At 39.4% G+C, this 288,358-nt stretch overlaps 1 protein-coding gene and 1 long non-coding RNA gene across 11 annotated transcripts; one reads left to right on the forward strand and one right to left on the reverse strand.

The window, feature by feature from the left end:
• The first annotated feature begins 65,946 nt into the window (after positions 1-65,946).
• LOC114266073 (protein DETOXIFICATION 46, chloroplastic) lies at positions 65,947-194,833 on the forward strand. Of its 5 annotated transcripts, none has more exons than XM_028206975.2 (14): positions 65,947-66,539; positions 66,643-66,737; positions 71,672-71,780; positions 71,903-71,958; positions 72,709-72,764; positions 73,311-73,449; positions 73,586-73,723; positions 73,800-73,868; positions 73,977-74,087; positions 74,240-74,368; positions 74,766-74,843; positions 75,307-75,378; positions 75,744-75,806; positions 75,938-76,372. In XM_028206975.2, the coding sequence occupies exons 1-14, from the start codon at positions 66,086-66,088 to the stop codon at positions 76,037-76,039; spliced, it is 1,671 nt and encodes a 556-aa protein (XP_028062776.2). In that variant the 5' UTR covers positions 65,947-66,085; the 3' UTR covers positions 76,040-76,372. The 5 variants fall into 5 exon arrangements, 3 of the variants coding, with proteins under 3 accessions (XP_028062776.2, XP_082776610.1, XP_082776611.1); XR_003630535.2 differs by having other exon boundaries at positions 65,949-66,539; positions 74,218-74,368; XM_082920484.1 differs by lacking the exon at positions 75,938-76,372 and adding an exon at positions 194,754-194,833 and having other exon boundaries at positions 65,949-66,539; positions 75,744-75,858.
• On the reverse strand, positions 168,248-208,158 carry LOC114262394 (uncharacterized). 6 transcript variants are annotated; one of them, XR_014364372.1, is made up of 8 exons: positions 207,991-208,158; positions 207,192-207,229; positions 190,108-190,212; positions 185,719-185,787; positions 185,500-185,610; positions 184,780-184,878; positions 168,730-168,801; positions 168,248-168,372 (listed from the first exon to the last, which is right to left on the reverse strand). It is a non-coding gene; the product is annotated as an uncharacterized LOC114262394 (long non-coding RNA). The 6 variants fall into 6 exon arrangements; XR_014364375.1 differs by having other exon boundaries at positions 190,108-190,225; XR_014364373.1 differs by lacking the exon at positions 185,719-185,787.
• Between the last annotated feature and the right edge of the window lie 80,200 nt (positions 208,159-288,358).

Here is a 288,358-nt window from a genome sequence, read left to right on the forward strand (position 1 = left end):
TCTTAAGGTTGGTCAAAAATGGGGTGTCTACAGTTGCCCCTCTTTGACAGAACTCGGAAGTCACAAGTGACGGGAGTGAATGTCAAAGCCCAGAGACGACCCATTTTTGACAAGGCCGAAGACTTAGACAAACATACAAGGTAAACAAAGATGTGCCCGCAGGCAGGGGGCAAAAATGCAAATGATATGCAAGAAGATTTTGAAGATTGGACTTATACGCTACGCGAAGCCGGTTTTGAAAATTGGACTTATACGCTACGCGAAGCCGGTTTGAAGATTGGACTTATACGCTACGCGAAGCCGGTTTGAAAGTTGGACTTATACGCTACGCGAAGCCGGTTTGAAGATTGGACTTATACGCTACGCGAAGCCGGTTTGAAAGTTGGACTTATACGCTACGCGAAGCCGATTGAAGAGTGGACTTATACGCTACGCGAAGCCAATTTGAAGAATAGACTTATACGCTACGCGAAGCCAGATTGAAGAGTGGACTTATACGCTACGCGAAGCCAAGTTGAAGAGTGGACTTATACGCTACGCGAAGCCAGGTTGAAGAGTGGACTTATACGCTACCCGAAGCCAGGTTGAAGAGTGGACTTATATGCTACGCGAAGCCAAGTTGAAGAGTGGACTTATACGCTACGCGAAGCCAGGTTGAAGAGTGGACTTATACGCTACGCGAAGCCAGGTTGAAGAGTGGACTTATACGCTACGCGAAGCCAGGTTGAAGAGTGGACTTATACGCTACGCGAAGCCAGGTTGAAGAGTGGACTTATACGCTACGCGAAGCCAAGTTGAAGAGTGGACTTATACGCTACGCGAAGCCAGGTTGAAGAGTGGACTTATACGCTACGCGAAGCCAGGTTGAAGAGTGGACTTATACGCTACGCGAAGCCAAGTTGAAGAGTGGACTTATACGCTACGCGAAGCCAAGTTGAAGAGTGGACTTATACGCTACGCGAAGCCAAGTTGAAGAGTGGACTTATACGCTACGCGAAGCCAGGTTGAAGAGTGGACTTATACGCTACGCGAAGCCAGGTTGAAGAGTGGACTTATACGCTACGCGAAGCCATGTTGAAGAGTGGACTTATACGCTACGCGAAGCCAAGTTGAAGAGTGGACTTATACGCTACGCGAAGCCAAGTTGAAGAGTGGACTTATACGCTACGCGAAGCCAAGTTGAAGAGTGGACTTATACGCTACGCGAAGCCAAATTGAAGAGTGGACTTATACGCTACGCGAAGCCAGATTGAAGAGTGGACTTATACGCTACGCGAAGCCAAGTTGAAGAGTGGACTTATACGCTACGCGAAGCCAAGTTGAAGAGTGGACTTATACGCTACGCGAAGCCAAATTGAAGAGTGGACTTATACGCTACGCGAAGCCAAATTGAAGAGTGGACTTATACGCTACGCGAAGCCAAATTGAAGAGTGGACTTATACGCTACGCGAAGCCAAATTGAAGAGTGGACTTATACGCTACGCGAAGCCAAATTGAAGAGTGGACTTATACGCTACGCGAAGCCAAATTGAAGAGTGGACTTATACGCTACGCGAAGCCAAGTTGAAGAGTGGACTTATACGCTACGCGAAGCCAAATTGAAGAGTGGACTTATACGCTACGCGAAGCCAAATTGAAGAGTGGACTTATACGCTACGCGAAGCCAAATTGAAGAGTGGACTTATACGCTACGCGAAGCCAAATTGAACTCATGATTATGCAAAGAGAGCTGTAATGAAGCAATTATGCGAAATAAATGCAACATTTTAAGCGAATGCTAGGCAAGCAAGTAAACTCGAGCCAAACTACACCTCGTGCAGAAAGGATGTAAGAAAATTATGGAATTCTCACTGCGAATACAGTGTGCATGTGTGATAGATACACAGAGCGAACATGTGATTGATACACAAAAAGGTGAGCACAAAGTGTGATAGATGCACTAAGTGAACAAAGTATGATTGATATACTAAATGAATGAAGTGTGATTGATACACTAAATAAATGATCTTAAAACGGAACTTCTTTGAATGAACCGTACATACAATATTGTGCATGAAATGAGAAAGAAACTTGATAGGTACAATGCATTACAATGCATGATGCTTAAGGAAAGCAATAAATGGACAAAACAGCACTTTAGAAAGCACCTCATGAGGTGAGTGGCGGTGAACCGCTCTGCTCCGATGGGGATCTTCCCCTGTGCTCTTCGAACACTTACCTTCATCTCACAGTACAAAGACTCTGAAATACTGACAAGGGTTCTTCACGTAGAACACTTTGGATGTTGCCTTTCTTCCTGATCATATTCACAACTTTCCCTATTCTCCAACGGGGTGACAGACTAGGTTGGTTCAGTATCTAGAATTGAGGTGCATACATGCTATCTCAACCTATGGGGCTTCCATATAGATTTCAAGCCGAGGACACGCCTCTGGGTATTTAAACCAGACTTTAGTCTCGGAAATCCCGAACCTTTACGTTCTAGGCATCAGCCATTCGAACTCTAGTTTCCACCGTCGTAGTTGGTCTCCTAGGAACTCATTGCGAACACAGCCAAGATGCCTCTGGCAGGGAATGGTAGTCAGGGAGAGCACTTGATCGCCATTCTGGCTTGAAGCAGACTTGATCTTGAGCTTGAGGTAGAGGTACACTCGTGCTTCGAAGCATTGGCAAAACCTGAAGAGGTACACACGGAATGTAGTCTCGGAACTTACTGAAGTTGAAACAAACTCAGATGCTCGACATTTCCTCTTTTGCTTTTGCTTTTGCTTTGTAGTCTGGAACCCATATAGCTTCAAATAGGTCCTAGTTCTACTGTTCTCGCATGACCTGGGTTGAACCCTGCGGTTTTATGAAAGAACGAATCTTGTTTTGCACAGATGTGGAGAACGGCACGGCACTCGGAGCGCAAAACGATTTTATTTTTGAATTGGTAAATGAGCTTTTGACCAGGTATCGAGCCTACGACTGAACACAGCAAAACGACTCAACAAGGAAATAAAAGGCACACAACCTAGACACATCGAGTAACACTCGAAACGACTCAAAAACAAGAATCGAGACACAAAACAAAAGACACGACACACAGACGTACACCGGGAGCCTGTTTCACCGGGTAGTGTTCCCCACCCTTTCTCATTTGTGGTTCTCTCATCACTCGGCCCTCAAGCTCTGTTTTTCTGAAAAAGCCCTCTTCTCACTTTTTCTCTCATCGCACATCTCTCTATTCTTCAATCTCTCGTTTTTCATCCCTCCCCTGGGTGGTTGATGGATGAACAGGAAGTTGCGGGCTCACGCCCAACATAATCAGCTCGCGGCTATTTCCTTCGGTGACATCTGTCGATGCGCCGGATGAGGGAATGGAGCATCTTGATCCATTCCAATTCGTGCTTCGCACTCGGCTTGATACCTTGCTGCTTGGAGGATGAGAGGGCTTTCAACCCTTTGTTGTTAACTTCAGTTGTGCCCCCTTTTTTTTTTTGGCGGGTAGAGTGGCCTTTCTGGCAAGTATGTTGGCAATGGGGAAAAGACAGGAAGCCTGACTCAACTGTGCCCGTAGTTCATCATTTTGACCATTTTTTAGTTTTAGTTTTCTCCTAAAAAAAATTGACCAAAATGAGAGTTAGATTAACATGCTTGTTCAATTTTCTGATTTAAAATCATGCAAGTTAGGCTATAAGCACTGAAAATTTTCCTCTTTTGGGTCCAAGAAATGGTCCAATTTTGAAAATGGAATACTTTTCGAGAAGATTAGTCAACCTCAGTAAAAAAATTCTCAAAAACTATTTCGCAAACGGCCACTGCTGAACGAGCACGGAACCTACTCTTGAGATGCACAACCTTGGATCCATAGCAATGAAAAATTGCCCCTTGTCTGAAGGACACTGCATGGCAACGGAAAGTTGCCCCTTGTTTGAAATGACACTGCGGCGTTTTGAATGGCAACGGAAAGTTGCCCCTTGTTTGAACGGCGCCACGGCGCATTGAATGGCAACGAGAAGCTGCCTCTTGTCTGAATGGCACCACAGCGCATTGAATGGCAACGAAAAGTTGCCCCTTGTCTGAATGGCCCCGCAGCACATTGTAGTCAGTCCTCAGAGTGACGAACACAACCAAATTCTCGGATACAGAGAAAGCGAAGATGATCAAAACCATTACATGGACGCAGTCGAATTTGAAGTGTTTTACGGCTGGACTTCAGAATGAAGTTGCCTACGTATCCCATAGATGGGAATCAAGCCTTACGTAGTTCGGGGTTAAGGTACACTCGGGTATTAACCTCTCCTTTTTATGCTCTAACTTTTGCCAAGGCGCCTGTTGCAGGTTTTCGACCTTGCGAGCTTCGTTTTTCTTTTCTTTTCGATTCTTTTCATTTCTTTTCTTTTGATTTTCTTTTTTTGTTATTTTCTTTGCATTTTTCTTCACTTTTCTTTCTTTTTTTGTTTTCTTTTTTTGTTTTACATTTTTTGCTTCTTTTCTTCTTTTTTGTATTTTTCTCTTGCTCTAACTTTTGCCTGGGTCGCCCTTCCGGGTTTTCGGCCCAGCGAGCCTCTCAAAGGGTAAAAGTGTAACAAGTCCATGCCAAATGGTTTTAGGATCTCGAAGCCATCCGTATCCAAGAGAGTGGCTGCTGTATTGATTTGCAGAAGGATCCATCTTCGGCTCTTCAAGCACATCGGACATTTTCACTCCTAGTTCGAGGGGTGTTTCTGTTCTAGCTTCGCAAGCTTCTTCTGATGAGGTCTGATCTTCCTTATCTAACTTTGGTGCCTCTTGTTCGAAGGCTGTTTCAAATCCGGCCACACAGGCCTCACATCGTAGTTGACTGTCGAACCTTCTGAATTCAAGTTCAAGGTTTGGAAGCGGAGGGGTTGAGTCTCGAGGCTGAGAGCGATCCTAAGCTGCACAATCTCAAGAGCGATTCCACACAGGTCTTCGCAGGACCGTTCAAAACATTTTTTTTTGAAAGTTTTTTAAGGAAGCGACAAATCGCTCGCGCTGAAAATAGTGTGAAACCAGTCTGGATCAAGCCAGGGTCCTTCTCAGTACTCACGCTAACAAGCATGATTTCATTCATTAAGGGCTTAGCACGCCTCTCTTTCTCTCAAATGATCAAAGTTTTGCAAATCCCGAGGAATTCCTTCCTCTTCGTTTTCACCGCAGTGTTCAGAAAAAGTTTTGAAAAACTTAGGTCGATACAATGATTTTGGGGTGCAGAAGAGTAGGCGAAAAGTACTGCCATTTCATTCAAACTTTCTGGTACAATTGGCGCATGGCCGAGACAACCACAAGAGTGTGAAAATCACTGCTGTTTTATTCAAATCTGTTGGCACAACTGGCTCCCCGGCAGAAACAGACTCAAAAGAAAACAAAAGGACAAACACAAAACAAAATAGTGATATCCGAAGTAACACCCCCGGAATCACCCGACTCTAACAAAACAGGACTGACTCGATACAACAAGACAGACACTTAATCAAAAAGACCGACTCAAAACAAAGAGACAGACTCAAAACAAAACAACAAGACTGACCCAATACCTAAGTCAGAATGTACAAAAACTGGTATTTGCAAATTGCTCAGAACAGTGCATGCCATTCCCACACCTGGAGTTAACTGGGTGCCGCCTGCAGGTGGTTCAACCTCTGATCAGATCACATTATCCCCCCACAAATTCACTGATCAAGTGCCGATAGACTTTGCTAAGCTCGGCGGGAGGATGACCCCATTGTCAAATAGATCCTGTACTTCATGGCGAAGACGGAAGCAGTCGTCGGTAGTATGGCCAGTTTGTTGATGGTACGCGCAGTATTGGGTAGTATCATGTGTAGCCGGAAGAGGGTTCGGGAGAGGCTGAGGCTCAAGGGGTTTGAGATGGCCTTGTCCAACAAGGATTTGGAGAGCTTTGGACAAAGGCATATAGAGGGCATGGAAGACCCTCCGACCTCGGGGTTGGTACTTCTGGGTTTGTGGATTTTTGCTGGACGCACCAAGAAAGGGATTCGCAGGTGCTGGCCTGGTTTGCCGATCTCTTTCGAGTGGAGGATTAGAGATAACAGGACCGTCTCTAGTATGATAGCCCTTCCCCCGATGCTCCTTCTGATTCGGACTGCCTCCAACCTGAGTAGCGAAAGTGTCATCCACAGCTTTTGCAACAACTGCGAGGACTTGCTCTTTGTTCAGCCCCTCGGTTTTCAAAGCCTCAACAGCCAATAGAAGATGTTCATTGGGATCCATGTCCACCCCTATCTTGTTCCTCCCACTCACCTCCATTCTGCCAAGGGATTGGCTTTCCTCAAATGCAGCCCGTCCCAACATCGGGGAGTCTCTTGACATGAAGTTCCCGGTATGTGGTGTGGTCGATGATGGAGCCAATATCCCGGAGGCCAGATCTATCACAGTTTTTTGAAGATCTTTTATCATTCCCATCAACTCAGAAGTAGTGGGTTCTCGGGTTTGAGATGATTGGGGTTCAGGTGCACCCATCATGCATAAGTCCATACTTTCTGGAATAAACACCTCAGGTTTGGGTAGATGGGCCAGGGTGATGTATATGCTGGGGTCATAGGTGGATGGCAGTATATGGATGAGATTGAGGTAGGCAGGAGATGTTTGGTCATTGGGGTCTGAAGGTGGATACGAAACAGATGCCTCAGATGGGCGTCGCGTTTCAGCACTGGTCTTATTCTGCATTGCAGTTCCCTGATTTAACGCTGCTATCATGGCCACAAATTCTTCCGAACCCTGTGCCATCACGGGTCTGCTGATGATGTGACTGGTGACTGTCGGATCAGATGAACAAATGAACCCTATCTGGCCCTCCTTTGCCTTACCTCAGTGAAGGAACACTGATTTGCCTTTGAACTGAATTTCCGACCTGACAAAGTCTATCAACACGGATCCAATGTACCCGGGGGATATCGGAGCCTTCTGAAGCTATAGTTCCAGGATTACCCTAGCAAAAGAGAAAACGTGCAGCATCCCAGCCTGATTTCACCTGAACAGATATGAACATAGTTGAATGAGTGTGCTCTCTACTGAATTCTGCCCAAAATTCTGCCGGTGAATCGATACCCTCAGGCAAAACTGATTCCCAGATACTGATTGATGCCCGCAGGCCTGATGCCCAAACTCATACACTGATACATGCATTCTTGTAGAGACGCACTCTAAAGCACATAACAGATAAGTGAGAGCCAAAACACCCCTATGTTGGGGTAGGGTTTCCCTGTCCTATTTTGTCAGGAGCTAGGGTTTCACTATGCACGCAGCGGTTTCAAACAACCTATAAACGGGCAAGCAACCTGTCCTAATTTGGAATAGTCACTATGGATCCGAATATGCACTAGGTCGAATGGTCAAAGAGGGTGCCCCGGTAAAACCGGGGTTTGTGTTCCCATACTGGCAGAGCCCACAACCGGTCAGCCTTATGGTCATGCCTTGACAAGACAAGCCTCCGGCAAACCGTTCAGGAATAGCAGATGGCAAACACGGTGTCCTAGGCGCACCAATGCAAATGCAATGCAAAGAAACAAACAAGTGTAGTAAAAAAAAAACAGATATCATGAGTTCGAGTCAAGTTCTCTAAATCCCCAGCGGAGTCGCCAGAAACTGTAACAAGCCCGCGGGGGACCTCGCTACAGCTCGGACTCGACTTTTGTAGTCACGGTTCTAAATCTGAACCAAAGAGTCCAAATCCGGCAAATCGTTCTGAGAAAACTGATTTTTGAAAGAAGTGCCAAACATGGACTGCTTTGCCAGATACAGAGTCGCCACCTAAATATTTTATTTTGGGAAATTTAGGAAACCCTGACTCGGTGCCAAAAGGCCACGTATCCGTCATCACCAAAGTTGCCTCGGCTCGGGAACTTGGGTACGATTGGGGAAGGTCACTTCGTGAGCACCCCCGCTCGCCCGGTCATAGACCGGCCTCTACTAACCATGATATCAATTTTTGAAAACATTGTGAGTTCTTATTCCGGTTTATTAGCCTAGGTTACTATGTGATGCGCACAGCATACAAGTATAGACTGGATCGCTTGAATTGGAACAAAACATTTTGTGTTTTTGAAAGAGGTTTTTGCTACCCACAGGTAGGCTTGAAACATTTGATGATTTACTCCAATTCAGATAACCCAACCTTCACCCACAGGCATTCAAGCAGTTATATCATATAAGCACATAGCCTCATGGTAAGCATGCTATTCATGGCAAAACTCACACGTATGCAAGGATGCTAAAGCATAAAAACTTACCGGGTACTCCAAGCCAAAACAAAAGCTGTATTAGAAATCATGCATGATCCTAAGTATACATAAATGCCTAATGCAACACATGCAAAATGCGACTATAGCAGGCTCGGCTATTCTAAGATGGTATATGAAATGTTACAACTATCATGTATTCAACTTGGAATTGAAAGTACGATGCAGTTAGTATGATGCGCCGAGCCCGGTGCATGCAATACAGATGAATGATGCAAACATGCTGTCATACTGTATGCTAATTTAAACATGCCCTAATCTAACCATCAAAAGCAGATAAATAAAAGGGAGAAAGACGTGGGGTTGGAAGACATACAACACACTCACGCACACTTATTACAACATTGCCCTCGCGCAGAGGGTCCGAATAAATATACAGTCCAAATATTACAGTCCCGAATAAAGAATATTACAGTCCAAAATATTACAAAATCCTAATTAATTAATGAATTAACTAAGAAAACAAGTAAAACTGGCGTGCAAGCCAGGGACTGCCTTGCTTCTAGTGGATGATGCATGTCCGGATTATCTTGCGCGGAAATCCACCGGAATGCCCCAATTAGCCTCTGTTTACACCTGTTGTTCTTGAAAAGCGTGCCAAGTCCCGGAAAGTTGCTGATTCCTGATTTTGCTTTAACAGAGAGCAGGAAAGGGGCATAGCAATGTATTTGCACAGATATATGCACGTCTCGATCCTCGTACCACCAATCACGCGTACCGAGGCATGATGGCAGAGGAGTCGAAATGCACAACTCAATATAGGATGAATGCACATGAAACTACAGCTAAGACCTAACTCCATCATGGATAATCCGGAGTGTCGGCGACTGGGGAATTGAGACACATTCCGTCACTCGGAGTACGAAATGTACCTCGTTTCCCGTGCCCGGGCTAACTCTTATTCCGGACACGATGCAATATGCATGATATGCATGAAATGCAACTAAGATACAATCCTAACATACTCAATGCTATGAAAATGAGATGCCTCGAAATGCGTGCACACGGGCACGCAGACCGAGAAAATGCACGAATGCAATGAAAATGATATGCCTCGAAGTACGTGCACACGGGCACGCAAACTGAGAAAATGATATGTCTCGAAATGCGTGCACACGGGCACGCAAACCGAGAAAATGATATGTCTCGAAATGCGTGCACGCGGGCACGTAAACCGAGAAAATGCACGAATGCAATGAAAATGATGTGTCTCGAAATGCGTGCACGCGGGCACGCAAACCGAGGCGATGATATGTGTCTCGAAATACGTGCACGCGGGCACGCAAACTGAGGCGATGATATGTGTCTCGAAATGCGTGCACGCGGGCACGCAAACCGAGGCGATGATATGTGAAAATGACAAATGGACTTATACCAACATAAGTGAGCCTCAGCCGCACTCACATAAGATGCCGATGGCAGAAAATGAAGTGCCTCGAAATGCGTGCACACTGGCACGCAAACCGAGACGATGCTAAAACGATGCGAATGACATGAAAACATGATATGGACTTATACTAACATGAGTGAGCCTCAGCCGCACTCACATAAGATGCCGATGACAGAAAATGAAGTGCCTCGAAATGCGTGCACACTGGCACGCAAACCGAGGCAATGCATACGCAATGCAAATGACATGGAAAATGAAGTATGGACTTATACTAACATGAGAGAGCCTCAGCCGCACTCACAGAAGATGCCGATGGCAGAAAATGAAGTGCCTCGAAATGCGTGCACACTGGCACGCAAACCGAGGCAATGCATACGCAATGCAAATGACATGGAAAATGAAGTATGGACTTATACTAACATGAGAGAGCCTCAGCCACACTCACATAAGATGCCGATGGCAGAAAATGAAGTGCCTCGAAATGCGTGCACACTGGCACGCAAACCGAGGCGATGCTAAAATGTGATGAAATATGGCAAAAATGATATGCAAGCATACTAATGGAATTTCAGCACTAAAATATGGGGGAAAATAGTCCCGAAATGAAGCGAAATGACATGAAATGCAAGGAAATGTCCCGAAATGCAACATTAGGCACCCGAAATGGCCTATAGCTATGCCAAACATGCACAATATGGACATGCAATGAAAAGACAGAAGCTAGAAAGTCCTGAAATATGCACTTTTACAGTTATAAATATGGCCAAACAGCAAGTATAGGTAGGGGAAAAATAGCATGCAAGGATAGGGGCCAAAAGAGGGGTAATGAAGCAAGTGGTATAAGAAAAACTCCAACTGAAAAATTTCCTTCTACAACACTGAAGATGGACCAAAAATATGAACATTTACAGTATATGGAAGACCTCAAATCAGTATACAAATATGCCAAAAATGTGATGCAAGACAAGGCTCAAAAGGTGCTATAACATGAAGTATATAAAATAATCACCAAACAGAAAAAAAGTGTGAATGAAACATGAAGTATAGGCCAAAATAAGACCACTTTCAGTTCGGACCAAGGTCCAAAAACAGAAGCAAAAAGGGTTTCCAATTTATGCAAAAATGGGGCCAAATAAGGGGTATAACTACAAGTGACACATGGAGACACCAAACAATGTTGAGCCCTTCTCCAATGTTGAAGAGGGGCTCAAAATAAGCCTTATATCAGTTTATAACATGCTCAAAAACAGATTGCTCATGGGCCAAAAATAGCATGCAAAATCATGACATACAAGATGATCAATGAAGCAAGTATATTATGGAGGGCTCAAACAGGGTTGAGCCCTTAATGAGAAGTGAAGATGAGCTCAAAATATGGCCCTTTTCAGTTAGGGCCGGAGCTTGAAACCAAAAAGAAGTGGGGTTTAGAAATAGATCAAGAAAAAGGGTCAAAAGGGTAAAAGTGTTACTTACCCTTGAAGATTCAAACTTTTGTTGCTTTTTGGATGGATTTGCAGCTTCTTTAGCCTTCAAGAATCCTTCCTTGTTGCTGGAAACGAGATGGTGGTGGTAGAGCTTGGTGGTGTAGAAGGAATGATGATTAGGGAGTTAGGTTTTTTTGAAGAGTTGAGAAGGAAGAAGATGGAGTTGGCTATGGAAGCTTGAAGAGTAAATTTTCTAACCCCTCTAATGCATGTTGGCAGCTGGTTATATGGACAAAAAGAGGGTGTAAAGGTGGGGCAAAAAGGAGGTAAGCTTTCCCTCACAAAATATCCCCCGGATTGGGATATTTTCTGGGGGAAAGGGCTGCACAGCTGTAAAGTACCAATCATGAGGAAGATGGCCGGCCCTTTACTTTTTCTGCAGGTGGCCGGCCAGCCACCCCCCTAGCCGGCCAGCTAGGGGTCAAAAGGGTCAAGTACAATTAGTGGCCGGCCACCACATATTGGTGGCCTCCCAGGTCTCCTCTTCACAACCCCGTGGTTCGAATTTGGAAATTCTAAAACAGGAGAGAGAACAAGCCAATTTTAGGAGGGGTTCAAAAGGGTCAAAAGGAATTAATGGCCGGCCATATGATATTAGGATCCTCCCAAGTGTGTACATCACAAATATGTGGTTCAAAGTTCAAGAAAAAGGGTCCAAGGGGTTCAACATTAGCCCGGAAGAAAGGGGTCAAAAGGGTCAGGTGACCTTAATGGCCGGCCACCAACTTTTAGTGGCCTCTCAAGTGTGTAGATCACAGATATGTGGTTGAAAGTTGGCAACACTAGCTCCAAGGTATTCAACATTAGCCCGGAAGTGCGAAAAACGGGCGCCGAGAGGCTCCGGAAGAGAGATAACTGGCTGCTGCAACAATTGCTAGCCTCCCACCCTTCAGTGACCTTCCCAATGATAAAACAGAGGTACCTGCCAAAAATGAACGAAAACCGTTGCAAAACGAGAGCTCGGGGACCAAAACACGCAGTTCGGGGTCCCAAAAATAGGCTGTTAAGCACCGAAAATGGCGTTCGGCCACGAAATGGGTTTCTCAGACCCCAGTGTCCCTCAAAAGGGATGAAATAAGATGTATGCTAAAAATCAGAGCAATAGGAGATGGTTAAGCGGTCCCGAACCGAGGCGCACAGCCTGACGGCTCCGAAAACCGGGAACCGGACTCCGAAATGGGTAAAATGGCCTACGGCCACCAAATGTAGCCTACGGACATTGAGAGATGGTCTACGGGACCTTTCCCTCCCCTCAGGAAAAGAAACAGAGAAAACCGAGTCTGGTTTGCAAACCGAGACAAGGCACAGAAGAGGGTTCGGAAGTCCGGAGGCAGGGCTCCCGGCCGCAACTCTGAAACTTCTGAACGAGCACATTATGAAATATCACCAAGTGCTCAACTGGTGACGTCTGAGTCTTAAGGTTGGTCAAAAATGGGGTGTCTACAAATACCCTTTGTTTATGTATGCTCGCACACTTCTTTCTTGCCCCTAGTTGCGGCGAGCCAGCATTAGGTTGACCGAAGTGGCCTAATGTTTGAAAGAGGGCAAGAGCTACATTAGTTTGCCACTGGCTGGGACCCTGATGGGTTTGGACACTTTTCATCGGTAAGAGACCACTTGGTTCATGGGAAGCCCACTGCTTCTTCAAGTATTGTTTCCCACACTTTCTTATTTATGATTCTCACGTCACTTGGCATTCACACCCTATTGGCTCCTAAAGCCCTTTTCTTTACTTTTTCTCTCCACGCATATCTCTCTATTCTTTAATCTCTCTTATTTTTCATCCATTCCCAAGTGTGGCTGAAAATAGTGGACCCTTGCCCCGAGTGTTCAGCCCGAGCTTACTTCTTTCACCAAAGGCTGGTGGAATTTCCCTCAGAGGAATGGTGGTGCAACTAGATGTGAAGCAGATCTACAGCTGACATAGCTTGCCGTTGCTTTTGGCTTAATTTGACTGAGATGAGCTATAGCATGTCCCGACAACCGGATATACAGTTGATTGGCCTTACGCACTGCATGTTCTATTTCCCTTTCCATTTCACATACCATTTTGGACATGATCAGAACCGTCTAGAGGAGGGAGCAGAATACCCAGCTCCACGCTTCACACTTGCCTTGGTACCTCGTTGCTTGGAGGACGAGAGAGATTCTGGCCCCTGCGGTTAGCTTTAGTTACGCCCTTTCTGGCGAGTGTTTGGCTTAGCTCGAGGATGAAGCACAGGTTGGGCCAACTTTGGCTGTAGAGACTTTTGCAAGCATGAGCAGAGGACACATGACCACCTGACTTATCTATGCCCCTAGTCTATTGCTTTGATTTTTCTTTTCAGTTTTATGATATAAAAGCAACTTTGATTTAAATCGGAGAGTTGGCGAATGTACTTATGTTAAAATCAATGAAATTAAGTTTGCGAGCACTAAAAATTTTCCTTCTAGTCCCAAAATGGTTTAAGTTATAAAAGGTAAAATTTTGAGAAAAATCAACTTTTATTAAAACTTTTCAAAACAATTTTCAAAAATGGTCACCACTTGACACACACGGAATCATCCTTAAGATGCATAGCCCCGAATCAACAAATCACAACTGTCCATTACTGCATTCACCATCACTGCTCTGTATTATAATCGGCCTTTCTGCCAAAATGAAAATCACATAATCAAACTAACAGATAATGGAGAAAGATGGCCCGATCAAATAAACGAATAGAAAAGTTGAGTTGGAGATGGTTCTGGCCGAACTTCAGGATGAAGTAGCCTACGTATCCCAAAGATGGGAATTAGATCTTACGTAGTTCAGTTCAGGTTTACTCAAGTATTAACTCTCTCATTTTGCGCTCTAACTTTTTCCAAAGTCGTCTTTCCAGGTTTTCGACCTCGTGAGCTTAGCTTTCTTTATTTCTAATTTTTCATGCTCTAACTTTTGCCTAGGTCGCCCTTTTGGGTTTTCGGCCTAGCGAGCCTCTTAGAGGTAGTATTTCTTCAACTTGTCCATATTGATCGACTGTGAGAACTCCAAGCCATCTAAGTCTATGAGGATAATCACCCCTCCCTACCAGATAGATTTGATGATGTAAGGGGCAGTCCAATTAGGTCAGAACTTGCCCCTAGGGTTATGGATGGGAGCTCGATTGTTTTTCAGCATTATATCTCATTCCTTGAGATTTATGGACTCGACTTTCTTGTTAAAAGACCTAGTAAGTATGCGCTGGTAGCCCTGGATGTGATACAATGCCCTCAACCTTCTCTCATCAAACAATATCAATTCTTCGAACCTACTCTGCTACTAATCTGCCTCTGCTATCTGACACTCGGCTATAATTCACAACGACGGTACTTCAATCTCAATCGGCAGAACAACTTCCATCCCACGACGGTACTCTAGAGAATAAAGGGTTGTCCCTATAGATGTCCAAATTAACGCTCTGTAGCCCCAAAAAGCAAACGGTAGTTTATCCGGCCAATCCTTGCAGGTCTTCACCATCTTTCGTAGGATGTTCTTCACATTCTTGTTAGTGGTCTCAACAGATCTGTTGGTCTGTGGTCTATATGTTGATGACTTGTGAAAAGCCACATTGTATTTCTCGAGCAGATCCACCACCTCCTTCTTGAAGTGTAAGCCGTTATCTGATATGATCTCGTTTGGAACCCTATATCTGCAGATGATGTTGTTTCTAATAAACTTGGCCGCATGCGATGCTTTCAACACAGCATAAGACTGAGCTTCCACCCACTTTGTAAAATAGTCAATCACCACTAAGATGAATTCATGTCCATTTGATCTCTTTAGCAAGACTGCACCAATAATGTTGATTCCCCAGCTTGAGAAAGGCTATGGCAAAGTCATGTTGTAAAGCTTTGACGGTGGAATATTCATGCGATTGGCATAAATTTGACATTTGTGGCATCGTCGTACAAAACCAATACAATCCTCCTCTATACTTGACCAATTACAGCCTTGTCTGAGGATCTTCTGGGCTAGCATCACACCATTCATATGTGCTCCACACTTCCCTCTGTGGATGGCCTCCATGAGATCTTCGATTCCTCTGCTTCAACACACAGCTTATGCATTCCCAGATGGCCTCTTTTGTACAGCTTACCTCCGCAGATGATGAATAAGATAGCCAGACGCTGTATTTCCCGTTTATCTTTAGCATTGGTCTCTAGTGGATACGTATCCTTTTCCAGAAAGTTCCAAATGTCGTAATACTAGGGTTTTTGTCTTGAACCTCATTTATCGCAGCAATGGTCTCATAAGCAAGTGTATATTTCTGTTTGATGATGATCAGATACATCTTGACCCCAAGCGGGATGTCTACCATAGAAGATAGAGTTGCCAACAGATTAGCGAACCGATTATTCTCTCTTAGCAAATGTGTGAACGTCAGTTTTTCAAACCTTGGAATCAAAATATCTGGAATCTGATAATAAACCTTAATTTTCTCCTCTTTGACTTTCCAGTCTCCGTTAGCTTGAGAAACAACCAATTTTGAGTCTCTGATGACATCCAACCTTATTGCCCCTCGTTCTAGGACAACTTCCAAACCAAAAATACACGCCTAATATTCTGCTTCATTGTTAGACACTTTGAACTGAAGTTTGAAAACTAAGGGTATATGGGAATCATCAGGTGCTATCAGCAACACACCTATCCCATAACCATACTGATTGGACGCCCCGTCAAAGTATATTGTCCATGTTTCCTCTTCTACCTACAGAATGTCTTCATTTGGGAATAAATACTCCATTGCCTCATCTTCTTCCACTGGGTGGTTGGCCAGGAATTCCATTACGGCTCTCCCTTTAATTGATTTATGCGTGACATACTTGAGATCAAATTCAGAAAGGAGAAGTAACCAACGAGCTAGCCTACCTGTAAGCGTCGGTTTCTCAAACAGATATTTGATGGGATCTAATCTCGAAACCAGGATTACAGAGTGAGCTAACAAGTAGTGCCTCAACTTCCTGGTAGCCTATACCAAGGCCAAGCAAGCTTTCTTGAGGGTAGTGTAAGGGGTCTCATAGTCCAGCATTTTCTTGCTCAAATAATAGATGGCCTTCTCCACCTTATCTTCAGATTCTTGAGCTGACATGCACCCCATGGTTGAATCTATTACCAACAAATACAAAATCAAAGGCTTCCTCAGCTCTGGTGGTGACAACACAGGCAGATTCTAGAGGTACTTGACCTGCTCGAAGGCAAACTGACATCGATTGTCCCATTAGAACTTCTTCCCTTTTTTCAAGAGACCAAACAATGTTCACAAGTCAAGGTTAATCTTAAGATAAACCATCTTATGAATTGCACTTTATCCAGAAAGCCGCGCATCTCATTTTCAGTCCTTGGTGGTAGCATTTCTAAGATGGCCTTAATTTTGGAAGGATCTACTTCAATTCCCCTTTGTGTGATCAGAAATTCGAGCATTTTCCCTGCCGTCACGCCAAAGGTGCATTTCTATGGGTATAACCTCAATCTGTATTCCCTGATCTGTTGAAAGAACTTTTCCAATGCGGTATAATGACCCTCTCGCTCTTTGGACTTGACAATCATATCGTCCACATACACCTCAACCTCTTTGTGGATCATGTCGTGCAGAATGGTGGTTGCAGCCCTCAAATATGTAGCTCCAGCATTTTTCATCCCAAGTGGCATGACTCGATAATAGTAAGTACCCTACGGCATGGTGAATGCGGCCTTTTCTCTATCCTCTGGTGCCATCAGAATTTGATTATACCCAGAGAACCCATCCATGAATAATAGCAATGCATGACCTGCGGTGAAGTCTACCAACTCATCAATGTGCGGTAATGGAAAGTCGTCCTTTGGACTAGTTTTGTTCAGATCTCGAAAGTCGACACAAACCCAAATTCTGCTGTCTTTCTTCGGAAGTGGAACAATATTAGCTAACTAGGTCAGATATTCAGATACTAACAAGAATCTTGCATCAATTTGCTTGGTGACCTCTTTCTTGATTTTCAGTGCCCAATCTGGATAAATTCCGTGCAGTTTCTGTTTGACTGGTCAGGCCTCAGGGTCAAGAGGGATCTGGTGTTATACAATCTCAAGGTCAATTCCAGGTATGTCTTAGTAGGACCATGTGAAAATATCTTTGAAATATTTTAATAAAGCGATTAAACACTCACGTTCCTCCGAAGACAACGTGGACCTGATCTAGATTAAGCGTCGAACCTTCTCAGTACCCACAATAATGGCAATGATTTCATCAATACAGGACTTAGAACACCTCTTCTCCTCTCGATTAATCAAGTTTTTCAAAGCTGGAGGAATTTCTTTCTCTTCGTTTTCATTGAAATTCTAAAAATTTTGGTCAATGTAATAAATCAGTGGCATAGAGAAGTACACAGAATCTACAGTGTTCCCATTCATAAGTTTCGGCTCTTCGATTACAACAGACTTAAAAGAGAAAGAAAAAGAGAACCTCAACGAGACCTTGGCATCCAAGTTACCACCCCTGGGAATGCCAGACACAGACTTTCCAGACTGACTTGAATCTGATTCCCACTCCACAGACTCAGTGGAATCAGATTCAGGCTTATCATCCGATTCAAAACTGGAAATAAAGCCTTTCTCCAGCTACCAAGTAAGACATGGCGCCCTCGATGCATCAAGAATACTACTGGTGTGATCCACACCTAGTTCTTCTCTAATTATAGAGACAGTAATGTTATCTCCCAAGTTCTCTGTGTCAGTCGCAGGATCTGTCAAAAGATCAGCCAGTGTTTCCCTACATCAACCTCACTGTCACGACCCAAACCCGCCCCTATAGGCTTAGCGTCGTAACCGGCCAGTAATCTGTGATTATCGAAGGCCTGTTTAACAATAATGACAATAATACAATATAAAAGGGCTGGCAGAAGCTAATTAATAATAATCTACACGTCCAATGAGCTGTGGAGACCTGAATGGAAAAAGAACTTTCATGCACATAGCCATATTCACAACCATTTATAACAAAAATGCAAATACAAGATAGGAACATAATCCCATCACGAAAACTGTACAATCAAAAGGCTTGGACATTCTTTACACTTAGCCAAAGGGTGGATAGTATCACCCAAAAAGCCTTGACTCGTGTAGGTTCGGAACCTCGATATGAGGCACAATGGCTGGCTTGACAAAACATGAGCTTGGGTTGGCGCCTTTAGCTTTGGTCCGGTGCTTGGCCACCTACATACATATAATATACTGTGAGCTATAGCCCAGTGAATAACAAATGTGTAAAGTGTTTAAGAATGACGCCCTTCAATTTTTGAAACAATCGATTAGCATTAAAACATTTTCAATCAATATCATTCGTCAAGCTATCATTCGATTTTATCAATTCAATCAAGCGACAATTATATAAGTCATACGTGGTACATCCGATAGCAACGATACACTTGGTCTTAAAAGACCAAACAATCAGTTGATGGCCATCATAAAATAGCAATAGTTCCCAGATTTGGAACTGACAGAGATCTCTGTAACAATAACGATATCAATAACAATAACAATCACAATAAGTTATGGATGCCACGAATACAATTCAAATAGGATCATCATTCAATCGATAAAAAGTATCATTTCAGAAAGCAATATGATTTATCGATTTGAAAATAAATACAATTGAACATATCTTTACAACATTATTACTCACAGTGGGCTCCTCGACACACGAACGATAAGGCACTAAGCTATGGCGTCCGACCTAACAAACAAATTCATGCACAACAGTTCAATTACATCAATGTCGGTTTCAATACTTCAATTCCTATTCGCTTCGTTGTTATACAGTCAATTCTTATCCATTATTCACTCATTCAGTTCTAAATTCATTCATGCATTCTAATGCACACATAAGATGTAAATGATTATGAAAACATTTAAAAACTATGCAAACGGAGGTCCAATAAAGGAAAAAGTGAAGCAAAGGACAAAACTGGAACTACCATGTTGGTTGCACGTGCAGTTGCCTTGGCCGCTCGTGCGGTGGCTTGGCCGCACCTGCGGTGGATTTGGCCGCACGAGCGGCGGAAAACAGGTTGCACCCTTGGGCCAATGAAGCTGGGCCCCTCGTGCGGGGGCCCAGTCCACTCAAGCGGTCTTGGCTGAATGGTGCTCGAAAATCTGCTCTGCTGGGCAGTGCAGAACCTTACAATTTCAAGTTTGTTTTCATGCCATAAGCTCTTAAAACCCAACTTAATACTTTTAAAAGAAACATATTTGATTCAAAACACAATTCATGATTTCAATTCACAACTCAAACTCATGTATAGATTTTAATTCTTAATCTTTAATACAAAATTGTTTACTACATAAATTGAGTTCTAAATTGTGAATGCAACAACATAAACCATGCAAATTGGGTCCCAATCTTTAAGTTTTCATTGAGTTTGCCTCCTACACATCCTAACCTCATGCAAGGAACTAAATGAATGAAGAAAGTTTTGGTGAAATCGTGACATGCATATTGAAATTAGGACCAACTTCCTCCATTCTTCTCTATCTTGGCTTGCATGTATTAAGGTCTCTAATTCCTTGTAAATCCTCCTCAATTACACTTGTATTTTAGAAGATGATAAGTAAAAGAGCTTTAGCTTCAAGAAATTGGAAAGAAAAGCTTACCTATTGTTGATAATTGAAGAAAATTCAGTAAGTTCACAACTTCCTCTTAGTTGTTCCTTCATTCCTCTCTTCTTGCTAAGTCCTATACTTGGAGCACTTTCACTCCCTCTCTCTCTACGTGTATATAGCTGAGTTACCAAGGCCCACTACACCTCTTCTCATAACTTATTTCATGTAATCACTTTGGTGAGTAGGAATAAAAACATTAGGTTTAATTTAATTAAAGTAGACCAATAAATTAAGTACATCACCTAAGGCTAAGAAATTAATTAAAAATCAATTTGACATTAATTAAATTAATCTCACCATCTTATGATCTTAGTTGCACCAAATTGAATTATTCTAAGATGGATTAGGCTCTAATTTCCTATCTTATTATTTAATTCTAACTCGTCAAAATTGGCGAATCAGACATGTTTAATTTATTCCTTTACGTATCTGTTCACAATAACACTACAATATCAATCAAAGCAAATATATCTCATATGGCACATAATTCACATAACACATAATCACACAATTAACAATAAGCTGATAATTAACTTAATTAATCGCTTAATTAAGGAGGTTGGTGTCACATCCTCTCCCCCTTAGGACGTTTGGTCCTCCAAACTCAATTACCTTCCTCCGGAAAGAATATAGGGTAAAGTGGAAAAAGGTCCGGATATCTTCTTTGCATGTCATCTTCCCTCTCCCAAGTCGCATAAATACCGCCATGATTTTGCCAGTCCACTTTCACCAATGGAATTTCTTTATTCCTCAATTTCTTGATTCACCGGTTTACAATCTAAATGGGCCTTTCTTTGTAAGTGTAGTCATCGCTCAATATAACATGGGTAGGCTCAATAACATGGAAAGGATCCTGAAGATAGTCCCGCAACATCGAGACATGAAAGACATTATGCATATGTTCCATTTCAGGAGGGAGTGCTACTTGATATGCCACTGGATTAATCTTTTCAATAATTTCATACGGCCCAACATACCTTGGTGCCAACTTGCCCTTGGTTCCAAAGCGAGTCTGCTCTTTCATTGGTGTCACTTTAATAAAAACATGATCGCCTACTTCATATTCCCTGTCTCACTTTCGGACATCCGCGTAGCTTTTCTGTCGGCTTTGTGCGGTTTTCAATCTTTGTTGGATTAATTTCACATTTTCCGTCATTTCATGCACAATTTTAAGCCCAAGTAAAGGTCCATCTCCAACTTTTGCCCAACAAATAGGAGATCAACATTTTCTGCCATACAAAGCCTCGAAAGGCGCCATGCCAATGCTCAAATGGAAGCTATTGTTGTAGGCAAATTTAGCTAAAGGTAAGTGACTTTCCCAATTCCCTTGGAAATCAAGTACACACATACGCAACAAGTCCTCCATAGATTGGATTGTTCTTTCTAATTGGCCATCTGTCTGAGGATGGTATGCACTACTTAATCTCAATTCGGTACCCAGTGCCATTTGCAGACTTTGCCAAAATCTTGATGTGAACTTCGAGTCCCTATCAGAGACAATAGACACAAGCACTCTATGCAATCTAACAATCTCATTAATATAAATTGTAGCCAACTTATCTGCATTATAAATCATTTTGACAGGTAAGAAATGAACAGACTTAGTCAATCGATCAACAATAACCCAAATTAAATCCATACCTCTATTGGAGCAAGGCAATCCAACAATGAAATCCATAGTGATATGCTCCCATTTCCACACTGGTATTGGCAAAGGTTGAAGTAAACCCACGGGTCGTTGATGTTTGGCTTTGACTTGTTGGCAATATAGGCATTTTGACACAAACTCCGCAATTTCCTTCTTCATTCCCGACTACCAGAAATTAAGCTTCAAATCTTGGTACATTTTTGTATTCCTCAGATGGATAGAAAGTTTTGAACTGTGGGCTTTTTTGCAAAACTCGCTTTTTCAATTCAGGATCATTTGGTACACATAACTTTCCTTGAAATTTCAACCCATCATTTTCAAATCTAAAATCTGGCCTCGGTTTGGATTCTCGTTCATCAATAATCTTTTTCAAAAATTCATCTTGTTGTTGTTTCTCTTTAATTTCCTCAATAAGTGCCAGTTGAGCAGAAATGACAGCTAATGTTCCACGTTGTTCTCACAAAACAATTTCAACCTCAAATTTCTGAAGGTCATGTAGTAATTCTCTTTGCCCAGTAAGTAAGCAAGCCAAATTCCCAATTGATTTCTGACTAAGCGCATCAGCAACGGTGTTAGCTTTCCCCGAATGGTACAAAATTTGCAAGTCATAATCTTTTATCAATTCTAACCATCTCCGTTGTCTCATGTTTAACTCTTTCTGTGTAAAGAAATATTTCAAACTCTTGTGATCTGTGTACACTTCACATGTTGCCCCATACAAGTAGTGGCGCCAAATTTTCAATGCAAATACTACGGCGGCAAGTTCCAAATCATGAGTCGGATAGTTTTTTTCATGTGACCTTAGTTGTCGGGAAGCATATGCGATGACTTTACCATTTTGCATCAATACACACCCCAAACCCTTATAAGAAGCATCACTAAAAATGGTAAATCAATCCGTACTTGAGGGTAAGGTGAGAATCGGTTCAGTCACAAGTGGGGTCTTCAATTCTTGAAAGGCTGTTTCTCTCTGGTCGGTCCAGTCAAACAGTACCCCTTTTTATGTTAATTGAGTTAAAGGTAAAGAAATTTTGGAGAAATCTTTCACAAATCTTCTGTAGTACCCGGCTAAACCCAAGAAACTCTGAACTTCAGTAACATTAGTCGGTCTAGGCCAATTCACCACTGCTTCAATCTTCTGTGGATCAACTGAAATGCCATCTTTACTAATCACATGTCCCAAAAACATAACACTATCAAGCCAAAATTCACATTTTGGTAGTTTTGCATATAATTTTTGTTCTCTCAAGGTTTGCAGTGCAATTCTCAAATGATGTTCATGTTCCTCCTTACTCTTGGAGTAAATCAAGATATCATGTATAAAAATGACCACAAATTCATCGAGGAATGGTTTGAAAATTCTGTTCATAAGATCCATAAATGCAGCGGGCACATTAGTAACTCCGAAAGGCATAACTAGAAATTCATAATGTCCGTACCCTGTTTGGAAAGCAGTCTTTTCAATGTCTTTAGCTTTGACTTTCAATTGGTGGTATCCGATCTAAGGTCAATTTTGGAAAAGACTTGAGCACCTTGCAGTTGGTCAAATAAATCATCAATGCAAGGCAATGGGTACTTGTTTTTCACTGTCACCTTGTTCAGTTCACGGTGGTCAATACAAAGCCTTAATGAACCATCATTCTTTTTCACAAATAAAACTGGGGCACCCTACGGTGATGTACTAGGCTTGATAAACTTTTTGTCCAACAACTCCTGCAACTGGACTTTCAACTCTTTCAATTCAGTAGGTGCCATTCTGTACGGAGCCTTGGAAATTGGCTGTGTACCCGGTAACACCTCAATAGTGAACTCGATCTCCTTATCAAACAGATCCCCTGGCAAATCATCTGGAAAAACATATGGGAATTCTCTGACTATTGAAATACTATCCACCTTAGCTTTCGTACCCTTATACCCATTTTTAATCAATTTAAATGCTTTCATAGATGAAATCAAGTATGGGGGAGGTACAACACCAACTCCATTAAATATAAATTCAGGCAATCCAGGTGGACGAAAAATAACTTGCTTTGTTACACAATCAATGGAGGCATGCTATTTTGTTAACCAATTCATCCCTAAAATTACATCAAAATGATCAAGATTCAGAGGTAACAAATCAACATATAAAAGCACATCCCCAATAACAATCTCACATGCAGGATACATATAAGCACAAGTCATGGATCCCCCAGCAAGTGATGAAACAGCTAATAAATAGTTCATGGGTTCCAGTGGTCTATTTAATTTTCATGAAAAAGCATATGAGACAAATGAGTGTGTAGACCCTGAATCAATCAGGATATAGGCATTTTGAGCACAAATTGAAAGTATACCTGACACAACTGTCTCAGTATTCTGCACATCTCCTGGTACAAGTGCAAACACTCGGCCTTGCCTCAAAGGTTCTTTCCTGGTAGCTTTGGAATTGGGTTTTGGTGTAACAGTTGATGCTGCAGCACTTGCTACGGGTTTACTAAAATTCTGAGAAGCGAGAGGATAGTCTTTAACTATGTGGCCCACCTTGCCACATTTGTAACATGCCCCGAAGATTCTATAACAAACCCTTTTGTGTCTTTTGTCGCATGCTGAACAAGGCGGTATAGAGTTGTTGCCTTAGCTAGAACTACTTGTTACCTTTGTGTTTTGCTTTTTATTCAATGAACTGTTTTGGCCCTTTTTGAAGTTAAAACTTTGCCTCTTACCCCGCCATTCAGTCGCCGGTATTTTAGCTTGTTTCAACGCTGTAGTATTTGTCTCAGCCATGATAGCTCGGTCAAGAACATCCACATACTTGATTAATTTGAGAATGTTGATCCGGTCAAGTATTTCTACATTCAGTCCACCTTCAAATTTTCTGGCCTTTTTATAGTCCGTATCCACCATATGTGGTGGGCATAATGCGCAAGCTCAGTAAATTTTGCTTCATATTTGGCCACAGACATAGTACTTGCTTTAATTCCCCAAACTTGGATACTTTGCCGTCACGGACACATTGAGGAAAGTATTTATCTTAGAATGCTTCCTTGAACTGAGCCCAAATCATTGCATTATTATCTTCACGCACAAGCATCCACCATCGTCTTGCCTCTTCTTGCAAGGTAAAGGTAGCCGGTAACACTTTTTGTGCCTCGGAACATGGGAACACTTCAAATAATTTTTCAATTTCGAGGTCCATGCCTCAGCTTTTAGTGGTTCCAATCCTCTCTAAAATGTTGGCGGCTTCAATTTATTAAACTTTTGAGTCAAAGCAATCATATCATCATTGGCATTTGGTTCTAGCTACACTGGTTATGGAGGAGGAGGTAAGGGCTGTTGGTTTTGTTGTTGTCTTAAAGCCTCGGTCAACAATTCAACCATTCTTTCCAGCCTTGCAATTCTTATTTTGGATGATTCAGGTTCATCCGTATTCCTTGCATTCTTCATTTCACTATAGAGAACATGGTAATAATAAACATAGGAAAGATGGTTTCATATTCATATATGTTTATCCATATGCATATATCACACCCACACACACTTATGTATGCGCATGAAATGCCCTATTACTTTTCTAGGACACCCTATAGCTCATTTGGACGCGTGTATGCGGTATAACTCGTGCTCTAATACCACTTTGTCATGACCCAAACTTGTCTCTATAGGCTTAGCATCGTAATCGGCCAGTAATCCGTGATTACCGACGGTCTGTTTAACAATAATGACAATAATACAATATAAAGGGGTTGGCAGAAGCCAATCAATAATAATCTATATTATCCAATGAGCTGTGGAGACCTGAATGGAAAAAGAACTTTCATGCACATAGCCATATTCACAACCATTTATAAAAAAATGCAAATACAAGATAGGGATATAATCACATCACGAAAACTGTACAATCAAAAGGCTTAGAGATTCTTTACACTTAGCAAAAGGGTGGATAGTATCACCCAAAAATCCTTGACTCGTGCAGGTTCGTAACCTCGATATGAGGCACAATGACTGGCTTGACAAAACATGAGCTTAGGTTGGCGCCTTTAGCTTTGGTCCGGTGCTTGGCCACCTACATACATATAATATATTGTGAGCTATAGCCTAGTGAATAACAAATGTGCAAAGTGTTTAAGAATGATGCCCTTCAATTTTTGAAACAATCGATTAGCATTAAAACATTTTCAATCAATATCATTCGTCAAGCTATCATTCGATTTTATCAATTCAATCAAGCAACAATTATATAAGTCATATGTGGTACATCCGAAAACAACAAAACACTTGGTCTTAAAAGACTGAACAATCAATCGATGGCCATCATACAATAGCAATAGTTCCCAAATTTGGAACTGACAGAGATCTCTATAACAATAACGATATCAATAACAATAACAATCACAATACGCTATGGATGCCACGAATATAATTGAAAATAGGATCATCATTCAATCGATAAAAAGTATCATTTCAGAAAGCAATATGATTTATCGATCTAAAAATAAATATGATTGAACATATCTTTACAACATTGTTACTCATAGTGGGCTCCTCGACACACGAACAACAAGGCACTAAGCTATGGCATCCGGCCTAACAAACAAATTCAAGCACAACAGTTCAATTACATCAACGCCGATTTCAACACTTCAATTCCTATTCGCTTCATTGTTATACAGTCAATTCTTATCCATTACTCACTCATTCAGTTCTAACTTCTTTCATGCATTCTAATGCACACATAAGATGTAAATGATTATGAAAACATTTAAAAACTATGCAAACAGAGGCCCAGAAAAGGAAAAGTGAAGCAAAGGACAAAACTGGAACTACCATGTTGGCCGCACGAGCGGTGGATTTGGCCACACGAGTAGTAGAAAACAGTGTGCACCCTTGGGCCAATAAAGCTGCGCTGCTCGTGCGGGGGCCCAATCCGCTCGAGTGGTCTGGGCTGAATAGTGCTCGAAAATCTGTTCTGTTGGACAGTGCAGAACCTTACAATTTTAAGTTTGTTTTCATGCTGTAAGCTTTTAAAACCCAACTTAATACTTTTAAAAGAAACATATTTGATTCAAAACACAATTCATGATTTCAATTCACAACTCAAACCCATGTAAAGATTTTAATTCTTTATCTTTAATACAAAATTGTTTACTACATAAATTGAGTTCTAAATTGTGAATGCAACAACATAAACCATGCAAATTGGGTCCCAATCTTTAAGTTTTCATTGAGATTGCCTCCTACACATCCTAACCTCATGCAAGGAACTAAATGAATGAAGAAAGTTTTGGTGAAATCATGACATGCTTGTTGAAATTAGTACCAACTTCCCTCTATTCTTCTCTATCTTGGCTTGCATGTATTAAGGTCTCTAATTCCTTGTAAATCCTCCTCAATTACATTTGTACTTTAGAAAATGATAAGTAAACGAGCTTTAGCTTCAAGAAATTGGAAAGAAAAGCTTACCTATTGTTGATAATTGAAGAAAATTCAGTCAAGTTCACAACTTCCTCTTAGTTCCTCCTTCATTCCTCTCTTCTTGCTAAGTCCTATACTTGGAGCACTTCCTCTCTCTCTACGTGTATATAGCTGAGTTACCAAGGCCCACTGCACCTCTGCTCATAACTTACTTCATGTAATCACTTTGGCGAGTAGGAATAAAAACATTAGGTTTAATTTAATTAAATTAGACTAATAAATTAAGTGCATCACCTAAGGCTGAGAAATTAATTAAAAATCAATTTGACATTAATTAAATTAATCTCACCATCTTATGATCTCAGTTGCACCAAATTGAATTATTCCAAGATGAATTAGGTTCTAATTTCCTATCTTATTATTTAATTCTAACTCGTCAAAATTAGCGAATCAAATAGGTTTAATTTATTCCTTTACGTATCTGTTCACAATAACACTACAATACCAATCAATGCAAATATATCTCATATGGCACATAATTCACATAACACATAATCACACAATTAACAATAAGCTGATAATTAACTTAATTAATCGCTTAATTAAGGAGGTGGTTGTCACACTCACTATTGTCCAAATCATCTTCTTTGGTCCGGCTAGCATTGATGCTTGGTTCAGCCATTTCTTCATCATTGTTTTGCAGCTGATAGTCAAAGAAGATCTCAAATCCGAGGATGCACTTTTTCAAGGAATTTACCCAAGGCTCAGGAAAAGGAAAAAAAAGGGAAATCCTCTTCCTCTTTTAGAAAACGGCCATTCAATGTCCCCCGAATTGGCCTATGGACGAACTCATAGTGCTTCCCAGCTCTCTTGGCCTTGGCTCTGCCCCTCATTTCTTCTCCTTTCCTTATCCAGTCCTATTTGTTGGGCACGTAGCCCAACCCAAAGGCATACGAGTTGTGTCACTTCTGCTAGTGCTATAGCACCTTTCCGCCTGCTCATTTCGAGCCCCTTTCCTAGAATATGCCATAGCTTGTTCATAAAGTAGATGGACTAGGCATTGACATACATGCCTTCTTCCATGGCTAGGATTGTCTGCACTACCTGGGCTTTCACTAAAGTGAATCCCGAGAGGAACACATCCTCATTGCCATGATTGATCTCTAGCACTGGTGTAGTCACCTCTGGCGGTGGACGTATGGATGAGTTCCCAAAAACAGTTGCTACTCCTCTCTCATGAGTATACTTCAGCATTTGATGGAGGGTGGAGGACACAGCCTTCACGTGATGTAACCAAGGCCTCCCTAACAACAGGTTAAAGGTAGCCAACACACCCAGTACATGGAACTCGATCTCTTGCTCAGATGGGCCCACCTGGACTCGTACTTTTACTATATCCATGACCTCTTTGCTTGTGTTATCATATGCCCATATCACCTGGGTCGTGGGAACGAAGTCCACCGGTTTGAGGCCAATCGTGTAGACAGTACGAGAAGAACAGACATTAATGGCAGAACCAGTATCTACCAACACTACTGGCACCCATTTCTCTCTGCACTCCACGGATCTGTATAATGGCTTATTGTGAGCTGACCCTTTCGGCGGTAGCTCTTTGTCAGAGAAAGTGAGCATTGGCTTGGCACCACTTGGAAAGACCAAGCCCACAAGTTGCTCGGGCGTAGTATCAATGGACAATTTAGTCTTGTCCATTGTCGACAATACGGCCTGTCGGTGCACCCATGAAGCCATGAGGAGTCCCCAAATACAGATATCAGCTTGAATTTTCTTAAGCTACTTTAGAACTAGCTCCTCTTCCAACTGCTTCTCCTTTTCTTTCTTAACTTCCATGTCCTTTCCTGATGGCTCTGCTTGATCCAGGTGTGGAGGCTTAAAATACCATCCACTTCGAGTGAGATGAGCTATCTCCTCAGAATACCATGTATCATTTGGGATGCAGTCTCCCCAATCCTCGTTAGCATGGGTTAGATGCAGATCACTATCATTCTACCACTTGTCATCTGCTGCCAACAAATAGTTGTCTGGCTCTACTTGAATCATCTTTATAGTACAAGTGTTCCCCTCAGGGCAACATGCTGTTGAGATTTTTTAGTTGTTTTCAACTCTTTCTCTTTCAAACTGTCTCGGTGCAGCTTTCTGTTCAATATCTGTAGTCTTCACAACACCCACTTCTTGGGTTGGTTTTCTCACACATATACCCTCTAGTTGTTTTCCCTTCTTATTAGTCTTCCTGGCTACCATAGTTATGTCAACTTGCTACCTCGCTGGTTTAACCCTGATTGCTTTTTTCTTGTCCGACTCATCACTTAGCCACCCAACATTATCAGTTGACCTGTTTAGATTGAACCACCCAATCTGCACATCGCCTTAGTCTTGTTCATCGAAGAACTACAGATTGTCCAGATTTTCTTATAGGTCCGCCAAATCGTCAAACCCCTGGTTCGAGCCATCCTCCATAACCACATTAATGTCCGCCGAGGTTGGTAGCATTACCTCAAGTTTGAGTTGAGTGGTATAAACAATGTAATGGTTTGAGTTGTACTCTCTTTTCGAGGAGTCTCCGGGACACTCTGGCAACAGACCCATACCTCCCCCCTAAGGTTAAAACCTCTTCCACTGGAGGCGTTGTCACCACTGATCTGTGATACTCAGGTTATAGATTAGATGTGTCCATTACGTACAAGTCTGTGCCCTCTAGACTGAACAACATCAATTTTGGTACATGGGAGGGGGTAATATAGACGCTGGGGTCATAGGAGGTGGACAGTGTATGGAAAAGTGAAGATTTCGAGGTGGGGGAACTTAGTTATGGACAGGGAGTAGGTTGGTGGTTACATTTGGTTTCTGGGATGAAGCGATGACCTTGTTATCAATGAGATCTTGAATCCCATGACACAAGCGGAATCATCGGTCGGTTTCATGACTGTGCTGTTGGTGGAATGCATAGTATTTTGTAGGGTCGTGCTTGGGCGGAAAAGGGTCAGGAAGTGGACGAGGTTCTAAGGGCTTTAGGTGCCCTTTCTTGATCAACACCTGTATAGCTTTGGATAGGGTCATGTATAGTGGGTGGAAAATTCTACTCGGAGGTTAGGTAGGGTTGGATGGTGTTTGTGGTCCCATGTTGGCGAAGGGGTCGGCAGTTTTAGTTGTGGTGACAACACTTACTTCGGATGGCCTCGCAATTGTGCTACCGCTGGTAGCATTGGAACTACAAAACATGGCCTTTTAGCCAGCTCCTTATCATCAGTAATAATCCCCTATTTCATGGCATCCTCAATTTGTACCCCCATTTCATAAAGTTCTTTGAAGGTAAATAGGGAGAGAATAATCATTTTCTACAGCAGCTTGCCATGCAGGTTCCAGACAACTATTATGATCTAGTCTTTCTCTGAAGGTCGAGTGGTTATCATGGATGCTTTGTCTTTCATCTCGTCACAAACTCAGAGAAACCTTCCTTTGGTTCTTGATGCATCGCCTCAAAATCATGAGTTGTGACCTCGATTTGCGTATTGTAAGAGTATTGAGCAATGAAGGACTCAGCTAATTCCTTCCAGTTCTACTTTGTAGAATCTTCTAACTTGGTGTACCACCGTTATACTCGACATGGTACGACCAATGAGAGATAATTTTTGCAGTCTAGTCAAACCCATCGGTCGCAAGATATCTAAAAACAACTGTAAGTGAACCATCGGGTCCCTAGAACCGTCAAAGTGGTCAATGTGCGGCATCTGAAACCACTCCGATAAGGTAACCGTAGATTCGGTGTACCCATCCTCTATGTCAGGAATAGAGTTAACCCCTTGCACATTTTTAAACAACTTCTCCAGTTTATTGATTTTGAATGCAGTCGGGTCAACCTCAAATTCAAATGGTGCCTTTGTCTGATAGACCGGGGCTCTGGAAGCTTATGCTAGGACGGGTCCTGTTTGGATTGGGAAAATCGAAACATCCTCAATTTGTGGATCTTGAGTAGTGGCAGTGGCATGGGGCATAAGGATAGCCGCGGTGGGTACATGTGATGTAGAGGTTGCAGCTGGTGGCAGTTGTTGTTGCTGTAATCTGGTTATGACCTCAGCCTGACGAGCTGCATCATGCTGTAGTGTCTCAACTGCTTGTTGCAGATGAAGTATTAATTCCTCCATATTTGCCAAGGAATACTGTGCCATTGGAATAGGTGCCTGTTCTTGAGCTGGATTGGAAGTAGATGACTGTTCTTGAATCGAACTAAATACAGGTGAGCTGAGAGGTGATTGTTGTAAGAACTGGACTGGTGAATTTTGTCTGATCCCCCTTCGTCTTGCAATTGATGACAGTGAGGCAAACACAGGCTATCCCCAAACAAGATCTCCAACCTTGCAAAGTCTTCCAATGTGGGTCTAGAGTACTTGGGGGATATCATAACCTTCTGAAACTATGGTTTTAAACTACCTAGAAAAAAAAAATAAAGAAAGAGAACGGTAATCAGAAACTGTACAGCACCTCATCTAAGATGTTATCAACACAGACATGATCAAAACTGTAGGACTGTACTCTACACTGAATTCTGCTCCCAAAATAGATACCAACTCTACCACTGATATGAATGTTCTTGTACAGTTTCACTATAAAGCACATACCAGTTAAAAGAGAACCAAAACACCCTTATGAAGGGGTAGGGTTACCCTGTCCGAGTTTTGTCATGAAATAGGATTCACTACTTCAATCAAGCGGTTTCACAAAAATCCTTCACATAGGTGAGCATCCTGTCCTAGTTTGGAACAGTCACTATGGCTTTACTACATACAACTAGGCTGATTGGTCAAAAGGGTACCTCAGCAAGATTACATAATATGCCTCTCACACCTAACACCAAGAAGTGAAATGAGGATCAAGCGATACAGCAGTAGTCCAGATCTGAGGGTTGTGTTTCTAACATGACAGAGCCCATGACCGGTTAGCCTTCTGGCAAGCTTTTTAGGCAAGCCTCTGGCAAATCGTCCAGGAATAATAGATAGAAAACATAGTGACTTAGAGTACCAATGCAAATGTAATGCAAAGAACATATATATATAGATAAAATTTCATATCATGAAGTTCAAGTCAAGTTCTCTAAATCCCCAGTAGAGTCACCAGAAACTGTAGCTTGCTTTTTATGCTCCTTTCGAATACGATAGCACTACAGTTTAAACTCCCGTGGTTCTGAATCTAATTTCACAAGTGCAATGTGAAATAGATAAACACAAATGAGTCCAGATCCGACAAATCTTTTGGAAAATCGATTTTGAATCAAAATGCCAAAAATGGATTGCTTTGCCAGATTTCAGAGTCGCCACCTAAATATTTTGAAAAAATTTAGAAAACTTGAGACTCGTGCTAAAGGCCACTTATCCGTCATCACCAAAGTGTCTCAGCTCGGGAACTTAGGTATGAGAGGGGAAGGTCATGAATTGAGCACTCCACTCACCCGATCAAAGTTCAGCCTCAACTAATCATGATGTGATTTTTATTTATATTATATGCTATTGTTCTGATTATTAGGCTATCTTTACTATGTAACGTACACAAGTATAGACTAATTTGCAAAAGTTGGAACGCTTTGATTTCATGTTTGTTTTGAAAGGTGTTTGAATATGTACCACTTGAAAATGTGATCTCATATGTACATTTATCAAATCATCCCAATTTAAGTAATTAGTCTTCATCTATTGACATTCAAATAGGTATAACAACTAAGTACTTAGCCTCACGGTAATCATGCTTGACATCGCAACAATCGCACTCATGCAATATGCTAAAGCAATAAATGATCACCTAGTACTCAACTAAGGCAAGCCAAAAGAAAAAAAAATAATTAGAAAAAATGCATGATCCTAACAATGCAAATGACTAATGCAACATATGTAAAAATGCAACTAATAGGTTTGGTTTATTTAACATGGCATATGAATCAATTTGATGGCATGCGGTAACGCGCGTATTCAACGAAGTAATAAATGCCAATGTTATTAGAATGATAAACCGAACCCTATGCATGCAAGACAAATAGATGCAAATCATGGTAATGCTAGGGAAAATATGATGCTCTACGGTATCCATCGTAAGCAAGTAAATAAAGGGAGAAAGAAATGGGGATTGGAAGACATACACAATATTACAAGTATGCCCTCCTACAAGAGGATCTGAATAAATGTTCTAATACTAATTATTACAACACCAGAATCAACTAGCTATCCTAACTAATCACTTAAGTACAACACAAAAATTAACTAGATATGCTAACTAATTACTTAATCACAACACAAAAATTAACTAGCTATTCTTACTAATTAATACAAATTAAAATTAAACTAACTAATTAGTTACAATACGAAATTAATTAACTAAGTAATTAATTATTACAAGTCCACTACTTTAGGTACAACATACTACTATAACTGTAATTTTGACGGGCCCTGAGAAGTAAGGAACGGCTCATGCATGAATGCAAATTTCCACCCAAAAATTCCTCTGTTCAGCTGCCAAAATGGTTCTGTTTTGCAGTCAGAAAATTGAACTATTTTTACCGCAGTCTTTGTTCTATTCTACCATCAAAATGGCATTGTTGGCCTGAAATGAGGTGGCCCGCCAGCCAGTAAGAGTGGTTGGCTGTACAGAGAGGTGGCCAGTAGGCTACTAGTTTTGGGTTCTCCCCTGCTGCAACAGAAAAGAAACAAAGCACAAACATAGTATTTTTAGGGAATGTTTGTCCACCTTGCCTCTCCTTATCATCGAACAGATCAAATGAGGAGTAGGCTTGATTCGCAAACCATTAATCGACGCAAACTCATTGCGTGATGCTTTATGAATCAATGGACAAAATCTCAATAAATGATAATGAAAGACCCACAAACCTCCTCCCTATCATGGAATTGATCAAGGGAAGTGGTAAATTTTGAATCTTGAGCCATTATCGTCACTAAAGACTATGAAACGGTTCAAGACTCAATGGGTTCAACTAACGTCTGATTGAACCCCAAACTTGATTTTATTATCTTATTCCATTTTAACCCAATTTTATTGCCTCTTTTACTTACCTTTCCATTCTTTAGTCATTTTAGTCCAAAAATGAGAATTATGTCCACTAATGGAGGGAAGTGTCAAACACGAAGTTTTTTTTAGGCATGAGAGAGATGCCATGCCTAGGTAATGAAGCTCCAAAGAGATTACACCATTAAGCATGGAAGGGTCTCTTTCCCAAGCTTAAACAACACTTGGTTGAAACAACTCTCAAACATATAAAAAGCCAAGAAAGCAGGGAGAGTGCAGAGATGATTATGTATGAACATAAGTATGAAAAGCATGAAATAGATGCTATCAACTCAAATAGGTTGGTGGTTAAAGCCTAAACCACCAAACCTATGAGGACCACTACACTACAAGCCTACTATACAAACCATAAACCAAATGAACAACCTAAAACAGTCCTAAAATAGCTAAAAACAGTGCTGAAATTCTCATGGAAAGGCTTGAAAAAGTTAGCTACAATAATAAGGAAATGAAACTAGTAAACAAAGATAGTAAACAAGTATAAAGAGGGGTGGCTAACCCCTCTATTTTCGGGACCTCAAAACAACATTTTCAGCCTCTGAAAACCTCTGAAAATCGGTGGTAAAAAGTTGAGAACAAGATCGGAAACACAACGGCAAAAGCTTGGGAAATAAGGTTCAAAGAAGGGTGATTAACTCCTTTACCTTTAATAGCCTTAAGACACAAGTTTTAGCTCATAAAAATAGTTGAAAAATAGTCCAAAAATAGCAAGTAATGATATGGAAAAAGTAGTGTAAAGAAGGCTAGAAGTTATACCTCTTGAAGAGAAGTAGCACTTTGAGTTTCAAACTAACAAATTCCCACCCTCAAGTGATGAAATTCAAGCTTAATAACCTCAACAAATAACCCTAAAAATTTGGTTTAGGGAGTCTAGGTAAGGTGTATGTAGGTTGCAAGATAAAGAGAGAAATATTTTTCAAGAATTTTTCTTCACAAAATTTTTCTAACCTCATTTCAAGAGAGGTGGTCAAGTATTTATAGAAAAACATGTTATTATCTCGGAAATATCTATATAGAGACAACTGGTGCAATGCATGCACCTATGGGGACAGCTAGCACAATTGGCAGCAAAATATCTCTACTTCCATAACTACTGAACGGCCGGCCGACCACTAATTTTTGGCCAGCCGGTCACTAGTTGACCTGCAAGCCTCTGAGTGGTCAGGCTTGGAAAAATACTATTTGGGTCCAAATGTGGTGTAAGATTTTAGGCTTCTGAGACTCCAAACTAAGGCTTTCTGCTGAGTGTAGATGTCCCCGAACGCCCCGGGAGGATGAATCCCGTTCTGTTCATTTGGGCCCACTACAGTTCGGACTCTCAAATTGTCACGGTTCTAAATCTGAACCAAAGAGTCCAAATCCGGCAAATCGTTTTGAGAAAACAGATTTTTAGAAAGAAGTGCCAAACATGGACTGCTTTGCCAGATATAGAGTCGCCACCTAAATATTTTTTATGGGGGAATTTAGGAAACCCTGACTTGTTTGCCTAAGGCCACGTGTCTGTCATCACCAAAGTTGCCTCGGCTCGAGAACTTGGGTACGATTGGGGAAGGTCAGCTATGAGCACCCCCGCTCGCCCGATCCGAAGATCGGCCTATACTAACCATGATATCTTATTTTGAAAACATTATGCGTTCTTATTCCGGTTATTAGCCTAGATTTACTATGTGATGCGCACAGCAAAACAAGTATAGACTAGATCGCCTAATTTGGAACAAAGCATTGCATATCCGTTTGTTTGGAAAATGGTTTGAAGTTTGCTACTCGCAAGTAGGCTAAAATACAGATTTCAATGGATTGTCCCAATTCAATCAATCCAACCTTCACCCACAGGCATTCAGGCAGGTATATCACGTAAGCACATAGCCTCATGGTAAGCATGCTATTATGTTAACATTCACACACATGCGAGATGCTAAAGCATAAATGCTCACCTAGTACTCCGAGCCAAAATAGAAACTAGTTAGTAATCATATGCATGATCGTAGTTCATGTTAAGATGCCTAATGCAACACATGCAAGATGCAACTACAATAGGCTCGGCTATTCTAAGATGACATATGATGATGCTACAACTAACACGTATTCAACTTAGAATTGAAATATAATGCAGTTAGTATGATGCGCCGAGCCCTGTGCATGCAAGACAAATGTATGGATGCACGCATGCATATCATAAGGTATGCTAATTTAAATATGACCTAATACTAACTATCAAAGTAGGTAAGTAAAAGGGAGAAAGAAGTGGGGGTTGGAAGACATGCACACACACACCCACACTTATTACAAATTCGCCCTCGCTCGGAGGGACCAAAAGAATAATACAAACCAAATAAGTAATTAACTACTCTAGCTAATTAAATATTACAAACCCTTAATTAATTAAACAAATTAACTAAGCTACTAAAGCAGTAAAACAGCCTCGGGAAGAGGGATGAATGTATGCTCGGATTGGCTTCGCTCGGAAATCCATTGCCATGACACATGTTGCCTCTGTTTTCACTGTTTGGCACCTCTGAAGACTACACAAGTCCCAAGGTATGCTCTCTGCACACTGTGGAGTGCCACCGGACAAGGTAAATGATCACCGGCTAAGGGGATGTGGTCATCGGCCACTGGTGTGACTCTCGGCCAGCAATACATGGTCGGTCGGCACTGTATGTAGTCGACCGGCCAATTCTTCCTGCAGAACCTGTTTTGACAGTAGCAGAGGGCAAAACAAGGCATGGCAATGCATTTCAAGCAAATGTATGCACCAACACACCCCTTATCATGTTTATGACTCAAAGGGGTATGGTACTCGATTCTCGGACCACCAATCGCGCATTTCAATGCGTGATGGCCCAAGAAACCAAGTTGTTCATTTTAATGTCAAATATAATGCACACAAACACACAATGAACTCAACCTCTATCATACTCAATTCAAGAGGCAAAGCATGCATGCCAATGTAATGCAACCTAGGCATGTGAGCTAAGTGTGTAACATGATCATGCAAACAACAAAACCATGTGCAATAGGCACATGAACTAAACAAGTAAGCATGCAAGGCATATAACATCAATGTTAATGACACACATGCAACAACATGAAAGGCATAACACATGTAAATATGCAAAGCGACTTAACACAAGAAGCATGCCAAATGCAATGACACTTAAACATGCAACATGTTAATAGGCTAAGTACCTAAAAATACAAACATGTACAGCATGCAACAACATACCAAAGGGATGGTCTTAAACTAATTTGGACAGCCCTCTACTAGGTCCAAAACAGTGGCCAATATGCTCAAGAATGGAAGCCAGAACACATACAAATAGGCATGCATGCAAGGTCCAACACTTAGGCACATAGAGACAACTTTTAAGCACACTTAAAAGAGGAACAACATGGGCATATGGCATGCAATGTAAGCTCTGAAAATCATGTTAATGATGGTGCCAAAACAAGCAAACAAGACAAGCATAGCATACAACAAATGATCTAAAGCCTAAGGCTCACCAAAGAAGCATTGAACTACACTTAGTGCAACCACACATGGCATGAATTAAGTGACTGAAAACAGAGATGTGACGTACTAAAATAAGCCTCAAAACCCACCTAAATGGCATCTAAATGGCTTAAGTATGGAAGCATGCACAAGGGCCCAAACAAGGAGCATAAGACAATAACCTTTTAACACATTAAAGGGATATCAAATGCAAGCATATAGGCATGCCACAAGGACTGAAATAACATGACAAGTGGTTCCAAACCACTGAAATGATGCAAGGATGGCATGCTAGAGGGGTCAATGCTCAAGGCATACAAGAGAGTTTGCATGGTAGCCATACAAAGCAAAGCGTGGATGACTCAAATGACCAAAAACAATCCCTTAGCATACTAAAACAAGCATAAAAGCTTCACAAAGTTAGGCCAAAACACATGAGCATGGTAGTCTAAATGCTAGGCACATGTTAAGGCAAGTCATGGCATTACAAGACATGTATACAAGCTAAGCATGGTGTGTTTAAACCAAGTAAAAACAGAGGTAATATATGGCAAAATACTACCAAATAACACTTAAGACATGGCCAACATGCACTTAGAAATGATGCTCACACATAGGCTATAATGGCCATTATTGAAGACAACAAGGAGAGGGGATGGCCCTCTCCTTCTTAGGACTTCAAGGTACCATCCTCACCACTGAAATCCCTCAAGATTTCAGTGGTGAGGAGGCCCAAACAAAGTGGTCCCGGAGCTCACCAAAAACACACAAAAATGGGGCCAAACAAGGCCTAAGAGGGGGTAAACAACCTCAAACACAAAAGTGACCTTAATGAAGTAACTTAAACACAAAAAAACAGAACTTTTTATGTTATACACAAAGCTCAAATCAGCAAGAAAGATAGGCTAAAAGTGTGTGCAAAAACGGGGAATAAAGAGAGAAAAGGAGTTACCTTTGTAGCCCAAAGGGGACAACAGCCTCTTGGTCCAAAAAAACAGTCCCTTAGCCTCTGAAAATGGCCTCCAAGCTCCTTAGGTTGATGATGGAGGTGTTGTGCTAGGAGGTGTAGTTCAAATGGCCAAGAACTAGACCCTTTTGCACCTTCTAACCCACACAAATGTAAAGAGAGAGGGAGATATAGAGAGAGAGTGATATATATATGATATATATAAGATTTTCTAACCCTTGAAATGGAAGGAGAGGCCCTCTATTTGTAGAGCAAGGCAAAAGGCCTAAGCTTCTTGGAGAAGCTAAGGCAAAAAGGTCAAAGGGGGCAAGGGAAGCTAAGTCAAAAGGTGCAAGCTTCTCTTGGAAGCTTAGAAGGGTTCAAGCTTATTGGAGAAGCTAAAACAAAGGTTCAAGCTTCTTGGAGAAGTTAGACAAGGGTTCAAGCTTCTTGTAGAAGCTAGAGGAAAAGGTGCAAAAGGTGCAAGCTTCTCTTGGAAGCTTAGAAGGGTTCAAGCTTCATGGAGAAGCTAGAACAAAGGTTCAAAAGGTTCAAGCTTTCCCAAGAAGCTAAAACCAAGGGTTCAAAAGGTTCAAGCTTCCTCAAGAAGCTAAAACCAAGGGTTCAAAAGGTTCAAGCTTCCTCAAGAAGCTAAAGCCAAGGGTTCAAAAGGTTCAAACCCCCTCAAGAAAAGGTCTTGGCCAGAAAAAGTGGCCGATTGACCAAAATCAGTGGCCGGCCGACCAAACCCAATGTCGACCGACCATTAATAGTGCCGACCGGCCATCACCAATGGCCGGTGGCAAGGAAACAAGGCCGGTGGCCTCAAGCCATGGCCGGTGAGGTGTGGGGATGGCCTACAAGCTATTTCCCACCCTCAGAAGCAAAACAACAAGTGTTTGATGCAAAACCAAATACAAAACAAACAAGTCGAGAGGTCTTGAGGTAAGGCGCGTAGCCGAAACCTCCGAGAACTCAAGACGAACACAAACAAGGGTAATCATCTAGTGTTCAAACGATGACGTCCAAGTCTTAAGGACGGTCAAAAATGGGGTGTCTACACTGAGGAAATCGAGCGTTTGCACAACGTATAAATTCATTATCGGGTGATCAATCGAAGGTGCCTAAGTCTTAAGGGCAATAAAAAATGGAGTGTCTACACATGCTCTTATCTTCAAATACATAACCATAAGCATGGATACTTGACCAATTAACAAAATCAAAGCTCAAAACTTCTTGAATTCACCATGCAGGACTTAATTAACTTCAAACTCTTTCTCAAAGCTTTAAAAACATGCCATTGAGTTCCAAAATGACATAATTCATGGATGCATGTATGATATGATCCTCAATTCAAGAATAAACAACATAACCCATGCTTAAAATGATGAAACTAACCAAAATTATGCATGCATGTATGAATTAACACAAAATTCTTCATTCTTAGCTCATTTCTTGTATTTTAGTTCATTATCTTCTTGATTACACATATGAATGACTTCAATTTTACAAATTAAGGCTCAAACTCTTACCTAAGGTCTTCGATGATACAAATTCTAGTAATATATTAAGCCTCTCTTTCAAACACTTCAACCTCCAAGCCAAATTCTTCAAGAATCAAGTCTTTCTCTCTTTAAATTGCTCTCCCTCTCACTATAGAATGAAATTTTAGAATTTTATAAAGAAGATGAGCTCAAACTGTTTAAGTCTATGACTTAATACACACACACACACACACACATACACACACACACATATATATATATATATATATAAGTTGATTAGCTTAGAGTCTAATTAAGGCTTAAGTCCACTAATTAAGTTTAAGTGAATTTAAGTAAAACTTAATAATTCTTAACTGAATCAAATTTTAATCAAACTTCCAAATAGGCTCTAAAAATTATGGCATTCATAATAAACTAGCCAATTTTGGTTTCTGACGCCATTAAGACCTTTAATTTTCAGATTATAACAGAAATCATAACAGATATTCCTACGATCAACATATATGAAGTCAAAGACCACATTAATCATATAATTAACATTGAAATTCACACCTAGCACATAAGCACATGCACAATTAAAGGATTAAAAGCATAATACATGACGGGGTTGTCACAGTCTTCCCCCCTTTAAGAAGTTTGGTACTCCAAACTATTGTTACCTTGCGTCGAAAATAACTCGGGATACTTATGCTTCATATATCTTCTTTCTCCCAAGTTGCTTTCGTACTGTAATGTTCCTTCCATTCTATCTTAACCATAGAAATTGCTTTAGTTCTCAACTGTTTCACTTGTCGGTCAGTGATTTGGATCGATTTTTCTTCATACTCCATATTCTCTTTGAGAGTTGTTCGGTGATAGTCAATAACATGGAACAAATCCCGAAGATAGCCCCTCAACATTGATATGTGAAACACATTATGTATTTGTTCCATCCGTGGCAGTAGAGCAATTTAGTAGGCGACTGGACCAAGCCTTTCCAAAATCTGAAATGATCCAATGTATTGGGGTGACAACTTGCCTTTCTTGCCAAACCTCAACTGACCTTTCATCGGAATCACACGAATGAACACATGATCACCAACCTCATACTCGAGAGCCCTTCTTCTATGATCCACATAACTCTGTTGTCAGCTTTGTGCTATTTTGAGCCTTTGTTGAATGACTTTAATCTTCTCGGTGGTAGGTTGCACAATTTCAGGTCCAAGCAAGACCCTATCCCCAACTTCGGTCCAATAAATTGGAGATCTACATTTTCTACCATACAAGGCTTTATATGGAGCCATGCCAATACTAGAATGGAAACTATTATTGTACGCAAATTTCGCCAATGGTAAGTAGGTTTCCCAACTTCCCTGAAAATCTAACGCACACATTCGAAGCATGTCCTCTAAAGTCTGAATAGTTTTTTCTAATTGCCTATCGGTTTGTGGTAGTAAATCTCAATTCCGTTCCCATTGCTCTTTGAAGACTTTTCCAAAATCTAGACACAAATTTTGGATCTCTATCCGAAACAATGGATACCGGTACTCCATATAAATGAAAATTTTCATCAATGTAAATTGTAGCCAGTCTGTAAGCATCATAACTAGTCCTTACAGGTAGAAAATGTGTAGATTTAGTTAACCTATCCACAACAACCCAAATAGAGTTCATACCTCTTAGTGTCCAAGGCAGACCAACAATGAAGTCCATGGTTATGTGCTCCCATTTCCATTCCGGAATAGGGAGAGGTCGATGTAGCCCTACCAATTTTTGATGTTCGGCTTTGACTTGCTAACATTGAAGGCATTTAGATATATACTCTGTAATCTTTTTCTTCATACTAGACCACCAATAACTTCGCTTCAAGTCTCAATACATTTTATTGTTGCCTAGATGCATTGCAAACTTGGACTTGTGAGCTTCTTCTAAAATTCTTCGCTTGAGATCAGATTCATTAGGGACACACAACCTTTCTTGAAATTTCAACACCCGATCTTCAATACTAAATCTTGGTCTTGGTTTTGATTCGAACTCATCAAACACTTTCTTAAGGAACTCATCCTCTAACTGCTTTTGCTTAATCTCATCACTGATTGCTAGTTGAGCTGAAATGGCGGCTATCATCCCACTTTGTTTGTGAAACACCATGTCAATCTTGAATCTCTCTAAGTCTTTCAACAACTCCCTTTGTTCAGTGATCAAACTTGTTAAATTCCCTGTTGACTTTCTACTCAAAGCATCAGCTACGACATTAGCTTTACTAGGATGATATTGAACCTGGAGATTATAGTCTTTAATCAATTCTGACCATTTTTTTTGTCACATATTCAACTCCTTTTGTGTAAATAAGTATTTCAAACTTTTATGGTTGATGTAGACTTCACACTTTGCTCCATATAGATAGTGGCGCCAAATCTTCAAAGCAAACACGATAGCGGCAAGTTGCAAGTCATATGTCGGGTAATTCTTCTCATGAGGCTTCAATTGATGAGAAGCATAAGCTACTACTTTTCCATTCTGCATCAATACATAACTTAAACCCTTATATGAGGCATCAATATAAATCAAAAGCATTTCTATACCTGAAGGTAATGTCAAAACCGGTGCTGTAGTTAGTCTTGTTTTCAGTTCTTGGAAGACGGATTCTCTCTTATCAATCCATTCAAATGGTTGTCCCTTTCGAGTAAGTTGGGTAAGTGGTACAACTATCTTTGAAAAGTCTTTCACAAATTTTTTGTAATACCTAGCTAATCCCATGAAGCTCCGAACTTCCGTTACATTTGTCGGTGTAAGCCAATTACCAATTGCCTCAATCTTTTGTGGGTCTACTGAAATTCCATCTTTGTTAATCACATGCCCTAGAAACATAACTTCATCCAACCAAAATTCACGCTTTGTCAATTTTGCATATAATTTCTTTTCCCTAAATGTTTGCAAAATAGTTCTCAAATGTTGTTAATGTTCTTCTTTACTTCTCAAATAAATCAAAATATCATCAATGAATAATATAACAAATTCACCAAGATAAGATTTAAAGATTCGATTCATAAGGTCTATAAAAGCTGCGGGTGCATTTGTCACTCCAAACGGCATAACCAAAAATTCATAGTGTCCGTACCTTGTTCGGATTGAATTTTCTCAACATTTTCAGCATTCACTTTCAATTGGTGATACCCGAATCTTAAATCAATCTTCGAAAATACTTGTGAACCCTGCAAGTGGTCAAACAAGTCATCAATATAGGGTAGAGGGTATTTATTCTTGATCGTTACCTCGTTCAACTTTCGGTAATCAATACAAAAACATAAGGTTCCATCCTTTTTTTTCATAAACAAAACTGGCGCACCCCAAGGTGAAGTACTTGGTCTGATAAAACCCTTGTCAAGTAGATCCTACAATTGTTCTTTCAGTTTCTCATCTCAACAGTTGACATTCTATATGGAGTCTGTGAAATGGGTTGAGTACCCGACATGACTTCAATAGTAAACTCAATTTCCCTGTAAACTAATTCCCCTGGCGATTTCTCTGGAAACACATCTGGAAATTCTCTAACAATAGGAATATCATCTAACACAATATTCATGGATTGATTAGTCAAAATACTACTCAAATAACTCTTACATCCCTTCTTAAGTAATTTGCATGCTTTCATTGCCGAAATTATGTAAAGTGAAGGTACTACACCATTACCCACAAATACAAATTCATCATGTCCCGCTGGTCTAAACAAAACCCGTTTCATTACACAGTCAACGATAGCACAATATTTAGACAACCAGTCCATTCCCAAAATCACATCAAAATGCCTAATATCGAGAGGCAACTGTAGCTCGACTTTTTGTGCTCCTTTCATATACGACTAGCCCTACAGTTCAGACTCTTATGGTTCTGAACATGATCTCACAAGTGCAATGTGAAATAGATAAACAAAAAAAAGTCTAAATCTGACAAATCTTTTGGAAAATCGATTTTGAATTAAAATACCAAAAATGGATTGCTTTGCCAGATACAGAGTCGCCTCCTAAATATTTTTGGAAAATTTAGGAAACTCGTGACTCATGACAAAGGCCACGTGTTCGTCATCACCAAGATTGTCTCGGCTCGGGAACTTAGGAATGAGAAGGGAAGGTCATGAATTGAGCACCCCACTCACCCGATCAAAGATCGGCCTCTACTAATTATGTTGTGAATCTTATTTACAATATATGCTCTTGTTCCGGTTATTAGGCTAACATTACTATGTGATGCGCACACAAGTATAAACTAATTTGCAAAAATTGGAACACTTTGATTCATGTTTATTTGAAAATTGTTTCGAATATGTACCACTTGAAAAAGTGATCTCATATGTACATTACTCAAATTATCCCAATTCAAACAATTAGTCTTCATCCACAGGCATTCAAGAGTTATATCATTTAAGCAATTAGCCTCATGGAAAGCATGCTAGACATGGCAACAATCACACTCATACGATATGCTAAAGCAATAAAAATGCTCACCTAGTAGTCCGAGGCATGTCAAAAGAAACAAAAGAGTTAGAAAATATGCATGCTCCTAACTAATGAAAGATGCCTAATGCAATGCATGTAATATGTAACTAATAATCTTGGCTACTAGTTATGACATGTGAATCAACTTGATAGCATGTAGTTTCAACACGTTTTCAACAAAGTATGTAAACTACAATGCTTTGTTAGAATGATGAATCGAGCCTTGATGCATGCAAAACAAGTAGATACAAACATGAGAAATGCTAAAAGAAATGTGATGTTCTAAATTACCCATCATAAGAAAGTAAATAAAAGGGAGAAAGACGTGGGGTTGGAAGACATAGACATTATTACATTTTTGGCCCTCGCATAGGAGGGTCCGAATGAATGCCCTAGCTAATTAGTCACCTAATTAACTAACTATTACAAACCCAAATGAAATGAATTAACTACACTAGCTAATTAACTAATTACTACAACAACAAATTAACTAACTGCTCTAGCTAATTAAATAAGTACAACACGAAACTAACTAGCTATTTTAACTAATTAATTACAAATCCGTTACTCCAAGCACAACATATTAATATTACAACATTATTTCACGAATCCTGAGGATCGAGGGATGGCTCGTGCGTGGATACGGATTTCCACCCAATAATGCTCTCCGTTTTGTTACCGGAATGCCTCTGTTGCATAGTTAGAAAATTGCACTGTTTTTCCACCTTAGCTTGCTTTGCTCTACTGGAAAAAGGACATTGCCTATCTGGAAAAAGTGGCTGGCAACCCAGCAGTAGTGGCCGGCCACCCACTAAAAGTGGGTTTCCGTCCAGTAAAAGTGGCCTGCCGGCCACTAATGTTGGTTCTTCCCTGCAGTAACAGAGGACAAACAGAGCACCAACCAGATTATTCTCAAGGGATGTTTGTCCACCATGCCTCTTCTTATCAGCAAATAATTCAAAGGAGAGATAGGCTTGATTCACAAGCCATCAATTGATGCAATCTCATTGCGTGATGACTCATGAATCAAGGGACACAATTTCAATAAATGCATAACAAAAGACCAACAAAAGCTCCTCTCTATCATGGATTGATCAAGGGAAGTGGTTGACCTTGGAAACTTGAACCATTTCATCACTTAACAAGTATGAAATGACTAAAGTCTCCATGTGTTCAATTAACGTCCGATTAAACACAAATTCTCTTATTATCTTGCATCACTTTTAGTCCCAATTTAATTACTTCATTTTAATTACCTTTCATTCCTTAATCAATTAAGTTCAGTAATGAGCTTTAAGTCCTCTAGTGGAAAGGAGCATCAAACAAAAAGTTGTTTTAGGCATGAGAGAGACACCATGCCGTTGGTAATGAACCCTCAAAGGGATTAAAGCATTAAGCATGATACCTCTATCTCAAGCTTAAACAAGCAATTAGTTTGAAACAACTTTCAAAACAAAGAAAAATCCAAGAAAAGAGGGAGGTTGTAGAGGTGATTAGGGATGAATATAAGTATGGAAAGCAAGAAATAAATACTATCAACTCAAATAGGTTCATGGCTAAGGCCTAAACCACCAAACCTATGAGGACCGTTACACTACAACCCTACAACACAAAGCACGATTGGAACAAACACATAAAAAAATAGTCCTAAAATAGACTAAAATAGTGTTTTAATTACAGTCAAAAGAGCTAAAAGAGTAAGCTACAACAAGGAGCAAGTTAAGCTAGTAAACAAGCACAAGGAGAGGCGGCTACCCCCTCCATTTTTGGGACCTTAAAACATGATTTTAGCCTCTAAAAAACCTCTGAGATTCAGTAGTAAAAAACTCAGAAAAAGATAATAAAAAGATGGGAAACACAAGGGCAAAGGCTTAACAAGTTAGGTGTAAAGAAGGGCGATCCATCTCTCCACTCTTAGTGGCCTTAAACCACAAGTTTCAGCCTAGAAATTCAGTGTAAAAATAGTCCAAAAATAGTAGAAAAGATGGCCAATAAAGAAGGGAAACAAGTTAAGAATTATACCTCTTGAAGAGGGATACCCTTTTTGAGTTACAAACCAACAATTACACACCCTGAAGAGCTAAATGCAAGCTCAAAAACACCTTAACACAAATACCACATGGTTTGGTTTAGAGTGTATAGGCAAAGAGTGAAGAACTTGCAAAAAAGAGAGAGAATTGTAGAGAGAGAGAGAGGAATTTTGCTCCCAAATTTTTCTAACCTTTAAAACAAGAGGGAAGGTCATCTATATATAGAAAACCATGAGACCACCTCAGAAATATCTATACAAACACGTATGGACAGGTGCATGCATTTATGGAAATAGCTGGCACAACTGGCAAAAAGATTTGAAACAAACACACAAGTGGCCGGCAGACCACAAATAGTGGGTTACCGGCCACTATAATGGCCGGAAGTCCACACTAGTGGGTCTGTAGGTCCCAGGATGTTCAGGGTTGAAAAACTGCTATTTTGGTCCAAAAATAAGGCAAGAGGTTCATAGGGTTTTGAGGCTCAAAGCTGAGGCATTCTGTTGAGGACTTTGAGCATTTGACAAGCATGTACAAATTCATCATTGGGTGTGTAATCGGTGGTACCCAAGTCGTAAGGGTGGTAAAAAGTGGGGTGTCTACAGCAACAAACCTACAAATAACATAGCATTCCCAACACGTATTTCACAAGCACGATATATAGATAAACACAAAATAGAATCTCCTGATGGAGCAGATACACATAACATATAAGGCAGTGATTCCATAAGTCTATTCAATCTATGTTCAAACACAGAAGATACAAAAAAAATGCATCGAACCTGAGTCAATTAGTACTTAAGCATCTTGGTTGCAAATAGAAAGAGTACCTGAGACAACGGCCTTGGTATTCTGTATATCACTTGGGAAAAGTGAAAAAACTCTCCCTTGTCGTAGTGTGTTTCCCATAGCGGTAGGTCTTACAGCGTTTCCTGGTATTGGGACAGATCTAGTTGAACTGCCGCTGGTCTTCCAATTCTTTATTTGGCTAGGGGGGGTCTCTAACTATGAGCCTGGTCTTGCCGCATCTAAAACATGCCCTAGAAGTACTGTAACAGACTCCCTGATGTTTCCTACCACATACATTGCATGTTGGTGTGGAGTCCCTTGAGGAATTTGAAGTATTATACGTTCCCAGATTCTGCTTCTTTGAAAACGATGATCCTTTATTAGAATAAGAATCATGTCGTTTCCCTTTTCCATTCAAATTGTCGATTATGTACAGCTAGATTCGTTTCAAACATTAGGGCTCAGTCAAGAATATCCACATACTTTGGCAATTTCAGAACGTTTACTTTTTCCAGAATTGCATTTCAGAGTCCACTCTCAAACTTTTTTGCCTTCTTATAATCAATGTCGACCATGTCTGGTGTAAACCTTGCTAGCTCAGTAAATCACGCCTCATATTCAGTTCTTGTTTGGTTCCTTTGCTTCAATCCTTCAAATTCAGATACTTTTTGGCCTCTAGTGCATTGGGAAAAGTACTTCTCATAAAAGATTTCTAAAAATCGTACCCAATTAACTCATGCATTTTCATCCCTAACCAACATCCACCACCTTGGGGCATCACCTTCCAAGGTAAAGGCTACCAGCTGAACTTTCTGTGCCTCAGTGCACGGAAATACTTCAAAAAACTTCTCTATGCCAAGAACCCATGCCTCGTCCTTCAGAGGATCAACTCCTCCCTAGAACTGCGGTGGTTTCATCTTCTTAAATTCTTTGGTTAGAGCAATTATGTGGTCACCTGCCTGACACTCTTTTACTAGGGGTGGTACAAGCATTGGTGGAGGTGGGGGCGGTTGTTGTTGCAGTTGCCTTAATGCTTCAGACATATCTTGGATCACTCTCTCCATTCTGTCTAGTCGGGTAGTAGTAGACTCTTCTATCTCATCAGCCTTTGTTCTTACCTTATCTATATAAACTTGCATTATAATAAACACATGAATTGCACATATACACATAGGCACAATAAATCATATTCCATGTATTCACTTGTTCTTAATGCACACGAATAGATACTTATCATATGAATGCAACTTAAATCTTTTCTAGACACCGTATTGCTTATTTGGACAAGTGTGTGAGTTATTAACTCATGCTCTGATACCACTCTGTCATGACCCAAACCCGCCCCTAGAGGTTTGGATCATAACCGGCCAGTAATCATGAGATTACCTACAGCCTCAAAAGAAAATCAAATCATATTTAGTAATAACGGGGCTAGAAGGGGAAGTAGACTGACAAATTTTGTTCAATGAGCTTATGCATAAATGGCATGAACAAAAACTTCTTATATATTAACTCATACCATTCATACATGAAAGGAACTTACATAACCAAGATCATATATATATCATTGACATACAACCCGAAAGTTATATACAGACATGGTCAAACATGACCAACAAAAGAAGACAAAAATTCAAAAGACAAAAGCGCCGTGTGTGAGGCATCCTTGGCTGACTCTGCAAAAACTCAGTATTCCTCTATAGGTTCACTAGGGCTGGACATCCCGCTGCTCACCTATATATATATATATAACTGGAGTGAGCGAAAGCACATTGAATAACATCAGAGTAAAAAGGTTATATGAATGAGTTCTAATACTTGAATAAAATCATTCTCATAATAGTTTCGTATCATAACAGAAGGACCTCGAGTTCAATATATGACAGAACGACGTCGAGTCCAACAGATACAGAGTAGAACATATTACATTTATCGGAATGACCTCATGCATTACGACCTTGGGTTAAATAAATTACAACTATATAAAGACTATTGGGTCAGCACATAACAAATATTCAGACTTAGCAGATGTACAGAGAATCAAATAATCGGAACAACCCTAGGTCCATCTTACCAGATATACATAATGACCTTGGGTCCATTCAGGTATACAGAATGACCTTGTGTCCGTCATATGCTTTCATGCTTGTCAATCACATTTACAAATCTTTTACGAATGAGACAGATAACAGGCTTATTCATAACACAAAATCATAAGTTTAGAAAAGATATTCCTACAATCAATAGATATTAAGTCAAAGACCACATTAATCACATAATTAACATTCAAATTCACACCTAGCACATAAGCACATGCATAATTAAAGAATTAAAAGCATACTATGTGACGGGGTTGTCACATATTGCTCAACCATCCCTATTTTGTTTCCCATGGCCTTTGTCCTCCTGTGGCTCAAGCATTTTTCCTAGAACCACCTCCCTAGTAACCTTGTTGCGAGAGCTGCAGACATTCACTCTTTTTATGTCCCAGTTATTGACAGTGGAAGCCTTGAATCATTTTTGCTGGACTGACCTAAAAATTTCGTTTCTACTGCTGTTGTGTAATGACTTGGGTTAAGACTTGAATTTTTTCCCCCTTCTTTTTTGTATAGCAGTAGTTGCATTAAAAAGGCTTTCCATCAAAATTTAACTAAGTCTAAAAATTGAATTTTTCAAAACTTTTGATTTTGAAACTAATTTTTGGCGGTAATTGTTCCTTATATATTAAATAGTCTAATTTGATTTTATGAGAGTTTTGTACCAAGAATTAGTCTCTTTGCTTCAAGCATCAAGTTTAATATTTCTAGCTAAAAAATTATTTTGTACTAAAATTGGGGAAACTAGTTTTTGATTTGTTTGGACTTTGATTTTTTAGTATTTTTTCTTTGACTCCAAATGGGGGATATTTATTTACATTGCAAACTTAAGTAAACATTTACTTAAATGATTACATATGAAAATAAGGTTGTTGTGAAGGAATTTCCTTACAAACTGAATCAGTGTGGAACTCTGAAAAATTCAGTTCGCTTGAGCGCAAGAGTTAGTGCTCGAGCGGTCTTTTGACACATCCAGTAGTTTATTGCAATTATTCATTCAGTGTTCAAGTGCAAGAATGACCGCTCGAGCAGTCTATTTGAAGTCAACCACGTAAAAATCAACTTTTTGGACTATTTCTTTCACTTTTCTTTCCTTTCTCTCTCACTCCTCCCTTTCCGAAAACCTTAACCTTCAAACCCTAGATTTCATCTACTTTCATTAAGAATCCCCCATAGTTCTTGAGTTAAAAATGTAGAGCGTGTTAGGATTGACATTTTGAGCCGATTAGATCAAGTTTTCATTACCGTCAAAGTTTGGGTCTTCATCTTTTGCTCTCATCTTTGAGGAAAGGGTTCTCTTCACTCTATATATCTATGATTTGGTGTGATTATTTAATATTTTGTAGTTATGGGTTGATATGAGTTAGAAACTTTTGATTTAAAAGTCATTAAAGTGTAAAATGGGGATTTCACTCAAGTTTTGAAAATGTTTTGGATATTTTGGCATAGTGAGGAATAATAGTTGGTGAGTTAGAGATTTTGTGAAAGAAATGAGGAAAACCCCCAATTTTCTTGAAACCATAGATATGTGAATTTTATTTTAAAAGAGGGCTTGAACTAATTGGTGTTTTATGTTGAAATTTAAGTTGATTTCTATGGAAATATTACATTTCTGATCTATGATGATATTATTGATGATTTAAGGAAGTTGAGTTAGGTGGAAACTTGGAAATATTGGATCTACATAAAGTCTGAATTTCATATAAAATTATTGTTGATGATGACGAAGATTTTGAGTTATGGAAATATGATTGTTTTATTATGTATTTAATTGTTGATTACTTATATAATTGAATTGAACCTTAGGAGAATAATAATATTTGTAAACTCATGCATTACATTGCATCCTCATGGTCTTGTAACATGTGGCAAGTATTTTAAAGAGGTGTGTGCGTGGATTTGAAAATATAGTGTATACTCGTTGAGGTGCCTAGTTGCCCTTCTAGGCTTGATGCCAGTAAATGTTAGAGATATTGTTGAATATGTTTCGAGGTGCCCAATTGCCCTTCCGTACTTGGTGGCTAGTAAATGTCGGAAGGTTATTGGAAATATTTTGGGTGTCTAATTGCCCATCTATGCTTGGTGGCCAGAAAATGTGGAAAGGTTCTAAAAGGTATTTGGTGTCTAATTGCTACTTTGTGCTTGGTGGTCGATAAATATGGAAGTGTTGTTTTAAAATACGATAGGTGCCCAATTGTCTTTCATGCTTGGTGGTCAGTAAATGTAGAAGTATTTTTAAATATATATTGTGAAATTTTGTCACGAAAAATGATTTTGAACGTGTTAGAGTCAAACATGGGTTGAAATTGTAAAGAGTCTTGAGCATATGCCATTGCATTGCATAATTATAATCATAATGAACATTTATATATTGCGCTAAGATTATTTATACTGGGTGTAAACGCTCACTCCCTTTTTATAGACTGGATATTCAAAAAGTCTAGGTGATGATGATGTGCCTCTACCCCTTTGAGAAGTAAGAGGAGATCTAGATGGAGCACTGAAACTCATTGGGATATTTTATTTATTTACAACTATTGAGCTTACTTATTCGGGATAGGATCAAGGCCTTAGCCTTGAAAGATGTAAGCCCTTAGGGCACTTTTGATGTATTCTCTTGCCTTCTTGTTTTACTTGTATTGAAAACTAATGTATGTAATTTTATGAGGACTTATGAGGAAAGATGTATCTGTTTTATAAGATTGTTGTATTTATCCTTATCTATTCACACTTATATTATGAAATTAGGTAATAATAATTCATTGGTAATTATAAAATGGGTTATAAACATCGGGGCGTGACATGATGTTGGGACTGAAACTTATTGTTGTTGTTGTGGCCTAAAATAGGGCTTTATGGCTGGTTTTCCATTGAAGGTGTGCTGAGGTCCCACAAAAGATTGGTTCCCTTCTTCTTGTTTCATATTTTTTAGGCATCAATCTCCTTCCGTTTACTTTCGAAGGTTGTACCTAGTACCTCTACGTAACTTCGTAGACGTTGGGCTATAACTTTTCCTCTAATTGGAGTGTTTAATCCCCACTCAAACTTCCTTGCTTTATCCTCATCATCTACTATGTATCAGGTTGCGTAGTGAGCTAATTCCTCAAATTTCATGGCGTATTGAGTTACTGTCATATTCCCTTGCTCCAAGTTATGAAATTCCTGACTTGTTCTTGTTGGACTGTGCTTGGAAAGTACTTCCTCAAAAATAGATTCTTGAACTAATTCCATGTCATATTCATGACATCTCGGGTCCTCTTGACCAATTCCAATGGTCGGCCTCGTCATCCAACTCATATCTGACTAGAGCCACATTATTAGCATTCTTTGTTAACACCATGGTGTCTACCATTTTATCTATCTATCGAAGCTAGTTTTTTTGCCACCTTCGGGTTTGATACTCTTGTAAACTTAGGGGGTCTTTATTTCCCGAACTCTAAAAGAGACGAGTCCTATCATTTTGTTTGTTTTGTCTTAGGTGTCCAAACTCCTCCAAAAGCTGATAATCGATGTCGCTTGGAATTTCAGTTGTATGTATGGGTCCGTTTTTAGGGTTTTGATTCCCTGGTGCTGCGTTCTTGTTGCGTTGTTGTTCATGGGCTCGAGCATTGTTACTTGTTTGGTGTAATCATTGGCACGAGCTACCATTTTGTTTATAGTACGTGGTAAGGTATACATCAAAACCTAACTACAGAGGCACTTTCCCAAGAGTAATCACTAGTCTAAAAGTAATGATTTAAATGTCCTAGGGTGTTTGAAACAATAAGATTAAATAGTAATAACAAAACATAGATAATCACACAAACACAAGCTTCATATATATATATATATAGGCATCAATACAAAAGTTTACATCTTGTTAGCTAGGGTGTGACTATCACATTTTCTTCTTCTATACTTAGAGTTACATTAGGAGGTACTAGACATATAGTTGGCACAAAGTCTACTACATATAAAACTTAAGGGTTCTGGTCACAAGTGTAGACACCCCATTTTTGACCGACCTTAAGACTCAGATGTCATCGATTGAGTGCTCAGTGATTGTGCATGTTGTGCTCGTTTCGAGGTTTCGAAGTTTTCGGTTGAGTACCTTGCCTCCGGGCCTCTGAACTCTTTGTGCTTTGGCTCGGTTTGTGGACCAAGCCTTATTTCTCTTCCCTGGAGGGAGGGAGAGGTCTTGTAGACCATCCTTTTGTGGTCGTAGACCACTTTGCATGGTCGTAGACCACTTTTCCCGCTTGGAGACTAGTTTCTGATTTTCGAAGCCTTCGGCCGCGCGCCTTGTCTCGGGACCGCTTAACGTTCTCCGTTTGACTTGGTTTTCGAACTACACCTTGTTGCCTCTGCCTAGAGGGACACTGTGGTCTGAGAGACCACTTTTTGTAGTCATAGACCACTTTTGATGTTCGTAGACTAGTTTTCGAGGCTTCCGGCCGCGTGCCTTGCCTCCCGAACTTTCGTCCTGCATCCTTTTTGGTTTGTTTTTGGTACAAACCTTGTTTTCCTCGTTTGGAAGGTGGTACAAGGGTGGGAGACCAGTTCTTCCCCTTGGAGACCACTTTCCTTCTTGCCAGCCAGTTTTCTGGTCGGGCAACTGGTTGTCTTGGTCTTTGGACCACCTTTTCTGGTCGGCCACCACACCATTGCCTTGCTTTCATTCTGCAAACCATCTCCCTCCCATGGCCGACCACTTTTTGCCCTGGCCGACCACTTCCACTAGTCGGCCGACCAGTAGAAGTAGCTTGCTGACCACCTCAAGTGGTTGGCAACTTTCCATCACATTTTTGAAGAAATTTTTAGGCCAGCTGTTACAATTGGAAGGCACAGAAGCCATCCTCCATACACGTGTATGGAGGGATGGCTTTAAGCCCTTAGCTTCCTCAACAAGCTTCTTGTTTGTTTTTCTATATAAGGGAGCCTTCTCCGTCATACCTTAGGTTCAGATTTTGTGGCTTGAGCTATAGATACACACTTGTCTCTTTATTTCCTTGTTTGCTCTTGTTTTGTGCCTTAAAGTGTATATTCATCATACTATTGCACACAAACACACACTAAAACACCATACTCTTGTTGCTGAGGCTCTTTGAGGTTGGTTTTGGGGTCTTTGGACTGGTTTTGATCAAGGAAAGTTGCTGGAGTTGCAGCTTTAAAGGGGTTTTACAAGGGTGAGTTTCTACCATCTTGAACCTTGCTTTTTGTTTAAGCTTTTAGCCCTACTTGCATGCTGTTTTTTGCTTCACTTTCTACTGAAAAAAGGTTTGATTTTATATGCTTGTAATGTTTGCTTAAGGTCTCTTTTGTGTTGGGGGTGGTCTACCCCCTCTTGTGCTTTGTTAGGTCTTGTTTTGAACCTTCCTTTTAAGCTATTGGGACCACCTTGTTTTGGCCTTCTCACCACTGAAACTCAGAGGAATTTCAGTGGTGGAAATGGTGCTTTAAGGTCCCAAATAGGAGAGGGTCATCCCCTCTCCTTGTGTTCTTGAATGCTTGCTTCATATGCCTCATATTTGAGCATGTTTGTTAAGTTTATGTTGGCCATATCTTAGCATGTATTTGGGGTTATTTTGGTATGGCATACCACTATTTTGACTTGGTTTTGTCATCCCTTGCATGCCTTATACACTTGTGTTGTAAATTTCATAAACTAGTCTTGTATGCTTCATGAAGTAGCATGTTATTCTAGCTTGTTTTGAGTCCATCTCAGCATGTTCTTGGTGTTGTTTTGCCATGATATACCTCTGTTAAGGTTTTGTTTGATAGCCTCATGCATGCTCCATGCACTTATAGTGCAATTCCATGAATTAGCCTAATGTGTATCATGCTTTAGACTGTTATTCTAACATGATTTTGGCTTAACTCTAAGAAACTTTTGTCCATGTTTTCGCATGCTCTAGCTCTGATTTGTGTTGTTTTGGTCATGCATGCCATGCTTTGTATAACTATAATGCATTCTAGCTTGTTAGCTTTGTGTATTGAGTCCACTAGCATGCATTACTTGGCCTATTTGAATGATTTGGCATCATTTGTTATGAGATTTCAGTGCATGTTTCATGGTCATATACTCTCACCTTTCACTTATTCCATGCTTTGAAGGGTTGGTCCTTTATGCCTTAAACATGAGCCATTGTGTATGCCTTCATGCCTAAGCTTGCGAGCTATCATTTCAATGTGTTTTTGGGGTTATTTTGCCATAATATAACTCTAATTTTTGTTGGCGAAGCCATCCCATGCTTGGTCTTGGTAGGTGTAGTGTAACCCTCCCTTTTGGCCTTGCATATTCCATGCTCCATGCCCTTCATGCTAGCTTGTTTTGGCTTCCTTCCATGCATGTTTTAGCATCATTTTGACATGTTCTAGGACTATTTTGGGTTGCCCTGACCATATGCTTCATGTTTTGCATAGTTGTACTACAATTGTCTATGCTAGCTTCAAGCTTTGGGCACCATAGAATGCTTCATTTGTATTATGTGCATGATTTGGCATCATTTAACATGACATTTCAGAGCATATAGGACTACCATGTTCCCACTTCTTTCACTCTTTAAGTGCCTTTGAGTGTTATGCATTGTTGCCTTGTTTGTGGCCTAGCATGTATGCCATCTTGCCTAGGTCCTTGAGCTCCTAACTTAGCATGTTTTGGTCTTTGTTTTGACCTACTTGAGCCCTATTTGTGGTTGGTTCATGCATTTGTGCCATGTATTGCATGCCCCCTTTATAGTCCTCTTTACTAGCTTCATGCTTTAAGGACCCTAGCATGCCATGCTTATATTGTTTGAATGATTTGGCATCATTTCTTGCCTAATTTTAGTGCATTTAGTGTTGTTACACCTCCATGCTTGTCACTCTTTGAGCACTCTTGAGAGTTGTGCTCTTATGCCTGGTTGATGGGCCATTGCATTGAACATGTTTGTCTTGATCTTCATGCCTTAGTTACATCATTATGGCCACTGATTTAGGCATGACTGAGGTCTGTCCATTTTGGTTTAAGTCCATCGAGCATGTTATGTGAATGTTGTTACATTGCCTCATGTTGTTGCATGCTTATGTTGCCTTGCATTGTGTATGCATGCATTAGCCTTAACAGCATGCTCATGTTGCACTAGCATTGGTTGCATGTCATTAGCTTTGTTAAGTTGATCATGTCACATTGCATTGTGTATGCCATGTTACATTGCATTGTGTATGCTATGTTGTTGTTTGCATTGTGTATGCCATGTTACATTGCATTGAGTATGCCATGTTGTTGCATTGCATTGTATATGCATGCCTTACATTGTGTTTAGCATGCTTGAGTCGTATTGCATGTTTGCATGCTTAAGTCGCATTGCATGTTTAGCATTCATTTTACATTGAATTGTGCAATTTGGCTTCTCGGCCATCATGCATCGAGATGCATGATTGGTGGCTCGAGGGTCGGGAACTACACTCCCTTGAGATCATCAAATGATAGGGAGAGTGGTTGTGCACACATATCTTGCAAATACATTGCCATGCCCTTTCTTGCTCTCTGTTGCAGCAAATTGGAGAAGTACAGCAAAAACTGGTCGGCTAACCAGAAAAACTAGCTGGCCGACCACTTTTTCTGGTCTGCAGCAATGGAAAGTGGTCGCCTAGTGGCTGGCAACATCCCTAGGTGGTTGGCAGCCCTCCCACAGGTCCCCAAGGTGAGTTAAAAGCTTTGTGGAGCTTTGTGCAAGGTTCTGCAAATAGTTGCAAACAGAGGCAAATCAGGGCATCACGTTGGATTTCCGAACGAGGCGACTGGGTATGCATGCACTCCTCTTCCCAAGGACTTCTCTCTACTGCTTTCCTTAGCTAGTTTATGCTTTGGTTCTGTATTTAAGTAGTTAATGCGTTTAGCTGCTTATTTGTGTTATAATAACTAGTTAGTTAACTTATTAGTTAATTAGCGTAGTTTTGTACTTAATTAGTTAACTTGTTAGTTAATTAGTTTTGTGATGTAATAATTAGTTTAATTAGCTTAGATTAGCTAGCTAGCTTCTTATTCGGACCCTCCGTCGAGAGGGCCAACTGTTGTAATAAGCGTGCATGTGTGTAATGTATGTCGTCCAACCCCCATTTCTTTCTCCCTTTTACTTAACCGCTTTCGATGGTTAGTTTTAGGGCATATTTCAATTAGCATACTTATGCTATGCATGCGTGCATCATTCATCTGTTTTGCAAGCACTGGGCTCGGTGCATCATACAAACTGTATTGAATTTCAATACTTACTTGAATATGTGTTCAACAGTATGTTATCAAGTTGCATTTCATATGCCATCTTAGAATAATCGAGCCTATTTTAATTGCATTTTTGCATGTTTTGCATTAGCCATCTTAACATGAACTAGGATCATGCATGATTTCTAACTAGTTCTCTATTTTGGCTCGGAGTACACTGTAAGTGTTTACGTTTTAGCATACTGTGTGAGATGTGTATGTTGCCATGTTAGCACACTTGCCATGAGGCTAACAGCTTAAGTGATTAACTACTTGAATGCCTGTGGGTGAAGGCTAGATTGCTTGAATTAGAACAATTCATTGAAATCCATGGCTTAGCCTACTTGCGAGTAGCAAACTTCAAACCGTTTTCAAACAAACAAACATAAAATTTTTTGTTCCAACTTAGGTGATCTAGTCTATACTTGTATGCTGTGCGCATCACATAGTAATTCTAGGTTAATAAACGGAATAAGAATGCATGTGTTTTCAAAAACAAAATATCATGCTTAGTACCGGCCGATCTTTGATCGGGCGAGTGGGGGTGCTCATTGGATGACCTTCCCCTCTCATATCTAAGTTCCCGAGCCGAGGCAACTTTGGTGATGACGGACACGTGGCCTTAGGCACGAGTTAGGGTTTCCTAAATTTCCCAAAAATAAAATATTTAGGTGGCAACTCTGTATCTAGCAAAGCAGTCCATGTTTGGCACTTCTTTATAAAAATTAGTTTTCCAAAACGATTTGCCGGATTTGGACTCTTTGGTGATTTATCGGTCTCACATTGCACTTTGTGAGATTAGATTCAGAACCGTGACATTGAGTCTGAACTGTAGTAGCTAAAGAACAAAACGATTCGCACCCTCGCGGCACGAAGAGCGGAGTTCTTAGGGTGGTCTACAACAAGTTGGTCTTACAAAGTGTTGCCTTGCTACCCTCACTCTAAGGCTGGTTTTCTGACCAGTTGAGATATTCTTCAGAGTCATTGTTATCTGTTGAGTTTGTTACCTAGCCAGGAGAGCGGCGCTTATAAATCGATGAGCAGAAGATGTACTCAAATGACACTTCAATAGGAAATGCGGGGAAAGTCTCTAGTTGCACCGACTAGTGGTTGACTTCCATTAGTTGGTCGACCTCCTATTTAGGGTACTGAGAACCACCACTCTCAACTTGAGTAGAGTGCCCAAGTCGTGCTCCATCTGCCAAGGCTTGATGTATCAATGTGGTCAACCTAGGGTCAAACTATTTCAAGTCGAGTGCGTACTTTATTGCTCAGCTCTAGTATTGCAACTGTCGTCGTATCAAGGACCACTTATGCTCAATGGTGTAGTAGGAGCAGTCTTTCTCCACCTTTTGCACCTCTCTAATGATCATGTCTTCTGCAACCAGCTCGCATTGTCAATTACTATGGTTGGTGGTGATGGATATGGCCCCTTCTTCCATAAAAGAGAAAAGCTCCCCAAGTGTCAAACCTGACATCGTGTGATGATGAGAGGTTGCTCGGTGCCATCTTACGGTAGAGAAATGAATTTTCATTATTAGTTTCATTTAGGTTACAATATTAATTATGTATAATGCTATGATAGTACATTAATGCAAGGGTTAGGGTAAGGTTACTAGAGTTGCAAGTCGGGTCACGCGGGTTAAAGGGTTGAACCTAGGCTCTGATACCAAGTTGTGATGTCCCAAATTCTAATCCAAGGGTTGAGATCAAGGAAACATCACTAATTAGTCCTTTGGTCGATAACCAAGTAAGATCCCAAGAAAGATCAGAGGAGTCAAAATAGCCTTCCTTCTAAGTCAAATCTCCTTATATACCAAAGCTACCTTTTTGATAGATCTTAACAAGGTATTAACTCAAAGACAACATAAGTTAATGGGAAAGTAAAGGTTAGGTTTACACAAGATAATATATATACGTATAGCAGAAGTAATAGTTACAAGATTTAAGTCTAGGTTACAAAACAAGTAGTTCCATCAATATTACATTCCAAAATATGAGTACAATATGAACTTAAACAAAATAAGTTCTAATTCCTTCTAAGACAACCATACGTCTGCAAAAGTTTCTGCAGTGTCATTGTATAGGTAAAATTCTTCAACACCTGGCATGAAACGTCATGAGCCTAGAATGCCTAGTAACCTTACACACACTCTATTTTTTTTTCCCAATTCAATACACAATTACAATTAAAATAACCAATGAAGCATGATATCCAAATCAATAGATAAAAGGGTTAGAATTTTAAGTGTTAGTAAACTAGATATCCCCCAAAGAGATTTCATCTTCCCAATCACAAGAATTGGACTTGGATTATTCAGTCCCCTCTTTTGCTGCTTTGTAGACCTTACCCCCAATGCCTACAACGGTTACTTACCACGTAATGTGAACCGTGGACCTCAAAACAAATGGTAAAACATGGGTGGGTCAACACCCAAAACGTCCCCAAACTTATAACACCAATATCAAAAAGCACTTAGGGTCCGAATAAGGGTTTCGAAACGAATCACTTGCGCAAGACTTAATCCTCGAACAGGGAACACATCCCACCAATCAATACTTGAAATTAGCATGTCATTATCTCATAAAACTTACTTTAGTGATCGAAATCCCAACACTAACCCTTTTTAGTTTTCTGTTGAGTTAAGTATGTTATGTCTGGATAGAACAAGCTATTGAAATAACAAATACTACTCAAGTATAAAAATTTCAAGAAATAAATTCAAGGAAATACAACTACAAGCATACATAAATGGTATACTAAATCTTGATTAAACAATAGGAGGCACATCCAATCAACTATGAGTATGAAACTATTAAAAGTGACAAATGTCCAGATTTGAATCACTTTAAAGATAACTATGAAAGTAGTAGTGATAATGGTTCTTAAAACTTGGCCTTGTGAGGGTTTGAAGAGAATTTTGTCTAGTTTCAAAATCAATTTACGGAAGTGGAATAGCCTTTCTAGATTTTTAGTTATTAATAAATACTCGAACTCTGTCCATATTCGTCGACGGTTACGAAAATCGATTTTTCTCTTAACCCACTAATTCATTTCTACTGAAACCAATTTTACTTGAAAGTTAACACTTTAAGGAATATTTTGATTTAAAAATGAGCCCAAGGGAATATTTTTGCATATTTCTAAAATTTATGAAAGTTGGCTGAAAATAATCGGCTCTTTGTGCTCAAAACTTAAAATAAAAGAGTTATAAGAAAAAAAGTCAACCACGGGTAATTCTACAATTCTCATATGATAAAAACATGTCAAATAATATATTAATAACTCAGATTTTTATCTTGAACAAGTGTCTTTTAAATGATGCACTAAATAGGATTGGGTATTGATGTAGTTGAGGGCCTCATGGTTGGTGTTGAGCACAAACTCCTTATAAGCATGGGCGCCCAAGTCGTATTCCATCTACCAGGGCCTGATGTATCAATGTGGTCAACCTAGGGTCATCCTGCTTCAAGCGGAGTGTGTACTTTGTTGCTCGGCTCTAGTATTGTAGTCTTTGTCATATCAAGGACTGCTTATGCTCAATGGTGTGGTAAGAGTAGTCCTTATCCACCTTTTGCACCTCTAATGATCATGTCTTATGCTGCCAACTCGCATTGTTGGTTACTATGGCTGGTGGTGACAGACATGGCCCTTCTTCCTTAAAAGCCAAAAGCTCCCTAGGTGTCAAACCTGATATCACATGATGATGAAAAGTTTCTCGGTGCCATCTTACAGTAGAGAAATGAATTTTCGTTATTAGTTTATTTTAGGTTATAATATTAATTAAGTATAATGCTATGATAATACATTAATGTAAGGGTTAGGGTAAGGTTACTAGAGTTGCAAGTCGAGTAATAAGGGTTAAAGGTTTGAACCTGAGTTTTGATACCAAGTTGTGATGCCTCCAATTGTAATACATAGGTTGAGATCAAGGAAACTTCACTGATGAGTCATTTGATCAATAACCAATTAAAACCCTAGGAAAGATCAGAGGAGTCAAAATAGTCTCTCTTTTAAGTTCAATCTCCTTAGATAGCAAAGTTACGTTTTTGACAAATCTTAATAATGTATTAACTCAATGACAGCATAAGTTGACGGGAAAGTAAATGGTAGGTTCACATAAGATAATATACATACATATAGCAAAAGTAATAGTTATAAGAATTATGTCTAGGTTACAAAACAAGTAGTTTCATCAATATTACATTCCAACAATGATTACAAGATGAACTTAAACAAAATAAGTTCCAATTCCTTCTAAGATAGTCATACGTCCTCGAAAGTTTTTGTAGTGCCGTCGTCAAGGTAAAATTCTTCAACACTTGGCATAAAACACTATGAGCTTGGAATGTCTAGTAAAATCACACACACCCCGTCCATTTTTTTCCAATCCAATACACAATCACAATTAATATAACCAATGAAGCATGATATCCAAATCAAGAGATAAAATGGTTACAATTTTCAGTGTTAGTAAACTAGAAATCCCCCAAAGAGATTTCATCCTCCCAACCACAAGAATTGGACTTGAATCATTTGGTACCTCCTTTTCTGCTGCTTTGCAAACCTTATCTCAGATGCCTACAATGGTTACTTACCACGTAACGCCAACCATGGACCTCAAAAGAGACAGTAAAACATGGGTCAACACCAAAAACTTTCCTAACCTTATAACACCAATATCAAAAACCACCTAGGGTCCGAATACAACCAATCCATTCAAGGGTTTCAAAATGAATCACTTGTGCAAGACTTAATTCTCGAATAGGGAACACATCCCACCAATCAATACTTGAAATTAGCATGTCGTTATCTCATAAAATTTACTTTAGTGATCGAAATCCCAACACCACCCCTTTTTAGTTTTCCGTTGAGTTAAGCATGTTATGTCTGGGTAGAACAAGCTATTGAAATAACAAAATACTACACAAGTATAAACATTTCAAGACATAAATTCAAGGAAATATAGCTACAAACATACATACATGGCATACTAAAGCTTGATTAAACTATAGGAGGCATATCCAATCAACTAGGAGTATGAAACTATTAAAAGTAACAAATTTTCAGATTTGAATCACTTTAAAGATAACTATCAAAGTAGTACTACTAATGGTTCTTAAAACTTGGCCTTGTGAGGGTTTGAAGAGAATTTTGTCTAGTTTCAAAACCAATTTACGGAAGTGGAATAGCCTTTCTATATTTTTAGTTATTAATGAAATACTCTGGGTCTGTCCATATTCATCAGCGGTTACGAAAATCAGTTTTTCTCTCGACCAACTCATTTATTTCTACTGAAACCAATTTTACTTGAAATTCAACACTTTAAGGAATATTTTGATTTAAAATTGAACCCAAGGGAATGTTTCTGCATTTTTCTAGAATTTTTGAAAGTTGGCTAAAATGCCGGCTCATTGTGCTCAAAACTTAAAATAAATGTGTTATAAGAAAATGAGTCAACCATGGGTACTTCTACCTTCTCATATGATAAAAACATGCCAAATAATATATTAATAACTCAGATAGGCTAGAACTTGATGAATTACTTCAACACAATTTGAACACAAACAAGGTACTCATCAATACTCAATCACATTGTAATGAACACATGAGAACTATATATAAGAATATGAAATCTACATTTTGGACACATAATATCATGTATTTAGAAGAGAGAAGAAATGAATAGAGTGACGTGTGGCTTACTTGTTGCTAGGTTGCTAAGATTGGACAAAGCTCTCTCTATCTCTCTCTCTCTCTCTCTCTCTCTCTATCTCCCTCTCTCGCTTTTTTTTTTTCCCTTCCTCCTTCATCCCAAGCTCACAACTTGCTCTCCTTTCTCTCCCTCAGCCATGTGTGTGTTTGAGTGTGCAAAATATGCGAGGAGGGGTGGTTCTATTTATAGGAAAAAAGTGATGCAAGGTCTAAAGTGCCCTTGTTTGGAATTGAATGAAAATAATTTGTATTTAGTTGAAACATAATGAAATGGTGGTTGGTTAAGAGGTTTAAGTGTGGTTTAAATCATGATTTAGTTATAGTTTGGTTAAGGTAGAACTAGATTGATAGCTAGTACAAGACAAGTCTCTATGATTTTGGGTCAAGTCACAAATTCTTCCTTAAATTCTTGAATCATACTTTCAAAGTACACCACCAGAATCCTCCAAGGGGTGGTTGGCCATGTGCAAGGGAGTTTGACAGGTTTTTCACATTTTTTTTGGGCACAAATACACCTTAAAATATTGTAGATATTTGTGGAAAAGATTATTATAATGAAGTGTACTCATATATATATATATAAAGTAATGAAATTGCAATATTGATAAAGTGTGAGGGCATAGACTAAATTTATAAATTAAAATACCTATTTTAAGTATGGAATTAATTAAAATAGAGATAGGAAAGATAATTCGGATAGTGCTATTTGGAATTAAAAGTGAATATTTGAGCGAAAGTGGCGATAACCGAAAACTAGGGTTTAATTCGCGAGTAAACGAGGAACTAAGAATTTTATTATAATAATTCAAAAGTTGAGGCTTTAATAGGGTTTACAAAAGTTAGGGGCCTCATATTCATCATCTTACGTTTTGTGCTTCATCATCTTTGTCTTCATCTTCTTTGTCAAAAAGACGAGATAGAGAGGCATGGATGATTTAGGGTTCATTTGTGCCCCGTCATTTTCATTTTTGTCTTCATCATCATCAATTTCATTGAACGATTTAGGGTTTAGGATTTGAAGAGATATAAAAGCATGGATGATTTAGGTTTGTTTGTGTTTCATCATCTTCGTCTTCATCTTCGATTTCATGGGTTTCAGGTTTCTCAAATGATTTAGGATTTAAGATTTAGAGGGATAGATAGGCATATATGATATGTCGAAATAGGTTTCCCAGTCTATTTCTTGGCTTTCGGGTTTCAATTGAATATTTAGGGTTTTAAGATTTCTTAGATGTAGAGGCATTGATGTGGAGATAGAGAGAGAGCAAAACAAAGTGCTTCATGATTGAAAAATAGAGGAAAGAAATAGAAGAGAAGAGAGGGAAGATGGAAGACAAACAAATAAGCACCGTTTGGGAAGTGGTTTTGTGGAATTTTTTTGGCTATTTTAGCCACAAAAGACAAAATAGGCTATTTTAGCCACAACAAACAAAACATCACATCCAACCCATAATCATTACACTCTTTTATCACAAAAAAAGTCAAAAAGGTCAAAAAGACAAAAAGCCCTTCCCAAACCAAGCTTTTTAGCCCAAGCTAAAATAGCCAAAAAAGTCAAAAAGTTAAAAAACCAATCCACTTCCCAAACCAACCCATAGAGAGGGGTCGAAAAACAAAGGAAAGAAAGAGCGGAAGAGAATGACAGAGAGACAATATGCAAGATGGTTTTAGAACCAACTCATCCAATGACAATAGATTATTGATGAAGGAAAAATTATTCCATGCCTCATGGGCATGAGCATTGATTTGGTATTGCCACAAAATAATCCAGGACATTCATTGTAAACATTTTTTTTCAAATTTTTTTATAATAAAATTTTTAATATTTTAATATTTTAAGTTTTAAAAAGATCAAAAAAAAAAAAAAACCCACTAAATCCAAACATCACCTAAAAAAAAGAGAGGAAAAGTTGGTTAGGATTGTGTTAAAATGGCATTGCACCATTATAGCACTATTGTTATAATTTGACAAATTGCTATCGTAACATGTCAAATTATAGTTTTGAGAATATTATAATAGCAACTACCATTAAAGATGGTCTAAAAAATATTTATTGATTGTACTATAAAAAAATTGGACAATTAATTTAGTGTAACAAATTTTTTTAAAAAATTTAAAATCATTTTTGCATTGTTCTATCTTCTTTGAGAATGAATAATTTTTTTTTAAACTCAAAAATAGTTTATTTATTTATTTTTTATATTTTTGTTAAGCTCATTTTTATTTTTTCCAAACATATTTTGAAGGGTTGTTTGGCGCCTCGTGTTCACATAAGTTGAGGGATTCATGAGGCCATCATATGGATCCACTTTCGATTCGAATAATTTATTTTGTTTGTGTTGTAGTTTGACCACTATGTGGACGTGGACAGTTACTGGCGGCGGAGCTTCCATCAAGGTGACTCAGAAGGAGTCCAGATCCCCTCCTTGAGCCCTCTTCTTCTTTCCCTCCTTGCAGGGGCCTTCGGGTCTATTTTGAAGCCCAGTTTTGATAATTTGAACCGTTCATATTTTTAGATTTATTTAGTATATCATACCTGTAAAAAATCAAGTTGATCGGATATTAGAAAGTATGCGTTCAGAAAATTGGGACTACAAACTATTTTTTAATAAATAGTTTTCCGAACACATATTTTCTGATATCCGATCAACTTGATTTTTTACAGGTATGATATACTAAATAAATCTAAAAATATGAACGGTTCAGATTATCAAAATTGGGCCTCAAAGTGGGCCCAAAGGCCCTACAAGGAGGGAATGAAGGGCAGAAATTAAGGAGAGGATCCCAATTCACTCAGAAGAACTCTTTCCAAATTCATAGAGCAACTATTAATATAAGCCGCTAGCCTCTGTTCTCTGTTCCTCTCTCTCTCTCTCTCTCTCTCTCTCTCATTCATACTGATATTCTAAACAAAAACATGGATCTTCAAACCCTAAATCGAAACACTTACTTTCTAATGCAAAACCCTAAATTCAAACAATTGTATAATCGTCCGACTTTCTTCAACCAATTGCAATTGCAAGTTCACTTCTCTTTGCAATGCCATCGCAAACCTCGCATGCCTTCAAGCCTCCGAATCTTTCATGTAGCGGCAAAAAATCAGTTCATTACTGCTTGCATTAGTCCAAGCCAAGAAGTTGTCGGTGGTGAAGATTCCAAAATGGCTTCGGTTGAAGATGAAGATGAAGAAACAGAGGTGGTTGAGTCAAAAAGAGAAGAGTTCGTGGTGAATGACAGTATTTGGAATCAAATGGTAGAAATTATGAAGTTTTCAGGGCCAGCTATTGGTTTGTGGATTTGTGGACCATTGATGAGTCTCATTGACACTGTTGTGATTGGTCAGCAAAGTTCTCTTGAGCTTGCTGCTTTAGGTATTTCTTTATTTTTTCTGATTGTCTATTCAGTGTAAAATTTTGGTGGTCTGAAAGGCCGCGATTTAATTTGAATGTGATTTTGTGGTTTTGTTTTGGGCAGGTCCTGGGACTGTGGTTTGCGATTATATGAGCTATGTTTTTATGTTTCTTTCAATTGCTACATCAAATATGGTCGCTACTTCACTTGCAGGACAGGTTAGTTTGTCAAGAGCATTGTTGCTTTGTTGAAGGGCATTGTTGGTTTTCATTCATCATTGCGATTTTGTCATTAAATTTTAGGCATTATACTTTAAGTTGGGGACTAAATTTTCCGAAAGCAACTTTCAACAGTTAAAAACAACAAATTTCCTAATTTGTTTTTGTTTCAACACATGAATTCCTTTTATTATTTTTTTAACGCATTGTTGAAACTTAAGAATCTAAGAAGCACATACACTTCTATGAGGAGGCGTGTCATGTTGAACACAACACTATGTGGACACCCTTAAAAGCATGCCCGGCATTTCTTCAACTTGTCTTAATTAAAATTTTAAATTCATAATATTGGACAATTTACAAACATTTCTCGAACACTCCTTGAACCTTTGAACACAACCTTTGTGATGAATCTCTTTACGGTAACAATGTTATGCATTCGTCATAATAATGCAACCTGTGTATTCTAAATATGTTTTGAAACATTTTAAGATGAATACGTTATGTGTGTTTTAATGTTCTATAATTGTTTTATGTTCTTTAGATTACGGTTGTTACGTAAATGATATTTTGATATTTGAGTAATGGAATATATGGTTTTTTTTTTAGGTAGTGTTTTTTTTTTATTACTTTTAAATAAACTGTTCATATATTTGATATATAATAAATTTATAAATATATATATATATATATATATATGGCAAATTATACCGCTAGTCCTTATACTTCAACCCTTATATCATTTTGGTCCCTGTAATTTCAATTGACTTGATTTTGATCTTGAATTTTTTACCTTGTCTCAAATTGGTTCAATTGATTTCAATTGTTAGCATGTTTTATGACAAATGCTCACATAAGCGGCATTTGTAATGCTTTTAAGGGCAAAATTGTAAACTTGATCAATTTGATCTCTTAACATCAACTAACTCAGTGATAATTTTCCGCTAAAAAAACCTAACGAATTTATCAATTGGACCAAATTGACACAAAATCTAAAATTAAGGGTCGGAATTGAGCCAATTGAAAGTATAAGGACCAAAATGACACAAGTGGCAAAATATAAAAACTATTTGTATAATTTACCCAAAAAAATATAAAATTTTAACATATCCTAGATGTAACGTGTCTTCTATTTTTTAAAAAGTGTGGTGTTGTCTGTCTGAATCTGTGCTATTTAGGTCAAAACTGACGTGCTTTTGCTTCTGGTATGAGAATTATGAGTGTCGCAGCAGTATAATTGATGTAGAGTAAAAGAAACTCAACAACGAGTAAATTCAAAATGCCGGCAATATTTGGAACTTGGCATGATTTTAAAGAGAAACCGATAGTAATCACATATAATCATATTTTTAGTATTATTAGAGTCTTACTTTATTATTATTTTTATGTTTCTTACGATTTTTAAGGTTAAGGGTATTTTGGTAATTTGTAAAATTTCCAAATATGGGTTGTGTGTTGGGTCGAGTAATTTAATTAGTCTTTGTTTTTGTTTCTTATTTAGTCTTAGATTACTTTTGGAAGTCAAAAATATTATGATAGTTTCTTGTTTTGGTTATAGTTGGTTTAGGAAGTCTATTAGGCCCCGTTTGTTTTGGGCTATAGGGAGGGTATTGGGACTAGTAATACCAAAGTATTACTAAAGCCTCTGTTTGTTTGCAGAGAAAGCCTTGGGACTATTAGTCCCTTGGTATTGCTAATACCCTTGGAAGGGGGATTGGTAAGGAGGAGGTAGAGATGGTATTAGAAAATAGTGAGGGGATTAGAAATTTTTTTATTTTTTATATATTGGGAATTTTTTTTTAAATATAATGTTTAATTTTTTATATTTTTTTATTATTTTATATACAAATAATTTAACAATTCCTCATTATTAATCCCCTCACTATTAATCCCCTCACTATCAATCCCCTCCATTTTATCTCCCAAAACAAACGGGGCCTTAGTTCTCTATATAAAGTCATATAATGCTTATACTTTAATAGAGTTGATATTTTAAAAAAATTTGAGAGCTTTGAAGCCTCTTTGGGTTTATGTGATGCAATCCTAACCCTAGGTGTGATGCTTAAGGAATTTATTCCTATATCTATCTTTTTCTTCTCCTTCTTTCCCTCCTGTATTTTCTGCACTTTTAAACAGCCCAAACGCTGTTCACGAATACTGTTCACAGCTCCTAAAACAGCCCCTAAATAGTGCCATATTCCTATCTTTTCATGCTTAAACTCTTACCCATTTATTACCCTAAACAAACTGTCACGACCCGAACCCGCCCCCGTGGGTTAAGGACATAACCGGCCAGTAATTACGAGATTACCTGCGGCCTCAAACCAAATCAGATACGTTTTAACAGAGTTAAGGGGGCCAAACGGAAGCAATTTCAAACTTTTGTCCGTAGAGCTGTACTTTCATGGCACGCATAACAATCTATTTGCATACATGTTAATAATACAAAGTTTTGTACATAGAGGATCATCCAAGTCTTAGTTAGCCTAACCAAAACTTATATACAAAGATAGACCAACGTTTTCGCCAACATGACAAAATATAACAAAGTAGCAAAAGGGCGAAAATAAGTCTCGTGCGTGAGACGTTCCGGCTGATTCTTCAAAACCTTGATTGTTTCACATAACTTCACTGAGGCTGGGTTTGGACCTCCCTTGGCTCACCTACAGACACATGAATGTGCGTGAGCGAATGCCCAGTGAACAATATCAAATAAAGAAGTTACACGAACGGTACTTAGAACAATAAACATCAAACGGCCTTAGGCCCAATTCATATTTCTATCAGGCATATATATATATCAATATATAGGTCAAGTGACTGCGATTCCAAACACATCAAACGGCCTCGGGCCCAATTCATTCATGTCCGACGGCCTTTGGCCCAATCATTCTTGTCCAACGGCTTTTGGCCCAATTATTTGTATCATACGGCCTCTGGCCCATTCATTCATGTCATACGGCCTCCGGCCCATTCATTCATATCCAACGGTCCCATTCATTCATGTCAGACTATCATTCGAGTCAGACTATCATTCATGTCAGACTGCCTTTGGCCCATTCATTCATAGCTGACGGCCTTAGGCCTAACCATATGGCATAGCAAACATTTTTTCACAATTCAAATTAAAAACTTATAAAACTTATAAGGGAATAAGTAATTGGACAAATAACATACTTCAAAATATCCTTATTAAGATATTACTCACAGTGTTCTGTCGGTGGATTCACCCTTGAGGTCGACCCTACACATTACATAACACATATGGGTCACAAACGATTCAATCCATTCTTAATTCATACATTCCTCTTAGGCTTCTTTGTTATCCTTTTGATTCATTTGTAATGCTCAATGTATGCCTAAGAGTGCTTAGAAGTGAAAGAGAATGGAAAATGAGACATAGAACATCTTTACAAAATTTCTGAAACAGGAGTCCCCGCTCAAGCGTGGACTTTCCCGCTCGAGCGGACCCATTAGGTCTGCAAAAGTACTGGTTGCCTCATTTTTACGCTCGAGCGTGAATTCGGACGCTCGAGCTGAAAGTCTCACTACATGGCTCCCCGCTTGAGCGTGAATCTCCCCGCTCGAGCAGACATCCATGCCTGCAAAACTTCTGGGAGCTCGTATTTCCCGCTCGAGCGGCGCTTTTCCCGCTCGAGCGGACATGCCAAATTCTGGAAAATCCAAAATTTTTCTTGAGTCTCAAACTTGATATTCAAAGGCTCCAAAGCTCGAATTAAGGTACCAAGATAGGGAAACACATTATATATCATGAGTACACAAACAATATGAGGCCAATAACTCAAAATCATGGTCCAATCTTCAAAATTAATGAACATTTCTTTGGTATAATCAAGGCTCATGCATTCAACCCTCATATAAGCTCCGTATCTTCCATAATCAAACATGCATGCAAATTTTTGATTTCGTTTCTATTTCAAACCATGCAAATGACAGTTATTATTGTGGAACCCATGAAAATTATGCATGCATGTGAAGATTGGTGCCCTATTCTCCATGTTCAACATTATTCATGCTAGCTCATGCAAATTTCAAGCTCAAACATACAATTCATGGCAATCTCCTACATGCTTGTGTATATTGACTCCCAATTCATCAAAACTAACTCAATTCATGTTCTTGATCACCATTCAACTTTGAATTCACAAAGTTACAAACTAAAATCTATGAATTTACTCACCTAGGAGCTTCAAACACCCAAATTCTAGCTAGTTCTTGAGTTAATCTTCAAGATTTCTAAGCCTCTTGCTCAATCTCTAATTGTTTCCCTCTCTCTCTCTCTAGCCGACCCTCACTCTCTTTCCTTAGAGCAATTTTCAGCTTTGAGCTCAAATAAATGAATATAAGTATAATAGAGCTCCTTTTATAGTCTCTCACTAATCACATTTGGTTAGAGTTAAATAATAAAGCTTAATTAATCGTTCTGAATCTAATTATTTTGATCCAAATCAATTTTCAATTAAATTTCACCGTAGGCTCTAAAAATTACGCTAATAACAAAGGCGTAGTCAATTTCGGTTTCTGTGGCCGATAAGGCCTTTAATTTTCAGTTTATAACAGTAAGTTGAAAAGGTATTCCTACGGTGAACAGATAGAAATTCAAAACCACATATATTCATATAAGTGGCACACAAAATCATATCAAACACATAATCACAATCGTAATTCAGATTAATTAGCATAATACGGAACAGGGTTATCACACAAACCCTACTTGTCCCCTATACTTTTATTGCAATTTCAGCCATAAAACTCAATTAAAATCAGCCCCAAAAGCCCACTGTTGTGGCTGCCCCTAATTGTCCTGCATCAATTATATTTATACCAATCCTTTGAATACTAGTTAGTCCTTGCCTAGTTTTCATTGTCTTTGCTGCACTGCTTGACTAAATGACTAATCCTCATTTGTGCAGGGTAAAGCCGAAGTGCAGCATCAGATATCTATCTTGCTTTTTGTTGGGTTGATTTGTGGTGTATTAATGCTGTTTTTTACAAAATTCCTGGGTGTATGGGCACTAACTGGTAATGAAGACTCGTATGGGTGAAGTGCTGGATTGTTTTTGAAAAGTCATTCATGTTTTATCTCTTGATTATGAGCAAATGCGGTCTAATGTCTCATTGATTTGCTAACATGACTTTTCCAGCTTTTACTGGCCCAAAGAATGCGCATATCATACCTGCAGCAAACACATATGTTCAGGTTTGACTGCCATTAATTAAACCTATTCTATGTTGTTTTCACCTACACCATTTCCCGTTATTCCTATTGTTTACAAGGTTTATATTCCTTTTTCTTTGTTATCTGATGATGTAACTTTTTTCTTTTTCTTTATCTTTTTTTTTTCTTTTTTTTTTTTTTTTGGTGAAAAAGGAGGATACAAAATGGTTTCTCAAAATTTTACTGGCTTTCCAATCGTGTGGAAATTCTTATTCACCCAACTATGATCATTATGTGACAGACCTATATTAACTTAAATGCCAAGGTGGCACCAGGAACTCGCTGTGTAAAATTTATTTCAAGTAAAACATTTCTTGAGTTTATTAAAAAGCTGAATATATATTTCCTATCTTCATTGTTCGATAAAATCTGACTTGAAACCAATTTGTATGTGGAATATGGGATCCAACACTGTGGAATTAGTTGCTAATGTTTATGTAACATTAACTGTATCCCCAGAAAATTGAAGCCTTTTAGCCATTTGCGTTTGTCTAGGAATTATTGCCCTTTCCTGATGTACTCGCTTGGTTTGCAGGTAGAATTATGTCCTTCCATTTTTTGTTATGTCTAGCAATTGCATTAACCATGTGCTTTAGTTATGTGGCATATGCTAGTGCCTGTTTCATTCCCGGACTGGTTGAATTTCAGTGGAAGAGCATTGTTTGTTTGATGGTTGATATTTTTATATGTTTTGGTGACTGTTCAATTGAATGGAATCTTTTCTGTTGGTAGATTCGAGGCTTAGCATGGCCTGCAGTGCTTGTTGGATGGGTTGCTCAAAGTGCCAGGTGCAAATATACTATACTCTTCCAATGATTTGTACGTGAAAGTTAGTGGTTGAGCTTCTTGAAAACAAAGAAGAATCACGAGTGATTGTATGGTTAATGGTAACTATATAACACAGTAACATCATTTCAACAAATCTGGCACTGCACCTTTTCCTTGAATAGAAAAAGCTCTTTTATGGGGCTCTATTTGTTGATTTGTACCCTCGTGTGGGTTGGAGTGCTGCCTTAGTGCTGGAAGATATTTAGCTACTTATAATGAACTGTGTTGAAAGAGTAACAGACCTAGATGTAGCTTAAACATTGAAGAGTCATGGATTATGCAGCTAAGTTAAAAGAATAATTGATGCACCTTAAACACTGGAAGATAACCAGATCATGTATCTTCCTACTGATATCCTTACTTTAACATGATCTGGTTCTATGGGGACAGTTACTCAATTTAATGATTTATTAATAAACATGTATCAACTTTAATTTATTAATTTTTACTTAGAGGCATTACTCAATGAAACTGCAAGGCTTACATGTGTTCCTTCTGGTGTGCAGTCTTGGCATGAAAGATTCATGGGGACCTTTGAAGGCCTTGGCAGTTGCGAGTGCTGTAAACGGCATTGGTGACATAGTCTTATGCACATTCCTAGGTTATGGTATTGCTGGAGCTGCTTGGGCAACAATGGTGTCGCAAGTAAGATGCATTTCACTATCTTATTGACATGGTTTCATAATTCTTATCATATTTTCTTGTGGATGCACTCTCCATTGTTCCAAATTGGCATCTTTTTTCTAATGTTACCACCTACTACCTACCATGTATGTTTTAGATTATTGCAGGTTATATGATGATTGAAGCTCTGAATAAGAAAGGATATAACGCTTTTACCATCTCTGCGCCATCACCCACTGAGCTTCTGCAAATATTTATGATTGCTGCTCCAGTGTTTGTGACAATGATGTCGAAGGTTTGTGACATCTTGATTTTCTAACTATATCCACGCACACATGATTATACAACCATCTAACCTGTTTGATGTTTAGGTTGCATTTTACTCTCTCATTGTATATTTTGCTACATCAATGGGCACACACACTGTTGCTGCTCATCAGGTTTGTAGCACATACTTTAAAAATCCCTTTATTTTCTTTCTCTATCTGCATTAAATTCTTATCTGTAAGGAACTGATGGACATTTACGCTGCCAAATTGTCATTCTAGGTCATGATGCAACTTTACAGCATGTGTACCGTGTTTGGTGAGCCTCTCTCTCAAACTGCTCAGTCATTTATGCCTGAGTTGATGTATGGAGTTAATCAAAGTCTGGCAGAGGTTAGTTAAACTTATGTTTGTTTTTATGGGTTTCATGGATAAAGTTGGAGTGTAGTGCATGACTACTATTCATAAATTCCTATTACCAACATCTGGCTCTACATGATTTTCATATGCAAGTGATGTTCAGAAAGGTTTATCATATCAAACAGGCTCGAAGATTGTTAAAGTCGCTGCTGATCATTGGAGCACTAAGCGGATTGATATTAGGTTCTATTGGAACATTTGTTCCCTTGATGTTCCCCAATTTTTTTTCGCCTGATCCTGAGGTCATAGGGGAGGTTAGTTTTTTGTCTTGTTTTTTTTAAATTTTTTTTTTTATTATATATATTCGCTGCTGTCATTTCTCGTAGCTCTGATACATGCCACCGCTTAAATAGGACGGTCACTTGCAGCACATTTATCCCTGATTGTCAATATCTGTTCTTATCAATACTTGCTTAGTTCTGTGTTTTTTTATATTTTTTTTTTTGGGACTTTGGTGGCTGATCGTATATGTGTCGTTATTCATGGGTTAACTATTTTGTTAATTAAATGTATTATGTATATGATTCATGTTGGAGAAAATGTGTTTAATAGAATGCACACAGTGTATAGATGTGCTGTGCTTTTCATATTATCTGAAAAATAAAAAATGTAACATTATCTTGTTTTCCTTGATTAAAATTGTCCACGCAGATGCACAAAGTGTTGATTCCATTCTTCCTTGCATTGTGTGTAACACCCTCTGTTCATAGCCTTGAGGGGACATTGCTGGTATGCTTGTTTTTGCTTTTTACTGGTTATTTTATTTTATTTATTTTGTTTTTATTTTTTTTGAGGTGCCTTTCTTTTCATGTCACAGGAATGAATATTGATTTTAAAAAAAGGGAATCATATGTATGGTAATGGGTAGATTTTAAGTATACAGTGTCACATTTACAATTTTCAATTGTGCTTAAGAGATCAAAATTTGTATTCTGTGCTGATGCAAAAGGATCATCAACCAAAACCAGTATTAGCTCAATTGCATAATACCGCTTTATCTTATAATGTGGTATAATCTACCTAATCTACCTTACGTTTCATTTCATCGCCTAATCATCAAAAGTCTCTTGCAATTTTCAAGCTTGATTTACAACTTGATAACTTCATTCTAGAATAAAGTACTTATTTGCTTTACAGTATGTAGATACTAGTGTTTTACCATCAGGATATGGATACATGTTTTCTTGTGCAGGCTGGGCGAGACCTCAAATTTATTAGTTTGTCAATGAGCGGGTGCTTTTCTTTAGGCACTCTTTTTCTAATGGTATGGAATTTATTTTTCTGTGCCCTGTATAATTTACTTTTATATCTTTCAATGCTTGATGCCAATGTACTTTAAAACTAAAAAATGAATGAAATTTTCACAATGATACCTATTTGGTTGTGTTTTTGTTTTTTACTTTTGTTATTATTATTATTATTTCAGAAGAGGAAAACAGATAACTCGTTTAGTGAACTGGAAAATTTTCTAAAAATAACAGACTTTTAAGGAAATATCAAAAAATTGTTTTTGAATCTTCAAAAATGTTTTCATACAAAAACAAAATGGATGTTTTCAAACTTTTCCTTGTTTCCTCAGCACATTAATAATGCTCTTCCCTTTTCTTTTTAATCTTTTTTTCGTACCAGCTGGTGAGCAGTCAAGGATACGGTTTGTCAAGTTTCTGGTGTGCCCTTGTAGGGTTTCAATGGGTAAAAACAGCATCCAAAGCACACGTGCCAATATTTTTATTTGAACTTACAGGTTTTTCTATTTTTTTTCTCCCATTTTTATTATGACTCATCTGTTTTTGTTTTCTTTTTTTTTCTTCTTTCCCTCTCAGTCTCGTTTTTTTATTGCTCTACTACGCCTCATGTCACCCAATGGCATGCTTTACTCAGAAGATTTGGCCCAACGTCGACTGGGAAAGCTGAAAGTTGCCTAGTTGTGGATCTATTGTCAACGGTGTTCGGATCCTTTGAGTGAAACTGTCTGGAGTTGCCGTGCAGTACACAAAATGTCGTTTTGCGTACTGAAGGCTTAAAAAAAAAAAAAACAGAAAAGAAAAGAAAAGAAAGTGAGAGGCAGACAGAGAGAAAACAAATGCCAAAAGAAGATGAAGTAGACACAATAGAGAGAGAAGACAGCAGATTCATTAATATACCAAACGACAGATTTTAGACCATGTTTCCAAAAGAAGAAAATTGTTATTCCCAAGTTCTAAATAGCCCCATTCACAGTTGATATGGGTGTAAAAAATAAGAATGACTTTTTGCTATATTGTGCTTATGGTAGAAATCTTGAAAGATGGAGGTGAAATCTTGAATACCCAGTAACGCCATCAACGTCAATGAACTCCTTCCAAATAATGGGTTACTTGCCGGAAAGTAATCAAAAAATGGCGACGGTCAGAATAAATCCTCGCAACTGTAGATTCATTAGAGAAAGTGGGTTGCGAGCTACTTCTCGCCATGGATAGATTAGAAATTTAGGAGAATGAATCACCAATGCCACCGAGACAATTAATCGTTGTCGCCAAGATGCCTCAGCTTCAGATCGCAACCCCATCTCCCTTCAAAATCCTTTCAGGCCTTCCACTGTTGTCATGATCCAATTCCGTCCTTAAAAGTTTAGGCCACGATCGGCTTGAACTTAGGCCTCAAAAATAAAATCTCGAAATAATTTTGTTCAATAATGGGGCCTAAAGCGGAAGCAAAGCAATAACAGAATTGAGTATTGCTTATATGTCAGGATTTTAAACATCCAGTCACAAATATAGAGAGAGTTCATATACACAGTTTATATCTATATACAAATGCAAGTCATGTAGGTACAAATAAAGAGTTAGAAGCCCAAAAATTTACATATTGACCAAGTGTTCAATAAAAGACGCCAAAGACTTAACAAAATGTGGCATTAAATAAAATCTTCAAAAACGACCAAAGGACTCCAACTTTGGAGGCTTAACAAAACAAGTCTATCAAAAATTCTTGAAGTTGACCTAGGGCTGGCCTCCAAGTTGATCACCTGCATAAATATATATATATATATATAAACGGAGTGAGCAAGGCTTAGTGAGTAATAATAATGTAAGGAGGTTTATATATATAAGAGCATATGTCTTGAAGAATATTTATATAACATGTACATGTTGTAATCATAATCACATTCCAGAACGGCCTCGGGCCCACACAAGACGAAATGGCCTTGGGCCCAACAAAATACGGAATGGCCTTGGGCCTAACGTAATACACGACTTCAGGCCCAACAAATACGGAACGACCTTAGGCCCAACATGATACATATCGGCCTTAGGCCCAACATAAGACACAACGCCCTTAGGCCCAACTTGATACACAACGGCCTTAGGCCCACATATGAACAGTTGTTTTGAACATTCTAAGGTAGATGGAACATCGACATGTCTCCATCTCCCTCGGCTTTTGGGCCACGTAATCCATGTCAAAACATAATGGCCTCGGGCCCATAATATTTAACAAAAACAAAACGACTTTGGGTCCATTTCCTATGTCATTGCTGTCAAATACTCAATCACTTTAATCAAAACACAAGTTGCATAAAACATATCATTCGTGATTGAACATAAATAAATGGCAACATACAACATATTGTTGCACTACTATTACTCACAGTATTTTAGTCGAGCAACGGTCCCTTCTAGCAAGTGACCTACACATGGCGCACACACACACAGACGGCTAAACAAAGCATTCTTCTCTTAGCTTCTACTTTTTAATCATTCTTTCGCTTCGTTCACTTTCTACTCATTTTTAAGCATTTCGGAGGGAGTAAATATACACATTAACAGATTTAGAGCGTCAAAAAGAGTAACAGAAGTTGACAGAATTTTGCCCCAATTCCCGCACGTGCAGAAGTCCTGCACCGTACGTGTGGAGAGGTGTGCCGCATGTGTGGCCACGTGCGTGCTTTTATTTTAGATTGCTTGACTTGCTTCCTCTATTTTCCACACGTGCGGCCGTGAGCCCTGCACGTGCGGTCTTGGGCTCTATTTGTGTAGTTCGAAAATCCAACAAATTCAAGCTTTCCAAACTCATTTCTAAGGTTCAATTCAAGCAATTTAACTCAAAAAACGTGATATATGAGCATACTAAAACATGAATTCAAGCTCAATTAGATCAAAACTTCTTTTAAATTCCAAATAGAAGCCCTAACTTCCATACTTTCTTCATTTCTTCATGGTATATACAAACATATATACATACGTGAGTTCAAAACATGCAAAGATGTAAAGACTAAGAGAAACAAAAGGCAATTGCTCATAATCTAAGTCAAGACAACTCAAAACACAATCAACCCTTTAATTAACTAAATCCAAAGACCACATGCTCAGTTTCATGAAATAGATTCAATCAAGGTCATAACTCATAAGCCCTAACTTTATGAGTGCAAAAGTTTCATCTTAGGTCTTAATTCCAAGTAATTGAAGAAAGATTAAGAGAATTCTAGTGGATTAACACTTATCTTGAGCTATATTCTTGATTTTCCCCTTAAATTCCCAAGCTTCAAGCTCCTATATTGACTTTCTTCTTCTTCTCTCTCTCTAGATCTCTTCTAGGATTTTCCACTCGCATAATGCAAGAGATGAGTTCAAAAAGGGAACTTATATCACACACATATATATATATATATATATATGCTTATGGCTAGGATTCTTGCCAAACACGTCTTAACGAATTAGACCGAATCAATTTTCAATTAAACTTCCCAAATGGCTCTAAAAATTCCCATTAGCGTATCCATCTACTTAATTTCGGTTTTTGAACCCATTAAAGTGAGTTTAGCTTAAATACATCTACTTAATTCATTACAAATCAAATTTTTACAAAATTTCATATTATATTCTAAAATCATGCCAATCATAATTGTAAAATCAATTTCGGTTTATCGTGCCTCTAGGGCTTTCAATTTTCAGTCTAAAGTTTGTAATTTCAATAGATTTTCTTATAACCGACAGATACAAATTGATAAACATGTAAGTCACATATTGAAACATGGAATTTCACAGCAAACACATAAACACACATAGAATCACACATATAATGAGGAAATTAAAGAATATGAAAGGGTCGGGTTATTATAACTGCCATATCCTCTACTGCCTTAGATCGTAACTTCTATCTCCATAAATCTCTACCATCGAAGGCGCTGTTGTGTCATGGCTTCTTGAGGCGACGTTCGGCTTATGGCTGGTGGCAAGGGTGGGGGAAGGAGTGGTTGACTGCTAGTGAGAGTGGAGGTACACAAAACGATGCCGTTTTATGTACTTAAACCTCAATGAAGCTTAAAAGAGCTTGTACGTTGAACACCAACATAACTGTAACATGTCCTCTCATGTTCACAGCAATTAAAAACTTGCTTTGTGATTTGAAACAAGTAAATGAATCAACTTCTTTGATGATAATTGGTTGGTTTTTATTCCTTTATTTGAGTCATGTGCCATGGATCTAATGATGTCTGGTTTCTTGGGTGCACTCTACAAAGATGACATATTTGAATTTATGATATATAGGAAGAGATAACAGTGGTTGGCTACTAGCTTTGATTTTGCTAGTACTACTTTAGGAGCCCTTTCTTTAAAAGAGGGTTAGGCGTTGGAAATTATCCAGTGTTTTCACCAACCAAATTGCATTCTCTAGTGGGGATTAGGGGTAGGGATGGCAATTTGAAACCGACCCGACAGGGACCCGATTCCCCAACCTCGATTCGATCGGTTTTTTCCCGAAAAATACTCCCGACGAAATAGGGATGGTATTCAAAAATCAATCTCCAATCAATTTCGGGCCGGGGACAGTGATAAATGCCCAAGCCCCGGTTCCGTTTGTCCCTAAAAGTGATATATATATACATATATACTTTTTTGATTAACTCTCTCTCTCTCTCTCTCTCTCTCTCTCTTTCTCTCTCTTTCATTTCATCTTTTTTATTTCATTTCATATCTACTCTATCTTTCTCTCTCTTCTCTCTACTCTCTCTCTCTCTCTTCCTCACCGTCTCTCATCGAATCAGCGCCACCTCCTCCTCATCCTCCTCCGAGTGCCACCTCATCCTCCTCCAAGCAAAGAGAGTAGAGTGCAAAGATATATAGAGAGAGAGAGAGAGAGAGAGCACCGAACATCGTCGTCGAGCTCCACTTCCTCCTCCTCCGACATCGGTTTCCTCTACCACGACAGATCTGAGCAGATCTCTCTCTCTCTTTACTCAGATTTCTCTCCCTCTCTATATGTTGATAATGTTGTTTGATGATGTTGAATCATTGTTGTTGCCGCTGCTATTGGGATTTTTTTTTTTTTTTGGTTTGGGAAATTTTGGGTCAGGGAAACTCGATCCTCGTTAGGGGGCAGGGACGGGGACGGTGATAGGTTTCCCGTCGGGGATCGGGGCCGAGGTAGGGGATGGGGAAATTTTTACCATCGAGGATCGAGGACGGGAAGTGTGATCCCCAGCCCTACCCCGCCCCGTTACCATTCCTAATTGGGGGTGTAGGCGTGTTTATTGCAACAAATGCCAGCTGGTTTTTTTTTTTTTTGGAGTGGCTTCTCATGTTTACTTTTTAACTATAGTCTAGTTCATGGTGTGAGATTATGCCACATCATCTCCTCCAATCTACGGTTCAAATAGTATTGCCCTCATTCCAAGCTGTATCCTGCTATTGTAAGAGTATCCACATCAGGATCAACAAATTTTGAGTCAAATTATAACTAAAAATTTACTTTTGTGTTTTAGTTTAGTATTTATATATATATATATACACACACTATATCAGATTCTTTATTATAAAATTCAATTTTATAAAATATTTATTTTTACAATCCGCTGAATTATGAAAACAATTTGCCCAAACAACTTCTAGCAACTTCTAGGAGAAGTTTTTCAAAAATAATAAATAAATAAATAAATAAAATAAAATAATGATGGTGTAGCAGTTGGTCATCAGGTCGGATGACTGGCAAGATGTCCGGTAAATATTATATTTCACATTCTTAAATATATATATATATATGGGGAGTAGCCGGTCGTTCGACAGGATGTTTGGCCAAATGACCGGCAGGATGTCCGATCACTCTTGATAAAGTGAGGTACTGTAACAATGGCAAATTTTGTTTGCAATAGCCAACCTGATGAACGTCGACTTGCTAATATAACCCCAAAATCATAATAAAGAGCCTGATGTTGTTGCTTTGCAATAAAACTATAATTTTCTTCTCCATTTCGAGATTGTGATAGAAAGAAGAAATGGAGAAGCACTGAAACCACTTAGTCAAACTATATTTTGCAGCAAAGAAGCATTGAAACTCTATTTGTAAAATAGAAGAAATCCAATGGCAAACAGAAGAAACCTAAAAAAAAATAAAAAAAAAATTGAAGTTTGAATCAATAGTTGATTGTTGGAGATCAGACAAGCTTATAAAGATGCAGTTTTATTTTTTATTTTTATTTTTATCAGCGAAAATCAGTTGTTAGTTATAAGATTAGCACCTATGGGAGTTAGCCTTCCTACCATTTGCAAAGCACCAAATGTTTGCTCCCCTTAATTCAACTCCCCTAAGTAGAGTTGAACCCATAACCTCTCCTTAGGAACTAAACCCTTAGGAAAGTTATGATGGTCAATTAGGTTAGGCCTAGTTGGTTTACTAAGGCCTAGTTGACAGACCTTGAGAGAGTGTTGATAAAAAAATAAAATAAAAAAGCCCTTGAGAGAGAGTAGTGACAGAGAAAACTCAGTTGAGTAGAGAAAAAAATTGATGAATAGAATTTTGTATTGAGAGAGCAACGGAGAGAATACAACCTGTTTTTCTATTTCTATTTTTTTTTTTTTTTTGCAATTTAGGGAAGAACCTATTCACAAAGGGAGAGTAGCGTGAGAAAGAAAATCCAATTGAGAGAAATTGATAGATGGAGTTTTGTGCTTTAGAGAGATAGAGAGAGATAGAGAGAGAGAATGAAAAATCAAAACGTGGTTAGATTTTTTTGCCCTTAATTAGATTTTTTCCCCCTTTATAGATTAGGAATTGGTTGGGATTGCGAGAGAGAGAGAGAGAGAGAGAGAGAGAGAGAGAGAGAGAGAGAGAGATTGATGAGATGGAGGCAACGAGGAAGGAGAGACGATGTCAACTCAAGTTTGTTTTCTTAACTGATATAAAATGTAGGGAGAATTTCAAAACAGTGGGATAGACAAAAAAAAAAAAAATTATAAAAACATGTGGGGTGCAAGTGATTTTGTGATGAGATGCAAATGAAAGGTTGTGGGGTTGCAAGTGTGACTTGCACCCCTCCATGTTTGTGTAAATTTTTTTTTTCTCTCACCAGGATGCAATTCTTTCCAAAATGTTATGGGTTTTGCTTGTATATATGTAGCACAATAGATAGACAAAATAGTGATGTGTCACAATCTCAACACATAGACTAGATTGTCTAGTTCAAAACCAAATTGGAGACAATCCTCTCCCTTCTTTTTTCAATCATTAAAAAAAAAAGAAGAAGCTTGATTAGCCATATTCCCTATGTTCCCTTCCCTCATTCCTATGATTTCTCATAGGCATTCAAAGGGTTATACAGAGGGATGGTCGAATAATTAGTAGCTAGGCAGAGACAGTTTACAACGTATGAATGCCTAAATCTAAATGGGGTTCATGGTGGTGGAGGATTTGGATTGGTATTTTCTATCCCCAAATTTTTTACTTTCCATATATATATTTAGGAACCCCCCCACCCAAAAAAAAAAAAAAAAAAAAAATTGAAGCTAGTATACTCTACTCTTGGTTTGTGTTTTGCATTTTGGATTGATGTAAGATATCATGTGCATAGCATGTGATACTTAGTGGAGGGAAATCATAGCCTACATCTAGTACCATTTTGTAATCAATTTTGAGGTAATAAACATTGATGGATTAAGATATTCTCTTTAAATTTCTCTCTAAACTAAAACTAGAAAATACAATACAAACAAATTCCACAACAGAAACTAATCTATAATGATAGAAGCGGTGTTGACACAAGAGTCATCCGACAAATAAGGCACAAGGTGTTGCACATTAAAGGTGTTGGAGATTCCCAAATGAGGCAGCAATTTGACTCGATAGGCATTGTCATTGACTTTGTGCAACACTTCACAAGGACTCACATTTCTATCACTGAACTTCTTGTAAGCACCATGAGGATACCTCTCCTTGCTCAACACAACCCACACAAGATCCCCCACCTCAAATAACACTTTCCATTTATGCACATCAACGACCAATTTGTATTTGGCATTGGACTTTTCAATTTGGGCCCTAACTTGAACATGAATGTTCTTCGTGAATGTAGCCATGTCCTCCGCTTTAACACTTTAACGCTTCCCTTCTGTGAGATAGGCAGAGGAACCAAGTCCATAACACTTGAATGTTTCATTCCATAAACTACTTCTAAGGGAGAAGTATTTATGGTGCGGTTGATCGATGAATTGTAAGCGAACTCAACCAAAGGAATAATAGCATCCTAACTCTTGGGATGATCTCCCGCAAGACACCCCAACAAGTTGTTAAGACTTCAATTCAGGTTTTTATCAAAATATATAGTTTCTCGTTTGGATAAGTAGATGGTGGAACATAGGCTTCCTATTAAGCCTAATTTCAAGCCACATAAGCAAAAGCCTCGAAAAAATGAGCCTACCAGTTACTTTCAAGGTTAAAGAAGAAATTTCCATACTATTGAAAGCTGGTCTCATTAGGACAGCTAGGTATGTTGAATGATTGTCTAATATTTTTCCAATTGTTAAAAAAAAAAAAAAAAAAAATTGAAAAAATGAGAATCTATATTGACTTTCGAAATCTAAATTAGGCAACACCTAAAAATGAGTACCCAATGGCAGTAGTAGATTTACTTGTGGATAGGTCTGCAGGTCATACCATTCTATCTATGATAGATGGTCATTCTGGTTACAATCATATTTGTGTAGTTGCGAAAGATGTTCACAAAATAGTTTTTAAGTGTCCAGTGTGGGCATCATACCTTTTTCGAGTCTAAGGCCTGTTTCCCATATAAATTGTTGTACCAACTCTCTTTAACAACAAACAGTCACAAGTTAATTTTTTTAAAGGGAAATTAAGAAACCTTTAACAATGAAAACTAAGTTAAGGATCGATCTGTCATAACCATAAAATTTCTAGGTTCGAGAGTTTAGGTACAAAAGGGGAAGGTCATTGAATGAAAGCACCCCATTTTGTCCAATCCGAAGATTGACCTCTACTCACTTCATATTTTATGATTTTAGTGGTTAATTATTCACAAACTTCATTTTAAGTCCAAAAGCCTTAACTAATCCTAAAACTATGTGATTTGAATAAAATAAATATCATTTATTTTAGTTTAAATGAATAAAGCCATATTTTCTATAAAATAGGTGATTTTCAACAATAATAAAAAAAGACTGAATTTTTAATAATCAATGTCCTTAAACACAAACTAAAATAAATAATATTCATAAAATCATCTAAAACAAACAATTTTACAAGAAAAGCATCTAGATTTCGATTATTGAAAACAATGCAAATGCCATGAAGGACAAAGAGACTTATCCAGATGCCCACTTTCAGCATCTTTCATGTATTACATAAATTAAATATGACCTAATAAGCAACTAATACATACAAAATGCAACCTAGGCCCAGTTTGAGGTTACTATGATGATGCTTATGCATAAAGTAGTAGTAATAATAATAATAATAATAATTATAACAACAACAACAAATAAAAGTGAAGAAAATATAGATTGTGACAAACCAGACTCTGAAAACCAATCTGGAGTTGAAGACAAACTTGATAATTTGAAGTCGAAGTCGAACTTGTTAACTAGAAGGCCTTTTGCAAACTCAAACCTGTCACCCCCAAAAGGTGATTTGTGAAGTCGAACCTGACACCTAGAGGGTGTTTTGAAGGCTATTGTTAATCTGTGGCCTAGGCATTTCGAATTGACTAATTGCTTCACCGATTTGATGCTTTAAATCGACTTGAAGTCTTGAAAGGGTGAATCAATTCCAGTTCTGGTTTTGGAGGTTCCACATGTGATTCCATCTGGATATTCATTTTCTTCGATTGGCCTGGTTAAGGTGAGTGTTCGACTTTCTTCTTTTCACTTCTTGGATCGGACGCAAGTACTGTGTATAGATATCTTGAATGGAATCTTGGTTTTGAGTTCTGGATAGCATATTTGCATCTTTAATTGTCTACTTGAATTGATCCCGTTTTTTCAATTGTATACATTATACATGTGTTGATTGGAGTTCAATTCTATTACTGTGCTCTATTTATTCTTGGGGTGTTGGGTTGGTTTTTGAGACTGTTGTTATTTGTTCTTGCTCACTGTTTCTAGTAATACTGTGATTTGTTTGTGGGTTGTTGGGGATAATGGCTTAAAGAGGAAGAGTTCGTAGGGGCATTGTAGACACCCCATTTTTGACGGCCCTTTAAGACTTGGATGTCCTTGCAGGTATATCCGATGATGAGTCTGTTTGCTCGCCTAGTGCTCGAAGTCCTCAGCTGAACGCCACAACTTTAAGCCTTTTCAAACCTTGCATCCATTTTGTCCAATTTTTGGACCATGCCTTGGTTTTTCCATCCTATAATCTTTGGGGGCTTGCCGGCCATCCCTGGAGGCTGCCGGCCATCATTTCTTGTCTGCCGGCCATTAATGTGCCTTGTCAGCCATCAATGATGCCTTGTCGGCCATCACTAATGGCCCGCCGGCCACCAATTTTTTCTGTAGATATTTTATGTCAGCTGTGCCAGCTGGTTGCACAGATGCTTGCATCTGTCCACACGTGGAGGGCTGGATCTCCTTGTATAGATTTCATATTTCTTGCATATAGGGACCCCCTCTCTCATGTTTGGGGGTTAGAAAAATTTTGGACTCAAAATTTTTCCTCACTCTACAAATTTTCTATATTTTTGCCTACAATTCCTACACTCTTGCCTATACACCCTTAACCAAATCCCCTCATCTCTGAGCTAAGGTGTTCTTGAGCTTAGTTTGAGCTCTAGAAGGTGTGTTTGCTTGAAATTGTTGCTTGGAATTACTCTTTCCTTCAAGAGGTATAATACTAGCTTTGTTAGCTTGGTTTACATACTTGTATTCCTTTCTTTTTCTCACTATTTTGGGCTGTTTTTAAGCTATGACAAACTCTATTTTTATGGGCTGAAATTGGTGTTTTTGGCCATTTAAGGTTATGGGGTGGTTCATCCCTCTTTATTCCTTGTTGTTAAGGCCATTTCACCTTTGTTTCCCATTTTCAAATCATCTTTTTTTGAGCCTTTAAACACTGATTTTCAGAGTATTTTCAGTGGCAAAAATCATGTTTTGAAGTCCAAATTTGGAGGGGTTAGCCTCCCCTCCTTGTGTCTTGTTTTCTAGCCTAGTTGATGCCATGCTTTAGCTTATTTTTCTAGCTTGTTATAGCTTAGTTCTAGCATGTTTTAGCCTTTGATTTAGCTCGTTTTAACTATATCTTGGGTTGGTTGTTGCATTTGAGTCTTGCTTTTGAGTCTTGTTATAGCTTAGTTCTAGCACGTTTTTAGTGCTTTTCATACTTAATTGCAGCACTAATCATCACTGCAACCTCCCTCCTTTCTTGGCTTTTCATTTTTCTTTGAAAGTGGTTTTAAGTCATTTGTTTGCCTAAGTGTGAAATTGAGGTTTCATACTTAATAGTTTAATCCCTTAGGGGGTTCATTACCAACGGTATTATGCTTCTTTCATACCCAAAACAACTTGTGTTTTGAGTCCTCTTTCCATTAGAGGACTTTAACTCACCTTTTGGACTTAATTGGATTAAAGGATGGTTGGTAAGTTAAAATGAGTAACTAACAACTTGGGACTAAAATTAAGCAAGATAATAACTTGTGTGTTGTGTGTTCAAGCAGACATTAATTGAACATAAAGAAAATTGGGACATTTTATACTCAAAGTGATGAAATGTGTCAAGTTTCTTAGGTCTCTATTGCCCTTGATCATGCATGATAGGGTGATGGATCTCATGTGTTTTGTTTTGCATTTATTGAACTTGCACCTCTTGAGTCATAAGCCATCATGCAATGAAATTGCTTGAGTTGTTGGTTTGTGGCTTAAGTTCACAACTCCTTGGATTTGTTCATGAAAAGAAGGGGTGAGTTGTGCAAACAATCCTTGGAAATACCCTTTCTTTGCTTTGTTTGTCCTATGTTGCAACATGATAAACCAGTACATCAGTGGTCGGCAGGGCACCATTGATGGCCGGCAGGCCACTTCCATGGCTAGTAGGTGGCTGACAGTCTTTGCCAGTGGCTGGCTGACCACTGATGTAAACCTCAGCAGAGAGTTGGTAAGGTGGAGCAAAATGGTCCTGGAAATGTTTAACTCAGCAAACAGAGACTTTTGAGAGCAAAACGGAGGTCTTTTCGGGTGATATTCGAGCATGCGCATGCACATCTTCCATTCCCCAAGGCAGAGTAGTTAGAGACTTTAATTACTTAGCTTACTTGCATTTGTGTAATTTAATTAGCTTACTAGTTAATTCAAAGTGTTGTAATAATTAGTTAAATAGCTTAGCTATCTATTTCATTTGGTTTGTAATAATTAGTTTAATTAACTCAACCTAATTAGCTTAAGTAGCATAGCTTAGTTGCTAGTTAGCTTAGCTTTATTCATTCGGACTCTCTTTCGTGAGAGCGTAATGTAATAATGTGCATGTCTTCCAACCTGTAGACACCCCATTTTTACGGCCCTTTAAGACTTGGATGTTCTTGCAAGTACATTCGATGGTGAGTCTGATTGCTCACCGAACGCTCGAAGTCCGCGGCAGAACGCCACAGGTTTGAGTTTTCCAGACTTTGCATCCATTTTGTCTCATCTTTGGACCATGCTTAGGTCTTTTCAGAGTGAGGTTGTTGATGGCCTGTAGGCTGTCCTTGAAGGCTGCCGGCCATGGCTTTTGGCCTGCTGGCCATTGATGTGCCTTGCCAGCCATCATTGATGGCCGACCGACCATCAGTGTTTCCTGCAGATATTTTGTGATATTTTGTACCAGCTATTTGCACAGGTTCATGCATTTTCCAACACATGTATGGCTGGATGTTTTTGAAAGGATTTTGTATTTTCTATATATAGGACTCCTCTCTTTCATGTGTGAGGGTTAGAAAATTTGAAGACAAAAAATTTCTCTCCCTCTCTCTCTTACAATTTTGTGCCTTAAAGCTTGTTTTCTCTACACTTTTACATACACTACCTTGATCAAAGTTACTTCTCTTTGAGCTAAGGTTCCTTGAGACTTGATTTGAGCTCTAGCAAGTGGTTTTAGCTTGGATTTGTGCCTAGGATTACTCTTTGCTTCAAGAGGTAGTTTACTTGCTTTGTTCACTTGTTTAGCATACTTGTTTTCTCATCTTTTTAAATTGTTTTGAGGCTGGTTTTGAAGTAAAAAAACCTTTGTTTTTATGACCTGAAAATGGTGGTTTGAAGCCTTTTTTTCATTAAGGGGTGTTTTATCCTTCTTGCTTGTTAGTTTGCTAAGCTTTTGTGCCTTTATTCATCACTTTAAAACCAAATTTTTTTTGGACCTTTTTACCATTTAATTTCAAAGGTTTTTCAGTGGTAAAAAACTTATTTTGAAGTCCAAAATTGGAGGGGTTAGCCTCCCCTCCTTGTGTTTTGCTTGCATGCCTAGTTAGCTTCACATGTTAGCATGTTTTTTTAGCCTAACTTAGCTCAAGTCCACCATGTCTTAGCCTTTGAAATAACCTGTTTTAGCTCTATTTTGGGTTGGTTAGTGTGTTTGAGTCTTGTTTTGCATAGTTGTAGTGCAACCCCATGCATTAGCTTAATGTTTTGGCTTTTTGTGTCTTGAGTCCAGCACACTTTAGACCATATTTAGGGCTATTTTGCCTCTGTTTTTGGTTGTTTGTTTCATTTGAGCCTTGTATGGCATGGTTGTAATGTTAATTCCTTCACTAGCTTAGTGTTTTAGGGCTATAACTCTCATTGGTGTGAGTTGGTAGCATGTTTTAGTGCTTTTATCATTCATTTCCAGCACTTTAATCATCTCTGCAATCCCCCTTTATTCTTCACTTTTGATTTTCTTTGAAGGTGGTTTTAAACCACTTGTTTTCCTAAGTATGAAATGGAGGTGCTACACCTAATGGTTTAATCCCTTAGGGGGTTCATTACCAACAGTGTAATGCCTTTTTTATGTCCAACGCAACTTATGGTTTGAGCCCTCTTTCCATTAGAGGACACTCACCAATGGATAATTGATTAATGAATGGTTTGGTAATTAAAATGTCTAAACAAAATTGACAAGTAAAAGTGACAAGATAAACATTCTTTGTGTTGTATTGCATGTGCTCAAATCGGACGTTAATTTGAACACAAGGCAAATGGGACATTTCATACTCAATGGTGATGAAACGTGCCATTTTCGTAGGTCTCCATTGCCCTTGATCATGTATGATAGGGTGATGGACATATTGAGTCTTGTTTTTGTATTTATTCAATTTGCACAATTGGTTTCATGAGCCATCATGCAATGAAATTGCTTGATTGGTGGTTTTGTGAACCAAATCTTGTCCCTCCTTTGATTTCCCCATTAAAAAGAGAGACAGGGTGTTCAGACAATCCTTGGAAAAAAATCCCTTTTTGTTCTGTTTGTGCTCTGTTGCAGTATGGTGATCCAAAGCATCAGTGGCCGGCAGTGCCTCATCAATGGCCGGCAAGGCTTCATTTCTGGCCGGCAGTGCACCTCTCTAGTCGGCAGCAGCCATCCATAGCTGGTAGGCCACTGGTGTAACCTTCAGCAAAGATTTGGTAAGTTGGAGCAAAAAAGGTTCTGAAGCATGCTCAACCCTGCAAACAAAGCCTCTCGAGAGCAAGACAGAGGACTTTTCAGGGCAAAAATCGAGCGCATGCATCTTCCACTTCCTGAGGCGGAGCAGTGGCAGCATAGTTTAGTGTCTTACATGCTTAGTTAGTGCGCATTTGTTTTGTAAATTAATTAATTAGTTTGCTAATTAGTTAAAGTGTTGTAATAATTAGTAATTAGTTAGCTAGTTATTCATTTGATTTGTAATAACTAGTCTAATTAGCTTAATTAGATTAGTTTAATTTTCTTAGCTTAGATTAGCTTAGCTCTTATTCATTTGGACCCTTCTTCGCGAGGGCGTAATGTTGTAATAAGTATGGGTGCGTGTGTGTATGTTTTCCAACCTCGCGGCTTTTTCCCTTTTATTTAATCTCTTTTGATGGTTAGATTAGGGATCATATTTCAATTGGCATATCGCATGCTCGCATCCATTCATTTTGTCTTGCATGCATCGAGACTCGGCGCATCATTCAAACTGCATCGTCATTTCAATGTCTTATATGAATACGTGTTTTTCACATGTCATTCAAATCAATCCATATGACATATTAGTAGCCAAGCCTATTAAATGCGTATTGCATGTGTTGCATTAGACATCTTGTATAGTTATGATCATGCATCTTTCCAACCTATTTCTATTTTGGCTTGGAGTACTCGATGAGTTTTTACGCTTTAGCATACTTGCATAAGTGTGAATGTTGCCATATTTAGCATGCTTTCCTTGAGGCTATATGCTTAAATACTAAAATGCATGAATGCCTGTGAATGAAGGCTTTTTGTTTGAATTGGAATGATTCAACGAATGTGGGTTTTAAGCCCACTTTGTTGAGTGGAAAATCATGTTTTAAGCCCACTATGTTTGGTGGCAAATCCGCAATCTTTAAGCCCACTTGAGGTGGCAAATTCAAACAATTTTCGCAAACAAACATTAGTTGAATTGTTCAAATTTGAGCAAACTAGTCTATGCTTGCTTGTGCGTGTCACATAGTAATGTTAGCTAATTACCGGAACAAGAACAAATAATGTTTATAAAAATCATATCATGATTAGTAGAGGCTGATCTTTGATCGGGCAAGTAGAGGTGCTCAATTCATGACCTTCCCCTCTCGTACCTAAGTTCCCCGAGTCTAGGCAACTTTGGTGATGACGGACACGTGGCATTTGGCACAAGTCAGGGTTTCCTAAATTTTTCCAAAATAAAATATTTAGGTGGCGACTCTGTATCTGACAAAGCAGTCCAATTTTGGCATTATTTGACTTAAAATCAATTTTTCAAAAAGATTTGTCGGATTTGGACTCTTTGGTGTTTATCAGTTTCACATTGCACTTGTGAGATTAGATTCAAAACCGCGGAAGTTCGAACTGTTTCAATCCCACGTCTTTCTCCCTTTCATTTACTAGCTTACGATGGTTAGTTTAGGGACATGTTTCATTTAGCATATCACATGTTTGCATCCATTCATTCGTATTGCATGCATCAAGGCTCAGTTCATCATTCTAACTGCATTGTCGTTTCAATATTTCTTTGAATACGTGCCTAGACTGCATGCTATGAAATTGTTGCAAATAACATGTTAAGTAGCCGAGCCTATTTTAGTTGCATTATTGCATGTGTTGCATTAGTCATCTTGTATAGTTAGGAATCATGCATTTTCTTAACTCTTTGTTTTATCTTAGCTTGGAGTACTAGGTGAGTTTTTAGTGTTTTAGCATATTTGCATGAGTGTGAGTGATTGCCATGTCTAGCATACTTGCCATGAGGCTAAATGCGTAATTGATAAACTGTTTGAATGCCTGTGAAAGAAGGCTTCTTGTTTGAATTGGAACGATTCAAGGAATGTACGTTTTAAACCCACTTTGTTAAGTGGCAAATTCGCAAACTTTAAGCCCACTTGAAGTGACGAATTCAAACCCCTTTCAAAAAATAAACATGAAATTGAATTGTTCCAATTTTTGCAATTTTAGTCTATACTTGCTTGTGCGCATCACATAGTAATGCTAGCTTAAATAACTGGAACAAGAGTACACAATGTTGATAAAAAATCATATCATGATTAGTAGAGGCCGATCTTTGATCGGGCGAGCGGGGGTGCTCAATCCATGACCTTCCCCTCTCATACCTAAGTTCTTGAGTCGAGGCAACTTTGGTGATGATGGACATGTGGCATTTGGCACGAGTCATGGGTTTCCTAAATTTTCCCAAAACAAAATATTTAGGTGGCGACTCTGTATCTGGCAAAGCAGTCCAATTTTGGCAATTTGATTCAAAATCGATTTTCCAAAAGATTTGCCGGATTTGGACTCTTTGGTGTTTATCAATTTCACGTTGCACTTGTGATATTAGATTCAAAACCGCGGGAGTCCGAACTGTTGGGCTTTCTTTCGAGCTTTTGAAAGGGGGTGCGAAAAAGTCGAGTCACAGTTTCTAGCGACTCTGCTGGGGATTTAGAGAACTTGACTTGAACTCATGATATGACATTTTATCTACACTTATGTGTTTCTTTGCATTTGCATTGGTGTGCCTAAGTCACTGTGTTTGCCATATGCTATTCCTGAACAGTTTGCCGGAGGCTTGCTTGGAAAAGCTTGCCAAAAGGCTGACTGGTTACGGGCTCTGCCACAATGGGAACACAACCCTTGGATCTAGACTACTGCTGTACCGTTTGATCATCTTTTCACCTTTAAGTGTTAGGTGTGAGAGGTATATTAGGTAGTCTTGTTGAGGTACCCTTTTTGACCAATCGGCCTAGTTGCATATCAAAAGCCATAGAGATTGTTCCAAACTTGGATAGGTTGCTTACTCGAATGCAGGATTGTGTGAAACACTTTGTTTGAATAGTGAACCCTAGCTCCTGACGAAACTAGGATAGGGTAACCCTACCCCATCATAGAGGTGTTTTGATTCTCACTTAATTGTTATGTGCTGTTAGAGTGAAACTCTACAGGAACGTGCATATCGGTTGCACGCTTGGGTATAAGATCTTGGGGCAAAAGTCAGTGTTGAGTGCAGTTCTACGGATTAAAACTGTGTGTTGTTAGTATCTAAGCTGAGGTGTTGTGCGGTTTCTGATTTTCACTTTCTTTTTTGCTTTATTTCTTTTTGTAAGGTAGTTTAGCAAGACAGTTCTATTACCTCCCAAGCACTCTGGACCTGTGTAAGGAGACTTTACAGATCCGGCGATCTTGTTACGGGACAACCAGTGTTTGCTTCACTCCCACCGGTTACGAGACGGAGGAGGGTTAGGTATAATTCACCAGTCCAGCAATCACCTTTTACTTTACCTACGCCCAGTCAGGCTCAGTCTTCTACTTCCATTCTAGTAAAAGATTACTCGCCTGTTCAGATGACTCAGTACCCTGCAGACAGCATGGAAGACTTGCTTCGTCATCTCCAGCAAACCATTGAAACCATGTAGCAAGATACTGCTCGCCAAGCCGAAGTTATAGCCCATCAAGCTGAGGTGATAAATAGGTTGCAGCAACAATAACCACAGTCGGCAGTAGCTTTTGCATCCCGCGCACCTCCAGTGGGTATTCCAGCACCTGGAGTCACTGTCAATGTCCAAGAGAATCTGGGCAACCCGGTAGAGCCCATCCAACCGCAGACCTCCAAGGCACCAGTGTACCAAACCGAGGCACCGTTTGAATTCGAGGTTGACCCTACTGCACTGAAGGTCAACAAGCTGGAGAAGCTTTTCAAACGGGCACAGGGTTTGAACTTAATCCCTGACATCAAAGATGGATATATTGACTCCGCAGTAACTCTGCCAAACAGATTCAAGATGCCACACATAGACTGGTTCGATGGCTCTGGGGATCCCATGGTCCATCTGCGGTTATTCTTAGACATCTTGCGGCCAATGGGCCTCACCAGACTTCAAAAGGTGTCGCTTTTCGGCCGAACCTTGTTAGGGATTACAACCATCTAGTATGCAAAGCTGGAAGACTCTGTGAAACGGAGCTGAGAGGAAATGGCTAAGGCCTTCACGGCACAGTACTCCTACAATACCCAGATTGAGGTCACGACTCGAGATCTTGAAGCGACCCATCAGGAGCCAAAGGAGGGCTTCTCGGACTTTGTAACAAGATGGAGGGCCAAGGCCTCGATGATGACTATCAGGTCATCTAAGAAGGATCAAATCAGAATGGTGGTCCGTAATCTGCACGGGAGATTATTGTAAAAGATGATAGTCTTGCCATTGTTTACATTCGTTGAGCTCCATGAGATAGGGGTTCATATTGAAGATGCAATGAAACAAGGACTGATAGCAAATGAAAAGGAGTAGCCGAAGAGACCTTTCACACGCAGTTCCAATGCAACCACGAGTGGAAGCACAACTGCACGGCCATCTGATGTGAATCCACTATAGCCAAGACTGCCAACCCTTCGCCAGTACAAATCCACAAACCTTAAACACCCAGGCCCGATCTCAAAGGGTCTTTACCCTACTATATATGCCTTTATCCCAAGCCCTAAGGGTGCTGACAAAAAAGGGGCATCTTAAGCCGTTAGAACAATGCTCACTACTCGATCCTCTCCCGCCTATGTTTTTCACCAGCAGCACGGTCATGATATCGGCCAATGCTACAGGCTGTGTTATGACTCATCGACAAGAAGGTGATAGCACCACCCCAAAAGCCAAATATAACCACCAACCCTCTTCCAACCCACAACCAAGTTCCCCTACCCCGAAACCTAAATCTAATACTTACACTGGCCATCCCGTATGACCCAAGTGTATACATTACTCCTTCTCACTTGCCCAAACTAGATGTGTTCATTCTAAAAAGCATGGACTTGTGCATGATGGACACATCCATACTTCAACCTAAACCCGTGGTGGTGACAGTGGCAGAAGGAGGGAGGTTAGCCTTGGAGGAAGATGTTAGTCCGCTGCTTGAGTGCTCTGAGGATTTGACTAAGGGGGAGCATGATCCATGCCACTACATTATGCTAGTTGATCAGTCCAAGCCCGAAGTGGTATTGCCGACAGCAGCAGAGGTCAGTGTGGTTAGAGAGGATGGCCTGAGTCAGGGACTAGATGATCTAGCAGAGTTGAAAGAAGACTTAGACAATTTGTAGTTCTATAACGAACAAGATCAGGGGGATATGCAGATTGACTGGTTTGATCTGAATGGGTCAATAGACAACTCCGGGTGGCTAAGTGACGAGCCTGACAAAGAGGAGGAAACTCAACAAAAACCTGAAGAAAAAGAAGTAATGATAGCTGCAATGGTCAGAATGGCCGAGGATAAGGGGAAATTGCTGGAAAGCACCGGTTCAAAGAATTTAGCTCAAGAACTGAGCGCCGTGAGTACCGCGGATACAAAGTAGGAAGCCGTGCTGAAACGATTTGTGCAAGAAAGGAATCAAGACAAACAGGAAGCTGGAATAGCTCAACACCCTGTGGGGGATGTTTTTGATGAGAGAATGATTAGACCAGAGCTGGGCAACTGTTTGTCGGTTGTCGGGGGTGCACGGTGGGAAGCTGATGACTTATACCTGGCCCACACCGATGAAGATTGGGGTGCAGACTTGCCAGACAATACTTGGTACTTTGAGGAGATTAACCATATGATGAGGAGTGGATAGTATTTCAAGCCCCCACATTTGGATCAAGCTCAAGCCTCCAGAAAAGATAAAGAGGTAGAGAAGCAGAGAGAAAAGCAGTTGGAGAAAGAAGCGGTACTGAAACAGTTAAAGAAGATCCAGGCTGATATTTTAATCTGGGGTCTGCTCATGGCTTCTCGCGTGCATTGACAAGCTGTGTTATCAGCAATGGATAAAGCCAAATTGTCCATTGACACCACTCCTGAACAGCTAGTCGGATTGGTCTTCCCGAGAGGTGCTGCGCCAACTTTAAATTTCTCAGACAAAGAACTGCCGCCAGAAGGCTCAATACATAACAAACCTTTGTACATATCTGTGGAGTGCAGAGAAAAGTGGGTACCAGTGGTATTGGTCAATACAGGGTTAGATATCAACGTCTAGCCATCTCGTATAGCTTATGCCATTGGCCTGAAACCAGCAGATTTTGTGCCTACAGCCCAGGTGATTCGGGCATACGACAATACAAGTAGAGAGGTTATGGGCACAATATAGATCAGAGTTCAAGTGGGCCTAACTCAACAGGACATTGAGTTCCATGTCTTGGATATGCCGGTCACTTTCAATCCATTACTAGGAAGGTTGTGGCTGCACCAAGTAAAAGCTGTCTCCTCTACTCTCCACCAAATGTTGAAATACCCCCATGGAAAAGGAGTGGCTATTGTATTCAGAAATTCATCTACACATCCTCTGCCAGAGGTAACTATGCCTGTGTTGGAAATTGTTCATGGTGAAGAGGATGTATTTCTTTCAGGGTTCACTCTAGTTGAGGCCCGAGCAGTGCAAACCATCTTGGCAGTTGATGAGGGCTTGTATGTCAACGCCCCATCAATTTAATTCATGAACAAGCTCCAACATGTGCCAGGAATGGGGTTGAGGAGAAGTGGTCGGAAAGGCGTTACAGCACTGGCTGATGTGCCACATAACCTGCATGCCTTTGGTCTTGGCTATACGCCCACTAAAAAGGATTGGGTTAGGAAAGGAAAAGAGATGGTAGGTAGAACCAGAGCTAAGCAGACCAGGAAGTGCTTTGAGCTTGTGCACAGACCAATCCGGGGAACCCTAAATAGCCATTTTGTTCAGGAGGGAGAAGACTTCCCAATTTATGGTTTCCCTAAACCCTGGTTCAATTCTGAGAAGCAGCGGGTTCTCGGCTTTGAAATTTTCTTCGGCTTGCAGCTTCAAGACAGTGATACAGAGGAACAGGCAGAACTGACTGCTGAAGTTGAGTGAAGCATAAAAAGTGACCCAGACAGCAACGAACTTGAAGTAAGGGCAACATTGGCATGTCTCCTTTTGGATCCTCCGATTGACTCAAAGAGCTTGGGGGATAACCTGACCATTTCCATGATCGGGGACCAACTGGGTGTGAACCCTTCTAGCAGCATTTTGGATGCATCTGATGCACCATCCCTCGTTTGGCAACTGGAAAAAGGCTACCTGTCTAGCAGTTTTGAGTTGGGTAATGAACCAGAATCTGATTCCACAGAGTTTGTGGAGTCAGAATTAGATTCCGGTTCTTTTGAGTCTGGGTTCGGTATTCTTGAGAGTGATAACCCGAATGCCGAGGTTTTGTCCAGGTCGTCATTTTCTTTTTCATTTGAGTTGGTTGTAACCGAAGGACTGGATGAACTTGACCTTTTGAATGAGAATGCCATTGCAGATTCTGAGTATTTCTCTGTGCCGTTTGTTTATTGCATTGATCAGGACTTTCAAAATTTTAATGAAAACGATGAGGAGGGAATTCCTCTAGTTTTGAAAAATTTGATTAATCGGGTGGAAGAGAGGTTTGCAAAACCCTTTGCTGATGAAATCATTGCTTTTAATGTGGGTATTGAGAAGGATCCGCGTTTGGTCCACATCGGGTCCACATTGTTTTCGGAGGAGCGCGAACGCTTAGTTGCTTTATTAAAAGATTTCAAATATGTTTTTGCTTGATCCTATGAAAGGCATGCCGAGAATCGATCCTGAGATTGTATAGCATTGAATCCCTCTCGACCCCGAGGCTCGACCCGTCAAACAGAATTTGAGGAGAATACGCTCGGATTGGGCTTTGAAGATTAAAGAGGAGGTCACCAAGCAGATCGACGCAGGATTTTTGCTAGTATCTGAGTATCCAACTTGGTTGGCCAACATTGTTTCGGTGCCAAAGAAAATTGGTAGAATTCGGATGTGTGTGGACTTCAGAGATCTGAATAGAGCCAGTTCGAAGGACGACTTTCCCTTACTGCACATAGATGAATTGGTGAATTTCACTACAGGTCATGCATTGCTCTCCTTCATGGACAGATTTTCTGGGTATAACCAGATTCTGATGGTGCTCGAGAATAGAGAGAAAACTGCTTTCACTACACTTGGGGAACCTACTGCTACAGGGTAATGCCGTTTGGGCTGAAGAATGCCGGGTCTACCGATCAAAGGGCTGCAACCACTATTCTACATGATATGATCCATGAAGAGGTTGAGGTGCATGTGAACGACATGATTGTCAAGTCCAAGAAAAGAGAGGACCATTACACCGCCTTGAAGAAATTCTTTCACTAGATAAGAGAATACAAACTGAGGTTGAATCCCTAGAAATGTACTTTCGGCTTGACAATAGGGAAAATGTTGGGTTTCTTGATCACACAAAGGGGCATCGAGGTAGATCCTTCCAAAATCAAGGCCATCCTAGAAATACCACCACCAAGGACTGAAAAGGAGCTATGAAGCTTTCTGGATAAAGTGTAATTCATAAGACGATTTATCTCCAAATTAACCTTGACTTGTGTCTCCTGAAGAAAGGAAAGAAGTTCCGATGGGATGATCGATTTCAATTCGCTTTTGAGCAAATCAAGCAGTATCTTCAGAATTCGCCTGTGTTGTCGCCGCCAAAGCCGAGGAAGACCTTGATTTTGTATCTGTCAGTAACGGACACAACAATGGGATGCATGCTTGCCCAGAAATTTGAGGATAGGGTGGAGAAAGCCATTTACTATTTGAGCAAGAGAATGTTAGATTATGAGACCGTTACACCCCGCTAGAAAAAGCTTGCTTAGCCTTGGTATTGGCTACCAGGAAGTTGAGGCATTACTTGTTAGCTTACTCCGTAATTCTGGTTTCCAGATTAGATCCCATCAAATATCTTTTTGAGAAACCAGCGCTTACAGGTAGGCTAGCTCGTTGGTTGCTTCTCTTCTCCGAATTTGATTTGAAGTATGTTACTTGCAAGTCAGTCAAGGGGAGAGTAGTAGCAGAGTTCCTGGCAGATCACCTAGTAGAAGGGGATGAAGCGGTAGAATACCTGTTCCCAAATGAAGCTATTCTGTAAGTCGAGGAAAAAACTTGGACAATGTACTTTGATGGAGTGTCTAATCAATATGGTTATGGGATAGGTGTGTTGCTGATAGCTTCCGACAATTCCCATACACTGTTAGCCTTCAAACTTCGGTTCAAGTTATCTAATAACAAAGCAGAATACGAGGCTTGTATCGCTGGTTTTGAAGTCGCCCTGGAACTAGGGACAAAATGTTTGGATGTTGTCAAAGACTCGAACCTAGTTGTGTCTCAAGGAAAAGGAGACTAGAAGGTCAAAGATGAAAAGATGAAGATTTATCACTAAACCCTGGATGTTCTGATTCGTAGATTTGAAAAGCTGACCTTTATGCATCTATTAAGGGAGAACAACAGGTTCGCTGATGCCTTATCAACTCTATCTTCTATGATAGACATCCTGTTGGGAGTCTGGATGCGTCCGATCATCATTGAACAGAGATATACGCTAGCCTACGACACTATTGCCGTAATAGATGAAGCGCAAGATCAAAACTCTTGGTTCTATGATATTTGGAACTTCTTGGAAAATGAGGTTTATCCCCCAAGGGCAAATGCCAAAGACAAAGGGCAATACGGCGGATGGCCGTTCAATTTATCATCTGCAGAGGTAAACTATACAAGAGGGGTCATCTGGAAATGCACAAGTTGTATGTTGAAGCAGAGGAATCCAAGCGCCTAATAGAGGTCATCCATGGGGGAGAGTGCGGAGTGCACATGAATGGAGTAATGTTAGCCCAGAAGATTCTCATGCAAGGTTACTACTGGTCCACTATGGAGGGGGATTGTATCGGTTTTGTTCGGCGATGCCACAAATGCCAAATTCATGCAAATCGTATGAATATCTCGCCGTCAAAGATGTACAACATGACTTTACCATGGCCTTTCTCAGTATGGGGAATCGACGTCATTAGGGCAGTCACACCGAAAGGGTTGAATGGGCATGAGTGCATCTTGGTGGCAATTGATTATTTCACAAAGTGGGTGGAAACTCAGTCATATGCAGTGTTAAAAGCAACACATGTGGCTAAGTTTATCTAAAACAATATCATTTGCCGATATGGAGTCCCAAACGAGATTATTTCAGATAATGGCTCCCATTTCAAGAAGTGATCGACTTGTTGGAGAAATACAACGTGACTTTTCATAAGTCATCTACATACTGGCTGTAAACCAACGGAGCTGTTGATGCCGCCAACATGAACATCAAGCATATTTTGCAGAAAATGGTTGAGACCTACAGGGATTGGCCAGACAAATTGTCATTTGCACTCTGGGGCTATAGAACTTCAATCCGGACATCTGCTGGGGCAACTCCTTACTCTCTAGTCTATGGGATGGAAGCTGTTTTGCCAATCGAAATAGAAGTCCTGTCACTGTGAGTTATAGTTGAGTGTCAAATAACAGAGGCGAACTGGCAGCAGAGCAAGTTCAAAGAATTAATGTTGTTTGATGAGAGAAGGTTGAAAGCACTGTACAATGCTCAGAGTTATCAACGCAGGATTGCAAGGGCTTTCAACAAGAAGGTTAAGTCCAAGAATCTCAAAGAGGGCGATCTGGTGTTGAAAGACAACCGAGCTCCCATCCATGATCCTAGGGCCAAGTTCAGACCCAATTGGACGGGTCCTTACATTATCAAAACTATCTGGTCAAGTGGAGCTGTTATTCTCATGGACCTGGATGGCCTAGAATTTTCCCAACCAATCAACATGGACAAGTTGAAGAAATATTATCCCTGAGAGGCTTGCTAGGCCGAAAACCCTGAAGGGCGGCCTAGGCAAAAGTTAGAGCATAAAAAATTAGAAATAAAGAGAAACTGAGCTCGCAAGGTTGAAAACCCTAAAGGGCGGCCTTGGCAAAAGTCAGAGCGCAAAAGGAGAGTGTTAATACTTGAGTGAACCCGAACCGAACTATGTAAGGCCTGATTTTCATCTTTGCGATCTGTAGGCAACTCCATCTTGAAGTTCGGCCGTAAACACCTCCATCTCAATTGTCCTGTCCATGTGTTGATCATGTCATTTTGTCCGTTCTTTACCTAAAAGTTCGGTTGTGATCTCTAATCTGAGAGAAGAGCTGGTTATAATGCTGCGCAGTGCTATTCAATCAAGGGGCAATTTGTGATCTTTGGATTTAGGGTTGTACATCTCAAGGATTGATTTCGTGCATGTCAAGTGGTGATCCTTATCGAAAATGGTTTTGAAAAGTTTTGATAAAAGTTAACTTTGCTCAAATTTTACCTTTCACAACTTAGACCATTTTTGGACCAAAAGGAAAACTTTTAGTGCTCACAACTTTAATTTCATTGATTTCAATACAAAGCTCTCAAACTTTTGATATAAATCAAAGTTACTTTTATTACATTCTTAAAACTTGAAAAGAAAGATCAAAGTAATAAACTAGGGGCATAGATGAGTCAGGTGCTCCTGCGTCCCCTGCTTGTGCTCGTGGAAGGTTCTGATGCCAAAGTGGGCCCGGTTTGTGCCTTATCCTCGAGCCAAGCCAGGCACTCGCCAGAAAGGGCGCAGTTGAAACTAGGGGCAGGAGCTAGAAGTTCTCTTGTCCTCCAAGTAGTGAGGTACCTAGCCAATGGGAGCCTCGGACGGGGAACAAAATCGGGTACTCTACCCACTCCTCTAGAGAAGTCTGATCATGTCCAAACTGATGTCTGAACCTAAACGGAAAGTAGAATACATAGTGTGTCGGCCGATCAGCTGAATGCTAGGTTACCGAGTCATGCTGTAGCTCATTTCAGTCAGGTTAAGCCATGGACACCGCCAAGCAATGTCAACAGTAGACCTATTGCATGTCCAGTGGCACCACTATCCCTCGTTCGGGAAATCTACCAGCTGTTGGCAGAAAAAGTATGCTTGAGCTGAGTATGCAGGGCAAGAGTCCACTACCTTCAGCTTGTCCATTAGCCATATCTGGGAATGGATAAAAGAAAAGAGAGATTAAAGAATAAAGAGATGTATGTTGAGAGAAAAGTGAGAAAAGGGCTTTGAGAGAAAAACAGAGCATGAGTGTCGAGAGATGCGAGAAACATATATTAGAAAGGATGGGAAATATTACCTGAAGAAGTAGTGGACTCCCTGCGAACTTGGTGGTCTCTCGCTGATGGAAGGCATCTAAGCCCATCAAAGTCTCGGCCAACATTAAGCTAACATACATAAGTAAAGGGCATGTTGCCGAAACTCTTTCCAAAGAAGGTCTCCTCGGTCACCGATGTCAGAAAATCGATGGATCATGCCGGGAATATCTAGCTCTCCATTGTGAACTAAGGATCGAGCTTCATGATGAGTGAGCCCACACATCCGTCCCATGGCTTGGATATGGCTAAAACGAGGCTGAGGTCTGATTTCCTCATTTCGCCGAGATTCGATTAGCACTTGAAATTCTTCGATTGTCAGGCATATCTCTTGTCCTCCGAAGCTAAAGACGTGTGTAATTGGGTTCCAGCATCTGGCTACGACATATAGAAACGGAAAGCAAAGCGGAGAACAACTCAGCGGGAAAAATGCATTTATGCCAAAACCCTAAAAATTCACCTTTTCTAAGCCATTTAAATTTGCAATCTAATTCGAGAGTTTTTCGATGAGAAATAGCTCCATTTGTGAAGAATTTGCAGTTGAAATGAAGAAATCACGTAGTTAAACCTTTTGTAGAAGATAAGGTAGTGGGTGGAGGCCAGGTGTCAACAATCTGGAGGTCCTGTACACTGATGGCTGGCAGGTGGCCGACAGGTAGTCGGCAAACCACATTGATGGCCGGCAGGCCACTTCCCATGGCTCGCATGTTGCTGGCAACCTTTGTTTGTGGTCGACAACCTTCCTTTCAAGCCTGCTATCCACCTTTGTGCTAAATAGTGCTGGAAGCATGTGTTTTGTTTTGCTCTTTGTGTGCTTTAGAGTCTTGTTTCGAGTCTTTTTGGACTTTAGCAAGTTTGTTGAGTTCTGTTTGAATTATTTTGCTTATCGAGTTGTATTTGTGTTGTTTTACTTATTGAGTTGTATGTTGTTCTATTTATCGAGTTATTGTTATGGTGTTTATAGAGTTTGTATGTTGTATTTCACATTTCAGTTGTTGGTCAGTTCATTACCTGATTAAGTTTTGTTTCAATCAAAAATGCTAGCTTGGCCAATTCGATTCCATGTCCATTTCATGTAATGTGGTTCTCACGATGCAAAATACAATACTTTTTCATAAAAAACTGTTTTTCATTCCGATCATGGTTGTTTTTTACAAAAGTGGAGTACAAGTTTTTAAAGCAAAAAAAACTTCCTAAAGTTATTCATGTGCTAATGCTATAAACAAAAAAGAAACTGAGCAAAAATACAAAAATCTGCGCTGGTCGCCTCATGCTCTAGAGGCCCTCTTCGTCATCTTCCTCGGAGGAGAGGACTCTGGGGCACTGTCTTCGTCTGCACCGCTATCTGAATCTCCCTCTAAACTAATGTCCGAGCCAGTGCCATCTCCGCTCTCTACTCTAGAGCCCTTCTCAGCATCGTCGCCTCTGCTCTCAAAACCCGAGCCGGAGTCATCATCTCTACTCTCGGATGACTCTGAATACTGACCCGCTGCCTCCTCAGAGTCGTTCATCTCGGCATCATCATCACTCATAATGGGCTCTGAAGGGCCGCTCCCATCTCGGGTGCCTCTAGCTCTGTCTCGGCCGCGTGCTGGACCCCATCTCTCTCTCCTCCCTGATACTGGAGGAGGTACTATTGGTGCAGGTGCTACAGCTGTCATTGGCGCCATTGGCATGGGTGGGATCTGAAAAGACAGTTGTCACATATTAGTTATAGCATGTGTATGAAATGCAAGCAGAATGTGCAGAATAAGTGTATGCAGAAATCAGATAAACGTATGAATACAGTGTGTGATTGCAGTGTGTCATATGCAGTTTTAGTTGGAATGTCAGTGTCAGTGTGTCAGTGGAAATTTGATGCCTGAAGTGCAAACTGAAGAACTTATCGGGATGCCGTAGAGGCAGAACAATGTCTCCCTCCTCTGTACCATCCCCATCAGTGAGGCTATCAGCTCGAGGACACCTCCTATGTACTCGATCGGTGCCTGCAAATGTATTTGAATGATTAGTATCTGCCATAGATATATCTGAAATGAAATATGGAGTGCAAGTGCTAAAGTGTGGTTCATACCGAAGTCGGGCCTCGGACCTCGACAAGCTCATAACCAGCCGCTACAGGCTCAATCGAGACCTAGTAGGCATCCCCGATATGTTGCCAGTAAGTCAGTACGGTGGGAAGCTCTGGCTAATCATCTCTCTGCCTCACCTAGGAAGCCTCTTTGCCATGGGCCCTGCTCGTCCGGGTCACTTGAACTCTCTCTCTCGTGGTAGGAGCTCTCGCCTCCTTAGCTCCACGAATACCGGTCAGGGGAAAATCAGATGTGTCTGGATGAAAGTCGCATAGTCGCCCTCTGCTCGAAAGTAGTCGGCGTCCAGGCCTACCATGAACTGGATGACCTCCTCAACAGATAGGCTATCTGTGGATTGCATGGACTCTGGTGGAGCCATCAGGGATGATCAGGTTGGGCAGGCCCATAATTTGGCACACGATGTGGTCGCCCAAGAACCAGGCTTGGCAGACTGGGCCCTCGAGTAGAATGCGGTAGCGGGAGGTCGCCCAAGCCCTAGCATACTGGTCCTGGACCCCTACTGGCATTAAGGCCCATGGCTGCCACATAATCTATGAATAGAGGTTGTATAGATGATTAGTCGCTGTCAGTTGCTAAATATGAGTCAGAACAGTGATAAAGCAAAAATGACTGTCTTTCGGCGTACCTCATGGGCAGCTACTGTGTCAAAGTACTGCCTGAAGAATGTGAAAGGCTCACTGGTCCTACGGCGAAGTCGACTATCATATATCCGTGAATAGGGGACTATCAGGGAAAGCTCTTCTACAGGCTCTGAGGCGAGAGTCAGAAAATATGCGTATACCCATAGCTGCAAGGAAAATGCAATGATGTGTGGTCAATACAGTACTGAGCAGGTGTAGAAAGTGTGAAGCAGAAAGCATAGTGTATGAATAGTGTCTAAACAGATACAGAAAGTGCAAAGCAGAAAGCACATGTGTTGAAACAGATGTAAAATAGAAATTGTAAAGAAATTGTAAAGTGCAAAGAGGTAATTAAGATGTGTACCTCCTAGGCTTGCCAGTAGCCTCCAATCAAGTCTGCTTGCAAACGGGAGGTCGAACTCATATATTCGTACAGCATGGCGAGGCCAGCTCCACCCTAATCATAAAAACGAACTCGAGGGAGGGTCACCAGGGCACTTAGCAAATGCAGGCCTACGGTGTTCCAGCTGTTCGAAAAACGTCTGATGCCTCCGGAGGTGGGCAATGTGTGTATGAGGATGATATCCCGCCGGATCGAAAGGCCGTACCCTCAGTGGTAGCGGCTTTGGCTCAGCCTCGAGTTCGAACTCCACCTCCAAGTCGGCCTCAAGGTCAGCTATCAGCTTCTCTACCTTGGGAACAGGTGGAACTACTGGGGGAATCTCGGGAGGAGCCTTGTCGTGAGGAACTGGAAATAGGTAAGAAGTGGGTGAAAAGTAAAGCAAAATGAAGAAAAAAGGGTTAAACTTGGAAAAAGTCAAACCCTAGGAGAGAGAAAATGGAGAAAAAAGTCAAAGCTAGGAAAAGTGCACAAAACTCGAGAGAAACTCGAGAGGAGTAAGCCTAGAATGGTGGAAGTGAGGAAGGAAGCACCGAAATCAAGTTTCAATTGGTTCAAAGTGAAGGAAATAAAGAGGGTTTAGCAAATCAACTTCGCGTGGGGTGTTGAAAAACGTGTAGAAAGTGCAAATCTAGAGAGAATGAGTGTCTAGAGAGAGAGGAAGAGGAATTTCAGGCATATGGGTGTGAGGAAATAAAGCCCTAGTGGCTTATATTTAAAGACCCGAGCTGAAAATTCACATTTGCCCCTGCACTACCATCGATGGCCGGCAAGGCTCACCAGTGGCTGGCACCTGGCCGGCAGCCTCTCCTTGTGGTCGGCAGGTGTCCTATGGCCTCCCATGTGGTTCTAATGCTGTTTTGTGTCCATGGTTTCCCAGAAGTGTAGGTGTTGTTCACTGTTGGGTTCAATTTGTCTCTATGAAAGCTCAAAACTATGTTTTCGGTGCGTGATGTTCGTCACTTGTCAACATGAACGAGATGTATCCTTTAAACATATTGTAACTTTTCCAAGAGGTGAATTGGAAGTTGCTATTGAATTTGTTTTCGTCAAATTATGCTTTGATATCTTGCATACAACATGCATTTCTTATTCGTTGTTGCATGGAACATGCATTTCACTTTGTGGCATAGAATATGCATTCACATATGTTGTTGTAAGATGCGCATCTCATGGGAATTGCATACGTGTCTTGCGTTCACTCTTGAATCATGCATGGAATATGCGTTTGTTTTGAATTATGCATAGAATGTGCATTGCTCTTGAATCATGCATAGAATGTGCATCCGCTCTTGTATCACACATAGAATATGCCCCCGTTACGAATCATGCATAGAATATGCTTATGCTTTTTTTTTTTCCGCATAGAACATGCCATTGCCATTGTATCTCGATTGTTAGTTTCACATAGAACATGCCATTACCATTGTATCTTGATTGTTTCTCGCATAGAACATGCCATTAACATTGTATCTCAGTTGTTTGTCTTGCATAGAACATGCATTTCTACTTTATCGCACTTGTTAGGTTTCTTTCTTACAAATGTACGATATTGTATGTACGGTTCATTTAGAGGAGTTCCAGGTAAAATCATTCGTGCTATGTTTGGATCCCATTCTTTACCCCTTTGGTTAAAAACATTAGGGTGCATTCCGGTGTTCACACCATTCCTTTGGTTAAAAACATTCGGGTGCGTCCCAATGTTCACACCAACCTTTCGGTTAAAAACATTTGGGTGCGTCCCGGTGTTCACACCACCCCTTTGGTTAAAAACATTCGGGTGCGTCCCCGTGTTCACACCATTCCTTTGGTTAAAAACATTCGAGTGCATTCCGGTGTTCACACCACCCCTTTGGTTAAAAACATTCGGGTGCGTTTCGGTGTTCACACCACCCCTGCGGTTAAACACATTCGGGTGCGTCCTGGTGTTCACACCATCCATTCGGTTAAAAACATTCGGGTGCGTCCCGATGTTCACACCAATCCCTCGGTTAAAAACATTCAGGTGCATCCCGGTGTTCACACCACCCCCTCAGTTGAAAACATTCGGGTGCGTCTCGATGTTCACACCATCATTTGGTTAAAAACATTCGGGTGTGTTCCGGTGTTCACATCACCCTTCGGTTAAAAACATTCGGGTGCGTCTCGGTGTTCACACCACCCCTTGGTTCAAAACATTCGGGTGCATCCCGTTGTTCACACCACTATTTCTCCTCTCGCGTGACACGCGTTAGGATTGTAAATCGGTTAAAACATTCGGATGCGCCCGGTGTTCACACCATACTTTTCCTCCTTGCGCGTGCAACGTGTTAGGATCTTGGTTCAGACCTCGGGTGTGCCTGATGGTTATGTTGCTCTTTGTCTTTCCTACGCATCGCGTATTTAAGCTTGCATAATTTTCTTACATCCTTTCTGCATGAAATGTGGTTGGGCTCGTAATTCCTACGCATGGCGTGTTTATTTACTTATTTCCTTTCATGATTGGAATTGTTGTACCTTGTTTCAGTTTGTTTAACTATAGCATTTTCCTTGCATTGTATGTGCATTCAAATATTTCATTGCACACCCTCATTGCATGATCATAATTTATGTTCTTGCATCATGCATACCATTTGCATTTTGTCCCAGAACTATGCTGGTTCGATTCCTTGCAAGGGGATACGTAGGCAGCCTGCGGGAGTAACCATTTGTTTTTGTGTTGTTTGCTTGTCCAAGTCTTACAGCCTTGTCAAAATGGGTCATCTTTGGGCTTTGACATTCACTCATGTCATTTCATGACTCCGAGTTCTGTCAAAGAGGGTCAACTGTAGACATCCCATTTTTGACTGCTCTTTAAGACTTAGATGTCCTTGCAATGATGAGTCTATTTGCTTGCCTAGCGCTCGAAGTCCTCAGCGGAACGCCACAACTTTGAGCATTTTCAAACTTTGCATCCATTTTGTCTCATTTTTGGGCCATGCCTTGGTCTTTCCATCCTGCAATCTCTGGTGCCCTGCCGGCCATCCCTGGAGGTTGTCGTCCATCATTTCTTGTCTACCGGCCATTGATGTGCCTTGCTAGCCATCATTGATGGCCGGTCGGCCGCCAGTGTTTTCTGTAGATATTTTATGTCAGTTGTGCCAGCTGGTTGCACAAATGCTTGCATCTGTCCACACGTGGGGGGTCTCCTTGTATAGATTTCATATTTTCTATGTATAGGGACGCTCTCTCTCATGTTTGGGGGTTAGAAAAATTTTGGACTCAAATTTTTTTCTCTCTCTATACAAATTCTCTACACTCTTGCCTATACACCCTTAACCCAATCCGCTCATCTCTGAGTTGAGGTGTTCTTGAGCTTGATTTGAGCTCTAGAAGGTGTGTTTCTTGAAATTGTTGCTTGGAATTACTTTTCCCTTCAAGAGGTATAATATTACTTTTTTAGCTTGCTTTACATACTTGTATTCCTATCTTTTTTTCCCTGTTTTGGGCTGTTTTGGAGCTGTGAAAAACTCTATTTTTATGGGCTAGAATTGGTGTTTTTTGCCATTTAAGGTTAGGGGGTTGTTCATCCCTCTTTATTCCTTGTTGTTAAGGCCATTTCACCTTTGTTTCTCATTTTCAAACCATTCTTTTTTTGGGCCTTTAAATACTGATTTTCAGAGTATTTTCAGTGGTAAAAATCATGTTTTGAAGTCCAAATTTGGAGGGGTTGGCCTTCCCTCTTTGTGTCTTGTTTGTTAGCCTAGTTGATGCCATGCTTTAGCTTATTTTTCTAGCTTGTTATAGCTCAGTTCCAGCATGTTTTAGCCTCTGATTTAGGCTGTTTTAACTCTGTTTTGGGTTGGTTGTTGCATTCGAGTCTTGCTTTGCATGCTTGTAGTGTAATAGTCCTCACTAGTTTGGTGTTTTAGGCCATTAGACTTCACTTGTTTGAGTTGATTGCATGTTTTTAGTGCTTTTCATACTTAATTGTAGCACTAATCATCTGTGCAACCTCTCTCATTTCTTGGCTTTTCATTTTTCTTTGAAAGTGGTTTCAAGTCATTTGTTTGCCTAAGTGTGAAATTGAGGTTTCATACTTAATAGTTTAATCCCTTAGGGGGTTCATTATCAACGGTATGATGCTTCTTTCATACTCAAAGAAACTTGTGTTTTGAGCCTTCTTTCCATTAGAGGACTTTAACTCACCTTTTGGACTTAATTGGATTAAAGGATTGTTGGTAAGTTAAAATGAGTAACTAACAACTTGAGACTAAAATTGAACAAGATAATAACTTGTGTGTTGTGTGTTCAATCGGACGCTAGTTGAACATAAGAAAAATTGGGACATTTCATACTCGAAGTGATGAAATATGTCAAGTTTCCTAGGTCTCTATTGCCCTTGATCATGCATGATAGGGTGATGGATCTCATGTGTCTTGTTTTGCATTTATTGAACTTGACCTCTTGAGTTACAAGGCATTATGCAATGAAATTGCTTAAGTTGGTGGTTTGTGATTGAAGTTCACAACTCCTTGAATTTGTTCATGAAAAGGAGGAGTGACTTGTGCAGACAATCCTTAGAAATACGCTTTTGTTTGCTCTGTTTGTCCTCTGTTGCAACATGATGAACCAGTACCTCAGTGGCTGGCAGGACACCATTGATGGCCGGCAGGTGGCCGACAGTCTTTGCCAGTGGCTGGCTGACCATTGATGTAAACCTCAGCAAATAGTTAATAAGGTGGAGCAAAATGGTTCTGAAAATGTTCAACTCTACAAACACAGGCTTTTGAGAGCAAAACAGAGGTCTTTTCAGGTGATATCTGAGCATGCGCATGCACATCTTCCATTCCCCGAGGCGGAGTAGTGGTAGGGTAGTGAGAGACTTTAATTACTTAGCTTACTTGCATTTGTGTAATTTAATTAGCTTACTAGTTAATTCAAAGTGTTGTAATAATTAGTTAAATATCTTAGCTATTTATTTCATTTGGTTTGTGATAATTAGCTTAGCGTAATTAGCTTAAGTAGCTCAGCCTAATTAGCTTAAGTAGCATAGCTTAGTTGCTAGTTAGCTTAGTTTTATTCATTCAGACTCTCCTTCGTGAGAGCGTAATGTAATAATGTGCATGTCTTCCAACCTCTTGTCTTTCTTCCTTTTATTTACTAGCTTACGATGGTTAGTTTAGGGACATGTTTTGTTTAGCATATCACATGTTTGCATCCATTCATTCGTATTGCATGCATCGAGGCTCGATTCATCATTCTAACTGCATTGTCGTTTCAATACTTCTTTGAATACGTGCTTAGACTGCATGCTATGAAATTGTTGTAAATAACATGTTAAGTAGCCGAGCTTATTTTAGTTGCATTATTGCATGTGTTGCATTAGTCATCTTGTATAGTTAGGAATCATGCATTTTTCTAACTCTTTGTTTTATCTTAGCTTGAAGTACTAGGTGAGTTTTTAGTGCTTTAGCATACTTGCATGAGTATGAATGATTGCCATGCCTAGCATACTTGCCATGAGGCTAAATGCTAAATGCTAAATTGTTAAACTGTTTGAATGCCTATGGATGAAGGCTGCTTGTTTGAATTGGAACGATTCAATGAATGTACGTTTTAAACCCACTTTGTTAAGTGGCAAATTTCCAAACTTTAAGCCCACTTGAAGTGGCAAATTCAAACCCCTTTCAAAAAACAAACATGAAATTGAATTGTTCCAATTTTCGCAATTTTAGTCTATACTTGCTTGTGCGTATCACATAGTAATGCTAGCTTAAATAACTGGAACAAGAGCACATAATGTTGATAAAAAATCATATCATGATTAGTAGAGGCCGATCTTTGATCGGGCGAGCGGGGGTGCTCAATCCATGACCTTCTCCTGTCGTTCCTAAGTTCCTGAGCCGAGGCAACTTTGGTGATGATAGACACGTGGCCTTTGGCACGTGTCATGGGTTTCCTTAATTTTCCCAAAACAAAATATTTAGGTTGCGACTCTGTATCTGACAAAGCAGTCCAATTTTGGCAATTTGATTCAAAATCGATTTTCCAAAAGATTTGCCAGATTTGGACTCTTTGGTGTTTATCAATTTCACATTGCACTTGTGAGATTAGATTTAGAACCGTGGGAGTCTGAACTGTAGGGCTTTCTTTCGAGCTTCCGAAAGGGGGCGCGAAAAAGCTGAGTTACAGGCAATCGTGTTAGAGCTATGCTTCAGATTTGGGTGATGATATCAAGAGTAATGGGGTTTCATATTCGAGAGGTGAGATGCCCGAGATGTGATGGAAAATTGCCATTCTAATTGAGATGGTGCAATGTCTCCTTCGTCCTCCTACCGATGATAGTGATGGTTCCGACGATATCGAGGGTGGTACTCGTCATTCTTTTGATAATCTCTTTCGGGCTCTGCAAAGGCGTCGAGTTGATGTGGGTAAGATGGAACACAAATGAGAGAACAATATCAAGATTGAATTTCCTGACTTTTATGGAAGCCTTAACCCTGACGAATTCATTGATTGGCTCAACATATCAAGCGGATCTTTGATTATAGTGAGGTTTCCGATGAGAAGAAGGTCAAGCTTGGCCATTCGATTAAAAGGCAAAACTTCCGCTTGGTGGGAACAACTTCAACTTAATCGTTAGCGGTGTGACAAAGAGAAAATTCATGATTAGAAGAAGTTGAAGAAGTTAAATGGTCATTTCTTACCATTTAACTACCTTCAAAGTGTCTACCAAGCACGTCATGTTCTTAAGCAAGTTGGAAGTGTGGGTGAGCACACAGAATCTTTCTATCAACTCATTGTTAGGGTTGATTTAAATAAGAGTGAAGAGTAACGAGTGGGTCGTTTTGTGAGTGACTTGAAGCCTTCGATCCAAGATGTTCTTGCTTTGCATACATTGTGTAATGTTTCCAAAGCATATAATCGAGCTTTAGCAGTGGAAAAGCAACAAAGCTGTCGTGTCTCTCAAATGGGGCAATACTCCCAAGGAGGGTTTCGAGGTGGTTCTAGGCGAGGTACTTCTCCTCCTAGCTTTGCCAAAGCTAGACCTTTTTCCAAGTTTATGGATAAGGGTGCTTCTTCCTCTCAAGTTCATCATCCGAATGGTGCTTCCAAAAACCGAAATCCGCCTAAAGGTGAAATTTTCAAGTGTTTCAAGTATGGAGAATTGAGTCATAGATCTTCCGATTGTCACAAGAATATGGGTACTAATCAAAATAAGGCTTCTTATTGAAGACGTTGAGGAGCATGGTGATGACTATGAGGGTGCTCCAATTTATGACACCTTGGACAATGTTGAAATTGGTAGAGATAATGATGAAGAAGAAGATCTTGCTCTTATGTTGAAGAAGTTGCTTCTATCACCAAAGCCAGAGAGCCAAGAAGATTGGCTGCACACAAATATCTTCTTTACCACTTGCTTAACATGATCATTGATAGTGGAAGTTGTGAGAACATGGTTTCTCAAGAAGTGGTTGTTGAAGTGCCCGAACATCACGGCGCCGCGTACGAAGGGCGCGAAATCCGTTGGTTCATTAGCTACTACAGTTCGGACTCAATGTCACGGTTTTGAATCTAATCTCGCAAAGTGCAATGCAAGATCGATAAATCACCAAAGAGTCCAAATCCGGCAAATCATTTTGGAAAACTGATTTTTAAAAAGAAGTGCCAAACATGGACTGCTTTGCCAGATACAGAGTCGCCACCTAAATATTTTATTTTGGGAGAATTTAGGAAACGCTGACTCGTGCATAAGGCCACGTGTCCGTCATCACTAAAGTTGCCTCGGCTCGGGAACTTGGGTACGAGAGGGGAAGGTCATGCAATGAGCACCCCTGCTCGCCCGATCAAAGATTGGTCTGTACTAACCATGATATCTTGTTTTTGAAAACACATGTGTTCTTATTCCGGTTATTGGCTAGAATTACTATGTGATGCGCACATCACACAAGTATAGACTAGATCGCCTAAGTTGGAACAAAACATTTCATGCTTGTTTGAAAATGGTTTGAAGGTGCTACTCGCAAGTAGGCTAAGACGTAGATTTTGCCACCCTCAAGTGGGCTTAGAAAGTATGATTTTGCCACTCTCAAGTAAGCTTAAAACTCGCATTTCAATGAATTGTTCCAATTCAGGTAATCCAACCTTCACCCACAGGCATTCAGGTGGTTAATCACTTAAGCGAATAGCCTCATGGCAAGCATGCTATTATGGCAACACTCACACTCATGCAAGATACTAAAGCATAAATACTTACAGTGTACTCCGAGCCAAAACAATAGCTAGTTAGTAATCAATGCATGATCCTAGCTATGTTAAGATGACTAATGCAACACATGCAAAATGCAACTAGAAGTAGGCTCGGCTATTCTAAGATGGCATATGAGATGTAACTTGATATCATGTTGTTGAACACGTATTCAAGTAAATGTATTGAAATACAATGCGGTTTGTATGATGCGTCGAGCCTGGTGCATGCAAGATAGATGAATGAATGCAAACATGCAAGCATAAGGATGCTAATCAAAACATGACCTAGAACTAACCATCGTAAGCGGTTAAGTAAAATGGAGAAAGACGTGAGGTTGGAAGACATTTACACACTCACGCACTCTTATTACAAAATTCGCCCTCTCGACGGAGGGTCCGAATGAATAAACTAGTTAGCTACGCTACACAAATTAATTAATCTAATTGATCTAATTAGACTAATTATTACATAATCAAATTGAATAACTAGCTAATCACTAAGCTAATTATTACAACAATGAATTAAATTAGCTAACACATTAACTAATTAATTACAAATTAATTAACTATACAAAGTAGTTAAAACGGCCTCGAGAAGAGGGGCATGTGCATGCTCGGTCGGCTTCGCTCGGAAATCCATTGCCATGCCTCATGTTGCCTTTGTTTGCACTATTTTGCATCTCTAAAAACTATGAAAATCTCTGTGATGCTTCTAAACCACCTCATGGACATTCTGAGAGGTCATCGGCCAAGAAGGGTGGCCATCGACCAAGAGATGAGGGTCATCGACCAATATGAGGCTATCGGCCAAGAATTTTTAGCCGATCGGCACAACAGATAGCCAATCGGCCATCTCTTCCTACAAATTGCTCCTTTTGTTGCAGTAGAGTACAAACAGAGGCATGGCAATACATTTGCAGGGAAATGTTGTGCAACTACACACCCTTTATCATGTTCAAAGCTCAAAGGAGTGTAGTGCTCGACCCTCAAGCTATCAATCACGTATTTCGATGCATGATGGCCAAAGAGGCCGAGTCGCACAATTCAATGTGAATGAAATGCACAAAAACACAGAAGGGACCTTAACCTCTATCATGTTTGATCAAGAGGCAAGGCATGCACACACAATGCAATGCAGCAAGCATGCAAACAAAGCTAATGTAACAAGCATGCAAAATGCCATTCGTCCTAAACATGCAAACATGCGATGTACCAAGCATGCAAAATGCAATGTACCAAGCATGCAATAACAACAAAATGGAACAAGCAATATAACAACATGCAAAGACAAGCATGCACCAACATGCAAAGATGGACTTAAACCAAAATGATGAATTGATGACATTGCATTAGGATTGCATGCTAGTTGCATTTGTGCATGTCATTCATATTATATTGTGTTTGGAGTAGGAGTTAGTCCAAACACGGGAAACGAGGGGCGTTTCGTACTCAAAGTGACGAAACGTGTCTCAATTTCCGGTCGCCGACACTTTTGACTATCCATGATAGAGTTGTTGGCTTTACTTGCTTATATGTGCATTCACGTCCCATTGAGTCGTGCAATTCGACTTCTCGGCCATCATGCATCGAGATGCGTGATTGGTGGCACGAGGGTCGAGGTCTACACTCCCTTGAGCTTGTGCAAGGACGGGGAGAGTGGTCTTGCACACATATGTTGAAAATGCTTTGCTTTCTCTCCCTCTTGCCTTTGTTGCAGAAAAACCAGAATCCAGGGGCAGAAAGTGGTCGGCCGACCAGATTTCCTGGCAGGCCGACCACCTTTTTTGGTTTCCACCACAAAGAGTGGTCGGTAGGTGTTTCCCAAGCCAATATCTGGCCGGCAGCCTTCCCAAGGTGGAGTTTTAGCCTTCTGGAGCTTTGTGCAAGTTTCTGAAATCAATTGCAAACAAAGGCGAGACAAGGCATCACAATGGAATTTGCCGACGAGGCGACTCGAGCATGCATGCATCCATCATCACCCAAAACAAAGCCAAGGCAGTCACATTCACGTACTTTACATGCTTACTTAGCTAGTTTGTTAATTAGTTAATGTTGTGTAATAATTAGCTGTAGCTGTTATTTATTCGGACTGTATTATTTATTCGGACCCCTCGAGGGGGGACAATGTTGTAATAAGTGTGCGTGTGTGTGATGTATCTGTTCCAACCTCACGTCTTTCTCCCTTTTATTTATCAGCGTATGATGGTTAGATTGGGGCATGTTTCAATTAGCATACTTATGCTCGCATGTTTGCATTCATTCATCCGTCTTGCATGCACCGGGCTCGGCGTATCATACTAACTGCACTGTATTTCAATTCCAAGTTGAATACATGTTAGCTGTAGCATCATCACATGCCATCTTAGAATAGCCGAGCCTATTGTAGTTGCATTTTTGCATGTGTTGCATTAGGCATTTCTGTATAGTTAGGATCATGCATGGATTTCTAACATAGCTTTTGTTTTGGCTTGGAGTACTCGGTAAGTGTTTATGTTTCAACATCCTTGCATGTGTGTGAGTGACTGCCATAATAGCATGCTTACCATAAAGCTATATGCTTATGTGATATATCTGTCTGAATGCCTGTGGATGAAGGTTGGATTATTTGAATTGGAATAATGCATTGGCTGTGACTTTTAAGCCCACTAGCTAGTGGCAAAACCATCTTTTCTAAGCCCACCCGAGGGTGACAAAATCTGCATTTTTAGTCTACTTGCGAGTAGCAAACCGCTTTAAAAAACAAACATGAAATGTTTTGTTCCAATTCAGGCGATCCAGTCTATACTTGTATGCCGTGCGCATCACATAGTAAATCTAGGCTAATAACCGGAATAAGAACGCATAATGTTTTCAAAACTAGGTATCATGGTTAGTAGAGGCCGATCTTTGATCGGGCGAGCGGGGGTGCTCACGAAGTGACCTTCCCCAATCGTACCCAAGTTACCGAGCCGAGGCAACTTTGGTGATGACGGACCCGTGGCCTTAGGCACGAGTTAGGGTTTCCTAAATTCCCTAAAAATAAAATATTTAGGTGGCGACTCTCTATCTGGCAAAGCAGTCCATGTTTGACACTTCTTTCAAAAAAATTTGTTTTCAAAAACGATTTTCCGGATTTGGACTCTTTGATGATTCATCGGTCTTGCATTGCATTCTGCGAGATTAGATATAGGACCGTGACATTGAGTCCTGAATTGTAGAAAGCCCATAACGAACGAAACGGGATTTCCCTCCCGGGGCGTTCGAGGACGCCTACACCACTGACGAGACCGCACAGAGAGATGACCTCACTCCAGCAAATATGCTCGGAAAGGAAACCATCACTGCATGACGCGCCTTGAACTTCGACTCACCAACGACTTCAGCGCAAGAGACAATGCAAGCGATCATGGAACAAGCAAAGCAGAATGAGCAAAGGCTGGAGAACATGTTCGCTGAAAATGAACGTCTCCGTCAAGATTTGGCCCTGGAAGTAGCAAAATCCAGAGAAGCCGTGCATCAAGATCCCGAACGACCTCCGAGGGCAGGGGGACAACGACCTCGAGCCTGACCAAAGGATACTGATAGCGACTCCAACTCATTACCCATGGAGCTCAACAAGAAGGGACGATCCGAAACTTCCAGCTCCTCCGAAAAGAGTCTACATACAAGGAACAAGCGCAGAAGAAGCAGTTTAGACGAAGAGGACCAGCACGATCCTTTTGTCCGACGGATTGCAAGGGCGGCCCTGCCCAAGAAGTTCAAAGCTCCGTCATTCACTCTTTACGACGAAAAATCAGACCCCACTGATCATATCCGTCACTACAAGCAGGCCATAACATTGCATGCAGACAACGGAGCCCTCATATGCCAAATATTCCCCAGTAGCCTGGGGCCATTAGCTGTCAGGTGGTATTACAAGCTGGAGCCGGCTTCGATCAAAAGCTTCCATCAATTACAGAAATTCTTCAGGGCCAGGTTCATCAACAACGAGGTACAGTCAAAACAGGCCGACTCTCTCTGGGCTATGCAGATCCAGTCAGGAGAAACGCTCAGAGCGTATTCGGCACGCTATTGGGAGTGCTTCAACCTCGTCGACGATGCTTGTAACGACTCCATGGCCATCACCGCCTTCAAAATGGGACTACATCCCGACAGTGCTCTTCGCAGTTCCCTGACCAGAAGACCCCCCAAAACAGTTTGGGCGTTAATGAAGAAAGTTGAAGAGTATTGCAAAGTGGAAGATGATGCCTTGAAAATAAAAGCCGGACAAATGTCCAACAAAACGGCCCCCCTTGAAATTGCTCAACCAATAAGTTCCGTGCCACCTCCGAGCCCTGAGCCATAGCAACGCGCTAAACGAGACAAAAGGCGGGACTCTCGCCGATCAAGCGATCAATGCTCCCACCGGACGAATGAACAACTGCAAGTCGACAGCAGGCACTCGAGGCATGTCGACAAGAAGTACACAGAGTTGTCAGAACTAATCATTGCAATAATGACCAAAATCCAACACCTTCCATTCTTCAAATGGCCGTCAAAGATGGTGGGGCCACCTGACACGCGAAGAAGGGATAGGCGGTGCGAGTATGACAAAGATCACGGCCATGAAACCGAGAGTGGTTACGCATTAAAGGATCACCTGGAAGAACTGGTGCAAGACGGCCGACTGCAACAGTACGTGAAAGAGAGAAAGCCAATCAAGGCATTAGCCTTGAGGCAGGACTCACCTCCACTTCGCGTGATCTATATAATCTACAGCCTGCCTGCATCCCCAACCGTGCACACAGTTCAATCGCATCCAATCCCCCAAAAGCAACATATTCCGACCGAATGGCCCAGAGAAGCTCCGACAATTACTTTCAATGACTCTGATCTTAGCGGCACAACAGCCTCCCACATCGATCTGTTGGTCATCAAATTACGCGTAAATGGGTTCACCATTGAACGCATTCTCATAGACCCAGGGAGTACTTCAGATGTTATATATTACAAAATTTTCATCAAACTCGGCTTCAACGAGTCAGATCTGTGTCCGGCGCCTCACCCATTGTTCGGCATTAAAACGAATCCTGAGTACCCGTTAGGGAAGATCATACTACCTGTTCGAGTGGGCTCCAGAACGGTCGAAGTAGAATTCCTGGTCGTAAAGCTCCCTTCATCGTATAATGTCATCATGGGGCGAACCTGGTTACATATTATGAAGGCCGTTCCAAGCACTTATCATCAGCTTGTGTGCTTCCCGACAGCCGATGGCATTGAAGAAATCCGTGGCTCCTCGCAATAGGCACAAGCAGAGATTTTATGAGAACCCTATCACTGACCCGACCTGGGCGCTTTGATACTTATATATATCACTTCTTCAACGCAAACCATTTTTCTTCGTCGCTTAATTCATTTCTCAAAGCCCCCCTTTGGTGCATGACACCTTAGGGCCGATTAAGCCTCCGGATTCGGAGCGCCCTTCGTGGATATCACGATTGGCCACATTAAGTCTCCGGATTCAGAGCCCCCTTTGGTGCATGACACCTTAGAGCCGATTAAGTCACCGGATTCGGAGCCCCCTTTGGTCCATGACACCTTAGGGCCGACTAAGACTCCGCCCTTCGTGGATATCATGATTGGCCAAACTAAGTCTCCGGATTCAGAGCCCCCTTTGGTGCATGACACCTTAGGGCCGATTAAGTCTCCAAATTCGGAGCCCCTTTTGGTGCATGACACCTTAGGGCCGATTAAGTCTCCAAATTCGGAGCCCCCTTTGGTGCATGACACCTTAGGGCCGACAAAGACTCCGGATTCGGAGCTCCCTTCGTGGATATCACGATTGGCCAAACTAAGTCTTCGGATTCGGAGCCCCCTTTGGTGCATGACACCTTAGGGCCGATTAAGCCTCCGGATTCGGAGCGCCCTTCGTGGATATCACGACTGGCCACATCAAGTCTCCGGATTCGGAGCCCCCTTTGGTGCATGACACTTTGGGGCCGATTAAGTCTCCGGATTCGGAGCCCCCCTTGTGGTGCATGACACCTTAGGGCCGATTAAGCTTCCGGATTCAGAGCGCCCTTCGTGGATATCACGATTGGCCACATTAAGTCGCCGGAATAGGAGCCCCCTTTGGTGTATGACAACTTAGGGCTGATTAAGTCTCCGGATTCGGAGCCCCCTTTGGTGCATGACACCTTAGGGCCGATTAAGCCTCCGGATTCGGAGTGCTCTTCGTGGATATCACGATTGACTACGTTAAGTCTCCGGATTCGGAGCCCCCTTTGGTGCATGACACCTTAGGGCCGATTAAGCCTCCGGATTCGGAGCGCCCTTCGTGGATATCACGATTGGCCACATTAAGTGTCCGGATTCGGAGCCCCCTTTGGTGCATGACACCTTAGGGCCGATTAAGTCTCCAGATTCGGAGCCCCCTTTGGTGCATGACACCTTAGGGCCGACTAAGACTTCGGATTCTGAGCGCCCTTCGTAGATATCATGATTGGCCAAACTAAGTCTCCGGATTCGGAGCCCCCTTTGGTGCATGACACCTTAGGGCCAATTAAGCTTCCGAATTCGGAGCGACCTTCGTGGATATCACAATTGGCCACATTAAGTCTCCGGATTCGGAGCCCTTCCTGTGGTGCATGACGGCTTAGGGCCGATTAAGCATCCGGATTCGGAGCCCCCTTTGGTGCATGACACCTTAGGGCCGATTAAGTCTCCGGATTCAGAACCCCTTTTGGGGCATGACACCTTAGGGCCGATTAAGCCTCCGGATTCGGAGCGCTCTTTGTGGATATCACGATTGGCCACATTAAGTCTTTGGATTCGGAGCCCCCTTTGGTGCATGACACTTTAGGGCCGATTAAGCCTCCGGATTCGGAGCGCCCTTCGTGGATATCACGATTGGCCATATTAAGTCTTTGGATTCGGAGCCTCCTTTGGCGCATGACATGTTAGGGCCGATTAAGTCTCCGGATTCGGAGGCTCCTTTGGTGCATGACACCTTAGGGCCGATTAAGTCTCCGGATTCGGAGGCTCCTTTGGTGCATGACACCTTAGCACCGACTAAGACTCCGGATTCGGAGCGCCCTTCGTGGATATCACGATTGGCCAAACTAAGTCTCCGGATTCGGAGCTCCCTTTGGTGCATGACACCTTAGGGACACTTAAGCCTCCGGATTCAGAGCGCCTTTCGCAGATATCATGATTGGTCACATTAAGTCTCCGGATTCGGAGCCCCCTTTGGTGGATGACAACTTAGGGCCAATTAAGTCTCCGAATTCGGAGCCCCTTTTGGTGCATGACACCTTAGAGCCGATTAAAGTCTCCGGATTCGGAGCCCCCTTTGGTGCATGACACCTTAGGGCCGACTAAGTCTCCGAATTCGGAGCCCCTTTGGTGCGTGACACCTTAGGGCCGATTAAGCCTCCGGATTCGGAGCGCTCTTCGTGGATATCACGATTGGCCACATTAAGTCTCTAGATTCGGAGCCCCCTTTGGTGCATGACACCTTAGAGTCGATTAAGCCTCCGGATTCGGAGCGCCCTTCGTGGATATCACGATTGGCCACATTAAGTCTCCGGATTCAGAGTCTCCTTTGGTGCATGACATCTTAGGGCCAATTAAGTCTTCGGATTCGGTGGCTCCTTTGGTGCATGACACCTTAGCGCCGACTAAGACTTCGGATTCGGAGCGCCCTTCGTGGATATCACGATTGGCCAAACTAAGTCTCCGGATTCGGAGCCTCCTTTGGTGCATGACACCTTAGGGCCAATTAAACCTCCGGATTCGGAACGTCTTTCGCGGATATCACGATTGGCCACATTAAGCCTCCGGATTCGAAGCCCCCTTTGGTAGATGACACCTTAGGGCCGATTAAGTCTCTGGATTCGGAGCCCTTTTTGGTGCGTGACACCTTAGGGCCGATTAAAGTCTTCGGATTTGGAGCCCCCTTTGGTGCATGACAACTTAGGGCCGATTAAGTCTCCGGATTCGGAGCACCCCTTTGGTGCATGACACCTTAGGACCGATTAAGCCTCCGGATTCGGAGCGCCCTTCGTGGATATCACGATTGGCCACATTAAGTCTCTGGATTTGGAGCCTCCTTTAGTGCCTGACACCTTAGGGCCGATTAAGTCTCCGGATTCGGAGGCCCCTTTGGTGCATGACACCTTAGCGCCGACTAGGACTCCGGATTCGGAGCGCCCTTCGTGGATATCACGATTGGCCAAACTGAGTCTCCGGATTCGGAGCCCCCTTTGGTGCATGACACCTTAGGGCCAATTAAGCCTCCGGATTCGGAGCCCCCTTTGGTGGATGACACCTTAGGGCCGATTAAGTCTCCGGATTCGGAGCCCCCTTTGGTGCATGACACCTTTGGGCCGATTAAAGTCTCCGGATTCGGAGCCCTCTTTGGTGTGTGACACCTTAGGGCCGATTAAGCCTCCGGATTCGGAGCACCCTTCGTGGATATCACGATTGGCCACGTTAGGTCTCCGGATTCGGAGCCCCTTTGGTGCATGACTCCTTAGGGCTGATTAAGTCTCCGGATTCGGAGCCCCCTGTGGTGCATGACACCTTAGGGCCGACTAAGACTTCGGATTCGGAGCGCCCTTCGTGGATATCACGGTTGGCCAAACTAAGTCTCCGGATTCGGAGCCCCCTTTTGGTGCATGACACCTTAAGTCCGATTCAAGTCTCCGCATCGTAATGTCGGTTACGGGGCCCCATCGGCGCAAGATGTCTTTGGGCCGATTAAGACTCCGAATTCATAGCACCTCTGACGCATAACACCCTAAGGCAAATCATACCTCCGAATTCGGAGCACCTGTCGGCGCGAACATAATGAAACAAAACATGCGAACATTCGAAATAAGGTGCTTAGCTAAGCATATAAAAAATCCATAGCAAGACGCAAATGTTTGAAATAAAACTTTTTATTTGATCAAACAGTTGTTACATAGACGCAATCCGCGTTTGAACATTACAATATCTGTCTTTAACTTCTAAGGCGAAAAGGGGAATTAATCACGTTGATACAGCGGAGGCCCCGAATCAATGCACGTCGTTTGGAAAGCCTCCGCGGCTCAAAATGCCTTGATCCAACTGTGCCTGAATTAGCGTATCTCTAGACCTCCCTCTGACACCATCGATAATGTCAAGGCCAAGATCCAAGACAAGGAAGGTTAAGGGCAACAGTCGTTGTGTCTCCTTTCGGGGCGATCTGCTTCAATGACTTGGAGGCTGACGCGCCTCCCGTTTCTTTTTTAACGACCTACCTCCCACACCGGGGAATTCTCCGCTGCGATCCATTGCGGCATCAAGCTCGGCCAAAGTTCGAGTTTGGCTGATTAAAGAAACTCTGTTTTACATCCACAATATTATATAACCCCACGCAATAAATGGCGTTATATTAACGAGGTCACTGGCACGAAGAGTCCATTCCCTTTATTTTTAAATGCTGGCAATGACCCCGAGGCAATTTCATTAAGGCCAAAACCCCGAGAGATGAACGTCGATTGACATTCACCACGGCCTAGGTACCCAAACGGCTTTTGGAACACATGCACTGACTGGGACAGGGGCAGCGCTATCAATCCAACCAGCTAAGCATTTAGACCCCGCGCCGACTGGAATTTGCCACAGCTACTCCACGTACTGGCTTTTGGCCTCTTGAAATTACAGTGGCCACATTCAAGAATAAACGGCCATCACAATTGGGCTGACCCCATCTATAAGCTGGCGTATCACTCTACGATCAATGTTTGTACATTCATTCAAACATCCATGTAATAACACGAAACACGTATATACCAAATACGAACTATGACAAAATATTTATACTAGAACGTTTCTATTCAATCCAACAATAAATTACATAGTTTTTATTGCGATTCAACCTTACAATGCGTATTCTTATACGGCGTCACCCTCAGCCTCACTTTTCTCGACTTCAAAAGCGGAAAACGGAAAATGTTTACTGTGGTAGAGTGGCGATGCCGAATCAATGCCCGACGCTCGAAGAGCTTCCGCGGCTTGAGATGCCTTGTTCCAACCGTGCCTAAATCCACGATTCTCACATCGGTAAACCTCTTCGGCAAGCTTCTCCTCGGTCTTTTCGATCCCAACTTTTCAGCCTTCATGAAAACCTTTTTCATAGGCCCTTCCCTTCGCAGACTCCATTGCAAACATACTCGCCGTCTCACGATCGGCGAGCGCGGTACTGATGAGCCGACTAGTAACCCTTTCCTCCACAATTGGGTTTCCCTGCCCGGCGGGTTGTGCCTGAGCTGCCCTGGTCTTCCTTAACTCACGCTCAGCCGCCTTCGCGCGAGCCTCCAAACTTCGAATACATTCCCTCTTCACCGCCCCGTGAATGCCTTCGTGAAATACGTCATAGTCCTGTCGACCTACCATTGACTGCTGAACCTCAAAAGGAAAAATTTGTCAAGCAAACTCGACTGCTACATTTGGGTCTCGAACGATCGAGTCCGCGTCTGTCATGGGTCTATTCCCCACAAATACCGCAAAGCTTAATGGGCACGGATTCGCGTCAGATCCCCTCTCAACTCGGGGTTGCGGAGATCTGCCCTGCGACTGCTTGTCCCGCCTGGGTGACCTGCTTCGACGTCGAGGAGACTGATGCCTCTCTCGATCCCTAGAACTCCTACTTCCTGTGCGCGAAGGTTCACTACCTCGATTCATGTCTCCACTCAGCTCAACTAGCATCCTCGTTTCCCTCTGCTGTTAAAGAAGAGTCTGTTCGACATTCACACGATAAATCTTTCTCCAAGAGCTAGAGTCAGCTGTTTACTAAGCTCATAAAGGTTGTACCTTTGTTCATTTATCCTTTATAGAGGCAACGCCCTCGAGGCAGTCCCATTAATTGAGAAAACCTCAATCGTCCGGCGCCCGAATGATCATGCACCGCCTAGGGCAAGGGCAGATTCATCAATCTATTCGGCTCAATTGCCCCAGCTGGCTCATGAATTGATTATGCAAAACTTAAGATTCATCAATCTATTCGGCTCAAGGGCCCCAGACGGCTCACGAATCGATTCTTCAAAATTCTTAAGGTCGTCTCATCCAGCGTCGGAACGATCATGAACCAATTGGGGCAAGGGCAGATTCATCAATCTATTCGGCTGAACTACCCCATACGGCTCATGAATCGATTCTTCAAAATTCTTAAGGTTGTCTCATCCGGCTCCCGAATGATCATGCACCGCCTGTGGTAGGGGCAGATTCATGAATCTAATTGGCTCAACTGCCCCAGCCGGCTCATGAATCGATTATTCAAAACTTGAGATTCATCAATCTATTTGGCTAAACTGCCCCAGACGGCTCACGGATCGATTCTTCAAAATTCTTAAGGTTGTCTCATCCGGCTCCTGAATGATCATGCACCGCCTGGGGCAAGGACAGATTCATCAATCTATTCGGCTCAAGTGCCCCAGACGGCTCACGAATCGATTCTTCAAAATTCTTAAGGTCGTCTCATCCGGCGTCGGAATGATCATGAACCAACTGGGGCAAGGGCAGATTCATCAATCTATTCGGCTAAACTGCCCAGACGGCTCACGAATCGATTCTTCAAAATTCTTAAGGTCATCTCATCCGGCTCCCGAATGATCATGCACCGCCTGGGGCAGGGGCAGATTCATCAATCTAATCGGTTCAACTGCCCCAGCCGGCTCATGAATCGATTATTCAAAACTTAAGATTCATCAATCTATTCGGCTAAACTGCCCCAGACGGCTCACGAATCGATTCTTCAAAATTCTTAAGGTCGTCTCATCCGGCTCCCGAATGATCATGCACCGCCTCGGGCAAGGGCAGATTCATTAATCTATTCGGCTCAAGTGCCCCAGACGGCTCATGAATCGATTCTTCAAAATTCTTAAGGTCATCTCATCCGGCGTCGGAATGATCATGAACCAACTGGGGCAAGGGCAGATTCATCAATCTATTCGGCTAAACTGCCCAGACAGCTCACGAATCGATTCTTCAAAATTCTTAAGGTCGTCTCATCCGACTCCCGAATGATCATGCACCGCCTGGGGCAGGGGCAGATTCATCAATCTAATCGGCTCAACTGCCCCAGCCGGCTCATGAATCGATTATTCAAAACTTAAGATTCATCAATCTATTCGGCTAAACTGCCCTAGACGGCTCACGAATCGATTCTTCAAAATTCTTAAGGTCGTCTCATCCGGCTCCCGAATGATCATGCACCGCCTGGGGCAAGGGCAGATTCATCATTCTATTCGGCTCAAGTGTCCTAAACGGCTCACGAATCGATTCTTCAAAATTCTTAAGGTCGTCTCATCCGGCGTCAGAATGATCATGAACCAACTGGGACAAGGGCAGATTCATAAATCTATTCGGCTAAACTGCCCAGACGGCTCACGAATCGATTCTTCAAAATTCTTAAGGTCGTCTCATCCGGCTCCTGAATGATCATGCACCACCTGGGGCAAGGGTAAATTCATCAATCTAATCGGCTCAACTGCCCCAGCCGGCTCATGAATCGATTATTCAAAACTCTTAAGATTCATCAATCTATTCGGCTAAACTGCCCCAGATGGCTCACGAATCGATTCTTCAAAATTCTTAAGGTCGTCTCATCCGGCTCCCGAATGATCATGCATCGCTTGGGGCAAGGACAGATTCATCAATCTATTCGGCTCAAGTGCTCCAGACGGCTCACGAATCGATTCTTCAAAATTCTTAAGGTCATCTCATCCGGCGTCGGAATGATCATGAACCAACTGGGGCAAGGGCATATTCATCAATCTATTCGGCTAAACTTCCCCAGACGGCTCACGAATCGATTCTTCAAAATTCTTAAGGTCGTCTCATCTGGCTCCCGAATGATCATGCACTGCCTGGGGCAAGGGCAGATTCATCAATCTATTCGGCACAACTGCCCCAGTCGGCTCATGAATCGATTATTCAAAATTCTTAAGATTCATCAATATATTCGGCTCAAGTGCCCCAGACGGCTCACGAATCGATTCTTCAAAATTCTTAAGGTTGTTTCATCCGGCATCCGAACGATCATGAACCACCTGGGGCCAGGGCAATTTCCCCAACCTATTCGGCTTGAATGCCCATAATACTCGGCATATGAGTGGTAAATCAATATTGTCATAAGATATTCAATCTCTGAAAGCTCAAACTCAGCAATGATTTTATCCAAAGTAGTGAAAGGCAAAACATTCTTCATTCACATAACTTCACAAACTGTGTACAGGTGGTGGTGAAATAACCGGGAAATTTTCATTAATAAATTGAGCGCAAATAGTAACCAGTTTATACATGAAAACTATCCTGAACCAACAAAAGTCTACCGAACAAAAACTTACATCGGAATTAAAAATACTTAATAAAATTGAAATGTCTCCCAGATCAATCCTCGGGGTCAGATTCAAGTGGCTCAACGTCCACTTGCTCGTAGGGAATTGGCAAGGCCAATGTAACTCCAGCGGCAGCAAGGGCTTTGAGCCACCCATGTTTGAACCCCCGATTCTCGAATTTGGGGACTTCATCTACATATTCCTTGAAGGCGGCGCTTTTTCCTGCCTCAAATGCCGCAGAAGCCTCAGAATCGGCTTTTTCCTTGGCAGCCTTGAGCTCCTCTAATTGAACCTCCACCTCGGCAAACGCCTCCTTGGCTAACTTGAGTGATTGTTCGCTTGCATTTGCCCTACTCTCAGCGTCAGAGCAGAGCTGTTCAGCTGAGCGAACCCTCTCCTCCTCTGCTTCAGCTCGCATACTCTCCATTGCGGCTCTCATCACTTCAAACTCGGCCTTACTCTTTTGACCGTCCACCTCCGTTTGCAAACGATCAATCCTTCCAAGGGCATCATGCAGGCGGCGACCTAGGTCCGCGATCCTGTCAACCGTCTACAAAACAAGTTGGGATCGTCAGACACCTTAATGAAAACAAATTCAAGAGAATTTGAGATGGTCACTTGCCAGGAGCGCCGACTGCGCAGATAGGGCTACGGCCATAACAACCGGCACGGCGCAAAAGGCTGTGTTGTCAGCCGGTAAGGAAATTGAAGCCGCCACGCTCAACGCCATGGCTGGATCCTCAATGGCTGAAGTGTCAGAAGAGATCGGCGTATCTTTGATCTTTGGCCGAACAATAAAAGAAGTAACCATGTCCGACTCTTCTAAACGAGGCCGTTTGGAAGCAGGGCTAATCTCCGATCCAGCCTCTCCCTCGGCACTACGCTTTTTGCCCTGCTCCCTCGGAATCAGCCGTTCGTCAATGACCTGTTGTTCAACCTCTTTTCCAGCTTCGGCCGCAGCAACCTGAGCCGTCTCTTCAATAACGGGTACGAAAGTTTTAATCAAGGTGGGCTCAGAATGGGCAGCCTCGGCCTTCTTTCGAGCAGCCATTCGCTCGGCATTTTTCTTTCGCGCCATCTGCGTAAGGCTTTCCCCAGCCATACCTTCGAAAAAATCGCCGAGTAGGTCTCCCAAATTCGTAAAAATATCTCCAGAAGAAAACTCTGCCCGACTCGAAGTGGACGGTGCAGGCTGGTTAAGTCCGGCAGCCTCGAACGCCAAGTCTATCGCCTCATCGACCTCTTCGACCTCCTCAGCGACCTCTCTGGTTTGTTCGGTATCTACCTCTACCGGCGGCTCCGCGTCTTCCCCTGAATCCGAATCTTCGAGGCCAATTTGCCTAAGGCTCTTGAAGCTGGGAAATAGAAGAGTTGAAAGGTGTTGATCGCCGGATGGAATTGGAATGCCATCCGCGGCCGAGAATGTATTATAAGTAGGTTCGTATCGGAGGAGTATGTGAGCAACTCTCTCTTGCCTTTGTACATTTGGACGGCAAAGTATCTGAGTTCAGACTTAATTTCCACAAGGACTGCGTCGTCGGTTGAGGGAAGAACCTTCTTCAATCTATTACCTGCAAAGAACAAGGGGTGATTAAAGGAAAAAAGCCGAATAAAAGGCAGATCAACAAACGCGAGGCGTTACATGGCTACCTGGATCACCCTTTCGTCTGGGAATAGGGTCTAGGGGGTCTTCGCCTTCACCGAACTCCCAATTACCTCAGATATTGACCATTACGTCGTCAACTCTCTTACCAGAACTGGCAAGCATGGTTATCAAGTGATGGTCAGTGTCCTTGGGCCTGAGAAAGTATCGCCCCAGTCGATCGGAAGATTTGGCCAAAGCGTAGCAGTGCCGAATCGCCAGAATGCCAAGGTTGATCCTAAGGTGTCGATTCAACTCTATCACCCCCATGATGATTCGAAAGAAATTTACGTTGGGTTGAGAAGGAATCAAACTCCAATAGCGAATGACGGCCCTAAGCAATGGATATAGGGGAAAACGGACTCCGCCCTTCGCTATGGATAAGAGAAGGAAGACGATCGTATTTTGATCCTCCCTCTCCATATCAAGAGTACTGTCCGCTACAAGAGATTAGTGGACATTGTTAGGAATGGAAAAGTGTCGCCGGAATCCAGAAATACGACCCTCAGAAAGGAGGTCTTTCAAGTGTTTAGCCATTTTTGCGGGGATTCAAGGTTCTGCCGAAATCAAAATGACAAACAGAAAATAGAATTACAAAGAAGAGAGAAGAAGACTTACGAGGAGTAAACGGGGCAAGGATAGACGGAGAAGAATTGCAGAAAATGCGAGTTAGAGAAGGGATACCCGCTGGCGGTCCAAGAGTCTCGAATACTCGACGAAATGTGCACTCGAAAGGACTGAAATTTCAAATCGCAATAAATGCGAGACGCACGGATGAGACGGAAAAGTGTAATGATGATCGAAAAGGTGTGCGCATTCTGACATCTGTATTAGGGTAAGCGAAGCCGCCTGACCTATTTTGACTTTTTCAATTCAAGACCAAACACGCCGATTAACTACCGTCAATGGGGAGTTTAGGGGGCAATTGTGGGAGCCGAATAATGGCAAAATCAAAAGATGCGTACCTTAGAAGACTGATATTAATCGGCTGTATTCTATGAGAATGGGAAGCAGAATATAATACATGTGCCGAATAAGTGTAGATCCGTAGAGCCGAATAAGAGAAAGGACAATGATTAAAAAGTAGGCCCTGACACCGAGGATCAAAAGGAACAGGTATAAATACAGGAACAATGGATTGAGAAAGGTATGTAACAATCACTTTTTGCTTAACTTAGATGACAAGCTATTTTGAGCACAAGAACTGACTTGTCCATCGGAGTGCTAAGTTCGGCACCCCAAACCGGAGTGTTTGTGTCTTTTTAGGTGACTAGCTGAGGATCACTAGCGTCTCGCAGGATCTGAAAAGTATTTCCAAAACCACTTCTCTACACATGATGTTGAACACGTATTCAAATGAATGTATTGAAATACAATGCGGTTTGTATGATGCGCCGAGCCCAGTGTATGGAAGACAGATGAATGAATGCAAACATGCAAGCATAAGGATGCTAATCAAAACATGACCTAGAACTAACCATCGTAAGCGGTTAAGTAAAATGGAGAAAGACGTGAGGTTGGAAGACATTTACACACTCACGCACTCTTATTACAAAATTCGCCCTCTCGACGGAGGGTCCGAATGAATAAACTAGTTAGCTACGCTACACAAATTAATTAATCTAATTGATCTAATTAGACTAATTATTACATAATCAAATTGAATAACTAGCTAATCACTAAGCTAATTATTACAACAATGAATTAAATTATCTAACACATTAACTAATTAATTACAAATTAACTAACTATACAAAGCAGTTAAAACGGCCTCAAGAAGAGGGGCATATGCATGCTCGGTCAACTTCGCTCAGAAATCTGTTGCCATGCCTCATGTTGCCTCTGTTTGCACTGTTTTGCATCTCTGAAAACTATGAAAATCTTTGTGATGCTTCTAAACCACCTCATGGACATTCTGAGAGGTCATCGGCCAAGAAGGGTGGCCATTGGCCAAGAGATGAGGGTCATCGACCAAATATGAGGCTATCAGCCAAGAATTTTTAGCCGATCGGCACACCAGATAGCCAATCGGCGATCTCTTCCTGCAAACTGCTCCTTTTGCTGTAGCAGAGTACAAACAGAGGCGTGGCAATACATTTGCAAGGAAATGTTATGCAACTACACCCCTTATCATGTTCAAAGCTCAAAGGAGTGTAGTGCTCGACCCTCGAGCCATTAATCACGCATTTCGATGCATGATGGCCAAAGAGGCCGAGTCACACAATTCAATGTGAATGAAATGCACAAAAACACATAAGGGACCTTAACCTCTATCATGTTTGATCAAGAGGCAATGCATGCACACACAATGCAATGCAACAAGCATGCAAACAAAGCTAATGTAAAATGCCATTCAACCTAAACATGCAAACATGCGATATACCAAGCATGCAAAATGCAATGTACCAAGCATGCAATAACAACAAAATGGAACAAGTAATGCAACAACATGCAAAGATGGACTTAAACCAAAATGATGAATTGATGACATGAAATGCAAAACAAAGCATGCACATGTAATGGCCTATCACCCAGGAATAAGAGCACAACTCCCAAGAGTGCTAAAAGAGTGACAAAAGTGGAAGTGTAGCAACACTATAAGCTCTGGAATCATGCATGGAATGGTGCCAAACCACTCAAACTACACAAGTATGACATGCGAGGGGGCTCAAAGCTTGAAGCTAGCATAGGCACTTGCACTATAGCTATACAAAACATGAAGCATATGGCTAATGCAACCCAAAACAGTCCTAGAGCATGCCAAAATGAGACTAAAACATGCATGGACCAAGGCCAAAACAAGCTAGCATGAAGGGCCAAAACATGGAGCATGCAAGGGCAATAGGGAGGATTACACTACACCTACCAAGACCAAGCATGAGATGAGTTTACCAATAAAAATCAGAGTTATGGCTTGTCAAATTAACACCAAAAATGGGCTAATACCAAGTCAACACATGCTAGAATAACAAGCTCATTCGTTAGGCATGCAAGACTAATAAAGAGGACTTACACTACAAGTGTAAGAAGCAAATGAGGGATGCCCTAACCAACCAAAAACAGAGTTATATGATGGCAAAATAAGACCCAAAACACACTGAAATGGTGGTCCAAAAGCCTAGGCAAGATGGCATACACATGGGCTCTTTTTAAGGCATAAAGCATGAACCCTTCAAAGCATTGAAGGAGTGAAAGATGTGAGTGCATGGCAATGAAACATGCTCTGAAATCACATAAAAAATGATTCCAAATCGTGCAAATGGTCCAAGTAATGCATGCTAGATGCTTGGAAACTCAAAGCTAGTGAGCTGTAATGCACTATGGCTATACAAAGCATGGCATGCATGACCAAAACAACATGAATTAGACCTTAAGCATGTTAAAACATGGCCAAAAGCTTCTTGGAGTTAAGCCAAAATCACACTAGAATGATGGTCTTAAGTATGATGCATATTGGGATAGTGTGTAAGTTTACATTACAAGTGTATAAAGCATGCAAGAGGTGACCAAACCAGCCTAAAAAAGAGTTATGGCAGGTCCCAAAAGTCACAAAAATGAGCCTAAACAAAGCCACAAAGAAGTAAAAACACATGCTCATTTGGTTGGCCATCAACACATGTAAACAAGAGAAGAGAGGAGGGGGGGACAACCCCCACCCATTTGGGAACTCAAAACTCCCTTTTCACCACTAAAATTCCTCTGGAATTTAGTGGTTTAAAGGCCAAAAAAAGTTGGTTTGAAAGGTGGTGAAAGATGGCTCAAAACGCCTCACAAGCCAAGGGGCAAAAGGGAGAGACAGCCCCCTAGCCAAACAAGGCTTAAACCATCATAGAACCCCTAAAATCAGAGTTTTTTATGATTCAAAACCAGCCCCAAAATAGTCCAAAACAATGGGAAAAGGATGGTGAAGCAAGTGTGAAAGACAAGCTTAAAGGGTGAAAGTTTTACCTCTTGGAGGGAAGCACACTTTGAGGCACAAAACCAAGTCAAAACCTCCTTAATGAGCTCCAAGAAGACCTTCTAGCAACCTCAGCCTAATGATCAATAACTCTTGTCAAGGGTTGATAGGTTAAGGATGGATGTATGCAAGCTTCTAGCACAAAACTCTTAGAGAGAGAGGAATCTAGAGAGTGGATTGTGAGAGAGAGGCTCCCAAAGCTTTTCCCAAAATTGTTCTAATCTATCCTCTAATGTTCTAACCCCTGAAAATGAGATAAAACGCTTCATTATATAGCAAAATATCACCTTTGGTCGAAATATTTGAGCTAGGACAGGTGGCACCAGCTGGAAACAGCTGAAGGAGAAATATCTGCCAATTCTGGGCTTTTTGGACATTTTTGGCCGATCGGCCAACATTTGTGGCCAATAAGGTTCACTTTTGGCCAACCTACAGCTGCTGAGCTCCAATTGTGGCCGATGCACTTCCATAGAGGCTGATGGAAAAAATCAGCCCTAGTCCCTGACTTGAAGCAAACCTAATTCCTTCATCTTGACTCCTGTTCAGGTCATTCTTGAGCCTAAACTGTAGCCCCGAAAGTCTTCTTTCCAATTATGCAAGCGTCATATCAAAATTCCTGGTAAGAGATATCCTTCTTTTAGTGAAGGTTGCTCAGTTTCGGTCCAACCGGAATGATGCCCAACTTCAACCAATCATATCTCCCCCATCCAGACTCGGCTTTAGGAGATTCTTGAGTGTAAAATGAAGCCCCAGAATTCTTGTTTCCAACGGTGGTGGCTTCATAGCTTAAATCCAAGTATACGAAAGGATAGGCCAGATTTAGTGAGGGCTGCTCGACTATCTCTTAGCGATTCATGCCCATCTTCTTCTCCAACTTGGTTTCTTCCCTCTTCTCCTCTTTTTCTCAACTCCAAACCCGTAAACAAGGTGTTTTGAAAGATTTTTCAATGATTTCATCTCTCTTTCATTCATTTCCACTTTGTCCTTGCTCGGTTTACCAAAAAGTGCAACATTTAACAAAATGCGAGCATCGGAACATCGTAGGAACTTCTTTTCAAAAATATTTTGAAAGAGAGGGTTTTAAGGTCCAAAAACCATTCAAAATAGTTTTAGTCCGAAAATGGGGTGCGCGGTTAGGATTTGACTCTCCTTTCCTGAGAAATCGAACCTTTGCATAGCATAGCCTGCATCACTAAGTGAGCCATCAGTAGCGCCCAAGTCTCAAGGGCGGTAAAAAATGGGGTGTCTACAGTGGTAGATAAACTTAACCTTCCGGTGGAGAACTATCCCCATCCTTATTCTCTATATTGGTTCAAAAAAGGCAATGAGATCAAGGTAACTAAATGGTGTTCGATTTCTTTTTCTATCTAGAAAGAAGTATTTTGATAAAGTATAGTGTGATGTAGTGCCTTGCATAATGACAAACGGAACACTTACACCGTTGTCAAGAATGATAGTCATTTTACATTACTTCCAATGAAGGAGAAGGTTGCTTCTAAGCCATCTTCTAGTTTTATAGCCTTGCTTGCTTCGAAGGAGTTTTTGAAAGAAACTCGGGATTTTGGAGTTATATTGGTTTTGGTCCCGGTTGTGCACACAGATGCTACTAAGGAAATGGTTGAGGTGACTACTCTTTTGGAAGAACATGCCGATGTCTTTCCCTAAGAGCTTCCTCTCGATTTTCTTCATATGCATGACATCCAACATCGTATTTATTTGGTACCCGGGTCAGTGCTTCTAAATAAATCGGCCTATCACATGTCTTCAAGGAGAAAGAGGAGTTGTAACGGTAAGTTGAAGAGCTTTTGGCTAAAGGGTATATTTTATCGGGCTTTAGTCCTTGTGGTATTCTGACTCTGTTGATACCTAAGAAGGATGAATCACGGTGCTTGTGTGTGGATAGCCGAGCAATCTACAAAATTACCATCAAGGATCGCTTTCCAATTCCAAGATTGGATGATATGTTGGATTGCCTTGTCGAGTCAAAGGTGTTTTCTAAGATTAATCTTAGAAGCGATTATCATCAAATCCGCATTAAGCCAGGTGATGAGTGAAAAATGACTTTTAAAACACCTCATAGACTATTTGAGTGGCTTGTGATGCCATTTGGGCTTACCAATGCTCCAAGCACTTTTATGAGTGTGACAACAAATGTTGTAACCACTTTTGACTGTTTGTGTAATAGTTTACTTCGATGATATCTTGATATATAGTCAGAGTTTGGAAGAGCATTTGTGCCACCTTCGGCAAGTCTTTGAGCTTTTGAGGTGAGAAAAGTTCTATGGCAACATTAAAATGTGTACCTTTGCCGTTGATCAAGTCATATTCTTGGGTTATGTTATTTCTTCTCGTTGGGTGCTTACGGACATGGAGAAGGTCAAGGCGATTGTGGATTGGTCTACTCCCTCTAGTATCCATGAAGTGCAGAGTTTTCATGGATTGGCTACATTCTATAGACAATTTATCAAGAACTTTAGTAGCTTCGCTTCCCATTTAACTAACATTCTCAAGCTTAAGACTGTTGAATGGAACAATGAAGCCACCAATAGCTTCCAACTTTTGAAAAAGGTGCTTATTGAACCTTTAATTTTGGCACTGTTGAACTTTGACAAAACCTTTGAACTTGATTGTGATTCCTCAGGATTGGACATTGATGGTGTCCTTAGCTAAAAAATGCGGCCAATTGCCTTCTTTAGTGAAAAGTTGAACAGGACTAAGCTCAAGTATTCTACTTATGACTTGGAATTTTATGCCATCTTCCAAGCCATCAAGCATTAGAGCTACGACCTTGCTTATAAGGAGTTCATGCTTAACAACGACCATGAGGCCCTTAAATACATCAATAACCAAACTCATCTCACCAAGAGACATGCCAAATGGGTGGGTTACTTGCAACAATTTACATTCTCTTTGTGACATAAATCAGGGGTTGTTAATAAAGTGGCCGATGGTTTGAGTTGGCGAATGACTCTTTTGACTAAAATGAAAAATGAAGTTGTGAATTTTGATGAGTTTCTTACATTTTATGCAAGTGATCATTCTCCAAGATTTTTGATGCTTTGCAAATGGGGGATAGGGCTACTTATCCAACCTACATGATTAATGATGGCTTCCTCTTCCATGGCCTTAAGTTGTGTATGCCTAGTTGTTCCTTGAGGACACATTTGTTGATTGAGCATCACAAATTGGGACATTTTGGCAAAGCAAGACCTTTGAGTTACTTCAAAATGCTTATCATTGGTCGGGCATGACCACGGATGTGGACAACCATGTGAAGCAATGTCAAATTTGTCAAAGAAGCAAAGGGGCTGCAACTAATGCGAGATTATATATGCCTACACCAATACCAGATGGTCCTGGACAATGTATTAGTATGCACTTTATGTTAGGTTTACCTCCTACACAAAGGAGAAGTGATTCTATTATGGTGATTGTGGACCGTTTCTCCAAGATGACACATTTTACACCTTGTAAGAAGACCATGGATGCTACAAATATTGCTAACCTCTTCTTCAAGGAAGTCTATAAGTTGTATGGGGTGCATATACCTCTATTGTGTCCAATAGAGATACTAAGTTCCTTGCTCACTTTTGAAGAACTTTGTCAAAGAAAATTGGCACCGACTTGAACTTTAGCACTACATTTCATCCTCAAACCAATAGCCAAACAGAGGTAGTGAATCGAAGTCTTGGCAACTTATTGGGGTGTCTTGTGGGAGATCATCCCAAGAGTTGGGATGGTATTATTCCTTTGGCCGAGTTTGCTTACAATTCATCGATCAACCACACCATAAATACTTCTCCCTTTGAAGTAGTTTATGGAATGAAACATTCATGTGTTATGGACTTGGTTCCTTTTCCTATCTCAAGGAAGGGATTCGTTAAAGTGGAGGACATGGCTACATTCATGAAGAATGTTCATGCCCAAGTTTGGGTCCATATTGAAAAGTCCAATGCCAAATATAAATCAGCCATTGGTATGCATAAACGGAAAGTGTTGTTTGAGATGGGGGGATCTTGTGTGGGTTGTGTTGAGCAAATAAAGGTATCCTCATGGTGCTTACACCAAGTTAAGTAATAGGAAGGTGGGTCCTTGTAAAGTGTTGTACAAAGTCAATGACGATGCTTATCGAGTCAAATTGTCGCCTCATTTGGGATTCTCCAACACCTTTAATGTGCAACAGTTTGTGCCTTATTAGTCAGATGACTCTTGTGTCCATGCCGCTCCTATCATTGTAGATTAGTTTTCGTTGCAAAATTTGTTTGTATTGTACTTGCTAATTTTAGTTTTCTTCTAGTGCATTAGTTGCATTTTGTTTGTCTTCACTTGAGGACAAGTTCTTTTCAGTGGGAGGGTATGATATAGGATATCATATGCATAGCATGTGATAGTTAGTGGAGGGAAATCGTAGCCTATATCTAATAGAGGCATAACCACTTTGTTATCAATTTTGAGATAATAAATATAGATGGATTGAGATCTTCTCTCTAAATTTCTTACAATCGTAGCTAATAACAATTAGAGGCATAACCACTTTTAGAGAGAAGATCTCAATCCATCAATATTTATTATCTCAAAATTGGTTACAAAGTGGTTATGCCTCTATTAGATATAGGCTACGATTTCCCTTCATTAACTATTTGTAGCTTGCTTTTCTTGCTCCTCTCGAATACGATTAGCCCTACTGCTCGGATTCTCATGGTTCTGAATCTAATTTCACAAGTGCAATGTGAAATGGATAAACACAAAAAAGCCCAAATCTGGCAAATGTTGGAAAATCGATTTTTAATAAAAAAAATGCCAAAAATGGACTGCATTACCAGATTTCAGAGTCGCCACCTAAATATTTGTGAGAAATTTATGAAACTCTTGACTTGTACCAAAGGCCACTTGTTCGTTATCACCAAAGTGTCTCGGCTCAGGAACTTAGGTATGAGAGGGGAAGGTCATCAATTCAGCACCCCACTCACCCGATCAAAGATCAGCCTCTACTAATTATGATGTGATTCTTATGTACAGTATATGCTCTTATTCCGATTATTTAGGCTATTCTTACTATGTGATGCACACAAGTATAGATTAATTTGTAAAAGTTCGAACACTTTGATTTTATGTGTGTTTGAAAGGTGTTTTGAATATGTACCTCTTTGAAAAAGTGACCTCGTATGTGCACTTAAGCAAATCATCCCAACTTAAGCAATTAGCCTTCATTCATAGGTTTTCAAATAGGTATATCAACTAAGCACTTAGCCTCGTGGTATTTATGCTTGATATGGCAACAATCACACACATGTAATATGCTAAAGCAAGAAATGCTCACCTAGTATTCCAAGGTGAGCCAAAAGAAGACAAAATAATTAGAAAAATGCATGGTCCTAAATATGCAACATGACTAATGCAACGCATATAGAATGTAACTAATAGATTCGGTTTACTTAGCATGGCATACGTCTCAATTCAAAGCATACGATAGCACACGTATTCAATTAAGCGGGAAATAATAACGAGGCTAGAATGATGAACTGAACCTAATGCATGCAAAAATAGATACAAATCATGGTAATGACATGACAATTTAAAACCCGATGCTACCATTATAAGCGGGAAATAAAAGGGAGAAAGAAATGGGGATTAGAAGACATACACACATTATTACATATTTTCCCTCACGCAAGAGGGTCCAAATAAATATCCTACTTAATTAATTATGACAACACTGAAATTTAAGTAGCTATTCTAACTAATTATTACAACACTAAAATTTAACTAGCTATTCTAATTAATTATTACAAATTGAATGAATCTAATTACTTAATTACAACACAAACTAAGTAATTAGCTATAACAAATTCAAAGGATTACAATATGCTAATTTGTAGACATCCCATTTTTGACCGTCCTCAAGACTTGGTTGTGCTTGCAGGTACATCCAACAACAAGTTCGATTGCTCGTCGAGTACTCGACTTTCGCGGCAGAATGTCACATGCTTGAGCTTTCCAAACCCTGTATCCTTTCTGCTCCATTTTTGGACCATGTGTTGGTCCTTTCAGCATGTTTCGCACAGTGCACTGCCGGCCACTCTCTGCCACTGTTGGCCATGCTTTTGTCCCTGCTTGCTATTGATGAAGCCTGCCGGCCATCAATGAGGCACTGTCGGCCACTACTGATGGCCGGCAGAACACTTTGTCTTAGCAGATTTCATGCCAGATCTTTTGAGCCAGCTGGTTTTCACTCATCCCTCCTCCATACACGTGTATGGATGGATGAAGCCCTTTCCAAGCTTGTTTAACAAGCTTCTCATTGCATTCTTCTATATAAGGAGAGGCTCTTCCTCCCCAGCGGAGGTTCAGCATTTTTAGAGAAGATATATCTCTCTCTCTCTATATATTTCCCACTCTCTCTCTATATATTGTATTGAATAGTGTCCCAAAGTGTGTTTTCTCTTCACTTTTGCAAAGGAACACTTAGTGATACACCACCATCTTTGAGCTAAGGTTCTTGGGAGTGTTGTTTGAGCTCTAAAAGTTGGTTTTTTGGCCTCAGGGTTTGCTGGTTTTGAAGTTGAGCTTCAAAGGTGAGTATTTTCCCCTTTTTAGCATTTGCTTGTATCACATTTTGGCCATCATTGCATGTTGTTTTAGGCCTTGCTTTGAACTGAAAAAAGTTTTGTATTTAAGTGCTTTTGATGGTTGTTTAAAGTCCTTTTGGTTTTGAGGGTCTTCTATCCTCTTGTATGTCGTGTTTGGCCTTATTTTGTACCATGTCTTAAGGCCTTTGAGTTAATCCTTATTTGGCATTTTAACCACTGAAATCCAGTGGATTTTTAGTGGTATGCATGTGGTTTTGAGGCCTCAAATCAGAGGGGGTGACCCCCTCTATTTTTGTTTTGTTTGCTTGTATTATTTGCCTATCAAATGAGCATGTATCTCTATACTTTGGAGGCTTAGTTCAGACACTTTTTTGTGACTTTTAGGACCTGCCTTGACTCTGTCCATGGCTGGTTTGGCCACCTTATGCATGATTCTTGTATGTGTAGTGTTATCCCATTTGTGGCTCATCAAAGTAGCATGTCTTTGTAGCTTGTATTGGCTCCATTTCAGTAGGTTTTTGGTCATCATTTGACATGTCATAACTCTAATTTGGGCTGGTGTGGTCACCTCTTGCATGCTCCATGTACTTGTAGTATAAATCTTGCTTACTAGCTTTGTATGCATGATGTTTTGGCTCATTATTCTAGCATATTTTGGCTATGCTCTAGCATTATTTTATTCATATTTTGGGTTGTTCTAGGACTATTTTGGGCTGCCATGGTCATATGACTCATGTTTTGTATAGCTATGGTGCAAATGCTTTGACTAGTCTTGAGTTTTGAGGCCCCTACCATGCTATACTTGTGATGTTTGCATGCTTTGACATCATTTTAAATGTTATATCAGTGCATATTTCATGGTCATACACTTGTGCTTGTCACTCTTTTAATGCCTTGGAGGTTTGGCTCTTTATGCCTCAAGAGTGAATTTTTGTGCATGCCATCATGCCTAGGCCTTTGGGCCATCATATCAGTGCATTTTTGGTCTTGTTGTATCATGATGTAACTCTTTTTTATGTTGTCCAAGTCATGCCATGTTGGGTTGAAATAGGTGTAGTGTAATCTCCCTTGTTAGCTTTGCATGCCTCATGCTTTTTGGACTTTTGTTCTAGCTTGCGTTGGCTAGGTTCTAGCATGTCTTTAGTCTTGTCTTGCCCTTCTTTGGGGCTATTTTGGTTGCCCTTGGCCCTTTGGGGTTTGCTTGGCATGGCTATGGTGTAAGTCCCTTTGCTAACCTTGAGCTTTGAGTCTCTTAATATGCTATACTTGCTTTGTTTGGTTGATTTGGCATCACTCTATACATGATTTCAGAGCTTATGGTGCTGTCACATATCCATGCTTGTCACTCTTTAAGTGTGCTTAAGAGTTCCTTAATCCTCGAGCCAATTGGCATACATGCTTGTCTTGCCTTTTTCATGCTTTTCATACCATCATTTTAGCACTAATGGCCATCGATTTGGGCATGACTAAGGCCTACCCCTTTTGGTTTAAGTCCATTTGGCATGTTCACTTGCATGTTGCTTGTATGCTTATTTTGCTTTGCATTGAGTATGCATGTCCATAGCATTGATAAGCTGCCCTTGTTTCATTGCATTGTGCATGCATGCATTACATTATATTTAGAATCTCAAGTTGCTTTGCATTGAATATGCATGCCATTGAGCATTGAGTATGCTTATCTTACATCGCATTGTGCATGCCATGTAGTTCATAGCATTGAGTATGCCATGTAGTTGCATGTCTACATGCTTAAGTCATATTGCATGTTTGCCATGCTTGTGTTGCATTGCTGTTTGGGTTAAGTATTAATCTGAGCACGAGAAACGAGGGACGTTTCATACTTCAAGTGATGAAACATGCCTCAATTCTCAGTCGCCGATGCTCTTGATGACGCATGATAGAGTTTTAGGCTTTATATGTTTATTTGTGCATTCATTTTACATTAAATTTGCACATGTTAGATCTTTGGCCATCATGCATCGAGATGCGTGATTGATGATCTTAGATCTGATTATGTCTCTCCCTTGATGTTTTGAGGTGATATGGAGTGGCATAGTGCATACATATCCTTGGGAGACCCTCCATTTTCTCTATTTTGTGCTCTGCTGCAGCTTGGTGTCACAGCACACCAGTGGCTGGCACCCTCTTGTTGTTGGCTGACAGTCCTTCATTCTTGGTCGGCAGTACCTATTCTTGGTCGGCAGGGGGGTCGGCAGAAGCTCCTCATGGCCGGCATGCCACTGGTGCACTCCTCAACACTGTTTTGGTAAGATCCAGCAGCTAGTTCTCAAGGACACCCTGCAGACAGAGCCTCTAAAGAGCATTTGGAGAGCTTTCGGGACGAGAATCGAGCATGCATCTTCAACTTCTTCAAGGCAGAGCTGAGGCAGCCTAGTTTACATATTTTAATGCTTACTTATTAGTTAGCATTTGGATTTGTAATTTAATTAGTTAATTTGTTAATTAATTAAGTTTTGTAATAATTAGTTGTAGCTAGTTATTCATTCGGATATGTAATAATTAATTAACTTGTTAGTTAGTTAATTAGTCGGCTTGTATTATTCATTCAGACCCTCCAACGAGAGGGCGAATTTTGTAATAAGCGTGCATGTGTGTGATGCATGTCTTCCAACCCCCATTTCTTTCTTCCTTTTACTTACCTGCTTTCAGTGGTTAGTTTTAGGGCATGTTTCAATTAGCATCCTATGCTAGCATGTGCGCATCCATTCATCTGTCTTGCATGCACCGGGCTTGATGCATCATACAAACTGCATTGTATTTCAATTCCTATTTGAATACACGTATCGAGTGTTGCATTTCATGTGCCATTTTAGAATAGCCGAGCCTATTTCTAGTTGCATTTTGCATGTGTTGCATTAGCCATCTTAACATAAGGTAGGATCATGCATTGATTACTAACTAGCTATTGTTTTGGCTCGGAGTACACTGTAAGTGTTTATGTTTTAGCATCTTGCATGAGTGTGAGTGTTGTCATGATAGCATGCTTGCCATGAGGCTAACTGCTTATGTGATATAACTGCCTGAATGCCTGTGGGTGAAGGTTGGATTACTTGAATTAGAACAATTCATCAAATCCCTGATTTAGCCTACTTGCGAGTAGCAAATTTCAAACATTTTTCAAACAAACGGATATGCAATGCTTTGTTCCAAATTAGGCGATCTAGTCTATACTTGTATGCTATACGCATCACATAGTAAGATTAGCTAATTAATCGGAATAAGAGCACATGTGTTTTAAAAAATAAGATATCATGTTAGTAAAAGCCGATTTTTGATCGGGCGAGCAGGGGTGCTCATTTCATGACCTTCCCCTCTCGTACCCAAGTTCCCGAGCCGAGGCAACTTTGGTGATGACAGACACGTGGCCTTAGGCATGAGTCAGGGTTTCCTAAATTCCCCGAAAACAAAATATTTAGGTGGCGACTCTGTATTTGGCAAAGCAGTCCATGTTTGGCACTTCTTTATAAAAATCAGTTTTCCAAAACGATTTGCCGAATTTGGACTCTTTGGTGATTTATCGGTCTTACATTACACTTTGCAAGATTAAATTCAGAACCATGACATGAGTCTGAACTGTAGTAATAAGTCCAATGAGCAAAATGAATTTCTGCGCCAATTTCGCGCGCGGGGGCCGTGGCGTTCAGGCACGTCTACATAATTAATTAATCCAAGAGCAATTCACGCGCACAACCGAAAAAAGCATTCGCCCGAAAATGCCTCTGTTCTGCTGTCTAAACTACTCTATTTGCTGTCAGAAAATAATTTTTTTTTCCCTAGCTTCTGCTTTGTTCTTCCATAAAAATGGCACTGCTTGGTCACAATGAGGTGGCCAGCTGACCAAGGAAAGTGGTCGGCCGGCCGACGACTATTTTTTGGTACTACCTTGCTACAACAGAGTAGAAACAGAGCAAAACCAGAGTGTTTTTAGGGGATGTTTATCCTCTCTGCCTCTCCTTATCATGAAATTGATCAAGGGAGGAGTAGAATCGGACCACAAATCATCAATGATCGCAAAGGTTGCTGCATGATGATCTATGCATCGATGGGACAAAAGCTCATTGAAAATAAAAGACCAACAAAAACCTCCTCCCTATCATGGAGTTGCCTCTTTAGGGAAGTGGTAGACCTTGTTTCTTGAGTCATTAACATCACTAATGAGTATGTAATGACTCAAGACATGATAGGTTCAATTAACATCCGATTGAACCCAAATTGATTTTGATCTTGTTACCATTTTAATCCAATTTTATTAACCTCTTTTTAATTACCTTTGCATTCTTTATTCATTTTAGTCCAAAAAATGAGAATTAAGTCAACTAATGAAGAGAGGCGTCAAACAAGAAGTTGTTTTTGGCATGAGAGAGATGTAATGCCCTGGTAATGAACCTCCAAAGAGATTAAACTATTAAACATGGAAGGTCTCCTTTTCATGCTTAAACAACACTTGGTTGAAATAACTCTTACAAAAAGAGAAAAATCAAGAAATGAGGGAGGTTGTAGAGATGATTAGAACAAGTGTGAGAAAAATATATGAAAAGCATAAAATAAAAGCTATCAACTCAAATAAGTTGGTGTCTAAAGCCTAAACCAACAAACTTATGAGGACTATAATATTATAAGCATACTATAAAAAGCATGAATGAAGTAAACACACTAAAACAATCCAAAAACTCACCCAAACAGTTACATGGAAAAGCTATAAAAAGTAAGCTATAATAATGGTGAAATGAAGCTAGTAAGCAAGTCTAAGGAGGGCTGGCTAACCCCTCCATTTTTGGGACTTCAAAACCATATTTTTAGCCTCTAAAAAACTCTGAAAAATAGTGATAAAAAGTTGGAAAAAAAGTTGAGAAAGAAGTGGGAAACACAAGGGAAAAAGGTTTAGAAAACAAGGTTTAAAGAAGAGTAGTTAACCCCTCCCCCTTTGATAGCTTTAAGCCACAAGTTTCAGCCCAAAAAAAAGTCCAAAAACAGTATAAAAACAGCAAGAAAAGGAAAGGAAGAAGTAGTGTAAAGATTGTCGAAGTTAGTCAAAGTTATACCTCTTTAAGAGGAGTAACTCCTTTGTTCACAAACCACAAAGCTTACACTCTCAATGGCTGAAATTTTAGGTCAAAAACCTTAGCAATGAGATTCAAATTTTTGGTTTAGGAAGTGTATGTATAGTGTATGTATATTACAAGATAGAGAGAAAGGGTGCTTAGCAAGTTTTGGAGTTTTCACAAATTTTTCCAACCTAAAATCAAGAGGGGTGGGGTTGTATTTATAGAAAAACAGCTTCTCCAGTCGGAAATATCTATATAGAGACAGTTGGTACAAGGCATGCACATGGGGGAGGGGACAACTGATAGCAAAATATCTGCGTGCTGGGACACCTGGCCAGCCTGCCAGGTGGGGGACGGCCACTAAAAGTTGGCCGGCCAGCCACAAAAACTGCTCTCAAGCTTGCCTTCAAATGGGCATATCTCCCTCATTTGAACTCGTTTTTAGGTGATTCTTGAGTCTAAATTGAAGCCCCGAAAGTCTAATTTCCAATGGTGTGGCCTCACATCCAAATTATAAGCGTACAAAGAGATATGTCTAATTTAGTGAAGGCTGCTCATTTTTTTCTTAACGGTTTGATGCCCAACCTTTCCTCCAACAAGTTTTCTTCCTCCCCCTTCCATTTCCTTCAACTCCAAACCTATAAATAAGATGTTTTAAATTTTTTTTCAAAGAGTTCGCCTCCCTTCCATTTATGTCCACTTTGTTCTTACTCAGTTTACCGAAAAGTGTAATATTTTAAATGAAATGTGAGCCTTGGAACATCGTAGAAACATTTGAAAAAAATATTTTGAAAAAGAAGGTTTTGAGGTCCAAAATAGTTTTGGTCAAAATGGGGTGTAAGGTTGGGATTAGAAGCTCAAAAATCGAAGCCTTTTGTTGAAAAATTTGAACGATTGTGCATCATAACTTTTCATCATCGAGTGTTCAACCTGAGGAGCCCAAGTCTTAAGAGCAGTAAAAAATGGGGTGTTTACACTATCACATGCTATGCATATTGTAGCTCGCCTTTTCGCGCCCCCTTTTGGAAGGTTTGAAAAGAGCCCTATTGTGGACTCGCTTTTTTCTCGCGCCCCACCTTTCAAAAAGGTTTGAAAAGAAAGGCCTCATAGTTCGCACTCCCGCGGTTTTAAATCTAGTCTCACAAGTGCAATGTGAAAAGTGACAAACACCAAAGAGTCCAAATCCGACAAACGTTTTCGAAAATTGATTTTAAATCAAATAATGCCAAAATTGGACTGCTTTGGCAGATACAGAGTTGCCACCTAAATATTTTATGTTTTGGGAAAATTTAGGAAACCCTAACTCGTGCCAAAGGCCACGTGTCCGTCATCACCAAAGTTGTCTCGGCTCGGGAACTTAGGTACGAGAGGGGAAGGTAATGAATTGAGCACTCCCGCTCGCCCGGTCAAAGATCGGCCTCTACTAATCATGATATGATTTTTTATAAACATTATGTGCTTTTGTTCCGGTTATTAGCTAACATTACTATGTGATGCGCACAAGCAAATATAGACTAGCTTGCTCAATTTGAAACAATTCAACTCATGTTTGTTTGTGAAAATGGTTTGAATTTGCCACCTCAAGTGGGCTTAAAAGTGCGAATTTACCACCAAATATAGTGGGCTTAAAATGCGCATTTATTGAATCGTTCCAATTCAAACAACAAGCCTTCATCCATAGGCATTCATTCAGTTTAGCATTTAAGCACATTGCCTCATGGCAAGCATGCTAATCATGGCAACATTCACACTTATGCAAGTATGTTAAAACATAAAAACTCACCTAGTACACCAAGCCAAAACAGAAACTAGTTAGAAAGATACATGATCCTAACTATACAAGATGTCTAATGCAACGCATACGATATACAATTAATAGGCTCGGCTACTAATATGGCATATGAATCTATTTGAACAACATGCGATTAAACACGTATTCAAAGAAGATATGAAATAACAATGCAGTTTGAATGATGCGCTGAGCCTCAGTGCATGCAAGACAAGATGAATGGGTCAAAGCATATGATATGCTAATTAAAACATGTCCCTAATCTAACCATCAAAAGCGGATAAATAAAAGGGAGAAAGACGTGGGGTTGGAAGACAAACACACACGCACGCACACTTATTACAACATTACGCCCTTACGAAGGAGGGTTCGAATGAATAAGATAACCAACTAGCTACACTAATTAAGCTAACTATTACAAAACTTGAAACTAATTAACTAGTCGAGTTAACTAATTATTACAAACCGAAAACGAATAACTAGTTAAACTAACTAATTATTTACAGCACTTAATTAGATACAACTAGTTAATTACAATATGCATTTAAGCTAGATATTTAACCGATGAATAAACTTGGAATGCAAGAGAGGCTCATGGACGTGCTCAGTCTTCACCCGAAAAGAAACTCTCTTGTTGTTGCATGTCTCTGATTGCACATTTGAACACCAAAAAAGCTGTCCATTTCTAGAACACCTCTGCTCCACCTCTGGAACACACTATGCAAATTTCATTGGTGGCCGATAGGGGGCCGTTTGGCTACCAATGGTGGCCGGTCGGCCACTGGTGATAGTTGTCAGCCACTGATGGTTTGAGCTTCCTTGCTGCAACAGGGAGCAAAACAAAGCAAAACAGAGCATTTCTCAAGGGTTGTTTCCACACTTTGCCTCTCCATTTCATGGGAAAATCAAAGGAGGGACAAGCTTTGGTTCACAAACCATCAATCAAGCAATTTCATTTCACGATGACTTGTGAAACCATTTGTGCAAGATCAATGAATGCAAAGACAAGACCAAAAGGATCATCACCCTATCATGCATGACCAAGGGCAATGGAGACCAAGGAAAGTGGCATATTTCATTACTTTTGAGTATGAAATGTCCCATTTTCCTCGTGTTCAAATTGACGTCTGATTTGAACACATGCAATGTAACACAAAGAATGCTTATCTGCCTCTTTTACTTGCCAATTTTGTTTACTTATTTTAATTACCAAACCATTCATTAATCCATTAAGTCCATTGGTGAGTGTCCTCTAATGGAAAGAGGGCTCAAACCCCAAGAGTTGTTTTAGGCATGAAAGAGACATCATGTCGTTGGTAATAAACCCCAAAAAAATTAAACCATTAAGCACAAGACCTCAATCTCATGCTTGAAACAAGCAAGTAGGTTGAAACCCTTTCAAAACAAATCAAAAGCCAAGAAATGAGGGAGGTTGCAGAGGTGATTAAGTGCTGGAAATGAGTGATAAAAGCATAAATAAATGCTATCAACTCAAACAAGATGGTGTTTAAGGCCTAGAACACCAAACTTGTGAGGACTATTATACTACAAGCATACAAAGCAAAGCTCAAATGACACTAACAGCTCAAAACAACCCTAAAATAGGTTAAAAACAATCCTAAAACGTGCTAGAATTTATCTAACAAAGGCTAGAATAATAGGCTAAAACAAAACACAAGCTATGCTAGTAAGCAAGACACAAGAAGGGGAGTCTAACCTCTCCAATTTTGGATTTCAAAACATGATTTTAGCCACTGAAATAGCTCTGAAAAATAGTGTTTAAAAGCTCTGAAAAAGATGATGCAAGGATGGGAAACACAAGAGCAAAGGCCTCCAAAACAAGGTACAAAGAAGGGCTATCAACCCCTCAACCTTTAATGGCCTTAAGACCCAAGCTTCAGCCCCAAAACACAGAGTTTTTATAGCCCAAAATCAGTTGGAAAGCATGCTGGAATGAAGACAAAAGTAGCTAAAACAATAAGCTAATACATGGGGTTACACTACAACTTTGCAAAACAAGACTCAAACAAACTAACCAACCCAAAACAGAGCTAAAACAGGTTATTTTAGAGGCTAAGACATGTTGGACTTGAGCTAAGTTAAGCTAGAAAAACATGCTAACATGTTGTCACGCCCCAAGCTCTGTGACAACGCCGCACACTCATATAAGTAAGCATGCAAGGCTAAGAATCCAATCACATAACCCACAAAATAAAATACTCAAATTAAATCCTTAATTGTCATAATGCCAAAATCCATAAAAATAAATAGTTCTCATATGAAAATGTCCACCAAGTCCACTAATTTAATCCACTAACAAAACAATAATCCAAGTACTAAAATCATGGTCCTACTCTCGGCACTCTCACATGTAAAAAAGATCCCGCGCAGCTCTACTCTTCAGAATCTGAAAAAAAATAAGAGTAAGCTAGATAGCCCAGTAAATAACCAACCATCACTGCTAGCTGGATCAAGTATACAAAAATAAATAAATAAATCGATAACTAATAAATATAATTTTTTCTACAGTTCAATAAATGAACAATTATTTGCAAGGTGGTTTCATAGCTAAAAATAATCAATGTACAATACATTTTAAATGAAAAACCAACAAGATAATTCAAAGTAATTCGTTGTTCAAATCGATGGTTCGATATTCAGATGGTTCAATGATTTGATTCACAAAACCCAAGTCTTACTGACTACGGTCACATAGCCCGTGACAAGGCCCAGAACCACACATAGGCCGGTGGTAAAGCCCCAAAAGAAACTAGTTTCTGTGCCAATAAATAACCCCCATTGGCTAGGGTCCAAATCATAGTCAGACTAGAGTGATGTTCAAAATTCAAACAATACACAACTTTTAAATAAAACATTCGAAGTTTTCATGAATAAATGTTTAGTACAATTTTCAGAATAGTTTAACCAAATATTCAAATAATTTTCATAATAATATTCGATGTTGTTTTATACTTGACCCATATTTTATTTTAAGAGAACATAAAGGCTATAAATAAATATTTATGATTTTAAACGATTCGATAGGAATAAAAATGACCCAACAGTGATAGAGGGTTACTTACCTCAAACAGCTAAAATAATATTTCCCAAGCTAATCTCAAATTATCAAGATCCACCTCAATCTCACAAACCTAATAAAATATTACACCGCATAAACAATTATTATGTGCACCCATCCATCTCTTCTTGTAACAACAATAGAATAAATTAACCCAATAGTCTATTAGGAACTCCCACGATTTAGCATCAAAACAAATAAATAACCCCCATTGAAATTCTCAACCCATATTATTCTCTTGTTGTTTATATACATGTAAAAATTTGTAATTGCTTGTAGTCAATCGTGTATCCCACAAATACACCACCATTAAACTTAACCCATCACATATCAATCTCAAAATATGAACCACCCAAATGGGATGCAAAATATACTCTAAAATTGAGTGAAACCGAGACCCCCAACATAGACTACATCAATATATCTATTTAATCATATATGCCCATAAAATCATCTATTGATATATTAACACCAAAATCATAGATAAGAATACAATAAAATAAATCATACCTAAGTGATGAATAAAGCAAAACCACCACTCTTATGAATCCTCCCTCTTCCTTGGTTTGGGTTTCTTTTCTTTAATTTTAAACTTTTCCAAACCCTTGCTTGCTGCCTTCAACTTTAACTCTTCCAAACCTTTTCTGCAGCACAAGCCTCTCTTCTCTTTTTCTTTTCTTTTTTTTTTTTTTACCTTCTCAAACCCTAGCCGCCTATGGAGCAATTCATAGCCTCTGTTTTGTTTGTTTTCCAAGACTTGAAGCCACAATAGGTGGGCTTATTAACCTAATTTCTTAAAGTTACAAAATTACCCATCTAAGTAATAGGAAATATAATGCCATCTCATAACTAATTCTTTGATATTAATAAATGACTCATATAAGTTTATTTAATTACTAATCTATCCAATAAAATAATCCTACACACAACTTGGGTTTTACATCCTTCCCCCCTTAAAAGAAATTTCGTCCTCGAAATTTGACATACCTGAAGTCTTAAAAAGTTGTGGATACTTTCGTTTCATTTCATCCTCGAGTTCCCAAGTTGCTTCTCTTTCTGAGTGATTACTCCATTGAACCTTAACGTAGTGGATGACTCGACGTCTCAAAACCTGCTCCTTATCAACAATTCTTACAGGGTGTTCCTCATAGGTCAGATCCTCCTTAAACTGTAACAGTGCATGATCAATCACATGATTAGGATTCGGTATATACTTCCTCAAATCGAAACATGGAAGACATTATAAACTGCAACTAGTGAAGGTGGTAGGGCAAGTCTGTAAGCTACCTCACCAATTCGATCTAAAACCTCAAATGGCCCAACAAATCTAGGACTCAATTTACCACGAACACCAAACCTTATTACTCCTTTCATAGGAGACACCTTAAGGAACACATGGTCTCCAACCCCAAACACCAAATTGTGTCTCCTGTTATCTGTATAACTTTTCTGTCTACTCTGTGTCGTACAAAGTTGCTCTCTAATAAGATTGACCTTGTCCACTATTTGTTGCACAATCTCAAGCCCTAATAACTTCCTTTCACCCACATCATCCCAACAAATAGGGATCTACACTTTCGTCCATATAAAGCCTCATATGGTGCCATCTGAGTGCTCGCATGATAACTGTTATTATAAGAGAATTCCATTAATGCCAAATGCTCATCCCAAAAAACCTCCAAGATCGATAACACAAGCCCTCAACATGTCTTCCAAGGTTTGAATAGTTCTCTCTGATTGTCCATCAGTTTGAGGATGAAAGGCAGTGCTAAAATTCAACTAGTGCCCAAAGCTGTATGCAAACTCCTCCAAAACATAGATACAAATCTGCTATCTCTATCAGACACTATGGTCACCGGAATACCATGCAACTTCACAATCTCCTTGATATATAATTTTGCAAACTTCTCTAAGGAGAACCCTACCTTAAAAGCTAGAAAGTGAGCGGATTTGGTCAATCGATCAACGATAACCCAAATAGCATTGTTACCACCTTGGGTCCTAGGCAACCCTGTCACAAAATCCATGGTAATATGTTTCCACTTCCACTCGGGAATAGGAAAAGGTTGTAACTTACTTGCAGGTCTCTGATGTTCAACTTTCACTTGTTGACATACCAAACATTGAGCAACATACTAAGAAATTTCCCTCTTCATATTATTCCACCAAAAGTTCCTCTTCAAGTCTTTATACATTTTAGTGCTCCCTGGATGTACAGTATATCCTGAACTGTGAGCTTCTCTCAGGATTTCTCTCTTGAGCTCTAAATCATTAGGCACACACAACCTCTCTCCAAATCTCAAGCTTCCATCTTTATGCATACAAAAGTCCATCTGTAGCCCTATTTCCATTTCAGCCTTAAGTTTTTGCAACTAAGGATCTCTTCCCTGAGCATCTTTAATTCTATCAATCAAGGTGGGTTGAACTCTAAGGTTTGCCAACTGCACTCCATGGCTATGCCATCTAATCTCAATATTCAACCTCTGCAAGTCCTCCAAGATATTCTTTTGGTCAGTGATCAAGGTAGCCAAATTACTCTGGGCCTTTCTACTCAAGGCATCCGCCACTACATTGGCTTTTCCTGGATGATAATTGATAGTCAAATCATAGTCCTTTAATAGCTCCAACCATTGCCTTTGCCTCATATTCAATTCTTTTTGAGTGAAAATATACTTCAAACTTTTATGATCAGTGAATATCTCACATTTCACCCCATACAAATAGTGCCTCCAGATTTTCAATGCAAACACCACGGCAGCCAACTCCAAATCATGCGTAGGATAATTTTGCTCATATGGCTTCAACTGCCTAGACGCATATGCCACTACCTTATCATTCTGCATTAGGACACAACCCAAGCCCATCTTCGATGCGTCACTATAGATGGTAAAACCTTCATCTCCGGACGGAACTACAAGTACTGGAGTAGACACCAATCGACTCTTTAGATCCTGGAAACTCTTCTCACAATCATCAGACCATTCAAATTTAACCCCTTTTTGTGTTAAATGAGTCAAAGGCATAGAAATTCGGGAAAATCCCTCAACAAACCTTCTATAATAACCTACTAAACCCAAGAAGCTACGAATTTCAGTGACACTAGTAGGCCTATTCCACTCTACCACCGCCTCCACTTTCCTGGGGTCAACAGACACCCCATCTCTAAATATCACATGACCCAAAAATGATACACTCTCCAGCCAAAATTCACACTTCTTTAATTTAGCAAATAATTTATTCTCCCTTAATATCTGCAACACTATTCTCAGATGTTCTTCATGCTGCTCTTTACTCTTTGAGTACACAAGAATGTCATCAATAAAAACTACCACAAACTGATCTAAGAAGGGTTTAAATACTCTGCTCATTAAATCCATAAAAGCTGTAGGCACATTGGTCAACCCAAACGGCATCACTAAAAATTCATAATGCCCATACCTAGTTTGGAAGGCTGTCTTAGGTATATCTTCCGCCTTAACCTTCAACTGATGATAGCCAGAACGAAGGTTAATCTTAGAAAAGACTTGTGCCCCTTGCAACTGATCAAATAGGTCATCTATCCTAGGCAAAGGATATTTATTTCGGATTGTCACCTTGTTCAACTCTCGATAATCAATGCAAAGGCGAAAATTACCATCCTTCTTTTTCACAAATAAAACAGGCGCACCCCAAGGAGAAACACTAGGCCTAATAAAGTCCTTATCTAGTAACTCTTGTAATTGTTCCTTCAACTCTTTCAACTCTACTGGGCCATCCGGTACGGAGCCTTGGAGATAGGACCTGTACTGAGTATCAATGCAATGGCAAACTCAATCTCTCTATCCCGGTAACTCTTCAGGAAAAACATCGGGAAATTCCTTCACAACTAGAATATCCTCTAACTTCAATTCAGTCTCACGAGTATCTCTCACAGAAGCTAAATAGCCCTCGCACCCATTCCTTAACAACCGTCTAGCTTGCAAAGCTGAGATTACCAAAAGAGGAGTGTTAACTCCACTACCCACAAAACAAAATTCTGGTTGATTAGGAATCTGAAATACTACCCTTTTGCCTCGACAATCAACAGAAGCATAATTGGTTTCCAACCAATCCATTCCAAGAATTATGTCAAAGTCCCGCATATCTAAAACAGTCAAGTTTACAAGCAATCTCCTGCTATCTATACTAACCACACGAGATTTTCCAATGTCTCCTCATGTTCCATTGTAACCTATATGCATCAATAATAAAATCTCATCTTATTCAATTCTCAAGTCCCTATAACAAGTAAATAAAAATAACATTATATCAAATTATAAGCGTTCCCAATCCTACATCTACCCAATCTCACCACTATTCTATACCAGCCTTTAAAATTACAACCTGGCTCTGATACCATAAAATTGTCACGCCCCAAGCTCTGTGACAACGCCGCACACTCATATAAGTAAGCATGCAAGGCTAAGAATCCAATCACATAACCCACAAAATAAAATACTCAAATTAAATCCTTAATTGTCATAATGCCAAAATCCATAAAAATAAATAGTTCTCATATGAAAATGTCCACCAAGTCCACTAATTTAATCCACTAACAAAACAATAATCCAAGTACTAAAATCATGGTCCTACTCTCGGCACTCTCACATGTAAAAAAGATCCCGCGCAGCTCTACTCTTCAGAATCTGAAAAAAAATAAGAGTAAGCTAGATAGCCCAGTAAATAACCAACCATCACTGCTAGCTGGATCAAGTATACAAAAATAAATAAATAAATCGATAACCAATAAATATAATTTTTTCTACAGTTCAATAAATGAACAATTATTTGCAAGGTGGTTTCATAGCTAAAAATAATCAATGTACAATACATTTTAAATGAAAAACCAACAAGATAATTCAAAGTAATTCGTTGTTCAAATCGATGGTTCGATATTCAGATGGTTCAATGATTTGATTCACAAAACCCAAGTCTTACTGACTACGGTCACATAGCCCGTGACAAGGCCCAGAACCACACATAGGCCGGTGGTAAAGCCCCAAAAGAAACTAGTTTCTGTGCCAATAAATAACCCCCATTGGCTAGGGTCCAAATCATAGTCAGACTAGAGTGATGTTCAAAATTCAAACAATACACAACTTTTAAATAAAACATTCGAAGTTTTCATGAATAAATGTTTAGTACAATTTTCAGAATAGTTTAACCAAATATTCAAATAATTTTCATAATAATATTCGATGTTGTTTTATACTTGACCCATATTTTATTTTAAGAGAACATAAAGGCTATAAATAAATATTTATGATTTTAAACGATTCGATAGGAATAAAAATGACCCAACAGTGATAGAGGGTTACTTACCTCAAACAGCTAAAATAATATTTTCCAAGCTAATCTCAAATTATCAAGATCCACCTCAATCTCACAAACCTAATAAAATATTACACCGCATAAACAATTATTATGTGCACCCATCCATCTCTTCTTGTAACAACAATAGAATAAATTAACCCAATAGTCTATTAGGAACTCCCACGATTTAGCATCAAAACAAATAAATAACCCCCATTGAAATTCTCAACCCATATTATTCTCTTGTTGTTTATATACATGTAAAAATTTGTAATTGCTTGTAGTCAATCGTGTATCCCACAAATACACCACCATTAAACTTAACCCATCACATATCAATCTCAAAATATGAACCACCCAAATGGGATGCAAAATATACTCTAAAATTGAGTGAAACCGAGACCCCCAACATAGACTACATCAATATATCTATTTAATCATATATGCCTATAAAATCATCTATTGATATATTAACACCAAAATCATAGATAAGAATACAATAAAATAAATCATACCTAAGTGATGAATAAAGCAAAACCACCACTCTTATGAATCCTCCCTCTTCCTTGGTTTGGGTTTCTTTTCTTTAATTTTAAACTTTTCCAAACCCTTGCTTGCTGCCTTCACCTTTAACTCTTCCAAACCTTTTCTGCAGCACAAGCCTCTCTTCTCTTTTTCTTTTCTTTTTTTTTTCTTTTACCTTCTCAAACCCTAGCCGCCTATGGAGCAATTCATAGCCTCTGTTTTGTTTGTTTTCCAAGACTTGAAGCCACAATAGGTGGGCTTATTAACCTAATTTCTTAAAGTTACAAAATTACCCATCTAAGTAATAGGAAATATAATGCCATCTCATAACTAATTCTTTGATATTAATAAATGACTCATATAAGTTAATTTAATTACTAATCTATCCAATAAAATAATCCTACACACAACTTGGGTTTTACACATGTGAAGCTAACTAGGCATGCAAACAAGACACGAGGAGGGGAGGCTAACCCCTCCAAATTTGGACCTCAAAATAAGTTTTTTACCACTGAAAAACATCTGAAATTCAGTGGTTAAAAGGCCTAAAAAAAGTTGATTTGAAAGTGGTGAACAAAGGCACAAAAGCTTTACAAGCAAAGAAGCAAGAAGAGTGAACCACCGCTTAACTAAAAATGGCCTTAAACCACCATTTTTAGATCATAAAACAGAGCTTTTTCAGTTCAAAACCAAGCCAAAAACAGTCCAAAAACAATAGAAAAAAGATGGTGAAACAAGTAAGTAAAACAAGCTAACTAAGCAAGAGTTATACTTCTTGAAGCTAAGGCACCAATTAGGTAACAAAGCAAGTCACATCCACCTTCTAGAGCTCAAAGAGTGTCACAATTAACCTCAGCCCAAAGATAAGCAACTTTGGTTAAGGGTTGATAGGCAAACTTGAAGTGTATCTGCACTTGTATGCACAAAAGTCCAAGAGAGATAGAGAAATCTAGAGAGAAAGGATTGTAGAGAGAGAAACTCCCAAAATTTTTCCAACCTTGAAAACAATAGAGAAGGTCCTCTATATATAGAAATATGTGAGCTCAGGTTGAAAATATCAATATAGGACAACTGGAGCAATGTGAAAATAGCTGAAGGAAAAATATTTGCACAAAACCTGCCTTTTGATACTAGTGGCCGATCGGCCATCATTGGTGGCCGAAAAAAGTCACCCTTGGATGACACATGGCCGACAAAAGCGATTCATGGCCCATACATGGCCGTCAAAGCCCATTCATGGCCAGCAAACTCCACCAGTGGCCGGCAAAAAAATCTGCTCCCGAGGTCCAACTTCAAATGGGCATATCTCCTTCATCCAGACTCCTTTGTAGGTCATTCTTAAGTCTAAATTGAATTTCCGGAAGTCTTCTTTCCAATGGTGGAAGTCTCACATAAAAATTCCAAGTGTACAAAAAGATATGCTTATTTTAGTGAAGACTACTCAACTTTGGTCCTAACCAGATTCATGCCTAACTTCTCCTTAACTAGGTTTCTTCCCTCCACTCTTATTTTCTTCAAATCCAAACCTCTAAATGAGATGTTTTGAAATATTTTTCAAAGAGTTCCCCTCTCTTTCATTTATTTCCACTTTTTTCTTGCTCGGTTTACCGAAAAGCGCAACATTTAACAAAATGTGAGTCTCGAAATATCGTAGAAACTTTTTTCAAAAATATTTTGAAAGAGACGGTTTTGAGGTCTAAAATCATTTTAGTCAAAATAGTTTTGGTCCAAAATGGAGTGTAACATTGGGATTTGAAGCTCCTCTTGCCGAAGGAATCGAACTTTTGCACATCACAGCCTTCATGACGGAGTGATAAACTTGAGGCGCCCAAGTCTTAATGGCGCTCAAAAATGGGGTGTCTACACCTACAGTTCAGACTCCCGCGGTTCTGAATAAATTCATTTTAGGATCAAAAATGCAAAATTGGACTGCTTTGCAAGATACAGAGTGGCTACCCAAATATTTTATTTTTAAAAAAATTTACGAAACCCATAACTCGTGCCAAAGGCCACGTATCTGTCATCACCAAAGTTGCCTCGGCTCGGGAACTTAGGTACGAGAGGGAAAGGTCATGAATTGAGCACCCTCGCTCGCCCAATCAAAGATCGGCCTATACTATTCATGATATGATATTTTATAAACATTATGCGTTCTTGTTCTGGTTATTAAGCTAGCTTTACTATGTGATGCGCACAATCAAGTATAGACTAGTTTGCTCAGTTTGTTTGCAAAAATGGTTTGAATTTGCCACCTCAAGTGGGCTTAAAGTTTGCGGATTTGCCACCAAACATAGTGGGCTTAAAACTAATTTGCCACTTAACAAAGTGGGTTTAAATCGCACATTTGTTGAACTGTTCCAATTCAAACAACGAGCCTTCATCCACAGGCATTCAAGCAGTTTAGCATTTAAGCACATAGCCTCATGGCAAGCATGCTAATCATGGAAACATTCACACTTATGCAAGTATGCTAAAACATAAAAACTCACCTAGTACTCCAAGCTAAGAAGATATGAGTTAGAAAAATATGCATGGTTCCTAACTATGCCGAATGTCTAATGCAACGCATGCGATATGCAATTTAATAGGCTCGGCTACTAATATGGCATATGGATCGATTTGAACAACATGCGATTAAACATGTATTCAAAGAAGTATTGAAATGACAATGTAGTTTGAATGATGCACCGAGCCTCGGTGGATGCAATACAAATGAATGGATGCAAGCATAAGGTATGCTAATTTGAAATATGTCCCTAATCTAACCATCAAAAGCGATTAAATAAAAGGGCGAAAGCCGTGGGGTTGGAAAACATACACACACGCACGCACACTTATTACAACATTACACCCTCGCGAAGGAGGGTCCGAATGAACAAAAGCTAACTAGCTAACTAGGTTAATTAAGCTAACTAATACAAAACTTGAAACTAATTAACTAGCTATACTAGCTAACTAATTATTACAAATTGAATTAATTAACTGTTTTAGTTAACTAATTACAAAATGAAATTGAATAACTAGTTAAACTAACTTATTGTCTACAACACTTAATCAGCTACAACTAATTAATTACAACACATATTTGACCTATTGCTAATTAAACTAATTAGCTAATCCTGGGAAACGAGGGAAGCTCATGCATGCTCGGTTCCCACCCGAAAAGCCACAACCTTGCTACTGAATGCCTCTGTTTGCACATTGAACACCAACAATTCTGCCCACTTCCAGAACACCTCTGCTCCACCTTACCAACACACTGTGCAAATTTCACCAATGGCCGACAAGGGGCCGGTCGGCTACCACGGGTGGCCGGTCGACTACAGGTGGTGGCTTTCGACCACTTGCTGCAATAGAGAGCAAACAGAGCAAAACAGTGTATTTTCAAGGCTTTGTTTGCACAATTCACCCCCCTTTTCATGGACAAATCAAAGGGAGACAAACTTTAGTTCACAAACTATCAACTGAAGCAATTTCATTGCATGATGGCTCACAAACCAAAGTGTGCAATTTCATTAAATGCAACAAAATGAGACTCTAACCTCCTCCGTTTCATGAGAGATCAAGGGAAGTGGTTGACCTTGGAAACTTGGCACATTTCATCACTAATGAGTATGAAATGGCCTAAGTTTCCATGTGTTCAATTAACGTTCAATTGAACAGAACAAATTAATATCTTGCTAATTTTTATTTTCAAGTTTTAATTACCCCATTTTAGTTACCTTTTCATCCTTTAATCAATTGAGTCCAAGGGGTGAGATTAAGTCCTCTAATGGAAAGAGGGATCAAACCAAAAGTTGTTTTAGGCATGAAAGAGACATCATGCCATTGGTAATGAACCCCAAAGAGATTAAACCTTTAAGCACAAGACCTCAATCTCATGCTTTAAACAAGCAAGTAGTTTGAAACCCTTTCAAAACAAATCAAAAGACAAGAAAGGAGGGAGGTTGCAGAGGTGATTAAGTGTTGGAAATGAGTGATAAAAGCATAAATAAATGCTGTCAATTCAAACAAGATGGTGTCTAAGGCCTAGAACACCAAATTTGTGAAGACTATTACACTACAAGCATATAAAGCAAAGCTCAAATGCCACTAACAGCTCAAAACAACCCTAAAACAGGTTAAAAACAATCAAAAACGTGCTGGAATTGATCTAACAAAGGCTAGAATAATAGGCTAAAACATAACACAAGCTGAGCTAGTAAGCAAGACACAAAAAGGGGAGTCTAACCCCTCCAATTTTGGATTTCAAAACATGATTTAAGCCACTGAAATAGCTCTAAAAAATAATGTTTAAAAGCTCTGAAAAAGATGATGCAAGGGTGGGAAACACAAGGGCAAAGGCCTCCAAAACAAGGTACAAAGAAGGGCTATCAACCCGTCAGCCTTTAATGGCCTTAGGGCCCAAGCTTCAGCCCAAAAACATAGAGTTTTTATAGCCCAAAATCAGTTGGAAAACATGCTGGAATGAAGACAAAAGTAGCTAAAACAATAAGCTAAAAAATGGAGCTTTTGAGCTAGTAAACAAGCATAAAGAGGGGTGGCTAACCCCTCTATTTTTGGGACCTCAAAATAATATTTTTAGCCTCTGAAAACCTCTGAAAATCAGTGTTAAAAAGTTGGAAAAATGTTGATGAAGGGATGGGAAACACAAGTGGAATAGCTTAGAGAACATGGTTCAAAGAAGGGTGATTAACCCCTCCACCTTTAATAGCTTTAAACCACAAGCTTCAGCCCATAAAAATAGTTATAAAACACTTCTAAATCAATAAGAAAAGATAGAAAAGAAGTAATGCAAAGGTGCTCAAAATTATACCTCTTGAAGAGGAATAACACTTTTGTTCACAAAACCAACAAATTCTTACTCTCAAGGGCTGAAATTTGGACTCAACAATCTCAACAAAGAGAGCTCCAATATTGGTTTAGGAAGTTTTGGGTAAGGTGTATGTATTGCAAGGTAGAGATAGAGAGAGAATTCCAAGAATTGGAGCTTTTGGAATTGTTTTGAACCCTAAATCAAGAGGTTTGGCCTGGTATATATAGAAAAATAGCCTAACAGGTTGAAAACATCAAGCCTTGAACAGCCGGAGCTGGTGGGGGACAGTTGGCCAAAAATATCTAGCTTTCTCACCATTGGCCGACAAGCCAGAAGTGTGGCCGGTTGGCCATCAAAAATCTGCTTTTAGGCCTAACTTCAAATGGGCATATCTCCTTCATTTGGACTCCTTTACAGGTCATTCTTGAGCCTAAATTGAGTCCCTGAGAGTCTACTTTCCAATAGAAGTGGACGCATATAAAAATTCTAAGTGTGCAAAGAGATATGTCTATTTTTGTGAATGTTGCTCAGTTTTGGCTTAACCGGATTGATGCCTAACTTCAACCAGCCATATCTCCCTCATTCGGACCCGGCTTTAGGAGATTCTTGAGTGTAAATGAAGCCCCGCAAGTCCACTTTCCAATGGTGGTGGCCTCACAACTTAAGCCCAATTGAACAAAAAGATAGACCTGATTTAGTGAGGCTGCCCAGTTTTCTCTTAACAGTTTATGCCCAACTTCTTCCCCAGCTAGGTTTCTTCCCTCTCCTCCAATTTTCTTCAACTCCAAACCTCTAAATAAGAGGTTTTAAATATTTTTTCAAAGAGTTCACCTCTCTTCCATTTATTTCCACTTTGTCCATGCTCGGTTTACCGAAAAGTGCAATTTTTAACGAAATACGAGCCTCGGAACATAATAGAAACATTTTCAAAAATATTTTGAAAAAGAGCGTTTTAAGGTCTAAAATAATTTTGGTCCAAAGTGGGTGTAAGGTTGGGATTTAGAGCTCCTCTTGTTGAAGAAATCGAACGTTTGCACAACATAACTTTCATCATCAAGTGATTAACTTGTGGCCCCCAAGTCTTAAGGGTGGTAAAAAATGGGGTGTCTACACATATGATATCCTACATCAAAATCTCTCCATAAATCCAAAATGCAAAACACAAACCAAGAGTAGAGTATACCAACTTAATTTTTTTTATCTTATTTTATTTTATTGGGTTTTCCTAAATATATATGGAAAGTAAATAATTTGGAGATAGACAATACTAATCTAGATCCTCCACCACCACGAACCCCATTTAGATTCAAGCATTCACGCGTTGTCAGCTGCCTCTGCCTGGCTATTGATTACCTCACTACAACACTTCGAATTCCTATGGGAAATCATGGGAATGAGAGGAGGGAACATAGGAAATATGGCTGACCATGTTTCTTTCTTTCTTTATTTATTTTTTAATGATTGAAAAAAAGAAGGGAGTGGATTGTCTCCAGTTAAGTTTTGAAGTAGACAATCTAGTCTATGTGTTGAGATTGTGACACATCACTATTTTGTCTATCTATTGTGCCACGTATGTGGAAGCAAAACTCATTACATTTTAGGGGGAATTACATTACATCAGGAGAAAAAAAAAATGTTTAAAAACATAGAGGGATACAAGTCATACTTGCACCCTCACAACCTCTCACTTGCACCCCATCACAAAACCACTTACATCTCACATGTTTTTGTATTGTTTTTTTTGTCTGTCTCATTATTTTGAAATTCTCCCTACATTTTATATCAGTTAAGAAAACAAACCTGAGTTGACGTCGTCTCTCCTTTCTCTCTGTCTCCATGTTATCAATCTCTCTCTCTCTCTCTCTCTCTGTGTGTGTGCCCCCAACCAATTTCTAATCTATGAGAAAAAAAGTCTAACCATGTTTTGATCTCTCTCTCTCTCTCTCTCTCTCTCTCTCTCACACACACACACACACACACACACACACACGCAGGCACGCACTCACTAAAAGCACAAAATTCCATCTATCAATTTCTCTCAATTGGATTTTCTTTCTATTAGTACTCTCCCTTTGTCAATTGGGTCTTCCCTCAATTGCAAATAAATAAATAAATAATAGAAATAGAAAAGGAGGTTGTATTCTCTTTCTCTCTCTCTCAATAAATAGTACAAAATTCCGTTAATCAATTTTTTTCTCTACTCAACTGGGTTTTTCTCGCACTACTTTCTCTCAAGGTTTGTCAACTAGATCTTAGTAAACCAACTAGGTCTAAGCTAGTTGACCACCATAATTTTCCTAAGGGTTTAGTTCTTAAGGGGAGGTCATGAGTTTAACTCTCCCTAGGAGAGTTGAATTAAGGGGACACACATTTGGTACTTTGCGACTGGTGGGGAAGCTGACTCTCATACATAAGTACTAATCTTACAACTAACAATTGACTTTCGCTGATAAAAAAAAGGGTCTTAGTAAGGTTGTATGATCTTCAATGATCAGTTATTGATTCATACTTCAAAATTTTTTTTTTAATTTTTTTTGCCATTGGATTTCTTCTATTTTACAAATAGAGTTTCAGTATTTCTTTGCTGCAAATTATAATTTGACTAAGTGATTTAAGTGCTTCTTCATTTTTTCTTGCTATCACGATCTCGAAGAAGAAAATTATAGTTTTATTGCAAAGCATCAACATCAAGTTCTTTATTATGGTTTTGGGGTATATTAGCAACCCAATGCTCCAAATCAGTCCTCCATTAGGCTAGCTATTGCAAAACAAAATTTTCCATTGCAACAGTAACCATATTTTATCGTTTATTCTTAAAAGTGATTGGACGTCTTGTTGGTCATCCGACAGGACATCTTGTCAAAGTTTTTTAGGCAGGTTGTTTATATAATCTAGCAGACCATAAAAATAAATATTTTATAAAATTAAATTTTAGAATAGAGAGTGATGTAGTGTGTATATATAAAAAATATTAACTAAACTACAAAAGTAGATTTTTGGTTATAATTTTACTCAAAATTTGTTGATGCTGATGTGGATGCTCTTATAATAGAATGATGCAGCTTGAATATATATATATATATATATATATATCTGTGTGTGTGTGTGTGTGTGTGTGTGTGTGTGATAACCCTGTTCTGCGTTATACTATTAACCCTTAATTATGCTTGTGATTTTGTGAATATATGTGTTTTTGAATTTATATATGTCCATCGTAGGGAAATCTACTCTACTTCCTTGTATAATTTGAAATTGAGGGTCGTAGAGGCGACAGAAACCAAAATTAACCGCTTCGTTATGATTAGCATGATTTTTAGAGCCTACGATAAAATTTAATTAAAAATTGATTCAGATCAAATTAATTAGATTAAATTGATTTAATTTAAATGAAGTTAATTAGTCTTAATCATGTTTAAATAGCCTATGCTAATCAAGAGCATATATATGATAAACTAAGCTTCGAGTTAAGTCAATAGACATATTTTGAACTCAAAATTTTATAGAGAGAGCTTTAGAGAGAGAGCGAGAGAGAGAGAGAGAGAGAGAGAGAGAGAGAGACTTGATTTTAGAGAGAGAGGAGCTCAATTGAAGAATTTGCAAGGAGATTCAAGAATCGAGAAGATTAACTCTAGTTCTTGCTAGTTTGAGCTGAATTGAAGTTGATAGGTGAGTAATTGAACCTTAATTCATGATCCTGAGCCATGTAATTTGTGAATTCAAGAGATTAATGAGCTCAGTTAAAAAAAATTGAAGTAAGATTGATGAATTTAGAACTAACTCATACATGCATGCATGAATTTGCTATGAATCCTCAATTTTGAGCATGAATCATGTAATCTATGTTGATTTAGAAATTGTATCTTACATGTATGCATGAATTGTTCTGTTTTGAAGTCCAATTCTAAGTTTAAAAGCTTGAAAGTGCAAGATATAAAAGATGAGTCTACATGCATGAAGTTCAAGGTTGAATTTTGTTGAATTCATGGAATTTTGTGTTATAGGTTGAAGTTATCTTTAAATTATATATTTTGGGAGTGTTTATACACAAATGGACAAGACATGCATGAATTTGAATCCTTAGAGTTGAGTTTAAAGCTCAAACACAATTTTGGAAATTCTAGAATTCGAGCAGTTCGCTTGAGCAATAGAAGTGTCGCTTAAGCATACATTTTAAGCTCCTAGTAGTTTTGCAGACAATTGCACAGTGGCATGAGTGACCGATTGTGCGCTCGAGCAAACATCCTTTTTGTCAGTACTTGGCTCAAGCGACCGTCGAGCATGAAAATTGAGCATCTAGTACTTTTACAGACCAAAGGGTTCGCTCCAGCGACCAATGTTGCGCTCGAACGAAGTGCCTTGTTTCAAGAAATTTTGAAAAGTTATTTTATGTTCCAATTTCTGTTCTCTTTCATTTTTGAGCACTCTTACGCACACATTGAGCATTCTAAATGAATTACAGAATTAGAAAGAAGCCTAAGAAAATTAAGCAAACTAAGAAACGGATTGAATTGTGTTACGACCCAATGTGTTGTGAATTATGTAGGGTCAACTGCAAGGACGATTCAACTATCTAACCACAGTTAGTAATATCTTATCAAAAATATTTTACTTATACTCTATTTTCTGATTGTTCACATGTGGTAAGCTTTTCTGAATCTATGATTTGATAACCCTGAATGAGTTACCATCTTCTATCTACTAACAATGTGATATTAATGAGAGTATTATCTGTATTAGTGAATGACTAATATGATATGACTGGCTCTCTGATAAGACTAAATGACTGATATGATATGACTAAATCTCTGATAAGACTGAATGGTTGATATGCAATTGCAAAATTGAATGGCAGTTATATACTGTATGGCCATTATAGACTGTACATGTTTGGACCTAAGGTCATATTGATAAGAGATGACTGAATCTGATCGGTGAGTTTGTTAACTGGTGGACCTGAGGTCATACTGTACACTGTTGGGCCCAAGACCGTTCTATTCAGTAATGATTGAACTTGTACTGTATATTCTGCTATTTCTTAGACTTAACGTCGTTTCGTTGCATGTTGGACCCAAGGTCGTTCTAATGTAAAATGCTTATTGGTCATATATGCTCATAGATTAAATATGCTTATCTATTAAAAAGGGGCTCATTCACTCAACCCCTTTACTTCGGTATTAGTCACTAGGTGTTAACTCACTCTTTATTTATATGTATGTAGATGAGAAGCGAGATGTCTAGCCTAAACCCTAGTGAACCCGTTAAGGAGTCTGCTATGGACGCCTTCCGTGTGAGGCTTTGTTTATGACTGTTTTTCTTTTGTTTACTTTTGTGGTCCCGTAGGACTAAGTCTGTATATAAGTATATAACTTCACATCTGCTAAGACTATTTCTAGAATGATCTTGGATATATGTTGAGTGTAAGGTGTGAGTTATTAATATAATGTGCAAAGTTTTTCTAATGCCATATATGCATAGCTCATTAGACAAAATTTCTAATTTTGCTTCCACATCTGACCCCCTATTAATAGTAAATATGACTGATTTTTATCTGAGGCCATAGGTAATCTCATGATTACTGTTCGGTTATGATCCTAACCTATGGGGGCGGGTTCGGATCGTAACAGTATGCATATGTGTTTTTATGTATGTTGAGACAAGGAGATAGAATTTAAAGGAGAAGACTAATGATGTGAAAGGCGTGTGTTTGCTTAATAAAGAGAAAATGATAACGTTTTAGTTAATAATACATGAAATGCTATTTGAATTGTAGATTGGAGAAGATGCTATGGCCTAATCTCACACCATGAATTGGATTATCCAGTTAAAATGTAAACATCAGAGAAGCCACTCCCAAAAAAGAAACTGATTGGCATTTGCTACAATAAACGCGCTTATATCCCCAATGCCCACTAGAGAATACAATTTGGCTGGTGAAAACATTTGATAATTTCCAGGGCCTAATCCTCTTTTAAAGAAAGGGCTCCTAAAGTAGTACTAGCAAGAGCTAATAGCAAAAGCAAAGTTAGTAGCCAGCCATTGTTATCTCTTCCTATACATCATAAATTCAAATGTGTCATCGTTGTAGAGTGCACCCGAGAAACCAGACATCATTGGATCCATGGCATATGACTCAAATAAAGGAATAAAAACCAACCAATTGTTATCAAAGAAGTTGATTCATTTACTTGTTTTAAATTACAAAGCAAGTTTTTAATTATTGTGGACATGAGATGACATGTTACAGTTGTGTTGATGATTGGCATATAAGCTCTTTTAAGCTTCATTGAAGTTTCAAAACAGTGACAAACCTGATCTATTGACAAGCATGTATGTACCATTTTTTTTTTTAAAAAAAAAAGGCTTCAATAGAAGTCTAGAAGCATGAGATTTGTATCCTAAGTAATACCTGAAATTCTATTGCCAGTCTTCGGATGCATTCACGAGCATTCAGATCCTCTGGGATGAAATTAAATAAAAATAAAAATAAGCCAAAAAGGTTAAAGCTAACATGTGTGAGAGAGAAAGCAACTTCGAAGAGGAGAGCAGAGGAGAGAAGACCATGGACACAAAGGAGGAACACGTCGGTGGAGAGTCATACCTCCTTAACCTCCACCCTACCTTTGCCACCAGCCACGAGCCCAGCGTTGCCTCAAGAAGCCATGACACAATAGTGCCTCCGACAGTAGAGATTTATGGAAATGGGGGTTGTGATCTAAGGCAGTGGGGGATATGGTGATGGAAGGCTTGAGAGGATTTTGAAGGAAGATGGGGCTATGATATGAAGTTGAGGTGTCTTGGCGACAGTGATTGATTGTCTAGGTGGCATTGGTGATTCATTCTATGGAGCTATAAATTTGTGACCTACTCTTGAATTTCTAATCAATCCATGGAGAGAAGTAGATCGCAACTCACTTTCTCTAATGAATCAACAATTGCAAGGATGTATTCCTTCTATCGCCATTTTTTGATTACTTTTCGGCAAGTTACCCATTATTTGAAAGGAGTTCATTGAGGTTCATGGAGTTACTAGGTATTCAAGATTTCAGTTCCATCTCTTCAAGATTTCTACTAGAAGCATAATATCTCAAAGAACTCAGTCATTCTTATTTTTTTACACCCAAATCAAACTATGAATGGGGGCTATTAAGAACTTGGGAATAACATTTTTCTTCTTTTGGAAACATGGTCTCAAATTTGAATGTAAGTTTTTATTTGTTGGTATGAATCTGATGTGTTTAGGGCAAACTTCACTTTATCCCCTGTGGTTTGGGCCGGGTGTGGTTTGCTCCCCTAACATTCAAAAATCACCACATATTCCCCATGTGGTTTGTAGACTAAAACATACACTAACTTCTGTTAACAAAAGTTGTAAATTGACAATTATACCCTTATCTTCATCTTCATCTTTATCTTCATCTCTCTCTCTCTCTCTCTGTCTCTCTCTCTCTCTCTCTTTCCATTTCATCTTCTTCATTGGTGTTCAATGCATAGCAATCTTATTTGGTGTTCAATGATTAGTAATCATATATATATACATACAACAGATGCAAAAACAAAATCAAAATTTTTTTTTTAACATAACACAGATATATATATATATATATATATAGGTAAAACCCAATTGAACTGCACAAATAGAAAGTTCGATGAGCAACTCTACACACACAAACAAACAAAACCCAAAGGATCAAAACCGTAATACCATCCCCTGTTGCTTTCTACACCCCAATAGCTAAATATTCTCTTACTACAGCAACTGTTAACTCATAGTCGCAAGAATGGAAATCATGTTTATTGTATTTCTTAAAAGAGAGATCATACATATCGTCATTCTTGTATTTCCATTTTTTGGGTCTTATTCTTGGTTGATATCTTCTTTATGTGTTGATTTGTAGTATTTTCTTAACTTCAGGGAGATGGATTTGTGATGGCTTGATTAGATTATTTGATCAGGGCTGAAATTTTTTCGGTGATTAATATGCGCTGTTCTTTTTTTTTTTTTTTGGTACCTTCCTTATGGTTTTGTTTCTTGATGCATTATTGATGATGAACTGATACGTGATAATAAAATTTAAAGATAAAAAAGATATGTGAACTGGGTTTGTCTGCACCATGTATGTTTGTATAACCATGTTCTCTCTCCTCTCCTCATCCACCCATATCCATGATCAAGAAAATTATATGTATATATGGATTGGATTTGATATGTATATATATATATATATATATATATATGTATGTACACGTGATCAAGAAGGAAGGAATAGTGGAGCTACTAATGGATGATAAATAGAAATAGGAAAAGAATGTCATCCTTTGTAAATTTGACGTGATATAAAGGGTATTTTTTCCATAAAAATTGGCTCACTCTCTATAAAGGCGCGTGACTTTCACACTCCGCTATCTTAGACAGAAAAGTTAACCGTGCGTTTTAGTCCACAAACCATATGGGGGTTATGTGGTGATTTTTGAATGTCAAGGGGGTAAACTGCACCTGGCACAAACCACAGGGGGGTAAAGTGAAGTTTGCCCGTGTGTTTAATTTGGTATATTAATGAATCTGCTGTCTTCTTTCTCTGTTGTGACTACTTCGTCTTCGAACACCGTTGACAATGGATCCACAACTAGGCAGCTTCCAGCTTTCCCAGTCAATCCTGGGTCAAATCTTGAGAGTAAAGCATGCCATCAGTTGACATGAGGTGTAGTAGAGCGATACAAAATCGAGACTAAAGTGGAAAGAAAAAAATCAAAACAAAAACAAAAAAAGATAAGTCATAACAAAAATGAAAAAAAAAAAAAGAAAAATAGGTAAGTTCAACTAAAAATATCGGCACGACACGAGTGATTTGGATGCTATTTTTTCCCATTGAAACCCTATAAGGGCACACCAAAAACTTGACAAACCGTATCCTCGACTGCTCACCGACTGGTACGAAAAAAAAAGAAAAAAGAAAAGGGAAGAGCATTATTAATGTGTTGAGGAAACAATGAAAAATTCGAAAACATCCATTTTGTTTTGTATGAAAACATTTTTGAAGATTATTTTTTGATATTTCCTTAAAAGTTGGTTACTTTTAGAAAATTTTCTAGTTCACTAAATAAGTTTAATGTTTTTTTTTCTTCTGATAATAATAATAGTAGTAGCAGTAGTAAACAAAAACACAATGAAATAGGTATCATTGTGAAAATTTCATTCATTCTTTAGTTTTAAAATACATTGGCATCAAGCATTGAAAGATACAAAAGTAAATTATGCAGGGCACAAAAAAAAAACATTCCATACCATTAGAAAAAGAGCACCTAAAGAAAAGCACCCGCTCATTGACAAACTAATAAATTTGAGGTCTCACCCAGCCTGCACAAGAAAACATATCCTAAAGCAAATAAGTATTTTATTCTAGAACGAAGGGATCAAGTTGTAAATCAAGCTTAAAAATTGCAAGAGACTATTGATGATTAGGTGGTGAAATGAAACGTAAGGTAGTGTTGTGCCTAGGAGGCAGAAAACAAATACACACAAGCACACAAGCAAGAATGCACAAAGATTTATGTAGTTCGGCAAATCGCCTATGTTCACGGACAACGGATTTCACTATATGGAGAGAAATACAAAGATTTCAACAATGGAGAAGGAGGAGACAATACTCTCACTTTACTCACACTCACACTCACTTAGTTGCTTATACTTTGCTTACACTCTTTTCTGATTGCCACACCAAACCCCTTCCATTCACTAACCATTTATAGATGCAATGGGAGAGCCAAAGTCTTCAACAAGCCACCGACAACATTTATGGCAGCTACCAACAAGATCTAAAGATCAACCACCCTACCATGGAGTAGCTCGGCTGAATCTTTAGCCCAAATCTTCAACTTCTTCATTTGTCTTCAATCAGCAGCCTTTGTTGACAAAGAAAATCAGAGCCAATCTTTAACAAATCTCCACCTTGCCGAGGATTCTCTATCCAACATAGTAATCGATCAACAATGCCATGCACCCAAAGGTGCTCAGTTTTGAGAGATGTTGACCAAGTCCAACAGTGTTGGAACTTGATCGCAAAAACTACTTTTGTGAGCATATCGGCCGAATTATCTGTAGTGCTAATCTTTTGAAGCAGAATATGCCCTTCATTCATAATTTCTCGAACAAAATGCAAACGAACATCAATGTGCTTGGTGCGGGAATGATGAACCTGGTTCTTCGCCAAACAAATGGCACTTTGACTATCACAATACACCTTAACGTGCTTCTAAACAATACCCAAGTCCTCAATTTATCCATGTAGCCAAATAGCTTCCTTAACGGCTTCTATCACTGCCATGTACTCTGCCTCTGTAGTAGACAAAGCCACAGTTGACTAAAGCGTTAACCTCCAACTCATCGACCCTTTAGCAAGAGTAAATAAATACCCTGTTGTTGACCGGCGTTTGTCTGATAGACTACCTCATCACAAAGATGATGAGTCCACCAGCAACAGCACAACTGCAAAGCAGTTAGTCAGCTAGAAGAGCTATACAAGATGTGTTAGTGAGTTAATTATAGCTATAGATATATTATATATACATTAGAAGTTTGTTGTAACCACCTAGAGTAGGTCTGTATATATATGAACATTACTTGTAATATCAAATCAGTGAGAATCAGTTACTATTAAGGTTGATGGATCAAATTTCTTGATCAGGAAAAATTAGATTCAAAACATCTTTCAAGCTACAAGTCTTGTCCAACAGACATGATAACAGATGAGAAAGGATTTGAGATCTCTAATCCAGATCGAATACATTGGGAGACTGTCAATGCACATCTATTGAGCTATATCACAACCACTCTCTTCCCCCATATATTCAACTGTTCTTCAATATCAATCCTGTTTTGAGGCATGGAATGCTTTGTTAAAACGTTTTACTACTCTTTCAAGGTCACACATTCATCAACTCAAGAACAAATTGAATAATGTTCTCAAGAAGACTGATTCTATAGAAGCATATCTATCAAAAATCAAGGATTTGGCCATTCAATTGGCTCTTACTTCAGTCATCATTGAAGATGAAGATCTTGTGTTGATCACACTCAATGGGCTTCCTGATGAATATGATGCCTTTAAGACTACTATAAGGGCTTGATAAGACTCCATTACTATGGAAGAATTATGTTCTCTTCTCTGTTCTGAATCCATACATGTTGAATTGAAAAATCAGAAGTATATTTCTACAGATCATCCTAATGTGGCTTTTACTGCCATCAAAGGTTCAGCCTCTAATCAATCTTCTTTTACTGGTGCATCAAGAGGTTACTCACATTACACTAGAGGCAGGTCTTCCCATGGTGGTAGAGGTTCTAATTACAAAGGATATAATCATTTCTGAGGCAATAATCGATTTGCTCCAAGATACAGAGGTCGATCAGGGGGACCTACTTGTTAAATCTGTGGATTATTTGGACATACTTCATTTGATTATTAACATAGACTTGACACAAACTTCTAGCTATCCTTCTAGTTATCTCATCAACTTTTTCATTCCTCTTCCTATCATCCTTCCAAAGCTTATGTTGCTTCTATATCTCATACTTCTGTGCCTCAATACTCCTTATCTCCTTGGTATCTTGACTTTACTTCTACAGACCACATTACTAATGATCTGTACAATCTCAGTCTGTACCAACCTTATTCCAGTCCAGATAACATCACTATTGGTAATGGACAATCGGTTCCAATTGCTCATACAGGTAAAGGACTATTACCTACACCTCATGGATCTCTTAAACTTCATAAAGTGTTGCATTCTCCATCCATTTCTTCTAATTTGCTTTCTATCCATCAACTTGCCAAAGATAATGATTGTATTATTATTTTTGATGTTTCTCACTTTGTGATTTAGGACAAACACTCGAAGACCATACTTCACAAGGGTTTTAATATTGATGGTCTTTATCATTTTCATCATCCTGCTTGTACACCTATGGCTTCTCCACATGCTTACTTTCATGCTTCTTCTAATAAATTTGTTTCATTAGATATTTGGCATCATAGACTAGGCCATCCTTTTTTACAGAAGTTTGTTTCTCTCAAGAAGAGTATTTTTTGTAAATCTTCTCCATCTCATAACAATAGTACTTGTGTTGATTGCTGTGTATCCAAAAGTCATCGATTACCATTTCATTTGTCCAATTCAACTGTTAATCAGCCTTTGTCTTTGATTCACAGTGATGTTTGGGGTCCTTTTAATAAATCTACTTTTGGATTCAAGTATTATGTGCTGTTTATGGATGATTTTAGTCGCTTTACTTGGTTATATCCCTTGGCTTATAAGAGTGAAGTTTTTTCCAAATTTGTGGAATTTAAAATCTATGTTGAGAAACAATTTTCTACTCGTCTTCAGGTGCTTCGAACAGATGGTGGCACTGAGTGTTTTTCTAATAAAATGCAACAATATCTCACTTCCCATGGCATTACCCATCAATACTCATGTCCATATACTTCTTCTCAAAATGGCATTGCAGAAAGAAAACATCGGCATATCATTGACACATCTATTACTTTAATTCATCATGTTTCTCTTCCTCTTCACTATTGGTTTGATGTAGTTGCTAGTGCTACATTCTTGATTAATAGAATGCCTTCTTCTGTTCTTTCCAATAAGTCTCCTTTTGAAGTGTTGTTCTATGCTTCTCATGATTTAACCTTTTTACGAGGTGTTTGGCTGTCAATGCTTTCTTTGGCTTAGACCCTATGTTCACTCTAAATTACAACCTAAGTCCTTGTCTTGTGTTTTTCTAGGCTACCATCCCTTTGTCAAGGGTTACAAATGTCTTGACCCCTTAACTGGAAAAATATTTCTTTCTAAGCATGTGGTGTTTAATGAATCTATTTTTCCCTTTTCTATAACTAATACTTTCTCTTCTTCTTCTTTCTCTTCTCTTACCTCTTTCTTTGGTCTTCTGCTAAGTCTGTTTCGACATTGCCACAGTTAGCCTTGGGTCAATTTTTTGCTGCACCATTTCATCTGCAGCCATCCACTGTTCTGCCAGCTACATTACCTGTTCTGTAGACTATTTTGCAGGTATCCATTGTTCTAGCTCAGTCTCTTGTTATGCAGCTGTCCGGTCTGCTTTCTGCATCTCCTCATAGGTCCCCATCAGCACCAGTTGTGCCTCTACTTCCTTCCCCTGGTCAGTCTTGTCCATCTCCCATCCCATTCGGTTCATTTCCATCCATTTACCTCCTTTATCTCCTAACCAACATCCTATGATGACTAGGTCTAAAACCTAATTCCCTCATTCTGCTTTTCTTAGCATCACAACTTCATCTTCCCCTATCTCTCTTACTTCTCATTCTTCCTCCTTATTTCTTGACATTGAACCTTCTACTTATAAGCAAGCACTTGCCTTCCCTATTTGGTTCAAAGCTATGCAAGATGAATATGGAGCCTTACAGAAGCAACACACCTGGTCCCTGGTTCCTTTGCCTTCTCACAAAAATGCTATAGGCTGCAAATGGGTTTTTCATATTAAACGAAATTCTGATGGTACCATTGGTCAGTATATAGCTCGATTGGTTGCTAAAGGGTATCTTCAGGAGGAAGGTGTGGATTTTCTTGAAATATTTAGTCCTGTTGCCAAGCATCCCACTGTTAGAATGCTTCTTTGTCTTGATATACATCATCATTGGCCTTTAAGGTAATTGGATATCTCCAATGATTTTCTTCCCATCATGCTTGAGGAAGAGGTCTACATGATTTAGCCTCCTAGTTTTGTTTCTTCCTCTCACCCTTCTTCTGTTTGAAAATTAGATAAATCTCTCTACGGTCTTAAACAAGCCCTTCGTGCTTGGTTCTCTACCTTTTCAGCTTTTCTTTTCCCTCAAGGGTTTATAATTAGCTCTTGTGATACCTCCTTATTCATTCATAAAACCACCACCTCCATTACCATTCTGATGGTTTATGTCGATGATATTCTCTTGATTGGGAGTGATCGTTCTCATATACGATCTTTAGTAACCCAAATGCATCTAGCCTTTTGCTTGAAGTTTGGTAATCTCTCCTATTTTCTCGGCATTTCTGTTCATACTACTGGGTCTCACTATTTTTTGTCTCAACAAAAATATGCCCAAGATATCATTCACAAGGCGGGTTTGGATGTTGTAAACCCGGTGCTTCTTCTATTTCAGTTAAGCCTGGTGTGTCTCTAGATTCCACACTTCCTTTCTCCAATCTATCTTTTTATCGGTCTATTGTTGGAGCCTTTCAGTACCTCACCATCACCTGTCTTGATTTATCTTTTGCCATTAATCAAGCCTGTCAACATATGCACCAGCCCACCAATGGTGATTTTTCCACTGTCAAACGATTGCGCTACTATGTTAAGGGTACTGTTGTACATGGTTTGACCTATACTCCAAGTACATTTGATGTCCATGCGTAGACACCCCATTTTTGACCGCCCTTAAGACTTGGGCACTACTGATGGTTTACTTAATGATGCAGGCTATGTTATGCAAAGGGTCGATTTCTTTGGCAAGGAGAGCATCAATCCCATCCTTACACCTCATTTTGGACCAAAACTATTTTGAATGATTTTAGACCTTAAAACCCTCTCTTTCAAAATATTTTGAAATAACGTTCTTACGATGTTTCGAGGCTCGCATTTCGTTAAATGTTACGCTTTTCGGTAAACCGAGCAAAGACAAAGTGGAAATGAATGAAAGAGAGATGAAATCTTTGAAAAATATTTCAAAACACCTTGTTTAGGGGTTTGGGGTTGAAGAAAAGAGGAAATGAGAGAAGAAAACTAGTTTGGGAGAAGTTCGGCATGAATCTGGGTAGGACCAAAACTGAGCGGCTTCACCAAAACAGGCATACCTTTTTGTATAGGTTCAATTTTGATGCAAGGCTTCTACCATTGGAAAGATTACTTCCGGGGCTTAACTTTGGGCACAAGAATAACTTGAAAAGGAGTCTAGAAGAAGGAGTTATGCCCATTTGAAGTTGGACCTAGAAAGCAGAATTTTGCTTGTCGACCAGAAAAATGGGCTGTCGACCAGAAATGATCCTTGTCGACCAGAAAAAGTAGCTGACTGACCAGTTAAGGTGGTCGGTCGACCACTTATGCCTAGAAAGCCCAAATTTTGAAGATATTTTCCCTCCAACTATCTTCCACAACCTCCAGCTGCCTTATAATAAGATATTTCGACCAAACTCTTGTATATTGCTATATATTAGACAGTTCTCCCATTTTGAAACGGCTAGAAGATTTTGGCAAGGGTTAGGAAGTTTTGGGACTCTCTCTCTCTCTAAAATCCCTCTCTCTCTACAAGATTTTGTGAGCAAAATCTGAGCCTCTCTCCCTAGAAGCCCTTCTCTCTTCTTGCTTTGAGCCTTAAGCTTAGAATCCTCCACACTTTTGCAAAGAGACCCTTAACCAAACTTGACCACCATTGGGCTGAGATTCTTTGGGACTTTGTTTGAGCTCCAAAAGGTAATTTGAGCTCAAATTTGTGCCTGTTTTGCAGCTGTGCATCAATGGTAAGAACTCTCTCCCTTTTAGCTTATTTTGCATTCTTGCTTGGCCATCTTTTCAAACTACTTTAGGGCTGTTTTTGGGGTGGTGTAGAACTACAAAAACCTCTAGTTTTCCTCTATTTTTCAATCCTGAAAGTGTTGGTTTGTGCCTTGTTTGGCTAGGGGGTTATTCTCCTTTTTTATTCCTTGGCTTGTGAGGCCTTTTGTGCAACTTCTCACCACCTTCAAATCCAAATTTTTGGGCCTTTTTACCACTAAAACTCAGAGGTTTTTCAGTGACAAAACCCATGTTTTGAGGTCCCAAATAGGTGGGGATGGTTCCCCATCCTCTTCTCTTGTTTGCATGTGTTGATGGCCAACCAAATGAGCATGTGTTTTTACTTATTTGTGGCTTTGTTTAGGCACATTTTTGTGAGTTTTCAGACCTTCCATAACTCTATTTTTGGCTTTCTTGGTCATCCCTTGCATGCTTATTGCACTTGTAGTGTAATTCTCCTTGTTAGCCTTACAAAGTAGCATGTTTTTGTGTTTTAAATTAGCTTAGTTCAAGCATGTTTTTGGTGCTATTTTGGCATGTTATAACTCTGATTTTGATTGGTGGACTCACCTCTTGTATGGTTTGTACACTTGTAGTGTAATCCTTGCTAGCTAGCCTTGCATGCTTGTCTCTTTAGCCTATTATTCTAGCTCATTTTGGCTATACTCCAACATGATTTTATTCATATTTTGGCATGCTTTAGCTCTATTTTGAGCCTTCTTGGTCGTATGATACTTGTTGTGCATGCTTGTAGTGCAATAGCCTTGACTAGTTTTGAGTTTTGAGGTATCTTGCATGCTTGGCTTGAGGTATTAGCATGCTTTGGCATCATTTGCCCCGTTATTTCAGAGCATATGGTGTTGTCACACTTCCATGTTTTTCACTCTTTCATTGTGTTTAAGAGTTGTGCCTTATGCCTTGCTTGCGAGCCAACATGTGCGCATGATTTTCTTGCCTTTTGTACCTAAGTTTCAGCATATCTAGGCCACTATTTTAGCATGATTTAGCTCTGTCCAGAGCTGGTTTGGCCATTTGAGTTTGATATTGCATGCCTCTAGTGTAATGCTTGTCACTAGTTTCAATGCCTTTGGCCCTTAACATGTTGTGCATGCGTTGCTTGCATGGTTTAGTGTCTTTAGCATCCTATTTTAGCACTAAAATGTTTCCTATATCACACCACTCTTCATTTATGACTTTGCTTTGAAAGTGGTCTTGAGCCCCTTGTTGGCTTGAGCATGAAATTGAGACTTTCATGCCTAATGGTTTTAGCCTTCTCTTGAGGGTTTCTACTAACCAAAAGCATGAGGATTCTTTCATGCTCAAGGTGCTTATGGCTTGGTCTGTCTTTCCAATTAGAGGACTTCTCGCTTTTGGACTTAACCAATTAAAGGATGAATTGGTAATCTAAAAAGAGTAAACAAAATGAACAAAGTAAAACATGTGAAAGATAAGCATGTTGTTTGCATTGCATTGTGTTTGGATCGGACGTTAATCCAAACACAAGGAATGTGGCACGTTTCATACTCCAAGTGATGAAACGTGTAGCATTTCTTGGTCGCCGACCCTCTTGATGATGCATGAGAGAGGTGGAGTCTCTTATGTGTTATTTATGCATTCATTCACTCGTGCAAACTTGGCTTCTTAGCCATCATGCATTGCGATGCTTGGTTGGTGGCTTGAGAGTCGAGTACTACGCTCCTTTGAGCTTGAGAAATGATAAGGAGAGTAGTTGCACACGCATGTCTTGCAAATACACTGCTGTGCCCCTTGTTATTCTCTGTTGCAGCAAAACTGGAGTTTGGAAAATCATGCAGGTCAACCGACCAGTAGGGGTGGTCAGCCGACCAGTTTTTCTGGTCTACAACCCCCTTTTCTGGTCGGCAGCCCACCAGGAGGTCCCCATGTTGGAGCAGAAGCAATCTGGAAGTTAGTGCACTTTTCAGAGATCAAATCAAATGCAAACAGAGACAATTATGGGCGTAGCGATGGATTTCCGAGAGAGGCGATCGAGCATGCATGCACCCCTCGCCCCGAGGACCTCTTTTAACTGTTTTAGTTGCTTTACTTAATTAGCAAATTCGTCGGCTTTGTACTTAATTAGTTAATGTGCTTAATTAATCGATTTTTTTGTAATAATTAGTTAACTAGAAATAGTTAATTAGTTTTGGTTTATAATAATTAGTTTAATAAGCGTAGCTAGTTAGTGAATTCATTCGGACCCTCCGTCGAGAGGGCAAATGTTGTAATAAGTGTGCGTGTATGTGATGCATGTCTTCCAACCCTATTTCTTACTCCCTTTTACTTATCAGCTTTTGATGGTTAGTTTAGGGCATGTTTCAATTAGCATACTTATGCTTTGCATGCGTGCATCATTCATTTGTCTTGAATGCACCAGGCTCAGTGCATCATTCAAACTGCATTGTATTTCAATACACCTTCTTGAATACGTGTTTCAAAGAATGTTATCAAGTATTGCATTCATATGCCATTCTAGATAGCCGAGCCTATTTTAGTTGCATTTTTGCATGTGTTGCATTAGGCATTGTTGACATAGGTAGGATCGTGCATTGATTTCTAACTAGCTTCTGTTTTGGCTCGGAGTACATTGTGAGTGTTTATGCTTTAGCATCCTTGCATGTGTGTAAGTGACTGCCATGATAGCATGCTTTCCATGAGGCTATGTGCTTATGTGTTTAACTACATGAATACCTGTGGATGAAGGCTTGATTGCCTGAATTCGAACAACTCGATGATTGTGAGTTTTAAGCCCACTTGAAGTGGCAAAATCATATTTTTCTAAGCCCACTTAAGGGTGGCAAATCCACGCTTTAGCCTACTTGCAAGTAGCACTTTCAAACAGTTTTTGAAAAACAAACATGAGTTGTTTTGTTCCAATCCGCGTGATTGAGTCTATACTTGTATGCTGCGCGTATCACATAGTAAGCTAGCTAATAACCGAAAAAAGAATACATGTGTTTATAAAAACAACATATCATGTTAATAGAGGCCGATCCTTTGATCGGGCAAGTGGTGATGACGGACACGTGGCCTTTGGCACGAGTCATGGTTTCCTAAAATTTCCAAAATAAAATATTTAGGTGGGGACTCTGAAATCTGGCAAAGCAGTCCATGTTTGGCACTTTTGATTCAAAATTGATTTTTCAAAACCAATTGTCGGATTTGGACTCTTTGGTGATTTATCAGTCTTACATTGCACTTTGTGAGATTAGATTCAGAACCGTGACTGGAGTCCGAACTGTAGTAGCTAGAACTACAATTTGTGCCCTCGCACGCAGAGAGAGTTTGGGGCGGTCTACACCATGCTTTCTCTAACTCCAATTGGGCCAGCGATTTGGTTGATAGGAAGTCCACTTCCGGTTATTGTGTTTTCTTAGGCTCTAATCTTGTTTCTTGGTCTGCCAAGAAACAAGCTACCATCTCCCACTCTTCTACCAAGGCTGAGTATTGCGCCTTAGCTCATGCTGCTACTAAATTGAGTTGGCTCAAAATGCTTTTGGTTGATTTGCACATTTCTTCTCCCACTATGCCCCTTCTATGGTGTGATAATCTTTCGGCCATTGCTCTTGCATCCAATCCTGTGTTTTATTCCCGTTCCAAGCACATTGAAGTTGATTGTCATTTTGTGTGTGAACGGGTTCTTACCAAGGCTCTTTCTCTTTAGTATATTCCCACATTGGACCAACTTGTTGATATTTTTACAAAGCCCGTATCTGTGGCTCGGTTCACTTACTTGAAAGCCAAACTCATGGAATTTCCAACTCCTCTGAGTTTGTAGGGGCCTGATAGACTACCTCATCACAAAGATGATGAGTCCACTAGCAACGAAACAATTATAAAGCAGTTAGTCAATTAGAAGAGCTATACAAGATGTGTTAGTGAGTTAGTTATAGCTATAGATATATTGTATGTACATTAGAGTTTGTTGTAACCACCTAGAGTGGGTCTGTATATATATGAACATTACTTGTAATATCAAATGAATAAGGATCAGTTACTGCATTTCTTCATTGTCCAAGTCACCAGCATAATCTGAGTACACATATCCAACCAAATTCTGTCCAATTCTATGATCTCTCTCGAACTTCAAATCCATATTAACGGTGCCATATTAGTACCTCAAGATCCACTTCACTGCCTACCAATGACCTTTTCCTGGATCATGCATATATATGCTTGCCATACTCATAGCATGTGAGATGTCCTGCCTTGTACAAACCATAGCATACATTAATGCACCAACTGCATTTGCATATGGAACCTATGCCATATGCTTCCATTCGTCTTTTGTGCATGGTGACATTGAAGCACTAAGCTTGAAATGAGGGGTCAATGGTGTACTCACAACTTTTGTTTTCCCATTTATGCCAAATCTATCTAACACCATTTTCAAATACTAGGTTTGCGTCAAACAAACGATGCCCTTCTTCCTGTCACTTTTGATCTCCATGCCAAGAATTTTATTTGCTTCACCAAGATCCTTCATTTCGAACTCTCTTGGTAACTGTACCTTGAGTTTGTCAATCTCTAACTTGCTCTTAGATGTAATCAACATATCATCTACATATAAGAGCAAATAGATGAAGGAACCATTGGAAAGCTTTCAGAAATATACACAATGATCATGCTGACTTCTTATGTAGTTCTTTTTCGTCATTAACCAATCAAATTGCTTGTACCACTATCTCGGGGATTGCTTCAACTCGTACAACAATTTGTTCAGCTTACAGGCCCAATTTTCTTTTCTAGCAACTTTGAAACCATCTAGTTGGGACATCTATATCTCCTCTTCAAGATCTCCATGTAAGAAGGCAGTTTTGACATCGAGTTGGGTGAGCTCGAGATCAAATCGTGCAACCAAAGCTAGCAAGATACGAATAGACGTGTGATTCACAACAGGTGAGAATATCTCATTGTAGTCTATTCCTTCCTTCTGGACATAGCCTTTAGCTTCCAATCTAGTTTTGAATCTGATGTTGTCTTTGTTTGGGATGCCTTCCTTCTTGGTGTAAACCCAGTTACACCCAATTGCTTTTTTGCCCTTTGGAAGTTGCACCAACTTCCAAGTCTAGTTCTTATGGAGTGACCCGATCTCTTCATCCATAGCCTCCTTCCACTTGACACTTTTTGCATTCTGCACGACTTCTTTGAAAGTGTAAGGAACATTGTCTTCAATGATTGGAAGTGCATAGGCCACCATATCGGTCATCCAACCAGATTGCTTAATAACCCTTTTTCCTTTTCTGATTGCAATCGGTTATGACTGTTGTGGGGCCTCTAGATCTTCATTTTCATTTGAACTCTCTTTAGGATCTTCTTCAAAGCTATCAACTGAAACTTTTCAGCATGGTTGACTGTCTGAATAGTCTTTCTTAGAGTCTCAAACTCCACCTGCACTAACTTCTCCAATGCTTCCTTATTCTCTTGAGGATTTGGCTACTTCAGCATTGTAGACTCATCAAAGGTAACATCTCTTGTGATGACAACTTTTTTTGATTTAGGGCACCAGAGTCTGTATCCCTTGACACCATCACTAAAGCCAAAGAAGACAGCTTTCTTGGCTCTAGGATCCAACTTAGATTCTGTAACATGAAAATAGGTTGGACATCTGAAGATACGTAGCTGATCATAATCAGTAGCTGGCGCTCCTAACCACACCTCCATGGAAGTCTTGCCATTTAGTGCTGCAGCAGGTAGTCTGTTGACAAGATGACGAGCATAGTTCAATGCCTCGCTCCAAAATGCCTTGCTCAATCCTGAATGCGACAGCATACACTGGACTTTTTCCACCAAAGTGCGGTTCATGCGTTTTGCAACTCCATTTTGCTGTGGCATTCCACTAACTATGAAATGTCTCACTATCCCTTCATTCTGGCAAACCTCAAAGAAGGGATCTGATGTGTATTCGCCGCCATTGTTAGATCTAAGCTTCTTGGTCTTCCTGCCTGTATGGGTCTCAATCATTTTCTTCCACGTAAGAAAGATGCCTAATACTTCATCTTTATGCTTCATTGTGTAAACCCATACTCTTCTTGAGAAATCACCAATAAACTATACAAAGTAGTGTTTACCTCCCAAAGAAGCATTTTTGGAAGGTCCCCAAACATCTGTGTGAACGTTGTCCAGAATTCCTTTAGTACGATGAATGGCATTACAAAACTTGATTCTTGTTTGCTTGCCCAATACACAATGCTCGCAGAACTCAAGCTTCCCTATTTTGGCACGTTTCAATAGGCCTTGCTTTACCAACCCTTGTAAAGCCTTCTCACTGACATGCCCTAGGAGCATCTGCCAAAGTCTGGAAGTGTCTGATACATCATCCTCTGAGCCAGTGGAGACAGCCACTCTCCCTGTGATTGTAGAGTCGTCCAGGAAATATAAATTTCCCTTTCGAATACCCTTCATTGCAACAAATGCTCCTCGTACCACTTTGAGAACTCTATATTCAACAGTTACTCTATAACCTTTGAAGTCTAAAACTCCCACTGAGATGAGATTCTTTGTCAAATCAGGTACATACCGAACATCTTCAAGAATTCTAACTATTCCATCATCCATCTTCAACTGAATTATTCCAATCCCCTTTGTTCGGCAAGCTTGGTTATTGCCCATTAACACAACTCCTCCATCGAACTCCTGTAAGCTCGAGAACCACTACTTGTTAGGACACATGTGGTAGGAACATCCGGAATCTAGAATCCATTCATCAGAATGGCCAAGTGATGAAACAGTGAAGGCTGATCCTTCACCATTATCTCCATCTCGTGCAACTTTCACATTTTCCTCTTTCTTGTCTTTATTGGGACAATCTTTTTCCAAATGCCCTTTCTAGCGACAAGCAGCACACTCGTCTTTTGCAAGACGTCTTCTATCTGATGATCTCCCTCTAGATTTTGAGTGAGACTTTTCTCGCCCTGCATATCTTCTGTTATTCATCCTATCTCTGACTGTCAATGTCTCTGATACTGAGTCCCTGTTTGCAGACTTATCTTTCCTTTTCAACTCATTATTTACCAAGGCGTTTGAAACATCAACATACTTGATCTTTTCTTTACCATACAGTAAAGTGGTGGTGAGATGGTCATATGTGTCAGGCAAGGAATTTAACAATAACAGTGCTTTATCTTCATCATCGATTTGAACATCCAGGTTTTTCAAATCAACAAGAATTTTGTTGAAATTGTTCAGGTGTTCGTTCATTGAAATTCCTTTCTTGTAGTCGAAACGAAACGACCTCCTCTTCAAGTAGAGCCGGTTCTCAATGCTCTTTGTCATGAACTAGTCTTCCAGCGCTTTCCAAAGCTCCTTCGCAATATCACATTTTGTGAATGTGTACTTTTCTTCTTTTGTAAGGCAAAGTCGGATGGAACTACAGGCCAGGAGATTAAGGTGGTGTTTGGAAGAGTTTTGGAATTATGATTTGAGAATAGAGTTGTATTTTGAGTTTTGAAATTATGATTTGAGTGTGAAAAAATTGTTTGGTTAGGAGTTTTGAAAAGAGTTTTAAAAAAAGTTTTGAATTAAGGTTGGAATTTTTGATATGACATATGATATTTGATACAAAAACTTACAACTCATAACCAAACACACAACTCAAAATTTTATTCAAAGCTCATAAAAAATTTTGATTTTTTTATTTAAAATATAAAAAATAATAGGTGCCAATTGTAAAAAATAAAAAAAATAAAAAGAAGAGTTAGCACTGTTCCGGTCAACCAGCCGGACGTCTAGGGTAGACGACTGGTTAAGCCAAATTTTCCTACCTTGGAAAGAGTTTTCAAAAGTGGGTGTGGAATTAATTTTTGAAAACTCTAAACAAACAAGACACTCAAAACAAGAGGCGGAAATATGTTTGGAGAAGCTAACCAAACACAGCCTAACTTTCTCCTATTCTATGTTATCCAAGTCATCTGACTTGTCTCCAAGAGTGAAATGCAGATTCATCTGGATAAGCATATTTTTAACTTCACATCTCCACATGCTGAATTTGCTTTTACCATCAAAGTTCTCTACCTCAAACTTAGCGTGGGACCCGGGGATCCAATGCCCGGAGTTGCTTGCAGCTACGGGGCTGCTTGTAGACTCAACTGATCTCCACTCTGTAGATTCTGCCATTAGACTTCTCAAAAAAAATCTCCACCACAAACAATAGCGGATGCTTGAAATGCCGGGATCATGATAAATTCTAAGCTCTCGAAAACTTCATTAAAAATTCGGGTCTGAATCTCAAAAACAGAATCTGCATTTGCACCCGGAACTATTAATTTGGCTAGGAAAGCACTTTCTCCACCTCTCCAGAGACCTCAATGAAATGTCTCCAAATGTAGGAGCCAAATTACAATTTCCCAAAACTCCAGGGACCTAACTACAATTTATTATAGTTTCAAGAGCTAAATTGCAATTTCAGCAAGATCAGGGGCTGAAAGGCAATTTCCCAAACTTTCAGGGCCTCTCTGCAATTTCAAACATTTTAGTTGACTGGGATGATGACTTGGCAGATGTGCTGATGTGGCAGTTAAGATGTGGCTGGTGTGGCTTCACACGTGGCAGTACGTGGCGCGAATATGGCAGTGACGTGGCGATGGAATGGCAATGACTTGGCAGCTTCCAAAAAAATAATTTGAAAATTTGTTTGTGAAGGGTTTTGAAACCTTGACCTCAAGTTTTGGAACCAAGGCTATAACCACTCTGCCATGTGTGGACTTGTGTTATATTCTTGTGCAAGTGAATACTGCAAGACTTCAGGTTTGGTGATGCATTGTTCTGTTCAACGTCTACATCTTCGTCAGACTTATCTTTCTAGTGACTCTTCGGCCAAACTTCGACAGAGTGTGTGAGGGCGCGTGAGGAGTCCGCTTGGGTTAGTCTTTCTGGGTCTGGACTCGTCTCATCGAGGCGTACATTCTAGTATCTTGAAAACGTGATTTCGACAACTTCGAAATTTTCAGTTTATAGAAAACATAGTTGCAGATGCTCTATTTTGTCACAATTATGCTTTGATACCAATTTGTTGTGCCTAGGAGGCAGAAAATAAACACACACAAGCACGAACACACAAAGATTTACGGGCTTCGGCAAATCACCTACGTCCACGGGCAGCGAATTTCACTATATGGAGAGAAATACAAAAATTTTAACAATGGAGGAGCAGGAGACAATACTCTCACTCTACTCACACTCACACTCATACTCACACTCACTCAGTTACTTACACTCTGCTTACACTCTCTTCTAATTGCCACACCAAACCCCTCCCATTCACTAACCATTCATAGATGTAATGGGAGAACCAAAGTCTTCAACAAGCCACCGACAACATTTATGGAAGCCACCAACAGAATCTAAAGATCAGCCACCCTACCATGGAGTAGCTTGGTTGAATCGTTAATCCAAATCTTCAGCTTCTTCATTTGTGTTCAATCAGCAGCCATTGTTGACAATGAAAATCAGAGCCAATCTTCAATTGGTAGATTATAAGATAAAGATAAAGAGGTATTATGCAATATTAGCTAATACTGGTTTTGGTTGTTGATCCTTTTGCATCAGCATAGAATACAAATTTTGATCTCTTCAGCACAATTGAAAATTGTAAATGTGACACACTGTGTACTTAAAATCTACCCATTACCATACATATGATTCTCTTTTTTTTAAATGAATATTCATTTCTGTGACATGAAAAGAAAGGCACCTCAAAAATAAAAATAAAAATAAATAAATAAACAATAAAAACCCAATAAAAAGCAAAAACAAGCATACCAGCAATGTCCCCTCCTCAAGGCTATGAATACATGGTGTTACATTTTGTGCAAAAACAAGCATACCAGCAAGGAAGTATGGAATCAACACTTTATGCATCTGCATGGACAATTTTAATCAAGGAAACAAGAAAATGTTACATTTTTATATTTTTCAGATAATATGAAAAGCACAACACATCTATAGAGTGTTTGCATTCCATTAAACCCATTTATTGATAATCAGGGATAAATGTGCTGTAAGTGACCATCATATTTAAGCGGCATGTATTAGAGCTACAAGAAATGATAGTGTCTATAATGCTCATTAGAGCATAATAGCTATACATGCCTCTGGTTCTTTCCTAGATAATATACGATTACACAAGCTAAAATAACAAATATAAGAAAAGGCAAAAATCTGGATATTCATTAATGCTCAAAGAAAAAATATATATAATGGCTAAAAAATATATAAAAAAAAAAACACAAAACTAACCTCCCCTATGACCTCAAGATTTGGTGAAAAAATTGAGGAACATCAAGGAAACAAATGTTCCAATAAAACCTAATATCAATCAGCTAAGTGCTCCAATGATCACTTGCATATGAAAATCATGTAGAGCCAGACGTCGGTCATAGGAATTTAGGAATAGTAATCATGCACTACACTCCAACTTTATCCATGAAACATGAAATAATTCCATAAAACCCATAAAAAAAGAACGTAAGTTTACCTAACCTCTGCTAGACTTCGATTAACTCCATACATCAACTCAGGCATAAATGACTGAGCAGTTTGTCAAAGAGGCCCACCAAACACGGTACACATGCCGTAAAGTTGCATCTTGACCTAGAATGACAATTTGGCAGTATAAATTTCCATCAGTTTCTTGCAGACAAGAACTTAATGCAGATAAAGAAAGAAAATAAAGGGAATTTTAAAGTATGTGATACAAACCTGATGAGCAGTGACAGTGTGTGTGCCCATTGATGTAGCAAAATATACAATGAGAGAGTAAAATGTAACCTAAACATCAAACAAGTTAGATGATTGTATAATCATGTGTGCGTGGATATAGTTAGAAAATCAAGATGTCCCAAGTCTTTGACATTATTGTCGCAAACACTGGAGCAGCAATCATAAATATTTGCACCCAAAAAAATTGCACTTTAGTCTCAATTTCATTAGTATGTATATCTATATATATATATATATATAATTACACTTCATTATAATAATCTTTTTCCACAAATATCTACAATATTTTAAGGTGTATTTGTACCCAAAAAAAAAATGTGAAAAACCCTCAAACTCCCTTGCACATGGCTAGCCACCCCTTGGAGGATTCTTGTGGTGTACTTTGAAAGCGTGATTCAAGAATTTAAGGAAGAATTTGTGATTTGGACCCAAAATCATGGAGACTTGTCTTGTACTAGCTATCAAACCAAACTACAACCAAATCATGATTTAAACCACAATTAAACCTCTTAATCAACCACCATTTCATTAACTTTCAACAAAATACTAATTATTTCCATTCAATTCCAAACAAGGGCACTTTAGACCTTTCATGACTTTTTTCCTATAAATAGAACCACCCTTGCATATTTTGCACAATCAAACACACACCAACACACACACGGCTGAGGAAGAGAGAGGAGAGCAAGTTGTGAGCTTGGGAGGAAGGAGGAAGAAAAAAAAAAGCGAGCGAGAGAGAGAGAGCTTTGTCCAATCTTAGCAACCTAGCAACAAGTAAGCCACAAGCCACTTTATTCATTTATTTTCTCTTCTAAATACATGATATTATGTGTCCAAAATGTAGATTTCATATTCTTATATATCGTTCTCATGTGTTCATTACAATGTGATTGAGTATTGATGAGTACCTTGCTTGTGTTCAAATTGTGTTGAAGTAATTTATCAAGTTCTAACCTATTTAGTGTATCATATAAAAGACACTTCTTCAAGCCAAAAATATGAGTTATTAATACATTATTTGGCATGTTTTTATCATATGAGAAGTGTCCAATTACACATGGTTTACTCTTTTTCTTATAACACTTTTATTTTAAGTTTTGAGCACTATGAGACGGTATTTTCAACCAACTTTCAAAAATTCTAGAAAAATGCAAAAAAATTTCCTTGGGGCTCATTTTTTAATCAAATAATTCCTTCAAGTGTTAAATTTCAAGTAAAATTGGTTTCAATAGAAATGAATGAGTTGATTGAGAGAAAAACTGATTTTCATAACTGCTGACAAATCTGGACAGACCTAGAGTATTTCATTAATAACTAAAAATATAGATAGGCTATCCCACTTCCATAAATTGATTTTGAAACTAGACAAAATTTTCTTCAGACCCTCACAAGGCCAAGTTTTAAAAACCATTAGCAGTACTACTTTGATAGTTATCTTTAAAGTGATTTGAATCTGAAAATTTGTTACTTTTAATAGTTTCGTACTCTTAGTTGATTCGATAAGCCTCCTATTGTTTAATCAAGCTTTAGTATACCATCTATGTATGTTTGTAGCTGTATTTCCTTGAATTTATGTCTTGAAATGTTTATACTTGTGTAGTATTTGTTATTTCAATAGCTTGTTCTACCCAGACATAACATACTTAACTCAACGGAAAACTAAAAAGGGGTGGTGTTGGGATTTCGATCACTAAAGTAAATTTTATGAGATAATGACATGCTAATTTCAAGTATTGGTTGGTGGGATGTGTTCCCTATTCGAGAATTAAGTATTGCACAAGTGATTCATTTTGAAACCCTTAAATGGATTGATTATATTCGGACCCTAGGTGGTTTTTGATATTGGTGTTATAAGGTTAGAAAGGTTTTGGGTGTTGACCCATGTTTTACCGTCTCTTTTGAGGTCCATGGTTGATGTTACACAGTAAGTAACCGTTGTAGGCATTTGAGGTAACGTCTGCAAAACAGCACAAGAAGGAGTATCGAATAATCCATGTCCAGTTTTTGTGGTTACGGGGATGAAATCTCTTTGGGGGATTTCTAGTTTACTAACACTTAAAATTGTAACATTTTTATCTCTTGATTTGGATATCACGCTTTATTGGTTATTGTAATTACGATTGTGTGTTGGATTGGAAAAAAAATGGGGCGATGTGTGTGTGAGTTTACTGGACATTCCAAGCTCATAGTGTTTCATGCCAGGCGTTAAAGAATTTTACCCTGATAACGGCATTACAAAAACTTTCGAGGACATATGGCTATCTTAGAAGGAATTAGAACTTATTTTGTTTAAGTTCATCATGTAATCATATTTTTGGAATGTAATATTGATGGAACTACTTGTTTTGTAACCTTGACTTAATTCTTGTAACTATTACTTCTGCTATATGTATATATATTATCTTGTGTAAACCTACCCTTTCCTTTCCCATCAACTTATGTTGTCATTGAGTAAATACCTTATTAAGATCTGTCAAAAAGGTAACTTTGCTATCTAAAGAGATTGGATTTAGAAGGAAGACTATTTTGACTCTTATGATCTTTCTTGGGATTTTACTTGGTTATTGATCAAATGACTCATCAGTGATATTTCCTTGATCTCAACCCTTGTATTAGAATTGGGGGCATCGCAACCTAGTATCAGAGCCTAGGTTCAAACTTTTAACCTTCATGATCCGATTTGCAACTCTAGTAACGTTACCCTAACCCTTACATTAATGTATTATCATAGCACTATACTTAATTAATATTGTAACCTAAAAGAAACTAATAATGAAAATCCCTTTCTCTACTGTAAGATGGCACTGGGCAAGTTCTCATCATCATACGATGTCAGGTTTGATACCTAAGGAGCTTTTCACTTTTAAGAAAGAAGGACCATGTTTGTCACAACCAACCATAGTAACCAACGATGTGAGCTAGCCGTATAAGACATGATCATTAGAGATGTGCAAAAGGTGGAGGCGGACTACTCCTACTACATCATTGAGCATAAGCGGTCCTTGATATGACAACGACTGCAATACTAGAGCCCAGCAACAAAGTATGCACTTCGCTTGAAGCAAGATGACCCTAGGTTGACCACATTGATACATTAAGCCCTGGCAGATGGAGCATGACTTGGGTGCCCTTGCTTATAAGGAGTTCATACTCAATACTGACCATGAGGCCTTGAAGTACATCAACACCCATTCTCATTTCAACAAGAGACATGCTAAATAGGTGGCTTACTTGCAACAATTTACATTCTTTTTATGCCATAAATCGGGGGTTGTTAATACAATGGCCGATAGGGCGAATAACTCTTTCGATTGAAATGAAGAATGAAGTTATGCGTTTTGAAGAGTTTCATACATTCTATGCAAGTGACCCTTACTTCTCCAAGATTTTTTATGCTTTGCAAAAGGAGGATAGGGCTACTTATCCAAGTTACATGATTAGAGATAGCTTCCTCTTCCATGGCCTTAAGTTGTGTGTGCTTAATTGTTCCTTGAGGGGCATTTGTTGTTTGAGCATTACAAATTGGGACATTTTGGCAAAGACAAGACCCTTGGGTTACTTCAAGATCCTTATTATTGATCAGACATGACTAAGGATGAGGGCAACCATGTGAAGCGGTGTCAAATTTGTCAAAGAAGCAAAGGGACTGCAACTAATGAGAGATTATATATGCCTTTACCGATACTGGATGGTCCTTGACAATGCATTAGTATGGACTTTGTGTTAGGTTTACCTCCTACGCAAAGGTAACACAAAGGAAGAGTGATTCTATTATGGTAGTGGTGGACTGTGTCTCCAAGATGGCACATTTTACAGCTTGTAAGAAGACCATGGATGCTATAAATATTGCTAACCTCTTCTTCAGTGAAGTCTATAAGTTGCATGGGGTGCCTATCTCTATTGTGTCTGATGGAGATACTAAGTTCCTTGCTCACTTTTAGAGAACTTTGTAGAAGAAAATTGGCACTGACTTGAACCTTAGCACTACATTTCATCCTTAAACCAATGGCCAAACGGAGGTAGTAAATATATATAGTAAATATATATATATATATATATGAATGTATATAAAGAATATTAAAATCTTTTAGTTTTCATTTTCCTTCACTTTCTCAACAACCAAACATCACCAAAATAACACAAGTTACAAGAAAAATTTCCGACATTTAAGCCAAAGCTCATGAACGACGAAATTTATAGTGCAAAAAAGGAAACAAAAATAACCAAAAAAAACCCCAACCCAGAATGCAAACCATTAGAATTAACTCACCCTATAAAATTCACACTGAAAATCAAAATTTCAGGCAATTACCTTTATTGAGAACACATTTAAAGCATGAGAAGTATGAAAATAGAATTGAAGAGTACCTGAAAATGCAAATTTGCGATTGTGTAGATTAAACTCTCATGAAACTTCTTGAACTCTGAAATTCTCAAATCTTCCTTTTCCACTGCAACACCACTTCATTCACACTGCATGAGGGGACTAAAGAACCTCAATGACTTTTTGATTCTATATACGTTGAAATTATCCAAATGCAATGATTATACCTAAATGTAGATTGCTAGGTATGACGCAAATTGATGATGAAATGAAATTAGAATGGACCTAAATATTATTTTTTAACCAAACCAAATATGTATGTAATAGGACAAAAAACAAAAGGGTAAAATGGGAAGAAAAAAAGGAGCCATCTACTGTAGCAGTACCTAAACTGCCTCTAATTTATAATAGTAAGATATATATAAAATTTATTAGAGAGGAAGGACAAGCCCACGTGGAGGCTGCCCTCCCACCCCTCCTGATTTCCTCTCTTGGCAGAGAGGTCCTTCATCTTTCGTCTTTCTATGTCGGCTCTCTCTTTCTCTCTCTCTCTCTCAATTTTTCCCTCATTAACATTCATCACACAAAATCTTCAATCCACCTAAATCCATTGATATTTAGATTTTAGTTCTTAAGGTCATTTTGGCAAGCATCTTGAGGGCATTGTTTTGACTGGTGGAGATCAAATTCTGACACCGCCAATTTGTGAGATTTTTCTCTCTTCTCTCTACTAGAGCTTGATGTAGGGATCTTCTAAACACTATGTACGTGTTTTAACTTTATTATGTGTTATTTTGATAGTATAACACTTGAAGAGATTAGGGTTTTATTAAGAATGTATTAATTTTATAAAAAGGGAGAAGTTCTCAATCTTTTTTGAAAAGTTTCTTATTAGTTTGGTGTGGTTATTGTGTGACTCATGAATTTTTAGGAATGTATCTTTAAAATGATAAACCCCCAAATTTTGATAAAATCCTAGAAATTTGAAATGTTTAAATTGAGATTTTGTGGTTAAATTCATGAGAAATTACCAGTGTTGAAACATGTGTTTTATAAACAATGTGAATTTGGAAGTGTATGATCAAAAGGATGAGATTGATGAAAATGTTGTTAAGAATATTGAAAATCATTGGGGTTTCTTTTGAATACTGTTTAAACTGAAAATATTGGACTCTTGAGAAAGGATGAGAATTATCTACCATGTTGATATTGTTGGGAGTTGTTGATTGTACTCTTATTATATATTGTGTCTTGGAATTTACATTTTGAATAGAGATAATTATTTTTGACAATCGGTGAAGGGTTGTATTGATTATTGTAGAATTCACATGCGAATTAGGTGAATTGAAATATTTACAAATTCATGCATAATACCGATCATCACATAACCTCATGATTTAATTCTTGCATTGGAATTGAGAAATTGGTTTTCACAGTTGATTCATTGGAAATATTTGAAATGTATTGAGTTACGAGATAAATACCTGGGTGAATCCGGTAAGGGGTGTAGAGTTGAGAATTAAGATAGGCTTGAGGTTCATGGTGAATGTCCGAAAACATGCACAGAATAGATACCAAGTTCCTTCTAGTTAGGAGTCGATAAAGTGGTTTCAGTAGTACTTGAGAGCCTATTTGTGACACCCCAAACTTGGAAATATCAAGGAATAATATTAATAAATAAATATAGGGTTTTTCTATGGTTACAAGTCTAGGAAACATCACCAATGAGTCATTTGGTCAATAACCAAGTAAGATCCTTGGAAAGATCAGATGAGTCAATATAGCTTCCATTCAAAGTTCAATCTCATTAAATAGCAAAGCTACCTTTTTGACAGATCTTAACAAGGTATTAGCACAAGGTTTACGTAAATTGATAGAAGGATAAGAATAATTATACAAAAGATATATGTATATATAAGCAAAACAATAATTAGAAAGTTATAACTTAGTTACAAAACAAAAAGTTCCATCAATTTTACATTCTCAAAAGAAAATAAGATCACAGATGGACTTAAACAAAGATAATCTCTATCTTCTTCTATGATAGCCAAATGTATTCAAATGTTTTGGTTTCTTCTTCGTCCGGATAATCATCTTCAATACCTAACATGGAATGCCATAAGCCTAGAATGTCCAATAAACACACACACACTCGGTCCTTTTTTCCCAATCCAATACACAATCATAATTATAACAAACAAGTAATGAAGCATGATATTCAAGTAAATAATAAAAGATTACAAGGTTAGATGTTAGTAATCTAGAAATCTCTTAAAGAGATTTCATTCTCCCAACCGCAAGAATTGGACTCGGATTATTCGGATGCCCCCCTCTTTTGCTGCTTTGCTAACCTTGCCCCAGATGCCTACAATGGTTACATGTTGCGTAACACCAACCAAGGACCTCAAAAGAGACAGTAAAAGTAAGGGTCTTGCCCACAACCTCCTCCAATCTTATCCATCATAAATACCTAGGGTTCAAATACAACTGATCTATTCAAGGGTTCTGAAACAACCACTTGCGCAAGATTTAACCTTCAATTGGGGAACACGTCCCACCAACCAATTCAAATGCAACATAAGCATTATTTGATAACATTATTCAAGTGATCAAAAACCCAATACCACCCTTATTAAATTTTCATTTGTGTTAAGTGTTTTAAGTCAACATTAGAACAAGTAATTGAAATAACAACTTCTACACACGTATGAACACTTCATGGCATAAAATTAAGGTAATACAACCAAAAACATATGTAGATGCCATGCTAAAGTTTGAACAGATAATAAGCAGAATATTTAATCAAATAAGAACATGAAACTGTTAACAAGAACAAATTTTCAGTTTCAGTCTACTCTAAAGATAACTATCAAAGTGGCTTTTTCAGATTTTTTCCAAACTCCCCCTTTCTATGGTTTGTAGAGAATTTTATCTAATTTCATAATCAATTTTCATAAATGGGATAGCTTTTCTAGATTTTTAGTTATTAAAGAAATAGTCCAGCATTGTCCAATTTCATCGATTGTTACGAAAATCAGATTTTCTCTCAAACCACTCATTCATTTTCAATAAAAACCAATTTTACTTGAAAGTTAACACTTTAAGGAAGGTTTTGATATAAAAATGAGTTTAAGAGGATTTTTTAGTATGTTTCTAAAATTTTTGGAAGTGGGCTGAATATACTGGTCATAGGTTCACAAAACTTAAAATAGGAAAAATAGTAGAAAAATGGGGCAACCATGAGTAATTATCCACTTCTCTTATACTGAAAAAATAATAAATAATATACAAATAACTCAGATTTTTAATTTGAAAATGTTTTTATGAAAATAATGTAAAAGTGGATAGAAAAAGATAGCTTTATTTCATTCTAAGAGAGAATACATGCAAGGTGGCAATCAAGGTTCAACTCTTCTTATTTAAACACATGAACACTATATATACATATCTGAAAACAATACTTTAAGCCTCTAATAGCATGTATTTGAATGAAAAAATAAAAGAGAGGTGTGTTGTGTCTTACTTGATTGCCTAGAAGGGTTGTTGTGCAAGATTGCTCACTTTCTTCCTTCTTCTCTCAAAGCTCACACTTTCTCTCCTCTTTCTCTCCTCTTTACTGAAAATATAGTGTGTGTATGTGTTTGATGTGAAAAAAGTGTTGAGGGACGTGGTGTATTTATAGAAAATTTGTGATGAATTGTTGAAAGTGCCCTTAGTTCCAATGGAATGGGAAAGTTTTGGATTTAGTTGAAGTGTAATAGAATAAGGGGTGATTAGGAGGCCTAATTAAGTGTTAAACATGATCTAGTTATAGATTTAGTTAGGATAGAATTAGAGGTACAAACATATCCCTTGATTCATGGTACTTGGTCAATTTTTCTTCTTAGATTCATGCAATATGTTTCCAAAGGAACAATATATATACATATCAAGGTGTCTAGCCATGTAGGGAGGATTTTGTGTGATTTTTCAAATTATTTTTGTGTACAAACTCCTATATATAATGTACATATTTTGTGGATAAAAAATATAATAATGATTTGTACTTTATATATATATATATAAAGAATGATTTAGGGTTAAAGTGAAATTTAAATAAAGTGTAAGGGATTGGGCTCAATTAGAATATAGTGTTCATAAAATAATTTGGTTTGAGTTGCTTCATTTTGAATTAAATGGTGGCTAGCCGAACAAAAATGATGAAAATCGAAAACTAGGGTTTAGAGAAATCAATCTATAATTAAAGAGTTAAATAATTAATATTAGAGTCTTAGAAATTATTACTAAGCTATCGGGGTCGATTAGGATTAGTATGGGTTAGTTTGGGATGCATTTTCAATTCTAGGGTTAAAATTGCAAGTAATGAAAAATTAAGGGCTTTTATAAGAATAACTCAAAAGTAAGGGCCTTACTAGGGTTTACAAAATTTAGGGGTCTCACACTATTTGCAAACACCAACTTAGGGATTATTAGTGTCGTATTTATCGCCCCTTGTTTTATCAAATGGATGATTGAATTAATTATGTTTTCGAACAAGTGCATGGATGAGGATTTCGAAATGAGAAAACTCATATTTTTTGCAAGACATTTCATATGCATTGCACCTTATGATATTGCTAAACTACATGCACTCAATTTAGATCATCTTTGCTGGACTTTATGCTTATCCCTTAATGGAAACCATTTTCAGGTAATTGCAGTGTGCCTCTCACCGAGATGAAGACATGGAGGACCTTTTTAGAGCGCAAGGCTTAATTTCTATTTGTTTTGTTTTGTAATCAAGGACTATCTATGTATGGGTTTGAAAACCATTTTTGTTGTAACCGAACTAAGCCTTGAAACTTGTAGCCCGTAGGACATAGATGTATTTATTTAACTTTCAATTATCGTAGTCACATGCTAAAGATTCGCGTCATAGAGATGATGAATGTATTGATGCATTTGATTTTATTTTGTAATCCCTTAATTGAAATTCATGGAATGACATACAAGGATTTTAGTATAAATTACATATCGGATTATTGATGTTGATTATAGTTACCGCATGCATAATGAGAAATGTAGTATAAAAATGAATTATACTTAAAGGATCAAGTATCAATATTCTCGGCGCGTTACAAGATCCAACCAAGCACTAATAAAGGTTGGATTCGAAGATGAAGCCATGCTCATATTTACTTCTTCTAAAGGGTCCTAAGCTTTAATTGTCAAGCTTTTCAATATCTCAGACTCTTTCAGTACCTTTGGCATCTCAACTTCTTATTGCTTTTCTTCATCTTCATAGACAAAATCTGTCTAGAAGGTCTTATCCTCTTGGATCTTGGCCTCAATATCTAAGTCCAATACATTGTTTGAGGACATTTGTTAAGGCATTTTGTATTGCTTCTAACTCAAAGCCAATTATCACACTCATCTTTGTTTCTTACAGGCTTATCCAAACCATCTTGGATCCTTTGTTTTAGATAAACCATTTATTCATCTGCTCCATGCTTTGCAAATCCTTCATGAGTCTTCATCACACTCACTGGTATCACTCCAAAATTTGCATGAATAGTAAATGGTTAAGGGTCTGTTTGCACCTCTTCCACTTCTCTATCACCTAATGCCATTATGATCTTTTGGCGTAGAGAATATGGCACACACTTGTGAGTACGAATCCAATCTCTTCATAGAAAGGCATTGTATTTAGCCTTATTATCCACCACAAAGAAAGCTACTGCGTAGTTTCTAGACCCCACATTAAGATTGACTAGTAGGATAGCTTGGGCCATTTGTTTGTGTCACAACCCCAACCCGTCCCTAGAGGTTAGAGTGATGATCGGCCAGTAATCATAGATTACCGACGACCTTTTAACCAAATCACAAAATATTTGTCACATATCGGGACCTAAAGTGAAAGCAAAAACTAAAATAACATTGTCCATTGAGCTGTGTATACATGATATGAATCGAAATACTCAAAACATTTAACAACACACTTATAATATATACAAACATTTATCTTATACACAACCAAAGATCACATACATGACTTAACAAAAGTTAACAAAATAAGGCTTAACAAAGTTTGGCCACAAACAAAAGCTAAAGCCTTGACGCAGAGTCACTTCTTCGGATGGTCTTCTCAAAAAGGTTGGCTCCAAAACAAACTCTAATGCAGATTTTTCTAGATGCGTACATATATAGGGGAAAAGGGTGAGCTAGAAGCCGAATGAGTAATGTCAATATAAAGAGGTTGAATGAATGAGTTGCAAAACTTTATAAAAACAACATTCTTAACATGATCAAATAATTTTTCATATATATATATATATATATATATAATACATAAAATTCATCAAACCTTTCATAGTTAAATATATTGCACAGTACATCTGATAGCATGATATGAAATAAACAAAATAAAGCTTGACAGAACGATCTCAAAGGATTAAAAACATACAGAACGTTCACATTGGCCAAGCTCATACAAAATGTCCACATTGGAACAAAAAAAAAAAAAAACATACTGAACGTCAACAACGGGTCGATTACATACAAAACGCCAATAAAAGAACGAAGCCATACAGAACGATCATACATGATCGAAGCCATGTAGAATGATCGTCAAAGGTCGACATCATACAGAACATTTATAATGAATCAATAACATATGCAGAACGTCTATGACGAATCGAAGACAGAATGGAAGTTTACGAAGATCAAAGTATATGTTTATGGATGTCACATTAGATGATCAAAAAGGGAACTGTGAGAACTCGAATATACAAATCAAATAATAATTAAGTAATAATTATTTTACAATCTCAAATATTTTGCTTGTAAATCTTTAAGTGCAAACTAAATATTATTGGAGGATTTTCTAATTAATTTTAAAACCCAAAATAAATTTTTGGTGAAAGTCTTTAATTTAGAGGCAAGATTTATTATTTTTAAAAAAAATTAAATAAATACAGAACAGGGTGTGACTTGAACTCTGGACCACAATTTGATAAATATTGGTCTTACCATTTAAGTTGCTTACAACATATTTAAACATTTTGTATATTATTTATTTATTTGACCTACACATGCTTTGGGTGTGCCCAACCACTAGTATTAAATAAAATATACACAAAACCCTACCTTCTTATTTGTTCATCACAGCAGCCGTGAGGGAGAGAGAGAGAGAGAGAGAAGAGAGATTTGAGAGAGACTTTTAGCAACATTGGTTGTCAACAACTCTAACGTATTGTCTTATTTTATTATATCTATATATTGTGATGGTTCATATGTGTAATTTTCTTGTTGTTAGGATGGAATAAGAGAAACGGGTGTGTTGTTTGGGTGCCGAGTCAGTGATTGGTGATGAGAAATAATGGGTGTAATTCTTAATCCAAAAATTATGTACAAAACCACAAACTTTAAAAATCAAGAAACCATATCAAACGAATGAATTTTGAATTGAAATTTTTATAGTAGATTAATTATGTATTGAATTGCATATCTGAATGTCCTCATAAATTTTGGGATTCAAAATCTATATTAATTGGTGCGTTCAAATCTGTCCAGAAAACTGGTTTAAAACAGTAACTTCAGAAATGTTGTTCTCTTTCTGTATAAATCCAAAAATTATCAAATCAGAGTCATTCGAACAAGTTACAAGTCAAGTTTTTTACATTTTTGGCCTTGCGTTGATTTCTCGTGTATACTAAGAGAACCATTAATTTCTTTAGAGTGCTACAGAAAACAATCTGTTTGTAAATAATTATTTTGTTAAGCAAATCAGGTGAAACCAATTGGGTTTGAAACTTAGGACATATTAGTTGAGATCTGGAGGGTTTTGGAACTTTTTGAACAGCGTGGAGTGGGTTTTTAATTTTCAAAGTTAGCGAATAGATTGGGAAAACTTGTTTAAAACTCTGTTTTATTTTAAAGTTACTTTTAATTAAGTTTCAATTTGAACCCATGTCTTGGGTAATTTTAGACCTTGACGAACATGAGCTTAGGTAATGTTTAAGAGTAACAATGACTGGGGTTGACCTGTGTTAGTGCGCTTTAGTGTGGGGTACTTAGTTTATAATTCTCTTTAGTATTTTTAAATTAGTAGTGACGTGTAGTCTTCATACTTGGTTCAGGACACTAGTTGAACTTTCATATTCTCTTCAAGGATTATATTATTCGTTTTTAGGAGAGTAGTTTCATGCTACATATTTTTATAAATGTTCTCCTACCCTAAATTGTTGGAAAATTAAATTATTGTTTCAGGACTAAACTGGTTTGATAAATTATTATATTATTAATGGAATTAAATTATTTCTTAAACATGTGTAAACTTGGCATACAATAAACTATTTGTTTTGATCTCTTGTTTATAATGGTGAACTACCTTGTTTTGTGAAACTGAATTGTATTGATTATCGAGACCATCTGTATATTTAGTCCAGGGAAATTATTCCACTATGTGTGGTGACTCTAGCCACTAGGGAACAGATTCAAGTTGGGCCGTGATGACCCTAGTGCTCAACGATTGTAAGGAAAAGACCTAGGCTAGGCTAGGTGACCTTCTATAGTGATCCCGGTTGTCCCTTTACAGTTCTGTTGTATTCCAGACTCGGTTCCGTGAAGTTGGTAGTTGTATCTATCTTGTTGTCATCCTTTAATTCCGCTTGATTGAGTTTTAGGATGTTTTGGGCAGGGTTGTTACAGGTTGGTTAGGCCTTGGTTTCAATTCCTTGTTGCCCAGTTTTTAGGCGGTTTGCTCGAGCGGGTCTTCTTGCGCTCGAGCGAGTATTGCACACCCCCAGTATTTCGTGTCCCTGCAAAACTTCTGCAGGTGTGATTTTTACACTCGAGCGGGTTTGTTGGCGCTCGAGTGGGTAGCACTTTCTGGGTATAAGTTCTGGGAGGGGGAAATCTACGCTCGAGCGGACTGGTTTTCGCGCTCGAACGAATGTACTTTATTCTTGTGTCTTGGTGCTCGAGCGGGCCTTCTTGCGCTCTAGCGTGTCCAGATTTTTGTTCTTGGTGCTCGAGCGTTGTGTTCTCTGCTCGAGCGTGAATGTCGTACATCAGTTGGCAGCTGGGCATTTTAAAATCACTTTTTGCATTCTCTCTCTCTCTCTCTCTTACTTTTCCAAAAAGCCATTTGAGAGCTTCTCTCTCTAAAACCATAACTTCTCTCTAAGTATTGATCTAGCTAGGGTGTTTTCCTCACCTTTGGTCTTTACGAAAGTTGGGTTGATCGTCGAGGGCTTTACCTTGATCCGAAAATTTTGAGTTTTGGAGCACGTTGAGTTTCGACACCTTCTTTCCTTGAGCTCCGAATTTGAGGTAGGGATTCCTACTCACAACTATGGGTTTTGACCTAGATATTTGGGTATTTTGTTAAATGGTTGATTTTGGGAAGTTAGGGTTTGAAAATGTTGAAAAGGGGTTTTGTTATTTTGATTCAAAAATATGTATTTTGGGTTTCAAAATAATGATTTTGTTGTTGGTTGTTGATATATAGGCCATTGGGTCAATATTGAGAAATGGGGTAGAAAACCCTAATTTGTGGAATAAATTAATTGGTATAATTAATTTGGGAAAATTGTAGCTATATGGAATTGAGTTGGAAATAATGAAATTGGTTCATTATATGGTTGAATTGTGGAGTTAGATTTGTTAATTACTCACTTTTGAAAACATTGATATTTTATTTGTTGGAGCTTTTATTATCTGTTTAGAAATAATTGCTTGGACTACCGGTGGAGGGTAGTTTTGATTGTTGTAGACAATGCATGATGATTAAGCAAACTAAAACTAATCAATTGGATATGTCATAGAGTATGACGGTTGATAGAATACATTAACGTTATGTATTGATTGATTGTATATATGACCTTTGCGTATATACGTTGTATGTGTGGGAGGAGATAGGGGATGTACTCCACGGTTTAGGGGAAGATAGGGGATGGACCTCTAAACCGGATGTTGTTTGGGAGGAGATAGGGGATGGACTCCACTGATACAGCTCATATGCTTGTCAGATAATGTGTTGATAGCTCATATGCTTATCTTTGGAAGTGTTGATACAGCTCATATGCTTGTCATTGGAAGTGTTGATATAGCTAATATGCATATCTGTTGAAATGTGGATACAGCTTGTATGCTTATCTCTTGAGATGTTGATATAACTAGTATGTTTATCTGTTGTAAAAATGGAAAATATTTAATATGAGTCATTGTTTCATATAAGTGGTTGGCCAGGTTCTGAGCCGTTGATGTAAATTGTGAAATTGATAAGAAATGGAAAGTGGAATGGAATGGAAATGGGTTATGAATCGGTTTATGGAAATTGAACATTTATCAATTGCTAATGTCTTAGTCATTGCTCATACTGTGTTTAGCATATCTCTACTGGGCTGTGGCTCACCCTTTATGGGACATCATTTTCAGGTACAGGTAGCATGCCACCTCGAAGGACATAGCTTGGGAGGCTAGAGGCAGGCGGATTGTTTTGCTTATTTTCTTTTGGTGTATTACATGTAAATTCAAGCCAAGGGCTTTATGTGTATTGAGTTAGTACTCCTTTTTGTAACCAAGTGTTAACTTGGAAAGCTGTAAGCCCGTAGGGCATTTGCTTTTGTTGTTAACATGTAATACAGTTGTAAGAATTACTCTGATGAATAGAAATGGTCGGTTTCTTTTATATCAATGCACGTCTAAAATGATGGATTTTATGTATTATTTTAAGGGCGTTACACCTTCAATCGGATCGTCTTAGAGAAAAGGCCCAGGTTGCCACCCCGAGAGTCAGTCTTGCTTCGATATTGGATCCAACGGGCTTATGGCTTTGAGAACTTTGTGGCATGTTACTTGTTATTCTTGGCACCCAGAAAATTATTGGTGTTCATGTTGTAATCTGTTTTAAGTGGAAAATGTCATTTATCATGTTCTCGAGAGACATGAGTATTTTAACTATTGAACTGTGGAATCGTCTTTTTGAAATAGATTATCTTTATCAAAACTGTATGCCAATCTAGTTTCTGTGATATATATCTTATTATGAATTTGATCTATGTTTTCAAAACTGTATTTACTATCCATGTTGCTACTCACTGAGCTATCAGCTGACTTAGTTGTTTATCATTTCCAGGTGTTAGAAGGACTTAGAGTGGACTCATGGCGTAACGGGGACTCAATTGCATGGACCTCTAGGACATTCATTTATTTATTTTTAGATTGTTATGTCAAGTTTGTGCATATTTATTTTTATTTTTATTGAGGTTCATTTAGGATTATTTTGATACGTGGGCTATTTATATCCCATAAGTTTGGATGGCATTGATTACGGTTGGTTTTGTCGTTTATATTTGTGGCTTGTCACTAGATTGAGTTTTGGTTAGTTATTACTGGACTATTGTATAGTTGTTCAATGTGTTTGTGGATTCATGTTTAGGCTTACGTGTGCATTGGGCTAAGTCCCTGTGGGCCATGGCCAATCATGCCTGGATTTGGGGTGTGACATTTGTGGTATCAAAGCTATAGGTTTATCGAGTTACATATCTTGCATTTCATCATTTAGACGAGGTCCGAGTCCCTATAGTCCTTAGTAGTGTGTCGTTTAGTTAGTTTTGTTTAAACTTGTGTTGAATCTTTCTTGATTTCATTTTGAAGGTTAAGAGTTGACACCTAGATATCTACATGGACTGTCTATTCCTTGTGACCCTTTAATGTTGTATTACCATGTCTGCTCCATTAGGAGAAACAATAGTATTAGGTGATGATTGTAGATCTTTTGAGATAGCTATGGATGGTAGAATTTTTCCAATGGATTTGATTTCTTTAGAGATGAAGGATTTTGACGTGATTTTGGGAATGGATTGGTTGACGAAGCATCATGCCTGTGTTGATTGTTTTAGAAAAAGGGTAGCTTTTGCTATGCCGGGGCAACATGAGTTTTTCTTTCAGGGAGATGGGAAAAGGTCTTCTATTTGTTTTATTTCTTCCCTTCAGGCTAACCAAATCTTGAGAAAAGGGTGTCATGGTTATTTAGCTTGTGTGGTGAGTACCAAACAACCAGAGCAGAGGTTAGAGGAGTTGCTTGTAGTGGGGGAATTTGTTAATGTTTTTCCAGAGGATCTACTTGGTCTTCCTTCAGACCATGAGGTAGAATTTTCCATTGACTTAGTCCCCAATATAGCACCTATCTCTAAAAGCACCCTATAGAATGGCAACGTTGGAGTTGAGGGAGTTACAAACTCAGTTACAGGAGTTGTTAGGCAAAGGTTTTATTAGGCCTAGCGTCTCACCTTGGGGAGCACCTGTGTTGTTTGTGAAGAAGAAGGATAGGTCTATGAGATTGTGTATTGATTATAGGGAACTAAACAAAGTCACAATGAAGAAATACGTATCCTTTGCCACGTATTGATCACCTATTTGACCAGTTACAGAGAGCTCAAGTATTCTCTAAGATTGACCTGAGGTCAAGCTATCACCAGTAGAAAATACATGAGAGAAATTATCCTACGCACGACTTGGAGTTAGCAGCATTGATTTTCGCTCTTAAGATCTGGCGACATTATCTGTATGGAGAGTCATATGAGATTTACACTGATCATAAGAGTTTGAAGTATATTTTCACATAGAAGGAATTAAATTTGAGGCAAAAAAGATGGCTTGAGTTGCTAAAAGGTTACAATGTGAATATCTTGTACTATCCGGGGGAAGGCAAATGTTGTGGCAGAAGCCTTGAGTAGGAAAATCGCAGTTGGAGATGTAGCTACTTTGTCTATTGAGAGTTGTTTCGTAGAAGACATGAGACGTTTGAGGCTTGAGGTTGTTACGCCTAGTGATAGGGTTTATTTTAGTTAATTGACAGTTCAACCGACCTTGAGGGAACAGATTCATTTAGCTCTAGAGATTGACCCCCAATGTGAGTGTATTAAAGGAGAGATGGCAGAGGATAAGCATTTAGACTTTGTGGTTAGTGATGATGGGTTGCTTAGATTTCGTAGTCGAGTTTGTGTTCCTGTTGGTGGCGATTTGAGGAAAGATTATGACGAAGGCACATAGTTCTTGTTACAACATTCATCCTAGAAACACTAAGATGTATCGAGATCTTCATGAACATTTTTCATGGAATGGTATGAAGGGAGATATTGCAAAATTTGTGGCTCAGTGTTTGGTGTGTCAACAGGTTAAAGTAAAACATCAGAAACCCGGGGGGAAACTACAACCCTTACCTATACCAGAGTGGAAGTGGGATCATGTTACCATGGACTTCGTGTGCGGATTACCTCGTACTAGTAGTAATCATGATGCAGTTTGGGTAGTTGTTGATAGATTAACCAAGTCAGCACATTTTATTACAATACAGATGAATTATTCTCTAGCTCGATTTGCACAGTTATATATGAAGGGGATTGTTAGATTACATAGTGCACCTGTGTCAATAGTGTCAGATCGGGACCCTTGTTTTGTGTCTAAGTTTTGGGGTGCGTTACAATCAGCTATGGGTACTCGGTTAAATTTTAGTTCAACTTATCACCCTTAGACAGATGAGCAATCGAAGAGGACTATACAAACCCTTAAGGATGTGTTGAGGGCTTGTGCTTTGTAGTGGAGAGGTAATTGGGATGATTATTTGCCGCTCATGGAGTTTACGTATAATAATAGTAATTATTCTAGTTTGGGAGTAACTCCTTATGAGGCTTTGTGTGGGAGGAAGTGTAGGTCTCCTTTATGTTGGTATGATGTTGGTGAGAGGCAAATGTTGGGACCTGATTTGGTGGAGGATGCTACACAGAAAATTGTCACCATCAAAAAGAGATTATTGACTGCACAGAGTAGACAAAAAAGTTATGTTGATCATCATAGGAGAGATTTAGAGTTTCATGTGGGGGATATGGTATTCTTGAAAGTATCACCATGGAAAGGAGTCATCAGGTTTGGAAAGAAAGGAAAGTTGAGTCCTAGATACATTGGACCATTTGAGGTATTAGAGAAGGTTGGTGTGGTTGCATACCATGTTGCTCTACCCCCTAGGTTGGTAAGAGTACATAATGTGTTTCACGTTTCTATGTAAAAGAAATATGTGCACAGTCCGTCGCATGTGATAGATTATAAGCCGCTTCAGATTAGAGAGGATTTTTCATATGAGGAGATGCCTGTTCAGATTTTGGATTCGAAAGAGAAAATGTTAGGTACAAAAGCCATTAAATTGGTTAAGGTGTTGTGGCATAATCATCTGGTTGAAGAGGCAATTTGGGAACATGAGGATGAAATGCGCGAGAAGTACCCACATCTATTCTTATGATTTACTCAGGTTAGTTTTGAGGATGAAACTTTTCTTTTAGGGGGGGGGGGAGAATGTGAGAACCCGAATATACAAATCAAATAAATAATCAAGTAATAATTATTTTACAATCTCAAATATTTTGTTTGTAGATCTTTAAGTGCAAACTAAATATTATTGGAGGATCTTCTAATTAATTTTAAAACATAAATAAATTTATGGTGAAAGTATTTAATTTAGAGACAAGATTTATTATTTTAAAAAAAACTATATAAATAGAGAAGAGGGTGTGACTTGAACTCTAGACCACAATTTGATAAATAATGGTCTTACCATTTGAGTTGCTTACAACATATTTCAACATTTTGTCTATTATTTATTTATTTGACCTACACATGCTTTGGGTGTGCCCAACCACTAGTATGAAATAAAATATACACAAAACCCTACCTTCTTATTTGTTCATCACAGCAGCCGTGAGGGGGAGAGAGAGAGAGAGAGGAGAGATTTGAGAGAAACTTTTAGCAACATTGGTGGTCAACAACTCTAACGTATTGTCCTATTTTATTATATCTATATATTGTGATGGTTCATATGTGTAATCTGCTTGTTGCCGGGAAGGAATAGGAGAAACGGGTGTATTGTTTGGGTGCCAAGTCAATGATTGGTGATGAGAAATAATGGATGTAATTCTTAATCCAAAAATTCTGTACAAAACCACAGACTTTAAAAATCAAGAAACCATATCAAACGAATGAATTTTGAATTGTAATTTTTATAGTAGATTAATTACATATATAATTGCATATCTGACTTTTCTCATAATTTTTGGGAGTCAAAATCTATATTAACAGGTGCGTTCAAATTTATCCAGAAAACTAGTTTAAAATAGTAACTTCGGAAGTGTCGTTCTCTTTCTGTATAAATCCAAAAATTATCAAATCAGCGTCATTAGAACTGGTTACGAGTCTATTTTCTCAAATATTTGGCCTTGCATTGATTTCTTATGTATACTAAGAGAACCATTAATTTCTTTAAAGTGCTGTAAAAAAAATCTGTTTGGGCATAATTAATTGTTAATAATTATTTTGTTAAGAAAATCAAGTGAAACCAATTGGGTTTGAAACTTAGGATGTATTAGTTGATATCTGGAGTTTGGAATTTTTTGAACACCGTAGAGTGGGTTTTTAATTTCAAAGTTAGCGAATAGATTGGAAAAACTTGTTTAAAACTCTGTTTTATCTTAAAGTTACTTTTAATTAAGTTTCGATTTTAACCCATGTCTTGGGTAATTTTAGACCTTCAAGAACATGAGCTTAGGTAGTATTTAAGAATAACGGTGAGTGGGGTTGAGCTGTGTTAGTACACTTTAGTGGGGGGTACTTAGTTTATTATTCTCTTTAGTATTTTTAAATTAGTAGTAATGTATGTAGTCTTCATACTTGATTCAGGACACTAGTTGGACTTTCATACTCTATTAGAGGATTATATTATTTCGTTTTTAGGATAGTAGTTGCATGCTACATATTTTTATAAATGTTCTCCTATCCTAAATTGTTGGAAAATTAAATTATTGTTTCAGGACTAAACTGGTTTGATAAATTATTATATTATTAATGGAATTAAATTATTTCTTAAACATGTGTAAACTTGGCATACAGTAAACTATTTGTTTTGGTCTCATGTTTATGATGGTGAACTACCTTGTTTTGTGAAACTGAATTGCATTGATTATCGAGACCATCTGTATATTTAGTCTAGGGAAATTATTCCACTATGTGTGGTGACTCTGGCCACTAGGGAACAGATTCGAGTTGGGCTGTGATGACCCTAGTGCTCAATGATTGTAAGGAAAAGACCTAGGCTAGGCTAGGTGACCTTCAATCGGATCATCTCAGAGAAAAGGCCCAGGTTGCCACCCCGAGGGTGAGTCTTGGTTCGATATTGGATCCAACGGGCTTATTGCCTTGAGAACTTTGTGGCATGCTACTTGTTATTCTTGGTACCCAGAAAATTATTGGTGTTCATGTTGTAATCTGTTTTAAGTGAAAAATGTCATTTATCATGTTCTTGAGAGACATGAGTATTTTAACTATTAAACTGTGGAATTTTCTATTTGAAACAGATTGTCTTTATCAAAAGTGTATGCCAATCTAGTTTCTGTGATATATATCTTATTTTGGAATTGATCTCTGTTTGCAAAACTGTATTTACTATCCATGTTGCTACTCACTGAGCTATCAGCTGACTTAGTAGTTTATCATTTCCAGGTGTTAGAAGGATTTAGAGTGGACTCATGGCATAGCGGGGACTCAATTGCATGGACCTCTAGGACACTCATTTATTTATTTTTTAGATTGTTATGTCAAGTTTGTGCATATTTATTTTTATTTTTATTAAGGTTCATTTAAGATTATTTTGATATGTGGGCTATTTATATCCGATAAGTTTGGATGGTATTGATTACGGTTGGTTTTGCTATTTATATTTGTGGCTTGTCACTAGATTGAGTTTTGGTTAGTTATTACTAGACTATTGTATAGTTATTCAATGTGTTTGTGGGTTCGTGTTTAGGCTTAAGTGTGCGTTGGGAAAAGTCCCTGTGGATCACGGCCGGTCATGCCTGGATTTGGGGTGTGACAGGAACCTCATTTATTCTTATCAAAAACCATAATTTTGGAAAAACTTATCATATCATCAGCATTTTGGAATTTCATAGCATATCTTATCATTCCATAAAATACTTGTTTCGAAACACTTATCATATCAGAACATTTCATAAACAACATACAGATTTCATAAAACATCTCATGTTATATCATTTTCAAAACCATTTATACGAAAATATCTTTACAAAACATTACTCACCGATGGCTTGATTCAGATAGTCTCTACAACGGTCCGACCTACATAACATATACACAATTTAATAAGGCAAAAGCATTAATCCACTTTAATTTCCTTTATTCATTCTAATTAGTTAAAGTTGGTTTTTACGTGTCTTTTAATTTCCTGATTAGTCTTCATATATACATAGAGATGTCCAGAAGGTCCAAAAGGTCGAAAGAAAAACAAAATGGATTCCCCTATTTTCTGCACGTGTAGAAGCTCCCAACCTCACATGCAGAAGGTGCTGCATGTGCAATTATTTCAGAAGGCACAACTCTGTTTTGGAATGACGGCCGCATGTGTAGTTTTGAGTTTTCAAAAGCTGTCCGAAAATTTGCTAAGTGTATGCCTTTGGAACTCAATTTTATGACCAAAACTCATGCAATACATAATCAAAACACGAAAATAAACATGAAACATGATCAATCTTCAACTTATTTGAATCAAAGTTCTTTTAATTTCAACATCAAACTCCCAAATTTCATGAACGCATTTGTATTTTAAAACTTCTTCTTCTTTCTTCAAACCTTGAGATGATATCTTCAAAGTCATTGAGAATCTAAGATGCATGTAAATTATGAAACACAATCATACTATCATTTTGAAAATTGAACTCAAAATTCGCAAATTTCAAGAGTTATAGTTTATATTCTTCAACCTAGCTCAAATCTTCATTCAAAACCCAATTTCTAGCAAATTGCATGATTATACTCTCAATTACTTCTTGAATTCAATTAATAGGTGAATTAACTACAAGAATTTGTTTTGAATTTCTTACCTAGAATCTTCATTTCTTGAGTTTCCTTTCAATTCCTCTTCTTCTTCTTCTTCTTCTTCTTCTTCTTCTTCTTCTTCTTCTTCTCTCTCTCTCTCTCTCTCTCTCTCTCTCTCTCTCTTACACTTCTCTCTCTAAGTTGGTTTCACTCTTAGCAAAACAAATGAACACAAAACACACCCACCTCTTGAAAATATAACACGTATACACAAAGCTCCAGCACTAACATACACATATACACCCTCAAACTCTAGACCATTCCACAACTTAAATTATTATTTGGATTTGCTTAATTAAAAAACACTTGGTCTTAATTAATCATGATTAGTACATAATTTAATTGGTCTAATTAATTCCAATTAAAGCCCAATTTAATCATACTTAATTTTACTAATCTGAATCAAATTTTAACTAAATCAACATATCATTCTACACATTTAACTGATCAACCTTTTCAATTATGATTTCTCAAATCATTAAAGCTTTCAATTTCTAATCAGAAACAAAATTCCTACAAAATAAATTACGTATGCAAATCAGATACATCACAAGCAAATCAAATTTATAAGAATCATAATTAATTCAAAACTTTCATAATTAAATAATGCAGAATAATATGCATGGTGCGGTTATCACAGTTTGTCCTCCTGTGAAGCCTGCTATGGAGGTTCTGGTTGGAATCAACTTTGGATTTTTTAAACCCAATCTCTTTAGGGAAGCCTTGGGAAACAAATTGGCTGCTACTCCACTGCGCACTAGTACTTTGCTCATCAACACACCATCAAAATGGGTCTTGATGTACAAAGGCTTAATGTGTTGAGTCGTACTTAGAGTGGAGTACTCAAAATGGTAGCAAGGTGCAGCCACCTGAGCCCCTATCTCTCTCATGCCATCAGAATTTGTCTCTTCCACCATCTCAATCTATGTAAAAGAAGAATTTTCATCTAACTCCTTAATGGATTGTCTCCTTCGTTGTCTTAGATCAGCTTTAAACCTATGAAGTAAGACATAAACTATTTTTACATTTACAATAGATAATGACCCAAATTGGATCAAGATGGGCTCATTTTGGGATTCTGATCCCTTCAAATGTTCTAAATTACTCTTAGATTTCTGGCCTTTACTTCCATGGGAGTAGCCAATTTCATCTCTGTAGGCTTGGTCTGTTCTACCATCATAGCTTCGAACAATCCATCTCCCATCGTATTTAAGCCATTTTACTGGCTAACTGAGTTTTCCAACTCATAATCACTTTCCATCAAGGCCTTGGAGAGGCCTACTAGACTGGCATTTTCTTTGGCTGTTAATTCAGCATGAATTCTAGCCAATTGTTCTTTTTTTCTCTAGAGCATGATTGAACTTCACATGTTCCTTGTCAACCCCTTTCTCTCTATTAATTCCTCCTATAGGAATTATCTTGGTAGAGTCTTAGAGCTCTCTCTGATACCTAATGTACTTTCTTTGAATCTTTCTCCTTTGTGATCTGGAGGGAATAGGCACCAAATCTAGTTGTTTGTTCTTTGGGTTCTTCAACATAACCCATTGGTTAGGCACAACAAGGGGTGGCCTAACATTTCTAGTTCCTTTTATCCTTTCTAGGCTCTAGTTGGATAGCTTTAGGTCTGGTTTGTATAACAAACCAATCAGGCACTCTTGGAACCTATGAATGAACCTGCCTTTGATCTGGACTAAAAGTGCTAGCCTTCGAAGGTCCAACATCTGGACCTCTTTCGAGCCTTCTTTCCATGTATGACTGGAAAAGTCAGTCTTGTCTTAGATCTCTCCTTGAGTATCCATGGCCCCTACCTCTGAATAAGCCTCGAGTGCCTCTTCTTCTTTTCCAAGATGCCCTTTTTTAGGGGGCAACTATATCATATGGGGCATATCTTCGTTGGGGCCTGCTTCTAGGCCTTCGAGTCACAATGCTTAGAGTATCATCCTTACGTTCAACCTTTTTAGGGACTCTATTTACCCACTTGTAACCAAGTCTGCATTTGGGGCATATCCTTTAGACAGTTGAAGCCAATTTTTGCCTCATTTGATTCATCTGAACATCCAAGACATCCAATTCTCTTAAATGTAACCCTCTCTCTAAAGTTTGGATGATTGAATTTCGAACTCCAACATTGGCTTCCACTTCATGCACCTCAGGAAAAGGATCTATGTCAATTCCTATTACTTTATCAGCTTTGGCTAGAAATTACAATTTGCCCTTCCTTATCTACTCATGAATTTTGTCTCGAAAAACAATGTAGTTTTTAGTGGAATTAGACCAAGTATTGTGACATTTACAATACATTTTGTCATTTAATTCATCTGGAGAAAGCATAACAACTCCTTTAGGCAATTTTAAAAATTTTGATGCTAGCAAATGATCAAATATCTCATTAGTTTTAGTTATATCAAAAGTATACTTTCTATGAAATTCTTTCTTTTTAAATTGATGGTCTATTATAGTTTCTTTTTTGATTAAGGCATCACATGTGTATAGTTCTTTGACTACAATTTCAACAACATGAATTTCTAAGTTAGGATCTATAAAATAAGTCCTATATGAGGAGTTATTCCTATCTTGTTCTTCTTCTAGAAAATACTCATACCTAGCCACTTTATAAGTTAAATCAACTAAGTCTCTGAAATCTATTACATCAAACTTTTTTTCAAAACCTAAACTCTAGACCATTTTGAGCCAATCTAACAAACTCAGGCTCTGGAAGGACTATTCTACATTTATTTCTAGCCCTTTTAAATCTAACTATAAATTGGGTAGCCTTCTCTTTTGGCCTTTGGCTTAACCTTGATATATGTCAACTATTGAGACTTTTGGCTCAATTTGGAAGAATTGTGTGTGAAACATTTCCTCCATTTGTTGCAAAATTTGGACAATGCCAAGAAGTAGACTGATATACCAAGCAAATGCTAGGCTAGTCAATGAACTGGGGAACAATCAAAACTTCATATAATCATGATTAGTGTATTCACTACATTGCCCTGTGACCCTAACAATATGTTCTATAGTTGATTGGTTTCCGTCCCCTCTAAATAGAGTGAAATTTGGGACCTTATACCCCCTTGGAAACTCGTGTAATATATCTACCCAATTAGGGTAAGGCTTTCTATAAACTGGTGTTTGTACCCCCCGAGCCATGGGGCCACATACTTCTCGCATCATATTTAACAACTACTCCCTATGAATGACATTAGGAACAACAGGTTAGGCCATCAATTGAGGTGTTAAAGCTTGTTGTTGTCCATGTCCTGGATGGATTTGTTGTCTAGGGGCATGAGGTTGCACATTTGGCATATGTTGCATAAAAGGTGCAACCATTCGATCCAAAGGGTACACTGTAGGATTTGGTGTTTGCTCATAACCTATGATATCTTTTTCTCTTGGGACTACAGGTGGTGGTCTAGAAGGTTCTACTAATCCCCCAAGTCTAGGTTTGAAGAATGGATTTGACGCAACTTAATGAAAAGATGAGTCCATATGCATGCAAGTCAATACCATTCCATCTTAAGTGAAATAACCTTCATCCACCAGCATGCAAAGAGATATATCAAGTAAGCAAGTAGCCGCATGGTAAGAATACTAAACATAATAAGAAAAACACACACAAATGGGATGTAAAGATGAAAAAGAAGCTCACCTAGTACTCCTCAGCACCAAGACAAGCAAACAAGCGTTAGGAAAACATGCACGATCCTAGATGCAAAGAGACTAATGCAACACATACAAAAAAAAATGCAATTAAAGACTTGGCTACTAATCATATGATATATGAACCATCTCAAGACATGAGGTAGCGCACATAATCACATAAGGAGTAAAGAAATGAGAGATAAAATGAGTTTAGTCTTATGCAAAAAAAAAAAATGGATGAAAAACGTGGAAGAATGATAAAGAAAACATGATACCAAGATAGGGACAACTTTAAATAAAAAGGATAAAGAATAAGAGATGAGAGACATATACATCAAAGCTATAACAAAATAAACTACTTAACAAAAATAATGGAAGCAACTACTAACTAAAATAAAAGCTATCACAGATGATTCAACTTACACTAACAAAGCTATCATATGAAAACACATGAGAAGCTACAAAACACAACAAAATACTACATGACGATCATAGAAGCAATCAAGTAATGATGAGAACAATGAATGAAAATAAGCTAAACCCATCATTCTCACCATGGGAAATATGAGATGATGGTCCTCCTTGATCACCAATGGGTATAGAAAATCACATGATGATCATGGAAACAAAGCAAGAGATAAACCAAAATAAGGACTACCATACTCATCATAGAGGAAGGGATGAGATAATAAACTTCTTTGATCATCAAAGATATAGGAAATCAATGATGATCATAGAAGAAATAAGCATGAAATAGAAACTAAACAAGAAGCAAATCAAAGAAATAAATATGAACCTACATCATCTCTCATGGAAAAGAGTAAGTACATACTCAAATCCATGTTAAGAGTAGATGGAGAAAGTAGATTACAAATTACTTCTATGTGAAAGTGGATAGAAAATGAGGGAAAGTAGAAGAACATGAAAGAAAATGGGATTGGAATACACTCTAATCACCAATTTAAACCCATGGATCACCCAATTAATATCACAAAACCATCCTAAAGCTCACTAGAATGTAACAAATGATTAAATTATGAAATTAAACTTGTTTGGATGATGAGAAAATTGGTGAGAAAGTGATTAAAATTAAAGTAAACAAAACAATTATCGAAACAAGCTATAAGGTAGGACTATAACCCTCTATACAAGTCCAACACTAATCTAAATCATCAAAGAATATAAAAAAATAGAGTGTGTGGGAGGTAAGAAAATGAGAGAGAAAATGAGAGAAAGTGAGAATTCAAGTAATCCAAGCAATCTTATGGAGGGATGACTAATCCCCTCCACTTTCCACAAGGCCCAATCACATGGTAATCAATATATAATCTCAGAATTATAATGTTTGGCAAGAGAGAAAATAAAATAAAATGGAAGAGAAAGTGATGAGAAAATTGGTTGACTTACTTCAATTGAGGAAGATAAGCCTCTTGATTAGCAATCCTTTCTTCTAACCACTCTCAAATCTTCTGTGCTTGATCTTCATTCTCCAGCAACTTGAGCTTCAATACATGGTCTTCAATGTTGTATGTATATGTAGAAAAAGAAAATTTGAAGAATTGCAAGCTTAGAGAATTTTGGGTTTCTCTAGGCTTAATAAGAATTCTTCTCCCTTTTCTCTCTTGAAGGAGAGGTGTTTATATAGACCTTAAGGTTGCTTGATATGCAATTCGCATAAGAATTGCAGGGATGGAACCTCCACATGCATGGGGGGACCATCTTCTCGAAACTACTCTGTTTCATGACAAATTTGTCCAGCCCACCAAAAGATGTTCGGCCAGATGGACTTATTTTTGTAAGGCTAAGGCAATTTTGTAGGGAAAATATATTTTTTTGAGAGGGTTTTTCTTATTTCCACTCGTTCCTACTCTGTCCTTGTTCAGTTACTGAAAGTTACAACATTTTGATTTTGTATGGTGAGCTCAAACATTATAAAAATGATTGGATTTACTCATGGCTAAAGAAAACATTTTGGAGAAAAACCTTTTTAACGGTTTGAAAACATTTGGCCAAAATGGGGGAAAAGGTTAAGATCGACCTCTAATAAAGCTCTTTGTTGAAGGGATTAAAGGATTTGTGCGTTCTGGTTTTTCATCATTGGGTGCTTAGAAAAAAGGAGCCCAAGCCTTAGGGCCAGTCAAAATGGGGTGTCTACAATGTGGAAAAGAAAAAAGAGATAAAAGAAAAGAGAGGTATGAAACGAGCGGAAAGTGAGAAATTTGCATCAAACAAAAAGGAAGCATGAGTAAAATTAGATAATGCAAAAGCACCACATTACAGACCACTTGGGTAATCACCATTGAGAAAGAGCTATATCAAGAAGTACAACCATTTTGAAAGATGGAGTAGAACAACACCCGGCGTACTGGAGGGCTATCAATTTTGAAGAATGCTAAAAATAGTTTTGTGTAGTTTAAGGTATATAGAGTCATTTTTCTTTGTGGAATTGTTTTCCCTTGTCAAATATGTCCTTAGCATGTTTGTCAGTGTTAATTTGTTAGCATGTGTACGGATCAAAGTTTGATAGAATGGCACGGTTAACATTTCAAAATTTCAAAACAAGTCCTTATATGAAATTTATAAACAAGCTGAGAGTCTAAGAATTGGATAAGTTCGCAACACTCTGGTGCATAAAAGAAACATGAGTTCGACTAGCTAGTGGCCATATTAGCATGTCCTTCATCATCGATCTATGACACGCTGGTTCCCATCGCCTGAACTTGTAAAATATTGAACATTGTGAATAGTGTGGACAAAGATTGAACACTAGGGGCATGAGCATCTCTGAATAAGCTATTCATTAAGCAAGGGGCAGGAGCCATACCTTCCCCCAATATGTTAATGCCATCTAACAAACAATTTTCCCTTATTTGAGCAAGCTCACTCGCATGAGGATTTTGATATGATTAGGCTTTTGAAAGCTTTCCCAAAATGATGCTAAGATTCTTTCTAGTTATTTTTCCCTATCTTCTTGATTTCATTTGGACTCTAATTAGCATGATTGCCTTAATTCTCTCTGTTTGGTTATAATTCTCTCGCATTGTAGCCTGTGTATGGTATCTACTTTCATAGCTATTCTCATCATAATTTTGTCATGGAACAAAGACTTATTGTTAAGCTTGTATGTTGTAGCACATATTTGGAAACTCATGTCGTAGAACATATTTGGCAATCAATGTTGTAGTACATGTTTGATGTTAAGTATTGTCCTATCATAGAACATATTTGATGTTTGGTATAATGCCTATCTCCCCTCGTCCCTCTGTGCTTTGGACTTGGGTATAGTGAATCTTGTTTATATCCCTTTTATCCCTTATGTGCTTGGATAAAGGTACAATGCCTATCTCCCCAAATCCCTTATGTGTTATGGACTTGGGTAGAACGAATCTTGTTTATATCCCTTTTATCCCTTCTGTGCATGGATAAAGGTATAATGCCTATCTCCCCAAATCCCTTACGTGCTTTGGATTTGCGTACAATGAATCATGTTTAAATCCCTTTATTCCTTTGGAGCATAGGATACATGTACAATGAACGTTTCCCCTTAAATCCCTTTGGAGTGTTGGATACGGGTGCAATGAACTTTTTCCCTTTATCTCTTTAAAGTGTTGGATATGGGTACAATAAACATCTTTTCCCCACATCACTTCTGTGTTTAGATGTGGGTACAATGAATCATGTTTATATCCCTTTATCCCTTTGTGTTTGGATAAAAGTACAATGTTATCTCCCCAAATCCCTTATATGCTTTGGACTTGAGAACAACGAATCTTGTTTATATCTCTTTATCCCTTATGTGCTTGTATAAAGGTACAGTGCCTATCTCCCCAAATCCCTTATGTGCTTTAGATTTGGATACAATGAATCATGTTTAAATCCCTTTGGAGCGTTGGATACAGGTACAATGAACATTTCTCCTTAAATCCCTTTGGAGTGTTGGATATGGGTACAATGAACTTTTCTCCATTATCCCTTTGGAATGTTGGATACAGGTACAATGAACTTTTTTCCTTTATCGCTTTAGAGTGTCGGATATGGGTATAATGAACCTTTCTCCTTAAATCCCCTTGGAGTGTTAGATACAGGTACAATGAACTTTTTCCCTTTTATCCCTTTAGAGTGTTGGATATGGGTACAATGAACCTCTTTTCTCCTCATCACTTCTGTGTTTGGATGCGGGTATAATGAATCCTGTTTATATCCCTTTATCCCTTTTATGGTTGGATATAGGTACAATGCTTATCTCCCCAAATCCCTTATGTGCTTTGGACTTGGGTACAACAAATCCGGTTTACCTCCCGATATCCCTTCTGTGCTTGGATATGGGTACAACGCATGGAGATTTCTCTTTCTATTGTACTTTTTTGTGTTTTGGACATAGGAGATATGATTGATAAAGGGTCGCATTCTCTAATCACACCACGGTGTGCATGTATTTCGAATTTTCTTTCCTTATGCATTTTGTAGGATGCGCTTGTCAATGTTGGAATTTGGATTGATGTATGGTGTCACTCAAGTGAGTATGACAGGTATTGTCCTCTCCCTTTGAATAATCAACTATTGCATACTTGATGAATGCTTGTCACACACAACTCATGCACAAATGAATTGTTGCACATCACACTTGCCTCTGAACTATACTGATGTCAAGACTCCAACCCATCTCTAGAGCTTAGAGCGGTGACCGGCCAGTAATCATAGATTACCTACGGCCTCAAAGACATTTTGAAATATTTAAATAATATTAGGGTCTGAAGCGAAAGCAAAATAGAAATAACATTGTCCATTGAGCAATGCATACATGACACAATCAGAAATATTTAAAACATCTCATAATACACTTATAATATATATACAAACATTCATCCACTATATAACCCAAGATCACATACATTGCTTAACAAATCATAACAAAATGATGCTTAAAAAAGCGTGGTCAAAAACAAAAGCTAAAGCCTCATCACGAGGCACATCCTCAAGTGACTTGACAAAAAAAAAAAGGCGGACTCCAAGACAAACTTTAATGTTTATTTTCCAGATGCTCATCTACATATATATATAAGGGAAGGGGGTGAGCTAAAGCCCAATGAGTAATAACAATGTAAAGGATTTAATGAATCAGTCTCAAATTTTAGAAAACATTCTTATCATATCCAAAACATCATTCAGAAATAAAATCGTACATGAGTTTAACAAATTATATGGTTCATCTAATACATTAAACAAATTTAAGCTTGGTAGAACGACCTCTAGTCCAATACATGGAAGAATGATCTTTGGTCCAATACATGACAGAATAACCTTTGGTCCAATATATAACAGTTGTACAGAACGACCGATGGTCCAACTTAAAACAGATAAGATAAAATGACCTCAGGCCCAACATATAATTTTCATAGAGAATTCATTAAAGGATGCCACAATAAATTATCAAAAGGAAAACTTATTCATTCATATCAAAATATAATTTCAAAAAACATATCATATAATAATATTTCACAAAATAACTTTACGAAAATATCTTTACAAAGATATTACTCACAGTGACTTGGTCGAATGCTATCCTTGGCGGTTCAACCTAAAATCTTCAATTTGGTGAATTCTTGAACTCCTCTTCAATTTTTTACTTTTCCTAGCTTTTCCTTAGCTTTTCTTCACCATTTCCTGCAAATAAGTTCTAAGAATTGAACTCACTCTCTCTCTCTCTCTCTCTCTCTCTCTCTCCGCTCTTAGAGTTCTTCTCCAACACAAAAGTTTTGATTACAAATGATTGCTCCTCTTCAATTATATTATTGATAACAAATACAAAGAGCTTTCTTTTAATTTCTAGAATAGTCTCAACATTTCTCCATTACTTATATTATTAACTTAGATTAGATTTACTACTAATTATGCATTAGTTATTTAATTAATTCTTAGACTTAATTAATTATGTATAATTCCCATGTTAACTAATCTAATGAACCGCAGTTAAGTCCTAATTTAATTGTATTTAATTTTACCAATCTGAATTAGATTTTTAATCAAACTCTCAAAAGACTCTAAATATTAAACTAAACTTGTTAAGTTTATCAATTTTGGTTTCTCAAATCGTCAAATCTTTCAATTTCTGATCAAAATCAAAATTCCTATTAATAATTTATATATTCAAATTAGACATCTCACAAGCAAAACCAATTCAGAATAATCATAATCCCCAATCCACATAACTTACTGAACTTAATTAACTCCTACTAGGACTCAGTTTAATCAAATCTTAATTTTATTAAACCGAATCAAATTTTTAATTAAACTCCCATATGGTTAAATGCATGAAATTAAACTGATTCAACTCATCAATTATACTTTCTTAAGCCATTTCGGCCTTCAATTTTTTATTTAGACATAAATCTTTAACAAAATCATATACGAATCAGACAAAATCAAACACATATTATACATACTCAAATTAGGCACAGAATATGTAAATTATCATCCAAAATCTCATAATTAAATAAATGTAAATGATGTGTATGCTGCAGTTATCACAACTAATCTAATTCCTTACAACAAGGATATGTAGCAAACCTACGAGTTTGATCACTTGCATGAATGTATGGCACTACCTTAAGTCTTATGGCTTCTCAAATGGGTTGGTCACGAAGCTTTAGCATTCACTCCTGTCATGTATGACTACTCAAGTTCTGTCAAAGAGGGGCAACTATAGACACTCCATTTTGGCAGACCATTAAGACTTAGGTGCTTGAAATGCTTCCCGATGATGAAAGGTATCATAATTTCAACCTTAGACATGCTTAAAGTTACTAGAGTTGTTGTACTGCCATTTTCATGCTAAAACTATTTTTTGCCAAAATTATTGTTTGTTGGTACGTATTGGGAGCCCATTTCTATCTAGAAAAAGTTAGAATTTGAAAATTTCTATTTCACATAAAATTGTATCCCTTTGAATTAATTTTCTAATTCCGCTTGATTTGCTTCAATCCAATATTGGATGAGAAAGTCATGCCCAAAATAAAAAAGTTTACCAAGGACGTGCGACTGCATAAACATGCCTTATGCGGCCGCATTGTTTTTCTTGGACTATATTGCAAATAGGGGGAGGGGGAGGGGGCGCCACAAGTTAGCGATGGGGAAGCCCTAAGGGGATCTTTCTTGACCCCCAATGCTCGTCTTTGCCTATAAGTACACCCCCTATCCTTCCTTTTCAAAAGGTTGAATTTTTTAGCAAAATGGTGAGTTTTTGAGTGAAATTCCTTGCCTCCTCTTTTCTCAAACCCTAGGCTCCGAAAATACACCCTCCTACAGCAAGTCTAAGAACTAAAAAATCATCTAACGTTTGAAGAACTCGAATCAAAGAAAAGCCTAAGCCTGAGGGAAGCAATCAAATAATGGTTTCTAGTCTTTCTTCACATTCTTCAGTTTAATAATCAAACCAACAAGTTAGTGTCTCCTTTTACTTGATTTCAGTAGTTTTTAATCCATATTTTTTAATATTTAATCATACTAGGGTGTTACTTCATCATATCATCATGTAGGTTATTAGTTTTTCACTTTGTTTTACATGTTTTGTTTAGTTTATCAAATAACATGTTTAGGCTAGATAAATCATGTAATACTCCTACATACAGTTCGGTTGGATCATTATCTAGTTTCAACATATTTTTCTTTTTGTTATGTGTTAGTTGCTTTTTGTGCTTAAAAATCATGTTAGTAGCATCAAACCGGGCTTAGGGTCATTATTGTATGATTAGTTGCATCTTTAAGGTTCATATTTATTTTATGTAATGCATATAAGACACTTGAGTGGGCATCCAGGTAAGTTTCCTTATTCTTCATAGCATATACTTGCTTGTTGTATTGTTTTTCAATAATCCAAGTCTACATACTTTTCTATGCAAATTTGGATGTTTTTATAAATATTACTTATTTTTGATCAAGTTTATGGCCATGTTGTATTAAAAATCTCTTTTGAGTGGAAAATCATTATTTTAATAGAAAACATGGCTTTATTCTTTCAATTAAACTAGATGGTATTTATTTTATTTAAATCATCTAGTTTTCGGATTAGTTAAGGGTTTTAGGGTTAATAATGAATTTTTCAGAAAAAATAATTCTTTAATCTCATAAAATAAAAGGTTAGTAGAGGCCAATCACTTGACTGGGCAAGAGGGGTGCATCAATTAATGACCTTCCCTTCTTATACCTAAGTTCTCGAACCAAAAATATTTGGTTGTGACGAGTTAGTGCCTTTACTTAGTTTTCATTTTTAAAGGTTTCTTAGTTTCCCTTAAAAATTAAGTGGGGACTCTATATTGGTTAAAGCAAGTTGACACAACATTTGGGGTGGAAACGTGCTTAATATCCAAAAAGACACGGCATCTACAGCCATCAGTTTGGAATGCTGAGTAAACGCACACACACCCTGCTCTTTTTTCTCAATCCAATACACATTCATAATTACAATAAACAATTAAACAAGACAATCAAATAAACAAGTATAAGGTTACAAAGTTAGGTGTTAGTATTCTAGAAATTCCCCAAAGAGATTTCCTCCTCCCAATTGCAAGAATTGGACTTGGATTATTTAGTATGCCCCCTCTTTTCCTACTTCGCAAACCTTACCCCGGATGCCTACAATGGTTACATTCTATGAAAAACCTACTTGATTCATGATTTGAAATAGATTGAATTGGAACAAATCTCAAACAATCAAAACTAACAATCTAAATCATCTAGCACGTACGAAAGTGATTTTGATTGTTGTTTCACAATTAATAAATCGACACAAACTATTTTTACGTGAAAAAAATTATAGTTGGAGCACCTCCAATTGTGATTTAAAAACTACGAGTGAAACACCACTAATCAATCCATTATAAAGAATGAAAATACACAAGATTACTGAACAATTTACCCAACACACTGTAAAATTGTTTTCCACCACATGTACCTCTTTCACCAACACCTTCATCTCAGAATTGATTAGTTTGATGTTGAATCCACAACACCCACGTAGAATCCACGACAATGAGTCACTTCGAACTCCTTCAAAACCTTCACGCTCGAACCTTTGGAATCCACCGAACAAACTCTTTTTGAATAGAATGATCAAACACCTCTTTGATGTAACCAATTTAACTGAAGAGATAAACTCACAAAGACATCAAAGAAAACAAGTAAAAAAGCTCCAAAAGCAATCACAAACTCTCAGGATGTAGATCTTGATGCCATAACCTTAGAATCTATCTTTCATACAGCTTTATAGTGAGCAAGGTCACAGAGACTGCTCAAGCAATGGAATGGTCGCTTGAGCAGTGTGCCTTATACGCGTGAAACCAAAAATGCCATCGCTTGAGCCACCACAAGGTTCGCTCTAGCAAACATTGACCCCTCCTAGTATTTTTACAAATAGGTTGAATTTTTGGGAGCAGGGATTCTTTGCTCGAGCGACCACTATGTCGCTCAAGCAATCCATGAAGAAACAACCATTGAAATTACAACTGAAAAAAGTGTTTGCTTACGGAATTGACAACACAAGGGACCTAGTAATCTTTCCCTTTGTCAATTCCTAGAAACAACGCATCTAACATTTGAATCCTAACAACCTCATGCTCTATACACAAAACAAAACAAAACAAAACAAAAAAAACTAAACCATTCTAAAACACCACTTTCTCACAACCGTGCGAAGAGAATAAACCACCTGCAAAGAACACAACGTCGCACAAACACTAGAAATAGATAAATGAATTATTAGCATGGTTAGCAGTGATAGACAAATGATAAAAACAATAAACAACCCATAATCCAAACCATCAAAACAATATAAACCAAATATAATCCCAACCAACCAAACCAAACCAAATACTCCCCTTTTGTGATTGAGAGAGACAAAGAGATAATCAAAGGGGCCAAAAGCAGACAAGTAACATGCTATCAAAATAAGAAACAAGAAAATATGTCCATCAAGAAAAATAAGATCTGTCTAAAATAGATAAACAGAAAACCATCATGGATACGGCGGTGGTGGAGGCTACTATTACATCTAAAGCAGTGAAAGTATTTGTGCAAGCTGGAGAGAGGACTGGTCCACGGCATGCTCTATTCAACCAGAGAAAGCCTCCAAAGTAGTGAGACGAGCATCAGTGGATGTCTCTAAGTTAGTGAGACGCGCATTTTATACATCCATCCGGGTGTCCAACCGATCGAAACATGCATAGTCTGCTCGACCTGGTGAAGCTGTTCTCAAATGGTATGAGTCAGAGCAAGCTACTCCCCTTTACTAGCAACTGCAGCATCCAGCTCATCTTCTTCATCTATCTAATCCTCACCTGTACCAGAACCCTATCCTTAACGAAACCCCCTTAACATGAGCCTGACTTTGGGATACAGACTTTTTAGTAATAGGTTTTACTAGACACGCAAACTTATCATCTGAAGAGGAAGGGACAGAAATAGACGATGGAATCCGATTGACAAGACACCCATATGGAAGACCTAAGGATTTTTTCCCTTCTAAAACTGAAATCATCTTTTCAACAATCATTTATGGAAGATTAATAGGAAGACGATGGTCTATACAGTAGAGAACATAACCTTAGTCCTGAGAGATGTTGGAACTATGGGTAGTGACATGAATATTGGCATAAACAATGATGTTCAAGAGGTGAAAATGAAGGAGGAATTCATTTTGTTTATTAAGTGCCCTGGCAATCCAAGTCCGGGATATGCCACATATTTCAGAAGGCGCCATATCAAAGTCAGCATTGCGAGAGGCGAATAGAAAGTGACAATTTCGCACAGGAAGAATATCAAGGTAGGACCAAATAAACTCCGCATTGGCATAGAGTTCCTTGGAATGGACCTATGTTTTGAAAGAAGTAGCGACTAGATCAACGGAGTAAATGTTAAAATAGAATTCCCAAATCCAACTCAGACTTTATTCACCAGAGAAGAGAAGGACACGTCACCTCCTAGCGAATCAAAGATAGAGCGAATGGGAATGAACTCAAAGGTGGTGGGTTAAACATTATGCTCTAGATGGATGGTCCTAGACTCATAGAAATCTCGAAACAAAGTGGCTTTCTCCTACATTAGAATTTATCAGTGTTATAGGAGGGACGTGACACAGTAGCCTTTCATTTTTTAGAGGATTCAATCATCATTTAACACAAATAGTGATGAAAATCACTTGGGATGGCACTAAACCACTTGAAATCGAGGAGATCAATGTCGCACAAAGCAAGGAGGATGAAATCACCCTAGGACAAAGAGAGCACAAGTGGATTTGGGGAAAAGAGTGAACTGAGAGGACGGTTCCAGCAATCTAAACCAGTGCAGACCACTCGAGCGACCACTTTGTTGCTTGAGTGAAGTCACTGAAACATGGTTCCATCACTCGAGCCAAGTCTTTGTCGTTCGAGCCAAAGGACATGCTCTCAGAAGTTTGGACCACCCCTGCAAAATTACTAGATTGAGTCATTTACCGCTTGAGCATAAGAACCGTCACTCGAGCAATGTCAACAATTAAAATAGGCTTGCAAGGCCCTCAAACTTGCACTTCTGAGTATCCAAAACCACTTATAGAACATGGTATCACCTGGAACAAGAATGGATTAGTACGATGGCAATAATGGAACACTAAGATGAGATAATCCACACATCATGAAACCCGCAATCTTGTAAGATAGACAACGTGAACATGATATCAGTGGCAAGCAAGGTAAGCATGTATCAATGAGCATAGGTAGCATATGAATGCAGGACTCAACGAAAACCATGAGAGCTCACATTTTTAGTGTGCATCTGTGCGCAATCCTTGAGTGCCCACAATTGCGAGAGTTAATCCTAGTAGTGATTAGATGGCTGGACCTTTGGCAAGAGAATATAAGTACAACTGAGGAAAGTCAAACCACTAGGAATCAAGAGGTATTTGTTGAGTAAAGACGGAGGTTCCCCCTCAATCAATGAATTAGATTTATTAATTTTTCTTGTTTTCTTTCTTTTAGGCACTCACTGGCGGATTTCACGCTCAAGAGTATAGAAACCAAACCAGAGAAGCATGGATAAAATAAGGATAGCATGGTTGGTGCCTCTGAGGTAGCCTTTTCCTCATGCCTTAATTACAAAGAAATGAGGGGAAAATTGTGGAGATGCAAAAAGATGGTAGGTGGGTAAGAGACTCAACATCACCCATGATGTGTTAGTATAGGTCAATCTCTCAAGGAATGCACAAATGCAATGCTAGTAGTCCATCGAGAAATTTGATCACTTATGCGGAAACAGTTTAACTCAAAGATGTGTATAGAATGAGATCATAAAATTAATGAGCATGTACATTCAAAATAAGCCATGGACAAATACGTGTGAACCTTGTAAGCCGCATGAGCGGTGTTCCAATAAATCTATGTGCAAAGATGACAAGTATCAATGACTATGAGATTATAATATCCAGGCACACCAAACGCCAATCACTCACATTTACTCATGCAACAAGACACACTCTAGCTTATGAGTACTACTCCCAAGGTCTTTCTAATGAACTCAAACCTAAGAAGATCAAGGGGTTTTGTAAAAATGTCTGCTCTTTGATGCTCAGTGGGTAAATGATACGGATTAACAAGGCCTCCTCAACTAACTCTCGAATGAAATGGTGACGAATGTCAATATGTTTAGTGCAAGAGTGTTGAACAAGATTTCTAGAGATATCGATGGCACTTGTGTTATCATAGAAAAGAGTAAGGGTATCCTGGTCTATCCTATAGTCATGAAGCATTTGCTTCATCCAAATCATTTGAGTACAACAACTCCCTGCAGCAATACACTCAACCTCGGGGGTCGAAAGAGATATGGCATTCTTCTTTTTGCTATACTATGCAACCAAATTATTCCTGAGGTAAAAACAGCCTTCGGATGTGTTTTGCGATCATCAGCACACCCTACCTAATTGGAATCAAAATAGCCAGTAATATCAGTAGTGGTGTCGGACGAGAACCAAATCCCATACCCCAAAGTCCCACTAACATACTTGACAATACGCTTGACGACTAGAAGGTGAGACTCTTTAGGATAAGCTCAATAATGGGCACAAACACTTACACTAAATGCAATGTCGGGCCAGTTAGCTGTGAGAAGACTCCTTATCATACTTCTATAAAGGGTAGAATCTACATCAGTGCTTGAGAAGTCTTTAGATAGGTGAAGACTCATGCTCATAGGAGTTCGCGCATGTTTGACCAACTCTAGACCGAACTTAAAACGAACATTCTTGGCATACTTGGTCCGAGAAACAAACATTCCCGACGGTAACTACTTAATTTAAAGCCCCAAGAAAAATGACAATTCCCTCATCATGCTCATTTCAAACTCATGTGTCATGCAATCCGAGAAATATTTCACAAGAGATTTAGATGTGGATCCAAACACAATATCATCAACATAAATTTGAGTAACTAGGATGTGTGGCTTAGTATGTTTCACAAATAAGGTCTTGTCCACACTACCCCTTTGAAAGTCATTGTCAAGAAAAAAGGTAGTAAGCCTATCATACCAAGCCTAAGTGGCTTGTTTCAACCCATACAATGCCTTGTCTAACTTGTAGACATGATTTGGAAACTTATGGTCCTCAAACCCCTTTGGTTTCTTAACATAGGCTTCTTTTTTCAAGTACTCATTCAAAAAAGCACTTTTCACATCTATTTGAAACAATTTAAATCCCAAAAAGCATGCAACAAGAAGTAAAATATGAATAAATTCATCACGTGCAACAGGGGCAAATGTCTCATCATAGTCAACACCCTCTACTTAGGTATAACCTTGAGCAACCAACCTAGCTTTGTTCCTAACCACTGTATATTCTCATCAAATTTATTTTTAAAGATCCACTTGGTACCTATCACATTCATATCTCTAGGTCTAGGAACAAGAGTCCAAACTTTGTTACGTTCAAATTGACCTAATTCTTCATGCATTGTATTGACCCAACTGTCATCTAGTAAGAGACATAACACATATGAGATACCTCCTCCCGAACTTGCTTTCGGGTTTTCATTTGGTCAAAGACACTCCCTATCACTTGTTGGATCGGATGATTCAACTTCACCCCTGTCAATGGCTCCAAGATAGGACTGGTAGTGAATTGAGTAACAATGGTTGTGTCTCTTTGTGCACTCTTTGGACTAGGGCTTTCCATGGGTGTTGATGCTTGTTCGCTTTCTTGAGGTTGGCCTTGTGTTTCTCCTTGACTTTGAGGTGCCATATCTAAAGGTTGAGAATCACCATCTTCTTCCTCATGTAGAGATGCTGTTGGAGAATTCGTGTCATCTACAACCACATTGATAGATTCCATTATAGATAAAGTTCAAAGATTATAGACAAGAAAGGCTCTACTTGTGGTTGAATACCCTAGAAAAATATCTTCATCACTACGGGAGTCAAATTTGCCTAAAGGCTCTCTATCTTTGAAAATATAACACTTACTCCAAAAGTTTTGAAATATTTTGCATTAGGTTTCAACCCTTTCCACAATTCATATGGAGCTTGTAATGTACCGAACCTTAGATAGACATGATTCACCACATAAACAGCAGTATTTAAGGCTTCAGCCGAAAACTTAGGAGGAACTTTCTTACTAAGGAACATGACCCTAGCTATATCTTGAACAACCCTGTTAACTCCATTTTGTTGTGGGGTAATAGGTGCAAAAAATTCATGCTTAATGCCATGCATATCACAAAAATCCAAAAACGAGTTATTCTCAAATTCATGACCATGATGGGTTTGAATTCTTATGATGCACCCAATAGAAACACCCTGTTCATTTTGGATTTTTAGGACTAAGGACTTGAAAGCATCAAACATATCAGATTTTTCTCTTAAAAAATTAACCCATGTGAATCAAATATAATCATCAGCAGTTAAAAAATATATATATCTTTTACCTCTAATCCTTTTAGTACGAGTGGGTCCCATAAGATCCATATGAACAAGCTCAAGAGGACGCTTGGTTGTTAAACTATTCACCTTCTTGTGAGGGGCTTTAGTTTTCTTCCCCAATTGGTATGGCCAGCACACTTGGTTCACAATCTTACCCATTTCGAACACTCCTCTCACAATCTCTTTGTTGCCTATCTTAGTTAGGTCTTTCAAATTGATGTGACCTAATCGTTGATGCCATAAGTCTAGATTACTTATGATGGCCGAGTGACAAGTGAGATCATTAATAGTAACAATCCCATAGCAATTATCAAATGTACGAACCCCATGCATGACAATATTTCCTTTTTTTGTCCAAAATTTCACATTTTTTTTTTAAATAATACCTCATGGTGTAAGTCACACATTTGACTAATACTCAAAAGATTAGCTTTAAGGCCATCAACAAGAAATACATTTTCTAGATTAAGAAGACCGGAGACACTTATAGAGCCCTCACCAATGACTCTAGAGGTGCCACCATCTCCAAAGGTAACAATTCCTTCTTTATATTTCTCAAGGGATGTGAAGTAGGATTTGTCACCTGACATGTGACGAAAGCACCCACTATCAAGATACCACATGTGTGAGTCACATGTTTTCAGTGCAATGTAAACAACAAAACAAATCAAATCACTCTTTCTCACCCATATCTTTTTGGTATTCACTAAAGGGGGACCGGCATTCTTGGTAGATGTCTTAGCGTTGGGAACACCATTATGAATCCTGGTACTCCGCTTAGACATGTAAGGTTGTCTCCTAACCCATGAAGTATTAGTGTTTCTAACTTTTTGAGACACCCTACCAAACAACTCAAAACAGTAAGGGTGAATGCAGCCATACCTACCACAGTGATGACAAATAAAAACAATTTTTACCTCTATTTCATTGATCATACCACCTTTAGATTGATGGAGAGACTTGTCATCTTGTTGAATCTTCCGCTTTCACTTTGCTTGAGTCTTTTTGTCATGAGATGTAGTGGCCTTCTCCTTTTACAGTGTAGCAGCACCATAGCACATCCCACTTTTGTCACAGCCCATCTGTTTAGACCCAATGATGTCTTCTAGTGTCTTTGATCCTCTGTTCCACATGTCAATTATAGCTCTAGCACTCTTGAGCTCTTCCTCTTTTTGGCCAACTAGCTCTTCCAAAGAAACTTGAGATATCTCGAGGGATTTAATATTTTCTTCATATGTGGTATAGATTTTTAGAAGCTCATTCATCTCGGTCTCACAGGTCAAGAGCTTTGCACAGAGAGCTTGTCTATCACTTGGGATCATGATGACATCCTTCCTAGCTACAGAGATCTCCTTCTTTAGCTTGACATTCTCACTTTCACATGCTTTGAGTTTGATAATGAGTTTGTCATTCAACTTGGATAAGTTTAGAAATTCCCTGTATAGCTTTTCATAAGCTTGTTGAAGCTCTTCACCGTCTATATCATCATCATCCTCTGAGATGTCATCATCTTTTTTCTTTTTTTTTTTTTTTTTTTTTTTGTTTCTCTTCCTCCTTGAGAGCATCTAGTCAAGCAACTAAGGGATTGATGTGGATATTGCTGGATTGTTGTGAAGATGACTCTACTCTTTCATGGAATTGCATAAGAACAACCCATGCATCTTTGGCATTCTTGCAATGAGAGATCCGATGTTGTTCTCCTTTAGACAGTGTTTCTCAGATGGTATTCAAAACTCTTTCACTACTCTCCATGTTAACCCTTTCAATAGCACTTAACTCCTTGTAGACACCCCATTTTGATTGCCCTTAAGACTTGGGCACCTCATTCCGAACACTTGATGATGAAATATTATGCTATACAATTGTTTGAATTTTCAGCAAAAGAATTCAATTTTGAGCTTATAATCCCAACCTTACACCCTATTTTACCAAAAATGTTTTAGACCCTTTAAAATCATCTTTTCAAACTCTTGATCCGACCGTGGGTAGTTTGGACTCGGTCATGGGTATTTGGGCCTGGTCAGGTCCCCTTACCAGTCATACCAAAATTAGACCAGGCAGGCCACTTTTTGGGCCGGTCGTACAATTCATTGGCCGACCAGCCATCTTCAGCGACAACAGATATTTTGAGACAGCCAGTTGTCCCCATGTGCATGCCTTGCACCAACTGTCTCTTTCTTGATATTTCTGACATAAGAGCCTTCATGGTTTGGGGTTAGAAAAAAATATCCAAGAGTCGATAGCTTGCTCAACATTCCTCTCTCATCTCTTGCAATATACATACACAATAGATACACCATACAAGCTAGGACTTGAGACTTTTGTTGAGATTTTGAATACCATGTCAGCTCTTTAAGAGTGCTTGGTTTGTGGTTTGATAAATAAGAAGCTTTTCCTCTCTTTCAAGAGGTAAACTTTGAGCTATTTTACCATCTTTTCTCTCTCTTTTATTTGCCTTTTCATACTGATTTCAGAGCTATTTTGAGCTTTAAAATGTGGTTAAACTTCGTTACAAGTGAGTGAGCTAGCCACCCTTTCATTGGCTAGCTCACTAGTTGTAAACCTCTTTGTTTTTCTTCAATTTTTTTGCTTTCCTTTCATTTCTTTTGGTTCAGTTTCAGTCCCTTTTAGCACATTTTTAGGTTGTTTTTGTGTGATATTAAATGAATATGGGCTTATAGAAGGGTCCTAGTCCTCCCCACTACTTGTGCTCTTACTTCTTATGCTTTGAATATCATATTTGTGTTGTTATAAGTCCTCTTAGATTTGGCGTGTTTAGGATACAAAGGCCAATCCATTAAGTTAATTGTCTTTACCTTGTTATAGCTTTACTTGGAATCTTGTGATCATGGGAGGATTAGAGCTTATGCTTAGCCACCCCACCACAAGTTTGCTTAACTAGTGTAAATTTCTTGCTTTCATATTCTTGTTGTCCACCTTGAAGCTAGGTAGTAGCTTCTGTGTTCAAATTACTGAAAAACTCTCTTTTCGAAACATTGAAATGGGTGTCTCATCCTTGCTCCATGAAAAAGAGGAGTTGTCAACAACTTTGGCAAGTTATGTGTTTAAGCTTTGATAGATAGCTTGCTTCTTGTCTCTTTTTGTTACTTGCTTTGATGCTCCAAGAGAGGCCTTTCTTGAGAAGTGTTGAAAACTCTCTCTAGTTCCAATTTGTAGCATGGAAATGGATGTTTCATCCTTATTCCATGAGTAAGGAGATAAGCTGACAACTCTTTTTGAGTTGTTACTTTTGTTCCTCTTTGGTTGCTCTATGATCATCATGTACTATCTTGTGCCTTGATGATTTATGAGTTAAGCAAGCCTACCTCTTCCTTGGCCAATTTCATGATAGGAAGGAGGTAATGTTTGTCTTTTGTTTTGTTTATTGAATTCTTATCTTAATGCTTCTAAAGATCATCATGTAACAAATTTGCATTGGTTGATGATTTGAGAAGTGAATCTACTCCTCCCTTGAATATCTTCATAATAAAGGAAGGGCTGAGAGGATAAACATCTCTTAGAAACACTCTGTCTGCACTGTTTTCACCTCAGTGCACAAAATAGTTTTTTTACCAAAGATAAGGCACGATTGGATTTTGTTGTACCAGGCCGGGGCCTCGTTTTGGGCCGGCCGGGCCCCAAAGTATGGTATACAGTGCCTGTTTAGCAGAGCTTAATTACAGCTTATTTCAGCTTTCAGCTTAATTTAAGTTATTTTGATGTGTTTAGTTTAGCTTATAGCTTATAACTTCTAACTTTTTGAAAGTCAGAAATCAGCTTATTCTTTGAGTGGGGCAAGAGATGCTTTAAGAATAAGCTGGAAATCAGCTTAAGCTGAAAGTTATAAGCTATAAGCTGTTGAGGCATAAGCTATAAGTACTTTCTCACAGCTCTACCAAACAGGGCCACAATGCAGTTTGCTGAAAACACAGAGCAGTGGCTGGGGGTGAAACAAAGCAGTTTCCCAGAAGGCAGACAGAGCAGTTTCTGAGGACTGCCTTCGTCGACGCACATGTGATCCTTGTTCATTCTTTATATATTATTGTTGTAATATTATTATTGTAATAAATTAGGTAATTATTTATTTGGATTTGTAATTAATTAGAACTTTTGAACATTCAGACCCTCTTATGCGAGGGCAAATTTATAACTCTTGTAATATCGTGGTAGCATCATAGTTTTTGTTTCATATCATTGCCATGCATAAATATCCATTTTTGCATGCATTGGGTTTGGTTCATCACTCTAACACCGTTGTCATTTCTTATTTACTTAAATATGTGTGTCACCGCATGCTTTGAGTTGACTCATATGACATGTTAAAAGTCAAACCTAGTAGTTTCATTTTGTATGTGTTGCATTAGTCACCCTGCATATTAGAGCATGCATTTTTCTAATTATTTTTTTCTCTATTGGCTTGCCTCGGTTGAGTACTAGCTGTGCATTTCTTGCTTTAGCATATTGCATGTGTGTTTTTGTTGCCATATCAAGCATATTTACCATAAAGCTAAGTGCTTATTTGATATACCTATTTGAATACCGGTGGATAAAGGCTATTTCGCTTAACTTGGGATGATTTAATTAATGTACATATTTTTTAAGTAGCACATATTCAAAACTCTTTTCAAAACAAACATGAAATCAAAGCATTCCAAAGTGGAAAAAATAGTCTATACTTGTGTGCCTCACATAGTAAGTTAGCATTATTAATCGGAACAAAAGCATACAATGTGCATACAAATCACATCATGATTAGTAGAGGTCGATCTTTGATCGGGAGATAGGAGTGCTCAATTCATGACCTTCTCCTCTCATACCTAAGTTCTCGAGCCGAGACACTTTGGTTATGACTGATGAGTGGCCTTTGGCACAAGTCACGGGTTTCCTAAATCTCTCAAAAATATTTAAGTGGCAACTCTGAAATCTGGCAATGTAGTCCATTTCTGGCATCTCTGATGATAAATGGATTTCTTAAGATTTGCCAGATTTGGACTCTCATTTGTGTTTTTTTTGTTTCACATTGCACTTATGAAACCAAATTCAAAACCATGGGAGTCCGAACAGTAGGGCTATCGTATCCGAGGAGATGAACCCCTCCGAGGAGCACAAAAAGCAAGCTACACTCCTCAGTTGGCTTGGAAACCTTTTGATTGGTGACCGAATCAATCACAAACGGTGCTTCAACATTCTCCTCAATTGTGCGCCAACCTTTAGGATCCCAAGCTCTGAGATAGACTCTATGGGAGCCGAATATTCCGGCGGCAATAAGGCCGGATACAGGTATAAGGACAGTTAAGGACGAAATTTGTATTCAGCATTGATCCTAGTCGGCCACAGAGCCCAATAGGATAATCGGCATTCCAACCAGCAAAACAAAAGCCGAATAAATAGACGTGCAATGGATCAAGGGTGGGCCCTACCCTAAGGCTCAAGGGAAAGAATATAAATAGAGGAGCATCAGCCAAAGAGAGGTATGTGAGATCAAGTAAGTTTAACTTAAGATATAAGCAACCAAGAGAGTATACACTGACTTATCCGTCAGAGTGCTAATTCTGGCACCCCCGACCGGAGTGTTCATTCATTTTCAGGTGACTAGCTGAGGATCTCGAGCATCCCATTGGATCCAAAGAGCATTTCCAAACCACTTCTCCACAATTGGCGTCGTCTGTGGGAATACTCCATCACATCTATGGCGGGCGTGACGGAAGATCCTTTGATAGTCACTGACGACCTTACACCATTACTTGATACCACCCCAAGCAACATGCTTAGACCAGAAAACATTACCGCACGAAGAGCCTTGAACTTCGACTCAACTGCCCAGACCTCACCCTCGACATCAGCACATGAGACAATGTAAGCAATTATGGATCAGGCGAAGCAAAACGAACAGAGGTTGGAAAACATGATGGCTGAGAACGAGCGCCTTCGACAGGATTTGGCCTTGGAGGTAGCAAAATCCCAACAGGCCGCGCGCCAAGATCCGGGACGACCTCTGAGAAAGGATGGTCGACGACCTCGAATTCGGAGACTAGGTAGTAGCAGTGATTCTGACTCGTCATTCCCAGAATCCAAAAAGAAGGGACGAGTCGAAGTCTCCAGTTCTTCCGAAGGGAGTCCGCATGCAAGGAATAAACAAAGAATAAATGATTCAGACGAAGAGGATCAACATGACCCCTTTGTGCGACGGATCGCAAGGGTGATACTACCCAAAAAGTTCAAAGCTCCATCGTTCACCCTATATGATGGAAAATCAAACCCCACCGATCACATCCGTCATTACAAGCAAGCCATGACACTACTCATGTGTCGAATATTTCCCAACAGTTTGGGACCATTGGTCGTTAGATGGTATTTTAAATTGGAACCGGCATCAATTAAGAGCTTCCATCAACTCCAAAAATCCTTCAGGGCAAGGTTCATCACCAATGAGGTCCAGCCGAAGTAGGCCGATTCTCTCTGGGCAATGGAAATTCAATCAAGGGAAACCCTACATGCTTATTCGGTGCGCTATTGGGAATGCTTTAATCTCGTAGATGATGCTTGCAATGATTCCATGGCCATCACCGCCTTTAAAATGGGGTTGCACCCTGATAGTGCCCTCCACAGCTCCTTGACCAGAAGGCCCCCCCAAAACAGTCTGGTCGCTAATGAAGAAAGTCGAGGAATACTGCAAAGTGGAGGATGACGCCCTGCAGGTTAAAGCCGGGCACAAGGCCAACAAGACGGCCCCATCTGAGATCGTTCAGCCAATAAATTATGTACCCTCATAGAGCTCTGAACCACAGAATGTAGCTAAATGAGACAAAAGACGAGATTCGCGCCAATCAAATGACCAATGTTCACAACGGGCTAATGAACAACTTCAAGTGGATAGCAGGCACATCAGGCGTGCAGACAAGAAATATATGGAGTTGTCGGAGCTGATCAGCACGGTTATGTCTAAAATTCAACATCTTATGTTCTTCAAATGGCCATCCAAGATGGTAGGACCTCCCGACACGAGGAGACGGGATAGACAGTGCGAATATCACAAAGACCGCAGACATGATACCGACAGTTGTTATGCCTTGAAAGATCATCTTGAGGATTTGGTACAAGACGGTTGGCTTAAGCAACACGTCCGAAAGAACAATTCAACCAAAATAGTTGCTTTACGGCAAGATTCACCCCCACTCGGCGTAATCCATATGATATACAGCTTGCGACGGCATCCGCGGTACATACAATTCAGTCGCATCCTGACCCACAAAAGCAAATCACACCAGTGAAACGGCCCCATGCAACTCTGAGTATTACTTTCGACGATTTTGATTTGGTTGGTGTAACGCTCCCCCACATTGATCCCTTGGTCATCGAACTACGCGTAAACTGATTCACCGTATAACGCGTTTTCATTGACCAGGGGAGTACTTCGGAAGTTATGTACTACAAGACCTTTATCAAACTCGGGTTCACTGAGTCAGACCTGTCTCAAGCTCATTATCCGTTATTCGGCTTCAACGCCAACCCGAAATATCCGTTGGACAAAATCACACTACCAATTCGAGCGAGCTCGGGATCATTTGATATGGAATTTTTGGTTGTCAAGCTTCCTTCGCCATATAATCTCATCATGGGACGAACTTGGCTGCATACCTTGCAGGCTGTGCCAAGCACCTATCATCAACTACTTCACTTCCCGACTGAACGCAGCATTAAACAAATCTGTGGTTTTCAGAAATCAGCACAAGCATGTTATCTTCTTGCCGCAAAGACACCACGAGAACTGGAAGTGAATTCTATTAAGGTGTCGGACTGAGAGAGCCTCGATGATGTTAGGCGGCTCCCAAACGAAAAGGAACCAAAGCCCTGGATTGAGTTGAAATTGACAGGAATCTTGACAGGTTCTTAATGGTCGGCGCTTCCCTGAATAAAGTTGACAGGCAGCAGTTAATTTCCTTCTTACTCGGTAACCTTGATGTATTTGAATGGTCACCATATGAGATGCCAGGGGTGGATCCATCTGTTTCTTAGCACCGATTAAATGTTGACCCCAAATGTAAGCTGATTATTCAAAAAAGTCGGCGGTCAACTGCAGAACACACTGTTGTCGTTGTTGAAGAAGTTGACTGGTTGCTTGATGCCGGGGCAATACGGGAAGTGACCTATCCTACATGGCTGTAGAATACTGTGGTTGTAAAGAAGAAAAATGGGACTTTGAGTGTTTGTGTGGATTTCACGAACTTAAACAAAGCTTGTTCTAAGGATTGCTTTCTCCTCCCCAGAATAGACCAACTCGTAGATACCACAGCACATCATCAACGCATGAGCTTCCTAGATGCCTACAAAGGCTACCATCAAATTGCCATGCAACCGGTGGACCAAGACAAAACTGCATTCCTCACCCCACGAGGAACCTATCACTATAAGGTTATGCCTTTTGGGCTGAAGAATGCGGGGGCAACTTACCAAAGACTAGTCACTGCCATGTTCAAGGAGCAACTCGGCTATACTACGGAAGTGTACATTGACGATGTGGTGGTCAAGTCCAAAGAAGAGCAAACTCATCTAGCCGATCTGGAAGAGACATTCGGCATTTTACGCAAGTACAAAATGAAGCTGAACGCTTCCAAATGTGCATTGGGGATCAAATCCGAAAAATTCCTTGGCTACATTGTTAACCACCGCGAAATCGAAGCGAACCCGAGGCAAATCATAGCAATTCTGGAACTCAGCTCTCCTCAATCGGTCAAGGACATTCAAAAGTTGATGGGGATGGCCGCCGCACTCAACAGGTTCATCAGTCGTTTCACAGATCATTGCCAACAATTCTTTCATACCCTACAACAGGGCAAAGCTTTTGAATGGACCTCTGAGTGCGAAGCCGCTTTGAACGGTTTGAAGACTTACCTCCGATCAGTTCCACTCTTGACAACACCTTCGGCAGGTGATCTGTTCATTTTATATCTGGCAGTTTTCGACTAGGCCGTCAGCGCCGTACTATTAAAGGAAGAACTTGGGGAGCAGCGGCCAGTGTATTATGTAAGTAAAGCAATGGTTGACGTCGAAGCACGTTACCTTTCATTAGAAAAACTCGCTCTTGCTCTCGTCATGGCAGCAAGAAAACTGATGCATTACTTTCAGGGCCATACCATTGGGGTACTAACGGACTACCCCCTCCGGTCAAAACTTCGTAGTGCAGAAGCATCGGGGCACATTTCAAAGTAGGCTCTCAAACTCGGCCAATACGATATTCAATTTCTGCCTAGGACCTCAATCAAGGGGCAAATGCTCGCCGACTTTGTGGCCGAATTCACTGGAGGCCTCGCTGACTTCAAGTCTGATCAGATTCAACCTAAGCCGAACTGGAGAATTTAAGTTGGGGACATTTGGCGGTTGTATTGTGACGGATCATCCAACCAACGTGGCAGTGGGGCAGGCGTAGTGATCATGGCTCCCGACGGGGCAATAATTGAGCAGGCTGTCAAACTGGGCTTCAATGCATCGAACAATGAGGCCGAATACGAAGCATTGTTAACCGGCTTACGGAATGCACATTTCCTTGGTGCTCAGCATCTTTTTATCTTCTGCGATTCAAAGCTAGTCATCAACCAATTGAAAGGGGAATATGCAGCCAAAAATGACCGTATGGCAGCTTACATGAAAATAGCGAATTCTTTGCTGGCAAAATTCAACCATCATGAACAAAATCAAATAACTTGGGATCAGAACACACATGCAAATGCCCTGGTCTGCCTAGCCTTTGCCATCAACTCATAAATCAAACAGACAATTGAAATAGGATTCATCCCTGAGCCGAGCATTGCCCCTTCAGAGTCAATTCAAATTAATGTCATAGAATCAGGTCCAAGTTGGATAGACCTTATCACTGCATTCCTATCTTCTGAACAGCTCCCGACGAATAAGAAAGAAGCACACAAAGTACGAAACAAAGCCCTGCGATATTACTTGGATCTGCAAGGAAAGCTCTACAAAAAATCCCTTTCTGGTCCATATCTAGAATACGTTTATCCAGATAAAGTTGAAGAACTCCTGACTGAAATACATGAAGGTAGTTGTGGTGCCCATTCCGGCGAGCATTCTTTGGCTCATTGAGCTGTGACACAAGGGTATTATTAGCTGACAATGAGAGTTGATGCCGAGTGTTACGTCAAGAAATGTGAACAGTGCCAGAAGTTTTCCCCCTTTAACCCATTTGCCTGCTGAAGAGTTAAGCTCTATCACCAGTCCAACCCCTAGTTGTTCGCCCAATGGGGACTTGACATCGTCGGACCATTACCTCGTGCCCCAGGCAACAAACGATTTTTGATTGTCACGACAGATTACTTCACAAAATGGATCGAAGTGGAGGCACTAACTCACATTCGAGATACTGATGTTAAGCGTTTTGTATGGAGAAATATCATAACACGATTCGGCATTCCAAGAGCACTTATTTCAGACAATGGCACCCAGTTTGATTATGGCGTCTACCGGGAACTGTGCAGCACGTATGGTATTCGGCCTTATTTGCCGACACCGGCTTATCCACAGAGCAATGGTCAAGCTGAAGCCTCCAACAAAGCCATCTTGGATGGCATCAAGAAAAGGCTGGAGAAAGCCAAAGGCAGATGGTCGAAGAATTACCGAGTGTGTTGTGGGCTCATCGCACTACGCCGAGGCGATCCACTGGGGAAACGCCATTTGCTTTATGCTTTGGAACCCAGGCAATCATCCCCTTGGAGATCGGCCTCCCAACCTTGAAATCAAAAGTTTTTGATATGGGCCGAAATGACATGATGTTAGCCTTGGATTTGACTCTGATTGAAGAACAACGAGACCGTGCCCTTGCATCCATGGCATGGTACCAGCAACAGCTTGCTAAGTCGTATAATCAACGTGTTCAGCCACACCACTATACGCCAGGAGAATTGGTCCTCAAGAAAGTACTTCCGGCTGCCAGTAATCTGGTTAACGAAAAACCGGGTCCTAACTGGGACGACCCCTATCAAATCGATTCAATCGCGGGAACAGGGGCATATCGGCTCAAAGACATGTCTGGGAGAAGTCTGCCATGACCTTGGAATTCCACGCATTTGCGTAAATTTTATCGTTAACCCGACATGTGGGGCATGATAACTTGTTTTGAGTGTTCGCCGTGTACAACTTTCACTTTTATAATGCAAGATTTCTTATCTCACTATATGGAATTTTAGTTCGAAGTTAAAAGCCTCCGGATTCGGAGCGCCCTTCGTGGATCTCACGATTGGCCAAGTTAAAAGCCTTCGAATTCGGAGCCCCATCAGTGAATGCCACTTTTGGGCTGAGTAAGTCTTCGGATTTGAAGCGCCCTTCGTGGATCTCACGATTGGCCAAGTTAAAAGCCTCCGAATTCGGAGCCCCATCAGTGAATGCCACTTTTGGGCCGAGTAAGCATCCAGATTCGGAGCGCCCTTCGTGGATCTCACGATTGGCCAAGTTAAAAGCCTCCGGATTCGGAGCCCCATCAGTAAATGCCACTTTTGGGCCGAGTAAGCCTCCGGATTCGAAGTGCCCTTCATAGACTTCACGATTGGCTAAGTCTCCGAATTCGGAGCCCCATCAATGAATGCCACTTTTGGGCCAAGTGAGCCTCCAGATTCGGAGCGCCCTTCGTGGATTTCACGATTGGCCAAGTGAAAAGCCTCCAAATTTAGAGCCCCATCAGTGAATGCCACTTTTGGGCCGAGTGAGCCTCCAGATTCAGAGCGCCCTTCGTGGATTTCACGATTAGCCAAGTGAAAAGCCTCCGAATTCGAAACCCCATCAGTGAATGCCACTTTTGGGCTGAGTAAGCCTTTGGATTCGAAGCGCCCTTCATGGACTTCATGATTGGCCAAGATAAAAGCCTCCGAATTCGGCACGCTTTTCATGTATTATGATTGACAAGCATAAACGTCGTTGGCAAAAAATAAAAAATGGAAAATGATTATCACTGAATTTATAAACATAAATTGAAACAACATGCAAACATTTAAAATAATGTTTCATTGAATTGATCAATAATACATAATTCGCTCCCAATCTACGTGAGAGCGGTACAATATGTTCAGTCTTTTTCGGCATCCCCCTCGTTGTCACTCTTCTCGACTTCGAAAACCGCAAAGGGAAAATGACGACTCTAATATAGTGGCGAGGCCGAATCAACACCTGCTACCCGGAGAGCCTCTGCGGCCTAGAGAGCCTTGATCCACCCATGCTTAAATCCACGGTTCTCACATTGGCAAACCTTCTCGGCAAGCTTTTCCTTAGTCCTCTGTATCCCAACTTTCCGGCCATCGTGGAAGCCTTGTTCATAATACCTGGTCTTTGCGGTCTCTATTGCAAACATGCTCGTCGTATCACGATCGGCAATCGCATGACTTATAAGTCGTTGGGTCACCCTCTCTTCCGTGATCGGGTTAGCTTGTCCGACCTATTGTGTCTTGGCATTTTTGACTTTTTTTAGATCACGCTCAGCATTCTCCGCGCGAGCTTCTAAGCTTCGAATGCGTTCATCCTTCTGCTCTATCTCCCGCCGCGCGGCACGAAGACGCATGCCGATCTCATAGGCGGTGTACGGCCCTTTCACTGCTCCATGGATGCCCTCCCGAAACACTTCAAAGTCAGGTCGACTGACCACCGACTGTTGGACTTCTGGTGGAAAAATTTGTCGAACAAACTTGACTGCCATATTTAGGTCGTGCATAATTGAATCTGCCTCCATCATCGGTTTGTTCCCCACAAAAATCGCAAAATTTAATGGGCGCGGTGTCGCACTGGTTTCTCCTCTCAAGCGTGGTTGAGGAGAGCTGCCCCGTTGCTGTTTTTTCCATTCTGGGTGACCTACTTCGATGACGCAGGGATTGGCATTTTTCACGCTCCCTTGACGTCCTGCTCCCCGTACGCGTTAGCTCACCACCTCGATTCATCTCTACGTCTAACTCTACGAGTGTCCTCCCTTCTCCTCTGCTGTTGAAGAATAACCTTCATGCCATCCACAAATTGTCCACACTGTTCTTTCTCTCCCCTAATTTATTGATTCTGAATGCAACAATGGCCTCTTCGCGCACCCACCACCCGCACCATTTATACCTTATAGGTGCAGCACCCCCAAGGCGACCTCATCAATGCTAAATTTCAAAACCTGGTGCCGATCATCTCATGTGCCCCAGCCGCTCCATAACCTAATTTCATTACTCTAATCGGCCAAATGTCCAGGCCTGGTGCTGATCTCATGCACATGCCGCTCCGTGAGCTAATTTTATTCGGCGTTCCAGTTCATGCACCAACTGGGGCAAGGGCAGATTCATTAATCTAATCAGTTTATGTGCCCCAGCCGCTCCATGAACTAATAGCATTCGGTGATTAAGTTCATGCAGCTAGCTTAGATTCATTAATCTAATCGGCCAGATGTCGAGGCCTTGAGCCATTTTACTCATTAGTCTATCGAACATTCGTGAGCTAATTTTATTCGGCGTTCCAGTTCATGCACCAACTGGGGCAAGGGCAGATTCATTAATCTAATCGGTTAGAGTGCCCCAGCCGCTCCATGAACTAATAGCATTCGATGATTGAGTTTGTACAGTTGGCTTAGATTCATTAATCTAATTGGCCAGACGTCGAGGCCTTGAGCCATTTTACTCATTAGTCTATCGAACAGTCATGAGCTTATTTTATTTGGCGTTCCAGTTCATACACCAACTGGGGCAAGGACAGATTCATTAATCTAATCGGCTTGAGTGCCCCAGCTACTCCATGAACAGATTCATTAAGATAATCAACCCCAGTCGCTCCATGAACTAATAGCATTCGGCGATTGAGTTCGTGCAGCTGGGGAGATGCATTAATCTAATTGGCCATACGTCGAGGCCCTGAGCCATTTCACTCATTAGTCTATCGAATATTTAGGCCTTTCTAGATTGTTAGCTGTCGATTCTCTTAGATATTCGGCTAAATAGCAAAGAGGCAAGGAGGTTTAATTGATTCGGTTAATTTATCGGATGTTTAATTTACTCATATGTATCAAACAGTAAAGCATAAGGAATTGTCATTAACAAATTAAAGACAAATAGTATATGCAATAAACTAGAAAGCATAGAAAATTTTCATTTATAAACTGAGCACAAATTGCAGTCATTTTATACATGAAAATTTGCTTACATTTAAATAAATGAAAATCTATTAACAAAAACCTATGAAAACTATGCATCTAAGATGCCTACCAAAAACCAAAATATCCCCTAATCAATCCTCAGGGTCAGACGCCAGTGGCTCAACGTCCACCTGCTCGTATGGAATCGGTTGTGCCAATGTCACATTCACAGCAGTGAGGGCTTTGAGCCAGCCATGTTTGAAACCTCGATTCTCGAACTTGGGCACTTCTTCCACATAGTTATCCAAGGAGGCATCCTTCCTAGGTTGGAACGCTTTGGAAATCTCAAAGTCGGCTATTTCCTTTGCCTTCCTCGATTTTTCCAAGTCGGCTTCCAGCTTGGCGATCACCTCCTTGGCTAACTTAAGCGCATCTTCGCTCACTTTCTCCCTCTCTTCGGTGGCTAGCCTTAGTTGGTCGGAATTCCTCGCTCGCTCGACCTCAGAGTCAGTTCTCGTCCGTTCCTCCGCCCCTTGCGATGCCTCAGAATCGGCCCTTTGAGAGGCCATCACAGCTTTGTTCTTTTCATTGTCAATTTCGGCTTTCAAGAAGCCGATCTGTTCTATAGCGTCATGTTGACGGCGGCTGATTTCGGCTATTCTGCCCACCGTCTGTAAAATAAGGAAATAGAGTTACAACAAACAAATAGTAAGAAAAATTTATATATATATGTATTTAGGTGGAAGACTGCAAATAAGGCAAGTAACGTACCAGTAAGGCAAGTAACGTACCAGTAAGGCCGACTGAGCGACTAAAGCAATTAGCATTAAGTCTGGCTCCGCCCAAAATGTGGCTCTATCTACCTACAGGGATATTGAGGAAGCCATACTCAAGGCCACAGCCAGGTCCTTCAAAGCCGACGCATCAGAGGCAATAGGCATATTCCTTATCCTTGGTTGAATAGTGAACGGAACAACCAAGTCCGATTCCTCAATGCGCGGCCGTTTATCGCTTTGGTCATCTAGGACGGCTTCTTGCTCGGCGGGGCGCTTTTCCCCCCTTTGCTCAGCCTCCTTATCCCCCTGCTCTACCTATTCTATCTCAGCTGTTTCGGTCTGAACCATTTCTGCCCCAATAGTAGGTGGGGAGGCCTCAATGACGGTGGCGGATGGAGTTTTCGATCAGACGGCCTCGGCCCTTCTCTGTGCGGCCATCCTTTCGGCGTTTTTCCTACGGGCAAGTTGCATAAGCGATTCTCCAGCCATGTTCTCCGGATAAGTGCCGGGGAGGTCTCCTAAGTCTATAAAAAGGTCTTCGAAGGAGATGTCCCCTCAGCCTGATATGGATTGAGGGTCGGACGAATTGAGTCCTGCTTCCTCAAAGGCCAAGTTGAGAGCCTCGTCTACCTCGACTTCCAACTGGTTCGGGTCCTCGGCGACCGTTTCGGCTGCTTGTTCTTCCACGTGCTCCGAATTGGAGTCTTTCAAACCAATCTGCCTTAGGTTTTTGCAGTTCGGGAAGATAAGGGCCGTAAGATGATCTTCACCTCTGGGAATTGGAATATGGTCCGCCACCGAAAACGTTGCGTAAGTTGGCTTGTACCGTAGGAGAATGTGGGCCACCCTCCTTTGCTTCGGAAGGCTTGGACGGCCAATAAACTGTAGTGCGATTTTAAATTCCACAAGCATAGCGTCGTCGGCTGAAACCAACACTTTCTTCAAATCGTTGCCTGCATAAACAAAACGGTAAGTACATAGAAGGAAAGCCGAATACATATATGGCAATAAAAGAAACAAAAATGAGCTATACAGCCACCTGGTTCGCCTTTTCGCCTTGGCACGGGATCTAGGTGATCTTCACCCTCGCCGAATTCCCAATTGCCTCGGACAACAACTATATCGTTAACACGCTTGCCAGAGCTGGCAAGCATGGTCACTAAGTGATGATCGGTATCCTCGGCCCTGAGAAAATAGCGTCCCAGCCGGCCAGTAGACTTGGCTAAGGCATAACAATGCCGAATAGTAGGTATACCTAGGTTAATCCTAAGGCGTTGATTCAACTCTATAATCCCCATTATGATTCGAAAAAAATTTACATTAGGCTGGGAAGGGATTAGATCCCAGTGTCGAAGGACGACCCTTAAAAATGGGTGAAGGGGAAAACAGACTCCGCCCTCAGCAATTGATAGGAGAGGAAAGATTATTGTACTCTCATCAGTCCTCTCCATATTAGTGGTGCTGTCTGCCACGAGTGACAGATGAACGTCGTCGGGGATGAAATAGTGGCGTCGGAAGCCAGAAATTCGACCCGCAGAAAGAAGTTCTTTCAAATGTTTTGCCATCCTAGCCAGCCTAAGGATTATACGAAGCTAAAAATAAACGAGGAAATGGGATTCAAATTGAAGGAGAAGAAAACTTACAAGAAGTAGAAGAGATAATAAGAGACATGAGGAAGTTGCAGAGGTCGCGAAATGGAGGTATATCGAAAGGCAAACCAAAAGCTTTGAGTATTCAAAAAGAACTTACACACGAAGGGACAACATAGTTTCAAATCGCATTAAATGAAGAACGCGTACAAAGAGGCGGGAAGATGTAATAATGCCTAAAAAGCGTGTGTTCTGACATACGTTGGGATGGGGTTAGCCGTCGTTCTTTCATTGACTTCTCAAATTCGAAAATAAACATGCCGTTTGAAACCAAACATGCCGAATAATTGGCGTTAATAGAATGTTTGGGGGGCAATTGTGGGAGCCGAATATTCCGGAGGCAATAAGGCCGGATACAGGTATGAGGACAGTCAAGGACGGAATTTGTATTCGGCATTGATCCTAGTCGACCACAGAGCCGGATAGGATAATCGACATTCCAACCAGCAAAACAAATGCCGAATAAATAGACATGCAATGGATCAAGGATGGGCCCGACCCTAAGGCCCAAAGGAAAGAATATAAATAAAGGAGCATCAGCCAGAGAGAGGTATGTGAGAACAAGTAAGTTTAACTTACGATATAAGAAACCAAGAGAGTGTACACTGACTTATCCGTCGGAGTGCTAATACCAGCACCCCCGACCAGAGTGTTCATTCCTTTTCAGGTGACTAGTTGAGGATCTCGAGCGTCCCATTGGATCCAAAGAGTATTTCCAAACCACTTCTCCACAGACTCTCATTCTGCACTTTCAGTATAGATAATTACTCCCATCAAAGGTAGGAGCACGATGTGGATTAGGCCAATGAGCAAACTAGCTTGGGAGTTGGTTGAGTGAAACTACGGTACAATGCCATGAAAGTACTATCTCCATCTTCACCAGATTCAATTTCATCAACTTCTTGCTCTAACTCACTTTCATCATCCCAAGTCACTATGTAAACTTTCTTTCAGTTATTCTTGGAAGGACATTCGAGAGCAATATGCCCAAACCCTTGGCATTTATAGCACTTGACTCTTTGTCCTCTCACAATCTTCTTTTTAGTTTTCATAGCAGCATTAGGTTGAGCAACTTTGGGTTTATCATTACCCTTATCTTTAGAACTAGTGTCCTTGAAATTAGGCTTCTCTTTCTTTAAATTTTTTTTGAGTTGTTTAGTAAACATAGCCGTCATTTTGGACTCTAGATCAATTTCTACCTCAGGGTTCTTAACAGTCTCATGAGCACAAGAAAAGGCCACACTCTCTTTTTGTTTTGCTTTGAAATCAGATGAGCCTCATTAGTCTACATATTTCCAACCAACTGATCAAGCTCAAGGTTCTCAACATCCTGAGCCTCCTCTATAACTGTCACTTTTTATTAGAACCTATTGGGTAAAGACATCAAATTTTTTTCCAACAATTCTAGATTCAAAGATTTTTTCACCAAGTGTGAAACAAGAATTCACAATGTCACTGAGTTTAGCATAAAAATCATCAAACGTCTCATCTTCACACATAAAAAGAGTTTCAAAAGAGGAGGTGAGACATTGAAGTTTTGACCTTTTGACAGAAGTAGTACCTTCGTGAATTGTTTCAAGAATGTCCCAAGCCTCTTTTGCTACTTCACACGTACAAATATGTCAAAACTCTTCCGGTGTAACGGAACAAAAGAGAGCATTTAGAGCTTTACCATTCCAACTCGAATTTTGGTAATCAATTGTATCCCGTCTATCAATTGGTTTGAGAATATCTACACCATCGATGGTAACCATCAGTTCACTCCACCCATAGATAACAAAGTGCCAAACTTTCTCATCAATAGATTTTAAAAAAGCCCTCATACGTGCTTTCCAATAAGAATAGTTTGTTCCATCAATTAAATAAGGTTTATGGATCAAGTTTCCTTCGCAAATCAAATCCATTAACACAAATCACACAAAATCACACTCCTATAGTTTTTTTTAAAAAAAAAAACAAGAACGAGTGACCTGCTTTGATACTAATTGGAAAACCTACATGATTCGTGATTTGAAATAGATTGAATTGCAACAAATCCCAAACAATCAAAACTAATAATCTAAATCATTTAGCACGTATAAAAATGATTTAGATTGTTGTTTCACAATTAATAAATCAACAAAAATGATTTTTACGTAGAAAAAATCACAGTTGAAACACCTCCAATTGTGATTGAAAAATCACAGGCGAAACGCCACTAATCAATCCACTATGAAGAATGAAAATACACAAGTTTACTATAAAATTGTCCTCCACCACTTGTGCCTCTTTCACCAATGCCTTTGTCTCAGAATTGATTAGTCTGATGTTCAATCCACAACACCCACGTCGAATCCATGACAACGTACCACTTCGAACTCCTTTAAAGCCTTCATGCTCAAACCTTCAAAATCCACCAAACAAACTCTCTTTAAATAAAATGATCAAACACCCTTTTGATGAAATCAATTTAACTCATGAAATAAACTCACAAAGACATCAAAGGAAACAAGTAAAAAGCTCCAGAAGCAATCACAAACTCTCAAGATGTAGATCTAGACGTCGTAACCCTAGAATATGTCTTTCACGTAGCTTTATAGTAAACAGGGTCATGGAGACCGCTCAAGCAATGGAATGGTCGCTCAAGCGGTATGCCTTATACGTGTGAAACCAAAACTACCATCGCTCGAGCCACCACAAGATTCACTCAAGCGAACATTGACCCCTCCCAGTATTTTTACAGATTGGTTGAATTTTTGGAAGCAGCAATTCTTCACTTGAGCAACCACTCTGTCACTCGAGCTGTCCATGAAGAAACAACCACTGAAATTACAATTGAAAAAAGTGTTTGCTCGAGGAACAGACAACACAGGGACCTAACATACTGCATGGTGCCAACCGAGTACCTCAAAAGAGACAATAAAATAAGGGCCTTGCCCAGAACCTCCTCCCACCTTATCATACCAAAACCACTTAGGATCCGAATATAACCGATCCATTCAAGAGTTCTAAAACAACCACTTGCGCTAGACTTAACTTTCAATAGGGAACACGCCCCCGCCAACCAACACATGAAGTTATCACAATCATTATCATAAAATTATTCAAGTGATCAAAAAACCCATTGCCACCCTTATCAAGTTTCTCATTCAGTTAGATGCTTTGAGTTAAGGTTAGAACAAACTATTGAGACAATAATTTCTACACAAGTATGAGCATCATCAAAGCCTCATTGTAAAGAACATAAGCCATAACATGTGTAAATATTACACCAAAGTCCAAACAAGTGAAAAGGAGCACATTCATGAAGTTAAGAATATGAAATCATCTATGAAAATAAATTTCTTGATTCATTTCACTTTAAAGATCATAATCTAAGAGACATTTTCAATTTTTTTCCAAATTCGACCATACTAGGGTTTGTAGAAAATTCTATCTGGTTTCCAAATTAGTTTTCGGAAGTGGGATAGCTTTCTTAGATTTTTATTTATTTAAGAAATAGTTCAGCACTGTCCAGATTCATCAACTGTTACGAAAGTCGGATTTTCTCTCAAGTCACTCACTCTTTTTCAATAAAACTATTTTTACTTAAAAGCTAACACTTTAAGGAAAGTTTTGGTATAACAATAAGGTCATGGGGAGTTTTCTGTATTTTCCTAGAATTGTTTAAATTGAGCTAAAAATACCAGTCTTTCTTCCACAAAGCTTGAAATAAGAAGAGTAATAGAAAAAGGGGCAACCATGAGTGATTTTCCACTTCTCTTATGATGGAAACATGCTAAATAATGTATAAATAACTTATATTTTTAGAATAAAGGTATGTCTTTGGAAATAATGTGAGAAGTGGGTAGAAAAAGATAGTTTTGTTTCCATTAAGTGACAATACAAGTAAGGAAAGAAACATGACTCTAATTATTTTATTCAAACACAAGAACACTATGAATACACATCTGAAATGATACATTAAACCTTTAAGATCATTTATTTGAATGAGAAAATAAAAGAGAGGGTTGTGTTGTGGCTTACTTGTTGCCTAGGGAAGATGTTTACACAAGAATTCCTCTCTTTTTCTCTCCTCCACCACCGAAGTTCTCTCTCTTCCTCTCCTCTCTCTATGCCCTATGTGTGTGTGTGTGTAAGAGTTGAGTTGTGAAGAAAATGCAAGGGGGAGGTTGTGTATTTATAGGAAAATTGGTGCGAAAAGTGCAAAATACCTACTAGACTATATCCAGTTAGTGTTAGAACAAATAAAGTATAGCTTTATGTAATTGAAGGCTAAGTTGTGAGCAAATCTACTCACTAGAAAGGTCAACATAGCACATAAAGTGGAGGTGACTGGAGCATACGAGGGAGTGAGTGAACGACATAAAGAGAATAGTTGAGAAATAGGGAGTACACATTTTGGGTGAGGGGTGTGCTCTCATCCTTTTCACTATCCAAGACTTGCTAAAAGTGAACTAAGGAAGTCAGTAGAACGGTTTGTAAGGGCTTCGAATTGGATATTTTCATGTTATTAGAAGGTAAAATGAGAGGCTGGATGGTTGTGATAGGACTGCTGCAACTGAGTTCAATGGTTCCAAAAGAATTGAATAGTTTTTAGATTTAGTTGAAATATGATGGAATGAGGGGTGTTTAGGGCCCTAATTAAGCTTTAGAACATGATTTAGCTAGGTTTTAGTTAAAGTGGAATTAAAGGTACAAACAAGGTTCCCATTTTTGGGAGTACTAGGTGCTTTAGTGAAGATTTCTTCCTAGAATCATGCAAGTTTGTTTCAAAAAAGTACTCCAAGTTATACAACCTAGGTTGGCCAACCATGTGAAGATGAATTACGGGAGGATTTTTCTTTTATTTTGTGTACAATTTACCTATATATTGAAGATATTTTGTGTACAAAATTATTTGGTTAAGAGAAGTACAAGTATGTATATATATATGTATATAATGGATACTAGCTTGGGGTCAGTGTGTGAATCTCATAAAATGTGAGGGCTAAGGCTTAATTAATGAATTAGAATATTTATTTAAGTGTTAACTTTAATTAAATTAGGGTTAGGAAAAATAATTTGTATTAGGTTTCTCGTTTTGAATTAAAAGGCGATCATTTGAATGAACATAATGGAACCGAAAATCTAGGGTTTTGAGTGATCAGTCTATAATTGGGGGATTAAGGGGTTAATTAATTCATTTTAGGGTTTTAGAATTGGTTCCTAAGTTATCAGGATCAGTTAGGGTTCACACGATTCCAATTGGTATGCGTTTTCGATTCAAGGGTTCAAATTGCAAGTAAATGAGGAATCAAGGGTTTTCATTGAAATAATCTAGAAGTGAGGGCCTTAAAGAAATTAAAAAAAGTCAAGGCCCCACATGTAGCCTTGTATAAGAGATGCAGCCATACAAACCAGATGTGTTTGCACGATGCAGGGGTGGCCAAGGGCCCAGGTGTCAACTTTGCAAGTTAGGTGTGGGTTTTGCATGGGTGGTAATTTTTGAAGATAGGGTGGATGGAGAGGATGTCTTTCTCTCAAGCTTTCTAATGTTCTCAAAAGTTCACAATTTTGTAACCCTATGGCTCGCCTTTTTCGGGCCCCTTTTTAGAAGCTCGAAAAGAAAGCCCTACAGTTCGGACTCCCATGGTTCTAAATCTAATCTCACAAGTGCAATGTGAAACTGATAAACACCAAAGAGTCCAAATCCGGCAAATCATTTTGGAAAATCGATTTTAAATCAAATAATGGCAAAATTGGACTGCTTTGCTAGATACAGAGTCGCCACCTAAATATTTTATTTTTGGAGAAATTTAGAAAACCCATGACTCATGCCAAAGACCACATGTCCGTCATCACCAAAGTTGCATCGGCTTGGGAACTTAGGTACGAGAGGGGGAAGGTCATGAATTGAGCACCCCGGCTTGCCCGATCAAAGATCGGCCTTTACTAATCATGATATGATTTTGTATATACATTATGTATTCTTATTCCAGTTATTAGGCTAGCTTTACTATGTGATGCGCACAAGCAAGTATAGACTAGTTTGCTCAATTTGGAACAATTCAACTCATGTTTGTTTGCGAAAATGGTTTGAATTTGCTACCTCAAGTGGGCTTAAAGATTGCTGATTTGCCACCAAACATAGTGGCTTAAAACATGATTTGCCGCTCAACAAAGTGGGCTTAAAACTTACATTCGTTGAATCGTTCCAATTCAAACAACGAGCCTTCATCCACAGGCATTCAAGCAGTTTAGCATTTAAGCACATAGCCTCATGGCAAGCATGCTAAACATGGCAACATTCACACTTATGCAAGTATACTAAAGCGTAAAAACTTACCTAGTACTCCAAGCTAGGAAAACATGAGTTAGTGAAATATGCATGATTCCTAACTATGCTAAGTGTCTAATGCAACACATGCAATATGCGATTTAATAGGCTCGGTTACTAATATGGCATATGAAGCAATTTGATAACATGGGATTAAACACGTATTCAAAGAAGTATTGAAATAACAATGCAGTTTAAATGATGCGCCAAGCCTCGGTGCATGCAATACGAATGAATGGATGCAAGCATAAGGTATGCTAATTTGAAACATGTCCCTAATCTAACCATCACAAGCAATTAAATAAAAGGGAGAAAGACGTGGAGTTGGAAGACATACACACACGCACGCACACTTATTACAACATTACGCCCTCGCGAAGGAGGGTCCGAATGAATAAGCTAACCAACTAGGCTAAGCTAACTAATACAAAACTAGAAACTAATTAACTAGTTATACTAGCTAACTAATTATTACAAACCGAATTAATTAACTATTCTAGTTAACTAATTACAAAACAGAATTGAATAACTAGTAAAACTAACTACTTATTTACAACACTTAATTAGCTACAACTAATTAATTACAACACATATTTGATCTATTGCTAATTAAACTAATTAGCTAATCCCGGGAAGCGAGAGAGGCCCATGCATGCTCGATTTCCACCCAAAAAGCCACTGCATTGCTACTGAATGCCTCTGTTTGCACATTTGAGCACTGACAATGCTGTCCACTTCCAGAACACCTCTGCTCCACCTTACCAACACACTGTGCAAATTTCACTGATGGCTGACAAAGGGCCAGTCGGCTACCAATGGTGGCCGGTCGGTTACCACTAGTAGCCAGTCGGCTACTGGTGATGGCTGTCGGTCACTGATAACCTGGACTTCCTTGCTGTAACAAAGAGCAAACAGAGCAAAACAATGTATTTCTCAAAGGTTGGTTGCACACTTTGCCTCTCCTTTTCATGGGGAAATCAAAGGAAGGACAAAATTTGGTTCATAAACTATCAATCAAGCAATTTCATTGCATGATGGCTTGTGAAACCAATTGTGCAAGTTTGATAAATGCAAAATGAGACCAAAATGACCATGACCCTATCATGCATGATCAAGGGCAATAGAGACCTAGGAAAGCGGCACATTTTATCACTTTTGAGTATGAAATGTCGCATTTTCCTTGTGTTCAAATTAACATCCGATTTGAACACATGCAATGCAATACAAAGAAATGTTTATCTTGCCACTTTTACTTGCCAATTTTGTTTACACATTTTAGTTACCAAATCATTCATTAATCAATTTGTCCATTGGTGAGTGTCTTCTAAGATGAAAAAAGTGTCAACCAAGGGACGGTTTAAGGCATGAGAGAAGCTTCATGCCGTTGGTAATGAACCCTCAAAGGAGGATTAAACCATTAAGCATGAGCCTCAATCTCAAGCTTAAACAACCCTAAGGTTAAAACAACCCGCAAAGCAAATGAAAAAATGAAGAAATGAAGGAGATTGCAAAGATTATAAGGGCTGAAATTAGGTGAGAAAAATCACTAAAACATGCAATCAACTCAAACCAATGGTGGTTAAAGCCTTAAAACACCAAGCTAGTGAAAGGACTTACACTACAACTATGCAATACATGACTCAAAAGCAACAACCAGCCCAAAGCAGTGGCAAAACAGCTCAAAACAGAGTTCAAAACATGTTGGACTTGAGCCCTAAAAAGCTAAAACATTAAGCTAATACATGGGGCTAACTAGGCATGCAAACGAGACACAAGGAGGGGGGGCTAACCCCTGCAATTTTGGACTTCAAAATGAGTTTTTTTGCCACTGAAAAACCTCTGAAATTCAATGGTTAAAAGGCCCAAAAAGTTAGTTTGAAAGTGGAGAACAAGGATACAAAAACTTTACAAACAAAGAAGCAAGAATGGTGAACCACCCCTTAACTAAAAATGTCCTCAAACCAACACTTTTAGGCCATAAAAATAGAGTTTTTTATAGTTCAAAACCAGCCCCAAAACAGCCCAAAAACAATAGAAGAAGATGGCAAAGCAAGTATCTAAAACAAGCTAACAAAACAAGTGTTATACCTCTTGAAGCCAAGACACAATTTGGCCAAGAATCCAACCCAAAACCTCCTCCTAGAGCTCAAAACAAGTCCCAAGCTACCTCAGCCCAAAGACTAGCAACTTTTGTTAAGGATTGAGAGACAAAAGTGGAGTTCATCCAAGCAACTATGCCCAAAATTGCTAGAGAGAGAGAGAAATATATATATGTATATATATATATATATACACAGAGAGAGAGAGAGAGAGAATTTTGTTCCAAAATTGCTAACCCTCCAAAATGGGAGAGGAACCCCGCCTATATATAAAAAAAAAACAAGCTTTGAGCTTAGAGACATCCCACTATACACGTGTAGGGAGATGCAGCTCAATGTGCTAACAGCTGGCACAACTGTCAACAAATATCTAGAAAAAGACATTGGTGGCCGTCAGCCACCACTGGTAGCCGACCGGCCACCACTGATGCCCGACCGGCCACACCAATGGCCAAAAACCATGAGCCATGGGCAACAGCTTATGGTGGTGGCCGATAGGCCATCACAAGTTCTAGGCTGGAAACACCAAGCTTTTGGTCCAAAACAAAGCACAAAATGGACAAGCTTAAAGGCACAAAGACAGGGCGTTCCACCGAGGACTTCGGGTACTCAAAGCGAACATATGCAATCGTAATCATCAAGTGTACAAGCGATGACGTCTAAGTCTTGAGGTCGGTCAAAAATGGAGTGTCTACAAACCCTTTGTAAGAGGGGGGAAGGGGTGCTTTTGTGCACACTCCTAGCTTGGAGAGGAAGCTATAGGAGGCCACTAGGGTTAGGCATCTCTTTCTCACTAGTGCCTCCTTCCAATGCCATATTGTCATCCTTGCAAGATTTCTATTCCTGTTTGTCGGGGATATACGGTCGTGCATGAGAGGTGTAGCCGAACAAACCAGCTGTGTCCACACAATGCACGTGTGGCCATGGGTCCAAGTGTCAACTTTGTAGGTTAGGTGTGGATTTGCATAGCTAGGTGTGGCTTTGCATGGCTTTTGCCTACTTATGGCACAGGCAAGCTCAAATTGTGTTTAGATCAATGTTTTTGATAAAAATCAGTCAATAATTTTGGAAAATATCATCAATATAAGTCAAGCTTTTCTTATCTCTCGATATCGGGAAATTGATTTTTGGCTAAAAAATGGGTTTAGGAGTATTTTTTTCATTTTTGCAAAAAGTCATTTTTTGGTCGAAATAGGGTGTAATAGCAACTTTAAGAAATTTCCAACATTCTAATGGTGGAGATATTACCATTTCATCATCGGGAGTCCTATAAGTGCCCAAAATCTTAGAGTCAGTCAAAATGGGGTGTCTACAACTATGGACTTGACTTATTTACTTACAAATCGTGCTTCTTTTTTCAATTGTCAATATCCCAAAAATACCCTTACCTTATCTCATTCAACACTCAACCACAATATTACTGTCATCACCTACCACTAAGAGCAATTACCTTCGGTCACCAACGACAACCTCCAACCTCTAGCAATGATTTCCGACGACCACCTCCGGCCACCGTCTCTAACTATCGGCAGCAACCCCGAATCTCCGGCGACTTTCGGCTACATATTTCTAGCCATTTTCTAACAAAAGCAATGTTCATCTCCACCACTACCAATTTAGATCTGATAGCAACAACACAATACATAGAGATGAAGATAATGGAGAGAGATGAGAAAAATATAGAGAGATTAGAAGAAAAAATAATAAAAAAAATTACCAAAACAATTTTTACAATCAGCCTTCACCATCATAGATCAATACAAGATCAACGAAATAATCAAAGACACGTTCAGTGATAAATTCATCATTGGTGATTTGTAAAAAATTACATATACCAAATCTAGCCCATTCTCTCACACTCACACTTATTTACTCACACGACACCCCCTCTTATGCATACATACAGAACAAGATTGACTGATAAATTTATCATTGTGTGATTTGTAAAAAAACTACATATGCCAAATCTGAACAATTCACTCACTCACACTCATTACTCACAAGACACCTCCTCTTACACATATACAAAATGTTTTGATAGACTGATTGTCACAACCCGAACTCACCTCTAGAGGTTTAGATCATGGCTGGCCAGTTTTCATAGATTGCCTACAACCTCAAATAGAATTTCAAAATATAATTAAATATACTAGGCCTGAAACGAAAGCAGATAAACATATAATTAATAAATTTATCCAATGAGCTATGCATAAATGGCATAAACAGAAAACTTATACATTCAACCTACTTCCAAAACATATACACATATATGTGCAAAGAGTACAATTCATAGGTTTACAAAAAGACAAAAACTTATACACATATCATGCTCTCACGTGACCAAAAACAAAAGAAAAAGCCTCAACACGGAGACACTCCCCGACCGACTTCACAAAACATGGATGGTCTTCCAACTAGACTCTAGGGGTAAACGTCATGCTGCTCACCTACATATATATAGGGGAAAGGGGTGAGCTAGAGCCCAATAAGTAACATCAAAGTAAAGGGGTTTAATAAATGAGTTTCAACGCTTAAAATATTCAAATCAGATTTATATATTCATACTTATATCAGATTCAAAACAGAAACGTATCAGTCTTGTATCAAAATCAGAACAGGAACATATCCTTCATGGGTCAACCTACACATTACACATAACACACATATTGAAATACAAAGCTTAATCAAATCATTCTCTTCTATTCATGTTGTTTAAGTCGGTTTCTAATTTATTAATTCATACATGAAGTTTAATTCACACCTAAGAATGCTCAGAAAGAGATGAAGACGAAAAATATGGATAGAAGGCAAAATTCCAAAATATGCTAAAATATGGTTGTTCGCTCGAGCGGATCTTTGGTCGCTTGAGCGGTCTGAGTGGTCTGCAAAAATACTAGATGGTTCCAAAGTAGGCTCAAGCAGACACTTATTGCTTGAGCAATTCTCAAGAAATTGCTAGGTTTGCCCGAGCGGTAACTCAGTTGCTCAAGTTGTATGCAAGGCTCTACAAAACTATTGGATGCTTAAGAAGTGCGCTCAAGCGATAACTTTATGGCTCAAGCAGGGTTTCAACACTTGAAAAAAAATTGTTCAAATACAATTTCAAAGGAAAAACTCTTGCATGACTTACTCTAAAGTATGAAAGCACTTCATTAAGCATAAATACTTGACCATTTGCTCAAAATTTCATAGATTTAACAAAACTGGAACTTAAAATTTCATACATGTGAGGATTAGTTTCAAACTCTTTTTCCATGACTTTCAAAACAAATTACACCGCAAAACTTTGTAAATCATTGATGCATGTGTAATTCAACTCCCAAATTCAACAAAGATGATAAAATTCATGCTCAAAATGACGAATGATCACATATTCAACCATGCATGTACCTCTAACTCAATTATTATCATCTTCAAGTTCATTTCTTTCCAATAAATCATATCTAACCTCAATTTTTTTCATGGATACAATAGTTAGATGGATTAACTACATGAATTAAGGGTCAAATTCTTACCTAGAGTCTTGAATTAAAGGAATTCATGCAAAATCTTGAGCTTCTTCTTTTAATTCTTCAAATTCTTGTTTCTCTCTCTCTCTCTCTCTCTCTCTCTCTCTCTCTCTCTCTCTCTCTCTCTGAGATTGAGCCCTCTCTCTATATATAAATTTTTTCCAGCAAAAACAACTCAAAGATGAGCTCCTTTTTATCTCTTCTTATGATATATATATATATATATATATATATATTAGCTTAGCACTAATTAAGCTTAATTTAACTAATCAAGTCTTAAAACTAATTAAACAAAACTAAATTTTACTAAACTAAATCAAATTTTAATTAAACTTCTTAGAAGGCTCTAAATATCAAATGAAACTAATTAAGCTCGTCAATTTCGATTACTAAACTCATCTAGGCTTTTAATTTCTAATTCATAACAGAATTCTTAAAAGGTACTTCACAAATCAGACAAATACATACAAATTAAACACAATGCACATAATTAAAATTTAAATTCCACTAAATTAAATAAATTCAATTATGATACGTGGTGTGGTTAGCACACTGATAAATTTATCACTAATAAAGAAATCTGCGGTAGATCTCTTTTGGAAAATAAAGAGAGACAAAGAGGAGAGATGAGGAACGAGACCTTAAAAAAATCTCGATCTCACCGACGACCATGTACAATACAAGATTGGAGTCGAAAATAGTAGATATGCATTGAAAATACCTAAATCTAAAGCCATCAACGAAGTTTGTCATCAAAGGCCTTAGATTGGTGATAGAGAATTGTGGCAACAATGATGATGTCGGCAACAAGCAACAAAGGAGGATAATAGTGGTGTGGATTGAGCGACGGCGACGCCGAGAGAGAAGGACAAGGATGGTGGTTTAGGCGAGTGATGTTAGCGTCGACGAAGGAAGACGGTGGTTGAGGCGAGCACCATTGATGATGACAGAGGAGGACGTTTGTTGAGGTAATCAATGGCAGCCGGCCGTGGATGGTGGCAGTAGGTGTGCTGACAGTAGCAGTGTGTGGTGGTGGTAGTGGTGGTGGTGGTGGTGGTGGTGGTGTAGAGAAAGAGAGAGAGAGAGAGAGAGAGAGAGTTCTCTGCAAAATAGTTGAAAGAGAAAAAAAGACAAAATATTTAATGAGGGTAATATGGACAGTTGGCGAATTATTAGTATATAAAAAAGAGTGATGCTATTAGCACCCCATGAATTATTTTGGACCCCTCATTTCTTTGGAACCCCACTTATAAATTTTGAAACCCTTAAAATTTCTTCCCCCCCCCCCCAAATAATACCAAAATTATCCTTGTGAAAACATTCCACCTATTGAATGCACAACCCCCAAACCCCCACACCCTAAAAAAATCCCACTTCCAAAAAAAACCCTAACAAAGCCCACGAAGAAGAAAAAAAAAAAGAAGAAGAAGAGACCATGTGATTACTGTCTCTACTACCTCATCCACCATTGTCACAGTTGGTATGCTCTTTATCTCTCTCTCTCTATATATATATATATATATACATAATTTGATAGTTTTCTCATAATAATTTCTTCTCTTACATAAAAAATTATAATAATTGGTTTAGTTTTCTTAGTAAAACAAGTCTGAACCTATGAATAATGTTCGGTTACCTATTTCCGAACAAATAATAAATGTTTGATTACTGGTTCCCGAACAAATAAACAATGTTCGAGCTTGTGCTCCCGAATTTTGGTCATATGTTCGGGAGTTTAGTCCCTAAAAAATGACCAAAAGATTTTATTATTTTTGTCATTTCTTTCAAGAAACTTACCCTTACAAAGCCAATCTCCTCTGAGCTAAGAACAACTTCAAAGTTATGAATCTCCTCTAAGCTTTTATTGTTGTACTTCTCTCGTGTTATGGAGTTGTGGTTGCCAAACAAACTTCCACTTGCTGTCATTGCTGGAGAAGTGTAGGTAACCAAATGGTTGTCACCGTTATAGCCAAAATATTGTCGCCAAAGGGTTTTCAAGGTTTTGAGGGTGGGTAGGTTTTGAAGGTAGGATTTGAAGAAAGTGGATGGTGGTGATGGATGTGGGTGCTCTCATAAACCCTAATTCATGATGTAGTGGGTGTGTAATTGTGAGATGGGGTGTCCCAAAATTAATGATATCCTTTGTAGTAATTTTATTTGAGGTTATTATTGTAATGAAAAAAAGGTTAAAAATTAAGGGATCCAAAATAATTTATGAAGTGCTAATAGCATGACTCATAAAAAAAATCTAACCGGGCTTATGAGTAATTAATTTCATTTAATAGGATTAGCTGGTAGATATCCTTCCTCACGTGTTGACTAAGAGCTTCAATGGCTGAAATTTGCACCAGCTGCTTATGTGAGCCACCTTCGAAGGTGGAGTTCAATGACTCGTGTATATGAATAATTTTTCTCGTTTGTTATGTATTATCTTCTAACTGAATGATTTAAATATGGCGCTAAAAAATTATATAATTACTAAACCAAAAGATCTCTTGATTCCCTCTACGAGTCAACAAACATTTTAGAGGTGACAACAACAAATTTATTCTTGTGCATATATGTAGATATAAATATTTTAAAATTAATTTTATAATTGGGCGTATAGAGATCATGGCGTTTACAGGAGAATAAATACGAAGGCAATCAAAGAATATCCCAAAGGCCGATGGGCCTACTCATGATGCTCTGATATTATTTTGATCATTCTTTTTATAATCATCTCTCAAATCATCATTTGATTTGTCTTAACATAGTCTTTAATTTAGGGAGCAGATAGTTGGAATCTCTCTCTAGTCTTTGTCTGCATTTTGATTCCTAATTTAATTTCATTAATAGAAGTATTGTCCAAGGAAATAACTGAAATTGTAAAATCGGTTTATTAACTAAATAAACTAAACAAAACTTAGTTCATCAACCAAATCCATTTTGTGTCAACAAATTAACTTGCCATTCTGAAAATGCAAAATTTTACTTTTTGTCTTTGGTATTTCTTTAATAAATTTTTCCGCATATACTTTAGTTTTTAAGTGCATCTAAAAAGTTTTTATTTTTTGTTTTATTTTTTAAAATTGAAATATGAAATTGTTCATTTAAAAATTTTAAAAAAAAATTTTAAAAAAAACATGCAAAGTAACTAGAAAATAATTCTCGAAAACAAAAGAAAACAATATTTTATTTTCCATTCAACCCCAGTTGCCATTTTGTTTTAAACCCAGCATATTTTCTTACTTCTAAACCCAACCACCTACATTATTCAAATCCACCAATCAACTTGGATATAGAAAACAATTAATATATATTTCCCTGATATACAAAGGCAAGACTAACTTTGGATCCCCAAGTCAACATGTCCTTTTCAGATGGGGTTGTTTAACCTAACTAACCAACAGCTAAAAGTAAACAAATCTAAGAGTAGAAATTAACAATAATGCCAAATACCCATGCTTTTCATCTCATTATATTATTATATATAGGGTTTATTACACTTTTTGTCCATAAATTATTGTGAAATTGTCTACTTAGTATTGAACTATTGATTGAGTCTCTTCTGTCCCTAAAATATATAAATCAAAGTCTATTTAGTTTCTAAACTATCAATTAAATATGTTAAATTTCTAAAATATTTAATTCAAACCTATTTAGTTTCTGAATAGATTAGAACATAAAATATATGCTCATAAGTATTATAAGTTAGTGAAAGATCCTATCTAGGTAAAATTTTACAATGACTATGTGTTTATCTTTCAAATTTCGTTTATAATTTTTACTTGATTATTTTTAATTTTTTCACTAAATTCTTTTTATAACTTAATTAATATATTATTTTGTTATGTTATTATTTGTAGGGAAGTGTTATTATTTAAATTATCTAATTTTCACTTCTTTAGTATATTTAATACTCATATAATTATATTTGTAAGACTAAGAATTAGACTTTAATACTAATTTAAACGAAATAAAATATTTTTTAATGAGAAAATAAAAATTTAAGATTTTTCTGTAATAAAATCTTAATTAGGTAGAGTATAATTTATAATACTTATAGGCTAATATTTTATTGTTATTGTTAGGTTTTTGTAATTGACAATTCCATTTGGCAAAATTCCTTTTAGTTGTAATTTTATTCACTCTTTTATTATAGTGAAGCTATGAGTGTTTAGATGCGAATCCAACCCGAATTGTGATTATGCAGAGGAGTTTGTAATCCTAATTCTTTCATATTTGCCACTTCGCTGACTATGTATGGGGCTCGGGCTACCCGATCAGCCCAGGGGAGTCTAAGGGGCAGCACCCCATGGCGGGGTTGAGGGGCAACACCCCAGAAGCAAAAAAAAAAAAAATGCAATTGGAATTATTTGACCTCTCGAGTGGTCATTTGTGCACTCGAGCAGTGAATGGCATCATCCAATACTTTTGCAGAACGTCCAAACTTCTAAGAGCATCTTATATGTGCTCAAGTAGTGGAGTCTTGGCTCGAGTGATGGGCATGCATTTTAATGAGTTCGCTCGAGCGATGAAATGGTCGCTCGAGTAGTCAACCTATATATTTTGTACTGCCTTTGCTCACACCATTCAAGCGGTGAAATATGCGCTTGAGCGATTTTCGCAATTCAGTTTACTATAAAGTGCATAGTTTGTTGTTTCCAGGGTTGGGGCCATCCAGATTTTCAGAGAGGAAGAAAAAATAAAGCATTTTATATTGGAGGTTGCTTTATGAGTGTTTCCTTAATGATTTAAAAGTAATCAATGAATCCATGAACTTTATATCAACATCATTAAGAGGTTTATTTATTTTCTTTTATTGCAAAAGAGAGAGTTGTTCTTTGGTGGATTCTAGGGAACTTGGGTCTGAAGCTTTGGTGGATTCCGGAGTGACTTATCATCGGGGATTTGACATCAACAAGGTGGATTCAATATTGGACAAGACAATTTTGAGGTGAAGAAGGTGGTGGAAGAGGCACATTGAGGTCGATTCAATTCGGCCATGAATTTGCTAGGTAATTGAGAGTACACTTGTGTAATTCCTTTTTGTCTTCTTAGTAGATTGTTTTGTGATTTTGGCCTGTGGCTTTTTTATCACAATTGGAGGTGTTTCAATTGTAGGTTTTCCATGTTAAATCATTGTGTCAATTTGTCTTGATTGTTTGATTGAGAGTTTTATTTATTGTTTTAAATTAGAGCATAATCACAAAGTCAAAATATTAGAGATTTTAGATTTAACAATTATAATCCTTTCAAAAACTAAATAGATTTGAATTAAATATTTTTGAGACTTAACATATTCAATCAATAGTTTATGGACTGCATAGACTTTTGTGGGAGCCAAATATATTTTATATGTAGGAAAACCAAATGAATTTGAAGAAAATCAGGATATATACTATTCAGCTCCATCCTGGGGGACCCTGAAGCCGAATAGTTAAATCGGCCATAAAATCAAACGTACAAGAAGCCGAGTGCGAATAGGCACACGACTGTAGACGTCCCCGAACGCCCCGGGAGGAACGAGCTCCCGTTCCGTTCATTTGGGGTCACTACAGCTCAGGACTCTCAAATTGTCACGGTTCTAAGTCTGAACCAAAGAGTCCAAATCCGGCAAATCGTTTTGAGAAACAGATTTTTGAAAAGAAGTGCCAAACATGGACTGTTTTGCCAGATACAGAGTCGCCACCTAAATGTTTTTTAAATGGGAAATTTAGGAAACCCTGACTCGGTGCCAAAGGCCACGTGTCCGTCATCACCAAAGTTGCCTCGGCTCGGGAACTTGGGTACGATTGGGGAAGGTCACTTCGTGAGCACCCCCGCTCGCCCGATCAAAGATCGGCCTCTACTAACCATGATATCAATTTTTGACAACTTTGTGTGTCCTTATTCCGGTTATTAGCCTAGGTTACTATGTGATGCACACAGCATATAAGTATAGACTGGGTCGCCCGAATTGGAACAAAACATTTCGTGTTTGTTTGTTTGAAAATGGTTTGATGGTGCTACTCGCAAGTAGGCTAAGATGTGGATTTGCCACCTTCAGGTGGGCTTAGAAAAGATGGTTTTGCCACTATCTAGTGGGCTTAAAACAAGCATTTGATGAATTGTCCCAATCCAAATAACCCAACCTTCACCCACAGGCATTCAGGCAGATATATCACATAAGCATTTAGCCTCATGGTAAGCATGCTATTCATGGCAGTCACTCACACGCATGCAAGGATGCTAAAGCATAAAACTCACCGAGTACTCCAAGCCAAAACAAAAACTCATTAGAAATCATGCATGAGTCCTAAGTATAAAGAAATGCCTAATGCAACACATGCAAGAATGCAAACTATAGCAGGCTCGGCTATTCTAAACATGGCATATGGAATTCTACAACTAACATGTATTCAACTTGTAATTGAAATACAAATGCAGTTAGTATGATGCGCCGAGCCCGGTGCATGCAAAACAGATGAATAATGCAAACATGCTGTCATACTGTATGCTAATTGAAATATGCCCTAATCTAACCATCATAAGCAGGTAAATAAAAGGGAAGAAAGACGTGGGGTTGGAAGACATACATCACACTCACGCACACTTTTTACAATTATGCCCTCGCACAGAGGGTCCGAATAAATAATACAGTCCCGAATAAAAGAATATTACAGTCCAAATAATATACAAATTCCTAATTAATTAATCAAATTAACTAAGAAAGCTGTAAAACTGGAGTGCAAGCCAGGGACTGCCTTGCTTCTGATGAATGATGCATGTCTGGGCTGCCTTGCGCGGAAATCCACTGGGATGTCCCAATTAGCCTCTGTTTACACCTGTTCTTGAAATGCGTGCCAAGCCTCGGAAGACCGCTGATTCTTGATTTGTTGCAACAGAGAGCAGGAAAGGGGCATGGCAATATATTTTCACAAATATATGCATGCCTCGATCCTCGTGCCACCAATCACGCATATCAATGCATGATGGCCGAGGAGTCGAATTGTGCAACTCAATATAGAATGAATGCACATGAAAGTAAAACTGAAACCCAACTCCATCATGGATAATCCGGAGTGTCGGTGACTGGGAATTGAGACACGTTCCGTCACTCGGAGTACGGAACGTACCTCGTTTCCCGTGCTTGGGCTAACTCCTATCCCGAACACGATGCAAAATGCATGATATGCATGAAATGCAACTAAGATACAATCCTAACATACACAATGTCATGGAATGGCACACAGGCTACACGAGATAATACACAACCGAGCATACACAATGCTATGGATGAAATGGCATACGCAATGCAATAATGGGCTTACACCAACATGAGAGAGCCTCAGCCACACTCACATAGGAGGCCATCAGATGAAAACAAGACAACTCGAAATGCGTGCACGTGTGCACGCAAACCGAGGATCGACCCTCAGGCACCGAAATGCCACTCTAATGAGACATGGCAAAGACATGGAAAATGATATGCAAACATGCAATTTTCAGTAGCAAAATGAGGGGCAAAACAGCCCCGAAATGACACCCGATGCATGGAATTTCTCCCGAAATGCAAAACTAGGTACATGAAATGGCTTACAGCTATACAAAGCATGCATAATTGGTACATAGAATGAAAATACAGAAGCAAGGAAGCCCCAAAATAAGCATTTTTACAGTTTAAAGCATGGCCAAACAGTAAGCACAAGAGGGACTAAATTAGCATACAAAAGTGGCTCCGCAAGGGAGGCAATGAAGCAAGTGGTAGATGCAAAGCCCAAACGGAAAAAGACCCTTCTATAACGCTGAAGAGAGACCAAAAATATGACTACATACAGTTTATGGCAACCCCAAAAACAATATACAAGTATGCTCAAAATGCTATGCAAGGTAGGGCCCAAAAGAGGTCAAAACACAAAGTATACAAAACATTCATCAAAAAGCCGAAGACCCTTAATGAAACATGACAAGGGGGTCAAAATAAGACTACTTTCAGTTCTGTAAAATGACCAAAAACAGAAGCACAATGGGCTAATAAATCATGCAAAAATGGGGACCAAAGAGGGATATAACGACAAGTGTCACATGGAGGTCCCAAACAGTGATGAACCCTTCTTCAATGTTGAAGAAGGGCTCAAAATAAGCCTATCTACAGTTTACATCATGCTCCAAAATAGATCAAACATAGGCTAAAAATACTATGCAAGATAACGGTATATAAGAAAGATAATGAAGCAAGTGTAAGATAGGGACCTCAAATGCCAAAATTCCCTTAATGAAACATGAAATAGAGCTCAAATAAATGGTAATTTCAGTTAGGGCCAGAGCTCAAAAAAGCAAGCATACAAGGCTTATGTATTGAACAAAATATGAACCAAAAAGAGGGAAATGGGGCTTACCCTTGAAGACTTGACTTTGGTTGCTTCTTGGCTTGAGAAGTGGTGCCTCTTAGCTGCTGGAAAGCTCCCCAAGCTGTTGGAAATGGAAGTGGTGGGGTGGTGCTATGGTTTGATGAAGAAATGAGGTAGGGTTTTAGGATTTTTGAGCTTGGAGATGGAGATGGAGAGGGATGTGCATGCAAGAGCTTAAGGGAAATTTTTTCCAACCCTTCTCTCAATGCTGGAGGACAGTAATATGGACCAAAGAGAGGGAGGGCAAGGAGGGAAAGAGTGGGGAAAAAAAGGACCAACTTTTCCCCACAAGTTGTCCCCCGGATACAGATATTTTTGGGGGAAAACAACTATATAGCTGTAAAGTACACACTGTAAGGATTATGGCCGGGCAGGTTTTGGAGCTGCAGGTGGCCGGCCGGCTACCTCCCATGGCCGGCCGGCCAAGGGTCAAAAGGTTCAAGGTGATTTAATGGCCGGCCACCAGAGATAGGTGTCCTCCCATGTGTGTACAACACAACCCTGTGGTTTAAAATTGTCAACTGTAAAACAGGAGAGAGAATAGGCCATTCTTAGGAAGGGTTCAACAGGGTCAGGTGGAATTACTGGCCGGCCACCAACTTTTAGGATCCTCCCATGTGTGTACATCACAAATATGTGGTTAAAAGTTCAAGAAAATGGCCCAAGGGTGTTCAACATTGGCTCGGAAGTGAGAAAAACGGGCGTCGGAAGGCGCCGGAGGATATACAACTGGTTGTTGAAACAATTTCTGGCCTCCCACCCTTCTACGGCCTTCCTGGTGATGAAACAGAGGTACCTGCCAAAAATGAACGAAAACCGATGCAAAACGATTCGGGGGCCAAAACGCGCAGTTCGGGGCCCCGAAAACTGCCTGTTAAGCACCGAAAGTGGCACTCGACCACGAAGTGGGTCTTTCAGACCTCAGTGTCCCTCAAAAGGGAGTAAATAGGATGCATGACAAAAACCGGAGTGATAGGAGATGGTTAAGCGGTCCCGAACCGAGGCACACGGCCTGACGGCTCCGAAAACCGAGAACCGGGCTCCGAAATGGGCAAAATGGCCTACAGCCACAAAACGTAACCCACGGCCACTGAGAGATGGTCTACGAGACCTCTCCCTCCCCTCAGGAAAGGAAACAGAGAAAATCAAGTCTGGTTCGCAAATCGAGACAAGGCATAGAAGAGGGTTTGGAAATCCGGAGGCAGGGCTCACGGCCGTGACTCTGAGACTTTTAAACGAGCATAATATGCAACGTCACCGAGCGCTCAATCGGTGATGTCTGAGTCTTAAGGTCGGTCAAACATGGGATGTCTACAGTTGCCCCTCTTTGACAGAACTCGGAAGTCACAAGTGACGGGAGTGAATGTCAAAGCCCAGAGACGACCCATTTTTGACAAGGCCGAAGACTTAGACAAACGTACAAGATAAACAGAGATGTGCCCGTAGGCAGGGGCAAAATGCAACCGACAATGCAAGAAGCCGAAGGTATCTCATGACCAGGCAAATGCAGCAAGCTGTAATGAAGCAAGTATTTGCAAATAGATGCAACAGTTTTAAGTGGGAAGGCAAATCAAACTACATTTCATGCAGTTATGGTGCAATCTTAGCGAGCATGTGTGATAGATACACAAAAGTGAAGAGAGTGTGCTGGATACACTATGTGAATAAAGTGTGATTGATATACTAAGTGAAGCAAAGTATGATGGATATACAAAAAGTGAACGCAAAGTGTGATGGATGCACTAAGTGAACAGAGTGTGATTGATACACTAAATGAAGCAAAGTATGATGGATACAAAAAGTGAACGCAAAGTGTGATGGATGCACTAAGTGAACAGAGTGTGATTGATACACTGAAGGTGAACACAAAGCGTGATAGATGCACTATGTGAACAGAGTGTGATTGATACACTAAAAGCGAACACAAAGTGTGATAGATGCACTATGTGAACAGAGTGTGATTGATACACTGAAGGTGAACACAAAGTGTGATAGATGCACTTAGTGAATAGAGTATGATAGATATACTGAAAATGAACACAAAGTGTGATAAAAGCACAATGTGAGCAGAGTATGATTGATACACTAAATGAAGCAAAGTATGATGGATACAAAAAGTGAACGCAAAGTATGATGGATGCACTAAGTGAACAGAGTGTGATTGATACACTGAAGGTGAACACAAAGTGTGATAGATGCACTATGTGAACAGAGTGTGATTGATACACTAAAAGCGAACACAAAGTGTGATAGATGCACTATGTGAACAGAGTGTGATTGATACACTGAAGGTGAACACAAAGTGTGATAGATGCACTTAGTGAATAGAGTATGATAGATATACTGAAAATAAACACAAAGTGTGATAGATGCACAATGTGAGCAGAGTATGATTGATACACTGAAGGTGAACACAAAGTGTGATAGATGCACTATGTGAACTGAGTGTGATTGATACACTAAAAGCGAACACAAAGTGTGATAGATGCACAATGTGAGCAGAGTATGATTGATATACTAAATGTGAACACAAAGTGTGATAGATGCACAATGTGAGCAGAGTATGATTGATATACTAAATGTGAACACAAAGTGTGATAGACGCACTATGTGAACAGAGTATGATTGATACACTGAAGGTGAACACAAAGTGTGATAGATGCACTATGTGAACAGAGTGTGATTGATACACTAAAGGTGAACACAAAGTGTGATAGATGCACTATGTGAACAGAGTGTGATTGATACACTAAAAGCGAACACAAAGTGTGATAGATGCACAATGTGAGCAGAGTATGATTGATATACTAAATGTGAACACAAAGTGTGATAGATGCACAATGTGAGCAGAGTATGATTGATATACTAAATGTGAACACAAAGTGTGATAGACGCACTATGTGAACAGAGTATGATTGATATACTAAATGAATGAAGTGTGATTGATACATTAAATGAGAATGTATGTGATAGATACACAAAAGTGAATGAAGAAAGTGTGATAGATACACAAAACGAGAATGTATATGATAGATACACAAAATGAAAGAAGTGTGATTGATACACAAAATGAGAATGTATGTGATAGATACACAAAAGTGAATGAAGAAAGTGTGATAGATACACAAAACGAGAATGTATGTGATAGATACACAAAATGAAAGAAGTGTGATTGATACACAAAACGAGAATGTATGTGATAGATACACAAAAGTGAATGAAGAAAGTGTGATAGATACACTAAAGAAATGATCTTAAACCGAACTTCTTTGAATGAACCGCACATACAATATCGTGCGTGAATGAGAAAGAAACTTGATAGGTACAATGCAATACAATGCATGATGTTTAATGAACGCAATAAACAAGCGTAGCGGCGCTTTAGAAAGCACCTCATGGGGTGAGTGGCGGTGAACCGCTCTTCTCCGATGGGGATCTCCCCTGGTGCTGTTCGAACACTTACCTTCAACTCACAGTACAAAGGCTCTGAAATACTGACAAGAATTCTTCATGTAGAACACTTTGGACGCTGCCTTTCTTCCTGATCATATTCACAACTTTCCCTATTCTCCAACAGGGTGACAGACTAGGTTGGTTCGGTATCCAAAATTGAGGTGCATACACGCTATCTCAACCTATGGGGCTTCCATACAGATTTCAAGTCGAGGACACGCCTCTGGGTATTTAAACCAGACTTTAGTCCCGGAAATCCCGAACCTTTACGTTCTAGGCATCAACCATTCGAACTCTAGTTTCCACCGTCGCAGTTGGTCTCCTAGGAACTCATTGCAAACACGGCCAAGATGTCCCTGGCATGAAACAGTCCTCAAGGAGAGCACTTCTGATTGCCATCTTGGCTTGAAGCAGACTTGATCTTGAGCTTGAGGTAGAGACACACTCATACTTCGGAGCATTGGCAAGACTTGAAGGGGTACACATGGAATGTAGTCTTGGAACTTACTGAAGTTGAAACAAGCTCAGATACCCGACATTTTCCTCTTTTGCTTTTGTTTTGCAGTCCGGAACCATATATAGCTTCAGATAGGTCCTAGTTCTACTGTTCTCACATGACCTGGGTTGAATCCTGCGATTTTATGAAAGAACAAATTCTGTTTTGTACAAATGTGGAGAACGGCACGGCACTCGGAGCACAAAACGATTTTATTTTTGAAATTGAGAGATAAGTTTTTGACCAAGTATTGAGCCTACAACTGAACACAGCAAAATGACTCAACAAGGAAATAAAAGGCACACAACCTAGACACATCGAGTAACACTCGAAACGACTCAAAACAAGAATTGAGATAAAACAAAAAGACACGACACTCAGACGTGCACAGGAAGCCTGTTTCACCGGGTAGTGTTTCCCACCCTTTCTCATTTGTGATTCTCACATCACTCGGCCTTCAAGCTCGGTTTTTCTCACAAAACCCTTTTCTCACTTTTCTCTCATCGTACATCTCTCTATTCTTTATTCTCTCATTTTTATCCCTCCCCAGGGTGGTTGATGGATAAACAAAAAGTTATGGGCTCTTGCCCCTAGCACTCAGCTAGATTCTCTTTCTTCTGCTCACACCAGTGAGTTTCTCCCGCAGAGGGGTTGCGCCACAACTGGGTGTGTAGCAAATCTGCAGCTAACATTGGTCGATGGTGCTCTGCTGGCGAGTTTGGACGTGATCAGATGTGTCCAGACAAGAGAGTGGAATATCTTGATCCATTCCGGTTTGTGCTTCGCACTTGGCTTGATACCTTGTTGCTTGGAGGGTGAGAGAGTTTTCAGCCATTTTGCTGTTAACTTCGATTGTGCCCTATTCTGGCAAGTAGAGTGCCCTTCTTGGCAAGTAAGTTGACAATGGGAAAGACTGGAAGCCTGACTCAACTGTGCTCCCTAGTTCATCATTTTGACCATTTTTGTTTTAGTTTTCTCCCAAAAAAATTTGACCAAAATGAGAGTTAGATTAACATGCTTATTCAATTTTCTGATTTAAAATCATGCAAGTCAGGCCATGAGCACTGAAAATTTTCCTTTTTTGGGTCCAAAGAAATGGTCCAGCTTTTGGAAAAGATGGAACAATTTTCGAGAAAATTAATCAACCTCAGTAAAAATTCTCAAAAACTATTTTTGCAAACGGCCGATGTTCAACAAGCGCGGAACTTACTCTTGAGACGTATAACCTCAGATCTGGATGAAAATTGCCCCCTTGCTCGAAGAGAGCTGCATGGCAACGGAAAGTTGCCCCTTGTCTGAAGGACACTGCATGGCAACGGAAAGTTGTCCCTTTGTTTGAAATGACATTGCGGCGTTTTGAATGGCAACGGAAAGTTGCCCCTTGTTTGGATAGCACCGCAGCGCATTGAATGGCAACGGAAAGTTGCCCCTTGTTTGAATGACACCGTGGTGCATTGAATGGCAACGGAAAGTTGCCCCTTGTCTGAATGGCACCGTAGTGTATTGTAGTCAGTCCTCAAAGTAATGATTGCAACCGAACTCTCGGATATAGAGAAGGCAAAGATTATCAGAACCATTACATGGACATGATTGAGTTTGAAGTGTTTTACGGCTGGACTTCAGAATGAAGTTGCCTACGTATCCCAAAGATGGGAATCAAGCCTCACGTAGTTCGGGGTTAAGGTACACTCGGGTATTAACCTCTCCTTTTTAGGCTCTAACTTTTGCCAAGGCGCCCGTTGCAGGTTTTCGACCTTGCGAGCTTTGTTTTTCTTTTCTTTTTCATTTCTTTTCTTCTCTTTTTTTTTTTTTGCTTCTTTTTTTTTGCTTTTTGTATATAACTTTTCTTGCTCTAACTTTTGCCTGGGTCGCCCTTTCCGGGTTTTCGGCCCTGCGAGCCTCTCAAAGGGTAAAAGTGTAACGAGTCCATGCCAAATGGTTTTGAGATCCTGAAATTATCTGAATCCAGGAGAATGGCTGTTGTTCTAGCTTCACAAGCTTTTTTTGATGACATCTGATCTTCTTGATCTGACTTTCTTGTCTCTTGTTCGAGGGCTGCTTTGAATCTGGCCACGCAGGCCTCACATCGTAGTTGATCGTTGAACCTTCTGAATTCAAGTTCAAGGTTTGGAAGCGAAGGGGTTGAGTCTCGAGGCTGAGAGCGATCCTAGGCTGCACAATCTCAGGAGTGATTCCACACAGGTCTTCGCAAGGCCGCGCAAAACATTTTGTTTTTTTGAAATTTTTTTAAGAAAGCGACAAATCGCTCGCGCTGAAGGTAGTGTGAAACCAGTCTGGATCAAGCCAGGGTCCTTCTCAGTACTCACGCTAACAAGCATGATTTCATTCATTAAGGGCTTAGCACGCCTCTCTTTCTCTCAATTTGATCAAAATTTTGCAAATCCCGAGGAATTCATCCCTCTTTGTTTTCACCGCAGTGCTCAAAAAGTTTTGAAAAACTTAGGTGGATACAATGATTTCAAGGTACAGAAAAGACAGAGTTCTTTAGTCAAATACTGCCGTCTCATTCAGAACTTCCAGCATAACTGGCACAAGGCAGAAGCAAATGCGAGAGCATGAAGATCACTGCTGTTTTATTCAAATCTGTTGGCACAACTGGTTCCCTGGCAGAAACAGACTCAAAACAAAACGAAAAGACAAACACAAAACAAAATGGTGACGTCCGAGGTAACACCCCCCGGAATCACCCGATTCCTATACAACAGGACTGACTCGATATAACAAGACAGACCCAAAACAAAAAGAGACTGACTCAAAATAAAAGACTGACTCAAAACAAAACAACAAGACTGACCCAATGCCCAAGTCAGAAAGTACAAATACTATCATTCACAAATGCTCGAAATAGCGCGTGCCATACGCCACATCAGGAGTAAATTGAGCGCCGTCCGCAGGTGGTTCACCCCTTGATCACATCACATTATCCCCCACAAGTTCACTGATCAAGCACCGATGGACTTTGCAGGACCCGGTGCGGCAGTGACCCCGTTGTCAAATAGATCTTGTACATCATGGCGCAGACGAAAGCAACTGTCGGTGTCATGACCGGTTTGTTGATGGTAGGTGCAGTATTTAGTCTGATCATGCTTTGCAGGGATAGGATCGGGTAGGGGCCGTTGTTCCAATGGTTTCAGATGTCTTTTCCGGATTAAGACCTCTAGGGCCTTTGACAAAGGCATATGAAGTGGGGTGAAAACCCTCTTGACTCGAGGTGGGTACTTGGTTCCTTGTGCGCTACTTCCGGATGCACCGGTGAATGGGGTAGCTGTTTTTGATACGGTGGTAGTAACCATGCCCACATCAGAAGATCTTACAGCTGCATCACCACTAGTAGTCGCATTCGAACTGCGGGAAAAGGCCCTCTTGGGCTGCTCCTTCTCCTGGTCAAAAAGACCCTGCTTCATAGCGTCCTCGATCTGTACTCTCATCTCATGCAAATCTGAAAAGGTAGGGAAGGGGAGCACGATCATTTTTTGCATTAGCTTGGGCTGGAGATTGCGCACAATCATCCGAATTTGATCTTTGTCAGTGGACCTAAGGGTCATCATTGAAGCCTTGGCCCTCCAACGGGCTACGAATTCTGAGAAGCTCTCCTTCGGCTCCTGCCTCATCGTCTCAAGATCACGGGTCGTAATCTCGATTTGGGTATTGTATGAATATTGTGCGACGAAGGCCTCGGCCATCTACTCCTAGCTTCATTTCACTGAATCCTCCAATTTGGCATACCAGGTGATCGCAATACCCGACAGGGTCCTGCCAAGAAGGGAGAGCTTCTGTAATCTTGTCAAGCCCATCGGGCGCAAAACATCTGAAAACAAGCTCAGGTGGACCATGCGATCTCCTGACCCATCAAAACGGTCGATGTGAGGCATTTTGAACCTATCCGGCAGAGTTACAGCTGCGTCGGTGTACTTGTCCTCAATGTCCGGGATGGACTTTACCCCCTGGGATTTCTTGAACAACTTTTCAAGCTTGCTCAACTTCAACGCTGTATGGTCTACCTCGAACTCAAAGGGAGAGTCCGATGGGTTGATTGGTGCTTTAGACAGCTGGGGTAAGATTGGGGGCGGAGCCGGCCCTGTCGAAATGTCCGTACCTTCTTGGACATTTGGCGTCCCCCCGGGTATTGGATCTACTGGTGGGAGGGAGCTTGATGCGAAGCAGATGCTCCGTTTTGCTGTTGCAATCTGGTGATTAGCTCTACCTGTTGGGCCATGACCGCAGCCTGCTGTTTGGCAAATTCCTCCTGACGGGCAGCATCCTGCTGCATGAGTTTCATACTTTCTTGCATTTGGCGCATCATTGCCTCCATCCCTGACGTGTTCTGCTGATCCATCTGACTGATTGGTATCTATCCCTACAGTAGAAACTGAGACCTCAACCTGACTGTTCACTGGTGGGGTGGATAAGGGCCACTGACCTGGTAACTGCTGAACCGGTGATTTGTGCCCAACTAGCCCTTTTTACCCTGCCTCTGGCAAAGGAACACTGATTGCCCTTGAACTGAATCTCTGACCTGACAAAGTCTATCAGCACAAGTTCGATGAACCTCGGGGGATATCAGAGCCTTCTGAAGCTATGGTTCCCAGACTATCCTAGCAAAAGAGAAAACAGACAGTATCTCAGCCTGATTCCATCTGAACAGATACGAGCATAGTTGAATGAGTGCGCCCTCTACTGAATTCTGCCCCAAAATTCAGCCTCAGAATCTGAGTCTAATACCCACAGGTAACTGATTCTCAAATACTGACCGATGCCCGCAGGCCTGATACCCATAATACTGAACTGACGCCCGCAGGCCTGATGCCCAAACCCTATAAACTGATACGTGCATTCGTATGGAGACGCACCCCAAAAAGCACATAACAAGTAAGTGAGAGCCAAAACACCCCTATGTTGGGGTAGGGTTTCCCTGTCCTATTTTGTCAGGAGCTAGGGTTTCACTACACGCGCAGCGGTTTTCAAACAACCTATAAACGGGTAAGCAACCTGTCCTAGTTTGGAATGGTCACTATGGATCCGAATATGCACTAGGTCGAATGGTCAAAAAGGGTGCCCCGGTAAAACCGGGGTTTGTGTTCCCATACTGGCAGAGCCCACAACCGGTCAGCCTTATGGTCATGCCTTGACAAGACAAGCCTCCGGCAAACCGTTCAGGAATAGCAGATGGCAACACGGTGTCCTAAGCGCACCAATGAAAATGCAATGCAAAGAAACACACAAGTGTAGTCAAAAACAGATATCATGTGTTCGAGTCAAGTTCTCTAAGTCCCCAGCAGAGTCGCCAGAAACTGTAGACGTCCCCGAACGCCCCGGGAGGAACGAGCTCCCGTTCCGTTCATTTGGGGTCACTACAGCTCAGGACTCTCAAATTGTCACGGTTCTAAGTCTGAACCAAAGAGTCCAAATCCGGCAAATCGTTTTGAGAAACAGATTTTTGAAAAGAAGTGCCAAACATGGACTGTTTTGCCAGATACAGAGTCGCCACCTAAATGTTTTTTAAATTGGAAATTTAGGAAACCCTGACTCGGTGCCAAAGGCGACGTGTCTGTCATCACCAAAGTTGCCTCGGCTCGGGAACTTGGGTACGATTGGGGAAGGTCACTTCGTGAGCACCCCCGCTCGCCCGATCAAAGATCGGCCTCTACTAACCATGATATCAATTTTTGAAAACTTTGTGTGTCCTTATTCCGGTTATTAGCCTAGGTTACTATGTGATGCACACAGCATATAAGTATAGACTGGGTCGCCCGAATTGGAACAAAACATTTCGTGTTTGTTTGTTTGAAAATGGTTTGATGGTGCTACTCGCAAGTAGGCTAAGATGTGTATTTGCCACCCTCAGGTGGGCTTAGAAAAGATGGTTTTGCCACTATCTAGTGGGCTTAAAACAAGCATTTGATGAATTGTCCCAATCCAAATAACCCAACCTTCACCCACAGGCATTCAGGCAGATATATCACATAAGCATTTAGCCTCATGGTAAGCATGCTATTCATGGCAGTCACTCACACGCATGCAAGGATGCTAAAGCATAAAACTCACCGAGTACTCCAAGCCAAAACAAAAACTCATTAGAAATCATGCATGAGTCCTAAGTATACAGAAATTCCTAATGCAACACATGCAAGAATGCAAACTATAGCAGGCTCGGCTATTCTAAACATGGCATATGGAATTCTACAACTAACATGTATTCAACTTGTAATTGAAATACAAATGCAGTTAGTATGATGCGCCGAGCCCGGTGCATGCAAAACAGATGAATAATGCAAACATGCTGTCATACTGTATGCTAATTGAAATATGCCCTAATCTAACCATCATAAGCAGGTAAATAAAAGGGAAGAAAGACGTGGGGTTGGAAGACATACATCACACTCACGCACACTTATTACAATTATGCCTTCGTACAGAGGGTCCAAATAAATAATACAGTCCCGAATAAAAGAATATTACAGTCCAAATAATACAGTCCAAATAATATACAAATTCCTAATTAATTAATCAAATTAACTAAGAAAGCTGTAAAACTGGCGTGCAAGCCAGGGACTGCCTTGCTTCTGATGAATGATGCATGTCTGGGCTGCCTTGCGCGAAAATCCACTGGGATGTCCCAATTAGCCTCTGTTTACACCTGTTCTTGAAATGCGTGCCAAGCCTCGGAAGACCGCTGATTCTTGATTTGCTGCAACAGAGAGCAGGAAAGGGGCATGGCAATGTATTTTCACAAATATATGCATGCCTCGATCCTCGTGCTACCAATCACGCATATCAATGCATGATGGCCGAGGAGTCGAATTGTGCAACTCAATATAGAATGAATGCACATGAAAGTAAAACTGAAACCTAACTCCATCATGGATAATCCGGAGTGTCGGTGACTGGGAATTGAGACACGTTCCGTCACTCGGAGTACGGAACGTACCTCATTTCCCGTGCTTGGGCTAACTCCTATCCCGAACACGATGCAAAATGCATGATATGCATGAAATGCAACTGAGATACAATCCTAGCATACACAATGTCATGGAATGGCACACAGGCTACACGAGATAATACACAACCGAGCATACACAATGCTATGGATGAAATGGCATACGCAATGCAATAATGGGCTTACACCAACATGAGAGAGCCTCAGCCACACTCACATAGGAGGCCATCAGATGAAAACAAGACAACTCGAAATGCGTGCACGCGTGCACGCAAACCGAGGATCGACCCTCAGGCACCGAAATGCCACTCTAATGAGACATGGCAAAGACATGGAAAATGATATGCAAACATGCAATTTTCAGTAGCAAAATGAGGGGCAAAACAGCCCCGAAGCGAGGCGAAATGACACCCGATGCATGGAATTTCTCCCGAAATGCAAAACTAGGTACATGAAATGGCTTACAGCTATACAAAGCATGCATAATTGGTACATGGAATGAAAATACAGAAGCAAGGAAGCCCCAAAATAAGCATTTTTACAGTTTAAAGCATGGCCAAACAGTAAGCACAAGAGGGACTAAATTAGCATACAAAAGTGGCTCCGCAAGGGAGGCAATGAAGCAAGTGGTAGATGCAAAGCCCAAACGGAAAAAGACCCTTCTATAACGCTGAAGAGAGACCAAAAATATGACTACATACAGTTTATGGAAACCCCAAAAACAATATACAAGTATGCTCAAAATGCTATGCAAGGTAGGGCCCAAAAGAGGTCAAAACACAAAGTATACAAAACATTCATCAAAAAGCTGAAGACCCTTAATGAAACATGACAAGGGGGTCAAAATAAGATTGTTTTCAGTTCTGTAAAATGACCAAAAACAGAAGCACAATGGGCTAATAAATCATGCAAAAATGGGGACCAAAGAGGGATATAATGACAAGTGTCACATGGAGGTCCCAAACAGTGATGAGCCCTTCTTCAATGTTGAAGAAGGGCTCAAAATAAGCCTATCTACAGTTTACATCATGCTCCAAAACAGATCACACATAGGCTAAAAATACTATGCAAGATAACGGTATATAAGAAGGATAATGAAGCAAGTGTAAGATAGGGACCTCAAATGCCAAAATTCCCTTAATGAAACATGAAATAGAGCTCAAATAAATGGTAATTTCAGTTAGGTCCGGAGCTCAAAACAGCAAGCATGCAAGGCTTATGTATTGAACAAAATATGAACCAAAAAGAGGGAAATGGGGCTTACCCTTGAAGACTTGACTTTGGTTGCTTCTTGGCTTGAGAAGTGGTGCCTCTTAGCTGCTGGAAAGCTCCCCAAGCTGTTGGAAATGGAAGTGGTGGAGTGGTGCTATGGTTTGATGAAGAAATGAGGTAGGGTTTTAGGATTTTTGAGCTTGGAGATGGAGATGGAGAGGGATGTGCATGCAAGAGCTTAAGGGAAATTTTTTCCAACCCTTCTCTCAATGCTGGAGGACAGTAATATGGACCAAAGAGAGGGAGGGCAAGGAGGGAAAGAGTGGGGGAAAAAAGGACCAACTTTTCCCCACAAGCTGTCCCCCGGATACAGATATTTTTTGGGGAAAACAGCTATACAGCTGTAAAGTACACACTGTAAGGATTATGACCGGCCAGGTTTTGGAGCTGCAGGTGGCCGGCCGGCCAAGGGTCAATAGGTTCAAGGTGATTTAATGGCCGGCCACCACAGATAGGTGTCCTCCCATGTGTGTACAACACAACCCTGTGGTTCAAAATTGTCAACTGTAAAACAGGAGAGAGAATAGGCCATTCTTAGGAAGGGTTCAAAAGGGTCAAGTGGAATTACTGGCCGGCCACCAACTTTTAGGATCCTCCCATGTGTGTACATCACAAATATGTGGTTAAAAGTTCAAGAAAATGGCCTAAGGGTGTTCAACATTGGCTCGGAAGTGAGAAAAATGGGCGTCGGAGGGCGTCGGAGGGCGCCGGAGGATGTATAACTGGTTGTTGAAACAATTTCTGGCCTCCCACCCTTCTACGGCCTTCCTAGTGATGAAACAGAGGTACCTGCCAAAAATGAACGAAAATCGATGCAAAACGAATGTTCGGGGGCCAAAACGCGCAGTTCGGGGCCCTAAAAACTGTCTGTTAAGCACCAAAGTGGCACTCGACCACGAAGTGGGTCTTTTAGACCTCAGTGTCCCTCAAAAGGGTGTAAATAGGATGCATGCCAAAAACCGGAGTGATAGGAGATGGTTAAGCGGTCCCGAACCGAGGCACACGGCCTGACGGCTCCGAAAACCGAGAACCGGGCTCCGAAATGGGCAAAATGGCCTACAGCCACAAAACGTAACCCACGGCCACTGAGAGATGGTCTACGAGACCTCTCCCTCCCCTCAGGAAAGGAAATAGAGAAAACCGAGTCTGGTTCGCAAACCGAGGCAAGGCACAGAAGAGGGTTTGGAAATCCGGAGGCAGGGCTCACGGCCGCGACTCTGAGACTTCTAAACGAGCATAATATGTAACATCACCGAGCGCTCAATCGGTGATGTCTGAGTCTTAAGATCGGTCAAAAATGGAGTGTCTACAACGACAAAATGGCCGAGTGAGCAGTTATGCGCTGGATTAAAATTGGGCCCGACCCCCAAGACCAGGGACGAGTATAAAAGAGAAGGGCATCAACCAAAGAGAGGTATGTGTGAACAGATTAAAGAAACTTAAACCACAAGCAAACGAGAGTATACTAACTTGTCCGTCGGAGTGCTAATTCCGGCACCCCTGACCGGAGTGTTAATCCCTTTTTCAGGTGGCAATCAGAGGATCAAGGATGTCATTCAGGATCTTCGAGTATTTCCAAACCACCTCTGCACAACTTTAATTTATATATTTTAAGGACTTTGTAGACTCAATCGATAGTTCAAGGATTAAATAAGCAATTTGACAATAGTATAGGGACATAAAGTGTAATATATATCTTCTATTTATACTATCATATTAAGTAAAGGCTAGACTTGGAGTCCAGCCTTCCCACATGTCTCCATTTCTCTATGCAAAATAAAAAATTAAATATTGAAGAGGTGAAAGGAACTGAAACCTAAGACCTTAGTTTGGTAAATAACACTTTTACTACTTGAGCAATAGACATTACATATGTTTTAAGAGTGTTGCTATTAGCACCCCATAAATTATTTTAGTTCTCCTAATTTTTAGCTTTTCTTTTTATTACAATAATAATCTCAAATAAAATTACTACAAAGGACGTCATTAATTTTGAGACACCCCATCTCACAATTAAACCTACACACCCACTATATTATGAATTAGGGTTTATGAGAGCACTCACTTCCATCACCACCCATCCATCTTTTCTAAATCTCACCTTCAAAACTTACCCACCCTCAAAACCTTGAAAACCCTTTGGCGGTAATATTCTGACGATAATGGTGGCAACCATTTGATTACAATGACAATGAGTGAAAATTTTTCTGGCAACCACAACTCTATAAGACGAGAGGAGTACAACAATAAAAACTTAGAGGAGGTTCATAGTTTTGATGTTGTTCTTAACTCAGTGGAGATTGGCCTTGTAAAGGTAAGTTTCTTGAAAAAAAAAATGACGAAAATAATAAAATATGTTCGTTATTTTTTCGGGACTGAACTCCCGAACATATGACCAAAATTTGAGAACACAGGCCCAAACATTGATTTTGAACTTTTTGTGATCTGTGTTGAGTCTAGAATGAAGAAAACTCGAAGAACTAAACTGTTTTAAGAATTGGGAATCGGAGATTTTAATCTCCGAAAAGTGATTGTATGATAGGTTAAGATAAGTAAGGTTGATGACAGCCATAGACAAGTTTTGTATTAGAACATCCCCTAAAAGATTATTGTGGCTCAAATCAAGAGCTTGGATTTGAGAACAATGAAAAACATCAGATGGGAAGTTGGTTAAATCAGCAGAGAGAGCATTCTTCTTCTTCTTCTTTTTCTTCTTCTTCTTTTTCATGGGTTTTGAAAAAAATGAGACTCTTCTTCTTCTTAGTGAGTTTTGTTAGGGTTTTTTGGAACAGAGATTTTTTTGGAGGTGTGGGGGGGTTTACATTCAATGGTTGGAATGTTTAAGGATAATTTTGGTATTATTTGGGAGGGAAAGAAATTTTAAGGGTTTCAAAATTTATAAGTCTGGGTCCAAAGAAATGGGACGTCCAAAATAATTTATAAGGTACTAATAGTATCACTCATGTTTTAATTCAAAGTCAAAATTTACAACACACTCATCGTGAAGGCTGGACTTAGTATTCAAGCCTTCTCCTCATGCTACGTGACAAATTGTTCTATCTTAAAATAAAAATTTAAACAAAGAGAGAGAACCAAGACTTGAACTCAAGACCTCCAATTTCATTAACAAAACTTTTACCACTTAGGACAACAAACATATTATAATATTAATACTTTTATTACTTTTTATAGTTCTTTATTTGCATTGCACAAGTATCGTGCACCTGCTAGTATAATATAATATGTTGGTTTGATTACTCCTCCCCTCTCCCCTTTTTTTATGTTCAAAATTGTGAAAGAGTGCAAGCAAAGCATACACACGCTGAGTTCCTATCATTGACCCTCCAAGGACTTAGATTTCACATATTAGTCTTGTTTGGGAAGGTAGTTATTTGATTTTTTTGATTATTTTAACCTGTTTAAAAAAGTTATGTTTAGAAAGTTAGCTGATTTTTTTTTTTTTTTTTTATAGTTTATTTAATGATTGTGAAAGAAAAAGTGAAATGATCATAGGTTGAATGTGACATTTTATCTTATTAACTATTTTATTCTATTTTATCATTTAATGGGTTTTTTTTTCATTTTTTTTTCTTTTAAATTTCTAGTGTAATGTGTGGTCCAAGGAGTATATGATTGGGGTCAGTGGTAACTGTTAAATGTGTTGTGATTGTGTGGACAAGGCAACTAGTTGTCATGCCTGTTGTTCAAGTGGCTCACATGCAACCTTGGTAATCTTTAATACCAAAAAGCGACCGGTTAGATTTTTAACGAGCCACTATATATAATCAAAATATTTGATTCAACACTCTTCACTTTTATAGGGTAATTTTTTAATAGTTTCAGGGCAATCATGTAACATTATTCATATAGTGTTCCAAATCTATCATGAAATAAAATAAAAAATTATGAATAAAACATTGCAACTCATCCTTTTTAGAGAGCTAAGAAACAAAAAATAACCTGCAAATTGTTATTAGTCGAGATAACTACATAGACAATGTCACATTACATTCCAAAAATATTAAATAATTTTTCCTTCAATATAAATTTTCATGTAATATGATAAATTTTACTATTTTGTAAATATGGTGAAATTGTTACATAAATATATGTGAAAAAATTAAATAAATGGCAAAATAAATATGATTGGGGGGTTGGGTGGTTATAGGTAAAATATGTGTTTGTTGTGATTGTGTGGACAATCTAACTAGTTGTCACTTCCACTTGGTGATGTACAAGTGGCTCAAGTATGGCCTCCTCAATATCCCTGCTGGTTGACAGAGTTACATTTCGCGCGGAGCCAGATCTAATGCTAATTGCTTTGGCCGCTCAGTCGGTCTTATCGGTACATTACTTGCCTTATCTGCAGTCTTTCGTCTAAATACATATATATATATATATATATATATTTCTTATTATTTGTTTGTTGTAACTCTGTTTCCTTGTTTTGTAGACGGTGGGTAGGATAGCTGAGGTCGGCCGCTGTCAACATGACGCGACAGAACAGATCGGCTTCTTGAAAGCCAAAATTGACCATGAAAAGAACAAGGTTGGGGTAGCCTCTCAAAGGGCCGATTATGAGGCAGCGCAAGCGGCGAAGGAACGAGCGAGAGCCGACTCTAAGGCCGAGCGAGCGAGGAATTTCGACCAATTAAGGCTTGCCGCCGAGGAAAGGGCAAAGGTGAGTGAGGATGCGCTCAAGTTAGCCCAGGAGGTAATTGCCAAGCTGGAAGCCGACTTGGAAAAATCGAAGAAGGCAAAGGAAATAGCCGACTCCGAGACTTCCAAAGCGTTCCAAGCTGGGAAGAATGCCGCCTTGGAAAGCTACGTGGAAGAAGTGCCGAAGTTCGAGAATCGGGGCTTCAAACACGGCTGGGTCAAAGCCCTCACTGCTGCGAATGTGACTTTGGCGCAGCCGATTCCATACGAGCAGGTGGACGTTGAGCCGCTAGTGTCTAACCCTGAAGATTGATTAAGGCATATTTTGGTCTTCGGTAGGCATCTTAGATGCACAGTTTTTGTAGGTTTTTGTTAGTAGATTTTCATTTCTTTAAATGTAAGCTAATTTTCATGTGTAAAATGACTGCTATTAGCGCTCAATTTATTAATGAAAATTTTCTATGCTCTCGAGTTTACTGCATATACTATTTGTTTTTAATTCATTAATGACAATTCCTTATGCTCTTCTGTTTGTAATATGAGTAAATAGTATATCCGATAGGTTAACCGAATCAATTAAACATCCTATGCCTCTTTGCCCTTTAGCCAAACAACTAAAAGAATCAGCAATTAACAATTTGTAAAGGTGCATGAAAATTCAATAGACTAACAAGCAAAATGACTTAAGGCTTCAGTGTCTGGCCGATTAGATTAATGAATCTGCCCTTGCCCCAACTGATGCATGAATTGGGGTGCCGAATGATATTAGTTCATGGAGCGGTTGGGGCACTCAACCCGATCGGCGCAAGGGCTTGCCCTATGGCCGATTAGATTAATGAATCTGTCCTTGCCCCAACTGGTGCATGAACTGGGACCCCGAATGATATTAGCTCATGGAGTGGCTAGGGCACTCAACCTCTGCGGCACAAGGGCTTGCCCTATGGCTGATTAGATTAATGAATCTGCCCTTGCCCCAGCAGGTGTATAAACTGGGACGCCGAATGATATTAGCTCATGGAGCGGTTGGGGCACTCAACCTGTGCGGCGCAAGGGTTTGCTGTATGGTCGATTAGAGTAATGAATCTACCCTTGCTCCAGCTGGTGCATGAACTTGGATGCTAAATGATATTAGCTCATGGAGCGGCTGAGGCACTCAACCTGTGCGGTGCAAGGGCTTGCCCTATGGCCGATTAGATTAATGAATCTGCCCTTGTCCCAGCTAGTGCATGAACTGGGATGCCAAATGATATTAGCTCATGGAATGGCTAGGGAACATGATCCAATCGGTGCCAGGCTTTTGAAGTTTTAGCATTAATGAGATCGCCTCAGAGGTGCTGCATTCGTAGAGAATAAATGGGGTGAGTGCTTCGTGTGCATAGGTCTCATTAATGTGTTCAAACTCGACTTACCCCAGTCTATTGAGGAAGGTTAGATAACTGTGAATGTCAAATAGACTATTTTTCAACAGTAGAGGAGAGGGGAGGACATTGGCTGAGCTGGACGCAGAGATGAATCGAAGTGGCGAACCTATGTACACGGGCAATAGGACGCCAAGGGAGCAGGAGAGACACCAGTCCCTACGTCGTCGAAGTAGGTCACCCAGAAGGGAAAAACAGCAGCAGGGCAACTCTCCTCAACCGCGCTCGAGGGGAGAATCCGGTGCAACACCGCGCCCGTTGAGCTTAGCGATTTTTGTGGAGAACAAACCGATGACGGAAACAGATTCAATTGTGCACGACCCAAATGTGGCAGTCGAGTTCGCTTGACAGATTTTTCTACTAGAAGTCCAGCAGTCGATGGTCGGTCGATAGTATTTCGAAGTGTTTCGGGAAGGCATCCATAGAGCAGTGAGAGGGCTATATACCACCTATGAAGTCGGCATGCGTCTACGTGCCGCGCGGCGGGAGATAGAGCAGAAGAATGAACACATTCAGAACTTAGAAGCTCGCACGGAGAAGGCTGAGCGTGAACTAAGGAAGGCCAAGACTACCGAGACACATTCGGCCATCCCAGCTAACCCAATTATAGAGGAAAAGGTGACCCAACGGCTGATAAGTCATGCGATTGCCGATCGAGATACGGCAAATATGTTTGCAATAGAGACTGCGAAGGGCATGGCCTGTGAAAACCCATCTTTTAATTATTCTTTAAAGAAAATTTATTAATTAATTTTGTCTACAGTCTATCTGAATTATACATTAGTGTAAAAGTTAATTTTAAATTGACTCAATTCAATCACTAACAAGACATTATTAAGAATAATAATTTTGTGGGTGTTCAATATTTGTTGTTTATAAATTATTTTAATTATGATTCAATATAATAACTATTCTTACTAAATACCTTTGTTAAAAATCTTAGTGTGTCAATTTTCAGAAACCCACACAAAAAAAAAAAAAAAAAAAAAAAATAATAATAATAATAATAATAATAATAATAATAATAATAATAATAATAATAATACAAACAAACAAACCATGGGCAAACAACCCATAGTTTCTACCAAACCCACCATCCTTTATAAAATTTAGGGAAGAACTTATGAAAATTAGAGAAAGTCATTCTTAGAACTTGGAGAAAGGGAATGGAATGTTTTTGAGAAAATAAAATAATGGAAAGAATGAAAGGGAGAGAGAGATGTCTTCAATATATATATGCATGCAAGCCTTCCTTGTGCATGCAAGCATTCGGGAGAAGAAAAAAAAAAAAAGAAGAAGAGAGAAATACCCAAAGCAACCAAGCTTAGTGATAGGAGAGGAAGAAGAGTAGGAGATTAAGGAAGCCAAAATTCTCAACCATTTTGTCACTCTATTACTAAGTAAGAAAACCCTCTCAACCCTCTCATTTTTTTTAATATAATTGAAATTTTTCCGATTATGTACATTTGATACATTGTCTAAAACTGTGTTGAGAATACTCTGTCTTGAATCTGCCAGCATGTTACCCGAATTTTTAGACAATTTTATACTCAGAATTTCGAGATGATTTCTTCTACAAATTTGTTGATAATGATGTCTAGTTTATCCTGAAATTTTCGGAAACAATTTTTGAGCTTTCTACGAATTTATACAAATTTTTAACTAAATCTGAAACAGTGTTGAGAATAATCTGTCTTGAATCTGCCAGCATATTACCCGAATTTTTAGACAATTTTATACTCATAATTTCGAGATGATTTCTTCTACAAAGTTGTTGATAATGATGTCTAGTTTATCCAGAAATTTTTGGAAACAATTTTTGAGCTTTTTACGAATTTATACAAATTTCTAACTGAATCTGAAACTGTGAGACAGATTTTACCATGTATGTGAAAATTTATTTAAAATTCTATACTAAGCCAAATCTTGTAATTTCTGACTAGAAGATGAAATTTGAGAAGTCTAGTTTCATAATAAATCCTTAGATTATGGGTTTGATCTATAAATTTAAGCATGGAATTAAAATAAGGAAATGTGACAAATCTGTGTCATAAACACCCTTGAAATTTGTTTAGAATTATTTATAAGTTATTTTTGGGAAAAGCTTTCTGAAAAATAACCATAACATGTTTATTGAGTATCCTGTAGATTGATATGAATTTTAGAGTTGTATAAGTAATGTATTTATAATTTTATTTGCAAGATATATACTCTGAAAATTTTCTGGACAGAATAAAATCACCACTTTAATATTATGCTAGTCTAATTTTGTAAATCAAAAATTTGTGCATGTGTGTGTTTAGGGTTTAATTCTTGTATCTAAGTTATTATTCCATACCATGGTTTAAATAAATTGTTTATTTAAATTCTGTACTTTTATTTAGTATTGTGTGACACATGCAATATTTTATGATTGGGAATTTTAATGAGTTGTATAACATTACTTGTGATTAAAAATTTGGAGTTATTTGTGATTAATATCAAAATTAACTGAAATGATTAACGACATATACAAAGTTAACAATTGACGGTTAATACCAGTTGTTCGGGGTGAGTCTTGGTTTAAAGACTGTACGGAATTAAGAGTTGACGGTTGACACCGGTTGTTCAGGGTGAGCCCTGGTTTTGAGAATTCTCACGTAAATTGTGTTACGAAACTCTAAGATGGCACGGGACGTATTTGAACCCTTTTCGGTATTCGGTTTTGGAATAAGGGTGGATGTGCAGGTGGCACACAGGGAGGTTGCTTACCCCTGGCAGACCGTTTCCTTGGGGCAGACCACGGATGCCACTACTTGGGTATATAACTCCGGACGTGGGCATCCCTGGTAGTTACGGTTGGTAACACTTAAATATTTGACCAATGGAGGGTTTCAAATTAACCGTTGCCATGCTTAGTGGTTGGTGAGTTAAATCTCTTTGGTGAGATTTCGAGTGTCACCTAAATTATTAAAATTACTGAAACTATTCTAATGGTTGTAATTTCTGTGTATAATTATATTGTTATCTCATGTTTAGAATATTATTATTTGTCTCTTAAAAAGAATGGTAGGTTGGTTACGTTTTCTTACTGTGTTGCAAAACTCATGGCATATATTTTGTTGCCCTGGCGTTTCATGCCAGATTATGTTGAAGAAGCGACTGAGGCTGAAATTGGAGCTGCTGCCAATATCGAACCTTGGATGACTTAGAGTCAATATTTTGTCAGAATAAAATCCTGTTATCCCTTGTATTAGGATTAAACTATGTTGTGACGTTGTGTGTGAACTTGTAGTTTTATTCTGTCGTTGGACTTTGGCTTTGTAAGAACTTAAAAGTTCCTAACTAGTAGTTAAAATTTTATCTAGCAAGTTATTGTTAATTAAAATCTTATGACGTTTCAAAAAAAAAAAAAAATTTTTTGGGGCGTCACATGGCCTATGAACGAGGCTTCCACGATAACCGGAAAGTTGGGATAGACAAGACAAAGGAAAAGCTCACCGAGGAAGATTGTCAATGCTAAAATCGGGGATTCAAGCACGGGTGGGTTAAGGCCCTCCGTGCCGCGAAGGCTCTCTGGGCAGCAGGCATTGACTCGGCGTTGCCGTTATACCAGAGTAACGATTTTCCTTTTGCGGCTTACGAAGTCGAAAAGAGCGACGACAAAGGTGACGCCGAATAAAGATGAATGTATTGTAGCATTTTTAATGCAAGTTGAATGTAAATTATGTAATCTCGATCAATTTAATAAAACGTATCATTTTAAATGCTAAAATGTTGTTTCTGCTACTTACCATTTTTCGTCTATTGTGTATATGTTGTAATCTCGATCCATTTTTTGTTAATCATAATATAAATGAAAGAAACGCCGAGTTCCGAGGCGTCTTGTCTTGGCCAATCATGATTTCTACGAAGGGCACTCCGAATTCGGAGACTTATTCGGCCCAAGCGTGTCTTGCATGGATGGGGCTCCGAATCCAGAGGCTTATCTCTTGGCCTATCGTGACGAATTCGGAGACTTATTCAGCCCAAGCGTGTCTCACACAGATGGGGCTCCGAATCTGGAGGCTTATCTCTTGGCCTATCGTGATATCCACGAAGGGCACTCCGAATTCAGAGATTTATTCGGCCCAATCGTGTCTTGCACGGATGGGGCTTCGAATCCGGAGGCTTATCTCTTGGCCTATCGTGATATGCACGAAGGGCGCTCCGAATTCGGAGACTTATTCGGCCCAAAAGTGTCATTCACCAATGGGGCTCCGAATCCAGAGACTTATATCTTGGCCAATCGTGATATCCACAAAGGGCGCTCCTAATTCGGAGACTTGTTCTGCCCAAAAGTGTCATTCACCAATAGGGCTCCGAATCCAGAGACTTATATCTTGGCCAATCGTGATATCCACGAAGGGAGCTCCGAATCCAGAGACTTGTTCGGCCTAAAAGTGTCATTCACCAATGGGGCTCCGAATCCAGAAACTTATATCTTGGCCAATCGTGATATCCACGAAGGGCGCTCCGAATCTGGAGACTTGTTCAGCCCAAAAGTGTCATTCATTGATGGGACTCCGAATCCGGAGACTTACAGCTTGGCCAATCATGATATCCACGAAGGGCGCTCCGAATCTGGAGGTCTATAACTTGATGAATTGAATTTCACAGTGAGGAAATGAGAGACTTTGCATTGCAAAAATGAAATTTGTACATGGTGAACATTCAAAACAAGTATCATGCCCGACAAGTCGGGTTAATGATAGAATTTACGCAAATGCGTGGAATTCCAACGGCGTGGCAAACTCCTCCCAAACATGTCTTTAAGCCGATATGCCCCCGTGTTGGCGATTGACTCAATCTGATAGAGGTCGTCCCAGTTAGGACCTAACTTTCCGTCGGCGGGGTTCTTAGTAGCGGGAAAAACTTTCTTCAGGACCAGTTCTCCGAGTATATAACATCGCAGGTGCACACGTTGATTGTATGATTTACCAAACTGCTGCTGATACCGTGCCATAGACGCGAGGACTCGGTCTCGCCGTTCTTCAATCAGAGTTAGATCCAAAGCTAGCATCATGTCGTTACAGCCCAAGTCAAAGACCTTCATTTTCAGAGTGGGTAGGCCGATCTCCATGGGAATAATTGCCTGAGTCCCAAAGCACAGGGCAAACGGCGTTTCTCCAGTTGATCGCCTTAGTGTAGTGCGATAAGCCCACAATACACTAGGGAGCTCTTCAACCCACTTTCCTTTAGCTTTCTCCAACCGTTTCTTGATGCCGTCCAAAATGGCTTTGTTGGAGGCTTTAGTTTGACCATTGCTCTGTGGATAAGCCGGGGTGGAGAAATAGGGCCGAATACCATACTTGCTGCACAATTCTCGGTAGACGCCGCAATCAAACTGACTGCCGTTGTCTGAAATAAGTGCTCTTGGAATGCTTAATTGTGTTATGATATTTCTCCATACAAAACGCTTCACATTAATATCTTGAATGTGCGTTAGTGCCTCCGCTTTGACCCATTTCGTGAAGTAATCTGTCGCGATAATCAAAAATCGCTTGTTGCTCGGGGCACGAGGTAATGGTCCGACAAAGTCAAGTCCCCATTGGGCGAACGGCCAAGGACTGGTTATGGAGCTTAACTCTTCAACAGGTAAATGGGTCAAAGGGGAAAACTTCTGGCATTGTTCACATTTCTTGACGTAACACTCGATATCAGCTCTCATTGTTGGCCAATAATACCCCTGTGCCACAGGTCGACGAGCCAAAGAGCGTCTGCCAGAATGGGCACTACAACTTCCTTCATGTATTTCAATCAGGAGTTCCTCGACTTTATCCGAGTGAACGCATTCTAGGTATGGACCAGAAAGGGATTTCTTGTAGAGCTTTCCTTGCGGATCCAAGTAATATCGCAGGGCTTTGTTTCGCAGCTTGTGTGCTTCTTTTTTATCCGTCGGGAGCTGTTCGGAAGATAGGAATGCAGCGATGGGGTCCATCCAACTTAGCTCTGATTCTATAACATTGATCTGGACTGACTCCGAAGGGTCGATGCTCAGTTTAGGGATGAACCCTACTTCAATTGTCCGTTTAATCTCTAAGTTGATGGTAGAGGCTAGGCAAGCCAGGGCGTCTACATGTGTGTTCTGATCTCAGGTTATTTGGTTCAATTCATGATGATCGAATTTTCCCAGCAAGAAACTTGCCGTTTTCATGTAAGTTGTCATGCGGTCGTTTTTGGCCACGTATTCCCCCTTCAACTGATTTATGACTAACTTTGAGTCACAAAAGATAAGTAGACGCCGAGCACCCAAAAGGTGTGCATTTCATAATCCGGTTAGCAATGCTTCATATTTGGCCTCGTTGTTTGATGCTTCAAAGCCGAGTTTGACTGCTTGCTCGATTATTGCCCCGTTGGGAGCCATGATCGCTACACCCGCCCCACTTCCATGTTGGTTGGATGATCCGTCACAATACAACTGCCAAATGTCCCCCGCATAAATTCTTCAATTCAGCTTAGGTTTAATTTGATCAGACTTATAGTCGGCGAGGCATCTAGTGAATTCGGCCACAAAGTCAGCGAGCACTTGCCCCTTGATCAAGGTTCTGGGCAGAATTGAATATCATACTGGCCGAGTTCCAGAGCCCATTTTGAAACGCGCCCTGATGCTTCTGCACTACAAAGTACTGACCGGAGAGGGTAGTCTTTGAGTACCCTAATGGTATGCCCCGAAAAATAATGCATCAGTTTTCTTGCTACCATGACAAGAGCAAGGATGA

Source organism: Camellia sinensis, chromosome 3, assembly GCF_055761805.1.
Source record: "Camellia sinensis isolate YWXY chromosome 3, ASM5576180v1, whole genome shotgun sequence".
NCBI classification, from domain to species: domain Eukaryota; kingdom Viridiplantae; phylum Streptophyta; class Magnoliopsida; order Ericales; family Theaceae; genus Camellia; species Camellia sinensis.

What these genes read in the sequence shown, in the direction of transcription:
- LOC114266073 (XM_082920484.1), top strand. Translation starts at nt 66,086, where the DNA reads ATGGATCTTCAAACCCTAAATCGAAACACTTACTTTCTAATGCAAAAC. An exon ending in ACACTGTTGCTGCTCATCAG is followed by an intron (nt 73,869 to 73,976) that starts GTTTGTAGCACA and finishes TTGTCATTCTAG; the next exon opens with GTCATGATGCAACTTTACAG. An exon ending in ATCCTGAGGTCATAGGGGAG is followed by an intron (nt 74,369 to 74,765) that starts GTTAGTTTTTTG and finishes TTGTCCACGCAG; the next exon opens with ATGCACAAAGTGTTGATTCC.